General features: G+C 58.3%; 18 protein-coding genes and 2 long non-coding RNA genes across 65 annotated transcripts; 13 read left to right on the top strand and 7 right to left on the bottom strand.

Moving 5' to 3' along the window:
- The first annotated feature begins 2,887 nt into the window (after window positions 1–2,887).
- On the top strand, window positions 2,888–16,180 carry ZNF7 (zinc finger protein 7). Of its 9 annotated transcripts, none has more exons than XM_032316846.1 (5): window positions 2,888–3,098; window positions 4,172–4,216; window positions 4,612–4,738; window positions 8,357–8,473; window positions 11,763–16,180. In XM_032316846.1, exons 2-5 carry the CDS (start codon window positions 4,190–4,192, stop codon window positions 13,550–13,552), a joined length of 2,061 nt encoding a protein of 686 aa, XP_032172737.1. In that variant the 5' UTR covers window positions 2,888–3,098; window positions 4,172–4,189; the 3' UTR covers window positions 13,553–16,180. The 9 variants fall into 9 exon arrangements, with proteins under 9 accessions (XP_032172737.1, XP_032172735.1, XP_032172734.1 ...); XM_032316844.1 differs by having other exon boundaries at window positions 4,579–4,738; XM_032316847.1 differs by lacking the exon at window positions 2,888–3,098 and adding an exon at window positions 3,105–3,681.
- Window positions 16,181–20,980: 4,800 nt separating this feature from the next.
- COMMD5 (COMM domain containing 5) lies at window positions 20,981–21,902 on the bottom strand. Its single transcript, XM_032316536.1, has one exon. The coding sequence runs from the start codon at window positions 21,880–21,882 to the stop codon at window positions 21,208–21,210; it is 675 nt and encodes a 224-aa protein (XP_032172427.1). The 5' UTR covers window positions 21,883–21,902; the 3' UTR covers window positions 20,981–21,207.
- A 616-nt stretch (window positions 21,903–22,518) lies between these two features.
- Window positions 22,519–23,289, top strand: LOC116574996 (basic proline-rich protein-like). The gene has a single exon (XM_032316025.1). The coding sequence runs from the start codon at window positions 22,519–22,521 to the stop codon at window positions 23,287–23,289; it is 771 nt and encodes a 256-aa protein (XP_032171916.1).
- Window positions 23,290–78,963: 55,674 nt separating this feature from the next.
- ARHGAP39 (Rho GTPase activating protein 39) lies at window positions 78,964–146,458 on the top strand. Its single transcript, XM_032316576.1, is given in 14 exon segments — window positions 78,964–79,083; window positions 91,599–91,763; window positions 93,445–93,561; window positions 93,564–93,612; window positions 105,264–105,698; window positions 120,719–120,802; window positions 127,118–128,468; window positions 129,958–130,519; window positions 138,831–138,923; window positions 142,063–142,136; window positions 143,288–143,487; window positions 144,105–144,196; window positions 144,598–144,767; window positions 144,897–146,458. Coding segments are annotated over 13 exon segments (3,483 nt in total). The 5' UTR covers window positions 78,964–79,083; window positions 91,599–91,702; the 3' UTR covers window positions 145,092–146,458.
- LOC116575286 lies at window positions 133,587–136,157 on the bottom strand. Its single transcript, XR_004279679.1, has 3 exons — window positions 136,020–136,157; window positions 134,411–134,503; window positions 133,587–133,939 (listed from the first exon to the last, which is right to left on the bottom strand). It is a non-coding gene; the product is annotated as an uncharacterized LOC116575286 (long non-coding RNA).
- Window positions 146,459–146,821: 363 nt separating the features above from the next.
- C16H8orf82 (chromosome 16 C8orf82 homolog) lies at window positions 146,822–149,763 on the top strand. Its single transcript, XM_032316594.1, has 3 exons — window positions 146,822–147,298; window positions 147,875–147,923; window positions 148,194–149,763. The coding sequence occupies exons 1-3, from the start codon at window positions 147,137–147,139 to the stop codon at window positions 148,637–148,639; spliced, it is 657 nt and encodes a 218-aa protein (XP_032172485.1). The 5' UTR covers window positions 146,822–147,136; the 3' UTR covers window positions 148,640–149,763.
- LRRC24 (leucine rich repeat containing 24) lies at window positions 148,970–153,835 on the top strand. Of its 5 annotated transcripts, none has more exons than XM_032316578.1 (5): window positions 148,970–149,077; window positions 150,719–151,383; window positions 151,550–151,828; window positions 151,989–152,157; window positions 152,804–153,835. In XM_032316578.1, the coding sequence occupies exons 2-5, from the start codon at window positions 151,078–151,080 to the stop codon at window positions 153,730–153,732; spliced, it is 1,683 nt and encodes a 560-aa protein (XP_032172469.1). In that variant the 5' UTR covers window positions 148,970–149,077; window positions 150,719–151,077; the 3' UTR covers window positions 153,733–153,835. The 5 variants fall into 5 exon arrangements, with proteins under 5 accessions (XP_032172469.1, XP_032172472.1, XP_032172470.1 ...); XM_032316581.1 differs by having other exon boundaries at window positions 148,977–149,077; window positions 151,133–151,383; XM_032316579.1 differs by having other exon boundaries at window positions 149,003–149,077; window positions 150,759–151,383.
- Window positions 153,836–154,257: 422 nt separating this feature from the next.
- Window positions 154,258–158,212, bottom strand: LRRC14 (leucine rich repeat containing 14). 9 transcript variants are annotated; one of them, XM_032316587.1, is made up of 5 exons: window positions 158,168–158,195; window positions 157,738–157,767; window positions 156,167–156,520; window positions 155,382–155,966; window positions 154,258–155,289 (listed from the first exon to the last, which is right to left on the bottom strand). In XM_032316587.1, the coding sequence occupies exons 3-5, from the start codon at window positions 156,493–156,495 to the stop codon at window positions 154,722–154,724; spliced, it is 1,482 nt and encodes a 493-aa protein (XP_032172478.1). In that variant the 5' UTR covers window positions 156,496–156,520; window positions 157,738–157,767; window positions 158,168–158,195; the 3' UTR covers window positions 154,258–154,721. The 9 variants fall into 9 exon arrangements, with proteins under 9 accessions (XP_032172478.1, XP_032172476.1, XP_032172481.1 ...); XM_032316585.1 differs by lacking the exons at window positions 157,738–157,767; window positions 158,168–158,195 and adding exons at window positions 157,011–157,074; window positions 157,632–157,713; XM_032316590.1 differs by lacking the exons at window positions 157,738–157,767; window positions 158,168–158,195 and adding exons at window positions 157,011–157,074; window positions 157,632–157,648 and having other exon boundaries at window positions 155,382–155,983.
- Window positions 157,560–164,864, top strand: RECQL4 (RecQ like helicase 4). The gene is made up of 23 exons (XM_032316575.1): window positions 157,560–157,970; window positions 158,614–158,647; window positions 158,747–158,847; window positions 158,984–159,127; window positions 159,418–159,998; window positions 160,090–160,189; window positions 160,261–160,405; window positions 160,522–160,632; window positions 160,735–160,866; window positions 160,951–161,043; window positions 161,123–161,259; window positions 161,714–161,797; window positions 161,875–162,054; window positions 162,133–162,312; window positions 162,385–162,526; window positions 162,604–162,866; window positions 162,955–163,231; window positions 163,325–163,454; window positions 163,534–163,703; window positions 163,786–163,966; window positions 164,048–164,195; window positions 164,343–164,451; window positions 164,549–164,864. The coding sequence occupies exons 1-23, from the start codon at window positions 157,578–157,580 to the stop codon at window positions 164,671–164,673; spliced, it is 3,960 nt and encodes a 1,319-aa protein (XP_032172466.1). The 5' UTR covers window positions 157,560–157,577; the 3' UTR covers window positions 164,674–164,864.
- An 11-nt stretch (window positions 164,865–164,875) lies between these two features.
- On the bottom strand, window positions 164,876–167,070 carry MFSD3 (major facilitator superfamily domain containing 3). 3 transcript variants are annotated; one of them, XM_032316592.1, is made up of 5 exons: window positions 166,136–166,817; window positions 165,640–165,787; window positions 165,419–165,543; window positions 165,242–165,351; window positions 164,886–165,138 (listed from the first exon to the last, which is right to left on the bottom strand). In XM_032316592.1, exons 1-5 carry the CDS (start codon window positions 166,815–166,817, stop codon window positions 164,965–164,967), a joined length of 1,239 nt encoding a protein of 412 aa, XP_032172483.1. In that variant the 3' UTR covers window positions 164,886–164,964. The 3 variants fall into 3 exon arrangements, with proteins under 3 accessions (XP_032172482.1, XP_032172484.1, XP_032172483.1); XM_032316591.1 differs by having other exon boundaries at window positions 164,876–165,138; window positions 165,242–165,543; window positions 166,136–167,070; XM_032316593.1 differs by lacking the exon at window positions 165,419–165,543 and having other exon boundaries at window positions 164,876–165,138; window positions 166,136–167,070.
- Window positions 166,589–168,069, top strand: LOC116575287. Its single transcript, XR_004279680.1, has 2 exons — window positions 166,589–166,676; window positions 167,580–168,069. It is a non-coding gene; the product is annotated as an uncharacterized LOC116575287 (long non-coding RNA).
- A 631-nt stretch (window positions 168,070–168,700) lies between these two features.
- Window positions 168,701–173,427, bottom strand: GPT (glutamic--pyruvic transaminase). 2 transcript variants are annotated; one of them, XM_032316574.1, is made up of 12 exons: window positions 171,936–173,427; window positions 171,294–171,439; window positions 171,080–171,169; window positions 170,896–171,004; window positions 170,595–170,728; window positions 170,200–170,443; window positions 169,994–170,073; window positions 169,769–169,905; window positions 169,513–169,687; window positions 169,273–169,428; window positions 169,053–169,165; window positions 168,701–168,981 (listed from the first exon to the last, which is right to left on the bottom strand). In XM_032316574.1, exons 2-12 carry the CDS (start codon window positions 171,417–171,419, stop codon window positions 168,891–168,893), a joined length of 1,455 nt encoding a protein of 484 aa, XP_032172465.1. In that variant the 5' UTR covers window positions 171,420–171,439; window positions 171,936–173,427; the 3' UTR covers window positions 168,701–168,890. The 2 variants fall into 2 exon arrangements, with proteins under 2 accessions (XP_032172465.1, XP_032172463.1); XM_032316572.1 differs by lacking the exon at window positions 171,936–173,427 and having other exon boundaries at window positions 171,294–171,926.
- Window positions 173,428–173,528: 101 nt separating this feature from the next.
- On the bottom strand, window positions 173,529–208,693 carry PPP1R16A (protein phosphatase 1 regulatory subunit 16A). 3 transcript variants are annotated; one of them, XM_032316569.1, is made up of 11 exons: window positions 208,550–208,693; window positions 178,140–179,190; window positions 176,849–176,919; window positions 176,617–176,762; window positions 175,469–175,572; window positions 175,277–175,401; window positions 175,061–175,186; window positions 174,887–174,962; window positions 174,682–174,811; window positions 174,425–174,590; window positions 173,529–174,151 (listed from the first exon to the last, which is right to left on the bottom strand). In XM_032316569.1, exons 2-11 carry the CDS (start codon window positions 178,396–178,398, stop codon window positions 173,771–173,773), a joined length of 1,584 nt encoding a protein of 527 aa, XP_032172460.1. In that variant the 5' UTR covers window positions 178,399–179,190; window positions 208,550–208,693; the 3' UTR covers window positions 173,529–173,770. The 3 variants fall into 3 exon arrangements, with proteins under 3 accessions (XP_032172460.1, XP_032172462.1, XP_032172461.1); XM_032316571.1 differs by having other exon boundaries at window positions 173,529–174,148; window positions 208,550–208,692; XM_032316570.1 differs by lacking the exon at window positions 208,550–208,693 and adding an exon at window positions 197,887–197,906.
- Window positions 208,694–211,012: 2,319 nt separating this feature from the next.
- On the top strand, window positions 211,013–213,258 carry FOXH1 (forkhead box H1). The gene is made up of 3 exons (XM_032316610.1): window positions 211,013–211,391; window positions 211,739–211,843; window positions 211,932–213,258. The coding sequence occupies exons 1-3, from the start codon at window positions 211,095–211,097 to the stop codon at window positions 212,766–212,768; spliced, it is 1,239 nt and encodes a 412-aa protein (XP_032172501.1). The 5' UTR covers window positions 211,013–211,094; the 3' UTR covers window positions 212,769–213,258.
- Window positions 213,259–213,261: 3 nt separating this feature from the next.
- KIFC2 (kinesin family member C2) lies at window positions 213,262–220,442 on the bottom strand. 6 transcript variants are annotated; one of them, XM_032316603.1, is made up of 18 exons: window positions 219,956–220,442; window positions 219,635–219,716; window positions 219,294–219,454; window positions 219,038–219,176; window positions 218,755–218,879; window positions 218,610–218,675; window positions 218,397–218,543; window positions 217,944–218,021; window positions 217,715–217,829; window positions 217,529–217,638; window positions 217,021–217,129; window positions 216,775–216,932; window positions 214,951–215,055; window positions 214,749–214,870; window positions 214,534–214,657; window positions 214,275–214,450; window positions 213,924–214,180; window positions 213,262–213,812 (listed from the first exon to the last, which is right to left on the bottom strand). In XM_032316603.1, the coding sequence occupies exons 1-18, from the start codon at window positions 220,052–220,054 to the stop codon at window positions 213,505–213,507; spliced, it is 2,481 nt and encodes an 826-aa protein (XP_032172494.1). In that variant the 5' UTR covers window positions 220,055–220,442; the 3' UTR covers window positions 213,262–213,504. The 6 variants fall into 6 exon arrangements, with proteins under 6 accessions (XP_032172494.1, XP_032172497.1, XP_032172496.1 ...); XM_032316606.1 differs by having other exon boundaries at window positions 217,715–217,778; XM_032316605.1 differs by having other exon boundaries at window positions 218,397–218,525.
- Window positions 220,443–220,768: 326 nt separating this feature from the next.
- Window positions 220,769–222,575, top strand: LOC116575565 (cysteine and histidine-rich protein 1-like). Its single transcript, XM_032316951.1, has 3 exons — window positions 220,769–221,113; window positions 221,255–221,552; window positions 221,769–222,575. The coding sequence occupies exons 2-3, from the start codon at window positions 221,460–221,462 to the stop codon at window positions 222,252–222,254; spliced, it is 579 nt and encodes a 192-aa protein (XP_032172842.1). The 5' UTR covers window positions 220,769–221,113; window positions 221,255–221,459; the 3' UTR covers window positions 222,255–222,575.
- Window positions 222,576–223,423: 848 nt separating this feature from the next.
- On the top strand, window positions 223,424–237,942 carry LOC116575562 (cysteine and histidine-rich protein 1). Of its 7 annotated transcripts, none has more exons than XM_032316942.1 (4): window positions 223,424–223,513; window positions 232,267–232,505; window positions 233,216–233,427; window positions 233,725–234,647. In XM_032316942.1, exons 2-4 carry the CDS (start codon window positions 232,285–232,287, stop codon window positions 234,261–234,263), a joined length of 972 nt encoding a protein of 323 aa, XP_032172833.1. In that variant the 5' UTR covers window positions 223,424–223,513; window positions 232,267–232,284; the 3' UTR covers window positions 234,264–234,647. The 7 variants fall into 7 exon arrangements, with proteins under 7 accessions (XP_032172833.1, XP_032172830.1, XP_032172831.1 ...); XM_032316939.1 differs by lacking the exons at window positions 223,424–223,513; window positions 233,725–234,647 and adding exons at window positions 223,675–224,055; window positions 235,015–237,942; XM_032316940.1 differs by lacking the exon at window positions 223,424–223,513 and adding an exon at window positions 223,675–224,055 and having other exon boundaries at window positions 233,951–234,647.
- Window positions 237,943–239,367: 1,425 nt separating this feature from the next.
- TONSL (tonsoku like, DNA repair protein) lies at window positions 239,368–251,707 on the top strand. Of its 5 annotated transcripts, none has more exons than XM_032316936.1 (26): window positions 239,368–239,473; window positions 239,569–239,664; window positions 239,868–240,010; window positions 240,668–240,851; window positions 241,185–241,314; window positions 241,528–241,699; window positions 241,784–241,898; window positions 242,135–242,280; window positions 242,371–242,523; window positions 242,738–242,863; window positions 242,983–243,163; window positions 244,234–244,316; window positions 244,416–244,505; window positions 244,818–244,890; window positions 244,967–245,130; window positions 245,412–245,535; window positions 245,671–246,419; window positions 246,515–246,591; window positions 246,988–247,141; window positions 247,226–247,304; window positions 247,823–248,124; window positions 248,271–248,442; window positions 249,120–249,295; window positions 249,817–249,890; window positions 250,288–250,421; window positions 251,451–251,707. In XM_032316936.1, the coding sequence occupies exons 1-26, from the start codon at window positions 239,449–239,451 to the stop codon at window positions 251,642–251,644; spliced, it is 4,116 nt and encodes a 1,371-aa protein (XP_032172827.1). In that variant the 5' UTR covers window positions 239,368–239,448; the 3' UTR covers window positions 251,645–251,707. The 5 variants fall into 5 exon arrangements, with proteins under 5 accessions (XP_032172827.1, XP_032172826.1, XP_032172824.1 ...); XM_032316935.1 differs by having other exon boundaries at window positions 246,985–247,141; XM_032316933.1 differs by having other exon boundaries at window positions 245,397–245,535.
- A 255-nt stretch (window positions 251,708–251,962) lies between these two features.
- On the top strand, window positions 251,963–256,877 carry VPS28 (VPS28 subunit of ESCRT-I). 5 transcript variants are annotated; one of them, XM_032316946.1, is made up of 11 exons: window positions 251,970–252,066; window positions 252,786–252,949; window positions 253,980–254,046; window positions 254,653–254,681; window positions 254,795–254,832; window positions 255,062–255,151; window positions 255,505–255,610; window positions 255,710–255,811; window positions 256,257–256,310; window positions 256,406–256,497; window positions 256,642–256,877. In XM_032316946.1, the coding sequence occupies exons 3-11, from the start codon at window positions 254,010–254,012 to the stop codon at window positions 256,844–256,846; spliced, it is 753 nt and encodes a 250-aa protein (XP_032172837.1). In that variant the 5' UTR covers window positions 251,970–252,066; window positions 252,786–252,949; window positions 253,980–254,009; the 3' UTR covers window positions 256,847–256,877. The 5 variants fall into 5 exon arrangements, with proteins under 5 accessions (XP_032172838.1, XP_032172836.1, XP_032172841.1 ...); XM_032316947.1 differs by lacking the exon at window positions 252,786–252,949 and having other exon boundaries at window positions 251,963–252,066; window positions 256,412–256,497; XM_032316945.1 differs by lacking the exon at window positions 252,786–252,949 and having other exon boundaries at window positions 251,963–252,066.
- A 5,637-nt stretch (window positions 256,878–262,514) lies between these two features.
- Window positions 262,515–266,919, top strand: SLC39A4 (solute carrier family 39 member 4). 2 transcript variants are annotated; one of them, XM_032316868.1, is made up of 12 exons: window positions 262,515–262,776; window positions 263,255–263,521; window positions 264,094–264,154; window positions 264,271–264,428; window positions 264,519–264,690; window positions 265,052–265,224; window positions 265,415–265,549; window positions 265,631–265,753; window positions 265,949–266,003; window positions 266,163–266,315; window positions 266,419–266,606; window positions 266,699–266,919. In XM_032316868.1, the coding sequence occupies exons 1-12, from the start codon at window positions 262,585–262,587 to the stop codon at window positions 266,825–266,827; spliced, it is 1,806 nt and encodes a 601-aa protein (XP_032172759.1). In that variant the 5' UTR covers window positions 262,515–262,584; the 3' UTR covers window positions 266,828–266,919. The 2 variants fall into 2 exon arrangements, with proteins under 2 accessions (XP_032172759.1, XP_032172758.1); XM_032316867.1 differs by having other exon boundaries at window positions 263,959–264,154.
- The last annotated feature ends 273 nt before the right edge of the window (window positions 266,920–267,192 follow it).

Genomic DNA, 267,192 nt, shown 5'->3' with positions numbered 1-267,192 from the left:
CACTCTGTGGTCACATGAAAGAATCTTCCCGTCAGCCCCCTGGTTCACAAGCAACCATAACTGCTCAGTCTGTGTCAACCCAGAGCCACACCTAGGGGACGTGTCCTCCTGGCTGAGCCAGGCTCGCCCCCAGGACATCCCAGATATAGGGGAAGGGGACACTGCTAAGTGCAAGGGTTACTTTCGGCTGCAGAGGAGGCTGGCTCGTATCTCTGTGTGGGTTGTATGTCCAGTAAGACTTCAAGAGAAGGAGGGACAGCTACAGGGCAGGAGTCCCCACAGCCAGGGAAAGTGGGCAGCACATGACCGGAAGGGCCCAACTGAGTGAGGAGTATGGGAAAGGTTGCGTGGAGCCGAGGGCATCACTAAGGACTGGCTCCAGATGGTGTGAGGGGACGGTGAGGGGAGCAGAATGGGCACAGAGAGACCTGGCTCCCAGGAGTGGCCGTGCCAGGCAGAAGGGTTGCTGGAAGTGGGGTGTGTTTGCACAGGTGCTCAGTGGGTGGTGCCGATGGCCTGGAGGCCGGCTTTCAAGGAGGGGCCAGGCAGAGGCGCCAGGAGAAATGTGGAGTGTGGGTGATGTGGCAAGGCTGGAAGTCAATGTTCAGAGTCTCTCTCCGAGCAGAGAGCCTGATGCGGGGCTGGATCCCAGGACCCTGAGATCATGACCTGAGCTGAAGGCTTAACCCGCTGAGCCACCCAGGCACCTGTCTCCAATTTCCTTTTTTTTTTTTTTTTTTTTTTTACTGTGGTAAAATATGCATAACGTAATAATTGACCATCTTAACCATTCCTACATGCACAGTTTGGTGGCGTCAAGTCATTCATATTGTGCAGTCATCACGACCGTCCAACCTGGGAACTCTGTCCCCACTGAACAGTAACTCCCTGTCAACCCTTCTCCCAGATCCTGGCAACTACCATTCTACTTTCTGTCCCCGTAAGTTTGACTACTCCGGGGGCCTCATCCGAGAGACCTCAACAGTGTCTGTCCCTTTGTGACTGGCTTATTTCAGAGTTTAATGTCCTCCAGGTTCATCGATACTGCCGCACGTGACAGATTCCTTGTTAGACTGAGGGATCTCGTACGGCAGGAACGCATGGTGCCGACCCACTCACCATCGTGGACACTTGGGTTGCTCCCACCTTTCAGCTGTTACAAATAATACACTATGAACACGGGCATACAGACGGGTCTTCGAGATCCTGCTTCTGGTCCCGGTGTATATATGCCCAGTGGTGGAATTGCTGGGCCACAGAGTAGTTGTGTTTAATTTCTGCCGAACCTCCACACTGGTTTCCACACTGGCTGCACCAGCGGCACACTCACCAGCGGGGCAGGAGGGCTGCCTTTCTCCGCACCCTTGTCAATACTTGCTTCCTGTCGCTTTGACAGTAACCATCCTCATGGGTAGGAGGCCTGACTTTTTTTTGAACTTGCGGTGTTCAAATCGACACTAACTTTTCTTGGAAAAGAATCCAAAAGTATCAGTAACATCTGGTAAAGTGAATGCTGTGTATCTCTGAGTCCTACTTCAGCCATATTTTCCATATTTGAGGTCCATCCCAATTAAGCTTGAACTCCGGTGAAAGAAATCCATTTCCTTTCTCGAAATCCTGTTTTTCAACTTTCATGTTCCTTTAGGGAAAAGTAAGATTGCTGACTCAGAGTTTAGTCAGTTCTAAATTTTTTTTAAAGATTTTTATTCATTTATTTGACGGACAGAGATCCCAAGTAGGAGGGGGAGGGGGGCAGAGTCCCCGTTGAGCAGATGATGGGGGCTCCATCCCAGGACCCTATGACCATGACCTGAGCTGAAGGCTCAGTTTTTTAAACAAGTTTCTATTGAACATGGGATTCTAGTTGAGCACAGGAGAAAGAAATGGAAACATCACAGGCTCTGCCTTTGAGGGACTTGGGTCTGAGTAGGAGAAAAGGAGTCCGAGGCGAGCGGGAGGAGGTGGAGCCTCACTCAGGAGGTCCCGGTGCAGAGGGAGAGCCCAGGGGGCGCTGAGCACAGGCCCTGTCACCTCGAGGCCCTGCCACCCGCCTCTTCAGGCCCTCTTGGCACTGACTTCCAGCTCCTGACCTGCTCAGGCAGCATTTCCATGGTCAGGGGATCAGGAAAATTCTGCTTCTCTGCATGGCCCTTGGGTCTATTGGCTTCTCAGCAGCTTTCCAGCCCAGCAGGCCTAGATCCAAAGAGTCATTCCTCGACAAGGCAAACACCCGTCAGAGCTTTGACACAAGCCGACAGCACGCGCGAGAAAGGAGATGGTCTCTCCCGGGCACCCTGCAAGGCCCTTTTCCCCTAGGACCACGCCTCGGAGCTGGGAGGGGGAGCTGACTCCGCCCATCTCCTTCGCCGGGCGTGCGCCACACTTCACCGCGGCTGTCGGGGACCCCAGGTTTTGGGTCAGCGAGCAGTCGGTCCCTCCCTCCCCGGGAAAGTTCTGCGCATTCTCTGGCCCGTCCTTCCCGCCTCCGGGGCGCCTCCGCTCGGCTGTAGGTGCCCTGCGCGCCCCCCGCCCTGTCCCAACGGTGGCCTCCGCCTAGCCCAAGACCCCCACCCACCCAGAACACAGCGGCCGTGTCCACTCGGCTTCTCCGCCCTCCTCCCCCGCTGGCCGCTCCCCCGTGCCCTCTGCGCCCCGGGCCGGGGCGTCTCGGCTGCCCGGAACGTGCCCAGCGGGAGCTTCCGTAGAAAAGCCCGGGCACAGACGCGGTGCGGGGACCCGACGTAGGCGGGGCCCGGCCGGGGCGACCCCCAAGCTTTCCACCTGCTTCGCCCAGGTGGGTTCCGCCCTCTGCACCGCGGGTCCTTCACCTCCCGGCGCTGCGAGACCCTGGCCCTGCCGGTCTCTCCACGTTGGCCCCGCCCCTCCCTTGGCCCCGCCCACGGCCCGGTCCTTTCGCCGGCGCTCTGGCCCCGCCCCTTCCCTCGCACGCGGGCCGCGAGGCTGGGAACCACGGAGACGACCGAGCCTCCGCGCCGCCCAGAGAGGCCGGAAGTCTGCGAGACGGGGCGGAAGCGTGCGTCGAAGGCCCGTTTCCGGTTTTGTCGCGCGTTCGGAGCCTCGGGCGGTCCGCGGGGAGGGTGAGTGGGCGCGTCGGGCGCGGACTCGGGACCGGGCGGCTTACGCGCTCCTGGGCTCGGGCGGAGTGGCAGCTGGCCGACCCCCGCGTCCGGCCGCCTCCGGCACGGCGGGGGAGCGCGGGTGGCGCGAGCGGCTTGCGGACGCCGTGGGCGCCTGGCGCGGGGGGTGGTCGAGCTGCGGCCGCCGTGGCCCGCGGCGGCGGGAGGCCTGAGGCCGAGTCCTGCAGGCGCGGCCGCGTAGCGCGGGGCTGGCGGCGGGCTCCTCCCGCGGCCTTTCCCCCGGTCTCGGCCTGCCCCGCGCGGGGCCCCCTCCCGCGGAACCGCCGCCTCTCGGTCCTCTTTCCTCCCGGGGAAGACCCGACGCCAGCGGCGGCGGCCAGAGGGGCTGTCTGCGTCCCCGAGTTCTGGCTGCCGCTCGGCGTGCTGTGCTCCGGGGGCACCGGCGTCCCTGCGGCGCGAGGGGGTCCTGCTGCCCGGGTCCGCTTCCCGGGACCCGCAGCCGCGGCTGCCGCCCACGAGCCACTTTCTGAGCCAGAAGCTCCCCCAGGAAGCCGCTTCTCAGTGCGACCTGGGGGAGTAGCAGGTTCGTGCGGGCGGCGGGGTTCCGTCCCGCCCCGCTGCTTCCCGCGGTCCGCCGTTCCGGCCGCGCCACCGCCTCCCCGCCGCCGCCCGCGCCCCGCGCACCTCCCTCCCCGCGGACCGGTGCGTCAGCGTAAACCCGTTTCCCAGTTGAGAGGCTTCGGAGTTTCTCCCCGCCAGGCGCGGACTCGGAAGTTTCGCTCCTCAGACCGCTTCCCGAAGGCGGGTTCTCCTGCCCGGTGCACGGCGGCGACCCCTGCGGGCCTAGTCGGGACCTGGCGGAGGCCGCAGCCCCCCGCGCCGCCCGCCCTGTGTCTGGAGTGACTCTCGCACCTCACACGCGCGGGAAGAGGAAGGGGGCTTCGGGGCAGATGCTCACGAGCTGGGGCCGCTTGGGCTCCACCTTATGTCCCTGCTGAGGAGCACAGTACCCGTATTCAGGGGTTGGGGTCCGCCGGCACCCTGACCTCTGACCCTTTCCTCACTGCCAGCAGGTTCCTCGGCCTGGACGCATGGATGCCCACTCACCGAGCCTCATGGTAGGAGTCTGCCTGCCTCCGGGCCCTCCCTTGTCGTGTGAGGGCCCCTGCCTTTCCCGTGGGAACCGACCCTGCCCCTGGGCCTGGTCCTCGACCCTCAACTGGCCCCTCTGGCCCTTGCCAGGCTCAGGCATGTCCGCCCTCAAGGGAGTGAGCAGACCCCTGCCCAGACTGGGGCCTGCCAGAGGCCCTTACTGGGGGAGGTTTGTAGGTCACCAGGATCCGGCTGCCTCCTCCTCCTCCATACTGCCCCTCCCTCAGTTTTTAGAGCCAAAGGGGCCTGGTGACAGTGTCGTCTGGCCCTGTGGTGCATGTGCCTGAGACACACCATGAGGTGGAGCCAGAGTGGGGCTGGCACCCAGGGTTCCCTGGGGTGCTGCTGTATGTCTTTTCAGGAGGCTGTGACGTTCGGTGATGTGGCCGTACACTTCTCGAGGGAGGAGTGGCAGTGTCTGGACCCTGGCCAGAGGGCCCTCTACAAGGAGGTGATGCTGGAGAACCACAGCAGTGTGGCTGGACTAGGTGAGGCCCCTCCCCCACATCCCTGGTCAGCACCCATATAGCCAGGCTGAGGGGTAATGTGGGCGGTGGGTCTTTCTAGGTCAGGAGCTTACCCTGGGAGGTGTCACAGCGAGTTCTGTGCATTATAAATAACTTTTTCCATCCTGTTTGTTAACTTCGTGGGGTCAGATTTTAATGAAATTAAGTCCATTTGTTTTTGCCTTATGAGTTGTACCTTAAATTTTATTTAGAAGTTCTTTCCTACTCCAACGTCATAGAGGCAATCTGTATGTTCTCCTGTGGATTTTATAGTTTGTCTTTCTCATTTAGGTCTGGGGTCCACGTGTGTGTCTGGAGTTACGTACACTCCAACCTTTTCCATTGATTTGTAGAGAGCCCTGCTTGTCTCATGCGTGTGACACTGTTTCTGAGTTGCCCTTGTAGTGTGTCGTAATGCCTGGTGGGACAGCTTCCCCTTCTGTTCTTTTTAACACTTGACACCTATTCGTGGGTGGTGGGCTAGTTCTTTCATATAAACTTAGAGTAAGTTTGAGATTTTCAGTTCTTGGAACTGGCATTTTTGGAGGGGGGGGTGACTCACAAGAGAAGAGCTAACCTTTCTCATATTAAATATTCCCACCCAAGACCATGGAATGTGTCTCCATTTATCCCATTCACCTTTGTGCTTTGTTAGAGTTCTGGGATTTTCTCCAAAGTGGTCTAGTACCTACTCATGCTTTGTTTTTGGTGGTTTTGTCAGTGTATCTCTTCACGTTGCTCTCTCTACATATATTTTAAAGATTTTATTTATTTATTTGACAGAGGGAGATCACAAGTAGGCAGAGAAGCATGCAGAGAGAGAGGAGGAGGAGGCAGGCTCCCTGCTGAGCAGAGAGTCTGATGCGGGTCTCCGGGATCATGACCTGAGGCAAAGGTGGAGGCTTTAACCCACTGAGCCACCCAGGGGCCCCAATGTTGCTATGTTTTTAACTGTTATTGTTGCGATATGAAATGCTGTTGGTTTTGGAGGGTTGATCTTGTACTTGGCAACTTTGTTGAACTTGCTGCTAGTCTGGTGCTGGATTCTAGGAGGAGGACCCTGCCACTGGGAGGGTAATGTTTTCCCTCTTGGTCCCACAGGATCCCAGCTTTTAGCCGGGGCCAGAGCCCTAGTGCTGTAGACAGGACTGCTGTGGGCAGGCCTGTTGGTTCCTCATTTTAAAGGGAATACTTCTAGGGGCGCGTAGCTGGCTCACTTGGTGGAGTGAACTCTTGATCTCAGGGTTGTAAGTTTGAGCCCCACATTGGGTGTGGAGATCACTTTTAAAAATTTTAAGAAATAATAACAACAACAAAAAAAACCCTCTTCTTTCAAAAAAAAAAATAAGAACACATCTAATTAAAATCAGAAGAGGGTGCCTGGGTGGCTCAGTGGGTTAAGCCTGTCTTCAGCTCAGGTCATGATCTCAGGGTCCTGGGATCCAGCCCCGCATTGGGCTCTCTGCTCAGCAGGGAGCCTGCTTCCCCTCTCTCTCTGCCTGCCTCTCTGCCTACTGGTGACCCCTCTCTGTGTGTCAAATAAATAAATGAAATCTTTTAAAAAATAAAATACAAACAGAAGGAAGTAGCTGAGGAATTTTCTTTTCAATCATAAACAAGTACATTGGGCGGGGCGCCTGGCAGAGCCAGTCGGTGGTGGAGCATGCAACTCCCTGGTCTTGGGGTTGTGAGTTCAAGCCACATGTTGGGTGTAGAGATTACTAAAAAATAAAGCTTAAAAAAAAAAAAAGCAAGTACATTGAATTTCAAATTCTTTTTTGCATCAGTTGAGAATTTGTATATTCTTTTTAAGTTTATTAGTCTAGTAAATTATATTGACATTTTGTTTTATTTCTGGAATAAACCCTACTTAAATTATACTTTACATATAAACTTTGATATCATTTTGGACTCAGATAGTATTGTATTTCAGAATTTTCATCCGTGTTCATAGTTAATTGGACTTAATTTGTTTATTTGTGTGAATTGTTCTTGTGTATTTTTTGGCAGATGGCAGTTGGCATATCAGTTTCGTAAGACGAATGGGGTATCTTTTTAATTTCTGGAAGAATTTATGTATGTGGAATTGTGGTTGTTGGTGGAACTCTCATGTAAAACCCTCTGGGCCTTGGACCCTTGGGCCCTTGGGCAAGGACGGTTTTGTGCTAGTGTTTGTTTTCTTAGTGACTAAGAGTCTGTTAAGTTTATGAATTTTTTTTTGTGCTAATTTTCTCATTTATACGTCACATTACAAGTTGATGTGTTCGTTTGGATGTTGAATTGCTTCACCGTCTGTTTGCTCTTTATTTTTAGTCTCCATACGTGTGTAGTTATTTCCCTGGTGTATTTTTTTAACCGTGTTGACCTTGATTGGTTTTGCCATGAAACTGTCATTGTCGTCTTTCCAAAGAACCAGTCAGCGTCCGGTTTTGCTGATCTCCCTTTGCAGTGGGGGATGTGGGTGCCTTTGTTGTCTAATCATTGAATCCTGCCCCACGGATATTTTCTTCTTCCTTATAGGGGTTTGCTGTGTTGATTTGCCCCCAACTTCTTGAATTTGATATTCACCTCATTTGTGTTTTACCATTTTCATTTCTAGTAAATGTATTTAAAAATGAAAAAGTTTATGTGTAAGTACTACTTAAACTTCATTCCGCAAGTTTGATAGTAAATATAGCTGCCACGTCGTAATTTGTTACTCAGTTTTCAGGTAGCTAATGGTTTCGAGGTACCTGTGCCTACCTTCATATCCAGTTGCATTTTGGTTGGGGCACAGTGTGGTATTGTCCTTGAATGGGGCCGTGACCCCCTCCGTAGCTGAAGCACCCCAAGGGTGTTTCTCTGTGGACATCGCACGTGTACTTGGAGAGGACAGTGTTTCCCGCTGAGCATGGGGTCCCGTGTGCACATGAGGCCTTCACCCACGGGCTCCCTGCCTGCCCTCCCCCATCCCCACAGCCAGAAGGAAGCCCTGACCACAGGGTTTGCTCAGCCCTTGAATGGGCTGGGAGGACACCACAGCGCTGTCCCCCCAGTGTGGGGGCTGGTGGCCCTGGAAGGTGGCTGCCACTGCAGTCTGCTGAGGCCCCCGCGGATTGGCACGAGGACATGAGGCAGGGGCAGCCAGGTGAGGGTCAGACTTCAGCACCTTCTGAATTAAAATCTATTCCTCTGTTGGTTTTTTTTTTTTTTTTTTCTTGTTTCTTGGCCACTGGTACCCCCAGAATGTTTCAGCTCTGAACTGGGGGATAGTCCATCTCTGCTGAGGGAAGTGCCGGCAGTGTCTGACTGCTTTCTCCGTAGGCTAGAGCTGGCCTGCTCTTTGCAGACTCTCTGGTGTCAGATCCCCTGAGGATCCTGGCCCTGCTGTGGAAGGGGATGGGCTGAGAATCCAGGGGTCTCACTGTCAAACCTCAGGAGCTGGACCAATCTGGCCAGAGAGGGCCACTATGTTCACAGCCTCACCGTGATGCTCCCTTCGGAGGCTCTCCCTGTGCTGCAGTGGCCCCCTGCCTACTTACTCCTGGAAGCCAAGGGTGCTGGGCCCAGTGCTGTACCCTCAGCCATGTTGACACAGTCCCTTCTCTGCCATCCCCACAGCAGGATTCCTGGTCTTCAAGCCTGAGCTGATCTCCCGGCTGGAGCAGGGGCAGGAGCCATGGGTCCTTGACCTGAAGGGAGTCGAGGGGAGAGAGGGGGCAAGAACCTTCCTTACAGGTGAGGCTCAGGCTTAAGAAGCTTCTGGGGGCGGGTGAGGAGGTGTTCAGAGAACCCATGTCCAGCAAGGACTGAGAGGGATGGACCCCAGGGACTGGCCACACAGGCACGCTGGGCTGCATCTGAACACCATGGGCCCCAGGTGGGCCACTGACAGCATCACCCAGTCACGGAGTTGCACCGGGAGAGACTGAACTGCAGAAAGTCAGGGACGTGAAATTCTTGCGTGTTTCGGCAAATCTGTTTGTTGTTCAGTTTCTGATTTTACTAATGTTCTTATTAAGCAAAGGTATGGATCCATGGGAACCACCAAGCTTGATTCTTAGCAGCTGTTCAGGCGAATGTCAGTTCCCTCCCTCTCACCAACAGCTCCCTCCAGAACTACTTGGGGCCTCTCAGATCAGGCTTCAGGGCAGTGGCAGTGCCCTGGGGCTCCTGGAACAAAGCGCCACAGACTGAGGCCTGAAACCACAGAGATTTCATCGTCTCGCGGTTCTGGAAGCCAAAATCCAGGCATCAGCAGCTTCCTGTCCCCTGTGAAACCTAGAAGGGATGACCCTTCCTAGCTCCTCCAGCTTCTGGTGGCCCCAGGCTTTGTTCTTTGGCTTGTGTCCTTGTCACTCCAGGGTCTGCCTCCGTCGCCACCTGGCCTCCCCATGTCTTCTTGGAAGGTACCGTCGTACTGGGTTAGGCCTGTCCTTACTTCAGTGCGACCTCATCTTAACGAACACTGTCTCAACAGTCCTGTTTACAGATCCGGTTATATTCTGAGGTCCTGGCTTCGGGGGCAGGGGCACAGTCAGCGCATAACGGGCATCTGTCACCTCACAGTGTTGGCTCCCACTGGGCTTTGCTGAGGAGATGACGGTGCCCCCAGCCTTAGCTGGCCCTCCCTGGCAGACATGTTGCCAGTTCGGCTCGGGCACTGTGACGGCATGATCTTCACCACAGAAAGGAATCCTTGCTAACTGCCGTGTCCCACGGTCACTGCCACAGCGGAGCAGGGCCTGGCACCACGTGCTCTGGAAGCAGGTTGGCATCAGACTGTGCCAGCGAACGGTAGTGCGCTTCCGGCCTGGGAGGGCCTGCAGTTGTCCTTAGAGCAGCTTACCGAGTCTGTGTAAAGCATCGTCACACATCATTGTGTGGAAGGCGGCAGCGGTTGGGCAGCTGTGTTGGGAACCCTGATCCCAGCCCCCAGCACCCTTGGCTCTATATCGGAAGGCCCAGCTTTCCACTTGAGGCCCCTTTCCTCTCCTTCCTGGGAAGAGGGTAAAGCTGTAGGCTAGCCCAGTTAAAACCCAGCCACCATTCAATACCTCCGAGGTGGAGGGGAGATCTCAGAGGGGTACCATGGCAGAAAAGCTAGCTGGAGCTGGCAGAACCGGGGTAGTTCGGGGGTTTATGTGCAGCAAATGGTTTTTAATGGTGATGAGGCGGCTGCAAAGAAAACACCCCCCAGTGAGATAGAGACCTGCTCTTGGGCCTAAGAACACAGGGCAGGAGCGCGGCCTCGCCGATGGAAGCGTGTGGAACGCGCTGGACGATGTACGTGCCCAGAGGTGTTACTTGTGCCTGCCTCGTCCAGCAGACAACCAAGGGGTGGCCCAGAGCAGTAGCGGGATGCAGAGCTGCACACCTGTCCCCAGCCTGCAGGGACACACACACACCTGTTCTCTGAGGGAAAACCACTTCTGAAGAGAGGGAGCATATGCAAGGAAGCCCCTGAGGCTGGTGCTGGGGCGTGCTGTGTGGGGAGGCTTCACAGCCTCGGTTCTAGGGAACCAGATGGAGGCCGACAGCCATGAGCTCGGTGGTTTTGAGGCTGCTTAGCCACATGAGGTTATCCTTTTCCCTCTCGTGAGCAGGAGGTCCCAGTCCCCTGCCACTGTAGACCTCACCGTGTTCTTCCCTGGTGTCCGGAGAGGCCTCTGCTTTCCAGCAGGAGGCAGTGGAGAGCGGTACTTGTGTATCTGCTCATCTCCCAGTCAGGGAGGCCTGGGCAGAGGGTGGAATGGGCCAGCACCCCACAGCCAGTCCTGCCTTGTGGAAGGGTGTGTGGTTGTGCATCGAGGACCAGGCAGGGGATGCCCCGTTTCATAAGGACACAGACAGGTCAAAAGGGCAGTTGTTCGGGGAACAGACCTGGGTCCATTCCTGATGGTCTCATGAGCTGTATGACTGAGGAGCCCCAGAGTCCTTACCTGTGGGATGGTGATTCCACTGCTGACCTCACTGGATCGTCATGAAGACTCATCGAGGAACGGCGGAATTAAGTGTTCCTTAGCCACCGCAGATGCTCTGTGTGGGATGGCCTTTGGCTCACCTGGGCCCGCCCACGAACTGCGGATCCCTGGAGCAGGAGAGGATGCTTTAGGGACCACCAAGAGCCCTAGAACTAGGCCCTGGAGGATTTTGCTGTGGGGTAGTAAGGAGCTGCTTGTAACTGGTTGTCGCACTGGTTACGAAGTTGGTTGTGATGCGAGTTACGATCCTGGGCATGATCACGGACACCACGGAGGTGTCTGACATTGCCAAGGTACTCTCTAGGATTACAGAGTAGGAGATAGCCTGACACGTACTTGGAGGGTCCAAAAGGAAGGTGGACGGATGTTGGGAAGCCTTGTGGGGGGCAGGCCAGGGTAGCTTGAGCTTCCAGAACCCCAAGGGAACAAGAAAGCAGTAGGACCCCTGGGTGTGGCCTCCTGGAAGCCGAGGGCCACAAGCAGTGGTTGTGCACGGGCAGGGCTGCATCAGGGTGGCTTGGCAGCGGCTGGAGACAACAGAATTCAGGCCTGGGGTCCCACTCAGAGCCCCAGCCGGCCCCTCAGGCTCGCCCCTGCCATGCCCCTCAGCAGCCGCCCGGCCTTATTTTCCTCCAAGCTTGCCTGTCCCCCAGCTCAAAGTCTTCAAACCCTCTTGCCCTCCACCTCCTCTGGGTCCAGGAGCCTCTGGCCACACTTGCCAGGCTGTCGGGCTCACTGTGTCTGTATGGGTTTTTGCTCATCCCAGCTCCCCGCAGGATGGCCCTCTCCTCATACTCACACACAGGAGGGTACAGTTGAATGAATGCATGAAGCAAAAGTATTAATGAAACCAGATTTTGAAAACTGTCAAAGGCATGACTTCTGGTAGTGTTTGTCCGTGGGGGTGTGTCCTTGCTTGATGCAGCCCGACCTGGCAGGGGGTGCGGTTCCCAGGGATGGTGTGCCGCCCCTGTCCCCACCCCTGGTGTTTGTCCCGTCTGGAAGCACGGGGTGTAAGGGGCATTCTTTCCTGTCTCTTTCAGATTCTGCGGTTGGGATTGTGAGTGAGCAGGCCTGTGAGGACATGGATGTTCTAAAGTCAGAGCCCTGTGTGGCGACAGTCAGAAGCCCCTCACAGGGTTTTCCTCAGACTTACAGCTTGAGAGACCCCTGTGATTCTGAGGTCTGGTCGGGGACTAAGCCAGGCTCCCTCCAGAAAAAGTGCTTGAACTCAGGGACCGTGGCTACCAGGAAGACCTTCGCCAAGGAGGGTGCCCAGGGTTGTGGCGAGCTGGAGAGCAGTGGTGGCCTGGGTGGTCAGCCTGGCAGAAGTCCAGGAGGTGCTGCTGAGGGGACATCCCGAGGATGTGACACGTGTGGCACAGGTTTTAGATCAGACATTGTTCTGCATCAAGGAATGAATACACAGAAAAAACCTAGTAGATGTCCAGAGTGCAAAAAAAGTTTACCCGATTGTTTACAGGGGAGAAATGGAAGTAAGTGCCCCAGAGAGAAGCCCTACGAGTGTGCGGAGTGCGGGAAGGGCTTCAGGTTGTGCTCGCAGCTTAACCAGCACCAGAGAATCCACACTGGAGAAAAGCCATTCAAATGCGTCGAGTGTGGAAAAGCCTTTCGTCTGAGCTCAAAACTCATTCAGCATCAAAGGATTCATACCGGAGAGAAGCCCTACAGGTGTGAGGAGTGTGGGAAGGCCTTCGGTCAGAGCTCCAGCCTCATCCACCACCAGAGGGTGCACACCGGGGAGAGGCCTTATGGCTGTCGGGAGTGTGGGAAGGCCTTCAGCCAGCAGTCCCAGCTGGTCCGACACCAGAGGACCCACACTGGGGAGAGGCCCTACCAGTGCCAGGAGTGTGGGAAGGCCTTCAGCCAGAGCTCCACGCTGGCCCAGCACCAGCGGATGCACGCTGGGGACAGACCCCAACTTCCACGGAGCCCAGATGGTCCCAGCCTCATTGCGCATCAGAGAAGCCATCCTGCGGAGAAGCCGTTTAAGTGTGACGAGTGTGGGAAGGCCTTCAGGTGGGTGTCCCGCCTCAGTCAGCACCAGCTGACCCACACCGGAGAGAAACCTTACAAATGCAACAAGTGTGCAAAAGCCTTTGGTTGCAGCTCACGACTTATTCGCCACCAGAGAACTCACACTGGAGAAAAACCATTTAAGTGTGAGGAGTGTGGGAAAGGCTTTGTCCAGGGCTCACACCTAATTCAGCACCAGCGAATCCACACTGGAGAGAAGCCCTATGAGTGTAGTGACTGTGGAAAAGCCTTCAGCCAGAGCTCAAGCCTCATTTACCATCAGAGAATCCATAAGGGAGAGAAGCCCTACGAGTGCCTCGAATGTGGAAAAGCTTTCAGCATGAGCACACAGCTCACGATACATCAGAGGGTCCACACTGGGGAGAGACCCTACAAGTGTACCGAATGCGGGAAAGCCTTCAGTCAGAACTCCACCCTTTTCCAGCACCAGATCATCCACGCAGGGGTGAAGCCCTACGGGTGCAGCGAGTGTGGGAAGGCCTTCAGCCGGAGCTCCTATCTTATCGAGCACCAGAGGATCCACACGCGGGCCCAGTGGTATCATGAGTATGGGGGTACCTTGGACGCTTCCGCCCACGTGAGCCGCAGAAAAGTCAATACCGTAAAGAAGCTGCATAAGTGTAATGAATGTGAGAAAATATTCAGGTGGCGCTCACATCTCATCATACATCAGAGAATTCACACCGGAGAGAAACCTTACAAATGTAACGATTGTGGCAAAGCTTTTAATCGGAGCTCAAGGCTTACTCAGCATCAGAAAATTCACATGGGGTAGACCGCTTACCTTTATAAATGTGTGTAAGTGTGAATAAACCTACAGCCTTAACTTTACGTATTTTATATGGGATCATTTATACTAAGAATTTAGAATGTGGGGAGAGAGTCCAGATTCCTATAAAGTGGATGTTCCTTTGCTGGAATGTGTGACCTTAGCCCGCTCAGCAAAGCCTGTGTCCCTTGAGTCAGGGTGCACATGTGTAGGGTTTTGAGTTCACAGAGGGAAGACCCTTGGTCCTGTGGATGAGGAAGATCATGGGAAAAGGCCTGTGAGTGTTGCTGCACAGCTTAGAAGTTACCCAGTGTTTCCCCTGAGCACTGGCCCCTCAGACTGCCTTCAGCAATCAGGATGTGTTCGTTTGTGCTCATGGAAGCCCAGAGCGAGGGGGCCTAGAACTGCCTTCTCTTGCCTTCTTCACCTGTCTCCTTCCGAGTCAGCCCCACCAGAGCAAACCGGGGATATGCCAGAGGGCCCCGGGGACCCGGCTCTGCAGATAGGAGCTCGGATCAGCACGGGACTCCAGGAACCAAGCCCAGGTTGTGATTGTGGGACCTATTCTGTGACTCTGGGATGTCACAGTCCTTGAAATCCAGAGTCTCTCTGCTCGCCAGCATCATTACAGGCTGATCGGAAGAACTGAACTGTGAGAGCTCTCCCCCTGACCCAGCTCGGAGACCCCCGAGCCAGCGTCTCCAGCCAAACCCAGTGCAGACCTGGCCTCAGTAGGAAGAGCTCATAGGAGCCCTGCGGATGCCCTCCAGAGGCCAGGGTGTGACCCTTCCTGCTGCTTCCCAGACTTCCTCAGACTTGGTCCTGCCATACGAACTGCCAGAACTGGGAGGGTCTGCAGGCGGACAGTGGGCCTGTTACCTTTTCGCAGAGGCTGGTGGAGATGGAGACAGACCGCTCCCAGCAGCGTGAGACTGAGGACGGTATGGATCGTGGCCCTGCCCTAGGGCCCTGGAGTCACCAACTGTGACAGCATTTGAGGGGACCAAAGGTTTTACTCAGACTGGCTACTACCTGCTGCCACTCACGCGGGACCTGTCGGTCATTGGTGTCACTGCCAGTTACCACTTAGACAAAATGTGGGCCAAAGAGCGCTCCTCCCTGTCCCGGTGGAGAGGCCTGTGTCTCCCACATACAGTTTGGGATGGTCCATGTGGGTTTCTGTTCTAGCACACGGACCAGGATCTCAGCCCAGTCACCAGCCACCAGCTAACTGCTGGTTAGCCAAGCACAAAGTCCGGTGTGCCGTCCGGCTGCAGTACTAGTTCTTGGGGTGAAGATTGTGCCCCAGACTGTACCTGCACCTTCGGAGGTGTCCCCTCTCCAGGTGCCGGGGCACGATGAAACCGCTGTGCCCGTTTCGGTAGCTGTAACTGCCTCTGCAGCTGCTCCACCCAGAACTTGGGTCCAGAAAGGCCAGTGCGAGAGGACCAGGGACTGTGGGCCCCCGTGGCTTAGGAAGGCAGGTTGGCCACTGACTGTGCCGTCCCCGGACAGGAATCCTCTCTCGGCCACTTCCTGGGCAGTGATCGGACAGAGGGGTGAGAGGTTACATGAAGGCTTCCAAATTCCAACCTGGGCACGATGCTGTCTTCGACCAGCAGCTCCAGGCCAGCCAGAAAGGGCCAGAAGCTTCCATGTAAATCACCCAGGCCCCTGGATTTTCTTTTTGGATTGACCTGGTCCTAGATCAGGGCCTGGAACATGGAGGCTGTTAGACTGGGTCGCTCTCATTCCTCGGGAGCTCCACAGGCTGACCAAAATCTGGGCGAGTCGATTCCTGTAAGTGCACTCATCTGGGAAGATGAAATTTAAGAACCGCCCGTCACAGCCATGAGCAGTCTCTTCTGTGAGACTCTCTCGTCTCCTGCCGGCACAGCCCTCATTGTTAGGTGGGCACCGCCTGGTTCCAGCCCACGTGTGTGCAAATAAACACTTGAACACTTTGATGTACCTCACTTTACCTCTTTAAAGGCTTAAAAGCTAAGAAGGGTTTTTACATTTTTAAGTGGGGAAAAAAAGACTATTTTGTGACATTTCAAAGTTCTGTTGAAATGAGATTTCAGTGTGACCAAATAAAGTTTATTGGAACAGAGCTGGCCACTCTTGTGCGACGCGAGCAAAGTTCTCACTTGCTGGCCTTGACCCCTTGGGTAGGAGCTCCATGCCCTCCAGCCTTAGAGGAGTCCTTTTTTCTCTCAATTCTGAGTGTGATTTGTTCACTCAAATGTCCCAATACAACCGAGAATTCAGTAGAAATAACCCCGGAGGCTTAGACTCCAGTCCGGAGCCTCCATCGCAGAGGTCAGGGTGAGGAGCCCTTTCTTAGCCGCACCCAGGCCAACGAGAAGCGTGGCGCTGGCCTGCTCGGCAGCTCTGAACTCCGACTGTGTCTGCGCACGTCCCGCGCGCCGGCGGCTCTGCAGAGGGCAGGGAGGAGGGCCACCCTTCGGGAGTGCAAGCTTCGGGATCACGCGTCCTACTCTCAAGCTGTATCTCCCAGTTTGGGCTTCAGTGACTACGAGTATTTTTAAGACTATCCAGAACTCTGTTTCAGAGCAGGTGTTACCTTGGATTTCTCTGTTGGAGACAATAAACTCTAGTTTTGACCTGAAACTGCTTTTTACTCAGTTACCAGATTAAGCTTTGATGTAGGACATTGGATTGGAACCTCGGAGCTTCCTGGAAGCTTCACAAAGGGGTGGGGGCTGCAGAGCCCAGGTGAGTTCATGCAGTGTGGGGCTCGCACTCAGAGCCCAGGAAATGTTTGTCTACACATCCTGACCTCGAGCGTGGGGTTGCTCCCCAGGGCAGTATTCACTTGTTCAGCACTCGGGGAAGAGAGGAGGCCCGCTGGCATCAGCAATGTCCATGGAGGGGCACCTGGCGGGCTCCGGACAGTGGAGCACGTGACTTGATCTCGGGGTTGCTTGGAGCCCCACATTGAGTGTAGAGGTTTTTTTTTTAAGTTTCCACAGAGATCTGAAAAAGATCCAGAAAATGAAAAGGGTAATCTTGCAAATGTGAACATCCATTCTCTGTACAAGGCCTTGTGCGGGCTTGGGAACAAAGATGGACCTCGGTCAGTGGTAGGGTTGACCACTGATGACGGTGCACAGCTGCTCAGGGCACACAGGGTCCACACGCCCCAGCCTGGCAAGAGCTGGGCTGGGGCAAGCGGAGCAGAGCCACCACCCACCACCTAGTTTCTGTAGGCCCCGGAGGGGAGGATGGTCTTTAAATGGCTGCAAACAAGAGGATTCTGTGACTCGTGAAATTGAAGTTTCAACGCCAGTACAAAATTTTTATCGAACACGATTGTGCCCATTGATGTGTGTCATGTCTGCCTGCTTTCAAGCAAAAGTGGCCGAGCAGACGGAATCCTCGTGACCTGGGAAGCTGGCACAGTCGGTCCCCGCCATCTCCTCCCATGGCAGCTGGGGAGTGGAGGGCAGGGCTGCCCTGCACTGCTGGGGGAGGTACGGCGAGCTCACGGCCACCATGTCCAGGACAGGGCTCCGCCCCAACGCTCCTGATTGAAAGCGGCACATACCAAGCCTTCTGGTGGGGGCTGACAAGGGGGCAGAGCACTCAACCCCCCCTTCCATGTGTCTGGAACCCGGCGGGAGCAGAGGGCCGTCCCAGACCCTCCGGGGCCTGCGGAGTGGACCCACCCAACAGTGTGGAGACAGACTGCTGGCCACCCCAGCCAGGTGCACAGGGACAAGGGGGAGCAGGCCTCAGTGCCCTTTGGGCAGGGAAAGGGAGTGCTGACTCGGGGGCTTGTCCACTGGGCAACTCCTGGAACCCCCAGCCTCCATCAGCCTGTTTCGGTGTGCCTTCTCCCCGGAAGCGCTGCCGAGGGGCTTTAGGTGGGCTCCAAGTGAGAGCTCTGTACTCTGAGGGCCTCTCGGGAAGGGGCTGTGCGCGTTCTCCCCGATGCCAGCAACGGGGTGGCCTGGAAAGCGCCTCTCCTCTCTACTCATAATTTAAAACCACTGAGGCCCAGCTACGTGGCCCTTTGGTGGCAGCAGAGCTCGAGGCATCTTGAGCCTCGGGGCGTGTAAGCCTGCCTCAGACCCTAGGTCCCCACCCCTGCTTGCACCAGCCAGATTCCAGCCGCCCTGCACGGCAGAAGCCCTCAGTGGCTCTCAGCCCGAGCCGTGTGTCCACATGAGCCAGCCCCCCAGGTGAGGCTCACTGCCCCTCTAGCCGGCCGGCACGGTCACTGTCCCAGCCAGCAGTCAAAGCACAGGACGCTGCCAGCGGGAAGCCCCGTCCAAGTCGGGAGGGAAGGCTGACCACGCCAGCTCCCCCATCAGCTGCTGGACGCTGGACAGGCCTCTGACCTCTGCTCTGTCGCCTGTGCAGTTGGGAAACGTCCACCTACAGCGAGCGACCACAGGGGCAGTGCTTGGACTGGAGCTCAGTACCGTCCGTTCCGCCCGGAAACGCCGCGTGCTCGCAGCTGCCTCGCCAGGGACTGGCCTGTGGAGACACGTGTACAGACGGTGCACCTCGGGCAGCTTGACGATATCAAGAGCTTTAAAATGTTCACATTCTGTGTCCTCTGTTCCTACTTCTAAACAGTTTCAGTACGTGAAATGGTTTTACCACATCACTGTGATTTTAAGACTTTATTTGTTTATAACGAGAGAGAGATCACAAGCAGGCAGAGAGGCAGGCAGAGAGAGAGGAGGAAGCAGGCTCCCCGCTGAGCAGAGAGCCCGATGCGGGGCTTGATCCCAGGACCCTGGGATCATGACCTGAGCTGAAGGCAGAGGCTTAACCCACTGAGCCTCCCAGGCACCCCCGTGACTGTGATTTTTAACAGGGAAAAAAAAAACACAGAAAGCTGCTACGCTCCGTGTCCCTCCCTTACCTCCAAAATCTCAACGTCGAAACCCTGACGCCCAGTGTAACGTATGAGGAGCTGGGGCCTTGGGGAGGCAACTCGGCGTGGGTTCAGAGCCCTCAGAGAACTCCCGACCCCTGGAACCTTGTGCGGGGAGAGGCCTGCACCGGCCAGGCCAGCCTGGGGTGCTCGGTTTGCCGCGTCCGAGGCGACATCACGCGCCCGCCCAGGAGACGGCATGTTCCGCAGCCACGAGCCACAGCTGCCACACTCGGGACTTCAGTGACCAGAGCTACCACACGCAGATACAGCACCCATTGGTCTCCGTGGCTGTCTGTGGGCAAAAGGACTTTGAGATTCTTTAAGTTTGTTTTTACTTTTTTTTCCCAAATGTATCCTGAGGATGTACTCCCTGAACACATGTAATAGTCACGACAGACACACCTTGCACGGAAGGCCTCCATCACTGGGCAGGGGGGGACACGGTGCTCAGCATGTGCGAGGGCCAAGCGGCAGCTGGACAGCCCTGTCCACTCCCGGCCTCGGGGCAGCAGGGCCCCGCTGGCCGCTGATGCTGCAGGTGACAGTCCGCACCCCTCAGTGGAGCCTGGCCCAGGCCCCACCTGGGGGCTCTACCCGGGATCGGCCTCTGCAGCCCTACCCCTCCGTGGGCAGCACCACCCGCCATGTTCTCCAGGCCCACCCTGCCGTGACCTGCACTCGGAGGGAGAATTATTACCGGAGAGGCTGGGGGTGCCCTGCCCTGCCCTGCACAGGGCCGGCAGGGAGCTGGGCAGGGCTCGTGAGTTCTCAGGAAAGCTCCCGCACGCCGCTCAGGATGGTTTACCGGAGACTTGTGGGCAGGTGCCTGAGAGAGCGCCGACTGTGGAGGCGGGGGCACTGCCGGGGGAACACAGACCGAAGCACATGTCTGCGAAAATCAGGACCCCAAGTCCCCTGAGTGGGGGCCGGTTATGCTGGAAGCTACAGCGTTGGCCACGGGCCCTGAACGCTCCCACCCTGGAGGCCGCCAGCGGAGACCCGCTCCCTCCACGTGCGCGCTCACTGCCAAGGGCTCCGACCCAGCGGCAGGACGTGTTCGGAATGAGAGGAGAGCCCTCCTCTCCCACACGTGCTCATGGCCGGAGGAAAGGCCGTCTGCAGGCCGCTCACCGGGACCCGACTCTGCCGGGACTCTGACCTCACGCTTCCGGCCTCCAGAACTGTGAGGACCCAGAGTTCCACTGTTCAAGCCACTTACTCTAGGATGTCATGGCAGCCCGAGCTGCCTAAGACACCCACTCAGAAGGTCCCAGGAGTGGCCTCTGCGCCCCTTTCCCCAACTCCACCTCAACCCTGCAACAGTCTCTCCACCAGGCTCCCAGCCCGAGCCACTGTGCTCTGCTCTGCTCTCAACTCAGCATCCGGTGAGGCCCTTGCAGAGCAACAGTGATGTCACCCCCACTCCGCTCCAGTTGAGCCGAAGTCCTCAGAGAGGCCTTCGGGGCCTGCCCTCCCCACGCTCTGCTCACCCCCTCACCAGCCACAGCTGCCCAGGTCGTGCACTATGAGCTGCTCCCCCTGCCCAGAATCCCCCCTCCTCAGACCACTCTGCTCCCTTCAAATCTTTGCTCATAAACCATCTCCTCCCGGAGGCCTCACCCATGACCCAACTTAGGATGGCAGCCCAGCTCTTCTGGTCCTGGGTCCCTGCTCTATTTTTCTTTCTTTCTTTTTTAAAAAAGATTTTAGGGCATCTGGGAGGCTCAGTGGATCACGGCTCTGCCTTCAGTTCAGGTCATGATCTCAGGGTCCTGGAATCGAGCCCCACATCAGGCTCCCTGCTCGGTGGGGAGCCTGCTTCCCCCTCTCTGCCCACTTGTGATCTCTGTCAAATAAATAAATAAAATCTTTTTAAAAAATATTTCATTTACTTGAGAGAAAGGGAAACACAAGAGGTGGGTAGAGGCTCTGAGCAGGGAGCCAGACACAGGGCTCCATCCCAGGACCTGGGAATATGACCTAAGTCCAAGGCAGACCCTTAACTGACCAAGCCACCCAGGTGCCACTCCTTTCCCTTTGTAAGTATTTATTTATTTTGGGAGAGAAAGAGAGCATGAGTGGGAGAGAATCTCCAGTAGACTCCCTGCTGAGCAAGGAGTCTTGATCCCAGGACCCTGAGATCATGGCACGAGTGGAAATCAAGAGTCAGAGGCTTAATCGACCAAGCCACCCAGGGGCCACCCCCCGCTCTCTTTCCGCAGCACTGACCCTCCTCTGACAAGCTTTGCATCATTTTGTATTATGCATTTTGTAATGTCTCCCCCTCGCCAATACAATGTTAGCTCCATGAGGTCAAGGATGTGAGGCAGGAAAATGAAATGTCCACATTAGAACACAGGGTTGACAAAAGCAAATAAGCAGAGAGCTCAGACGTTACATGAGGCCAGGCCAAGTGACCACCGTGTCCACACAGAGGCCGTGGCCTGGACTCCCAAAGGCAAGCACACACGGCCACCCCGGAGCAGCAGGTGCCCTCACCCAGCAACAAGACCAACAGCTGGGGGAGGGGGCGGTGCCACCTGATGCCCACCCAGGAGGACACTAGTTATAATTGCTTTATTTCCAGGAAAAAAAAGGAAGATCCAGGATTCTCAACGGAACAGAAACTGACATGATAACGTTCAAACATCTCACTGAGGAACGGCTCCGGGAAGGGCAGGCTTTGTCTGGGGACACCCGTCAGAGCCGGCTCTCCCCAGTGACTGCAATGGGGTCGCAAGCTCGGTCAGGCCTGCAGTTTGAGCTCACACCTCTTCTCCAGGTCAGCCATCTCCTTGAGGACCAGCGCCACGCTGTACCGCAGCTCTTGGAACTTGGCCGTGGGGATCTCAAAGCGGTGTGCCGAGCCGTCTGAAAGCTTCAGCTGCATCAGGACACTCGGCTGTAGGGAACGTGCCAGGGCACTGGTGGAGATGGCCACATCCACCCTCCAGCACAAGCGGGAAACATGAGGCAGCCAGGCCCCCTGCTGCCTGGCCACAGAGTTGAGGAGAGGCCGTTGGCTCCCAAACACCACACTGGCCAAGTCTGTAACCAGGTCTTGGGGGATGCAGAGCTCCTGGAGCTGGTCCTGGAAAGCGTCGGGCTTCAGGCTGGCTGGGGGCAGCCGGATGGCCTGCTGGAGCAGAGTGTTTGTGCCGGCGAGGAGGACACCGAGCCGTTCTTCTGACAGGTCTGCACTAGCCTTGAGGCGCTGCACAGCCTCCCGGCAGTCCTCTCCCTGCAGACTGCTGACCACCAGCTTCAGCAACTTTCTGAATGTGCCCCTGTCCAGGTCTCCCAGGAGCCGGGGCATTGCGGCCACTTCTGGGGGGAGCTGGGCCCCCAGGAAACTCGCCCGGCCGCTGTGACTGTCGGCAGGGTAATGCAGGTATGGGGCTGCAGTCCCCACGGCAGACATGGCTGCTTCCTCCTCTTGATCAGGCCGCCCAGAGGAAAGGTCCCGGCTGCAACTGCCAGGGCGGGGGAGAAGAGAAGTCCCGTAACTCCCATGTGCTCTGGGCCAGAAAATGAGGGCTAACATGGCCTCTGCCTTCAAGGTGCTGACAGCATGAATCTCCTACAACACCCAATGTCATGGGAGCTGCTCTGAGAGCAGGTGGCACACGGGCCCCCTTTAATCCCAGGCAGAGAGGAGCCAGGAGCTGGCAGGGAAGGGAGACAGGGTGGGGAGGGAAAGAGAACCAGAAACCAGAAGAGGAGAAGTAAGTTCTCCAAATACCTAATGGAGAAAAGAGTGAAGAAGAAGAAAAGCCCAGGGAACCCAGGGATGTAGCAGCCACTGCTGCGGTCACCAACCGCACCAAGATCACTCCACTTGGAATCGTGACAATGGCTTTGCAGGAGCCAATAAGGAAACGGGGGCTCAAACCCAACCGCGCAAGGACCAGAACCCAGGCCTGTCTATGAGAAGCCCCGCGGACCGCACAGCGCAGGAGAAAGCAGACACAGGCGGGCAGCAGGAGGGCACGCGACAACAGAGGCCCCTGCGGTGCCTGGAGGGGAGGTCTGTGTCAGCACCGGAAAGGACAGTATCATGTCCTGGCGCGTGTCGGGTGACCGAGCCACGCACCCGCTTATACAGGAGAGGCGGGCTCGCCCGCTCCGAGCGCCGGACAGAGCTCGGCAGACACAGATCCTGTCCCCACGGCGCCCACCAGGCCCGGGGTGCTCACCATACAGCGAAGCGCGGGGGACCAGGGGCACAGGGAGACCTCGACTGGCTTCACCGCACCGCATCCTCCCGGGAAGGCCGGGGCCCCCTCGCCCTGCGTCAACGACCACGCAAGGCCCAAACTCGGGTTCTCCGCAGCTGCCCGGCCCCTACCAGGAACGGCCTTCCACTGCCCCGGCCGCCCCGCTGCTCAGGCCCTGCTCCCGGGAGGCTGCCCCGCGCGGACGCTCTCCTGGCCAGCGGCCAGAGCAAGGAGCTGACAGAGACCGGCCGGGCTGGAGCTGCGCCCCGTGGTGGCCGGAGGGACCCCGGCCACCTGCCGCACGGCCGCCCACCACCCGCGGACCGCGCCCCAGGCTGCCCCGGGTCGGCTTCCGAACTTCCCGGATAGAGCGGCCGAGGAGCCAAGGAGCGGTCTGCGGCCTCCGCCCCGAAAGAGCGACCCCAACCCCGCCCCCCAAAGCCCGAAACTCCCCCGCACCTGCCGAGCCCAGACTGCAGCGGAGCCGCCGAGCGAAGCCCACCGGCGCGGCCAGACCGGAACCCGGCCGGTTCCCGGAAGCTACCCCGAGTCACTTCCGGGCCGCTCTAGGACGCCGGGAGGACCGGGCCCTCTGTGATCCGGCCACGTGAGTCAGGCCCCCCGCGCCTGTTGTGAGGCGGTGGAGCAGCCGTGGTCGGCGGGGTCTTCAAGGGCCGCTCAGGGAGCGGCGGGCGCTGGGCTCCGCTGGTGTCCGGGGCGGGAGGTGGGGGCGGACCCGGGAGAGGAGGGCCAGCGCCCAGACCCCGGGGCCGGGCCGCCCGCACCCCGCCCGGCTGCGCACCTGCGGGCGCCTGAGCTCCCGGCGGCACATGCGGAGGCCGGGCCGTGCGGGCTCCGCGGTCGCGAGTCGGCGCGGGGACGGCGGACCCCCCTCGGCACGGGAGCACGCCGCGGGGAGCACGTGGCCGGCGGGCGCACGCGGGCCGGGGCCGCTGCCCAGCGTCGGAAGCGGTCGTGCGCGGAGACCCTGGTCCCAGCGGGACGGCCTCGGCGGTGGGGCCTTCGGGCGGGCGCTGGGCCGTGAGGCTGGGGCCCCGGCAGCGGGGTTCGCGCCTTCAGGAAGCGGACGGGGGACCGGGAGAAGCCGGCTGGCGACAGCCCGGGCCGGGGCTTCGGCCGAGCCGCCGAGCGGGCGCCGTCGGCTCGGGCTTCCCGTCTCCAGGACCCGGAGAAGAGTAAGGGATGGCGCGGGGGCGGCCGCAGGGGCCCTTCCAAGCCCTGGGCGGAAGCGGGGAGCAGAGGGTCTTGCGTCGCCTTAAGACGCTGCTCAGATCGACCCTCAAGTCAGCCCGCCGGTCCCGGTCCCGCGAAACGGGTTCCTCGGCGTGAAAGAGCCGGGAAGGGACCCTCGGTTGGGATGGCGCCACGAGGCCAGCAGGGGGCGCGCCGACCCTCTCGGAGTCCCGCCCGCCGGAAGTAGAGGCCTCTCCCTCTCCTCCCACGGCCCCCCGCAGCCCAGCCAATGAGAAGCCGCTATACTTCCAGCCCCCAGTTTGGTCCAATGGGTTCTCCGTTTACAACAGCGCCGCCTCGCTGGGCCCACCCGCCAGTCCGCGCTGCGCTCGACGACCCGAGCTGCCGCGCTCTGTGCTCGCGGGGAAAACGGGTTTTGCCGGAAAAATGAGGAGCGGCTGCTGGCGAGAGTGCGGGCCGGGTCACCGCGCGGCGGGCTCAGTGGTCCGCGGTCGGCTTCCCGGCTGCCGCGACCCCCGGGTCGGCGGTGCTGGCGGGTCCGCGGCCTGCGGCGGCCGGGCCGGAGCCGAGGCTTTCGTGCTGCGGAAAGTGCGCTTAGTCTCCGGCCGCGGCTGTCGCGGTCTCGTCGAGTCCCCGGGAAGGAGCTTTCGGAGTCCCGCGCCGGTGGGGGTCGGGACTTCCCGCTGAGCGGGTTCCCTTCCCCGACGGCGCGCGACAGCCTCGGGGTCTCTGCGGAGGCGTCACAGTCGTTCCCTGGTTTTACGGGGCGGGTGGGTCGGTGTCGCCGCCACAGCCACGCGCTGACGTGCGGCCGACACTGAAGCGGCGCCTGCGTCGGATGCGATTGGGGCGCGGACCGTCCCACCCCGTCCTCTGAGTCTGCGGGCGCGGGCGCGGCGGGTTTCGGTGGACGAGTCGGCGTCGGCGGCGCTGCTCCGCGAGGCTCTGCGTGATGCACCGTCCCGCGCTCCTGCCGCCCCGGCGACCGTAGTGCCTCCGTCGCTGCAGGTCCGGCCTCTGTAGACCCACAGGGAAGGGGGACGACAGGGAACTTGGCCTTCTGCGTCCGGTTCACCTCCGCTTCGGCGTTGTCGCAAACGGCGGATTTCCCGGTCTGAAGCTCCGCCCGCGCACGCGCAAGAACAGGTACGCGCGCCACGTGCGGCCTGTGCACGTAACGTGACGTGGACACGTAGGCTCCGCGCTCTTTGCCCGCCCACGCGCCACGTGCGGCCTGTGCACGTAACGTGACGTGGACACGTAGGCTCCGCGCTCTTTGCCCGCCCACGCGCCACGTGCGGCCTGTGCACGTAACGTGACGTGGACACGTAGGCTCCGCGCTCTTTGCCCGCTCACGCGCCACGTGCGGCCTGTGCACGTAACGTGACGTGGACACGTAGGCTCCGCGCTCTTTGCCCGCTTGGTTGGCGGTTTTCCTGTCTTGGCTCTTGCGGACGGCGCTGCGGTGCGCGCGGCGCTGCTGACAGTTCTTGGAGATCCTGTTTTCAGTTCTGTTGGGTGAATACCCTGGAGTGGGCCTGGGAGTCGGGGGTCCTCGTACTGTTGCTCCGTGTGGGTAGCGGTTGACCTTCGCAGCAGCAGCGCACAGGGATTCGTTTCTCCGCACCCTCGCCCACACTTGTTCGGGTTTTCTGGGTTTTTAGATCTTATTTGTTTGACAGAGACCACAAGCAGGCCGAGAGAGGGGAAGCCGGCTCCGCGTGGAGCAGAGAGCCCGGCGGGGCCGATCCCAGGACCCTGAGGCCATGACCTGAGCCGAAGGCAGAGGCTCAACCCGCGGAGCCCCCCAGGCGCCCCGTGCAGAAGCCTTTAGTTTGTGGTTCTCCCACGGGCTTTTTGCTTCTCTTGCTTACGCTTTTGGTGTCACATACAAAAACTCATCAATGTCAAGAAGCTTTACTCCTGTTTTCTTTTAGGAGTTTTACGGTTTTAGGGTGTATGTTTAAGTATTTACTCCATTTGAGTTGATTATTGCATATGGTGTAAGATAAGGGTCCAGTTTCATTCTTTGGCATGTGGACATCCAGTTTCCCGATGTGAAATAACAAGAAGCACATATATGTGTTTCTGCCCCTAGTTCGCACTAATATTTAGTCTTTGACTTCACTTCAGCACCAAGCTTCTAAATGCCTTGTAATTTCCAAAGTGATAGGAGTGTCTGAGTGATGGTGTCCAAAGTGATAGGCGTTTAAGGAGTGTCTTTTTCTAAAGATTTATTTATTTATTTATTTATTTATGAGAGAGCGAGAGAGAGCGAGCTTGCGTGCAAGTCAGGGGAGGTACAGAGGGAGAGAGTCCTCAAGCAGACTCCTTGCTGAGTGTGGAGCCCAGCCTGGGGCTCCATCTCATGACCCTGAGATCACGACCTGAGCCCAAAGCAAGAGCTGGACGTTCAACTAACTGGGCCACCAGGCACCGTGTGGAGTCTTTTATTCTAATGTGGTGACTCTCAGTGTGCTCTTGAGTGGTCTGAGTAGAAGCTTGGAATGCTCAGTCCTACTCCCTTGTCCTCCAGAGAGGGAAGAGGGAATGGGAAATAAGTGAACTATCGGTCGTGCCCATGTGATGAAGCCTCCATAAAAATCCCCAAAATGTGGGGTTCAGGAACTCCAGAGTTGGTGAACACTTGGAGATGCGCGGAGAGTCACACCTTCAAGGGCATAGAGGACCCCATCCTGTGCTTCCCATCCGTCTAGCTGTTCCCGATGAGACTCTTCTTAATAAACCGGTAACTTAGTAAGCCAAGTGTTCTCCTCAGCTCTGTCGGCCACTCTAGCAAATGGTCAAACCTGAGACGGTCATGGAGCCTTTGACTTAACAGCCAGTTACTCAGAAGCACAGGTGACAGCCTGATCTTGGCAGTTGGGCTCTTAAGTGGAACTGAGTCCTTCCCTTGGGGAGCTGCCTCGACTTCCCCAGTCTGCCCCCTGTGTTTACACGGGGCTGGCATGGCCATCATTACGCACACTGCAAGGCTGCCCTCCTTGCCCTTCTCCGACACACCGTCCTTATGTGACTTCCCAGTTACTGCCCCTGACTTAGGGCTTTCAGACTGAAGACAAAAGGGAATCAAGAATTTCATGAGTCAACATTTCATTAGCAACTTCCTGAACCCATGAGCTCTTCCTTTTTCCCCAAATAGGCAACAGTTACCTTGCTTGGCAACCGTGGTGGCCAAGAGAATGTTACTAACATACTTGCAATTACAGGGGCCTCATTAATTAAGGGCTCCGTGGTTGAGCTCTGAATCTTATTAACATGTTTGTGCTGAGGCCACACCTCCCAGGGCTGGTTCCCACCAGCTACCAAGCATGGCAGGGACACTAAGGCAGACCCATTTTTGGAATACACAGGATCCCAAGGTGGCAGACTTGGTCTCAGTACGTTTGCTTAGATGGCACAAGCCTGGGATGATTCCACCCAAAGTTCTCCTCTGTTTGGGTCAGACTTGAATTGTGGCCAGATAGTTCTCCCCATCTTCCCTGACTCCCTGCTTTCTCTTATGCCAGTTCTTTCCCTAATAAAACTTTTGCTTATATAATCCTGTCGTGGTATCTGCTTCTCGAAGTACCCAGACTAACAGAGATGACCCGTGCATGGGTGGTCGAGACCACATCTGGGGCCGTTTGCCCGCTGTCTGGTTGGTGAGGATGACGCTGTCCTGGTTAATAGGTGGCCTCTGGCACGAAATGGTGACTCCACTGCTAAGATATCACCTGACCCAGTGGGAGGAAATGCCACCAGAAGTGCAATGACACGGGCATTTGGAAAACATGGGGGAGAATGACAGAGTCCTGAGATTTTGGAACATGGCTGTGCCCTCTGCAGAAGAGAATTATTTGCCATTTGAGAAACAGGTCTTGGCATATTCCTGGACCCTGGTAGGGGAAAAAACGCTGATTATGGGAGATCAAGTGGCTATGTGTCCTTCTACTCCTCCCATTACAAGATGAGGTCTATATGGCCTGCAAAGGCATAGTTTAGGGAGGCCCAGCAGCGATCCATTATAAAGTGGAAATGGTACGTCCAGGATGATGCCCAAATATGGCCAGGGGACACAGGTAAGTTGAGTGAGCAGTTAGCCCAGCCTCCCATGTGCCTTACCCCCCCAACTCACAGCCATGACCATATGGGGGTTTCTGCATGACCATGACCAGCTAAAGGAGGAAGGAGGGCGCTGACTTGCTTTCTAAGTGGATCAGCTCAGTACCTGGGTACATATCAAAAACGGGCAGCAGCGGGATGCCTGGGTGGCTCAGTTGGTTGGACGACTGCCTTCAGCTCAGGTCAGGATCCTGGAGTCCTGGGATCGAGTCCCACCTCAGGCTCCCGGCTCCACGGGGAGTCTGCTTCTCCCTCCGACCTTCTTCTAGCTCTTGCTCTCTCTCACTGTCTCTCTCTCAAATAAATAAACAAAATCTTAAAAAAAAAAAAAAAAAAAAAAAGACGGGCAGCAGCAGCTGCATTATAGCCACACACAAGCGTGGCCTTGAAAGCCAAGGGAAGGGAAGATCCCTGAGGGCCGGAGCTGCCAGCCGGGCACCTGCTCATCCAGCCTGTGTTGAGACACAAGTGGCTTGTGCTGAGAATATACAGATTCCTGGGCAGTGCCAGGGTCTTGGCTGCCTGGTTGGGGCCCAGAAGTAAGAGGGAGCTTGGGAACAAAAAGGTCTGGAGTAGAGGACATGGGAGTGGGCATGGAATGTGCAGGTTTTTGTATTAGAGCTGAACCAGAAAGCATCCACCACAGAAGAGGCACCAAACAACCTAGATGTCAAAAGAACTTGGGACATAAGCCAGCCTTCATACTCAGCCACTTGGAGCCAACAAAGTGGGTTCCTGAAAGTGCCTGTGGTAACAGGAATGGCTCTCCACGGGCTGCAGCATGACCCTGCCCCTGGGACGGGGCCTGTCTAGCAGCTGACCCTTCTGACTGTCCAATGTGTGGGAACAAAGCTGACTACACCAGGAAGGCTGCTTCTACCCTGGAAAGGCCAGCAGTTTGTTCTCACAGAGATGGAGACCAGCTCTAGGCATGACTTCGCCTGACCTGCCCACCCTCAGCCAGTACACCTGGGGCTTGCAGACTGCTTCACCCACAGGCTTGGAATCTCACCTGGTGTGAGGTCCACATAGGGGGCCCACTTTACAGTGACAGAAGTGTGAGACCCAGGGGTTATGTCCTGTAGCATATTACTCAGAGGCAGCTGGCCTCACAGAATACTGGACTGGCCTTCTGAGAGGTCAGCTGAGGCACAAGATTGAAGAAAACACCATCCTTTGGGACACGTGCATTAAATCGTACTTTGTGCTTACAACATAAAGATCACATGGGTCTGGGGATCTAAGGGCTGAAGCAGTAGTGGACCTACTCACTATAATTCCCCACTATCCACTGGGGGTTTGTACTTCAGAGGCCCACGGTTCTGGACTTCGCAGAATTGGCTGTCCTGGTCTCCAAGAGGATGCAGCAAGGGTCCCAGGATCAATCTGCCAGGATTGATTGGCAGGAGTCACTGGATCATGACTCAGTCACCAGGAGGCTGGCCTACAGTTATATGAGGGAGGCAGGGAGGAGTGTGTCCAGACCCAGATTGTCTTGGCCTCTTCTGGTTCTCCCATGTGCCACAGTATCCGTAAACAAACACAATGGCAGTTCAGCTAAGGAGGGTACAAGTGTAGGGGGCTCAGACCCTTCTGAATGAAGGTTTGCATCACAACACAGGGGGAGACAAGACCTACCATGTTGAGAACGGAGGATGGGGGTACTTGACAGTGGATAATGGAGAGGAGAGTGAGAACTTTGCCTTGAGATCAGCTTCATTGCTGGGAGTCTGTTCATCCCACTGACCTCCTGAGTTTCATCTCAGGAAGAAAGACCACAGGAGAGCATGGGTAATTGAACTATAGTTACACTACAGAGCGCAAGGGGTGGGCTGTGGTGGTCATGAGAATGCACCTTACAGACCTCCCACTATAGGAGATGGAATTCAGGTCCTAGAACTCATTGCTTAGTTTGCCAAGTCAGTGCTAAGGCTAACCCTCCGCAGGCTACTCCCTGCCAACAGCTGAGTACAGCAGGAATAACAGGCACTGTCTGGGGGTGGCTGGGACTCCTTTGACAGCTGGCTTTAGTTCAAGGACTCCCTGAAAGCTTTGTTGACCCTTCCTTAGACTGCTTGGCAGTCTGGAATGCTTCCACCCAACCTTCTCTCTTCACTCTGGGTCAAATCTGCATTGTCCCGATTCCCTCAGTGTTTTCTCTTACACAGACATTTCTCCTAGGACTCTCCCTGCATGTTTATTCTCATCGTGGCATCTGCTTCCTGGAGCCCCTTGACTAACACAGAAATCTGTTTTCCTATCATCCTTTACCCCAACCACTTGGATGGAAGCCGTTTCATTCTTCTCAACTGACTTCCTCAGTTAGTGCCCTACATGCACCTGATGCTGACAGGACTCTTGACAACACTCAGGGCCCCTTTTCTCTTGGGCTTCCCTGGAATCCTAAGCCCACTTTTCCCTGGGCTAACATTTATCGTATTGCCTAGAGTGTCCTTCTGATGGCCTGCCAGTTACTTCTGTGGGGCATAGGGCTGCCACTTCCATCCTTCCTGGCTTGCTATTGGGAGCCGCCAGCCAGTGTTTGGATCCTATGTTAGAATGTTCACATTGTGGGGGGCCTGGGTGGCTCAGTTACTTAAGTGTCTGACTTTTGAGGTTGGCTCAGGCCCTGATCTCAGGGTCCTGGGATGAAGCCCGGCATCAGGCTCCTTGCTTAGTGCAGTCTGCTTGAGATTCTCTCTCCCTCCCCCTCTGCCCTTCCTGCTGTGCTCTCTCCCTCTCTTGCTCTCTCTCACTCACTCTAAAATAAATAAATAAAATTTTTAATAAAAATTTTAAAGAATGTTCATGTTGTATTAATTTCCATGTTATGTCTCCAGAGGGATGTTCCAGATCAGCTTAACTTAAATCTCCACTAATTATCAGTAAGATAAAGTTTATACAAACAGGTTTACATTACTATGAATGCTCTAAGTGTAAATACAAGCTTTTCCTGAGATCTTTCCAATACTCTGAGGATTTTGCAGCAAGACAAAGACTGATGTGGAATGACTGAGAGCTTCAACTGAAGTCTTATCTGCATTTCCAAAATTAATCCTAATCCCATAAGCATGCAATATCTGATGGTGACATTGGCTTGATTTCTCTCTAGTATGAATTTAACTGTAAGAAAACATGTGGTTACCTTGGGGCACCTTGACTCGGGTGGTGATTCTAGGTCCTGGGATGGAGCCCCACATCATGCTCCTTGCTCAACAGGGAGCCTGCTTCTCCACTGCCTGCCCCTCCTGCCCGGCTTGTGCATGCTGTCTGTCTTTTTCTCTCTATCATTCACTTTCTCTGTGTCAAATAAGTAAGCAAAATCTTTAAAAAGAAAAGAAAAGAAAAGAAAACCTGTGGCTCCCAACTATAGGCTTTCCCATGTCTGTTGTGTATATGCAGCTCCTTTCCAGAATAAATTTGACATTTAATAAAGTTTGAAAAGAGTGATATTCAGATGTAATACATCAACAGAGATTTTTCAATCAGGGTGGATTTTCTGATGTAGAGTAAGATATGAACTCTGGTTAAAGGTTTTCCACACTGTTTCTCCAGGATGAACCCTCTGATGGTGAGTAAGCAAAGAACTCTGACAGAAATGTTCTCTATATTCATTACATTTGCATATTTCTCTCTAGGGTGAACTCTCTGGTGTGGTGTAAGTTGGGAGCTCTGGCTGAAGGTTTCCCACACACCACCACACATAGGGTCTGCCCTGTCTTTGCTGCTGAATCTGCTATGAGCTTCGAATGAAGGCTTTCCCACACACACTGCATTTACTGGGCTTCTCTCCCGTGTTAAGTAACATGTTGAATAAGATGAGAGCCCCAACTAAAGGATTTCCAACATTCATTACTGTGTAGGGTTTCACTCCAGGGAGAAGTCTATAATGTAGAGCAAGACGTAAATTTAGAGTGAAGACTTCCCCACACATGAATAAGGAAGGCCTCTCTCCTGCATGAGTTCTCTGATGTCTACTAAGGAGCGGTCTCTGATTGAAAGCATTTCCATATTTATTGCATTCATGGAGTTTCTCTCCAGTATTAATTCTTTAATATAGAATAAGTCATTATTTCTGACCGAAGTCTTTTCCTCAGTTTGTTCTACAACCATTCTCCCGTGCTGAAAATGACCACAGGGTTTTCTACATTCTTCACCCTTAAATGGCTTCTTTCCAGTGTGAGTTCTCTGGTGTTAAGTTGTGAGTTAAGACTGACTGCTTTTCCATATTTATTACACCCCTAAATTTTCCCTTTGCTATGAATAAGTTGATTCATGATTAGTTGCATAAGCTATAAGCCATAAAGTCTTTCAAATATTTATTATATTTATATGGTTTTTCTCCAGTGTGAATTTTCTTTTTTTTTTTCTTTAGGTTTTTTTTTTTTTTTTTTGGTCCTCTAAGATTTAAAGTTTGACTAAAATCTTTCCCACAGGGGCACCTGCGTGGCTCAGTTGTTAAGCGTCTGCCTTCAGCTTAGATCATGATCTCAGGCTCCTGGGATTGAGCCCCAGATGAGCACCTCTGCTCAACAGGAAGCCTGCTTCTCCCTCTCCCACTCCCCCTGCTTGTATTCCCTCTCTCGCTGTGTTTCTCTCTGTCAAATGAGTAAATATCTTTCTAAAAAAATTTTTTCCCACATTCAGGGCACCTGTGGGACTTTTTTTCTAGTATGAATTTGCTCATGAATAATAAGATCTGAATTGTATTGAAGCTTTGGCCACACTCATCCCATCTATGGGCTTTGTCCTCTCTGGGATGTTTCTCACTGACGTTTTCTCCTAATTCATAAAATTCCTGGTCACATTGAGTGTTTCATCCTGTGATATGATCATTTCACTAAAGCTTTTATTCCAAGTTAGGGATTTACTCAAAGCAGCCCCTTTGGTATTTTTTTTAAAAAGATTTTATTTATTTATTTGACAGAGATCACAAGTAGGCAGAGAGGCAGGCAGAGAGAGAGAGAGAGAGAGAGGGAAGCAGGCTTCCTGCGGAGCAGAGAGCCCGATGCGGGGCTCGATCCCAGGACCCTGAGATCATGACCCGAGCCGAAGGCAGCAGCCCAAACCACTGAGCCACCCAGGCGCCCCCCCTTTGGTATTTTTTTGACAGTTGTCTGATACATCTTCATCTTCCCTAAGTCTTGGCAGGAAATCCAGAGGGAGTATTTCTAATACGCCATGGGTGGCTATGTATGAAATATTTACAAATAATTGTTCATTCTTGATCCCCATTACAGAATATGGAAGAAAGAAGAGGAACAAAGATGCAAACATGACCATCACTGTGCAGGCCCTGAGGAGTCATGTTTAGGCAGCTGCTGATTCCTCTCTCCAGAGCACATGCTGGTTGGAAGTGGTGGTGGTTAGATTTGCCGGTGATTTCTTGGATATGACAACAGAGGCCACAGGCAACAAATTGAAAAATAGACAAACTGGACTTCATGAAAAAAATTTTTTAAATTATGCGTCAAAAACATTATCAATAGTGGTGCTTGGCTGGCTCAGTCGGTAAAGCATGTGACTCTAGATCTCAAGATCGTGAGTTTAAGCCCCATGTTGGGTGTGGAGCATACTTAATTTTTTTTTTTAATTAAAACCACCACTATCAACAGAGTAAAAAGGCAACACAGAAAATGGGAAATATATTTGTAAATCATAGATCTGATAAGTGATTGATATCCAGATCATATGGTTAATTCCTAAAACTCAACAACCAGAAAACACATGACAACCTGAGTAAAATATGGGCAAAAGACTTGAATTACTACATTCCTACAAAGAAATTACTGCAAGCGTTTTACTACAAAGAAATTTACAAATGGTCAATAAGCACATGAAAAGATGAGCAACGTCACTAACCGCTAGGGGATTGCAAATCAAAACCAAACTGAGGGGGCGCCTGGGTGGCTCAGTGGTTTGGGCTGCTGCCTTCGGCTCGGGTCATGATCTCAGGGTCCTGGGATCGAGCCCCGCATTGGGCTCCCTGCTCCGCAGGAAGCCTGCTTCTCTCTCTCTCTCTCTCTCTCTCTCTCTCTCTCTCTGCCTGCCTCTCTGCCTACTTGTGATCTCTGTCTGTCAAATAAATAAATAAAATCTTTAAAAAAAAAAAAAAACCACACTGAGATACATGCCCACACCCATGAGGATGGCTATAGAATAAGGAGGGGAAGGAAGGAAAGAAGGAAAGACAAGAACAAATGTTGACAAGAATGTGAGGAATTGGAAAACTTGTGCACTGTTGGTACAAGTGTAAATGGGGCAATTATTCAAAAATTTTAAAAATTAAAAAAATTAAAAATGTGTTCCAGTAATTCTGAGACAGACCAGGGGCTGGACTTGGGTCCCCTCAACCCTGAGCACAAAATCCAGTGTCCCTTGGCTGCCTCCATAAGAAGAGAGGAGGGAAAAAAGCTGAAACTATGCCTCTTGAGTAGCAGACATGGCAGGAACGCAGAGGGAAGACACACACTGAAAGGAGGGTGCTTATTACAAAGACTAGCAAAGAACACTTTGTAGCTCAACCCTCACCTTTGCTAGTGCCTTAGATCTGCAGTTAAGTATATTACCTGTTTACCTTGGTAAATCCAAGGTAAATCCCCCCGAAGTGTTCACCATCATCTCTTGGTTGGTTGGAGTTTTTCTTATAGTCACTTACTTAGAAAGGCTGTTATGAGTTGTATGTCCCAAATTTGTGTTCATTCAGAATTGATTTTATGAAGCTGTCAGTTTTCAAAGGTAGAAGCTTAGATCACTGATTTAAGATATTTCTTCTTACAGGCATTTAAAGTTACACATTTTCTTTAAGCATAGCTTAGATACATCCAAAAGATTTTTAATATGTTGTATTTTCCTAATATTTATTTCAAAATATTATCTAATGTTTCTTGTGATTTCTGCTTTGACCTCCTGATTGTTTGGACACATATTTAATTTCCAAACTGCTAATGTTTTCCTAGTTATTATTGTTATTAATTTATAATTTCTTTTGTGGTCAGAAACATAATCTGTGTGGTTTCATTATTTTTACATGTATTTGCTCATTTTAGGACCCAAAATTTGGTCTATCCTGGTAAATGTACCATGTAAACTTTAAAAGAATGAGTATTCTGCTTTTATGAGGCTATGTAAACATCAATTAAGTGAAGGTGTTGATAGCATTGTTCATAGCTTCTATGTCCTAGCAAGATTTTGTCTAGTTTTTCTTTCATCTGAGAGAGAGATGTTGAAATACCCAAATATGGTTGTAAGATTATCTCTTTCTCCCCCTTTTTTTTCTCTTTGGCTAATATATTTTGAAACTCTGTTATTTGGCTCATTCACGTTAATGATTACCATTATCAAGTGTCCCTCTTTATCCTCTGATAATACACTTCGTTCTGAAATATATTCTATCTGATACTAACATAGCAACTCCAGCCTCCTTACACTTACTGTAATTTAACCTTGCTGTGTCTATAATTTAAGTGACTCTCTTGTAGACAGCATGCAGATGGGTCCTTTTAAAATTTTTTTTTTTTAGTCCATCTTGACAATCCTTGTCTTAATTGAGGTGCTTTGCCTATTAATGTTTAATGTAATTATTGATACATTCCATAAAGGTGTTTGTGAATAATATCTTATTTCTTATTTTACAAATATCTCTGTTTTGTGTTCCCCTGTGCCTCTTTCTTGCCTTTATTTGGGTTATTTGAATATTTTTAGAATTCCATTTTAATTTGTCTATTTGCTGTTTATCTTTTTCATTTTTATTTTTATTCTTTACGATTTTATTTCTTTTTTTTTTTTAAAGATTTTATTTATTTATTTATTTGACAGAGAGAAATCACAAGTAGATGGAGAGGCAGGCAGAGAGAGAGAGGGAAGCAGGCTCTCCGCTGAGCAGAGAGCCCGATGCGGGACTCGATCCCAGGACTCTGAGATCATGACCTGAGCCGAAGGCAGCGGCTTAACCCACTGAGCCACCCAGGCACCCACGATTTTATTTCTTATGAGATTTTATTTCTATGTGAGAGAGAGAGAGAGAGAATGCATGACATGGGGGAGGGTCAGAGGGAGAAGCAGACGCCCAACCAAGTGGGGCCCTGATGTGGGGCTTGATCCTGGGACTAGAGGATCATGACCGGAGCCAAAGACAGACATTTAACTGACTGAGCCACCCAGCTTTTTGCATTTTTTAAATAGTGATTTTTTCCCCTAGGGATTACAATTTACATACTTAAGTTTCACAGTCTACTAATGGTTCATCATGTACTATTTCATAAAATCCAGAAATCTTGCATCCCGTCCTTGTTATGGGTGTGCTATGAATTACATATATATACGTATTTAAACTCAACAAGAAAATGTTGTGCTTAGTTTAAAGTTATATCATTTACAAAAAATTAAAAGAAAAAGGTCCCCCAAAGCAGTTTTGTTCATTTACCCCAATATCTCCATGTCCAGTACTCTTCATTCCTCTCCGACAGTCTGAGTATCTCCTGGGTGTTATTTCCCTTCATTCAGAAGAACTTTCTTTGGCATTTCTTGTGGTGCACATTTGCTGCAACAGTTCTTTTTTATTTTTTATGCAAATACATTTATTTTTCGTTCATTCCTGGGTGATATTTTCTTTGGACATAGAAATCTGTATTTGCAGTGTTTATCATGCAGTTTTTCTTTTCTTTTCTTTTCTTTTCCTTCTTTCTTTCTTTCAGAGAGGGAGTGGGAGGGGCAGAGGGAGAAGGAGAGAATCCTAAGAAGGATCCACCCCCAGTACAGCGAGTCTGACATGGGGTCTTGATCCAACAACCCTGAGATCACGACCTGAGTGAAAACCTAGAGTCAGATGCTTAAGCAGCTGAGCCACCCAGGCATCCCGCATGCAGCGCTTTAAAGACGTTTCCCTCTCTCTTGGCCTCTGTGGTTTTCAATAAGGACTGTTATTAATTAAAACAGTGTTTCTGTGTATGTAATAAGTTATTCTCTTGCTTTCAAGATTTGCTCTTTAGGCTTGTTTTTCAATAGTTTGACGATGACACGCCTCAGTATGGGCCTTTGTGTTTATTTTGCTTGTTGTTGTTTAGCATCTGGATTCTGCAAATTTTTGTCTTTAATCAAATTCAGGAAATGTTGGACATGATTTCTTCTGAATTTCTTTATGTTCTGTACTCTTTTTTGTTTCCTTCTGGGATTCTAGCTATATAAATACATATTATTATATATCCAATTTCATTTAACAGGTACCCAAGGTTCTGTTTATTATTTTTTATTTTTATTTTTATATATTTTTAAGATTTATTTATTTATTTGACAGACGGAGATCACAAGTAGGCAGAGAGGCAAGCAGAGAGAGAGGAGGAAGCAGGCTCCCTGCTGAGCAGATAGCCCTATATGGGGCTGGATCCCAGGACCCTAAGATCATGACCTGAGCTGAAGGCAGAGGCTTTAACCCACTGAGCCACCCAGGCGCCCCTGTTTATCATTTTTTAAATCTTTTTTATTTAGGCACGTGAGTGGCTCAGTCGGCTAAGCATCTGCCTTCCAATCAGGTCATGATCCCAGGGTCCTGCCCACATCAGGCTCCCTGCTCAGTGGGGGGTCGGCTTCTCCCTCTCTGTCTGCTCCTCTCTGTCACCCCCATTCATGTTCTCTCTTGAAATAAATAAAATCTTAAAAAAATTTTTTTTATCTGTTTAAGAATCTTTATTGAGATAGTTTCTGTGAATCCAGATCCAAGTTCACTTAACTCTCTTTCGCCGTGTCTATTCACCTCTTAAGTTCATCAATTAATTTTTTAGTTTAGAAATTGTATTTTTGAGGGGCACCTGGGTGGCTCAGTGGGTTAAAGCCTCTGCCCTCGGCTCAGGTCATGATCCCAGGGTCCTGGGATGGAGCCCCACATCGGGCTCTCTGCTCAGTGGGGAGCCTGCTTCCTCCTCTCTCTCTGTCTGCCTCTCTGCCTACTCATGATCTCTGTCAAATAAATAAATAAAATCTTAAAAAAAAAAAGAAACTGTATTTTTGAGTTCTAAAATGTCCACTAAAATTGCTTATAATTCTCTGCTGAGAATTCCCAGTTCCTGCAGATTTTCATAATTTATTTTACTTCACTGAAGTTAATTACAATTGCTCTAAAACTCTTATCTATTAATTCCAACAGCTGGTTCATGTCAGGATCTAACTTGGTTGATTTTCTTTTCTCATGCAAATGTGTTGTATTTTCTTGGCTCTTCATGTGTCGGCTAATTTTGGAGATTATGGATTGTTATTTTTCTCTGATGAGCATTGATTTCTTTGTGTTAACAGTTAATTTTCATGGCTGAGCTTGAACTGAAAATTTTCTTATGCAGCATCTCTGGTATCTTCCTGTTTTTTGTTGTTAGCTGGGCTCTTTGAGTCTGTTTTCTGCATATGTGGTTCAAGGGTCAGTCAGAGATGTGGGTGTAGAGTTTGGGGTTACCCTTTCTGACACCTTCCCTTCCAGGAACTGTTCATTATCTTTTAGAGTTTGCAGTGCCTGACCTCTCACCTCTGGCTCCCCGGCCCGAAATACTGTGTGTTTTTCCACATATGCCCCTACTTCCACACAGTAAAATCGCACTCAGCTTTAGGCTCGAAGGTGTGGGAGTGGAACTTACCCTCTTTTCCCTATCGGCCTTCCTCTGAGTGTCTGCACTCCCCACCACTGCGTTTTAGCTTCTGTTCACTCCAGTACGTTCAGACGGCTGCTTTTGTTTTATGTTCAGGTTTTCTGAGGTGGGTGGAAGAGATTGTCCAGTAGCAGTTTTTTTTTTTTAGATTTTATTTCTTTATTTGACATAGAAAGAGAGAAAGTGAGAGAAGAAACACAAGCAGGGTGAGGAGCAGAGGGAGAAGCAGGTCACCCAGTGAGCCAGGAGCCAGACGTGGGGCTCCATCCCAGGACCCTGGGATCATGACCAGAGCCAAAGGCAGACACTTAACAACGGAGCCACCCAGGCGCCCCTGTCCAGTAGCATCTTTATCCATCATACTCAGAAGCAGAGACTGACTGTAGTCTTTATACTTGAAGGACAGGCTGTCTGCACTTAAAATCTCTGACTCACATTATCTTTCCTGAGTAACTTGCAGGTTTGGTCCCTTCAACTTCTGTCATCAAATATAGCTAACACTAACCTGTTCTCTTTCCCTTATAAATGAATTGACCAGTTCATCCAGATGTCCCCTAAAATTCTTTGTCTTGGAAGCCCAATAATTTCAGTAGGAAATGCCCCCGTGTTGGTCATTGTGGGTCAGTTTGTCCTGGTGTGTAGTTTGCCCTTTCATTACGCAGATTCACATATTTTACTTCAGATAAATATTCTTGAATTATAGATTTAATTATTATGAGTTTAATTGCTCATTCTGTTCCTTTCATCAAGTGTTCTTGGGAGACTCCAAATATGTAGATATTGGGTCCCCTTTGTCTTCTACATCTATCATTTGGTCTTTAATCCTTTAAAACTACTATCTCTGTTCTGGGTACCTGGGGGGGCGTCAGTGGGTTAAAGCCTCTGCCTTTGGCTCAGGTCATGATCTCAGGGTCCTGGGATCGAGCCCTGCATCAGGCTAACTGCTCAGCGGGGAGCCTGCTTCCTTCTCTCTCTGCCTACTTGTGATCTCTCTCTGTCAAATAAATAAATAAAATCTTTTTTAAAAATTGAAATTTCTGGGGGCGTCTGGGTGGCTCAGTGGGTTAAAGCCTCTGCCTTCAGCTTGGGTCATGATCCCAGGGTCCTGGGATCAAGCCCCGCATCGGGCTCTCTGCTCGGCAGGGAGCCTGCTTCCTCCTCTCTCTCTGCCTGCCTCTCTGCCTACTTGTGATCGGTCTGTCAAATAAATAAAATAAAATCTTAAAAAAAAATAAAGGCAACAGGCCACCTACAGAGCATGGTCCCTCGGGGATGAGAACTGTTGGGCAGTTTCTTCAAAGGGAGCAGCTGGCAATGGTGGGTACCCAGAGTTTTACCTTCTGCCCACACCACCAAACCTCTCTTAAAAGCAACCCAAAACAAAAACAAAAAAGCCTCTCATATCCATTACATCCTCAATGAATTATCTGACTGCAAAGGTATGAGTTCCAAGTAAATGCTGTCCTGGCATTCTCTACCTCTACAGAGCTCTCTCCAGTAGGAACTCTGAGATGTGTAACAAGCAACAGTGAAAGGCTTTCCCACCTTTGCTCTATTCCCAGGTGTGTCTTCTTCCTGTGTGAAGAATTTCCCTTTAGGAGAAATCGGGTAGTGCCTGAAGCTAGCTCACACTGTGAGTTCACATGTTTCCTCCATGGTATGAATGACGTGATAACTAGTAAGTACTGAGCACTGACTTCTCTCCGGAGTGTGTTCTGTGCTGGTGAATCAGGTGTAATCTCTGAACAAAGCCTCGCCTGCACATGGTACACATGTAAGGGTTCTCTTCGGTGTGTATTCTTTGACGACTGATCAGGTCTGATGTGTGACCCAAGCCCTTTACACCGATCACACTTACAGAGTTTTCCTTCAGAATGTATACTTTGATGGTGAATCACGGTGATGGTGGGCTGAAGCTTTTCCCACACTCCTTACATTCAAGAGTGTTCTCTCTTGTGTGAATTTACTGATGTGTAATGCTGTTTGCTCTCTGATTAAAGGCATTCCCATGTTCATTATATTTATAGGGTTTCTCTCCAGAAATAATGTGGTTTGAGTTCCCACCAAAGGCCTTGCCACATTTGGTACACTTATAGGGCTTTTTCCCGGTGTGAATTCTCTGATGTTTAACAAGCTTTGATGTCTCTCCAAAGCCCTTGTCACATTGATTACACACAGTTTCTTTCCGCTGTGAATTTTCTGATGTTGTATGAGGATTGAGTCTTGATTAATTTTTCCCCATACTCCATATGCCCTTGGGGTTCTTCCTTGTATGAGTTTTCTGATGCTGAGTAAGTTGTGAGTACTTGCTCACAGATTATGTCCACTGAGCCCTAAACCCCTGGGACCTGTTTGGTGTGCATTCTGCTTGAACCACATGGAGAGCATCTGCTCTCTACATGCCCCCCCCCCGCCTCGTTGATAATCTCTCTCTCCTGCTCTGTCCCTCTAAGGTGCACCAGGTTTGTGCCCAGGGACCTATTTTCCCCAAATTAGCTACATTCCTGGTATTTCTCTGGTCTATTACTTTTTGTTTGTTGTTTTGATTTTTTAAAAGATTTTATTTATTTGAGGCACACCTGAGTGGCTCAGTGGGTTAAAGCCTCTGCCTTCAGCTCAGGTCATGATCCCAGGGTCCTGGGTTCGAGCCCCGCATCAGGCTCTCTGCTCGGCGGGGAGCCTGCTTCCTCCTCTCTCTCTGCCTGCCTCTCTGCCTACTTGTGATCTCTGTCTGTCAAATAAATAAATAAAGGGGCAGAGGGAGAAGCAGACTCCCTGCTGAGCAGGGAGCCCAACGCAGGGCTCCATCCCAGGCCCCTGAGACCATGACCCCAGCCCAAGGCAGACGCTCAAGTGACTGAGCCACCCAGATGCCCCGGTCTATTCGTTTTGAGAGGGAAGCTGAACATTTTCCCAGAATCTCTCTTTTGGGAAAAAGAGCTTCCTCCTGGGCTCTACTGTGATTTTTTCCCTACAAGTGTTCTGCTGTTGTCTTAGCCCCCACAAGTTTGTTGAAATTCAAACACCTCTGGATTGACCATTAGGAAACTGTTGTGAGTTACTTTCTATAATTCTTCTTTAGAAGATTTCTCCTTTGGACTTGACTGTGCTTTGTCTTGACCCAAGAATCTCAAACAAAGAATGAAAAATTAAAGCTTCCTTGTGAAAGGAGAAAGAAAGTAGTTACTCTTATAATTAAGCTAAATGAAGTTTTCATGCAGCTTGTACATCAGCCGGATCAGAGTTTCATCCCTTCTGTTAAAGGCCGTATTCCATTTTACGTTGAATCGCAATTAGTTGTTTGTGTCCATCACTGTAGCTGGACCTGAGATTCTGACGGCAGGTGCTTTCCTTACTGGGTCTATGGCATCTCAGTGACACTGTGCAAAAGCAGGTGCTGATTCCAAAGAAGCACACAAACACGTTTCAACAGATGCTTGCTGAGTGCCTTCCGTGTGCCAGGCACTGCTCTGGTGCAGGGATTTGGTGATGAGGGAAGACCCAGCCCCCTGGAACCAACATTCTAATGAGGAGACGGACAATAAACGAATATGTGACCACAGATCAGGTAGGGGCAGAAAACTCCTTTGAGAACTGGAATGTTTTCCCAAGCCCAAACACAAATACCACAAAGACAAGGACTTGGCTTTGCTCGTTCTTAACCCCAGCCCCTAAAAGAATGCCTGTACATGGGCGGCACACGGAAAGCATTTGCTGCACGAGTGAGTGAAAGGACAGCAGGCATGTTCCAACTGTGACACAGCGCAGAGCTCCGTCTGTGCGGCTGACCCCTGGGCAACACCAGGGCTGGGCACCAGCTCCCAGGACGGTCAATCCACATATAACTTGTGACTCCCTAGAAACTGAACTACTAATGGCCTGCTGCTAACTGTAAGCCTTACCTAGAACACAAGCAATCAATTAACACATATTTTGTATGTCATACTATTAATTGCTGTATTCTTACAATAAAGTAAGCTAGAGAAAATAAATTATCATTAAGAAAATCATAAGGTATAGCTGTTGGGGCGACACCAGAATAAAAAGCTTTTACTCAGGGAAGGAAACCATCAGCAAAACAAAAAGCAACCTTCTGAACAGAAGATACTTGTAAATGTTATGTCTGGTAAGGGTTACTACCCAAAGTATATTTTTAAAACTTACATATTACAACATCGAAAACAAAACCCCAAAGTAATGCAATTAAAAATGGGCAGAGGACCTGAATAAACAATTTTCCAAAGAAGACATACAGATAACCAATCGACACATGAAAAGATGCTTAACATCACTAATCCTCAGGGGAATGCAAATCAAAATGACAATGAAATACCACTGTACACCTGTCAGAATGGCTAAAATTTAAAACACAAGAGAAAAACCACAATAAATAACAAATGTTGATGAGGATGTGGGGAAAAAAAAAAAAAGAAACCCTTGTGCACTGTTGGCAGGAATGCAAATTGGTGCTACCACTGTGGAAAATAGTATGGAAGTTCCTCAAAAAATTAGTGAAATTAATAATAGTGAATTTATCCATATGATCCAGTAGTGAAATTACTGGATGATATGGATCATATGGCAACCCAGGCTCCCCAACACTGTTAATTTTAAAAATAAAAAATTGGGGCGCCTGGGTGGCTCAGTGGGTTAAACCTCTGCCTTCAGCTCCGGTCATGATCTCAGGGTCCTGGGATCGAGCCCCTCATTGGGCTCTCTGCTCAGCGGGGAGCCTGCTTCCCCCTCTCTCTCTCTGCCTGCCTCTCTGCCTACTTGTGATCTCCTTCTGTCAAATAAATAAATAGAATCTTTTTTAAAAATAAATAAAAAGAAAAAATTATAAGGAAGGGAAAATAAATTTGTTGCTGTACTGTATTGATATTGTGTTTACATTTCCCAGTAACAAGATGAATCATCTGTCAGACCTACATTAATATTTCTTATACAATACACTGTAGATATTATATGTATTACTAATGCTAGACATCAAAAATGAAAAGATAATGTGAAAAAGAAATTCATATTTATTTATTTTTAAAAAATATTTTATTTGAGAGAGAGAGAGAGATCACAAGTAGGCAGAGAGTCAGGCAGAGAGAGGGGGAAGCAGGCTCCCTGCTGAGGAGAGACCCCCCCCCCATGTGGGGCTCGATCCCAGGACCCTGAGATCGTGACCTGAGCTGAAGACAGAGACTTAACCCACTGAGCCAGCCAGGCGACCCAGAAATTCATATTTATTTACAGGTTTAGCAATTTATGCACTGGTAGTGACAAAGCAGCAATGTGATGGCTTTACAGTAGCCTAGTGTAACTGATACCATTGCTTCACAGCAGCCTAGCCTATGCACCAATAAGGGGATTGTTGTAAAATTTGTATGGTATACAGTGTTAAAGTCATATTCATAATGTATAGTATTGGAAACTGTTAAAGAAAAAACCACTTACCTGTGATGATAGGCTGATATGCATTTTCTCCAATTAGGGGAGAGGAAGGGGTATACCATACAGTAATGTAATTCTTTGAAAGCAATGTTCTAAAACAGAAAACTGACACATTAATTTTATATTAAATATCACTCACTTTATGCCTCTGTAAGGATTGGCTGTCTGCTTCCATGCAAGTCTTGCCCACGATACTGTACCTGATGACTACCTAGTTAATCACAACGATGACACAAAATATCTCGTGCAGCTCCTACTGTACAGGTATTAGATTTTCACGGGAGGACACACGCACACTGGACAGGTTTGTTAACTGTACTGCAAGATGATTATTTCCTGTTCGTTCAGTGGAAGCAGGTTGTCCTAAAGTTCTTCATCTTGACTCCACATTGAGTGAGCTGACAAGGAGGGGCAGCAGAAGGCTTGGCATTCTGTCTCAGGGTGGAAGAGGCGGAGGACTTAGAAGGGGAGGGAGGGAGGCACACTCAGTGAGCCCCTCCAGAAACATCATACTTTGTCTGACTTTTTGGCTTTTTCTTCTCTTTAAAGTGTTTTGTATAAGTGTTAATCCCCTCTCCACTGTTTAATTTCATTGCCCATATCACAGAAGGGTCCATGTTGTAAAGGAAGTCAAAAGCGGTCTTGAATAGTCAGAACCATTCCACTAGATTTCCTAATGTCAGTCTGTTTTCTGCTCTGCTTCTGGGACATCTTCCTCCTTGTCGTCTGGCACTGGTTCAGAAGCACTCCTCTCCGTTATGTTGTCTTCTGTTAGTTCCTCTGGGATGGTGTCTATTATCTCTTGAATTTCTGCAAGACCCATGTCTTGAAGACTTTCACCCTCGCCTTTTTTCTATATCCACAGTCTCATGATTTGCTTGACTGGCTCTGTTGTAAATCCTGCGAAGTCATGCACAACATGTGGATAGTTTTCTTCAGAAAGAATTTATTGTTTGCGGCTCGATGGCTTTCACAGCCTTTTCTTTAACAATGATGACATCTTCAATGGTATAATCCTTCCAGGTTTTCACGCTGAGTTCATACTGGGATACTCTTCCATAGTGTTGACAGTCCTTTCCGTCGGGTACCATGTGTAATGAGCCTTAAAGGTCCTCAGGACCCCCTGATCTAGAGGCTGTGGTAGAGACACTGTATTTGATTCCTTCAGTGTTGAACTCATGGGGATCTGGGTGGCTGGGGCATGGTCCAATATGAAAAGAACTTTAAAAAGCAGTTGTTTGGGGCACCTGGGTGGCTCAGTTGGTTATACATATGACTTTAAGCTCAGCAATCGTCTTGATCTCAGGGTCTGAGTTCAGGCCCTACATCAGGCTCCACAGCCTATTCAACAACAACAACAACAACAACAAAACCAGTCGCTTACTGGCAAGGTATTTATTGATTTCACAGACAAAGCATTGGTGGAACCAATCCAGAAAATGGGTTCTCATCCAGGCCTTCTTATACAACAAAAAGACTGGTGGCTGGTGATTACCTTTTCCCCTCAAGGCTTCGGAGTTAGGGTTAGGAGTTAGTGGCTTTATAGATAAGGACAGACCTGATCATAGACCAGACTGCATTTGCACAAACCCAGAGAGTTAGCCTTTCCCTTCTTGCCTTAAATTCCAGTGCTTGCTTCTCTTTCTTGCCAATAAATGTTCTTTGTGGCATTTTTTCCCCAGGATAAGACACTTCCATCTACATGAAAACCCTGTTCAGGCAGATATCCTTTTCTCAATGATTTTTTTCAAAAAAGATTTTATTTATTTATTTGACAGAGACATATATAGAGAGAGCACAAGTAGGCAGAGAGGCAGGCAGAGGGAGAGGGAGAATCAGGCTCCCCACTGCACAGTGAGCCCAATGTGGGGCTTGATCCTAGGACCCTGGGAACCACAACCCGAGTTGAAGGCAGCCGCTCAAATGACTGAGCGCCCCAGGCACTCCCTCGATGATTTTCTTAATGGCATCTAAGAACTCATCTGCTGTTGCTTTGCAGAAGCTGCTTCTCCTGTTATCGTGACATTTTCTATGCCAAACCTCTTTCTAAAATTGTCAAACCATCCTTTGCTGGCATTAAATTCTCCAGCTTTAGATCCTTCAGCTTCCTGTTGCATTAAGTTGTCATAGTGTGACATGCCTTTTTCTCAAATCATATCAGAGTCTGTCTGTAGGTATGCCTTATAGCAATCTTGCACCCACATAAAGGCTGCATTTTCAATATGAGATTTTTAAAAAGGTATTTCACAAAAATCGTAAGACTTTCACTCCTTCTGGCCTAGTTGTGGTAACAGCTCCATGGATTTCCTTCTCTCTCTCTTTCTCTTTTTACATTAAGCTCTATGTCCAATGTGGGGCTTGAACACACAACCCTGAGATCAAGAGTCACATGCTGTAGTGACTGGACCAGACAGGTGCCCCCCTTTTCTCTTTTTAATGTGGTCCTTATGCTGGACTCATTTAGCTTGGAATGGTGGGCAATTGCCGCTGCAGACCTCAGTCTACAGCCCATACCAAGCAATTCAACTGCATCTTCTAACATCGTGATTTTTTTTTTCCTGCTTCTTGGGAGCACATTTGGCATCATTAGTGGCAGTTCATACAGGTCACATAGGTTACAGTGTTGCACTAAGTACAATGCAAAATTCATGAGAACCACGAGAGATCACTTCTATTGTGATACATAATTTACTGGAGAGATGGTGTGCTGATGTCGGATGATTAATGTCACAGGGTGTTTTCAGTGGGTTCCCAAAACACGAGCTCAGCACAATAGCACAGGAGGTGGCCCCTATTTATCAGAGAAGTACAGTGTATACTGGTAAAGAATAGAATCGAACCAAGTCAGTTTGAAGATCTAATTGGCTTTATTAGGTGATCCACGAAAGAAGCATGTAGCAAGGGGAATGGAGCTCCAAAGGGTTACGAAAGGGAAAGGTTTTTGAAAGCAGAACAGGGAAGTCATGAACAGGAAAAAAGCATTATTTTAGGTTAGGTCACCTTCATTTGGGGACAAAAAGTTCTTAGTATGTGGATTATCTCATCTTCCTTTTGGGGATGGAAAGACCCATGTGACAGATCTCCTTATTGGTGCTAAGCAGAAAATTTCTGACTAAGGCTGTATTTCTGGGGTAGGATGACAATGGTATTAGGTTAGGTATTAAGCCCCAGTTTGGGGACTGGACCTAAGGTGTCATTTTGAGCCTGTAGCTTTCTTTTTTTATCAGTACTGCAGTAAATCTTATGCAGTTATGATTTAATACTGCATATTTGGATTGCTTATATTTCTCCTGACAACGAATGGCACATGTATGGTCTGTGAGTATTTGTGTGCATAAGTTTTGACAAATTTTAACTTTTGGTAATAGATTTGTGTATATTTCATGGTAACAAATGATAAAATAGACAAGTACTTTTATATATTTTATACATTCCTGACATACCCAACATTTGAATTTTTTAAATACTTTTAGGCTACACAGTTTGTCTGCAAGTTTTTTCAAATTGTCACAAATCTCTGAAAAATTTTTTAATACACCTACTGAAAAAAAAAATTCACAGATTAGTCCCGCACAGTTCAAGCCCGTGTTGTTTAGGGGTCAAGTGTGAAACTGGATGGAGACTCCATGAAGGTGGCAATGGGCGGCCAGCAGAGGAGGCTCACCACCCTGGCCGCGGCTCAGAGAACCGACAGAGTGGTTGCACCTCGCTGGAGATGTTACTTCCTACCCTCTTTCCTCTACATGAGAGCTTTGCTCTCCTTGGCTCTGCGGACTTGCCTATAGTTTTGTCTGAGCTTGCTTATTCTGAATTGCAACTCTCTGCTTTTACTAAGTAAACCCATTTTTCCTGGCAAATAACTGGCAGTTTTAAAGTTAACACACTTGTTAATTATTTGTAATTTCTTAAGATAATGTAATTTCCATTTTGCCTTGATAATGACTTGCACTTCAATTGTTTCATCTGATGTTAAATTTCCATCTTGGTTTTATTTTGGATCATTTCTCCCTCTAACATATTTTTTGATACTTTTATCCTACCCATTATATAAATACTTTCCACCTAGGTTTGGCGGGAGGTGGGATGGAGAATGGACACACACTGGTAGGTCTACATCTTTTTCCAGGAAACCTTCCTTCATCCTGTCACTTCCTACCTTACCTTTACCTACAATGGTAAAGGGCAAAGAAGTATGGAGCAGGCTTTGGCCACCTCCTCAGAAGCCCTGATAATAGGTGTTTGCACATTTTTAGTATATGTGGATGTATGCTATCTGCTGTCCTTAGCCAAAATATTGACATCCTATTGTGTTACGTGCAGATGACACACATCCTCTGAGCCCCAAACTTGCACATCCCATCAGTAAAATCAGCTCAGACTCAGCATGTTGGATGATGCTGACAGGGCAACCAGAGGACAACAGGAACAAGTACACGGGAATCAGGAACCAGTGACCCAAACAGGGATGTGTTCCATGGAACTGGAGAATGAGAAGAGAAGGAAATAAAAGACACAGGCCAGCCTTTTGAGCAGCACAGTCACCAGGGAGTCTGAGGGGGATGCGGAGTCTTTTCTTTTTCTTTCTTTCTTTTCTTTTTTTTTTTTAGTAGTGAAAACTATCAGAGTGTATCTGTGCTCATGGAAATAATCACATAGAGAAAGACAAACAGATTAGGAGAGGAGATGGCAAAGCAGAGCCTTTGAGAATTCACGAGGGAATCGGTTCCAGTGCCCCAGGGGAGAGACTGCCTTATGTAGGAGCAGGGAAGTGACGGTCGCAGGTTACCAGGAGGGAACGTGAAGGGCAGACGGTGGACGTGGGTGGCCCTTCAGATGCGGTGATAAGAAGAGTGTTGGTCTCATCTGAGTGGCTCAAATAGAGAGCCCTGAGAAATTCTGGTGGTCACTCAGAGAGCGAGAGAAAAATCACAAGATCACAAGGGAGAGCGAAGCACTCATTTTAAGCTTCAGGTGAAGCCAGCCGTCTGCCCGTTTCCGCAGTGGTCATGATGGGGCATGGCTGGGTCAGCCGGGGTGGGTCTCCTCCGATGCCCCCTGCCGACAGGGTCTAGCACGAAGCGGCGTGACGGCTCATGCACGTGGGCGGGTGCGGGGCGCGAGGGCAGAACGAAGGGGGGGCAGGAGCGGTGAGCTCGAGCCGCTCGAGGAGCTCCGGCTGGGCGCAGCGGGGAGCTGCAGGGCAGGAGCTCGGCCGCGCGCTTCCGCGACGGCGCTTCCAGCCCTGGCGGTTTCGGGGAGGAGCGCGCGGGTGCGGCCACGCACTGGGCGCCGCGGTCTCCGCGTGCTGCCGGACGCTTCGGGCGGCGTAGCTTCCAAGCACAAGTCCGACGCGCCTTCTCGAGCCGGACGCGGGTCCGCGAGGACGAGCTGGCGGCGAGCGGAGGCCGCGCGGTCGCCGGGGGCTCGGGACGAAGCACGGGCCGTCCGACCGCTCAGCGAGCGGGCGACAGACTGCGCCAGCGGAGGACCCGTGCTCGCCGCGACTCCGAGTCCGCGGGGAGGGACGCCCGAGCCTCGCGGGGTCCGACGGTTTCGGGGCTTAGTTCCCCCCGGTCCGCACCGAGACGTCCGAGCGGCGGCCGCGCGGCCCGAGGGTTGAAGGAGACCCTGCCGGGCGGTCGGGCAGGAGGGCCCGGCCGGCTGCGGTCCGAGCGACGCGAGCGAGCGCGACCGCGTCCCGCGGGGAGTGGACGCCGGGCCGCGCCCGCCCCGCCGGCCCCGCCCCGCCGGCCCCGCCCCGCCGGCCCCGCCCTCGGGGCCCGCGGAGGTCGCGCGCTGGCCACGCCCGCCTGTGGGGCGGAGCCCCCAGGACCGCACTCCCGCCTCCCGGCAGGCCCCGCGCGCCCTCGGCCGGATTCCGGCTCCCGGCATGCCGCACGCCGGCGCACGCGCACGGGGTTCGTGGCGGCGCCCCCTGGCGGCGGGAGCGGGGAGGCGCGGGGGCGGGGCCGGAGGCGGGGGGTTGCGCTGGTGACGGGAGGACGCGCGGCTGCGGCGCACTGGCCCGGCGGCGGCGGCGGCGGCGGCGGCAGCGGCGGCGGCGCAGGACGCGGACCGAGCGGGCTGCGGCTGCGGCTGCGGCTGCGGCGACGGCGCTGACGGCGGCGGCGGCTGGAGAGCCGCGACAGCTCGGGCGCGGCGCCCGGGCCGACATGAGGGGCTGTGGCGGCGCGGCCCCCGAGCAGCCGGCCGGTGAGAGCGCGGGCGGTGGGCGGCGCGGGCCAGGAAGATGGCGGAGAGGCCGGCTCTGCGGCCCCCGCCCGGCCTCGAGGAGGTCCCGGGCCCCGCCGTGCGAAGATCCGGGCCCGCGGGGCGCGAGGGGGCGGGCGGGGCCGCCGCGGGGGCGGGGTGGGGAGGGCGCGTGGGTGTGCCGGGCGGGACTGGGCGGGGGCGCGGGGCGCGAGGGTCAAGGCCGCGCGGGGGCCCGAGGGTGGGCGTGAGGGCGAGTGTGCCCGGCCGCGGGGCGGGGGGCGTGAGCGGAGTGCCGGGGCCCGGGCGTGGGGCGTCGGCGCGCTTCGCGGGGCTCGGGCGGGGCGGGGTGCGGGGGCGCTTTGTCCGGGCGCGGGGAGCCGGGACGCGCGGCTCTGGGTGCGGGCCGTGGCCGCGGGGCCTCGCCGACCGGCCTCTGCGGCGCGGCGGGTCGGGGCGCTCCCGGGCGCAGCCCTCCGGGGCCTGGAAGTCCCTCTGTGGCTTCCCGGTGGCGGGAGTGGCGGGGGCGGAGGGGCCGCGCTCCGTGCCGCGGGCCGCGCGGGAGGCCGGCCGTGCCTCGTGGGGTCAGGACGTCTTTTATCTTCCCCGCGCGCCGCGCTGCGAGCCGCGGCAGCTGCGGGTGTGTTCCGTGCTGCTCCCTCCGGCAGCTGCTGTGGGCGCTGCGCAACCTTCAGCGAAAACGCGGCGCCCTCCCCCCGCCTCCGTTCGGTGTCGTAGGGTTTCGCCAAACCCCCGGTGACCTCTGCAGACACCGACAGTTGCAAGGCTTCGTGTGCCTGCGCCGGTGTAGACAATAGGAGATTTGTCTTTGAAGCCGGCGAGAGGAATTAAACCCTGTGGGTCCAGGGCGCCTCTGCAAACAGCAGGTGGTTCCCGGTCAGCGGCTCCGGTTTCACAATGAGCCAGGTGTGTTGCTGCCCGCTGGGGGAGGGCACGGAGATTCGATAGGGGGTGCGGCCGGGAAGCAGGAGGCTCGTTTCCTAAGCGTCCTGGGCGCAGACTTGATGACCCTCAAAGGCTTGCTCGATGAGTGAGCAGAGGTCAGCCGGCCTCTGGCTGCACTTTGTGTCTGGCCAAGGAGCTGGCGAGCAGAGCGCAGAAGCGGGCGGGTTCTGGAGCCAGACTGCCTGCCTTCGAGTCCTGCCTCCTGTGCTTGCGGCTTCGTGCTCTGTGCCTTTGGTCTCGGGTCGGTGAAACGGGGCCCCCGGCGTCCTGGCCTCCTGGGGGGTGGTCGTGAGGACTCAGCGAGCGAACACTCAAGCGGTTTGTGCCAGGTGCCATGTGAGTGTTGGGGACTGCCAGTGCTGGGAGCTGGTTTCCAGGGCCCCGCTGCTTGGCTGCTGGCTCTGCCCTTGTCTACTAGTGTCATCTAGATCTTGGCTTTCCATTAACTTGAAGTCTGGGACGATTTTCTTACCCGAGCAAGTTGGGAAAAGCTAAGTCTCTTACAAAGGTAAATGAGGAACAGATCTTACTGCTTAGATGCATTCTACATCTGATATTACGCATTTGTAATTTGTAGGTTGCTATATAAAATCTGTTTAGAAGAAGAAAGCTGCTAGCGAGGCACTCTAGATCCTGTAGGACTTGTCCTGGGGAGGGGGGCAGGTAGTGTTGTTGCAGACAGCGATGGGAGTTAGAGCAGGTCTTGGGTGATTCTCCGAATTAGACCACTGAAGCAATTGTTGTTATACTTGGCTTAACAGTGTTATCCTTGGAATAGGAAGGATAACTTATTAACAAACTCAGATGACAGTGAAGACATAAGCAACAGAGTGAGAACTTGGAATTACCTGTTCCAGAACAAAATAAGATCTAACTTGCTTCAGAGCAAAGCAGGAAGAATCTTCATTTCCCAAGGAGATGATTCTCTTTCTCAGATCTAGGGAGAGGGGCGCCCGGGTGGCTCAGATGGTGAAGCATCTGCCTTCAGCTCAGGTCATGATCCTGGAGTCCTGAGATCCAACCCTGCGTTGGGCTCCCTGCTCAGTGGGAGCCTGCTTCTCCCTCCCTGCTTGTGCTCTCTCCTGCTATCTAAGTCATTGTTTCTCTCTCAAATAAATAAATAAAATCTCTTTTAAAAAATCAGACCTAGGGAGAATATCTTAGACTTACCCTACATAACTACATCTCATCTCCTTTAAATCTGTGACACTAAGACTTGGGGAGGAATCCTTCCCCTTTAAAATAGAGTCTTTGGACATTTGTGGGGTTTAAGGTGAGAAGGTTTAATGTTCAGAACAGATGGTGATGAAACAGCTTTGTGAGCAAAATGTAAAATATCTAAGGATAGATTTAAAAATGTCCGTCCCGGCCTTTTCTGCTGCTTGCATGCTGGGGTGGACTGTTCCCCTCCAAGGAAAAAAAAGAGCCTGCTTCATGCCCTGTCTGGGTGGTCTCCCCCAGGACATTGTTGCCAGCCAGACTTCTCCCCTCAGCCTCGAACTTTGCAGCCAGCCTCTGGATGCAGAAGCCTTGTGGGCTTCTAGACCCTGCCTCTTATAGTTCTGACCTCAGCCCTTTGGTGCTTTGGGACCGCCATTGGGTTGTTGGCTGCCTGGAAGAGCTTGGTGTCCTGGGTTCTCCCCCAGCTGCAGGTCCTCGCAGTAGGTCCTACTCGTCCCTCTTGAGTAGTTCCCGAATTTCTCCTCCCTTACATTTATTGTCTGGGGCCTGTGCCGTTTCGCGTTATGGCTGTGCCTGCTCGGGGGCTCCCTCCTGTCTTCCACATAGCTGCTCAGGTGGGGTAGTGTGGAGCAGTGGTGCTCGCCCAGAGGTGACCGGTCTGGAGAAGTTTTTAGTTGTTCTGACTTGGGTGCTATTGGCACTGAATGTGTGGAGACTAGGGGTGCTGCTGGGCACCCCACTGTGGCGGGACGGTCCTGTAGCCAGGAGGCCAGGCTGAAGGGCCCAGAGTGTGTCCAGCTGGTTGCTCATGTGCCCTGCGGTCCTCCCTGGCCTCACATGCTCCTTGGACCGCTCTTTCCTGTGCGCCGACTCGCGCTCTGCTCTGCACTGACACCAGCCAGTGCTCCGGAGGCCGAGACCCGCTCCACGTCCCCCCTCCCCGCAAAACAAGCAAGGCTCGAGTGGCCCCTTCATCTCCTCGGACCCTCAATGGCGCTTGCCCCAGGAGGAGCCTGTCCTGACCCCTCCCTTCACGCAGCAACTTCTGTGCCTCCTCGTGTTCTGAGCCGTGCCTCTGGCCACTGGACACGTGAGAGCTGTCTCCCGTCTGCACTGGGAGGTCTTTGAAGGCAAAGGAGACCTTTGTGTCCTCAGTGTCTCTTTGCAACATTTTCTTAGGACGTTGACCTCAGTAGGAACGGTGGGTTTGGGTAGGTTTCACCCCAGTGGAGGGTTAGCACCGCAGCGGGAGCAGCTCCCTTCTTTCCTCCATTTGGGCTGCTTACAACTATCCGGGGCCTCTCGTCTCTTGCTTTCTTAAGTATAATTTTTTTTAAAAATTCTCATAGATTCTCTCTATTTTTGCTTCCTAAAAGGTTAAAAAATTTTCTTTTGGAATCCATAACATATTCACATTCACAGTTGGAAAATAGTGCACAGTGTAGCTTCTGTCCTGTTCTTACCCACAGGAGCCCGGTCCCCTGGAGGCAACTGCTGTATCTCCTTCTGGAGACATCAGTACTTACAAAAGCAAATTCTTCTCTTTCTGCCCTTTTCAAAAAGCTCCTGAACCTTGCCTTTTTTAACTAAATGTGTATGGAAGTCATCCCATATTGGTAAATTTCCCAGTTCACTCTTTTTCATGGCTGCATTTGTGTTTGGCGCTACGGAGGTGCTGTGACATGTCTAAGTCGCCCCGTGCTGCTGGATACCGTGTGTTGTGCAGTTTGTTTTGTACAGAGTTGGGTAATTTAAGAATATGCCTGTGGGGTCTGTCCCAGAAGTAGCACTTCTTCTGTTAATCACTAGTCGCTCCGTTAGGTCAGGTTTTCTCTTGCTTTTCCACGTCTTTAGCTCTGCACTTCCTTTGGTCATTTATTTCTCCCAACTACCTATATCTTGAATAATATGGTATGATCAGATTAAATGAGTTTCTCCACTGGAAATTGGCCCATTTTCGTGTATTCTCATGGGCAGGAGTGACTAGGAGGGCACCTTCACTCAAGCACCTGTGCACCGATGCTCAGAGCGGCCACTGTCCGTGGTAGCGGAAAATTGGAAATGACCCACATGTCCATCAGCACATGAATAGATAAGTGTGGTCTTTCCATGGCATGAAATATTATTTGGCACTAAAAAGGAGAGAAGTACTGATTTGTGCGACAGCAGGGATGGATCTTGAAACACTGCGGTCAGTGAAGGACGCCGGACACAGAAACCCACGGCCTGTGATTTCATTGGTGTGAAATGCGCGGAACAGGCACGTCCATGGGTCAAAAGTAGGTTAGTGGTTTCCAGATAAGAGATAAGGGGTTATTTGGGGGTAAGGAAAGTACCCTGTAGTTGCCCATGGAGAAGGCTGTGCGTGTCTGTGACTATGTTAGTATCAGTAGATCGTACAGTTTGAGTGGGTGAGTTGTATGGTATGTGATTGTGTCAGTAAAGCTGTTACACACAAGCGTGACTAGGTTTTCAGAGCATTCCAGGGTGGCGCCCGCAGGGAGTCTTGGTGTTGACCCAGTCCTGGGGTTGTGGGGGGAAGTCCAGTGGGCAGCACGGGGAGTGAGTAGTAAATCCATGTTGGGTTTCTGAGCTGCCTGGTGTAGCTGGTGCAGCCCTGGCTCAGCTGCGGGGTTGAGCTTTGACTCAATCCCTGGCCTGTGCACCTGATCACAGATAAATTGCTTAACAGCTAAGCCTGGGCTTTTGTGTGTGGATTAGATGATGTCTGTCCTGCCGCAGCTTGACTGAGTCCTGGAGGGTTCTGTAAATTACCAAGTGTTACACGTGCATAAGGTTTTTGTTTTTTTTAAAACAACTTTTTTTTTTTTTTTAAGATTTTATTTATTTGACAGAGCGAGATCACCAAGTAGGCAGACAGGCAGGCAGAGAGAGAGGAAGGGAAACAGGCTCCCGCCGAGTAGAGAGCCCGATGTGGGACTTGATCTGAGCCGAAGGCAGAGGCTTTAACCCACTGAGCCACCCAGGCACCCCCATAAGGTTTTTAAAAATTCGTTTTAAGGGGTACCTGGGTGGCTCAGTGGGTTAAAGCCTTTGCCTTCGGCTCAGGTCATGATCCCAGGGTCCTGAGATTGAGCCCCACATCAGGCTCTCTACTCGGCGGGAGCCTGCTTCCCCCCTCTCTCTCTGCCTGTCTTTCTGCCTACTTGTGAACTTTCTCTGTCAAATAAATAAATAAATAAATATTAAAAAATTTTTTTTCAGTTTAACACCAAGAGGCTGACGAGTCAGCAGAGCCCATTTTCTGTCCTCATGTACACGGGCTGAAGACAGGCCAGACCCCAAGTGTTCTGGCTGCGGTGTGAACCAGTCACCCCAGCTTGAAGCCCTCACTGGCAGCCAGGCCTGAAAGCCCTCATCTGACTTCTGGGGTTCCAGGTGATCTTCCTTCTTGACTGTGTGCCTTTGTCTATCTTGCTTTCTCTCTTGGTCTTTTTCCCCCCCACATTGACATAAAAGTTTTACAGTGTATTAAAAATTGGTCTAGTTTATTTTATTGTTGTTAATCTCTTACTATGCCTAATTTATGAAGTACACTTTATCATAGGTATGTTTGTATAGGAAAAAGCGTGATGTGTTATCTGGGGGTCTGGAGCAACTCTCTGTGGATAAGGGGGGCTGCCTATAATCCTGCGGTGGTAGAGTGAACACCACACATTACCCCAGGCCCTTTGCATGCACCCACACCTCCTGTCCCCACAGCAGTCCGCCGAGGCCCTCCTTGCCACCCCCGTTTTACACATGACAAAACTGGCTCTACCCCTTCAGTCAGCAGACTGGGCACGGGTATCTCTCTTGGTCTTTTCTTGGGGATTTGAGAGGCCGCAGTGTAGTTGGAACAGCTGGTGCTGCCTTCGTGGTTGAGCTTTGCAGTAATACTGTCCCGAAGATGCTGCTGGTGGTTTTCGATTATAGTCGCTTCAACCATTCCCCGGGATTGGTTTGGCGGCCAGCACTTCCTTCCTTGCACTTAGGGTTGTGACGAAGCATATACAATATAAATTTCCCCAATGTCCTGTTCTCATGTTCTGTGTGCATCAGATCATGTATGTCCCTAACGGAGTTGAAGCAGCTTCTGGACTCTGTTGATGTTCTGTTTAATTGTGGTGTTGGCTGCTGTATTGGTGTTCTCAATTCATCTTTGCTATTAGGATTCCAATTTGTTCCAGCTCTGAGAAACCCAAGAAGTAGCCTCTTTTCCTAAAAGCTGGAAGGGAGTGACACTGTGGCTTTCAGAGACCTTTATTCCCAGGGATTTTTGGAAATCACAGGTGGCTCTCTAGGAACAGTGTGGACCTTCCTGCCCGTGGCCGCTGGGGTCCAGGATGGCCATTGCTCACAGGCAGAGCCTTTCTCCGTTGGTTTGTCGAGACCTGACGTCTGGTTTGTGTCTCCCAGGCCCGCCCCCCTTTATCCTGCTCCTGGTCTCTCCTGTCACCTGCTGTGTGCCGGCCATGGGCGCCCCGCGCTGGATCCAGACCAGACTGCTGGTGGGGGACACACATGGGCGTGATACTCTTACGTGGTTTTGTGGGGCGAGTGTGGGGGCTTGGGGGGACCCCTGCAGTGGCTACTAGCCTAGCCTGGTGTGAACAGAGTTTAGGTAGGCTTTCTGGAAGAAAGGGTATCTCATCTAGAAAGGAGGGGAATCTGTGGCCAGGTGTTGAAGGGTGCTAACCAGGCACAGGAACGGTGACCCTCACGGGGAAGGGGCAGCTCGCGGCAGGAAACAGCAGGTTCCTGGAGAACTTCTGGCTGTGCTCTGTGGCTGGCGCCTTCAGTGAGACAGGGCTGGGCAGAGCAGCAGTTCAGCAAGCGGGGACGTGTCTGCAAAGCCGAGAGCTTGGAGTACCTCCCGAAGGGGTGCCCTCCTCATCTAGGGTCCTGCCTGCCACAGTCAGGAAGCAGGTAAGTCCGGCAAGGAGTTTCACAAGAGTCTTTTTAGTCTGGCTTTACCCATTTCTCCTTTCCAGAACACACCAGCACTTCCCATCTTTGAACCACCCTAACCAATTTTACGTGATAAAGTCATCTGTGGGAGTTGGACTGCGTGCCCGTTGGTGGCACTGCACAGCTGGCAGAGAAATGCCTTGGGGCAGGGGCTCTGTCCGTGCCCCTCTGAGCCAGGTGTGGTGGCCCTTACGGGGGACAAGATGTATGACATGGGCCCCATTTCATATTGACTATGAAGTCTCTAAAGAATGCCAACATTAAGGGACAAAGCAGGGGCACCTGGCTGGCTCTGTCGGTGGAGCGTGTGACTCTTGATAGCGGCATTGTGAGTTCAGGCCCCACACTGGATGTAGAGATTACTTAAAAATAGGATCTTAAAAAAACAAACTTTACAAACTGGACTCGGCATGCACTCAGCATATGGAGGACCCTGCTGGGTGTTTGGAGAAGCTCGGCGGCCCAGTGCCTCACCACACTCTCCACTTCTGAGTGTGAGACGGGCGGGTGGCGCCGTCTCGGGTGTGGAAGGAGGGAGCACTGCTGGCCGCGCTGTTGGAATCGGGCGCTGTTGGAATCGGGCGGCGTGCCCAGGCCTTGCCCTTCGTCCGTTCCGCTAGGGCTGGTAATGCAGGGGTGAGGCCCTGCCTCCTGCAGCTCAGAGCATCATTTGACAACTGTGGGGCAGCCCCTGAAAGATGGCGGGCGGCGTGCTGAGCGCGGACCTTGGGCAGCCTGTTCACACGGTGGGTCAGGGAGAGCACCTCCGGGTGAGAGTGAGTTGAGGCCACAGTGTGCATGGAGAGTGGGGACAGGGATCAGCTCCTGCGGCACCTGCGGGCAGCAGCGCCCATGGAGTGGGAGCTGGGAGTAGGGTAGGAGATGGGGCAAGGCAGGCGGCCAGCCGGGCCCCACCAACTACAGGAGATGTCACAAGACTGAGCTGAACAGCTCGTCTCTTTGAAGCATCACCCTGGCTGTCATACGGGGAGTGAATTGGGTGGGGACAGAAGTGCAGAAGCAGGTGTAGGTGAGTGAACAGGGGGTGGAGGCTGAGAGGTCAGCCCGGGGGTCTGGTTGATGGGCCTTGGCGGGTTAGATGTGGAGGCTCATGGGTAGTCCTGGGCGACTGGTCTCCGCGGAGGCTGCTTTGCTGCTGGGCAGCTGTTGTGGCACGTGCCGGAGGACCGCCTGCTTTGGGTTTGTGGTCGTCGTCGGTTACAGACATTGGCATTATTTCCACTTTTTGGCTTGTGGGGGTGATGCTGCTGTTTGTGCTTGTTTGTGAACATGTTTGTACGTCTTTGAGAACCAGTGTTTGGACATATGTTTTCATTTCTTTGGGGCGCTTACCTGGGGGTGAAATTGCTGCATCTTACTGTAGCTCCAGGGTTATTTTTGGAGGGACAGAGTGGATGCACTAGTGCACTAGATGCATATGCCTGCCACCAGCGCATAAAGGTTCCAGGTTTTCCATAGCCTCTCTCATACTTGTTATTGTGGGTCTTTTTTAAAATTTTAATTTTTATTTATTTGTTTGACACGGGGAGGGAAAGATAGCAAGTGTACAAGCAGGGGGAGTGGCAGGCAGAGGGAGAAGCAGGCTCCCCGCTGAGCAGGGAGCCCGATGCAGGACTTGATTCCAGGACCCTGGGATTGTGACCTGAGCTGAAACCATGCTAAACTGACTGAGCCACCCAGGTGCCCCTAATTTTTTTTTTTTTTTTTTTTTTGGAGAAAGCGTATGTGCCTGTGATTGGGGGAGGGCAGTGGGGAGGGGGAAAATGAGAGGAGAGACAATCTTAAGCAGACTCCACACTGCCCAGCACGGAGCCTGACACGGGGCTTGAGCTCACAACTTTGCCATCATGACCTGAGCAGAAATCGAGAGTAAGACCCTTAAGCACTTAATCGTCTGAGCCACCCAGCCACCCTTGTGTGTCTTTTTTTTTTTTTACTAGCTAACCAGTCGGTGTGAAGTAGTATCTCATTGTGGTTTTCGTTTCTATTTCGTTGATGGCTAATGATGTTGAGCATCTTTTCATGTGCTTGTCGGCAGTTTATATGTCAGCTTTGGGGAAAGGTCTATTCAGATCCTTTGCTCACACTTTAAAAAAGATTTTATTTATTTGAGAGAGAGTGCATAAGCATGCACACATGATGAGCAGGGAGGGGGGCAGAGGGCCAAGCAGACTCCCCACGGAGTGTGGAGTCTGCCAGCAGGCTCAGTCATAACCTCAGATCATAACCGGAGCCAAAGTGAGATGCTTAATCAATCAACTGAGCCATCCAAGCGCCCCCCACCTTGCTCACTTTTTAATTGGGTTATCTTTTTTTTTTAAGATTTTATTTATTTATTTGATAGACAAAGATCACAAGTAGGCAGAGAGGCAGGTGGGGTTGGGGGGGAAGCGGGCTCCATCCCAGGACCCTGAGATCATGACCTGAGCTGAAGGCAGAGGCTTAACCCACTGAGCCACCCAGGCGCCCTGCACTTCCTTTTCAAGATTTTTTTTTTTTCTTTTTTTTCAGTGCGCCTGGGTGGCTCAGTGGGTTAAGCCTTTGCCTTCAGCTCAGGTCATGGTCCCAGGGTGCTGGGATCGAGCCCCGCATCGGGCTCTCTGCTCAGCGGGGAGCCTGCTTCCTCCTCTCTCTCTGCCTGCCTCTCTGCCTACTTGTGATCTCTGTCTGTCAAATAAATAAATAAAATCTTTAGAAAAAGAAGAAGAAGAAGAAGAAGATTCCATGAACATGGGATATCTTACTCTTAGGTCTTTGATTTCTTTAACAATATTGTGTAGTTTTCAGTGTATAGGTCTTGCATTTCTTGTGGTAAATTTATTACTAAACACTTTATTCTTTTCAATGTTACTGTAAATGGAATTACCTTAATTGTATTTTCAGGTTTCTTGTTCTAATGAGTCTTTGAAAAAATTTTTTTCTCTATTTGAACAAATGTTCAAAACTGAAAAGGTATTGGGGTGCCTGGGTGGCTCAGAGGGTTAAGCCTCTGCCTTCGGCTTGGGTCATGATCTCGGGGTCCTGGGATTGAGTCCCGCATTGGGCTCTAGGCACAGTAGGGAGCCTGCTTCCCCCTTCTCTCTCTCCCTGACTCTCGGCCTACTTAAGATCTCTGTCGAATAAAGAAAAATCTTGAAACAAACGAGCAAACTGAAGAGGTGTTGAAGAGTACAGAGTGAAAAGTCCCTCCCACTCGCACCCCTCAGTGTCCGGGGTCCCTTCCTGAAGGCAGCTGCTGCCCTAGAGTCTTGGGCCTTCCAGCAGGGATGTTCAGTGCATGGATAAGTACATGCGTACACATACTGTCTCTTTCCCCACTGGACTGATAGTTCTGAATAAGCAATAAAAACTATATACTTAAAAAAATTTAGTGCATTTATTTTACAAAAGTCTTCCTGAAAATGGTGGTGAGTGAACAAATTCCATTCTCTAGTTTGTCAGTTTTCATGGGACTGAAAATTCACTAGCTTTTTCGAGTTCCAGAAGTAGGTTTTAAGAAAAAGTTTTTTTAAAAGGCTGCAACAGATTTCTCCTGATGTGCCGACCTGGCATCTTCGTCTTGCTCAGTGGTTTGAATGTTGCCCACCTAAAAAGCTGCTACTGACTGTAAAGTCCAGGAAAAATATATTTTAAACATATTTATTTATTATATATCTAGAGAGAGCTTGCACGCACACAGGAGGAGGGGCAGAAGGAGAGGGAGAGAAGCAGACTTGTTACTGAGTGGGGAGTCTGGGGACCCTGCTGCAAGCTGGATCCCAGCATGCTGAGATCATGACCTGAGCCGGAACCAAGAGTTGGATGCTCAACTGAGCAAGCCACCCAGGCGCCTCGGGAAAATGCTTATTTATTTATTTATTTATTAAACTTATTTAACAGACAGAGATCACAAGTAGGCAGAGAGGCAGGCAGAGAGAGAGGAGGAAGAAGGCTCCCCGCTGAGCAGAGAGCCCGATGTGGGACTCGATCCCAGGACCCTGAGATCACAACCTGAGCCGAAGGCAGAGGCTTACCCGCCGAGCCACCCAGGCGCCTCGGGAAAATAATTTTTTTTTTCTTTTTTTAAAGATTTTATTTATTTATTTGTCAGAGAGAGAGCGTGAGAGCGAGCACAGGCAGACAGAGTGGAAAGCAGAGTCAGAGGGAGAAACAGGCTCCCTGCGGGGCAAGGAGCCCGATGTGGGACTCGATCCCAGGACGCTGGGATCATGACCTGAGCCGAAGGCAGCTGCTTAACCAACTGAGCCACCCAGGCGTCCCGGAAAATAACTTTTTTAAGCTACATGTTACCTGTTATCACTTGTGATTTAATGCTTGTGTTCTGAATACTGTTCTGAACACATTCTGTGCTTCGTCTGATTTACGTGTCTGAGCCATCGGTGGTGAGTACCCTTGGTTCCAGTTAGCGGACAAGGAAACTGAGTCCAGCAGCTTACCTAGGGGGTAGGTGGAGCCGGCGTGCAAATCCAGGTATCTTGACTCCAGAGTTTTCCTTCTTAACTATAGAGGTATACTTCCATTCGTGTCATGTGGCTTCCCCGACCGCGGGTGTGAACACAGTCCTTACCGAACTCACTATGTGTGGGTGCTGTCGTAGGAGCTGGGCTCCGTGCTTGCCCTCACGGCCAGCAGTCACAAGCAGCACACATAACCAAGTGACTTCCGTCTCATGTCAGGAGCGTCAGTGCTGCAGAGACACTGGGGGGGTAGCCGAGGAGACTCGCAAGCTGGGGTGTGAGCCTCAGGAACGGGTCAGGTGGGCTCGTCTGCAGACGGCGAGAATCTGAGCAGAGTTGGGGCGGGTGACAGAGGTAAGTCACGTGTTGGGGAGGAATGCGAACCGTGGGAACCCTGTGTAAACCAGGCCAAGAGCCCAGCTGGTACAGAGGCCCGAGGGCGGCCGGGCCAGTGTGTGTGGAGAGAAGCAGAGGAGGCAAGCGAAGAGGGAGGAGCCCGCGGGGGCATCGGGAGCGGAGAAGCGGCGAGGCTCGCTGCCGCTGAGCACAGGCTGCTGGGGACCAGAGGAGGCCAGGAGACTGGTTCGGAGCGCCCAGCCGCAACAGGCCGGGCGTGAGACGGTGGCAGTGGTGGCAGTAGGACCTTCGAGTCTGGCGAGGTGTATGTGTACTCTAGAGATACGTTTTTATAAATAATCATTTTTGTCTTCTTTCCTGGGGTTCTGGACATGTTTTGAGGTTAGCCACTCAGGTTTCCTGGTGGAGTCACAGGGGCCAGCTCAGGAGTTGAATCTGGGCGTGTGACCTCAGAGGACAACACCCACGTGGAGAGGTAGTGCAGGCGCTGAGCTTGGGCTGCCCCGTGGCGGGGAGTGCGGGTGGGACCAGTGAGGGGAGGATATTGGGGAGGAGGAGGTGATCCAGGTGGATGCTGGGGAGGAGGGAGTGGTTTTCAGTACTCTGGGCTCAAGGCCAAGGTTCTTGGTGATTTGGAAGAGCAGATTCTGGGGTTTATATGTGGTGGGGAGCAAAAATGTGTGGAGTGTGCTTAACAGAAAAACTGGGCGGAGGAAATCGGAGTTGCTGAGCACAGACCTCTGTTGCAAGGGTTTTGCTGCAAAGGGGCAACAGAAGATTGTTTATTCACATGTTTTTTAAGATGCAAGAAATTAGAACCAGTCCCGTGCTGGCAGCGCTGACATCTTGGGGAGAAGGCTTAGAAGAGAGGCTGTTGCTGTGCACGTTGGTGGTGGTTGGCAAGAGGGCCGAGAGGTGTGGTCCAGGGTGGTCTGAGGCTTTCCTCAGGGGAGTAGGAAGCCTGCTCTTGCTGGGGGAGGCGGGGAGCTGCTGGAGGTTTGGGAGCGGGGGCGTGAGAGGGAGTCGGCCCAGCCACTCTCCCTCTTCTGGAGATCAGGGAGTGGGGCTCAAAGTTCTAGCCCGTTAATCACTTGATTGGTCATCCTGGCCACCAAGTCCCCTTGGGAGGGGCCCGGAAGTCGCCTTCAATAATAAGACCTGATTTCACCTTTGCTCTGAAGCAGCTTTTTAGGAACTGTGGATGAAGACCAAAAATGTATTCTTTTTTTTTTTTTTTTTTTTTAAAGATTATTTATTTATTTATTTGACAGAGAGAGATCACAAGTAGGCAGAGAGAGAGAGAGAGGAGGAAGCAGGCTCCCTGCTGAGCAGAGAGCCCGATGCGGGACTCGATCCCAGGACCCTGAGATCATGACCTGAGCCGAAGGCAGCGGCTTAACCCACTGAGCCACCCAGGCGCCCCCAAAAATGTATTCTTATAAATCATTGTGTCACATTTAATAGACACTTAGGAAAAGTCTTTTTGGCTACTACTGTGGGAAGATAGAGTGTGCATGTGTGTGTGCGTGTATGTGTCACCGTGCGTGAGTGAGAGTGCGCGTGTATGTGCGTGAAGGAGGCGCTGCTGGTGCAGGAGTGGGAGGGTGCCTGTGTTCGAACTGGGTGCATCTGGAGGTGCAGTTCTGGGGCTCCCGGACCCTGGCTGGACTGTGATGTCTGGAAGTGGGCCGGGGGGCTGGTGATCACCCCAGGGGACTCCTTGAGGCCTTTGTGAAGGACAGCAAAAATAAGAGTGGGGCCTGGCAAGTGGGAAGCATAATTGAGGAGCAGTTAGCAAAATGTTTTTATTGGAACAGAGTAGTGGGAAATGGTTCTAGACAGGCGCACTCTCCGGAACACAAGTCACTAGCCTCACATGGCTGTCGAGGGCTGAAGTGTGGCTTGTGGCGTGGAATGTTAAACGTTATTTAATCTTGATGAACTTAAATGTAGATAGCCGCAGTGGCCTGTAGCAACGGTCTTGTACAGCACAGGTCTGGAAGGTGTTAGTCTAAGGGGCAGCCCTTTATTTGGGGGATACCATGTGAGGTGATGTTGGCTGGCCTTGTGGGAGATTCTTGAGTGTGGCCAAGGGGGTGAGATGGATTGGGGGAGAGGAGGCCGAAAGCACGGAGAGTCTTCTGTTGTTTAACCCACGGCCAGCAAGAGGGAATTCAGTCCTGAGTGTGCGTTAGAGGCTGTGAAGTGCGGGAATACGGGACTGGTGTCTGCTGCTGAGACCCATGGGGGCAACCTGGTCTCAGGTCACGGGGAGGGGCCCAGGAGCGCCCCACACTCTTGAGCAGGGGCAGCGCAATGTGCTGCTGCCACAAACAGGATGGTTGTGTGGCGCACGTGTGTGCAGCGTTTGGGAAGGAGATCTGAGCAGGGGAGTTCTGTGAGGCGTACCGTCCGGGGCAGGGCCTCCTGGCCTTTGGGTGAGAAGTGGTCAGAGCAGAGGTTCTGCACTTAGCTCCGGAGAAGGCATAGTGGAAACAGTGGAAAAAGAACCAGGAGCTCAAAGGGTGCGGTGTAGAGGGAAAAGAACCTGGGGGGGCCCCCAGTTGGAAGGGCCGGGACATGTGGAGCCCTTGAGGCAGCCGGGGAAAGTGGTGCGGAAGCCGTGTGGCCCTGTGCTTGGCAAGCCTCCCAGTGCGGTTGGTGAGGTCCCCTATCAACATGGGGAGGTTGACGCCAGAGAATGAGCCAAGGCCAGAGTTCCAGAAGATTGTTTGGAATCAGACCCCATGAAAAGTCTAGAAAATGTCTTCATTTTAAACTCTTGAATTTTGAACTTAGTGTTTTCACACTTAGATGCTAGGGCCGGAGGTGATTGAAAAGGGAGCATTTGTTAGCCTGACTCATACGTTGTTGTGATTGGGTTTGACTCAGGGGAAATACAAAGTTGAACCATGGGAACCATGGGAAATTACCGTTTTTGTAAGGTTAGAAAATTGCTGGAAAATGGCAATTTTATATGATTTTTTCCATTGTATAAAGAAAACATTTTTCAGGGCGCCTGGATGGCTCAGTGAAGCCTCTGACTCTTGGTTTCTGTCAGGTCCCAACCTCAGGGTCGTGAGCTCGATCTCTGCATCAGGCTCTGCACTCAGTGCAGAGTCGGCTCGAGACCCTTCCCCCTCCTCTTACTCACTGACACCTTCTCTCTCTCTCAAATAAATAAATAAATCTTTAAAAAACCCCACATTCTTCAAAAGCACACCTCTGAAGCCCGTGTGGGGGTTACCTGGTTGGTTTTCTCCTGCCTTCACTGTGTTAATCCAGTTATGCACATTGTACTTTTAACTGTCTCGGTTGGCGTGCTGCTCGTTGTCTAGTAGCTGTAATTATTATACCCTACACTTTCGTCTCCTTTCTTTCCTTACACATTTATAAATGTGATCCTTGAACAACGCAGGTATGAACTGCACAGGTTCCACTTTGTGCAGGTTTTTAAAAAAATAAATACAGTGTGGTACTGCAAATGTGTTTTCTCTTACTTATGACTTTAGAAAATATTTTTATTTATTTGAGAGAGAGAAAAAGCGCACGCGTGCACCCAAGTGGAGGGGGAGGGGCAGAGAAAGACACAGAAGCAGATTCCCTGATGAGCAGAGAGCCCGACATGGGTCTCAGTCCCGGGACCCTGAGATCATGAGCTGAGTCGAAGGCAGATGCTTAACCTGCTGAGCCACCCAGGTGTCCCTTCCTTATGATTTTCTTAATACGGCTTTGCTTTAGCTTACTTTATTGTAAGAATATGGAATATAATACATATGCTCTACAAAATCTGTGTTAACTGTTAATGTTATTGGTGAGTCTTCTGGTTAACAGGGTTTAGTAGTAAGTTTTGAGAGTGTCAAAAGTTACATGCACATTTTCAAGTTGGGGCAGGTGGCACCCCTAACTCCCGCATTGTTCAAGGGTCAGTTTTAATTACTGTCCATCTTAGCTTCCCTGGAAAGCAGACTTTAGGATGGAGATTTGCAGAAAGTTTACCGGGGACTGATTTTGAGGTCAACACCTGTGGGAAGAGTGAGTTGCATGGGATCAGATAGATTGAACCTTCTAATCCATGAACCTAGTTCTCCATAAATCGAGAACCACTTAAGTTTCTTTCATCAGTACTTGATAGCAGTCAGTGCATATATTTTGCCAAATTTATCCCTAATATTAAATATTAAAACTTACCACTGATATTAAACATAATATATGATTTTTTTTATTATGTGCATTTTGTCTGTGACTAAAGGTAGTTTCATTTCTTCCTTTCCAATCTAGATACCTTTTCTTTCTTTCTCTTGCCTATTGCACTGCCTTGGACATCCAGTAAAATGTCCTAAGGAAGTCTGAGAGTGACTGTCCTGTTCTTGCTATTGATCAGAGGGAGAGGCATTCAGTAGTTTGTGTGTAGGTTTTGTATCAGTACCCTTTTTCAGGTTGAGGAGTTTTCTTCTGTTATTACTTTACTTTGAGATTTTATTAAAAATGAATGGTGGATTTTGTTAGATGCTCTTTTGGCCTCCACTGTAATGATCATGTATTTTTTCTTTTCTTGGTCTTTTTAAAAATATGGTTAATGATACTGATTAATTTTTGAATGTTATACCAACCTTGCAGTCCTGATATAAACCCTAGTAGGGGGTGATTTGATATCCTTTACACTTGGGTTCAGTTTGCTAAATTTTTTTTTTTTGTTTTAATTTAAGGATTTTTAAATCTGTGGTCACGAGGGCTGCTCAGTAGGAACCATACTCCACGTCCGTGGCACAGCACTCTCATGCTGAGCAGTGTTAGAATCTGCGTTTACTCACGCTACTTGGCTTTGTACAGTTACTGGCCGGTGAGACTTCGGCTGTGTCTCCAGAGTCCCGGGCTATACGGCAGCTGCCTGGGTGTCCCAGCTGGCGAGTGTGTGCCGTTGCTCAGGCACTCTGTCCTCTGGTTCACGTAAGTTCTCAGAGTCTTTGCAGTGTTACTCTTTCCCGCGTCCCTGGAAATTCCTACCCTGGCTGAGTTTAAAGTTGTGTCCAGGTTGCTGTTTTGTGAGGAACACCTCCCTCCAAGTTCACATACGTCACACACAGTTCCAGGCTAGTGGGTGGATGGCTGCAGGCTGCCGAGAGCCGACATCCTAGGTCCGGTGGGAACAGTGAGCAGGGGCTCTTGCACAGTGGCACTGGGGGAAGTGCCCCTGGGGGTCTGTAACAGTGCACATGAGGACAGGTGATCGTGTTTGGCACACTGCCACTGCCAGTCGTTAGCATGGTGACTATGAAATTTCACGTATGGATGGACTGCTTCCCTCCCCTACCCATGTGGATGCAGAATTTTCACATTTGAAGAAGGATCAGCACAAACGCGTCCAGACTGTGCTCTATCAAGAGGGAGACAGATTGAGCGTGCCACCCTGGCCCGGAGTGCTGGAGGCTCTGGGCACGCCTGGTCCTGGCGACGCGCGTCTGCTGCAGCCATGACTCAGAGGAAGCCAGGGCGTGTATTTCCAGGGAGGGCTCTTTGAAGATGTGACGCCATGCCCTGCTCATTGGACAGTGTTCTGGGAAGGAAGGACAACACGAGCAAAGGCCCCGAGGGCCACAGCGATGGGCAGTCGAGAGGAGCAGAACTGTTCCTGCAGTGCAGACATAGACACGGAGTCAGGGCGGCGGGGAGTGTGCCCACCAAGGAGGGTTTCCAGTCCAGATCTTTGACCTCAGGACTGGCCTTTACCTGGTCCCTGGCGCTGACGGGGTCCCACAGCTTCCAGGGCGGGTGCCCGCCACGAGCACTGCGTCTTGCTGGGTCCCTGACCTACACAGGTGTCTGCAGCGCGCGCGGACAGGCTGCAGCTGAGTAGAGGGTCCCTTCTCCCTGTCGCAGAGCTGGACCCGCTGGATGTTGCCTTCGCTTCCTCGTCGGTAAGTGGGGACGACAGCTGGTCCCTCGTGGAGGAGGCTTAGAGGACGTGCTGAGCGTGCAGCTGTGCGGTGGGGCTGCTGGCAGAGAGCTGCGCATGCAGGTGGCGCTCAGAGAAAAGCCCGATGCGAGGTCATAGATGGGGCCCGCCGGCCAGAGTCGACACCACCTCGGGGTGCTTGCAGAGAGAGGGGCGTCAGATGCCAGCAGGGAGTCCTGAAGTGTGTCGTAAAAGCGGGAAGGAAGCTGCCAAGAGCCAGTGATCGTCCCGTAATGCCTTTAACGGCCTCATCCGCGTATAATTTACGTACTACGGAATCCACCAGTTTTAAGGATGCAGCTCAGTGGTTTTAGTAAATGCAGACTTGTGCACAGCCAGTCTCAGAGCATCCGCAGGACCCAGACGATTGTGTGAGGCTTATTCCCGCCACGGCCAGGCAGCAACTTCCCTGCCTTCTGTCTCCGCAGTCGTGTTTGTTCTGGACGTTTGGTGTAAGTGCGGTCACACCACACGGCACTTTTTTGGTGAAGGGCTACGTGATTGCTCGAGCGTCTTGTTGTAATGATATCCACCTTGTGGTTGTCCGTCCTCAGCAGGGTGGACGACGGGGTTTTCCAGGCTTTGGCTCTGGGGTGTGGTGTCGCTGTGAGTGCTCAGTCTTCATGGGAACACCGTTTTCGTGGGTCTTGCCTACAGACCTGGGGGTGCAGTTGCTGGGTCATGTGGTGAATTTATGTTTTAACTTTTTTTTTTTTTTTTTAAAGATTTTATTTATTTATTTGACAGAGAGAGATCACAAGTAGATGGAGAGGCAGGTAGAGAGAGAGAGAGAGAGGGAAGCAGGCTCCCTGCTGAGCAGAGAGCCCGATGCGGGACTCGATCCCAGGACCCTGAGATCATGACCTGAGCCGAAGGCAGCGGCTTAACCCACTGAGCCACCCAGGCGCCCTATGTTTTAACTTTTTAAGAAACTGCCCAGTTGTTTTCCAAAGAGGCCGCATCATCATGCATGCCCCCCAGCTGTGAACGGGCGCCCCCACTTCTGCCCATCCCCCCACTCCTGCCATCGTCCACCTGCTTGGTGACGGACGTCCTGGGGGTATGAGCTGGCATCACCCTGTGGTTCTGGTCTGCATTTCCCTGATGACCAGTGATGATGAGCATCTTGATTTGCTTTCTGGCCATTCGTATGTCTTCTTTCAAGAAATGTCTATTCATACTCTTTGCTTGGTTTTTAATTGAGTTTTTCTCCTCCTCCTCCTCCTCCTCCTTCTTTTTCTTCTTCTTCTTCTTCTTGTGAGTGATAGTGAAGCCACGTTTATTGAGAGTACAAAGCTCCGGAAGAGGGAGGGGACCCAGGAGAGTTGCCCGGGCTGTCTTTCTTCTTGTTACTGAGTCTTCAGCACAGTGTGTACACAGATTATTCACCAGATATGTGATTTGCAGGTACTTTTGTTGTCCGTGGCTTGTCTTTTCACTGTCTTAACGATGTCAGTTGAAGCACAATTTTGAATTTTTTTTTAGGGAGAGAGCACGAACTGGGTGGGGAGGGGGAGAGAGGCAGAGGGAGAAGCAGACTCCACGCTGAGCAGCAGCCGGACACAGGGCTCCATCCCCCAAGATCATGCCCTGAGCCAAAGGCAGACGCCCAACCTACTGAGCCATCGGCATCCCCACAGTTTTGAATTTTGATGAAGTCCATTTTACCAGCTTTCTCTTCTGTCACGTGCGTGAAGCTTCACCTTGAAGAGGTCTTGGTCCTTCAGTGACATTAACGCCAGTCAGTACCTTGGAAGTTCTTGGGCCTGCAGAGTGGTGGCAGCACAGGTGAGGGTTTGGGATCGGGGAAGGTGAGGAAGTGGAGCCCATGGTCATGGCACATGTGGGGCCTGCATCAGCCAGAGCAAAGGGGCGGGTGTGCTCAGTCGCGGTTTTTAATACGGGGATATCTGAAGGGAAGGGGTAACGAAAGAGGGACAGCACATAAGAGGAATGACAACGGCAAAACTTCTCAAGGGGGAGGGATTGCTCCCTGGTTCTGTGCTGCTGTGACAAGTTACCGCAGCCCCGGCAGCCGGAGACAGCACTGAGTGCCATCGTAGGTCTGTCGCCGGGGCCCGAGAGAGTTCAGTCCCTGCGGGGCGGGTGCGTGGTGAACGTGCTGTCACCATGACTGACCATCATAAACGTTTGGTATCTCTGGGGTTCTGACTCACAGTTCCCCAAACCCTTGGGATCTCCGAAGCAGTAAGTAGTGGCAGCATCTTCGGTTGCATGTTTGGTGTTTGCGCGCAGTTCCTGAAATTGCCTCGGGGCTGTCAAGGTGAAGTGGGCCTCTGGCATTAAAGAGGGGACTTTTGGAAAGCCCCTCGCGATGGGGGCTGGTGGCCAGGGAACCAGTCATGGGATTAGAGGGTTGGAACTTCGGTTCCTAACCCCTGACCTCAGGGGAGGGGGGGCTGGAGATGGAGTCTAGTCACCGATGGCCAGTGATTTCATCAGTCATGCCTGCTAATGATGCCTCGTTAAAAACGCAGGACAGGCTTTGGAGAGCTTCTGAGTGCGTGAACCGGGATGCATCTGTGTGCCGGGAGGGTGGTGCACCCCAGACTCCACAGGGACAGAATCGCCTTCGTTTGGGACCTTGCCTGGTGTATCTCTCCATCTGGCTATTGATTCCTATCCTTTGTAGTAAGCTTGGTAATCTAGCGGGTAGACTGGCTCCTGCATTCTCTGGGCCCCTCTGGCACCAAACCCTCTAGGGTTAGCGGAACCTGAGGAGGGGGTCGTGGGGACCTCCGGCTTATATTCTAGCCCAGTTGGTCAGAAGACCCGGTGATAACCCAGACTTGCAGCTGGCGTCTGAAGTGGGGGCTGCCTCGTGGGACCAAATCTTTAACCTGTGGGATCTGATGCCCGTGGCTGGTTGATGGATCTGAATTGAGTCAGGTTTGTAGGGCACTGGTCTGCAGGAATTGGAGAGCTGCTTGGTGGTGTGGAAGTCATGCTGGAGAGGCCAAGGGCGTCGCACGGCTGCCGGTGTCACAGGGACACGTGGGGGAGCTGTGACCCTCCAGGTTGCAGACTGCAGCTGTGGCCGATGGCGTCCCCAGGCTTCTGGTCTCCTACCACAGCCATGTCCTGGGGACAGCCAGCCTCTGCCTCAGGGACGCTGTCCAGTCTCGTAGAGCCATCTTCTGTGTGTGGCAGGAGCTTGGGTTCCTGGGTTTGCTTCTTAAATAAACCCTCCCAACCTGCTTTTAGAGGAACAAAGGCTGTGTTTAAGGGGAAGGGGAGTGGTGGGGCGCTGGGCAGCAGCGAGTGAGGTCAGGGAATGTGCACATATGAGCATGGCTGGGGCGGAGGGACCCAGCAGGTACTGCTCACGCTGTGGCCTTTGTTCCTGCGAGGGCCAGGTGGGCACGGAGGCCGCACGGTGTTTTCTCCCAGAGGTGCCTTCCCTGTATTCCTGGGCGTCACCTCCAGTTTCTGCGGCCTGGAGGTCCTGTGGGCCAGGGCTCCACTTAGGGATCCCCATGCCACAGGCCGGCCCCAGGAACTGGAAGGGGTGTGGGCTTTCCACGTGCATCCCCGGGCCTTAGGAGCCTCTCACATACCACCTCCCAGATAATTTCTGTGAGAGTTGGTGCCCAGGGAGACCCCAAAGATAAATGACCCCCTACCAATGGTCTCTTGAGGTGCCCGTGCACACAGGGAACCAGTTTCTGAGCTAGAAGGGCATCTCCAAAATTGCATATTTATCTAACTTTTAATTTTTTAATTTTTAAAAAAGATATTTATTTATTTATTTGCTAGAGAGAGAGCAAGATCCACAAGCAGGGGGAGCAGCAGAGGGAGAGGCAGATTCCCCTCTGAGCTGGGAGCCTGAGGTGGGACTGAACCCCAGGACCCCAGGATCATGACCTGAGCAGAAGGCAGATGCCCAGCCGAGTCACTCAGACGCTCTAGCATTTAACTTTTAAAATTAAATATAGGAACATCTTATCTTCTTATCTTCACTCTGTTGCACTTTGCCGATACTATGTTTTTGTTTTTGTTTTTGTTTACATATTGAAAGTTTGTAGCAACCCTGCATCAGGCAAGTCTCTCTGTGTCATTTTTTTCTAACAGCATTTGCTCACTTCATGTCTGTGGGTCATATATTGATAATTCTTGCAATATTAGAAACTTTTCCATTATACTCACTACAGTGATCTGTGATCAGTGATGACAGCTCCTGAAAGTTCAGATAATAGCATTTTTTTTTAACAATAAAATATTTTTTAAAAGATTTTATTTATTTGACAGGGAAAGAGAGGGAGAGAGCACAAGCAGGGGGAGAAGCTGACATGGGGCTGGATCCCAGGACCCCGGGATCATGACTAGAGCCGAAGGCAGATGCTTTAAGGTATTTCTTATGTCAGGTTATGTACATCATTTCTACTGCATACTTAATAGATGACAGTACAGTGTAAAGATAACTTTATATGAACTGGGAAACAAACATATTCACTGGAGTAACTTTTGTGTGATACTTGCTTTGTTCTGGAGGTATGCCTCTTATGGTTTATTAGAAGAATTGTGTTTTGAATTTTTGTACTTAAGTGGGATGAGTACAAAGATTATGGAAGTTAGAAAAATACAGTTAATTGTGAATTTAATTTTTATAAGTAAGAAAAAATAGGGGTGCCTGGGGGGCTCAGTGAGTTAAGCATCTGCCTTCGGCTCAGGTCATGACCTCAGGGTCCTGGGATCGAGCCCCGGCATCGGGCTCTCTGCTCGGCGGGGAGCCTGCTTCCTCCTCTCTCTCTGCCTGCCTCTCTGCCTACTTGTGATCTCGATCTGTCAAATAAATGAATGAAGTCTTTAAAAAAAAAAAAAAAGAAAAGAAAAAATAGAATAATGCCCGTATAGACAGAGAATGAGATTGTCCCACCGTTTTATCCCACGCACTAAAGTCTGATGAGGTAAAACCACACTAAGGAGATACTAAAATCAAAAACAGTGAAATGAAAAGTTGGGCTAAGTTTTTAAGAGTATTTTTTTGGCGGGGGTGGGGAGCGGCGGGGTGGCACCTGGGAGGCTCAGTTAGTTGAGCTGCTGCCTGTGGCTCAGGTCATGATTCCGGGGTCCTGGGATGGAGCCGCGAGTCGGAAGCTTCTCCACCCTTTCCCGACTGCCCCCTGTAGTGCTCTCTTTCTCACGGTCTCTCTGTCTCTGTGTCAAATAGATAAAAGTCTTTTAAAACAACAACAAAAAAAACACTGTTCTGTCCTGCAATACTAACACACTTTTTGTTATTAGATCTGTATCGAAATGTTGCTTTGTAATTTTGCTGTGAAAACTGCCGTCTCTTTGATCAACTTCTGTATGACACTGAGCAGGGCCACAGGCAGAAAAAGAAAGCAAGGGCAGCTTGTTTGACCTTTTCTGAGTTTTACAAGTCCTTGGTGTCAGGGAGCCTCTAACAGGGCATGGATTTCTTGAATCTTCTTTTAGCAGGGATGGTTTTCAGTATTTTCACATAACACTTGGGATATATCCTACACAGAGCAAGTAGTCAGGTGTTTTTTCACTTAACACTGGTAACCTATCCTGAAAATCAGATATTACGCATGAAAACACTATTTTTCATCATATTCAATGGGAAAAAGTAATTCATTATGTCAGTCAACCAGTTTCCTAAAACATAATTAAAACTCTGGTTAAAACACCCTTATACAAGAAGCAGGCCATCTTGTGAGGTGGTGAAACTCGGGTCCCTGATCTCCAGATGACTGGGAGGCATGCCGTGTGGCTCCCACCCTCCCTGCGGTGACCCCGGGGGCCCCGTGTCAGCAGAGTCTACGCAGCACAATCCCAGTTGGCACTTGGCGTACTTTTTAGACATGCATGTGCAATTGAGACTTCTAGTTGGATTTGAAATGCATCTTTAAGTGTTTTCCTGCATGTTGTGTTGAGGAAAATGTTGATTGGGTTTTCTGACATAAGTACAAATTTACACCTGTAACCATGAACTGAACTACCTATCTTTTTTTTAAGATTTTATTTATTTATTTATTTGATAGAGATCACAACTAGGCAGAGGGGAAGCAGGCTCCCTGCTGAGCAGAGAGCCCAACTGGGGCTCGATCGCAGGACCCTGAGATCATGACCTGAGCCAAAGGCAGAGGCTTGACCCACTGAGCACGCCCCCCCTCCCGGCACCCGGGAAAGTGATTTTAGAAGAAGTGAGATGTGAACAGGGATGACCATGTGTCTAAATCGAAGCACCGCATGAAATGATGAGTCTTTGCGGGGTTCGGAAGCAGGGAGACTGAGCCACAGCAGCGTAGGCGGCAGGCCGAGGTTGGAAGTCTCCCAGAAAGCAGGACGTAGAGCTGGGGCATGGGAGAGAAGCATGTTTAAGGGCTGGGAGGCACAGCCCTGGGATGGAAGCCGTTTCAGAGGCAGGAGAGAGAGACTGTGCGTGACGGAAAGTTACCAGCAAAGTCAGAAGCAGACGCTGCAGAGCCACCACGTGCCCAATGCGGTGTGAAGTCAGACCCGTCAGCCTGAAACCCCCCAAGACCAAGGACAAACAGGAGACTCTGGACGCTCGGAAAGAGAAACAGGTCACTTTGCATATCAAGAATCAGGATTCGGACTTCTTAGAGAAGTCCGGGAAGCTCTGTTAACAATGATGACGGAAGGTTCTTCCAGTGAAGTGTTTTTTCAACCCATTGAAACCATCAGATACCTCAGAATTTGCCCCATCCTTCTTGACCGACACAAGGTGGTCCGTGGGGAAGGCTCAACCCCAGCAAGGCGCGTGGCAGCTTGGTCCTCTGATCGCAGGAGAGGGCGGTTTGGGGAGGGACAGCGGTGCAGAGGGCGGCCGGCGTGTGCACAGGATCGCCGGAGAGGCCTCAGGCGACCGGTCTGCTCCCACAGCCTCCTTCCGGCACCTTCTCTGGCGCTGCTGCCCACCTGGCCTTTGGGAGCCTCCACGTCCTCTGCATCGTGGGGGACGTGAGGTGCTCGCTGGAGGGAGCCGGGTGAGCCCAGGCTGCAGCTCCCCTTTGCTCGGTCTCCTGTTCCCGTCCTGATGTGTCCCTTGCCCCCAACCCCACCCCAACCGTGAGAACGGTTCACACCTGCCCAGGTGATCTGGCTGCAGGTTCGCCCTGTTTCCTTTGCGTTCCCCAGCCCTTTCCCATGTTACTGCTAATTCTCCACTAAAATCAGCTGGTATTTGAGCAGTCTGGGGTTGGTGTGATTGGGGTGAGGAGACAGAAGGAACTTGAGATTTTTGGTGAGCAGCCAGGTGCTATCGGAGGTGGGAGAGGGGAACCGAGGGTGCTGCTGTGGGTGCAGAATGAGAAGGGAACGGTGCGGACAGCACCCGTGTGCAGGGGATGAGAGTGGGTTTCTGGGAGAGGCTGGGGATACTTGGATCTCCCTAGAAGGACTGGCCAGCTTTTGAACAGAAGGTTGGAAAGCGTAGCTAAGAACAGCCTGTCCTCAGGGTTGCTGCTCCAGGAGAGGTGGGGCGGCCCTGGTCGAGTGTGGCTAGCCGCCCAGATGGAGCCTGGAGGTCTCTGTGGCTCTCGTCTGGCTCTTCATGTGCTCAGTGGCGCTCCCAGCAGCTCCACGGCTCGTCTTTGGGGGCGGTCCCCAGCTGTCATGTTGCTAGGTGTTGCGTCGGTCTCCCTGTGCACCTCCTGTTGGGCGCAGTGTCTTTCCACACGTCTGTTTCTCTCTGGCTTTTCCCTTTCTCTCTGCTTCTGTGTGGACCCAGTGGGTGGCCTTCCAGTGGACAGGGCTGTCTCTGCTGTATCCGTCCACCACTGAGCTAGCTGGTGGGGCCAGCCTCCCTTTCTGTATTTTCCAGCTCTCAGATTTGCCTTTGAGCCCTTCCTTTAGAGTCCATTACTTTGCTGAAATTCTAAATCTTGTCTTCTGTTTTCCTGAATCCATTAGTCACAGTTACCTTAAAGCCCAGGCCTGCCCTGTGAGTCCCAGAGTGTGGCCCAGACAGGCTCCCGGCAGGCCCCACGGCCACACCAGTGCTGAGTCCGCTGGCCCCCTTGAGCAGGAGCCCCCTCTTTTCCCCTGTGGTCTCCTAGGCTCTTGGCCACTTGGGTCCTGCCTGCACTGTAGCATTTCCTTGACTTTAAATAGACTTCTTTAAAAAAAATTGGGGGGTTGCCAAGGAGGCACACTTGGTTGGGCAGCGACTGTTGGTTTTGACTCAGGTCATGATCTTGGGGTTAGAAGATCGGATCCCTGCTCCGCAGAGAGTCTGCTTGGGATTTTCTCTCTCCCTCTCTCCACCCACCCTCCCCACATGTTGTCTCACAAATAAATAAATAGATCTTTGAAAAAAGTGTTTTTAAATTTGGTTTTCTAGTTGTTCTTGGCAAGGATTTTGGCCTCTGAATGCTCGCTCTTTGTTGGGTGGACGGAGACCGGCATCTTCAGCTCTGGACGCGGGTGACTGGACGCGGTGACCGGACGCGGGTGACCAGACGCGGGTGACCGGACGCGGGTGACTCACCTCATTTAAAACCCTCGTAATGTTGGGGCGCCTGGGTGGCTCAGTGGGTTAAGCCGCTGCCTTCAGCTCGGGTCATGGTCTCAGGGTCCTGGGATCGAGCCCCGCATCGGGCTCTCTGCTCAGCAGGGAGCCTGCTTCCTCCTCTCTCTCTGCCTGCCTCTCTGCCTACTTGTAATCTCTCTCTGTCAAATAAATAAATAAAATCTTTAAAAAAACAAAAAACAAAAAACAAAAAACCCTCGTAATGTTGGTTTGTTTGGTCTCTTCTAGAGTGTTGAGCAAGCTGTCTGATTCATTATTCTGACAAAAATTGAAGTCTCTCCTGTAAAAACGTTTCTAGTAGGTGCTGTAGGCCGGTCTTCTGTGTTGGAGCAGGGCATGGCTCCCTCTCCCAGGGCCCTGTCGTCCGGCACCACACTCGGCTCAGTCTGGCCCTTCTGCTTCCAGGAAGCCGCTTTCTCTTCTGTAACTCGGACGGAGCAGGAAGGAGCCTCTGATGGTCTCAGTTGGTGAAATGTTTCTCAAGTTGCTCTGCGGTTTTCTGGAACGTCCAGCGAGGAGCTGGAAGCGACTCCCTCCGAGGCAGCAGAAGCCCCACAGCCCCACTCAGGGCGGAGGGTGTGGCTCCCAGACCCCGCTGCACTTGTGGTCCTGTGCGGACCCCAGCGGAGTCGTGAGCAGTGGCAGCCAGCACCACACACAGCTGGACAGGGCTCAGGTCTCTTTTCTGGTTACATCCTTCTAGTGTTTTCTATCTTGCTTTCGGTTGGATCAATTACCGGTTTTCTCTGGTGTTTGATTAATGTTTTATTGTACACTCTGAATCCTGCGAATAAGGAAGTCTGTGGCCGCTCAGCACCTCTGGTCTGCTTTGGGGCCTGAGAATGACTCTGATTTGCCGAATCAGCTGTCATGGTTTGGACAGAAATGTCATTTTACCTCCTTGAAGAGCTTGTAGCCAGTGGTCAGTGTCTCCCAGGGTCTTCTGTCCCCGCCCTCCCCCCTTGGTCAGCAGTGGTCTTCAGCAGTCAGTGCTTGTGGAGTCAGCGTGGGAAGTCTGGCTGTTGTCGCTGTGTCTGAAAAGGATGTGATTTTACTCCTCTTTCTGAAATGTGATTTAGCTGACCCGAGAACTCGGTGCCGCTCATGGTTCTCTCAGTTTTAGGGAAACTTTCCCACCACAAGGATGCAGGCCCGCTGGGGCTGCTCGTGAAATGCCGTTTCACCGCCTGACTCTCCTCTTTGCTGGGCTCTGTCCCGCCGCGTGCGTTTGTCTGTTTGTGGGAATTGGCGAACGTGGCCTTCGGGACTGTCTGCTGGCCTTTCAGCCGTGGGGCTGGGGAGGTACTGAGGGAGGCTGTTCTAGAGCACAGACTCACAGGGCGTGAGAGGGTCCCCTATGCAAGCTGCTTGGTTCCAAGTGGCATCTGGGTGTCCTCGCCAGGGGGACAGGCCAGGTGGGTGGGGCAGGGCAACGTCCTGGCAGGTGGCTCCTGTCTTTGGCATTTTCTGTCTGGACGGGAACCAGTGAACGGAGAATGCTGTTTAGTGTCTCTGACACAAGGGTCCCACTGGTGGCTGTGGCTTTGGGGAGCCTCAGGACCCCCAGCACTGCCATGGCCTCTGCCCTCCTGCAGTCACCATCCCCTCCAAGACGTAGGCATGGAAGTCTTTCCTGTAGAGGTTGGGGGCAGGACGAGGTGCAGGGGTGCCTGAGGGAGGAAGGAGCAGTTTGCAGGTGGACCCGCCTTGCCCTGGGCCACACTCGCATGTGTGTGGGGCTGCTCTGTGGACGCCGTCAGAGGTGCCCGAGCTCGGAGCTTGGAGCATTGCTGGCATCAGGAGCAGATTGCTGCTTCCTGGGGCTCCTTCTCAGCCCCCAGCCAGAGCCAGCACAGAGCGTCTTCTGTTCCGGGGCTCATGTAGGAAGTTGGAATCGAGAACCTCGTCACCCACTCATGCCTGGAACTTTCCCCGCAGTATGGGGTGGAGAGGAGCGAGCAGCTGCCCTTGGGGGAGGGGATGGCTGGAGACCTATAGTGCGATTTGGGGCACCCCCACAACACGGTGTGCGGGTGCCAGCATTTCGTCCTGTTCTGGGTGTGCCCCCGCCCACCAGTCGTCTAGCGGCGCCAGCCCCCCCCCCCCCGCCCCCCGCCGCCCACGGCTCGAAGCATCTGCACGGGGCAGGCCTGGGCCAGCGGGTAACCCTGGGCCATCCTCCACTCATCTGTGGGGCGAGGACTGAGCAGGACCTGACTCCTGAGGCGGAGGGAAGGACAGTCACGCCCTCCGTGGTTAAGGCTCCACGGGGGGTGGACGTGCGTGCTGCTGCCCGGAACTCAGCCAAGGACACCTGTCGTCACCTCATGGTGAGTCTTCGCACATACATACTCACTGTCCGCACTGAGCTGGCACTCTTCCGCAGGCCGGGCAGTGAGGCGCTGATGAGGAGCAGGACCCAGTCCAGGCTGTGGGGCCAGCCCTGGCACCCTCAGTGAGCACCAGGCACCGTTTCTCTGCGTGGCGATCCTGTCACCCAGACTGCGGTCTGCCTGGCCTGGCTCCCGGGACCTGCTGAGCAGGGGGCCGCCGTCGGTCTGCACGAGCTGTGGGCTGCTGTGCGCTGAAGGCCTTGTTGAGAGGTGTGCCTGCTCTGACGTTCTCCAGGCCCTGGGCCTGCTGCAGGGGGCGGAGGGGGGCTGCGTCAGGACAGTGTGCGAGGAGCTCACAGGTAGGGCGAGGACAGCACTGAGCCCCAGCGCCAGAAGCCCCCTCCGTACTCCCGGAGAGAGTCCCAGAAGGCACATGAACACGTGGTGAAGTCAGCTGTCTTCTAAGGGGCCTGCAGAGTCCCCGAGCGGGGAAGAGAAGAGCAGGGCCGGCGGGCCTGGGCCCCGGCTGCCCCACAGTGCACGGGCCAGACTTCGCCCCAGGAAGCACCAGGGCCTGCAGCTGGCCGGTGTCAGGGCTTCCTGAGCAGTACTGCTGTGACCACTAGTGGAAACGAAAACACTGTGTTCTGTTGGAAACACTGTTTTAGAAATAAGTGCAGACGAGAAAACCATAAAACTAGAGAAATGGAACACACGAAAGCAGGTGGAGAAACAGCCTTCGTGAGAAGACATTCTCAGACTGCGCCACTCCGAGGTGAGGCCCCCTTGGGTCTGGGCCCCGGTGCGGTGGTGCCCACGCACCTGGAGGGCCAGGTGGCCGGCTGTCCTTCTGTATTTCTAGTCATCCTGCAGTGTTTTTAGGAGTTTATTTCCCTCGTGGCTCCTCCTGTTTTCTCGGGGTCTGGCTTGAGGCGAGCCTGGCCTCCCGAGGTCGGCCCTGCTGGCTGGTGTGCGTCACGTGGGCCCTGCTCAGCACGGAGCCCAGCATGGGGCCTGAACTCACGATCCGGAGATTGAGACCCAAGCCGAGGCCAAGAATCAGGTGAATACCCCAGTGAGCCACCCAGGCACCCCCTAGTTTAGGGTATTTTTTTAAAAATTAAGCTTTAAGTAAGAAGAAAAACATCTACTCCATCACCATCCTGTGCTGACCCCAGCTGCTGGTGGGGGTGGGGGGCGCTGAGGCCATTGGCTGGTGTCTCCCATCACCTGGTAGCTGGCGGGCACCCCCACCTGTGGGCTCAGGAAGGGTGACCAAAGGACCCAGAGCTGCTGCCCCATGTGTCACAAAGCCCCTTCCCAGCTGTACTCGTCCCTCTCAGAACCCGGTGGGGTCATCTGTGCTCGTGGAGGGCTTGGGAGCAAGTGGGAGCCGGGCATCGGGCAGTTCTGGTCATAGGCCGGCTTCTCAGCTCTGACCACGAGCACATGCATGTGTGATACAAATTTTATTCTCTCTCAACATCCTCTGGGGGCCTCAGTGCCATTTTGTCGGTGAGACAAGCCCAGGACAACAAGGACCGCAGGGTCTCCACACCCCAGCTCGGCTCTGTGTCCTGACTGCCAGTCGCGTGGCCTCCTGCGGCTCGGCAGCTGCCAAGTGCTGTCCCCCGGGTGGCCGCTCTCCAGGCCCTTAGACCAGCACCACCCTCAGGGACCCCCACTCTGTTGCAGCCAAGGGGCTCCAAACAAGTGTGCCTACTGGGGGGGGGGTGCGGTCTGACACCCTTTCCCAGAAGTTTGAAAAGCTGGTCCTGACTCACAAGTTGATGCCACGACTGGCAGGTCGGGTCATGGTCTCTTAGCTGTGACAGTGTGGCCCCTCCTTTGGAGGGGGTCGATGAGCCATGCGGGGGGCACAGACGGGAAATGCCAGCCTGTCCTGGTCACTGCGGGTGGAGAATGGGCCATTGTGCTTCCAGCTTAGAGCCAAGCTTCCAGAACATGAGACTGAGATGCACTCATTGTTGCAGCTTGGAAAACGTCTTCAAAACAGCATTGAGAATGGAACTTGGGCCTTTTGGAGACGATGGCTGACTAAAGACTTGTTTATTCTACTTCCCTCCCTGAAACTCCCTGAAATGAACAAAAAGAATGAAAAACAGAGAACCAGCTTTAATCTCCATTGAATTCAAGGGTTGGCCGTAGCCGGAGGAGGACATCGCCAGACGGGGAAGAGGAGTGAAAGCCCAAGCTCTGATCAGCTCGTCCTTCACTAAGAGGGCTTCAGAGACACTGAGGACAGCACTTTGGGCTGTGGGGGGACCCCACATTGGGGGCATCTAGTGAGGGAGGCAAGCTGGCACGGGCACAGGTGCCTGGCCACCATTTCCTACAAGATCCGGACTCTGCAGGAGTGAAGTGGGGAAGGAGAGGGCAATCGGCAGCTCACCAGGGGGCTGCTGACCCCTCGTGACTCCTCAGGTCTTGTCTCCCACCGACTGTGGGCCCAGGAGAGACCTCAGCTCCCCTGGGCCTTGGCTGCACACGGATGCCCAGCCCTGAAGGAGAGTGGGCGGGACTCCCTCGGGCTGAGGCCGCCCTGCTGCCGCTCAGAAGCCTTTGGGAGACTCTCTTGTTAGACCCCAGGGAAGAAGCTTGGGGGTGCTGCTGTGTGGTCCACAGAGCCAGCCTGCCTGAAAGGGTGGCCAGCCTGAGCACGGCACGGAGAGGAAGTGGCCCGAGGCCTTCTTGGGAGCCCTGCGTTTGTGGGGTCTCAGCCGTTTCTGTCCCTTGAAAACCAAAAATGTCCTAATACCAGAAACTCATCCAGGGCAGGGCTGGGGAAAAAGAAAAGTTGGTGATAGAGGATTCTGGAATGTTAACCCTGGCTGGAGGCTGTTCCTTTTCTTGTTTAAAAGATGAGCAGTCAGGCCCCTGGGCGGCTCAGTGGGTTAAGCCTCTGCCTTCGGCTCGGGTCATGATCTCAGCTCCTGGGATCGAGCCCCGCATCGGGCTCTCTGCTCAGAGGGGAGCCTGCTTCCCCCTCTCTCTGCCTGCCTCTCTGTCTGCTTGTCATCTCTATTTGTCAAATGAATAAATAAAAATCTTAAAAAAAAATGAGCAGTAACCCGGGAACAACGTGGGCCTTTATGTAGAGACTAAGGAAGGAGGAAAGAGCACACTGAGCGGCGGTGAAGGAAACAGACGTCGGGAGACGCTCGGACAATATTTTCTGTGTACTAAAAGACGGGGAATTTCAACTACATGAGCAAAGAGCTCAAAGGAAAGATGAGATAGCCGTGGGGGAAGCGGGCCAGCAGGGCTGAGAAAGGAAGTTGAAGACAGCCCATCACCAGCACGTGGGCCCCGTTAGCAACAACCGCAGATGGCGGCTTGGCTGCTGCTGAAAAAGACTTCGTCCTCCGGAGGACAGGCTGCTGGGAAAGAAGGAGCCGCATGGAGAGAACAAAACAGAAAGGGGGCCCAAGAGAAGGTGCCTGCACCAGAAGGCTGCGGGGAGGCTCCGTGTGGGTCATGATGGGTGTGCAGAGTCCCAAGCAGAGACGGCATCCAGGGCCTCCTGGCGGGGAGGAAGGCTGGCTTTGTACACGGAGAGGGCACGTCAGGTTTCTGGACAAAATGGATGTTGAGATGACCAGCAGCAGAAGAGGAACGGAGTCCGTTGTCCCGCCCGCCTCACCCGCTCTGCTCTGGAAGGCAGTGGAGTGAAGGCAGCAGGGTGCGGGTGAAGAAAGGCTCTCCAGGACTTGGTTCTGAGCCGGCATGGCTTCAGGATGGGTGCCCCACCTGGAGGAGGTGTCTGCCAGGTGTTCCGCTCAGCAGCTTTAGAAGGAAGGTCCTGTACCTGGAAGCAGAGTGTCTACCCAGACTGCTCTTCTGCTGGACATTTGTCCATTTTCCCCACGTGGTTATTTAGTCTTTTTTTTTTTTTTAAGATTTTATGTATTTATTTTGGCAGAGGGAGACACAGCAAGAGAGGGAACACAAGCAGGGGGAGTGGGAGGGGGAGAAGCAGGCTTCCCACTCAGCAAGGAGCCCGATGCGGGGCTCAATCCCAGGACCCCAGGATCATGACCCGAGCCAAAGGCAGATGCTTAACAACTGGGCGAGACCCAGGTGTCCCAATTTGATCATTTATTTATATCCATCTGGACTTGCAGATGTTTATTTTATCCTTCAGGTTATCACCCACGAGGATGCACCCCCCCCAACCCATGCTGCAGCTTTGGTCATTGGGAGCTCAGTCAGCCCTTTAACAGACCCTGTCACTGTGGGCTTTGTTTTCATTTTAGCTCTTTGTTACTTACTGCCTCAGTGGGATGCTGTAGACTCATCTTGTCTCCAAGGATTACTGGGTCCTTTTACTGGAGAATGCTGTTAGGGCCAAGAGCTGGGCACTGGGTATGATCCTTGCCACGGGCGGATGTTGTTTCTAGGTCCTCTCAGCTGACAGAGCCAGGAAATCTGTGTGTGCAAACACACAACACACCTCTCTCCAGGCATAGCCGTCTCTGTGTGACCCGTGTACCTGTTTGCACACACACACCTCTCTCCAGGCATAGCCGTCCGCGTGTGCACACTGACCTGTATGCACACACAGATCTCTCCTAGTGCCGCTATCTGTATGTGTTTTACACTGAACGAGAGTTCTGACTCTCGTCTCCCCTGATTCATCACCACAAGGGTCATCCCAGGCTCCTCTCCATGCTTTTGCTGAATTGTTCAGTTCCTGTATATACCTGTAGTGGTATCAGGATTGGAGACCCATACTCCTGGGAAGTGACTTTATGAACTAAAGATGGTGCCTGTATGCAGTTCCTTTTCCATGAACCTTATAACAAACTTATTCTTTAAAGTCAACCAGGGGCACCTGGGTGGCTCAGTCATTTGAGTGTCCTACTTGGTTTCAGCTCAGGTCTCAGGGTCCTGGAATCAAGGTCTAAGACAGGCTCTGCACTCAGTGGGGAGCTGCTTGAAGATTCTCTCTCTCTTCCCCTCCCCACATTTGTGTGTGTGTGCATTTACATACTTTCTCTCTGTAATCAAGAAGTCTTAAAACAACAGTTACTCAGGTCGCATCTTTCCCTCCGCCCGCTCCTTCGCAGTACAGCTGGGTTTTTTGTCCTATGCTGCGCTGCATCTTGAGAACCCTTGACCTCCTAAATTATTTTCTTTTAAACTTGCATACACTGGGGCTCCTGGGTGGCTCAGTTCGTTAAACGTCTGCCTTCAGGTCGGGTCACGATCCTGGGGTCCTGGGATTGAGCTCTGCATTGGGCTCCCTGCTAAGCAGGGAACCTGCTTCTCTCTCTCCCTCTGCCTGCCTCTCTGCTTACTTGTGCTCTCTCTCTTTATCTCTCTGTCAGATAAATAAATACAGTCTTTAAAAACAAATAAACAAACAGACTTGCACATGTTGAAGTTCACTCTTTTTGCAGTAAATTTCCATGGCTTTGACAAATGTATAGTGTCAGATAAGGCAGTATCATGCTGAATAGTTTCACCCCCCCCACCTCCAAGAAAACCCCTGTGGGCCCCCATTCAACTCCCCCCCCCCCCCGAATCACTGGTAGCCGCAGTCTTTGTACCATTAATATAGTTTTGTGTTTTCTGGATTTGGAATTTGGAATCCTACATTGCATAGTGTAGAACAAACATTTTTATTCCTTAGTTATATAGTATGCTAAGGTAAACTCCAAGTGATTAAAGAGTGTGTTTATTCAGTAAATGTTTGATTATTCTGTGTCAAGGATGCAGTGGTTAACAGAACACATATCTCTGCCCTCATGTTGCTTCTTCTCTCGTGAGAGAGGGAAAGTAAATATCACAGTTGTCATGCTTAATCTGTGTAATTATGCAATACCAAGCAAAAGTACTTGGGCATCCTCCTGTTCACAAGATGGAGTAACAGTAATATTTACCCCTCACCAGGAACTAAGAAAAAGGTGGACAATATTTATGAAACCCTGGTTTTCTAACTTTTGGGTATGAGGTGACAAAGTACAGTGATTCCTGTTAGGTGAGAGTCAAACGGGGTGAGTTGAATGATTTCCCAGCTCACTGCATGCAGGGAGTTTCCAGGTTGTGCTGCAGAGATGCAGTGTCTGGCAGAGCCTCTGAGTTTAAGAGATGGAGCTTAGAGTCTCAGGTGGCCATGGCAATGGCGTTTGCAGAAGAGAACAGCAGAAAAGAATGCCACAAACAGAGAACTCAGAGGCTTGTGGGACAGTGCCAGTAGTTTCCTACAGAGTGGCAGGGAGCACGTGGGTATGAGGAAGCTATCAAGAGACAAGAGAGAATCCCAGAGAAGGGTTGGAGGGATGGTGCTCAGAAGTCTTCATAATTCACAGGGCACGGGGTAGACTTCTCAGTGGAGAGTAATTAGCCATTGAATAAATACTGCTCTGGTGCTCATAACCAGTGTTAGAAGCAAGAACTGAAGGTTTACATGGTTCCCAAGTAACCATATCCCAAAACAGCTCCAGAATAGTTACAGGAATTCAGAAGTTATTATACTTATATTCCATGTGTTCAAGAAGCTAAAGGAAACACTAGACGTGTTGAGTAGGGACTTGGTAAAGATACTGAACTGCAAAAAGATCCAAATTAAACTTACGGAGTTGCGACTAAAAGGTCTGAGGATGTTGACACTGGGTGGCTCAGTCAGTTAAGTGTCTGCCTTCAGTGCATCATGATCCCAGGGTCCTGGGATGGGGTCCTGCATCAGGCTCCTTGCTCAGCAGGGAGCCTGCTTCTCCCTCTGCCTTGCTGCTCTCCTGCCTGTGTGCTTGCATTCTCTTCCCCGCACCAACACATAAATACAATCTTAAAAAAAGAAAAAAAAAAAAAAGAAACTGAAATATCTGAATGCAACTTGTGGGATGGTATTAACAGATTAGACACTGCAGAAGAAAAGCTTACTGAACTTGAAGACAAAGCAGTAAGACCTATCCAAACTAAAGGAGAGGAGATGTACTCTGAAATAAACAGAAGGGCAAGACTGAACTGTGGGACACCTGGCAGAAACTAAGATTTGTGTAAGTTTCCATTAGGAAGGGAAGGGTGCAGAAAAACTATCTGAATAAATAGTGCCTAAAATGCCTCCCAGTTTGGTGAAAACTATAAAGCCTAAATGATCGTAACAAACGCTAAACACGGGAAACACAAATACAACTACACAAAGTGCATCATAATCAAATTGCTCAAAGCCAGTGATGAAGAGAAAAGTCTTAAAAGCAGCTAGGAAACAAGACCTATTATATACAGAGGAGCAACGTTGCAAATAATGGCAGTCTCTCTTTGTTAAGTGTGGGTGAGGAGACTGGGAGCAGCCAGCCCAGAACCCTGTGCCAGTGAATACATTGTGAAATGAAGGCGAAATGAAGCTATTTCAGAGGTACAAAAGCTGAAAGAATTCATTACCAGCAGACCTTCACCACAGGCAGGGTTACAGTAACTGCAGTAAAGGCTTCAGACCACAGAAAAATGAAACCGTGTGGAAATCAAGATCTCCCCAAAAGAATGAAGACCCCTGGAAATGGCAGTCATGTGGCTAAATATAGATATGTATATACTGTCTTGTTACTTAAATCTCTTTAAAACATAAATAAATAAGAGCAATAAGAGTAGGGGTGCGGTTATAATCTATAGAGAGTGAGGTCTGTGGCAAGAATGGCAGGCGGTGCGGGACAGGAGAAACAGCAAACCCACGTCTGAAGTCGTGTGATTTCCCTTGAAGGTAGATTATGATAAATACAAACACTGTAGACCCAAAAGCATATACTAATATAGCAAAACAATAAATTACCTACAGCTGATAAATTAGCAGTCAAGATAAAATTGAATCACATGAAATACTTAATACAAAAGTAAGCAAAAAAGAGGGAAGGGGGAACAAGGAACAGATGAAACAAATTTTAAAAAGTAGCAGAATGGTAGATTCCAAGCCAGCCATGTCAATGATCACAGATCTAGATGGCGTAAGTACCCAGTGAAAGGTAGAAATTGGAGTGACTGGGAGGCTCAGTCAGTCTGGGTCTTGATTTCAGCTCAGTTAATGATCTCAGGGTCGTAGGATGGAGTGCTATGTTGGGATCTGCATTCAGCAGGGAGTCCGCTTGAAATTCTCTCCTCTGCTCCTCCCCACACTTGTGTGCGCACACATGCTCGCTCTCTCTCGAGTCAGTCTTTTATAAAAGGCAGGAATTAGTGGATGAGGGGTGCCTGGGTGGCTCAGTGGGTTAAGCCTCTGCCTTCAGCTCGGGTCATGATCTCGGGGTCCTGGGACGAGCCCCGCGTCAGGCTCTCTGCTCAGCGAGGAGCCTGCTTCCTCCTCTCTCTCTGCCTGCCTCTCTGCCTGCTTGTGATCTCTGTCAAGTAAATAAATAAAATACTTAAAAAAAAAAAGAAAGAAATTAGTGGATGAAAAAGCAGTACCCAAATACATGCTGGCTACAAGAAACCCACTTTAAATGTAAAGACACAAATAGGTTAAAAGTAAGAAGAAGGCATGAGAGGTACCATTCTAACACTAATGGGGAGAGAGGGGGAATTGCTGTAATAATATCAAATATACCGATTTCAGAGCAAAGAAAACTACCAGGTGAAGATACTTCATAATGATGAAGAGGTAATTTTGCCAAGAAGACAACATAGATTTTCCACACCTAATAGCGGAGCTACAAAACACATGCGACAGAACCTGATAGAACGGCAGAGAAATAGGCAAATTTGCAATTACAGTTGCTGCTTCTGGTGCCCTTTTCTTTGTAACTGGGAAACTAAGTAAACCGAAAATTAGTTCTGTCGCTGTCAGCCCCTGACCTGGTTGCTGTTCACAGAGCACTCGACCCAACGGTCTTTCCAGCGCCTTTGAAATGTTTACCAAGATGCATCGTTTGTCTGCATTGTAATTTTTTCAGACAAAAATGGAATTATGTTAGAAACCAATAAACATACTGGCAGAGTAAATCATATACTTCCTTGTAATCCACGAGGGAGAGGAGAAATGCACAGGGAAATTGGAAAGGTTTTGCATTGGGTGAAAAACAGTCAGAATCTGTGGGATGCTGGGGGAGCCGTGCTCTAAGGCGGGCTTCGCAGCACTAAATGCCTGACTTAGACTGAGGGTTTAAAAAAGTCCCAGGGGCGCCTGGGTGGCTCAGTGGGTTAAAACCTCTGCCTTCGGCTCAGGTCATGATCTCAGGGTCCTGGGATCGAGCCCCGCATCGGGCTCTCTGCTCAGTGGGGAGCCTGCTTCCTTCTCTCTCTCTGCCTACTGTGATCTCTGTCTGTCAAATAAATAAATAAAATCTTTAAAAAAAAAAAAAAGTCCCAAACACTCAACTTCTACCTTAAACCCCCCCCCCCAAAGAAGAACAAAATAAATCCAAAAGACTGCAAAGAAAGGAAATAATTCAGATCAAAGTGGAAACTAAAGCAGAAAAGACACAAAACTGATGTAGCCACACACTTTTTTTTTTTTTAACAAGGTCAATAAAATTGACAAACTTCTGGCCGGCCAGATCAGGCGGAAGAGTGAAACCGTAAATCACTGACATCAGGAACGGAAGAGCCGGCATCACTACGAGTCACACCGCCCCTAAGAGGGTACTGGGAGAACGACGCGCCCGCTCTGTGCCGGGGACCCTGCCGGCTGGAGTGGGACGGCCGGATGCCTCGCAAGGCAGAACCACTGCCGTTGACTCAGGAAGTTTAAGACCTGGTCCGCTCTGTCTTTACCAAGCACATCAGAATCGTGGTTAAAATCCTTCCCACAAAGGAAAGGACAAGTCCAGACGGCCCTGCAGTCATATTCTGCCAAACGTTTGCGGAACAGATGACAGCCGGTCCACACGAACCCCCAGAAAACTGAGGGGGTTCATTTTGTTCGGCTAGTATTATCCTGAGAGCGAAAGCAGGCAGAGGGGTACAGGAAGAAATTCATAAGGAAATGCAGACGAGCTGGAGTAATTAAAACAATTTCAGAAATGAAGAGCAAAGTTGGGCGGACGTCCTGGTGTCTGGGGCATGCGGAGCCTGAGACGCGGCATCTGTCCCAGATTGGAGGAGGCTTTCTGGAGGGGACGACACAGGGTGGATTCCGGAGCGACTAGAACCGGTCAGGTGCCTTGGAGGTTCTCTGTGCCGCCTGCTGTGCCTTCTGCTCTGGACCAGCCCTGAAGGGTAGGACAAGGAAAGAAAGGGTGACACAGGTGGAGATGGTTAGTTTGAGTTGCTTTCAGGTTATGGTATGTAATTTTTAGTTTTTCAGAATTTTATTAACACTGCTCAGTATTTTTCTTAAACATTGAAGCCATATGAGAAGGTCACTTGTTTTCACCCAGAGAGACAGGGACTTAGAAATACTTAAGTTTCTTTCTTTCTCTCTTTTTTTTTATTTTTATTTTTTTTAAAGATTTTATTTATTTGCCAGAGATAGAGAGAGAGAGTACACACAAGCAGGCAGAGAGGCAGGTAGAGGCAGCGAGAGAAGCAAGCTCCCTGCCGAGCAAGGAGCCCGATGCGGGACTCGATCCCAGGACCTTGGGATCATGACCTGAGCCAAAGGCAGTGGCTCAACCAACTGAGCCACCCAGGCGTCCCGCTCTCTCTCTTTTTTTGAAAATGGCATTCCCAGTATTTTTAAGTATTTAAATAAAAACTGTGTGGGTATTCAAGTGGCAGAAGGGAGGAGGCTGAGAGCTTCTCCCCCGGGTGGGTCATCTCCGGCTCATGAGCCGAGCGCGGTCAGGTTGACCTGGGGCGTCACGTTCTCTGGGCCTTGGAGAAAGTGTGCGACTGGTCTGTAATCTCCCCTCTCGGGCCCCTGGCCAGCTGCCCCACCTGGTGCTTTGAATCTGTTTTATTTCCCCTTGACTAGCATAGTGGGGATCTGTGGGTCAGCCTCTTCTGGGAGGGTCCTGTCCTGGTACCAGCTGGGGTGCAGACAGTGTCCCCAGCGTCTCTTCTGCTCCTGATTCCTGCGGGCTTTCTCCTGAAGTGATGCATGTGTACAGAAAAGTGTGAGCGGGGCGCCTGGGGGGCTCAGTCGTTGGGCGTCTGCCTTTGGCTCAGGTCATGATCTCAGGGTCCTGGGATCGAGTTCTGTGTGGGTCTCGTTTCTCAGCGGGGAGCCTGCTTCTCTCTCTCTCTCTGCCTGCGGCTCCCCCTGCTTGTGCGGTCTCTCTCTCTCTCTCTCTCTCTGACAAATAAATAAAATCTTAAAAAAAAAACAAAAAAAACCGTGAGAGCCTGGGCATGAAGCTCCTTAGCTTTCATGAACCAACACTGGCATGACGGCCCCAAGCGGGACCTCACGTGGCCATGCCCTCTGGGCCGCACCGTCGGTCCCCGGCCTGGAGCCTTCCCTGCCTGGCTGGGAACTTGACATGCATCTGATTGTGTTCGGCCTCAGACTGTCTTCTCCCGGCGAGAGACGCCTGCATGAGCTCGGAGAGTCCGTTCTGCCTTGATGAACACTGGGCAGTTTCCCGTGTGGGCTCTTGGGACCGGGGCTCAGGGATCGCTGTGTGCGGGTCTCTGCCAGCCTTTGCGGCGGGCAGGGGAAGCCCTCCGTGGGGGCCGGGGTATGTGCAGGTTTGGCCAGTAGTGCCCACTGTGGTCCTGAGTGGGTTAGCCCATCTCCCGAGGCCCGGATGAGTCTCCACACCCTTGCCAGCACGTGGTGGTTTTGCTTTCCCACTTTGGCCATTTTGGTTGGCGTAGTTAAAATACAGTTCGCCACGATGCTGTGAAGCGCAGACCAGTTTCCTGATGACTGTAGAGGTCGAGCTTGCTTCTGTGTGTTCTTAACCATATAGGGTCTGGGTTTTGTTCTAAAGTATGTGCTCACTTCTTTTCTCCATTTTTCTACTGGATTCTGCCTTTTTCTAGGAATGTCGTATGTGTCCTGGATTAGTCCTGTGTCCCCTTGGACGGATGGGATAAGTACACGCTCCTACAGACACTTCCCATTCCGGACTTGCCTTTTTACTCAGTGGTGTCTTGACAAACAGGGGCTCTTAATTTTACTGTGGTCCATTTATGAATTTTTCTTTGTGGTCAGTGGGTTTCTGATGTCTGATTAAGATACCAGAAGCTGCTGTAGGACTGCAGACATTTTCGTCTACATTTTTGCTGAGAGCCTAGTTGTTCCACTCTTCGGAAGCTTGTCTCGGCGTCCGTCTAGCGCAGACTTCTGTGGGCGAGCTGCGGCAGGGGTCGGGGCCGTTTGTTCCGTGCGTGCATCTTGTCAGCACAACACCGTGTCTGCGAAGTCCGCTCCTTGTCACAGGTCAGGGGAGCCTGCGCGGGGCTCGGCTGTCTGCAGACGTGTCTGCGTCCTGCCCCGCCGGGCAGCTGTGGCGTCCCCGCCCCCGTCAGAGCGGCGGACCCTGGCACAGGCGGCGGGCTGGCTGGTGAGGGACTCTCCGCGGGCCGGGCCGTGCCTCGTGGTCAGCGGTGCGCGGGGCTGCGCTAAGATGCTTCCGGAACGTCTGTGCTTAGAGATGTCTGCTCTCTCGCAGGGTGGTGCCTTCCTGACTGACGCTGGCGGGGAGCCCCGATGAGCCGCTGACTTCTGTCCACCTGGGTCGCCAGGAGAAGCCTGCGATGTCCCAGACAAGGGATTATGAATGTGAGAGCCATGACGCTGGAGCGCAGGAGCCCCGGGTTGCAGGGTCGAGCACGAGGTGAGGAGAGGCCGTCTGCGCGGGCCAAGTTGCAGGCTGGTGCCTGCCTTTCGGGGACGTGATGGTGGCCCGTTGACCAGCTGCGTGGTGGGGGTGTGTTGCTGTCCCACCTGCTCCCAGCGGGACCGGCAGCTCTCAGCCGTGCTCTGTGCTTGCTCCTGAATCGGACGTCCTCCCGTGGAAGCCCCGTCCCCAGGGGTGGCCCCTGCTTCTTGCCACAGACGCATCCCAGAGGGAAGGCCTTCTCGTGCGGGGCCTCAGATGCCCTGCGGGCCATGGCTCGACCCAAGTCCACGGGCCCACTCTAGGCATCAGTCCACGGCAAGGCCTGTTACCATAGTTCATCATTTTTATTTTTTCATATTTTTGCTTTATTTGGAAATACTTCCATATTTACAGAAAACTTGCAGGAGCAGAAACGCGGCACTGAACACTTGTGTTCCCTGGCCCTGATTCACCCTCGTGGCCTCTGTATACCTCCCCTCCCGTCACACACGGCCACGTCTCCAAGTCTCCCAGGGCTGGAGAGATACGGCTGTGAGTGAATCTGGTGGGGGGGCAGGGTTGCAGGTCTCCCGTGTCCTCTGCCTCACGGTCGCTCTTCAGCCGCTGGGTCCTCCTGCCCATGGCTGCACACACCACCCTGCGCAGCTCACTGCTCGTGCGCGCTCCTTTCCACAGCCGCCCTCTCTCTGCCTGTGCAACATTGACACTCAGTAGTGGCCCTTTTTTTAAAAAAATCGTTTGTTATTTTTCACAAAGATTTGATTTATGTGCCAGAGAGGGCGCACATGCACAGACAGGGAGAGCTGCAGAGGGAGACGCAGGCTCCCCGTGGAGCAGAGAGCCCGACGCGGGGTTCCATCCCCAGACCCTGGGATCGTGACCTGAACCGAAGGCAAACGCTCCACCGACTGAGCCCCCTAGACTCCCGATTAGTGGCCCTTTCTCAAACGGAGAGCTAGGTTGGATTGGACGATTTCTTAGCAGAATGTCGCACGGTGATGTCTCGCCCTTCTCAGAGTCTCCCTCTGCGGGCGCACGTCCACCTACCTGCTCCTCGCTGGCGTGGGTGTTCTGCTTCTTACGTGGTCTTTCCTGGGATGCGACTGACCTCCAGCTGCAGCCCCCCACACCTCCCAGCCAGTGCACGGCACCGTGAGAACAAGAGCCTCCTCCTCCTGCTCGTGCTTGGGTTGGTTCCTTCTCGCCGCAGATTTATACATTTCTTTCTGCTCTGCATGGTTTGTAGTCGGTTCCCGCACAGCGTCCTTCGGCGCCGGCGTTGTCCCCGATTGTGCCGCTGAGCCCCGCCCCCGCGTGCCCACGACTCTCGGGTGCCCCTTCCTTCGGGCTCCAGGCCCCTCCCCTCCCGCAGCCCACTCTGCTGCCCAGAGCTTCAGCGCGCTGACTCACATGCTCGTTCGGTAACGTGTCCGAAAATTGTCGGCGAGCTGCTTGCCCGTGTTGGCGGACCGTGGATGTGACGCTGAAGAGAAGGCGGGTCTCTTCGGACCTCGCCCCGCTGAGTGTGGTCTGCGCAGGCACAGGGGTACCGGGTCTCGTCCCGCTCTGGGCGTGGCTCCTTCTCCCCTCTGTTGGGTCACGCTGGTCACTGGAATACGGTAGGGTCACCGTTCCCTTCATTCTCCCTTTCCTTACTGACGTCATTTGTCTTCAGACAGGGAAGCCATTAACGTGCTTCCAGAAGACAGACCGCATCAGGTACATGCAGACCTCTGTGCCCCCGCACGCCCCGTGCAGGCGGTTTTCCGGGCCTCCCTCCTTGGGAGCGCGTGCACGGCCGTGTCGCCGGTGTTGCTGGAGGTTCGTCTTCAGGTGCATCCAGGTGAGGGGACACAGGGTCGTAGGTGTCGGCCAGCTGCCCACAGCCTCCCCTGGACGGCGTTCGGGGCGGCCCGGGTCTCAGTGCCGCTTGGGTTTATGTCTGATGCCAGGACTCGTGGGACAGCTCGTTTTCCCATTTCTCTGTGGCGCTTCTGTGGGGTTAGGGTTCAGATTTGTATGGGAAGGGTACGAGCCCCTTACGTGTAATTTATACTGCAAGTATAACGTTTTCACCGAATGTGCCCCGGAAGACAGCGTTTTACTTTATACTTTGTCAGTCTTGTCTTTTAGTGCACCTGGATTTTTAAGTCGCCACTGGAAAGTCTTCCCATCCGTTGTGGTTGTGGGGAGCGCTCGCACGGCTTAGCTCTTGTGCATAGAGGAGTGGCTCTCGTGGGTGACGTGGCTCTGATTTTCGCTCTCCAGATGCCACCGCGTCGTGCAGCACCTTCACCGTAGTCCGCAGCGTGTGTCGTGCGCCGCGCAAGTCGTGGGGCTGCTTCTGCCTTTCTGTTGACCCCGCTGACCTCTGCACACGTTCTTCATGGCCTGGCCTGGCCTCGGCCTGACGTAACTGAGGCTGTGTGGGCCTGTGGCGTCCTGGGCCGCTCTCCTCACAGCTGACTCCTTCGGCTCACGCGCCTCCTGGGGCACAGCCAGTACCTGGCAGGACACAGGGCAGCCAGCCCCGCCCCCCCAGCACCCGTGCCCCTGGGGCCCAGGTTGTCTTCCAACACACAGGGCTCTGGAGACCCGCTGCCGGCTCTGGCAGGGGGGATGCCAGGTCCTCTGCCCCAGCGCATGAGCCCGCTCCCCCAGAGTTTTCCTGCTGGCTGGTCAGCCACTTCAGCGCCTACCTGGCACCTGGGGAGAAGGGGGATCTGTGTGTTCTTGGCTCCTCACTTTCCTTCCTCTGGAATAGTCGCTCATCCTTGCTTTCCATGAATCATTTGTCTTTTTTTTTTTTTTTTTTAAAGATTGAATTTATTTATTTGAGAGAGAGAAAACACAAGCAGGGGGAGCAGCAGAGGCAGAGGGAGAGGCAGACTTACTGCTGAGCTGGGAGCCCGACGCGGGGCTCCATCCCAGGACCGCGGGATCATGACCCTGGCTGAAGACAGACGCTTCACCGACTGAGCCCCCCAGGCACCCCTGAATCATTTGTCTTAACCCTTCCGGTTTGTGGACTTGCGTTTGTATTCTGGGTAGCCGTTGTGTTCGGGTCACACACATAGAAGATTTTGTCTCAGTTTGTGCTCACGCTTTTTCATATTATTTGGTTGGTTTTGAGGAACAAACATTTTAAACTCCAACATAGTCTGTCTCACTGATTCGCTCTGTGCTTTTGTGTCTTCTCTGTCTGACTTGATACCCTTTCCTGAGTGAGGTCCTGAAGCTCCTCTAGATGTTTGAAGGTTTGAATTAGTGGGTCTCTAACTGCACAGCTCTCTGTGGAGACAGGTGGCCTGGGCTGTGACTGTGCCCCCTCCGTGCGTCTGCGTGCACAGTGAGCACAGTCGTGCGGTGGCTTCCAGGTGGCTTCCAGGCCTTTGCACACCCCTTCCCGCTCTCGTCCCACGCCTTGGCCCTTCCGTACGCACAGTGGTCAGTCTGCCCCTCCCCCGAGGAGATGTCGTGTTGGGCGCTGACTGGTAGTGTACCAAGACCACAGGCCCATCTGGCGGGTATCGCCGGCGGCACTGTGCGCAGCTCCTGGGGCGGCCCCTCGTTCCCCTGTGAAGATCGGGGGCTCTGCTGGCCGCGCTCCCAGGACCATGTTCTGCTGCTGTCTTGCTTCTGTCTCCTGTCCCCGTTTCCTCCTGCCCCTTCCCAAGGCGTTGATGCTCCCTGCCTCCTCGGTGCTGAGTGTGGTCCTGCCGGCGCGGGGAGGGGCGTCATGGTTGCATGTCCTCCGTCCCATCGCTTCTCTGCCCTTCGGGGTCTCATCATGCACCAAAGACTGGGCGGTGTTGGGCTCTGCTGGTGCTCTGGCGGAGGGCCCGGGGCTGCCACGGTCATGGCTGCCGAGCCCCCCGGGGTCGTGCACCCATCTCCACACGGCGTTGTGTCCACCCGGGGCCTTACCCTCGGGTGGCCGTCCCGGCATGAGAGGGCTGCTGGGGCTGCCGCTGGGCAGGCTCGGGATGCGCATGTGCGGGTGTCTGGCGCTCTGGGTCTCGACGAGGCAGGTTACCAGGACCAAGGCCTCGAGGGGTAGACCATGGGAGGAAGGGCAGCCCCTCCCCGTGCCCGTGGGACACAGGTGGCCGAGCAGACTCAGGCCAGGCCAGTCTGGAAGTCTGATGGAAACCGCAGGTGGGTCGCAGCGTGTGTGCCTGGGGCACTGCCGGCCGAGCACAGGGGCCGCGGGTTGCGGAGCCGGTGCTGTTGCGTCCGGTGTGCTCGCGCGGGCGTGAGGGTCGTGTCTCCCGAAGCAGAGGTGCTCGCCCGGCAGTGGCGGACGTGGCAGGGTGGGCGCTTGCTGCCTTCTCTGTCCCGCCGCTGCTCACGGCTCTGCCTGGGCCCCACGCCCGCGCCTCGTTCCCCGGGTGAGCGATGCCCGGGCCCCGGCCCCGGTCAGGAGTGGAGCCCCTGGGCGGGGAGAGTCGAGGAGCTTGTCCTTCAGGCAGGGCTTCCGGGCAGGGCTGGGCTCGGGAGCGGGAGAGGACGGGCGGGCACGGCAGGCTCGGCCACTCTTCTCTGGGAGGCTCCTGGCGCCCTCCAGCCTGCCCCGTGGTTGCGCTCTTCAGCCGCAGCCTGTGCTGCCGCGTTGGTCTTGCAGCGAGGGTGGGTTCTGTGCCTTCTGGGCTTTAGGACTCCGTGTCTTCATGGCCACACTGGCTGGCTGTGGGCAGCAGGAGAGTGACAAGACAGCAGCTGCACAAAAGGCTATTGTTCAGGGCATGCGGCCGGTCCGATGAGGGAGTGGGAGTTTGGGACAGAGTGCTCCCGTGGAGTCTGAGGACAGGTGAGGCCCCTGCGGCATAGCGCGGGGGCAGCATGGGTCCCTGAGGCGGACAGGTGTGCGTGGTGTGGGGACTGGTGCCAAGGAGGGCCTGGAGGGGGTCCCAGAGAGCCAGGCGTGCAAGGAGCCAGCGGGGATGACCCGGGGCTGAGCACTTGTGGGGTCTTGATACCCACTTGGGCTATGGCTGACTCACACTGGAGCCCAAGGTCATCCCTGCCTCTGTGCTTGTCCGGGTGGCACGCGCTCTGTCCTCGACTCCAGCCACCCTGCAGGAAGTCTCAGCCCCTCTACACCCCAGCCCCTGTCTCCCCTCTGCCTTCCCTGGGGAGCACCTCACTTTGCAGCCCGTATGCTGACCCGCTAGGCTCCCCAGAAGTGGCAACCCTTTTTCTAAATGAGATAAAATTCATATAAAATTTGCCCTTAAACAGTGGACAGTCAGTGTTTCACTATACTGACAAGGTTGTGCAACTCTCAGCTCTGTCTGCACCTGGGACATTGTCCCCCCGCATAAAGGGACCCCGTTTCATCAGCAGCTGCCGCCACCCCCTCCCCCAGCCTGGTGTCCACTCATCTACCATCGCTCTCTGGATTCTTCTTGTCCTGACTCGACATAAATGGAATCACGCGACAGGTGGTCTGTTACCATTGGCTTCTCCCCAGAAGGTTTGTGCGTGCCGGGGTGTGTTTCAGGCTCATTCCATCGCATACCTGTACCGCGCGTTGTATCTGTTCATGTCTCTGTGTGTCGTGACTCTTACTGCCGTGAACATTTGTGCACAGGTGTCTCTGTGGGTTTCTCTTGGGTCAGAGAAATGCTGGGAATTTCTGAAGAGCTGCCAGACCGTTCCCGAGAGCGGCTTCCCACCAGCAGAGTATGAAGGCTGCAGTCTGTCGCGTCCTCTCCAGTGCCTGCTGTAGTTTTACAAACTGTCGAAGCCGTCCTGGTCTGTGTGGAGTCTCATGCTTTGATTTGCATTTCCCTGTTGACGGATGAGGTTGAGCACCTTTGCATGCGCTTGTTGGCTCTTTGTTTATCTTCTTCCAAGAAATGCCCATTCAGATTCTTTGCCCATTTTTTTCTTTGGCTGTTTGTCTTGCAAGAGTTCTTTGTATGTTCTGGATACAAGTCCTTGATCAGAGCCGCAATCTGCGGTGCGTTCTCCCATTCTGTTGTTGTCTTTCCGCTTTCCTGATGGTACCGTTTGTAGCACAAAGTTTTTAGGGTTTTTTTTTAAGATTTTAGTTATTTATTTGAGAGACCACAGAGGCAGAGGGCAGGGGGAAGCAGACGTCCTGCTGCGCACCAATGCGGGGCTCGACTTCAGGGTTATGACCCAAGCTGAAGTCAGACGCTTAACCAACTGAACCACCCAGGAGCCACAAAAGTTTTTAATTTTGCTCAAGTCCAATTTAACCTGTTTTTCTTTCGGTGCTCGTTTTCAGTGTCAGGTGTAAGAATCCCGGGCCAGATCCAGGATCATGAAGACACACCCTCGTGTGTTCTTCTCAGTTTTATAGGGGCAGCTCTTACATTTAGGCCTTTGATCCATATTGAGTTCACTCTCGTAGGTGGTGTGAGGTAGGGGTCCAGCTCCCTTTCGCATGCGGACGTGCAGCTGCAAAGACTGCCCTTTCCCCAGTCAGTGGGTCTGGCGCCCTTGTTGTAAGAATCTGGAGGGCAGAGAATGTGCTCGGTCACTCTCGTGTCCACCTGGTAGAGTGCCTGGCATGTGTTTGACATTCATGAAGTTCTTCCAGAAAATACCTGAACACATTGTTGTCTGAGGTGACCCTGTGCAAGAACTGACGAAGGCAAGAAGGGTCCTTCTCTAGTCCGCACAAAGTTCCTGTCCCCAGCGTGCTCGGGGAGGGTCTGGGTGGGGGAGGGGACCCAGGCCCAGGCCAGCTCTGCTGTGTCTCCTACCTCCTCTGTGTGGGGACCCACGTGCTGTGTGCGTTCTCTGCCCCCGGTGCCCCGAGGGTCTTGGTTCAATGCTGTACCCCAAGGGTGACCAGAACATTCTTCTGAAAAACCAGAGATTCTACCCACGCACACATAGGAGTGCACCAGGAAGGGAACAGATGCTGTTCTCTGTTTAGAAAGAATGATCGCCGTTATATTCGCTTGAAAGTGCTTCTTTAGGGCTTAGAATGTTCAGCTCAGTGCTGTCTCAGCTTCTGTGCCAGAACAGCCCTTCTTTTGGGAGTGTCTGGACTTGGTTCTGGTCGAACCCAGTTCCGGGAGCCAGGATAGAGGGGCAGCAGAGCTGTGTGAGGAGGCGGGGTGCAGCCCCCCCCACCCCTGCTTAGGGCAGCTGCCTGTGGGGCAAGGCCATGTCTTGTTCATGCAGAGGGCGCTGGCGCTGAGCACTCGGCCGACCCTCTGTCCCCACCTCTAGCAGCATTTCGCCCACCTGGGGGCCTGTCCCCTGTCCCCTGTCCCCTGGGGGCCTGTCCCTCTCCCGGCTTCTCGGGCCCCACCTTCCATCTCTTCTTGCTGGGTGTCAGCCCCCCGGGAACACCCAGCCTGACCTTCCAGAAGTCTCCGTCCTTGTTTCCTGTAGATCAGGTTGAGTGCGATCACGCTAGCCCTGCCCAGAGCGGCCCTGCCCAGAGCCATTCTTGTGCCTTCTCTTGCACTCGAGCAGGACCCACAGCTCCTGCCCTGGCCTCCGGGCCTCTGCCTCCAGGCACCTTCTTGGGGGCCCCCCTGTCCTTCCCTTCTTTCTCTGCTTCAGGCAGAGAGCCCTTGGTCAGCCAGCCTGTCTTCGACACTTGCACAGGTCCCTTGCATGTTTTCATGTCCTGTGGCCCCTGTGCATCAGCGAGGACTGGGTGTCGTCTGCTGGCACCCCGGTGTTTGCCGGCTAGGAGAGAGGGGGTCCCCGTGGAAGGGGCTCTCTGGGTGGAGGTGCAGGGGGCTGGCTGGGCTGTGGGGAGAGTGGCCAGATCAGGAGGCTGAGAGCGGGAGCTGAGAGTTTGCTGGGAGCGTGTGCCAGTCCTGCGACGGCTCAAGCGGGCGAGAGTTTCACAGGTCTTGAACTGGCTCCATCCTCGGCGAGGGGAATGGCCAGCTGGCCGCCGGCCGGGTGATCCGGGTAGGTGAAGGCCGTGGGGGCAGAGGTAAGGGGCTCGGTGCTATGTCAGGACACACCCCACGGCAGGGAAGAGGGCCGCCCCGTGCATCTGCGTCTGGGTGGGGAGGCAGGGTTGGCTCCGCTCGGTGCTGTGACCGTGGGGAAGCAGAGTGCCCCGTGAGCAGGAAGGTGATGTGATGGTCGTGGAGGCTGGTCCTGGGGGGGGGGCAGTCCTGGAGATGAGGAGGGGACTCCTGACCTGCCTTCTGCAGGCGCTTGCCTTGCACCGTGACTTGTGGTCAGAAGCCGCATGTGACCTCAGGGGCCCCAGGGATGCCCACAGCTGGACAGCACCGCTGACGGGCCTGCTTCCTGGCCTCACCCTCTGCGACAGCCTCTGCTTCTCGGCCAGCCTTGCTCCCTCATGCCGTCTTGTCCCCAGGACCCCTGTTCTTCTTCCACGGGACCATGGCATGTGGCAGGTGGGGCTGCAGGCAGTCGCGGAGCCCCCATGGCCTCCCCCGAGAGCAGCCCGGTGTGACTGCGGCCCGGGAGAGGTGGGAAGGCTGCGGCGTGCAGAGGGAGTGGCTCGTCTGCGCACCATGTGCCGCTTCTCCCTGGGCCAGGTGCCCGTGGTGTCGTGGCTGGGGGCTGAGGCTCAGGCAGTGACAGCCCGAGAAGCAGAGGTTCCCTGAAGGGGTTTTGGGGTCCTGCAGGCCTGTGGAAGGGGCATCCGCCAGTCTCCCGCGGTGTGAAGCGATGGGAGCGTGGCAGGGGGAGTGGCTCGGGTGAGGGGCGAAGCGCGTGCGCAGGGAGGGTCTCGAGGGGGAGCCGCACCCGCAGTTCTCTGTGAGGCCGTGCACGGGCCGTCCGCGGAGAGGAGGCAGGAGGGCGAGGTGAGGCCTGGAAGCGCCGAGCGTTCTGCCGCGTCCCGTGCACAGTTTGGAGAGGGCCGGGGCGGACCCTGCCGAGCCTCTCTTCTCGCTACGGCGCCCGCCCTCCCTCTTGTTGGGTTTCTGCCACTAATGCTTAGCAGTCCTGTCGCAGGCACACAGAGGGGCCTCAGAAGAGTCGGACCCTGAGGATAAACACATAAGGAAACGAACAGGACATCAGGAGTGAGACCCAAGAAATGCCAACATTGGAATTATCCGTGTTTAAAGGTCTATGAGGCAGGGCACCTGGCTGGCTCCAGTGGTGGAGTGTGTGGCTTCTCATCTCGAGGTTGTGAGTTCGAGCCCTGCATAAAAACTAAAATAAAATCTTGGGGCGCCTGGGTGGCTCAGTCATTCAGCGTTTACCTTCAGCTCAGGTCATGATCCCGTGCAGGGATCGCGCCTTGAGTTGGGCTCCCTGCACAGCGGGAAGCCTGCTTCTCCCTCTGCCCTCTGCTGCTCCCCCTGCTTGTGTGCTCTATCTGTGTCTTTCTTTTTCCAATAAATAATTTTTTAAAAAATCTTAAAAACTATTATATAAAACAGACTGTGTTTCTACCTACCAGCACCGGTCAAAGAATCTATAAAGTCAACAATGCAAATATTGAACACCGCGAGGCACGCTGGGGTGAGGGACAGACGTGTTGCTGTGAACAGCTCGGGGGAGAGCAGGTTGGGGTCCTTTGGACAGTCAGGTGCCCTCCTGGGACCCAGCGTCCCGCCACTGCAGGCTTCTGCTCCTCTGCTCGTGGATCAGGGTGTGCACAGCGTGGTTGCGCAAGATGGTTCCAGATGGCAAAAACCTGTCAGCAGAATCGATCAGAGACGTGTGACCCAGGTGCCTGACTGGCTCTGTTGCTGGAGCATGAAACTCTTGATCTTGGGGTCATGAGTCTGAGCCCACTTGGGTGCAGAGGTTACACACATACACACGCACACAGACTAAGACAAACCAAAACAGAACACGGTGTCAGGGGTTTGCCTGGGCAGTGCTGGGGGCCAGCGGCTCGAGCGAGCAGACAGCAGCGGCGAGTGTCAGTAGCAAGTGAAAGAAACAAAACACACAAAAAGAATTAGTTTTATTGGGTAAATATATGATTAAAAAATAGACATACTTAAATGGATTTGTTTAGGTATCTTCCAAGACGGTAGAACTTTAACAACAAGGAAGCCGTTGCCTTCAAAGTGAGGACAGTGGTGTCTTCAGGGCGAGCAGAGGTGTGTACTGGGCATGTCTCCGATGCTGCCTTGTTTTATTTCTTGGTGAGTGTTGGCCACACCAGTGTTGGATCACAATTGCTCACATTAAACTGATTTCTAAGTTCTATACATTTCTCGGTATACGTTATAGTGCTTTTCTTTTTTTTTTTTTAGATTTTATTTATTTATTTGACAGAGGCACAGCGAGAGAGGGAACACACGCACGGGGGAGTGGGAGAGAGAGAAGCAGAGCCCAATCCCAGAACCCTGGGAATCATGACCTGAGCCGAAGTCAGAGGCTTAACCCACTGAGCCACCCAGGCGCCCCATGGTTTTGTCTTTTAAAAGCTTAAACATACCATTTACAACAGTGTGTGTGTGTGAAGCCTGGGAATAAGTCTGACAAAAGGTGTACACAGCCTTTAACGGAGACCTGGACGAGTGGGTGTGCCATGGTTTGGGTGGAACATGCGTGCGACCCTCCTGGGTAGACAGCAGAGCATGCAGGGAAGACTGAGGGCCGGGAGCAGCAAAGAAGCCCGTGAGGAGGAAGCCGAGTGGGACTCCGGAAAACGTGGGCTGTCCGCAGCTGTCCTGGGGAGGGCGACAGGGTGCCGGGCAGGTTCATACTGACCCACGCAGCTGGTGGCTCGCTCAGACCTGGGTCTGTCGTGGACGGAGAGGTGCCGTGTGCAGACCGTCGTGAGAGGCCCAGTGACCTGCGTGAGGAAAATGAAATTTCATACAGTCAGCGAAGGGCCAGATACAGAAACGACTTCAAGAGGAGGCAAAGCTATAAAGCTGTGAGAAGTCGATTTCAGAGAGGAGTTTTGACTTAGAAGTCGGGGAGAGTTTTTACACCGGGTACAAAGAGGAGAAATCAGGGAAGAAAAGCAAAGATGTAGGAGTTCAGCATTAAAATCTAGACTTTCCACCAAAAAAGCAGAAGGCACCGTGAGGTGAAAACACATTGTGAAACTTGGAAAACAGGGAAGGTGGGAAGGAGAAAAAGTATGGGTTTCCTGCTACCCGCACTGCGACTGGTCTGACGCGGGGAGCCCCGGGACCGGGTCCTGGCGAGGAGGCGCGGAGGAGGGGCAGGTCCTCAGTGGGAGAGGCCAGAGACGTTGCACGGGTGCCTGAAGCGGCTCCCCATGAGGCCCATCCTCACCATAGGGAGGGGGCCACGGCCGATGGTGGGGGTGCTGCCGTGGCCGCGGCCGCACACTCCTGCCAGGCTCGAGCACGGCGCCCTGAGCGGATCTCTGCCTGTGTCCTGTGGGCAGTAACACCATCGCTTTAACTGTTCTGTTCCCGTGACGCTGTTTCTGTTCTGGGCTGAGTGCTTCCCCCGTGCTGTGCGTGTTGACGGCGCGTAGAGGCAGGGCCTTTGGGGGGACGAGATGTTGAGGGTGGAATCCCGTGATGGGACTGGCACCCCAGGAGAGCACGCCGCCCCGTCTGCTGTCTGTGCGAGGGCGCAGGGACAAGCATTGTCTGCTGTCAGAACAGTTCTCACCAGAACCCGGCCAGCACCTTGAACTCCCACATCCGGCTTCCGGACTGCAAACAAGAAACGTCTGTTGTTTATAAACTGCCCAGTCTGCCGTGTTCTGTTAGAGCAGCCTTGATGGCCTAAGACTGTTACAAAACGAAAAGTTAAAACTTTGAAGGTGAAAGGGGGTAATCGGTAGTGTCCAGTGGCCCAGTTCCGTTGAGGACTAAGGAGTGCAGTTGTGGGGGCCCCCACTGGCCCCCTCAGAGAGGTGGGGGTGTGGCCTGTGGGCCAGGCAGGTGGGGAGGGCCGGGGTGAGGAAAGGGTCGCTCTGTGCCCGGTCCCGGTGGGGTATGGGACAGGACTCACCTCGCCGTCCGCTGGCTTCCTCCTAGCCCATGACCCCGACTCCCCCAGCCCCTCACTGCCTGGCACCCGCAGGACGGCTCTGCCAGCATCCAGACGGCTGCTGTTTATCCTCGGGTCAGACAGAACAGGCCACACTGTGGCCTTGCCACCTTCCCTGCCTGCTCCTGGCTCCTCTTGGCTTCCCAGGCGAGGTCCGGCTGGGAGAGATGTCTGCTGACTCCTCCCCACACTCTCTCTCACGCACCTGCTGCTCAAGAATATGCCTGCACCGCCTGGCCCTTCTCGGGGTCCGTGGGCCCCGCAGGCAGGTCCCGCACCTTGTCCTGCCGTGCTCCCTTCTCTCCCTGTGCCCTCGTCTCCTGCACTCTCCATGGCTCCACATGCCACCACTGTCCCTCACTGCCTGCCCACACAGGGGCACCCTGTCCCACAGACTGGGGGCACGTGGTGTCCATCCACCTGGCCTTGCTGTGCTGTGCCAGGTGCCCACGTCCAGGTGCTGGCTGAGACAGACCCAGGACTCACCCAGCCCTCCTCACCAGCTTCTGGAAGCATCTGTTGACCCCGAAGGAGGCCCCAGAGCCTCCGAGCTGCTCAGAGAGGCCAGCGCTGTGATGCTGACGGGCGTGCCCATCACGCGGTTCCCGAACAGTAGAAGGGCTGACAGACACAGAGCCCCCACACTGCACAGCTGTCTGCGGCATTTCAAGGGTTGTTATTATGCGGAAACTTGGGAGCAGAATAAAAATATGCTACGTGTCAGCCAGACACACCCTGATATCAGATATATTGACATTAAAAGTGGCTTGTTCTGAATAGCTGTAGTTTTCATTATGGAACGGTGGGGTGAGGTGCCTGAGTGATGTGGTTGGTTGGGCGCTGAGTCATGGTCTCAGGGTCATGAGATCCAGCCCTGCGTGGGGCTCTACGCTCCGTGGGGAACCTGCTTGGGATTCTCCCTCTGCCCTTCTTGTCCACTCAGGCTCTCTCTGTATCTCTCTCTAAAATAAATGAATAAAATCTTCAAAAGCAAACAAACAGTGTCCTTAAGGTGGGGGACGCTCTGGGAGCCCCAGGGAGAACATGGACCAGAGCACAAGTCACACCCCAGCCCGGCCGGGCTTCTCAGCTGGGCCCGGTGTAAAGACTGGGCGTCCATTCCTGCTGCAGTTGGACGGCCAGTGGTGGCCCGTGGTGGCCAGGCCAACTGAGAGCAGCCAGGGCCCCCTGCCGGACGCAGCCAAGCTGTGTGCAGTTTCCTCTGAGGACAGGGAGCTAGAGCCTTGGAGGCCAGCGGGGAGGTGCTTGGCCAAGTGTCCATGGCAAGCTCCCGGTCAATAACAAGCTTCTGGAGGGTCGGGGATGGGGCTTCAGTCTGGCTTGGTGCTCTGGTGTTAGGGACAGCAGATGGGGGACAGGGTCTACAAACACCGCCCTCCGCAAGGAGGGGGCCTGCACAGCGGCTGGGGCACGCGGGGCACAGCACGTGGCGGACAGGCCCGGTGCCCCGGGGTGGGCAGTGGGCTGGCGGTTGGAGGCAGCCCCCTTGTCCGGGCCCTGAGGCCGGCGCCCGAGCCTGCTGATGCTTCTCTTGCTCTTTCTCAGGCTGGAGTGGGTGGAGATCATCGAGCCGCGCACCCGTGAGCGCATGTACGCCAACCTGGTCACCGGCGAGTGCGTGTGGGACCCGCCGGCCGGCGTCCGCATCAAGCGCACCAGCGAGAACCAGTGGTGGGAGCTGTTTGACCCCAACACGTCCCGCTTCTACTACTACAATGCCAGCACCCAGCGCACCGTGTGGCACCGGCCGCAGGACTGCGACATCATCCCCCTCGCCAAGCTGCAGACCCTGAAGCAGAACACCGAGTCCCCCCGCGCCTCGGCGGAGAACAGCCCCGGGAGGGCCAGCAGCGTCAGCCGTGAGGGCAGCACCAGCTCGTCCCTGGAGCCTGAGCTGGACGCTGGCGAGAAGGCCCAGGAGCCTGTGGGGAGGGCCAGCCGGCAGGCCGCCTTCGGGGCTCTGAAAGAGGAGAGCGGCAGGTGAGGGGGCGGGCGGGCGGGGGCGGGGGGTTGCGGGGTTGCGGCGACCCTCGCGCCCGCAGTTGCCTGTGCTGGCTCCCACCCTTGCCCTCCAGACGCCCTCGCTGCCGTTTGGCAAGAGCGTGTGTTGGTGATAAGGGAGGCGGGAGCTGCCCCTGCTGGGCGGCCTCAGGGCTCTCCTCTCCCGGGCAGGGCTGTTGGGACGCACCTGGGGCGGGAGGTTTTCTGGCTTGTGACCATGAAATCATTTGGTTCTGTCCACTCTGGGGGCATGGATGTGGGGTTAGGGCCCACTGGACGCAGACCCCCGGAAGCACCGTGTACCCCAGTGCCCACACCTGGCTGGTTAGGCTCTGGGCCCAGCGCTCAGGGAGCCCAGTCCAGCAGGATCGGCTGGTCAGGAAGGTGCTAGGACAGTATGCCCTGGGGACAGGAGGTGACAAGAAGCCGGGGAGCATGGAGGGACACGAATAATTGGCCTCGGAGGCCAGGCAGGGTGGTCGGAGGCCAGGCAGGGTGGTAAGGATGGGGTGTGAGTGGAGATGCTGGATTTCACTCGGGGACAGTGGGAACCACAAAGTGATCTAACCGGGTTGATGCTGCAGGTCCCTTTCGCTCCTGTGAAGGGGCCGCCCAAGGGGCCCAGGATGGAAACGGGTGGTTGGCGCCATCGGTGGGAGCTGGACCCCGCTGTTCTGCGTGGAACAGTTGGATTGGATGGGCGTACTGGCAGGTTTGGGGTGCGGTGAGGGCTGGACAGCCGGCTGTGGCGCTCCTGAGTGGGATGAGGAAGGTGGGGCGCGTCCATGGGTCGGATCAGCGGGAACGCTGGCACTGGGGAGGCAGAAATCTTCTTTCCTCCTGGGATTCTTCTGGCTGGGTTTGGAATTAAAATGACATAAGTCAGATTAACAGGAGGAAGAAAACATAGAAGTCCAGTAATGAAATTGAGACCCCAGGAAATGGCCAACACAGGTAGTTTTTATATTTTTTAGACAAGGAGACAGTGAATTAGTGAGGAATGGTCAGGATAAAGAGAGCAGACCTTTGGGAGCTTTATTTAGGAGGAACTCTGCGCAGTCTGGACTGAGGTGATGTCCGCCTCGCTCCGTGAGGAAGCGCCTACCTCTGGTGAGAAGGGAGGCTTTTTTCTTTTTTAAAGGTTTTTATTTATTTATTTAACTGACAGAGACGGCAGGGGAGGGAGCACAAGCCCGGGCAGCCGCGGGGGGAGAAGCAGGCCCCCTGCTGAGCAGAGCCCGATGTGGGACTCGATCCCAGGACCCCGGGAGCATGGCCTGAGCCGAAGGCAGATGCTTGATGACGGAGGCCCCCAGGCGCCCAAGAAGTGTGTCTTTTTACACCCTCCAGGGAGGGTGTTCTCCACATGGAAGGGTTACTTCAGCTTTCGGGGGACAGAGCGGGGTCTGACCTTGCTTCCGTGCAAAATAATCCGTTTGCTGTGGTGACATATCTTGGGGCAGCCTGCCCTGGCCCCTACCTTGGACTGTTCCCAGAGGTCAGAAGCCAAAGAGGCGGTGGCTGGGTGGGCCTAAGGAGACGCTGCGGGGGTCGCCTCCAGAAAGTGGCACTTCCCCTGGTGAGGTTGAGGAGCTCCTGGGGTGAGCACCCAGGAGAAAGCAAATGGGTGTGGGCTCTGCCTCTGGTTCCCTGTGGGACCCCCGCTGTGCCCCCGCCCAGCCGCCCTCCCGCACTCCCGCTGTCGGTCAGCTTCCGCAGCCTCTGGGCTCACCACACAGAGTCTCCGTTTCATCGGGGTGTGAGGATTTTGAATTCCTTATCCTATTGGTTGCTGACTCATCTCTGTAATTAGGTGGAGAGATTGGGTTCTTTTTAGGGTTCTGTAGGCAGATGTGTCTGTCGCCCCCTCTCTCTGGCGGCCCTTCTCTGCTCTGTGCTGTGCTGTCCGGGGCGGGACTGTCCTCTTCCGGAGCCTCGCATGTTCTGTGGGGATGTGGGGTTACTGCATCAGCTCCGGGTCAGGATTTCCAGCACAAGTCCTGTTTGGATTTGGGTTAGAATCGTGCTGAGTTTATGGGTCAGCTCAGGGGAAATGGGCATCTCTGTTACGTTGTCTTTTCCCACGATAAGATGGCGTGCGTTAGCACTTCTCTCTGCAAAGGACTTGCGTCTATTTTTTTTTAAGATTTTATTTATTTATTTGACAGAGATCACAAGCAGGCAGAGAGGCAGGCGGGCGGGGGGCGGGGGAGGTAGGCTTCCGGCTGAGCAGAGAGCCCGATGCGGGGCTCGATCCCAGGACCCTGAGATCATGACCTGAGCCGAAGGCAGAGGCTTTAACCCACTGAGCCCCCCAGGCGCCCCTGTATCTACTTTATATCCCTTCCTAAAGTCCGGTCTTCTGATCTTTCCTGTAAACATGCAGGTCGACTCGTATGTTTCAGTCTTGTTTCTGCCGCATTTGCTGGGCTCCTGCGGTTCTAGCCCCAGTGCCTGGCCTTGCCCCAGGGCTGAGCCTGTGTGCCTGCTGTCTTGATGATGTGGTGACATTGTCGGGCACAGGAAGTACCCCCTTCTGTTGTCAGGCTTTTGTGAATGGATGTACTGTTTTATCAAGTATATTTGCTAAGTCTACTGATACTGGTGTTGGTTGGCCTGTGACCCCCCGAGATCGGCTGAAGTCCTAACCCCAGGAGCTCAGCATGGGAACTTACTTGGAAATAGGGCTCTTGCAGATGTGATGAGTGAGGTTACATCAGAGAGGGTGAGCCTTAACCAGGTAGGACGGATGTCCTCGTAAGAACAGAGACACAAGGAGAAGACCGGTGACAACGGAGGCAGAGACCGAGCGATGTGTCCACAAGCCCTGGGATGCCCAGGACTGCCGGCTCCACCAGCTGCTGGAGAAAGGCCTGGGACAGTTGTCCCCCAGAGCCTCCAGAAGGAGCCAGCCCCGCCCACAGCTGGAGCTTGGACTTGTGGCCTCTGGAGCAGGGACATTCCTGCAATTGGCATTCAGTTCTGTGTTCCTTGCATTCCTAAAACGCTTGTTCTGTGTACTTTTCAAAATAGAGATTGCTAACTTTCTTTTTAAGATTCTATTTGAGAGCGAGAGCGGGAGTGTGAGGGAGGGGCGAGGGAAGGGGGAGAGAGCAGGTGCACGCACACACATGGGCGAGGGGCAGGGGGAGAGCGAGAAGCAGGCTCCCCGCTGAGCAGGGGCCCCGTGTGAGACTCGACAGGACCTGTGATCATGACCTGAGCTGAAACCGAGAGTCTGACACCCAACTGACTGAGCCACCCAGGCACCCCCAATATTTTCTGGTTTTAATTATGGTTTCTTCTTTGACTGATTTGTAACTTACAAATGTCCTAATTTCTAAAACTATGGGTTATTTTTCATTCTTGTTCTTCATTGCCAACCTAATCTCATTTTGGTCAGAAAACATGGGGGGAGGGGCTTTTGTTAGTATTATTTTTGAGATTTGCTTTGTGGCTTAAATCCTGAATTTTGTAAATGGTTTTCTGAATATTTAAAAAATAATTTCTTACCCCTGTTTGTTAGGTCTAAGGTTCTCTGTGTGTTGGTAAGGTCAGATCTGTTGTTATCAGTCAAGTTTCTTACTGATTTTTTGTCTGCCTGGTGTGTCACTTCTCAAGAGGCTGAGTCTCCTGGGTTGCTAGGATTCATCTGTTTCTCCTTTTCATCTGTCCGGCACTTCTGCTTCTGTGCTGGAGCTGTGGGTTGGTCCTGCGTGAATTTGGGACTGTTAGGTTTTCCTTGGGAATTAACCGCTTTTGTCGTCAAGTAGTTGTCCTGTTTCCCCTCTCGTTGCCTTGAAGTCGGATTGATATCACGTAACACTGCTGCTTTGACCTCTGAACATGTCTCCCCAAACTACAGTCCTTTCCTTATACTTTGGGTGTGTTTCTTATAAATAATTGATAGCTGTTGGGTTTACTGGTGGCCAGTTCTGGACACCTGTCTCTGGGTTGGCAGGACACTTGCTGTTCTGTCTCCTTAGCTCACTGACCCAGCAAAGGGATTGGTTGATGGTCTCGGTGTCCTTTGAGGCACACAGTCTTCTCTGTGGCCCTCTCCCGCGGTTGTCCACAAGCTGCTCACACCCCGTGCACCTGGCGTGTGTCTTGCGGTCCACGTGTGCTCTCATCGTGTGTGGGTCCTCGGTTGGGGTGCTGCTCTTCCGACTCTGGGGTGGCCCTGCAGCTCCACCACCGGGGGTCTGGGTGAGGGTCCTGGGGTCTGTGCGGCTGCCACAGGATCCTAGCACCGGGCTTTATTGGAGGGGGGGTCTTGAGGGTCCTGGGGTCTGTGCGGCTGCCACAGGATCCCAGCACCGGGCTTTATGGGGGGGGGGGGGGTCTTGCCGGCCCACTTGTTTTCATTTCTTCTTTTCCTCTGAGGCTCATTCTCTGTTCCTGAGCGCGTTCACCATTTGTTGCTTACAGTTTGGTATCATTTTCCCACTGGAGTTGCTGGTTTACTTTCTGGGTAGTTGGCAGGAGTTCTTGTATGTTGCTAATATCAATTGCTCATTGATCCTCGTAGATGTTATGGGCGTCCTGTCCTCTGTCACCTGACTGCTTACTGGGTCCTTTGTCCTTGATTTTCATGCAGCCACGTTGATCAGTCTTTTGTCCTTGTGGTTTATGCTTTTAATATTTTAAATAAAAAGTTCTTCCTGGCCGACACCCGTTCCCTTGCATGTCCCGCCTTCACCTTACAGTTTTTTGTTTTGTTTTGTTTAAATATATTTATTTGACAGAGACAGACATCACAAGCAGGCAGAGGGAGGGGAGGAAGCAGGCTCCCCGCTGAGCAGAGAGTCCCATGCGGGACTCGATCCCAGGACCCTGAGACCATGACCCGAGCCGAAGGCAGAGGCTTAACCCGCTGAGCCCCCCAGGCGCCCCTACCTCACAGTTTTATTTTCACACTGAGGCCTGAATCTGTCTGGGGCTCCTTTCCTGGGGCACTAGGAAGGACTCGCTCTTCATCTTCTAAACTGGCCCCTCCGCGCTGGCCATGCTGGTGCCCGCGTGTCTGCTCGCAGCGGCCCGGCCCCGGAGCCCTGCCGTCTTCGGGGTCGCGGGCCGCCCTCCATCCGGGAGACGCTGCGGGAGGTCCAGGCGGCGTTCCCAGGGGACCCTGACTTGGGTTTTGGGGAGCGCCCACCCTGCCGGGCCGCTGGTGCCCTGTGAGTGCGGGTCGCTCCAGGCGTCTGCGGCCGTCAGTCCCCAGCCCTTGTGTTCCTTGTCGCCGAGCCAGCGCAAGTGGCCCGCAGCCGCCGGGTCCGACGTGGAGACGCGCCCCGCAGAGCAGGGACGCGCGGAAGTGCGGGGCGGGAGTGCGGGGCGGAAGTGCGGGGCGGGAGTGCGGGGCTGGAGTGCGGGGCGGGAGTGCGGAGCTGAAGTGCGGGGCGGAAGAGCGACGCTGCGTCGGCGTCCAGGGAGCGCAGACCGAGCCGGAGCCGCGTCTCCCCGCAGGACAGCAGCGCGCGGGGCTCCCCTCGGCCGCCGGGACCGGAGCGCGCGGAGTGCGCCCTTCGCGGTCACCGCGGACGAGCTCCGCCGCCGCCCTCGGCGCCTCCGGTCGCGGTTCCGCCTGCGGCCCGGCCTCCTTCCTCCGCTGGCGAGCAGCTCCGCGCGGGGCTCTCCGCGGCGCCGGGGCGAGGACGGGGACCCGGCCGGGGCTGAGACGCCGTCCGCGGCGGGAGGCTCGCGGCCCGGCCCCGGCGGCCCCCGCTGCGCGCCCGGCGCTCCTCGGGCGGCGCTCGTGGGGCTGGTCCGCGCGGCCGGCCGGGGGGCTTCCCGGGTCCGCGCGGCGCCGCTCGGCGAAGGGGCCCCTTTTCCTTCCGAAGACGGCGCTCTCGGCGGCTGTTAGGATTTTTGCTGCGGAACCTGCTCGGTCGGATGCAGACGCCCCGGGTTCTTGGGAGGTGGTGACGCGGCCTCGCTTCCTCCCGCCTTTCGACCTGGTTTTAGGCTTTGACTGTGACTTTCTTCCGGGCCGCGCCCTCCGGAGCCCCGCGGCCTCTCCTCTCCTCGCCGCCGGGGACTGCGGGTGCTCGCGGCCGTGGAGCGGCGGGTCCGGCGAGGCTGAGCCGGTCGCCAGGCCGCGTGTCCTGTGCTTCGCGTTCGGGGCCGCGCGGACCTCCTTTCGCGGCGCTTCACCCCGCGCTGTGTCGCGCTCCTCGGGGCGGGGGTCTGGCCCCCGCGTCGGGGCCGCGCCGGGTCCTCCTGGTGTGTGTGGGCCGCGCCCGGCGAAGCTCCTGAGACGCCGCGGTCGGTTCCGCGCGGCCGGACCCGGGGACGAGGCGTGAGGAGAAGGAGCGCGTGTCGCACGCTCGTGGGTCGTCGCCGTCTCCGGTTCCCGGTGCCCCTCGGGTCTGCGCGGTGTCGTGGGCCGGACGCCCCGGGCCCGAGCCCTCGCGGGACGACGCGGCCGTGCGCGTGTGGGGCAGCCCCGTCGCTCCTGCTCTCCGAGGAAGGACGTCTGCCCGCCGCGGGAAGCGCGTGTGTGCGGCGCCGCGGGCCCTGGCGGACGGGCGTCCCCGGGCTGCCGCCCTCCTGGGCCTCGACCGCGCTGCCCGGACGCCGGTTCTCCCCTCGCTGCGCCCGCGAGACCGTCCCCGGCGGCTGACTGTGCCTCGTCTCCCGCATATGGTCACCGTGTTCCTCCCTGGGGCTGTCGGGAGCTTCCGCAGCCCCGAGGCCGTAGGGTTGGGTTAGGGCTGCGGTTGGGGTCCGTCGAGGCCTTTCTCACTGTTAGGGTCCGTGATCAAAGGAACGAGACTGATACAAAGCGAAGGTCAAACAAAACTTTATTTCGCGCCAAGCATCAAGAATCAAACTGACCAGTCAGGGCTATCTCTTACGAAAAGGCGAGGACGATGATCCCGACAAGGTCACTCCCAAGAAGGCCGCTCCGGACGAGGCTGCTCTAGATGAGGCCGCTCCACGATCGGAGCCGCTCCCAAGAAGAGGCCACTCCCAAGATGAGGCCGCTGCTCCATGAGGTTGCTCCCCAGACAAGGCCGCTCCCAAGAAGATGCCATTCTGGACAAGACCGCTTCCCGGATGAGGCCGCTCCCGACGACGAAGAGGCAACGATGACAGCGACGATGACAAGGAGGACAACCCGGATGACACAGACTCTGCTCCCCACGATGCCACTCTGACAAGGTTGCCACCCAGAGGAAGCCACCGCTGCGGACAAGGCCGCTCGTGGCTCGGGGTGGCAAGGCATTTTGCGGCAAGTCTGCTGGCGGCTAGGGGCTGTTGGCATCTCTGGGCCACTGGCGTCTCGGGACCGCTGGCATCCAGGGGCTGCAGGCCTCAGGACCGCTGACCGCTGGGCCGCTGGACTGCTGGTGTCTCGGCACCACTGACGTCTAGGGGCTGCAGGCGTGGGGACCGCTGAGCACTGGACTGCTGGACCACTGGTATCCTGGGACCGCTGACGGCTGGGCCGCTGGACCACTGGAGTCTCAGGGCCTTAGGCGTCGAGGGACTGCTGACAGCTGGACCGCTGGTGTCTGGGCAGCTCGGGGCTGCTGGAAGCTGCACGAGGCTGAAGGCTGCAGGTGGCTCGGGGCCACCGGAGGCGGGGCCTCAGGCGGCTTGAAGCTGCAGGCCGTTGGAGGCTGCAGGCAGCGGCTTGGGACCGCCGGAGGCTGGAGGCTGCAGGCGGCGGCTCTCGGGGCCCCGGAGGCAGGACCGCCGGAGGTGAGACCGCTGGCGGCCGTTATAGCTCTTACAAGAGCTGTTATAGCTCCTCCACTCCGCCGACTCTTCGCTCCCGCGGACTCTTCTGCTCCCGTCGACTCTTGGGCTCCCGTCGCAGCTCTCCTCCTGCTTTGCTAGCCTCGCAGCAACCTTTATGCAGTTGGTTGAGTCCCACCCCTATACAGGTGGCCAATCGGATCTCAATCCACCCTAGTGGATATACACATGCTGCACCGATTGGACATCTCCACCTGGCCTGCCCCACCCCTACATCGGGGTCCACAAGCAAGTTCCTCTGGGAGGGGCAGGCCCTTACACTCACGGTCTCCGGTCCGTCCACTCGGGGCTGGTCGCGCCGAGCAGGCCGCGGCTCACGGAGGCGCTCGGATTCTCCTCCTTCCTTTCCCCGCGTCTCCGCGGACCCGGCGTGCTGCGCCCCCAAGCTTGCCCCGTCCCCCGAGGCTCCGGCTGCAGGCGCTTCCCGCGTCCATCGTCCCGGCTCAACGCGGTCAGTCTTTTTGCTTCGCTTCGGGGCGCACGCGTCCGGCCCTAGCAACGCGCTGCTCCCGGCAGCGCCTCCACCACCTGCCCGCTCTGGGCCGGCCTCCGGCGGGTCTTCTCTCCGCGCGCACCGCACTTTCCGCGGGGCCTGCGTCCTGGAAGGCCTCCCGCGGCCGCTCGGAGGCGGCGGCTCCTGCAGGAGTGGGTGGGCGCGGCCGCAGGAGGGAGGCCTGGCCGGGCCCGGGCACAGCAGGACGCCGGTGCGGCGGCTCGGGGTGGGGGTCGGGGGGTCCGAGGGAGCCGCCCCGACCCGGGACCGCGCGCCCATCTGCTGAGGCTGGTGACGCGACTCTGTGGCTTTGGTCTTTGGACGTTGTCCCCCTGGCCGCGCCAGCCGGTCCGGGAGCCGCGTTCGGAGGGCATCGACCGGTTCTCGCCGACTCTCCTCTGGGTAGTTGCCTCGTCGCGAGCCTTGACCCTGCAGATGAGGAACCGCCTCAGCTGAGGGGGAGCCCCTCGTGCGCCACAGGGTGGGTTTCCGAACAGGGTCCTTTCTCCTGCGCCGGCTCTTGCTTGAGGCCTGCGAGTCCCGCCAGACTGTACTGCGATCTTGGAGGTTGTGTCCGATGCAGATGCAGGAACGCCATCTCCTGCTCATCCTGACGTTTGGCAGCAGGGGACACGGGTGAGGGAGCCCGGCGCCACCTGGACTCAGACGCTGGTTGTCACCAAATGAGACTTTCGCGGTGTCAGTTTCACATAAAAGTGATGTTTGCCTTATAGTGTTAGCTTGAGTTTATTAAGAAACACAAAATCTGGGGCACCTGGGTGGCTCAGTGGGTTGAGCCTCTGCCTTCGGCTCAGGTCATGGTCTCAGGGTCCTGGGATCGAGCCGGGCATGGGGGGGGTCTCTGCTCACTGGGGAGCCTGCTCCCCCCCCCACGGCCCCCCCCCCACCCCGCCACCTCTCTGTCTGCCTCTCTGCCTACTTGGGATCTGTGTCTGTCAAATAAATAAATAAAATCTTAAAAAAAAAAAAAGAAAATCTGTCTCAGCACAGAGTTTGAGAAGAGTTTTGCTGTGGAGCCACCCCTGGTGGGCAGGTCAGGATGTTCGGCTTCTGCTTTTGGCAGAGTCCAGGAGAGCACATGAAGCTTGCAGTGGGCACCACTGTGCAGGCCCAGAGGGTCCCACAGAGCACCCCCACGGGACCGCACACCGAGCAGCCGTGGCCCCTCAGCTCCGTTCGCACAGGCTCTGTGAGCGCTGCGGGCGAGGCTTCCCGGCTGCACCACCAGCCTGGTCACCGCCTGCGGTGCGTCTTCAGGTCGGACGGAAGGAGGCATCTCCTCGGCTCCTGGGAGACTGTCTCAGCTGTGGTGGTTCCTCCATCACAGCCTTTGTTACGTTTCTTTAAGACTTACTTATTTGAGAGGCAGGAGCAGAAAGAGAGGGAGAGTCTTTCCCAGCATGGAGGCTGGTTCCTCCGTCGCTTCCCACTGCCCACCGACTCCTTTGTGAGGGCAGGGGAGTGTCGGTAGCGCCCAGACACCCACCAAGAGCCCAAGAAACCCTCGTGAGTCCCGGGTTCCTGCTGTAGCTGACTGTCCGCAGCTCTGGAAGCAGCTGTCCTTGCCGAAAGGCGGACAGTCTCCAGCAGGTTTCTGTTCTCTGCTGCAGTCAGCACTTCAGTTAACCGATCACTGGGGGCGCCTGGGCGGCTCAGTCCTTAAGCCTCTGCCTTCAGCTCAGGTCATGATCCCAGCATCCTGGGATCCAGTCCCACATCGGGCTCCCTGCTCAGTGAGGAGCCTGCTTCTCCCTCTCTCACAACCCCTGCTTGTGTTCCCATTCTCTCTGTCTCTGTCAAATAAATGAATAAAATCTTTAAAAATAATCATTTAACCAGTCACCAGTGAACAGTTTTTCTTGTTTAGCTAATGAATGAGCCACTTGGAAACTGACTTGTTATAGAGTCTTTCTCGTTTTTGAAGTAGTTCTGCTGTGATGAGATTTCCATTCCAGTGTCTGTTTAAACTTCCTGACTGTTGCCTGTGTTGGGGTGTTGTGAGCAGTTGGTCTGGCAGTGCCGACGGGGACAGGGAGGTAACAGGCAGGGCCAGCTTCTCTCACTGCGGTGGTGTGGGCGCGCACACGTAGTAAGCATTAACAAACAGGGCACCTGGGTGGCCCCCTCGGCTAAATGTGTGACTCGTGGTTTCAGCTCGGGCCATGACCTCAGTGGTAAGATCAAGCCCCCCATCGAGCTCTGCATTCAGTGCAGACACTGGTTATGACTCTGTCCCCCGGGGGCACCTGGGGGGGGGGTTCAGTTGAGCATCTGCCTTCAGCTCAGATCATGATCCCGAGGTCCTGGGGTCCAGCCCTGCATAGGGCTGGCTCCCTGCTCAGCGGAGGGTCCGCTTCTTCCTCTGCTTGTGCGCTGTCTCTCTCTCTGACAAATAAAAATCTTAAGAAAAGAAAGAAAGAAAGCAAAGACTCTCTTTTTCTGCCCCCTGCCTTTCAAATAAATAGATCTTAAAAAAACATAACAAAGGCTGTTCAAGATGGTGATGTGCGACACCCTCAACCCTGTGGGGTTACAGCTACGTCTCTGCCCTTTGCGCTCTGCTGAGCCCCGGCACCAAGCGCTCGGAGCCCCACTTTTGGCCTCTGGCGGGGTGACTTGACTCTGCTATTACTATGCAAAAGCAGCCACAGACAACACAGAAACCAGTGTTCCTGTAACCTGTTACTTATGGACACTGAAATTTAAATTAGCTCTTGTAATTTTCACATTTTGCTAGCAATTTTTTTTTTAGATATAAAAGCCATTCTTAGCCCACAAAACCGGCTGTACAAACTAGGCAGCAGATTGCTCTTGGCTCAGGGGCTGTAGTTTGGCAGGCTTTCCATGTGGCCCACCCAGAGGGCCCCGTGCGATCTGTCCCCAGCGCCCCTTTGTACCCTCACCCAGAGCTCACTGCACCTTAGCACCGAGGCCGCGTTTCTGTCCTGCGGGGTGCCAGGCTTATCCCTCTTGAGGTCCCTTTGCCTAGTTTCCTGTTTCCCTGTTCGCTGCCCAAATGCCCCCTCCGAGAGCTGCTCCCGGCCGCCCTCCTTGGGCTTGCTCCCTGTCTGACTCCTGCCGCTTCCTGAAACTCTGGGTCGTTCCCTGTGGGCCACGCACCAAGTGGGAGCTCTGGCGGCAGAAGTGTGTCTGCCTCACCTGCCTCGTCTCCCTGCCCCCAGCCCAGACCTAGCATGGAGTGGGTGCTTCCCTGGCTTAGCAGCAGTCTGGAGGAGAGGTGACAGCCCTAGACACTGGTGGCTGGAATTGGAAACAGAGAGGGAAGTGTCAGGGCCCAGGGGTCTGTGACAGCACAAAATTTAAAAGGAGTATCTCCAGGCGGCCAAGGTGGCAGTCTGATGGTGGAAAACCTGCTGGTTTTAGCTTTGAAGAATGAACCGTGTACCAGCCTGGCCTGGGCACATGTGACAAAGCCCCTGTGAGCACAGGGAACGGACGGGGTTGTCGCTGCATCTCTGGCCAACAGTCAGGTGCTCCTGGATCTGCAGGACCCCTGTCGGCTGCTGGCGGCCCACCAGGAGGAGGAGGGATGCACCAGCTGATGAAAGTGTACATGCAGGTGGCGTACAGCTGCGTTTGCGTGATACATTATTTTTCATGTTTCTAGCTGTTTGTTCTGTAGCATGATTATGTGTTACAAAAACACCAGCAGCCACTGTTAACATTAGCCATTCATTTATTCAGCTTTTAAAATAACTTTTGTATTAGCGAAGCAATGCACATTAGTTGTACTTTCTAGTACATATAGTTTGACAGAAGAAAGATTTTAAAACCCACTGAATGCTATCTCTCAGTTCTCTGGCATTTACCTTTGCAGTTCTGAAACTACTACAGCAGGGGTGCCTGGGTGGCTCAGTAGTTAAGCATCTGCCTTCAGCTCAGGTCCTGATCCCAGGGTTCTGGGGTCGAGCCTGGTATCAGACTCTTTGCTCAGGGGGAGCCTGCTTCTCCCTCTGCTTGCTCTGCCTGCTGCTCCCCCTGCTTGCACTCTCCCCCACCCAAATAAATAAAATCTTTTTTTTTTTTAAGATTTTATTTATTTATTTGACAGAGACCACAAGTAGGCAGAGAGGCAGGCAGAGAGAGAGGAGGAAGCAGGCTCCTCACTGAGCAGAGAGCCCGATGCGGGGCTCGATCCCAGGACCCTGAGACCAGGACCCGAGCCGAAGGCAGAGGCTTTAACCCACTGAGCCACCCAGGTGCCCCAATAAAATCTTTTAAAAAAAGAAAATTAAATACTATAACAGTATTTCCACAAACATTCTGTTTCTCAGTATGAACAATACTGAGAATACGAGCTCCCGTTGCTGGACACGTTTGTTTCTAGTGTACATGTGAAGTATCTAATGGTAAAAATTATCTCTCCCATTATAATTTCTGAACTTGTTCTGAGTTATTTTTACTTGTTTATTTTTGGGGGTTAACTTTCCAAACACTCTGAGTTCTAAAAACATTCCTTCCTATTGGAAATGTTATTAAAATTACATTAAGTGTATTAACCAATTTTAAAGTTATATCTTCATAATGACTGAGTTTTCCTGTGCAAGGAACCTTGTATGTATTCTGATTCCTCTGTGTACCTTAATAGAAAATTTATAGTTTTTTGTTTGCTTTTTAAGATTCTATTTGTTTATTTGACAGGTAGAGATCACAAGTAGGCAGAGAAGCAGGCAGAGAAGCAGGGGGAAGCAGGCTCCCTGCCAAGCAGAGAGCCCGATGTGGGACTCGATCCCAGGACCCTAAGATCATGACCTGAGCCGAAGACAGAGGCTCAACCCACTGAGCCACCCAGGGGCCCCAAAATTTATAGTTTTATTCATACTGATCTAATGTACTCCTTTTTATTTAGTTATTTTAAGATTTTTTTTTTTAAAGATTATTTATTTGTCAGAGAGAGCAGTAGGCAGAAAAGGCAGAGCTGGCAGAGGGAGAAGCAGGCTCCCTGCTGAGCAAGGAGCCCCAGGCAGGACTTGAACCTAGGATCCTAGGATCATGACCTGAGCCTAAGGCAGACACTTAACGACTGAGCCACCCAGGCGCCTCCAATGTACTCCTTTTTAACTTGGGCCTGGGATTTTGTGATTGCTATGATGAAGGTGCGCTCTGTTCCGGAAGTTTCTGCGAATACACAGAAGAGCTGTTGGTCTTCTCTATCACACAAGTGATAAATTACGAGTCTCCCTGACACCTTCAGTAGCTGCTCCATTGATTCCTTTACTTTCTCTAGGGTCACAACTAATGACAGTTTTGTCTCTTTCAAATATTTAAATCTCTTTCCTTTTTTGTCTTACTGCATTGACTAGCATTTCCAAAATTATGACATACTGGTGGTGAGAGTAGGTGTTCTCTCATTCTGACTTTATGCGTATGCTTTCAGTCTTTTACTACTAAAATTGTGAAGGCCTTGAATTTCATGTGGGTATTCTTGATCGCGTTAAGTAAATTTTCTTTTACTTCTGAATTACTGAGAGTTTTTGGTTTTTGTTTTTTTAAGATTTTATTTATTTATTTGACAGAGATCACAAGTCGGCAGAGAGGCAGGCAGAGAGAGAGGGGGGAGCAGGCTCCCTGCTGAGCAGAGAGCCTGATGCGGGGCTCGATCCCAGGACTCTGGGATCATGACCTGAGCCGAAGGCAGCGGCTTAACCCACTGAGCCACCCAGGCGCCCCGTTACTGAGTTTTTAAATCATAGACATTAATTTGATCACGTCTTTGAACATCTGCCAAGATAATCACCCACTAATATATTTCCCAGATAGTGAGGGCCTGTTATGCTCCACAACCCCACTTTTAAGAAGTTTATCATCCCTGTGAGAGTATTGTTTTTTTAAGACTTATTTATTTGAGAGAAAGAACAAGGGGACAGGCATAGGGAGAGGGAGAGCCTCAAGGAAACTCCCCCTTGAGTGTGGAGCCTGACGTGGGGCTCGATCCCAGGACCCTGAGATCATGACCTGAGCCGAAATCAAGAGCTGGATGTTCAACTGACTGAGCCACCCAGGCAAACCCCCTCCTATCCCCACTGTGAGAGTATTTCTAACACTGCTTCCTTCTCAGGTCATCTGATCAAAGTCATGGAGGGTTTTTTTGTTGTTGTTATTGTTTAAAGCTTTTATTTATTTGACAGAGAGAGACACAGCAAGAGAGGGAGCACAAGCAGAAGGAGTGGGAGAGGGAGAAGCAGGTTTCCCAGCGGGCAGGGAGCCCAACGCAGGGCTCGATCCCAGGACCCTGGGATCATGGCCTGAGCTGAAGGCAGATGCTTAATGACTGAGCCCCCCAACCACCCCTAAAGTCATGGTTCTTACTAATCCACCAGTATGGCCTTAGAGTAGAATCCCCAGTTCCAAGTCATGTGAGCTCCTAAAATTCAGGATGGGACAGTCAGTGTCTTTGCCTGTCCCCCAGCCTGTGGACAGGGCTGCAGTGGAGCTGTCCCTGCTGGAAGGCAGGTGGGTCTCCAGTCCATTTTGTCCAGGCCATGTGCAGTGAGGCAGGCTTAGGGCAGAGGAAGTAACCCTTTGACCTGATGAAGGGGATAGCTTTGTGGGCTGGACACTGGGGTATTTTCCTAAAAAACTAAAAGAATGACACTTACATACTTAAAAGTGAAAGTCTGGTTGTTTTGAATGTACCATGTTTTTTTAAGTTATTTCACTTATGCTCATGTCTTCATTTCATTTTCCTGTGTTCCAGCTCTTCCCCACCAGGAGTGTTCCTCGAGAAGGACTATGAGATTTACCGGGATTATAATGCGGACGGCCAGCTTCTTCACTACAGGTAGAACCCAGTGGCTCACACTTGGTCCTGTCTCCTGACCGGAGGGTGGTTTTCCTGGCAACTCGGGATGCTGGAGAAGAGTCTGGCTCTAGAGTCAGGAAGCATGTGAGGTCCCGTACTGGCCAGAGGGACATGAGGGGAGGCTATGGGGCTACCAGCACCTGGGCAGAGGCCTTTTGGAGTGGTCCCCAGGTTCACGTGGCAGCTCTCAGGACGGTGGAAGAAGCTTGTCACCACCCGTTTGGGGAGCCATGGAGCCATTGCCCCTAACAGGGCTGAGTCCCCGGGGGACCCCTCCGCACAAATTCTCCCCTCGAGCCCCAGGCCTGAGCAGAGCGCTTCCTGGGTGAAGTTGGGAAGGTTGGTGTTCATCATAAGGACGGAAGTGGACGTTGGTTTCTCTTGGTCCCAGCTTGGCCTTGCCGGGTTCCAGACACGACCCTCTGTCAGACTGGGGCCATCCTCAGCCAGCCCGTAGGTCCAGGCGGGGTGCTGTGCCTCCAGGTAGCCTAGGAGCCCTCAACACGGACCAGCAGGAGAGATACCAGGGTTGGACAGGGATCTGAAGACCTGAGAGGCCTTTGGGGTTCGTTCAGACAACTGAAACGTTGATCTTGGGAGAGCTGGCGGGTTTGTTGATGCGGAATGGGATCCGAGCCTACCTGGGTCCACAGGTATGGGCGCGTGCCGGTGGGTGGGTTTTGTAGCCCCTGTGCTTCCGTGTCCTCAGTAAAGCAGGGTGCAGAGGGGGCTGACTGGGTGGGCCCTCGGGGCGCCTGCTGCAGTGAAGGTAGGTCAGGGCAGGCCCTCAGACTTCCGGTTTCCTGTGGATTGCGCGGTGCTCTGGCGGGCTGCCTCTCAAGTCCCCCACACCCTTTAGGGAGCCCATGCCCACCTGGTCTTTGGTGGCTTCTTGGGGCCCCGGCTCTGCTGTCCTGGGGGCTCCTGAGCTGGATCTGAAAGCGGAGCGTTGCAGTTTTAGGAACAAAGGTACTTAAGCAGCCAGAGTAGGAAGAACGGAAGGTAGAGTCTGCTCGGACTAGGGACGAGACTCGCCCTCCCTCCCGCACTGTGAGCAGGTCTGCGAGGGGGACGGGGAGTGGCGGAGGCTTGTGCTGCCCGCCTAAGGCCATGTGCTGGTCAGCTCCCTGAGCAGGGCAAGGGCAGTGACCGGATGCCTGGCAGACAGCCCGTCCGCCCCAGGTGCAGGGGTGTGGCAGACCCGAAGCGCTGCGGGGCAGTCGGAGGCTGCACAGTTCAGGTGGTTTTCCAAACAGAACTTCAGGTACAGTTTCTTGTCCACATGAGCAAGGTTCCGTTGCAGGGGTCCGGCGTCCACATACACGGCCTCAGTTCCCCAGGCTGTGGTCGTGTGAGGTGCTCTCCGCTCTCCTTTTGAGAAGAGGCCGTGGAGAAGTAGTCTGAGCTGAATGGAGCCCTCCCCTGCTCCTGCCCTTCCCATGCCCTGCTGGGGTCTCTCCAGCATTTCCGGTGCGTGGACGTCTCATCCTTCTGTCGTGGTTTGAAAGAGTCCCTGAAAGCCAGACCAAGCAGTCATCTCGTTTTATGTAGAGACGCTGTGACTCTCTGCCTGGGCACTTCGACCTAGTAGAGTTGATGTGGGGTTAAGGCATGGGTGAGGGACAGGCTTCCTGGGTTTGGGGAACCATAAGGACACAGGTCTGAGGGCAGGCCAGGGAGGTCGGACTGGGTAGAAAGGGTGGCCATAGGCAGTTGGGCCATGTGGCCACCCACTGGTCAGAGGTGGAGGAACGCACCAGAGGCAGGCAGCAGGGCCTGGGAGCTGGATGTAGGGCTTCAAAGAGGGCTTCCAGAAGAAGAGCAGAGCCGTGGGGTCAGGTGGGAACACAGGGTATGGGGCTGTGGAAAGGCCTGGCCTGAGGACAAGAGCTGAAGCTGCCGGTGCGGTGGTAAGCCTGGCAGGGGTAAGCCCCTCTTGGCTGCTGGGCTCCTCCTCTCCGTGACCAAGGGCCATCTCTGGGCCCATTTTCCCAAGTGTGACTTGGAGTCCATGACCCAGAGGTTCCTGCATGGGCCTCAGGCCTGGCGTGGCTTCCGTAGGGTGCACACGCACGCTGCGGTGCTGGGAGCTCGGCCTCTCGCTCAGCCCAGGGGCGCGGTTTGCATGGTGGAGGCGAAGGCCATGGGTCTGCCTTCCCCCTGCCTCGGTCTCTCCCGTTTCTGCCCTGACTAGATGGAACTGTTCTTGGGTCCTGAAACAGGTGTGTCATCTGAGCCTCTCGTGTGCTCTGGACCCTGACACTTCCTTACCCTCCTCATCCTACGGCACCATTTTGATGGCCCGCCACTGACAGGCCACAGGGGCCTCCTCCGGCCGCGGCGCTCAGCACTGTTCAGCAGGCAGGGGTCATTCTCCACCTCACAGCCCCACAGGGCCCGGCACCAGGGCTGGGTCACTGTCTGCTGAGTGGTGGAAGAGAGGGCGGAAAGAATGCTTCATGCCGAGTGTCTCCTGTGTGTCAGCACTGAGCTAAGGACTTTATCGGATGCACATTCTGTGACTCGACCTTCCTGAGGATAAAGGAGGACACTGAGGCAGAGATGGCAAGTGATTTTCCCAAGCCCCACAGCCAGGGACTGGCAGGCTGGAGTCCAGTCCCAGATCTCTGGATCCCCAAGCCAGTCCTCAGGGTCTGCTGAGCCCTGACACATGAACCACCACCCTTCCCTCTGCCTCCAGCAGCAAGGAGCAGAGTCCCCAGGAATGGCAGCCTGACCCCGAGTCCTGCCACTCGGACTTTGCCTCAGGACAGTGAGACTGAGCTGCTGGGTATCTCTGTCCACTGGCACGGCTGGGTCCCGGCTGTGCGGGGCGGGCCAGGCACCTGGTGTGTTGGGGTGGGCTGCCTCGCAGCTGGCAAGGGCCTTCGTGCCCTCAGTCCACTCTCACGTCACTGGCCCGTGTTCTCCAAGGCCTCCCTCTCCCAGCCCCAGTCCCTGGAAGTCATGACCTTGTCCAGAAAGGTCCAGCAGTAGCGGACAGGGCCAGAGGTGGCAAACCATACAACTGGTTTCTTAAACACTTGGGATTTCCACTTTTGCAGTCACCACTGCATTGAGTTACCTGAGACCAGCCTGCACACAGAGAATAAAATAGACAAAATTGTCCTGAAGTCCTCAGAGATCTAATAAGGAGTGAAGACTTGAGGGCTGAGGAGAGGTCAGTGCTACTCAGCACACATACGATGCTGCCTGTCCCTCAGCACAGCTGAGAGGCTGAAAAGCCAAACTGGCCACTGGGTGGTTCCATTGGCTCCAACCATCAGAGCTCAGGGGCCACGGAAAGAGCCCTAGTTAACCTTCCGGGTTTCCACCCGGGCTCCAGAAAGGCTACACCCAGGAGCAGGACGAGCCATAAGTAGACCAGTCCTCAGACCCAACCCTGGTTTCCAGTCAGCTCAGTCCCACATGAGGTTCAGATTATCTGCCCTTTGCCCAGCTGCCTGTCAGAAGCAAAAATAAATCCAGAGCCTCAAGTGATCTCTACAGTTTTTCATCAGAATTTCAGTCTAAATTTATCTGTGTAGAAAATCCTAAAGAACTGATAAAAAACCAACAACAACCACCACCTAGAACTTAATAAGTGGTTAGAGCAAGTTTTCAGGATACAAGGTAAGTTTAAAAGGTCAGTTGCTTTCCTATATACTAGCAATGAACAAGTGGAATTTGAAGTTAATACCACTTACATTTGTACCCCCTAAAATGAAACCCATAGGTATAAATCTAACAAAATATGTACAGAATCATATGTACATATGAGGAGGGGAGTGCCTGGCTGGCTCAGTGGGTTAAAGCCTCTGCCTTCAGCTCAGGTCATGATCTCGGGGTCTTAGGATCGAGCCCCGCATCGGGCTCTCTGCTCAGCGGGGAGCCTGCTTCCTCGTCTCTCCGCCTGCCTCTCTGCCTGCTTGTGATCTCTCTTTGTCAAATAAATAAATAAAATCTTTAAAAAAAAAATAAAAGAATCTATATGAGGAAAACTGCAAAACTCTAAGGAAAGATAGCAAAGAACTGAATAAACGGAGAGGTATCCCGTTTTTGTGGACAGGAAGATTCAATGTTGTCAAAGTGTTGGTTCTTCCCAGCTTACGCCACGTAGACTCAGTGCCACCTCAGTCAAAATCGCAGCAAGTTATTCTGGGGACAGCAGCAAACTCAGTCTAAAATTTATATGGAGAGGCAGGAGATCCAGAATACCCAACACAGTATTCAAGGGGAACAAGGCTGGAGGATGAGTACTGCTCGATTTCATGGCTTACTGTGGGGCGCCCGGGGGCTCAGTCAATTAAGCAACAGCCTTTGGCTCAGGTCACGATCCTGGCGTCCTGAGATTGAATCCCACATCGGGCTTCCTGCTCAGAGGAGAGCCTACTTCTCCCTCTGCCCCTCGTCCTGCTGGTGCTCGCTCGCTCTCTGACAAATAAAATCTTAAAAAAAAAAAAGACTTACTACAAAGCTACCACAATGAAGACAATGTGGTGTTGGCAAAGAGTGGAGAAATCAAGTAGAGAGCTGGGGAGCAGATCCGGACAGTGTAGCCGCCGACTTTGACGGGGGCAGGGCAGTCAGTGGAGTAAGGGTAGTCTTGGGTGGTCTTCCCGGTGAACATGCTGGGTCGGCTGAGTGCGCGTAAAAAATGAGTGTAGACACAGATTTGACCCCCTTCACAAAAATTCGTTCAAAATGGATCACACACAAACTTACTCCTAGAAGATGACAAAGGAGAAAACCTAGGTGACCTCAGGTGTTGCAATGATTTTCAGATACAGCAGCAAAGGACCATCTGCGAGCAAAATAGCTGATCAGCTCAACTTCATGAAAATGAAAATCTCTGCTGTTGAAGACAGTAGCAGGAGAATGGGACGACAAGGCACAGCCTGGGACAGCGTTTACAAAGCTACCTGTGATAAAGGACTAGTCCCTAAAATACACAAAGAAGAGGAGACAAGCAGTACCGTTAAGAAGTGGGCCAGAGGGGCGCTTGGGGGGCTCCGTGGGTTAAAGCCTCTGCCTTCGGCTCAAGTCATGATCTCAGGGTCCTGGGATCGAGCCCCGCATCGGGCTCTCCGCTCAACGGGGAGTCTGCTTCCTCCTCTCTCTCTGCCTGCCTCTCTGCCTACTTGTGATCTCTGTCTGTCAAATAAATAAATAAAATCTTTAAAAAAAAAAAATAGCGGGTCGGAGAGCTCGCCGACCCGTCAGAGAAGAGCACAGACGGCGGATGACCAAATAAAAGATGCTCCACGTCACGTCATCGGGGAGATGCATCGAGGAAGCGAGATCCCACGACACACCTGCTGGGATGGCTAAAATCCAGAGCACCCACGACACCAGGTGCCGGCGAGGACGCGGGGCAGCGGGGACGGGCGCTCCCGGCCGGCGGGAGAGCAGAACGAGCCGCGCGGCTCATCGGCTGTTGCCCTGCACCACTCCGGCGGGGATGGCGGGAGCTGGGGAGACTGCACGGGAGCTGGGCTAGGGCTGCACGGGAAATCACTGTACTTTCCCCTCGATTTCGCTCTAAAAGCTGTTTTTCCATCTGTGCCCAGGGCAAAGGTTTGTGTGTATGTGTGAGGGCAGAGTCCTAGGAGGGGAGACTGCCTTTTTGGAACACACAGGAGCCTCTGGTTGAAAAACAGGACCTGAGATGCTGAGGGGTGAGAGGCAGCCCACCGCCTGGTAGGGGCACAGGCAGGTGTTGGACCGAGGAATGAGGCCTACAGAGAAATAAGCGTGTCAAAGCCAGGGTTAGGAAGGCCTCTGGGAGGGCCGCCCCTGGCTGCTATAGAATAGCTCTGTGCCTGGTGACAGGGTGTGACCAGAGCGTACCTCCACATGCGTGCACATGCAGAGATGCGTGTGCACACACCCTTGCAGGGACTGTCATGGTGGGCATCGGGGGTGGGGCTGTGTGAGGACAGGAGGGCCGCTACCCTAGGCTGCACTGCCCAGGGCTCAGGACCTGAGCAATGAAGGGTGGTCAGGCCACTTACAGGGGACCCCCCAGCAAATATCAGGCCCCTAAAGCCTACAGCCCCCATTTGGGAATTGAGGAGAACACTGAGAAATGACCAGGCCTCTTGGGCCCTGACCTGAGACGCATGTGACGCCCAGGCCAGTGGGTTCAGGCTGCTAGCTGAGCTGTACTTGCACCTCTCCCCAGCACGTAACCTGTGCCTGTGTCCCCGCCCGAGCCTCCCCCCGGTAACCTGTGCCTGTCCCCCACCCCCCAGAGCCTCCCCAGCTAACCTGTGCCTGTCTCCCTACCGCTAGGACCTCCTCACTTCGGTGGAATTCGGGTACCAAGGAGCGCATGCTCATCAAAGTTGCTGACCGGGAGCCCAGCTTCCTCTCCTCCCAGGGCAATGGCTATGCCCTAGACAGCCACGCCGGCAGCCGCTCCCGCAGACCCTCAGGTGGGCAACACTCGCCCAGCCTACAGACGTTCGCCCAGGACTCGGACGGCCCCGTCTTCTTTCCTGAACGGCGGCCTTCGCCCTTCCTGAAGAGGGCTGAGCTGGGGAGTTGCTCCCCGCTGCTGGCCCAGCCACGCAAGCCCACCAGTGACTCCCAGCCCTCCTCCCCACGCTACGCCTATGAGCCCCCGCTCTACGAGGAGCCCCCTGTGGAGTACCAGGCCCCCATCTACGATGAGCCCCCCATGGACGTCCAGTATGAGGCTGGCGGGGGCTACCAGGCCGCCTCACCGCAGCGGTCTCCAGGCCGCAAGCCAGCCCCCTTCCCCCAGGCTCCCAAGCAGGGCTCCTCGCCCTCCCAGCAGCTGGTGCTGACCAGGCAGAGGTGCCCAGACCGCTTCCTTAGCCTGGAGTACAGCCCCGCCGGCAAGGAGTACGTGCGGCAGCTGGTGTACGTGGAGCAGGCGGGCTCCAGCCCCAAGCTGCGTGCGGGCCCGAGGCACAAGTACATGCCCGGTCCCGGAGGAGGCTCGCTCCCCCTGCAGCCCAGCCCCTGCCTGCTGCGGGACCAGCGCCTGGGGGTCTCCTCCGGGGACTACAGCAGCATGGAGGGGCCTGAGCCGCGGCACACCCAGCCACCCATGCAGGTGCCCCAGGCCCAGGACGACACTATGTCCTGGTCCAGCCAGCAGGACACCATGTCCTCAACCAGCTACTCCCCGGGCACACGCAAGAGGAAGAGCAGGAACCCTTCTCTGTGCCGCGCCCCCAGCACCTCGGCCGCCGAAGGCACCGGGGACCGCGACCTCCTCGGGGAGCAGCCCCTGGCCGAGGAGCGGCCTTTGTGCGGGCCCAGCCTGGCCCCCGTGAAGCGGGCAGAGGGCAAGACGGGCGAGGCCGAGCCTTTCCTGGCGCAGGCGCGGCTGGCCTGGGAGGCGCAGCAGGCTCACTTCCACATGAAGCAGCGGGGCAGCTGGGACTCCCAGCAGGACGGCTCGGGCTATGAGAGCGATGGCGCTGTGCCCCTGCCCATGCCGGGGCCCGTGGTGCGTGCCTTCAGTGAGGACGAGGCGCTGGCCCAGCAGGATGGCAAGCACTGGCAGAGGGGCGCCTTGGAGAGGCTGGCTTTCCCCCAAATCCTGCTTGAGAAAAGCGTCTCCGTGCAGACCAACCTGGCCTCGCCAGAGCCCTACCTTCACCCCTCACAGGTAGGGGGGTGCTGCCAGGGTCCCTGGCCAGGGGGTGGGGGGGTGGGGGTAACCTGTGCAATGGTTCCAAGGCACGGTGTGGCACTTAGCTCCTCGGAAGGCCTGGCCAGTGGTGGCTGGTCACCTGGGGGGCAGAGGCCGTGCCCTGACCCCACCCAGGCCGTGGTGCAAGGAAACAGTGGGGCAGCCGCCCAGCCCCTGAGCCTCTGTTCTCCCCTGTGAGTGGACTGTCAGCGCAGGGGCAGTGCTGGAGGGTCAGTGCTGCTCTACTGCAGTGAGGAGGGAAGACCAGACGCTGGTCCTGGGGCCAGAACCTCATGCTGCAGCTGGAGCCAAAACCGAAACCTGGCCTGGCTTGTCCCCTCTGCTCAGTGCCAGGCACAGGCATCAGTCAGGCTCTGTGAACCCAGGCACTTCTGTCTAGCTCATGTGCTGGAGCTTGATGTCCCAGAACTTTGTCTGGGGAAGTGTCCTAGTTCTTCCCTCCTGACCCCTGACCTTTCACACCATTCTGCTGCATGAAGCCCTGAGGGTCTGCCCTGGCATCTGCCAAGAGCTGGCAGTGGCCAGACGGCCTCCTGGCGTCGGGCTCTGATCCCCACCAGGGAAGACCTACCTGAGGTCCCGGTGATCTTGGGAGGCCGGTGTCCCTGGGCAGGGCTGCCTTAGTGCCCCTCCAGGCTGGAGAGCTCAGAGCAGCGTTTCTGTCCAAGCCAAGAAAAGATGCCTAGTTACCCCAGTGATGTGTCGTATGGCTGTGCTGAGGCCATTAGGGAAGCAGGGAGGGGGCTTGGGAGAGACCTTTCCTTCTAGCCTTGTAGGAAGCAGCTGAGCCACCTTGCATGCTGGCCATGCCAGTGCCCAGCCCCACCCTGCCCACAGCCCCAGCTGGGGATCTTTGTTGGAGGGGTGAGGGTTAGGGGCAGGCGCGCAGCAGACCCGGTGAGACTCTGTGTTTCTCTGTGGAGCCGCGCTTCTTGGGTTCTTCGCGTCTGGCGGGGTTTCTCTCTCCATCTGTTCCTCAGCCTCAGAGCTCAGAGAACTAGCAGAAGCCAGACAAAGGAGCAAGGCTCGCAGGAGGCAGTGCCCTTCCACCATGCACGGGGTCCTGGCACCCTGCGTGGGGAGGGCAGCAGCCCCTGGCCTCTTAACCAGGGACTGGTCAGCCCAGGAAGCCGGTGAAGCGCGAGGGTGGTTTCTTCCCACCCCCAGACCTGCCCTGGACACCCTCCCCCACCCACCACAGCTGTCAGCCACAGGGACAGGGAGGGGCCTCCGTGACCCCTCTGGGTAAAGGGCGGAAGAAGGACCCGTGTGGGTTCCCTTCCCGGCTTGTGAGAGCATCTAGCATGTGTGTACGAGGTGGGTAGAACCGGAGGAGGCCCAGACCTCCTCCAGCAGCCTCCCGGCTGGCCGGGGAGACCAGACCTCTCTCCTGGCGGGGTCACGTGGAGCCCACGACCCCTCACGGCCCCTCTGTCCTTCCCAGTCGGAGGATCTCGGCTCCTGTGCCCAGTTTGAGAGTAGCCGGCAGGCCCGCAGCGTCATGCCCAGTGCCAGCTGTGTGTTCCCCCCCTTCACACTGCGCAAGCCGTCCTCAGAGACCGACATCGAGAACTGGGCCTCCAAGCACTTCAACACGCACACCCAGGGCCTCTTTCGGCGGAAGGTGTCCATCGCCAACATGCTGGCCTGGAGCAGTGAGTCCATCAAGAAGCCCATGATTGTGACCAGCGACCGCCACGTGAAGAAGGAGGCCTGTGAGATCTTTAAACTGATCCAGATGTACATGGGTGACCGGCGCGCCAAGGCCGACCCTCTGCACGTGGCCCTGGAGATAGCCACCAAGGGCTGGAGCGTGCAGGGCCTGCGGGACGAGCTATACATCCAGCTGTGCCGGCAGACCACGGAGAACTTCCGCCTCGAGAGCCTGGCCCGCGGCTGGGAGCTCATGGCTATCTGCTTGGCCTTCTTCCCACCCACACCCAAGTTCCACTCTTACCTGGAGGGCTACATCTACCGGCACATGGACCCCGTCAATGACACCAAAGGTAAGGCCCAGTGCGTGAGATTCCCTGCGCCCCGGGCTCCGCTGCCAGCTCCAGGAAGGGCTGTGGCGAGAGCATCCTGGTCTGTGCGGGCCACAGGTACGTGGCACGGCACCTCTAGGCAGACACACGGGTCCTCCAAGGGCCAGGCCCTAAGTTTCTGCAGGGACGTGGGGTCCTCGGGGAGCTCTTCCCTGCCACTGAGGCCCTGAGGAGGGCCACAGGCCATCCTGGGATAGGGTCCCCAGCCACAGGCCAACAGTTCAGAGAGGCAGGGGCCAGATGAGGACTGGCTTCCGTGTCTCAGCCAGCTGGCCCCCTCTCTGCTGATTCCTCCGCACCCGGTCCTCTGCCTGATGAGGGTCTTCGTGTAGTTGCTGTGTTTGGTTGCAGCTGTGCTGTGGTCTGGTGACATGGTCCCCCGGTCGGGCTCTGGCCATCTGCTGTTGGGGTCGGGGAGGAGACTGGGAGCCCGGAGCAGGGTTCCTGAGAGCAGGGAGGAGCCTGGGGGCCAGGCGGGCAGAGCCCAGCACCAGCTCTGGCTAGAGCAGTGGGCCATCAGGGCACCGCAAGCTGATCTGGCCCTGAGCCACCCCAAGAAGTCAGAGGTTGGCCCAGCATGGGTAGCCACCTGCCAGTAGCTGCCCGGGGCCAAGTATGGGGCCAGATTCTGCCAAGCGCTCCTGAAAGCCATGGTTAGGTTGGTCTGGTCCCACACTTGGCTGCTCCAGGGAGGACTCAGGGCCACGGCCCTGCTAACCAGACAGCGGCTGCACAGCTGATACCAGTCCTGTGCCACTAGAGAGAGCATGGGGACAGGGCCTTAGGCAACAGCTGCATCTGCAACAGGCTGTCTGCCACCCAGACAGCCACGGGTGTCCCCAAGGCACGGCCACGGAGCTAGTGTCCGGATGCACGCGCTCATGCACTTTCTGGGCTCCTCTAATGGGAATGACTGTCTACCTTGATCCAGCCAGGGCCTTGCCCCGGCTCAGGGCTGTTGGGCCCGCGTGGGTGCACAGAGTGATGGTTGCTGTGGGGGCCCAGGCAATGGTGGGTCCTCGGGAAGGTGGGTCAAGCACAGGCACCGGCCAGCCCATCAGCCAGTTGGCCACAGATCTTAGAAGCCAGGAGATTTTCACTGAGGCATGTGGTTTTGGGGGTTGGTTGGTTTTTAAGATTTATTTATTTTGAGAGAGGGAAAGTGCCCGGGTAGGGGAGAGGCAGAGGGCCAGAATCCTCCAGCGACTCCCCCTGTGCAGAGCCTGACGTGGGACTCGCTCTGACAACCCACGAGATCATGACCTGAGCCAAAACCAAGAGCTGGATGCTTGACCAGCTGAGCCACCCGGACGCCCTTAACTGAGGCGTGTGGTGTTTGGAGCAGGGTCACTGAGTACAGCCGGTGGGCGTCCCCAGGTAGTTTCTCCCGACATGCGGAATATGTAGCCCGATGGGCTGCCTGGGTCGGCCTCGTCTGCCTCAGTCTCTCAGGCCTTCCCAGGAGAGGGGGTGCCCCTGTTTGCTGCATGGTTCATGTCAGTCTTCTTCAGGGGCCTTAACGTGTGTGTCCACTGCTCAGCACATGGCCTTTGGGGCCCCAGGGAGCGCTTGTTCGGTAAAAAGGTGAGTGAAGAGCGAGCGGACAGAGGCCATTCCTGCCGGCCAGCGGGGGCTCCCCCAGGAGCGGCTGGAGCTCCAGGCCCCGTGCTGGGCCCGGCAGGATACTCCTCATGGCACAGAGGTTTGTGGGCCTTGGTCCTAGTGTCTGTACCACGGGGATGGGACTGGAGTATGTGAGGGAGTTGGTGGTCCTCCTGGACCTATGTGGCTTTGAGCCTTTGCCCCCCTGAGGGAGGTCCAGGTGGTCTCAGCACCCCACGTTCTCGGCCTGCAGAGGGAGAGTGGGTCTGTGGTCTCACCGACAGGAGCCTGCTTCTAGACTGTGGGATCGGATCTCACAGCCAGAAACCAGCCCCAGGACTGCCGCTGGGTAGGCCTGTGCTGTAGCTCCTGCTCGGTGCTGAGCCAGAGGGAGGCCTCGTGCTCACTCACACTGGCACGTCAGGAACAGGCACTCTGGCTGGCGGTCAGGAAGCCGCCTCCCGTTGGCCCACGAGGACGGAGCCTGTTCTTGGAGAAAGGAAAACCGCGGCCCATCTCAGGGTTACGGGCAAGGGCAGAACTAAGCCCACATCCCTAGTGGTGCTGCCCTTCTGGGCCTCAAAAATCTTTGATTTTTTTCTGCTGTCACACGTGTGATACCTACTGTGTGTGTGGTCACCATTGCAAGGGACCAAGGCACCAATGCAGTGATCCCCAGGTCCCATGTCTGTGGACCCCTGGCTCAGCCTTGCCTCATACGTGGCCACACCTTTGTGCCAGCAGCCAGCGGGGTCCTTTCCCAAATTGTGTCCTTAGGGCTTCCTTTGCAGGCTGTCAGCAGACATCGCAGACCGTGTGCCCCGCGCAGCAGCACTGTGGAGGGGCACAGACCCTAAGAAGGGTCCTTCGCCTCCATGTGTTCAGAGACTCGGGGTTTCCACAGAAAGGTATCAGATGGAACACATACATTTATTCGGACTCTACTCTGAAGTCCTGCTAAATGAACAGGGAGGAATTTTTTTTTTTTTAAGGAGAGAGGGAGAAACAGCAACAAGGGAACGTGCCGTGGTGCGGCCACTGTGGCAAACACTTTGGCAGCTCCTCACAAATGAAACACAGAATTACCGTAGAATCCATCAACTCCACTTCTGTGTATTTACCTAAAAGAATTGAAAGCAGAGACTTGAACAGACAGATATTTGTACACTCAGATTCACAACAGCTAAGGGGGGGACACGGCTCAAGTGTTCATCAGTAGATGAGCAGATAAACAGAAGGTGCTCCGTCCCTACAAGGCGGTGTTGTTCAACCTAAAAAATGCAGGGAATTCTAACGCATGTACAACATGCATGAAACTGGAGGACATTATGGTCAGTGAAATCAGCCAGTTCAGAAAAAGGTGCTGTTATGAGTCCACTCTTAAGAGGGCCTCGGATATCCTTGTTCATGGAAGCCGAAAGAATGGTGGGTACTTGCACTTGACCTGGTGAGAAGTTCTGGAGGTGGAGGGTGCTGCTAGTCACTCCACAGTGATTGCACTTAATGCCTTTGAACTCTACAAGGATAAATGGTTATAGTGGTAAATTTTATCTAGTGTTTATTTTACCACAATAAAAATAAGAACACCCACAAGGACAGAGAGAATGAGCACTGTGTTTTGGAAGCAGAAAAGTGCATGAACAAGTGGCAGGAGCTGGCCTGGCAAACCAAGAAAGACGGATCCCGAGCAGACACTGGCCAAGCAGCGGAAGCAGGTGGCTTCGTCGTGGGCGGCGCCCGCTTCCCCAGCAGCGCTTTGGGAAGTGCGTGATCTGGAAGCTGAAAACAGAAGGACTAGTGAGTCTTGCTTAAGAAACAAAGCAGCTACCATAGAGTAGGTAAAGGCGTAGATTCCGGACCCAGAGCATTTGGACTCAGATCCCAGCCACATTTTCAAGATAGGCAGTAAAACAAATCTCAGTAAATGCTAAAGAAGGTAAATCATAGAAAGTGTGTTTTCTAGTCCCAACAGAATTGAATTAATAATCAGTAACACTCGGGACGCCTGGGTGGCTCAGTTGGTTAAGCAGCTGCCTTCGGCTCAGGTCATGATCCCAGCGTCCTGGGATCGAGTCCCACATCGGGCTCCTTGCTCCGCAGGGAGCCTGCTTCTCCCTCTGACTCTGCCTTCCACTCTGTCTGCCTGTGCTCGCTCTCACTCGCTCTCTCTCTGACAAATAAATAAATAAAATCTTAAAAAAAAATAATAATAATCAGTAACACTAAGATACCTGGAAAATGCCCACATACCTGGACACTAAAGAGTGTATCCTGTAGAGCCGATGGGTCAAATAAAAACCTGTTGGCAAGGGGACCTGCAGGGAAGTTAGGAAGTATTTTGAACTGAAAGAAAATGAAAACAAAATGTATCAATTGTGGGATGCAGTCAGGGCAGTTCTTAGAGAGAGAGTCATAGTATCTTAATATCTATATCCATTTTTTTTTTAAGGTTTTATTTATTTGACAGACAGAGATCACAAGTAGGCAGAGAGGCAGGCAGAGACAGAGGAGGAAGCAGGCTCCCTGCCGAGCAGAGAGCCCGATGCGGGGCTCGATCTCAAGACCCCGGGATCATGACCTGAGCTGAAGGCAGAGGCTTAACCCACTGAGCCAGCCAGGCGCCCCTTAATATCTATATTCTAAAATAAGATCTCAAATCAGTGGCCTCAGTGTCTATTCTAAGAAACTCAAAAAATAATTTCTACTAAAACCAAGCAAAAGAAAGAAAATACTAAACATCAGAGTAAAAATCAGTGGAAGTGAAAACAGAAATACTGCAGAAAATCAATGAAACAAAAATTTAATTCTTTGAGAAGATTGATAAAATTGATAAATCTCGAGCCGGACTGATGAGGACAAACAGAGAACATAAATTGCCACTGTAAAGAACGAGAGGTGACGTCACGACAGACTCAGCATGGCAAAGGGTCATCAGATGAACAACCTGATGCCCGTAAGTAGAACAGTCGAGAGGAAAACAGATTCCTTGAAGGACACCTACTACCGGAGATGACCCAGTAAGAAACAGACAACCAAAAAAAGCGTATCATTATTAAGGGAATTGAATTGATACTTAAAACCTTCCCGCAAAGAAATGTAAAGGCCCATATGGCTTCACTGGTAAATTTTACTGGAAGTTCATTGTTCGGCCATTCTTCACAGACTCATTGAGAAAATTGAAGTGGAAGGAATATCTCCCCATTCATTCCATACCAAAATTATAAAAGGACATTACAAAAAAAGAAAAGTGCAGACAGTATCCCTTCTGAACGTAGAGCAGAATTTTTTTTTTAAAGATTTTTATTTATTTATTTATTTATTTGACAGAGATCACAAGTAGGCAGAGAGGCAGGCAGAGAGAGAGGGGGAAGCAGGCTCCCTGCAGAGCAAGGAGCCCAATGCGGGGCTCAATCCCAGGACCCTGGGATCATGACCTGAGCCGAAGGCAGAGGCTTTAACCCACTGAGCCACCCAGGCACCCTGAGAGAGCAGAAATTTTTAACAGTATTTTAGCAACTTGAGTCCAACAATATATTAAAAAGATAATGTATCTTGAATAAGTGAAGATTATCTGAAGAAGGAAAGGTTGGTTTAACATTAAAAAAATCAATCACTGTAATTTGCCACAGCAGCAGAGTCAAAGGGAAAGACCATGTGATCATTCCAGGAAGCCAAGAAAAAGCATTGGGCAAAAATCCAACATTTCTATGCCTGATAAAAATTCTGAACAAACTAGGAACAGAAGGGAACCTCTTCACCCTGACAAAAGGCAAATATTTTTTCTTAAAACCCTACAGTACCCAAAAGAACGGAAAGCGAGCCCTCCGACAGATACTTGCACAGCCCTGCCCAGTCGTACCTGAATAAGCGAAATGTGGTCTGTTCCTGCAGGGGGAGGTTTTGCAGCCATAAGAGGAGTAAAGTTCAGGGCGCCTGGGGGGGCTCAGTGGGTTAAGCTTCTGCCTTCGGCTCAGGTCATGATCTCAGGGTCCTGGGATCGAGCCCCGCATCGGGCTCTCTGCTCAGCGGGGAGCCTGCTTCCCCCTCTCTCTCTCTCTCTCTGTCAAATAAATAAATAAATAAAATCTTACAAAAAAAGAAAAAGAGGAGTAACGTTCTGATACATGTTATAACGTGGGAGAACACTGAAGTCACTCTAAGTGAAAGAAATCAGATACAAAAGGACAGACACTGTACACCTTACATGAAATATCTAAAATAAGGAAATTCATAGGACAGAAAGTAGATTAGAGGTTACCAGGAGCTGGAGGAGGGGGAATGAGTTTTGGTTTGTGGGGACAGGGTTTCCGTTTGTGGGGACGTACAAAATTTGGAAATTAATGTGGTGGAGGCTGCGTGATGTTGTGAATGTACTGGATGCCGCTGAGTTGTACGCTGAAAAATGGGTCAATGGCTACATCTTTATGTTTTTATTCTACCACAATGAAAACGAAGAGCACCTTTAGCCAACATCGTGCGTAATGGGGAAAGACGGAGTTCAAGAACAAGGCAAGGCCCTCCAGCCGCACCGCATCAACTCAGAGTCATGCTCAGGGCCAGCCAGGGCCGAGTCATGGAGGAGAAATAAAGGGCATCCAGACTGGAAAAGGAAGTGTGCGATTGTCTTTATTCACAGGCAACGCGGTCTTCTGTGAGATGCATAAAAATACCGTGTGAGCTGAGCAGATATGCAGGACGCAAGACCAATAAGGAAAAGCTCAGCGCGTTCCCATGTAATAGCAACACACAAATGGAACATTTTAAAATGCCGTCTGGGAGTGCCTACCTGGACAGAGGCACATGAGACTCTGGTATCGGGGTTGTGGGTTCGAGCCCCACGTTCAGTGTAAGATTACTTTGAAATAAAATCTTTAAAAAAATCCGAAGTAGCATTTAAAAATGTGACACTTAGAGATAAATCAGACAAAAGATGTCTAAGGCTTCTACACTAACAACTCCCAAACATTACTGAAAGGCAGGAAGGCCCAAGTTAATGGAGAGAAATACCACGTTCGTGAATCAGAAGACTCATTAGTGTTAACCTCTTACTTCCTTCCAAACTGATGTGTAGATGGAATGCTAACCAAAATCTTAAGTTTTTTTTAATTTAGAAATTAATAGGCGGATTCTAAAATCCATAGAAAATGCAGAGGATCTAGAATAGACAAAACACCGCTTGAACAGCAAGAGCGAAGTTGGCGGACTGACCCTACTCTACCTCAACTCCTGTCATAAAGCTGCAGTAGCAGGAGAACGAGTGTTGGCTGAAGGTAGACAGTAGCTCCATGGGACAGGACAGAGGCCAGAACGAGACCCAGACAAACACAGTGTGTTAGCTTTACACGGAGATGCAAAGGCACCTCCGTGAAGAAAGGACGGTGCCTTCCTCAAGTGCTGCTAGGACAGCTGACGTTCCAGATGCAAGAAAAGATGAGCTTCCCGCCATGCTTTGCGCAGTGTGTGCCCTGTATGTGTATACCCTGTATACGGTGCAAAACCTGTATAAAACTATATAAAACTTAGAATTATAAAACCAGAACAAAACAAAGTTTTTTCTTGAATTAGGCGAGGTTTCCGTGTGTGACAGTAACAGCACTGTCTACAAAGGAAAACATTGGTCAGTTGGACTTAAACAAATTAAACCTCCTGCTCGTCAAGAGACGCTGTAGAGAGAAGGAAGAGGCGTAGCCGTCTCAGACAAGCAGGAAGAGGAGGCCAGAGTGTCCCGTGGGGGCGCGTCAGAGTTGGGGGTGCTGGCGTGGGGCTGTCTGGGGGGCGCGTGTCCACGTAGGACACGGGCGCACCTGTCCCAGCTCTGCCAGCGCCCCAGCAACGGGGAACACACCTCACCCCAGGTCTTGATTCCTTTTCCATTCAAGGAACCAGGGCTCCTCGGAGGACAGCTGGGTGTAGGGCAGGGAGTGTCACAGGACACAGGAGCCTACTGATCGGGCTCCCGGTGGCCAAAACTGGAGGCATTGGTGCAAAAAACGAAGTTGTGTTGGGTCATAACCCACACTGTAAGGTGGTACACCCACAAGTCCGTGCGGATTAAGAGTAAACGATCGATAGGTGAGACCGCGGTTCCCGCGCAGAAGAGGAACAGCCGATTTCTCTAGACGGTCCAGTCAGAGTAGAGCGTAATGCCCAGCCTTCCAGAGAGCACAGGACGGACAGGGGACACAGGGCTGCCTGTCAGCGGTGCTGAGATTTTGTGCAGAGAGGGAGGTCGGCCCACGTGGGTCCGAGATGCCTGCTCTATCACCCAGCACCTCCTCCAGCACCGCTCAGGACCCAGCCTGCCCGCGGATCAGAAGCGGCTCCTCCCTCTTGCCCACCTCCCGTCCGAGGGGAGCCAGCTTTCTGGTCGGCAGTGCTCAGAAGGGCCCCAGGACTTCCCCAGCCCCGTGGTCCAGACCTGCCCCTGTGCACAGCCGCACGTCCGTAGGGGTACACACAGCACAGCACTCCTGGGCTGCGTCCTCCTCAGCGTGTTGGCCACGGCCCTGCTTCGCTTGGAGGAGCCCAGCAGGGGTGCGATACCTGCCCAGCCCACTGGGGCCGGCCCCCTGCAGGCCCAGGGGCCTCCTTGCCAGCCGAATCGGGACCGCGTGGGCGTGCACTCCTGGCGTTGCGTTCTGTGGTCCTCATGGCTCTGTTTGCTCCCCAGTGACGCGGCATATGAAAGCGCTCCTGGAAAGGAACCCTAAGAAGAAGTCCAAGTTGAGAAAGAAACCCAAGCCTTATGTTGAGGAACCGGATGGTAGGGCCTCTCCCCAGAGCCCCTGTGCGCTGTGTCTGCACAGCTCTGCTCTCCGGCCTCGGCCGCCTGGCCTCCTTTCTCTAACCGCTTCTGGGCTGGAAGGGGTGTTGGTGGGTGGCACTAACCATCAGGCTTGTGGGCTTCTGTGCCGGCCCGGTGCCCAGGTCACCGAAGGGGCTTCCATGGCAGGCCACACCTGCCCTGTGCCTCTTTTCTCTGTGGTGCTCAGGGCAGTCTCCAGCTTGCACCCTGGGCTCTCTCTGGGGAAGGGCGTGAGGACAAACTGGGCAAGGCCTGCTGGGAGCACCCCTAGCTGAGTGCGGGCGGAGGAAGTGCCCTCGGGCCTTCCTGCCCTGACCTCCAGCCCAGGTCGCCTTGGGCTGGGGCGCAGAGTCTGGCCTTGCTTCCTTGATGGGAGCCCCGGGATCTCCCAACTTCCCCCACCAGCCGCACCCTTCCCCTGGGCCCTAGCTCAAGACCCACACACCCCCAGAAAAGACCCACACCATCATCCCACCGCCGTCCAAGCTCCAGGGAAGCCCTGTTAACACAGGACTGTGCCCTGCCTGCTGCGGGAGCTGGTGATCTCACCGCTGCCATGTCCACTTCCCCTCCTGGCACTGGGGCTCTGAGACCAGCCCCAGTGCCACCACTGGCGCTTCCCCCAGCCTTGAACATGCCTCACTCTCCAAACGTGCCCTACTTCTCATCCTCTAATACCACTCTGCCTTGACACCCCTTTCTCCGGGGAAGCTGTCTGACTGCCCACTGCCCTCGGCAAGAGTGGGCAGCTGGGCTCCAGGATCCCCAGCTGCCCTCAGGCCACACCCATCTGGAACAGGAGTGAGAGAGGCTCTGAACTCCTGCTGGAGCCTGTCCAGGAGGTGGGTTGCAGCAAGGTGGTTGGTCTGGCCTGGGGACGAGCAGGACACTGTGGCCCTAGATAGTGCTGGGGAGTGAGGAGGGAGCTAGAAGCCCCAGGACCCACACCCCCCATACACACACCCCACCCCACCCCACCCCCCACCCCACCCCCCCCCCACCCCCCCCCCGTGTCCTGGACCCAGCCGTGTCCTGGAGCACCAGCAGGTTGTGGCCACACCCACCACCTTTTCAGGCTTAAAGCCAGGCAGGGCTCAGGGGCACTCAGGCCCCAGGCACAGTGGTACAGCTGCCTACTGACTCCCCACCTAGAAGACTGGGTATGGGTTTGCCCTGGACAGGTCAGTGGTCCTGACGTGGAGTGCCCCACACCATTGTGGGGGTGTCACTGGGCTGGCCTTAGGCATTGCACATCTTCCCAGGCCCTCAGCAGACATCCCGCAGTCAGGCCCAGGAAGCTACACCCGCAGCAGGACAGGGCACAGGGGAGCTCCTGGGCCTCTGGACACACGCAGACTCGGTCCTGGTCCGCCCACAGAAGCCAGTACTGGTACTGGGTCTGCTGAGCTGTGCGCCACCTCCAAGATCAGCCCTTCACAAGGGCATGTGGTTGGTGTCTTCCCTGTCCCCATCCTACAGGGGAGGAAGCTTAGGCCCCAGAAGGCTGCCTCGTGACCAGGTTCACCAGCCGAGAGGCAGCAGCCCCAGGATCTTCGGATCCCAGTCCGATGGGGGGTCAGGGCGGGTCTCACCCGCCCAAGGGACGGGTAGGCACAGCCCCAGGCTGCGGCCGACTCCTCGCGGCCAGCGGGCAGCCCACAGCCCCCTTTGCCTTCCAGGTCCCCGGGAGCCTGTCGAGGATGGCCGGGTCAGCCTGGGGCAAACTGGTCCCGGGGCCACGCCCTGCCCTGGCCCAGCAGAGGCTGCCGCTTGGACTCGCTGCCGGGGTCTGCGGCTCCTCCGGGACCTGAAGCAGCATCTCCAGGGAGAACGGGCAATGTCGGTTTTCACTCGGGTCACTGTAAAAAGAATCCCCTCGTCACATATATTATCACCACTGCTCTGTGATCATCCAAAATGAACAGACCGAGGGGCTGAGTCATGGTGTGTTGCTCCCACTGGGGTCTAAGCACCTCCACATGCTCAGCCATCCGCAAGAAGGTGCTTCCTTTGGAAGAAGACGGGGCGTTTTGATTTGGGACTTGAGTGCAGAGACCTGGCCTCCCTCTGGCTGGAGGCCCCGGGGCAGGTGGGCCCCGTGGGGGCAGAGCCCTCCGGCGAGGGGCCGGTTCTGAGCCTGGGGCACTCGTTCCAGCCTTTCTGTCTCTGGGGGGCTGTGGTGCCTTGGGCCGGACAGCTCCTCCGGCTCCGCCTGTGTGCACCCTTGGTCTCTGGGCTGCCTGTCCTTCCCGGCTCTCCCCTGCCTCGGCCAGGGACGATGCCACACACATTTTAGACCCCCCGTGTGGCAGCGGCTCCTCCGCTCCGTCTCCCCTCACCCCCCTTCGGCTTCTCCCTCCTCCCCTCATTTCTGTATCTGGAGAACCTCCCAGCCAAGGTCCCTGGGGTCCTTGCCCTCAGAATGCCACCCTGGCCATTCCCCCAAGACCACCAGCCGGAACTTGTGCCAGGACTGAGTTTTAGGAAAGCTCCCTCCCTTGAGAAAGGAGCCCAGTCCTCTCCCTGTCACCCTCAGCCCTTGGGCAGAACCCGAAGGTGTCTTCCTGTGCTGGGGGCCTCCCAGAGAGCCGTGGGCCAGTATGCGGCCACCGCCTCCCACACGCCGCCCGTCCCCTCGGCCTCCCTTTCCCCACCGCTGCCCAGGCCGCTCCCGGCTGGGAGGCCTGCGCCCCAGCACCAGGCCGAGGGCACTGGGCACCTCTACGCCTGTTGCCTGTGGAAATTCCTCCTCTTAGGGACTCCCCAGGGCTAGCCTGCCGGGGGAGCAGGGGTTTTGGAGGCCCCGGGGCCCATGGCCTGCCCTTCCTGGTGGTGGGCAGGGGAGTTCCTTCCTGAGCCTGGCTCCTTGAGGGGAGGGAGGTGCCCCTTGCCTGTCCATGGGGGTTCCTGCTCTGAAGGACTTAGCCCAGGAATGTGAGCACCCACTGTCCCCGGGCAAGTGACAGGCAGGAGTGGGCCAGGCCGGCCCAGGCCCTCAGGGCTCTTGCTGGAGCCGCCTGTCCTCACCTCTCCTGCCGCCGCTTCTCTAGGCCCCTGCGTCTCACACCCCAGCCAACCAGCACCCGTTCTCTTGCAGGGGTGGCGATAAGCACCTACGCCAAGTACTGTTACCACAAGCTGCAGAAGGCAGCCCTGACCGGGGCCAAGAAGGTACGCGCTTCCCCTACGATGGCCGGCGGGGCTGGGCGGGCCCAGCCGACACCTAGCTGGGTCTGAGGGAGACCTGACAGGCGGCCCTCACAGCGGGGGTGCCCTGCCCTCCTCGGGCCCAGCTGGCTGCGGAGGGGGAGCGGACGGCTCATGGTTCAGAGGGTGCTCCAGAGAGCCCACCGAGGCAGGCAGCCCGGGGCGGCTGGGGCTGCACCCCCGTTCAGGACCCAGTACAGACGAGGGGCGTGTGGCCACCCGAGGGAGGGTGACAGGCCTGCCACCGCCGGGCTGCTGCAGGAGGGGTGGCGGAGGGTCACAGCCCGTGAGTAGGCCAAGAGACGACTCTTGCCAGCGGGGACCCTCCCCCTGGCCGACGACCCCTGGGCTCAGGGATGGCCAAGCCTGGGGCTGCAGGGCAGCCTCCAAAGACCAGCATGGCCCCCTTCACTCACTCTGCCCCACCCTCCTGGCCATCACAGGGCTCCTCCCATGCTGGTAGCCAGGGTGGCCCGCATGGGCACGTGGTGCTCTGGGACACCCATTCTGCCCCTGGGCCTTCTCAGTGTCCGCCAGAGCTTGCTAGTCACAGCCCTCTCGCAGCCGCTCTGGAGAATAGGCCGGTCACACCAGACGGCTGGACCTTGTTCCCTGGTCTTAGGGTGTGTGGCTCTTGGCCATCTTCCCCTCTGTCCCCCCCACCCCGGCCACTTCGGCCCACCACCCATACCTAAGAAGCCCCTCCTTTCCCGGGACTTTCCCCCACTGTCCCAGAGCCTGGCTCCCTCTCCTCTTCTCCTTCCTAATGCACTAATCCTGTGCCTGGGAGCTGCATGTCCCCCACTCAGGCTTCTCCCCCGGAGGTCTCACATGGTCCAGATCAGCCAGCCTGGCCCCTCTGTGGCCCCAGGGACTTCTCCAGGAGTCGCTCTCACCTTCCTCCTGGGCGGCCAGTGGGGCCACCTGATGAGCTAGAACACTGTTGGTGGCTCAGCAGGGTGCCCCCCCCCAGTGATTTGGGGGCCAGGGGGTTGGGGGTGCCTCCAGCTCTGACTAGGCGCCTGGAGTTAGCAGGGGTGAGAGGGCAGGGATGGGGGTGCTGGAAGCAGGGCCGCAGGACCGCACCGGGACAGAGAACTGGGCTGTCTTTGCAGGGGCTGAAGAAGCCCAACGTGGAGGAAATCCGGCACGCCAAGAACGCTGTGTTCAGCCCGTCCATGTTTGGCAGCGGCCTGCAGGAGGTCATGAACATGCAGAAGGAGCGGTACCCGGAGCGGCAGCTGCCTTGGGTGCAGACACGTCTGTCTGAGGAGGTGCTGGCACTCAACGGCGACCAGACAGAAGGCATCTTCAGGTGCTCTGCATCCTGGGGCCTGGGGGTGGGGGCCGTGGGCGTCTCCACCATGTGTCTCTGGCAGGCACTGGGACCATTGAGCCAACTTCCATGCCCCAGCCCTGGGTTTGGGGGCCAGGGGACTCGTGCCTCTGCCTGGGAATAGCCGGAGAGAATCCCCACACAAGAGGCCCATCATGTGGACGGGGAGGGCCCATGATGGAGGCAACTCAGACTCATACTCCCCCAAATGGCAGTATGCCTGAACTTAGGAGGGTCGGTTGGGGACTGCGCCTCTGTAAAAATGGCCACCAGGGTCCCAGAGGGCACTTGCACATCAGCCATAGGCAGGGCCTGAGCCGTGAGCCTGGAAAGACACCCAGCAGCCAGGAGATGGTGCTCACCTGTGGGCAGGGTCGACAGTCCCTGCGGGTGGGGAGGAGCACAAGGCCTGCAACCTGCTGCGGGGACCCACCGACCCAGGCCCCAAGGGGAGAGCTGGGGAAGCTGAAGCCTGTGGGCTTGAGCCTTAGACAACCTGCTGATGAAGGCATCTGCCTGGGGGAGGCCAGCAGAGGGAAGAGGGACAGCCGTCAGGGTGCAGACAGTCCTCCCCAGTGAGACCCCCTGCTCCACAGAGTCCCTGGGGACATTGATGAGGTGAACGCTCTGAAGCTGCAAGTGGACCAGTGGAAGGTGCCCACCGGCCTGGAGGACCCCCACGTCCCTGGTGAGCCCCCATCCCCCGGGGAGCAGGAGCAGCCCGGTGCAGGCAGCTGGAGCACTTGGGCTCCCCCTCGTTCCCCCAGTGATGCCATGGTTCCTGGTCTGTTTCCAGCACAGACAACCCCTGCCCGTCCTACACTGTCCTTGGGGCCTTGCCTGCCACTCTCCCTTACTCCCTGCATCAGCCCCAGCCCCCGGGGTCCATCCAGGTCCTCAGGAGCACCAGCTCGCCAGGGTCTGGTGCTTCCAGTCTGGCCCGACACCACCACTGCTCGTGCCACACGCTGCCCCCGCCCTGTGTCGCCCTAACCCTCCGGCCACTCCCTGGCTCCCGAGCAGCCCAGGGGAGCCCCACCCAGCAGTCTGTGCTGAGCGCGCCCCCCTCCGCCGCCGCTGTGTCCGCAGCTTCGCTCCTGAAGCTGTGGTACCGGGAGCTGGAGGAGCCCCTGATCCCGCACGAGTTCTACGAGCAGTGCATCGCGCACTACGAGAACCCCGAGGCCGCCGTGGCCGTGGTGCACGCGCTGCCGCGCATCAACCGCCTGGTGCTGTGCTACCTCATCCGCTTCCTTCAGGTACACACACCCCGCGGCGCGCGCGCCCACCTGGGACACTCCCCCGGGGCGCGCACGGGCACGCGCACACCCCACCCGGGGCACGCCTCGCGCCGGGGCCCGACCCACCCTCCTGCCCCCTCCGCGCAGGTGTTCGTGCAGCCCGCCAACGTGGCCATCACCAAGATGGACGTCAGCAACCTGGCCATGGTGATGGCGCCCAACTGCCTGCGCTGCCGCTCGGACGACCCGCGCGTCATCTTCGAGAACACGCGCAAGGAGATGTCGTTCCTCCGCGTGCTCATCCAGCACCTGGACACCAGCTTCATGGAGGGCGTGCTATAGCGCGGGGGAGGGGCCCAAGGACCGAGGGTGGGGACAGAGCCGACGCTCGGGGGGCGCCCGGGCAGGGGAGCACGCGGGGAGGGGGGAGGGAACGCCCTAGGCGCGGAGGCAGCATGCCAGGCTCCGCCCATGCCCGCCCCAGCCCTGGAAAAACCCCCCCACCCTCTCCCCCCACCCCAGGCCCTGGGCCTGTGGACGCGGCCTGGCCAGAGGGCCCGTGGGAGGGGCGCCCCTCGGCCCCCTCCCGCCCCCGCCTAGTGGCCAGTTCCTTGGGCACCGCCCCGCCCACCGCCGGCCGGTCAGCCCCCAGAAAGTGCCTTCTGTTTCCTGGAGCCAAGCGACACTGCCCCTCCCGGCCGGCCTGAGAGCACACGCGCCCCTCCCCGCCCGCCCCCCTCTCTCCCGTGAGCTGCCTCGCAGGAGGCCGGGGCTCCTGCGCTAGGCCTGGCTGCCCGTCTGGCCTCTGCCCGGCACTTCCCCTCGGTCCCCTTCCTGGCCCGTAGCCTCCGACCCCACCCCCCACCCCGCACCCTGCACCCTGGCACCTGTGGCCTCCATCGTCGAGATTGCACAGGAATTGGGGGTCCCAGGGCACTGGACTGTCCACCAGAGCAGGGCCCTGCAGGCTCTCTCTGGGTGGGGAGGGGCCCCCAAACCAAAGTCCCCTGGGGTGGGGGGCAGGGTTGTTGGGCAGGCATTCTTGGGCAGGGTGGGGGAGGGGCAAGAGTATTTTTTCTTCGTGTAACTATAAATTCAGATTCTATCCAGCACACCAATCCGCCTGTGTATAAAGATATAGAGGAAAAGATAGAACTAAATTTGCTAATGACATAGTTTTAACCCAAATGCTATTTATCTCTGAGCCGTCCTAGCCTGTCCTCTGTGCAGAGCAAGTTGGTATCACTCCTTCATTTTCTTCGCCACTTTCTTGGCTTCGACCAAAAACCAAGCCCTGCCCCATCCCCTTCTGGGATCTGCAGTGGAACAGAGGGGAGGAGCCCCAAGCTGGGGAACCAGGGAGCCCCCAGGATTGCCCTTCCTCAAAGCCAGAGCTGGGGGTAGGAGGTACCTAGACTCTCAGTTTGTACATTTTCCATTTTGGAATTTTGAGTTCCAATTGTAAAACTTAATTTCTCCCCAGTTTATATATATATATATATATATATATTTTTTAGAGTTGAGTTTTTATTTATTATTAAAAACAAAAAAGCCCAGCCCTGCTGCTGCCCGGGTGTCCCCTGAGGTAGTGTCCTCAGTCGGGTGGTCTCCGGGCCTGGGGTGGACGGCCCTGCCACAGACTCTAGCTCTGACGCATGGACTCAAGAGGTGACGACACTTTGTGTGAATAAAATACATATGGACACTTGCGAGCCGTGGTCACTGCCTGTCGCCTCGTGCTCGTCCAGTCTCTGCAGGGGGCTGGGCTGGGGGCTGGGCAGCCCATTCCAGCAGCCAGTCTGTTGCTAGTATGGTCACCTACGTGGACAGGCCAGGGGAAGATGGGGGAACGGAGAGGGTGCGTAGGGGTGTGAGCCACGAGCAAGGCTGTTTCCTGGGAATGGGGGAGAGGGGCTGAGCCAGGGAGGAGGCACCAGCTGGGTGTCAGGTCCCCTGCGCCGTCTGCGGCCACCTGGGCTATGTGTCGGCCCTTAAGTCCCTGCCCGTTTGCGCGGAGAGTGGGCTGTGCCGCGTCCTGCCCCCAACCTGCCCTGGTTCCGGGCAGAGCGAACGCGCAGCCGCCGGCCAGCCGAGCTGGCCTTCCGAGGGCCACCTCGTCCCCGTGCCGGCTGCCGCCTCCAAGGGCGGAGGGACAGAGCCTGCGTTCCCGCCAGCGCCCCGCTGCCCGGCGGTCCCGTCCGGTGACGTTTGCGCGGCGGGACTGCAGAGCGGGCGCCCCCGCCGTGCGGGAGTCCGCCGCGCCCGGGGAAAGCGAGCCCCGCGCGGTCTCCGGAACCCGAAGTGTGAGGCCGCAGTCGCCGGGGGATGCGTGTTCTCGCAGCGCCAGCCCCGCGTGACCGGCCCGCCGCTTCCGGCGCGGGAGGAAGATGTGGCGGGCGTGCGGGGCGCTCCGGGGCGGCGCCCGGGCCTTGGCGCGCTTCCCGGGGACCCGGGCCTGCGGCGGAGGCGGGGACATCTCCTACACGCAGGGCCAGGCCCCGGAGCCCCGGACGCGAGAGTATTTTTATTACGTGGATCATCAGGGCCAGGTGGGCCTGGAGCCGGGCCTGCGGGGGCGCACCTGCCGGAGAGGGGGGGCCGGAGGGCGGGCCTGCGAGGGGCGGGGTCCCCGACGTTAGTAAACGGGCCTGCCCCGCCGGGTCGGCGAGCTGGGGATGGGGGCGCCCGGCCTCCGCCGCCGCCAGCCTGCCACGTGGAGCTGCAGCTGCGTTTCGCGCGCGCCGCACCCCCGGGTCCTGCCCCTCCGTCGGGTCCCCTGCCCCGGGGCCGCCCCGCCTGGCTTGCAAGCCCTGGCTGGGACATCCACGGTGTCGGGAGGAAGCAAGTCGGGGAGCCTCCGCGGAGGAGGTGGCACACCTGATTAGAAACTTGAGGAAGGGAGAGGCTCGGGCAAAGCACGGCCCGGCGTGCGGGGTAGACGCGGGGATGTTGGTGGGGGCCCCGGGTTTACTTTCCACTCGCCTCTCTGCACTCGGTGTGCAGACGAGCAAGGGAGGCGGACCGTAGCCCCGGCTCAGGCCTGCCCAAGGCCTCCCCGCCCGGGGGCGGCTCTGTCTGGCTCCCGGGGGGGACTCATGGGCCATGGCCTGCCCCTCTGTCCGCAGCTTTTCCTGGATGACTCCAAAATGAAGAACTTCATCACCTGCTTCAAAGGTACTGCTGCACCCTCTTCCCCACCTTCCGTGTCCCTTTGGCAAGGCCCTGGTGCGCTCTGCTCCCGGCCTCCCCACTGGCCCACTGGCCCGCCCGAAGCAGAGGGCTGGGCATCCCGCGCCCAAGAGCCCTGCTGTCTAGACCGAGGCCAAGGTGGCGTACCGACAACCGGTGCCAGCCGTTGGCGTTGCCCAGGGCGAGCCGCTGGCCTGGGGGAGCAGAGCCCCGCGTAGAGCGGCATGGTAAGCAGCCGTGCCCCTTCGCCTCCAGACCCACAGTTCCTGGTCACCTTCTTCTCCCGCCTGAGACCCAACCGCAGCGGTCGCTACGAGACGACCTTCCCCTTCCTCTCGCCCTGCGGCAGGGAGCGCAATTTCCTGCGCTGCGAGGACCGGCCCGTGGTCTTCACGCACCTGCTGGCCTCGGGCCCCGAGCCCCCGCGTCTCTCCTACTGCGGCGGCGGGGAGGCCCTGACCGTGCCCTTCGAGCCGGCGCGTCTGCTGCCCCTGGCCGCCAATGGGCGCCTCTACCACCCGGCGCCGGAGCGTGCGGGCGGCGTGGGCCTGGTGCGCTCAGCCCTGGCCTTCGAGCTTAGCGCCTGCTTCGAGTATCCGCCCGGCGCGTCCGCGCTGCCCTCACACGTGTGCTGGCAAGGCCGCCGCCTCGCCCTCACCATGGACCTGGCCCCGCTGCTGCTCGCCACCCCGCCGCCCTGAGCCGCCCGCCGGACCGCGGGCGGTCGCAGAAGCCCCTGGCCCCCGCCCCCTCCCGCGGCCCCGCCCCCCCTCGCGGGTCCCGGCCGCGCATCGCTGCGCACGCGCACCCGAAGAGCGCGCCGGCCGAATGCGCGTGCGCGGCAGAGGTGCACCGCGGCCCCGGTCCGCTCGGCGCTGTCCGAGGTGCTGCTGCGCCTTCCGGAGCCTCGACCGCGAGGAAGGGCGGGGTCGCGGGCCCGTCTGCTCCCTCCCCACACCTCGGGCCCGGGGCGTCCTTTCATTTGGTTTGGCCCTCGCTCGCGGGGGGAAGCCGGGCCGGAGGCGCGGGGTCTCCAGTGCGCGTGCGCGAGCGGCGCCCGCCCCCTCCCCCGCCCGGCGCTGCTCGGTGGGCCGGGGCGCCGCGGGCTCGGCGGGGGAGCCGCGCCGCGGGAGCGTCAGGTGAGGGGGCGCCCGACCCGAGGTCAGCGGGCTTGGGGGCGGGATCGGGGACCATCCCGGCTCTGTGCCCCGCGCGCACTCAGAAGGGGAGGAGACCTGGCGGGGACCGCGCCCTGCCCTGAACCGGCCCAGGACTGACCCACGCTGGAGGGGGTGCAGGTGACACCGTGGGGGAGTCGAGGCACGCGGCTCGCGCTTCGCGCTGGTCCCCAGGGGGTCGCAGGGATTCCTCGCCCCTCCAGTCCCCGCACGGACGGCGCCCTGGAGACGGTGACAGCCAACGCAGAATCCTGTGTGTGACGCCCCGCCCCCTGCCCAACAGGATTAGAGGGCTGTCCGCTGGGTGGAAGGATTTCTGGGCGGGCCTTCTCTGCCCTTCCCGCCTGGGCCCTCATCCCTGCTCACGCCGGCCCTTTTATTCCAGTCAGCGTCTAGGGGGTGTCCCTGTGAACCGCAGTGCCTTGGATCCTAAGGAGGAAGCCAAGAAGCTCCTCCACTTGAGAGGACTTGCGGGGGGAGGCTGGGTGCGCAAGTCTTGGCCAGCCAGCCCTTTGGCTTAGGGAAATGGCTCCCGGGAGCCCAAAGTATGCTTTCAGGTCCTTGGGGTTCACACACATCCCGAGACACCTGGGAACTGCCTCTGCCTGGGCCAAAGCTATATTCCATTAAAACTTTTGCTGTGCCTATCTCATTTCTAGTGACTTTAAATAATCATGTGTGTTACAATTTAGAGAAGATTTGGACAGACACCAAGGCCACTTGGTGCCTTTCCACATGACTCCCTCTTGCTAGCAGGGAGACCTGGTAAACAGGCAGGGGTTCCGAGTGGGATGCTGGAGAAAGGGCTGGAGGCTGGATGACAGAACCCCATCGGGGTTGCCATCCCTGGCCCAGACTAGCTGGCTTCTTAGCCCCAGTCCCCACCTTTAAAACTCAACTTCCTGTGCCCAGAACTGGACCCAGGCCTTCCCATCTTTGTAGGATCACAGGTGCACGAGCATAAAGCCCAACACACTATGTTCCTTCACAGTTCAGGAGGTCACTGCTCCCACAGCCCACTGGGGAAACTACCCTAGAAACCCAGCTGGTGGACCAAGGGCCCTCTTTGACGACCCAGCTGTTCCAGAGCCCAAACGCAGAAGCACCTTGCTGGAAGCCAGCAGGGAGAACATAGGCCATGGCTTCTAAACTGACTTTCCTATTGTGTGCCACATTCCCCCAATTCTCCAGCATGTTCCCTGAGAAATACCCCTAATTCTCTGCAAACTCTTCCACCACCATCACCCCCAGGAGGGCAGGGGCAGCTGTGCCTTCATTTTCCTACAGCTGGTGGCTTCCAGGATCAGTTCTGCCCATGTTACCCGTCAAGGTACGTCAGGTGCTCCCAGGGTCAGGTAACACAGCATGAGTTCCAAGGATAAAAGGACTAGACTTAATGGCTGGGTCAGGGTCAGGTGAAGACAAGGACACTGGCAGGGTGCGGCCTCGGGCCTTTTATGGGGCGCACTTGTTATGGACTCTGCTTTTGGAGGTGTCAGAGAGGAGTCCATGTGGACGAGGGGAAGGCGGCCTTCCCAGAGCCCATTCTTGCTCTTTTAGCCTGTGCTTGGGCAAGGGGCTTCACCACCTACATGTTCCCAGGCTCACACCTTGCACGGGCCTCTTGCAGCTTGGATTCCAGGAGTGGCCGGTTGCTAGAATGAAGAGGGAAGCCCGATCCGGACGTGCACACGCATGAGCAGGAAGCCCCTTACAGAGCCGGACGGAGATAGATGGGAAGACAAGGGAGTGAGGCAGGGTTGGATCTCCCCACATGGCCTGTGTAGTAAGACCAAGAACAGTGCAAATTCCACATCGAACCTGAAATTCCGCATTGAAGCCAGATCTTCATGACTGTTTTGTAAAGGAAAGAAGTCAACTTTTTTTTTTTTTTTTTAACCAATTGCTTGAACTGATTTATAACTTTTCAGAAACTACACACAGGGTGTGGGCCTCCATCCATGTCCTTCTCTGGCCCTCACGTGTTAGGGGCAGGCCTGCCGCCCTGTGTTTCAGGAGGCCCATCACATCCGGGGTGGACTATAAGGAAGCCCTTCAGGAGGCTGCAGCTTCGTGGCCCGCGGCCGGTCCCGCGGGAGATGGCCACGGGGGCGCCCATACTGCTGCTGCTATGGCTGCTGTGGTTCCCTGACCTCCCGCCCGGCGCTGCCGGCTGCCCGGCCGCCTGCCGCTGCTACAGCGCCACGGTGGAGTGCGGCGCCCTGCGGCTGCGCGTCGTCCCGCCCGGAATTCCACCCGGGACGCAGGTGGGCACCGCGCGGGGCCACTGGGCCGCGGGGCAGAGGTGCCCGCGACACGAAGGGAGGGTGTGTGAGCGTACCCGAGGGTACTGGAGCGCTCTAGGGAAGAGGGAGACCCCCTCCGCGGGGTCAAAACTCCTCCCTCCTCCCTCCCCCCTCCCTCCGCCCGCAGACGCTGTTCCTGCAGGACAACAGCATCGCGCGCCTGGAACCGGGCGTACTGGCACCTCTCGCAGCCCTGCGCCGACTCTACCTGCACAATAACAGCCTGCGCGCCCTGGAGCCCGGCGCCTTCCGCGCGCAGCCACGCCTGCTCGAGCTCGCGCTCACCGGCAACCGGCTGCGCGGCCTGCGCGTCGGCGCCTTCGCCGGCCTGGGCCAGCTGCGCGCGCTCTACCTGGCGGGCAACCAGCTGGTGCAGCTGCTGGATTTCACCTTCCTGCACCTCCCGGTGAGGGGGTTAGTGGGCAGGGGCAAGGGTCCTCCCATACCTTCACTGCGCTGTGCGGCCGCAGTAGTGAGAGGGGGAAAAGGCAACCCAGTCTAGCGTGCCCAGAAGGGAACCTGCCTCCCAGGGCCCCTTTCCCTGACGATCTGTGTCTCCTGTTCAGCGACTGCAGGAGCTGCACCTGCAGGAAAACAACATCGAGCTGCTGGAGGACCAGGCCCTGGCGGGGCTCTCCTCACTCGCACTGCTGGACCTCAGCAGGAATCAGCTGGGCACCATCAGCCGTGAGGCCCTACAGCCCCTGGCCAGCCTGCAAGTCCTTCGCCTCACAGGTACCTCCTGGGGGAAGGGGCCTCACGCGAAGGTTTTTTCCCGGTCACGGTGGCGGCGGGAGGAAACCAACCGGCCCAGGTGTGGAGCAGGCTTTGGCTTCGGTGGCTCTGAACTGCAGCCCATCCGGGAGCGCTCTGAAGGGCCACACCACAGCCTGCACCCGTGCAAGGCTGATGGGAACGCGGGTGCCGGAAGGGGCACAGCTCAGGGAACTTCCCTCCGGAAGACAAAGTAGAAGTCCCTGGAAGGAGCTGAGGGGCTCGCACGTGCACACTCGGGCTATCAGGGCAGGAACCGGAAGGACGAAAGTAGGGCTGCCCTTGCCAGACACAGTGCCTGAAACACGGCTGACAGGACCTGCGAGGTGTTAGTGCTGTGGGACGTCTATGTGGACACCACGGTTCCCCCAAAATGATGGGACTCGTTGCAAGGAGAGACTTCAGAAAAGTAGAGGCTTTCTTAGAGACGAGAGAACCGGAACCTGCATCACAGAACTGAGGAGGGGGGAGGGAAGAGCTTGCCCACAGGCCAAGGAGCTTGGGGTCAGAGAAAAGGGGGCAGGGGCCCCCTGCGGGAGGCGGGACCGGGGCTCCTGTCCTGGCCAGCCACCCCCGAGCTACCTGCCCACCGCTGCTCTGCCCACAGAGAACCCATGGCGCTGCGACTGCGCCCTGCACTGGCTGGGAGCCTGGATCAAGGAGGGGGGCCAGCGGCTGCTCAGCTCCAGGGACAAGAAGATCACGTGCGCGGAGCCCCCGCGCCTGGCCCTCCAGAGTCTCCTGGACATATCCGGCAGCAGCCTCATCTGCATCCCGCCCTCCGTGCACGTGGAGCCGCTGGAGGCGACGGCCAGCCTGGGGGAGGACCTGCGCGTGGCCTGCCAGGCTTCCGGCTACCCGCAGCCCCTGGTGACCTGGAGGAAGGTGGCCCAGCCCCGCGAAGGGCAGCCGCGGGCTCAGGTGCGGCCGGAAGGCGGGGCGCCGCGCGCAGGCGGGCCCGGCGCCCCCGACACGGGCAGCGGCATGCTCTTCCTCAGCAACATCACCCTGGCGCACGCCGGCAAGTACGAGTGCGAGGCCTCCAACGCCGGCGGCGCCGCCCGCGTGCCCTTCCGGCTGCTGGTCAACCTGTCGCAGCAGCAGCCGCGGCCGCGCGCGCCCCCGCCGCCCCCGCCCGCCGGCCCCGCCGGCCACGAGCCCCTGCAGGAGGCGGGCAGCATGGCCTTCCGCGCGCTGGGCCTGGCCACGCAGACGGCCGTCGCCGCGGCCATCGCGCTGCTGGCGCTCACGGCGCTGCTGCTGGCCGCCCTGATCTGCCGCCGGCGGCGCAAGCGGAAAAAGGCGCCGGGGCCGCCGGGCGAGGGCGCGCTGTTCGTCAACGACTACTCGGACGGGCCCTGCAGCTTCGCGCAGCTCGAGGAGCTCCGCGGCGAGCGAGGCCACGAGATGTTCGTCATCGACCGCTCCAAGCCGCTCTTCGCCGAGGGCCCGACGGAGGCGGCGGACGGCGCGGCCACCGGGCCGGGGCCGGGGCTGCCGCTGCAGCCGCCCGCCGCCTACGAGATTCACTGCTGAGCCGGGCCGAGGGGGCGGGCGCGAGCTGATGACGTGGCCCGCGCGGGTTGGCCGGCTCCCGGGCTCGCCGCGCGCAGGCGCAGTCAGTAAAGGCTGGAAGCTGCGCAGTGTGCGGCGCGCTGTGTATGGGGACGAGGCGTGGGGTGGGGGGATCCCCGGGGCGGGGCGGGGGCGCGGACACCTGCGACCCCAGCTCTGCCACACGGGAGGCCTAAGATGCGGACGGACGGCAGCCAGAGGGGGGTCCCCGCACCCCTACCGAGGCGCTCCAGAAAAGAGCCCTCCCAGAACCAACCTCCCCTCTAGCTCGGTGGGGTCCCCGCCCGACCGCCGCAGGACCTGGGGTCTCCCGGAGGTGGGGGGCCGACGGGCTGCGGAAAGGCCCGCGCCGGCTGGGAGCCGGCTGGGGTGCCCAGGGAAGGGGAGGCGCGGGCAGCGGACGGGAAGACAGCGGCCAGGTTGGGGATGACGCAGAGCCCGCAACAAGTCACTCTGACCAATCGGGACAGAAAAAAACACCACAAATTCGAGTTCCAAACACACTGCACGTTGTACCTTAACCACACCTTCTGGCTCCAAAGCCCTGCCAGGAGGTCTCCTGGGTGCCAGGGCAGGGAGACCCAGCGCTCCTTGAAGCAGGTCCGTGTTCCAGCTTCAGCCCCAGGGCAGTCCACCCTTGGGAAGGGCCTAGAGAGAACACTCTCTGAGAGGACCACAACACCAAGGGTAGCCAAGTGCACCCAAACCAAATCTGGCCGTGCAGACCTGGAATCCAGCCCCGAAGCCGACAGTCAGCCAGTCAGGGGCACGGGCCCAAGGCAAACCACAAGGTGCTGCCCAAAGCAAAAGAAGGCTCACAGTGCCCAGGAGCAAGGAAACCTGAGACCAGTGCCCTGTGTCAGGCCTCCAGCAGGGTGCCAGGGAAGGGTCTGTCTATCTAAGGCAAGGAGGGGTCTTCAGCAGCCCTGAACCCCAGCACGGCCTGGAGGTCATAGGCTGAAGTAGTCTGCTGCCAGGCGCCCATAAATGTCTGTGGTCCAAAGCACGTGCGCACGGCCTGAGGCTAGTAGCAGCTGGTGCAACTCAGCCTCGACACGAGCAAACTTCTCCTCGTTGATGGAAGCCTCCAGCAGAACAGAAGCCGGCGGTGGCCAGGGCAGGCCTTCGTAGCAGTCCACAGGGAAGGGGTGCACCACCGTGCGTAACTCAGCCTGTACCACTGAATCCCGGAGGAGCTCCTTGAGGCCCGCCATGGACAGAGGGTTGCCGTAGAGGCCGAGGTAGCGGAGGCTGGCGCAGCGCGTCAGCACAGGGAGCGTGGACAGCAGCTGCGTGTCCGCAAGCTGGCACTCGGTCAGCTCCAGGTGCAGCAGCGTGGCCGCGGCTGCCTGCAATAAGCCCTGGAAAGGCTCTAGTTGGCTGCCAGACAGGTCATTGCCGCTAAGGTCCAGCTTCTTGAGATGGACAGCATGTGGGCTCCGTGCCAGAAAGCGAAGATCCTCAGGTAGCAGAGCACAGAAGGCCAGCTCCAGGCTCTCCAGGGGGCTCTGCAGGGTGCTATGGGGGACACAGGAGGTCACCGACAGGCAGAACCAGGAGTAGGTCTCGGGGAGAGGAGGAAGGGTAGGGTGGTAGTGGGGCCTGCTCACCTGAGCAGCTGGTCCAGCCGTCCCGAGAGGAGAGAGGAGCCCATGCTGAGCTCCCGCAGACAAGTGAAGCGGCCCATCTGGGCCAGGAAGTAACGGAAGTTGTCCTCACCGTCCACAGAGGGCTGCCTGGAGTCCCCGTGCACATAGTGCAGCCGCAGGCTGGCCAGGTGCTGGAAGCGGGCCACATGGGGGATGATAACAGACAGGCCGCGGAGACCCAAGTTGTTAAAGCGCAGGTCCACACGGCGCAAGCAGCCCGCGTCCAGCAGCTGCAGCAAAGCCACAGTGTTGCGCATGGGCAGGTCCTCGGCCCGCAGGTCCCGGCAGCAGAGCCGCAGGGGACTGCCTACGCTGCTTCGGAGCGCCTCCCGCAGGAATGCATAGGAGGCCCTGTTCACCCGCAGGTCCACACGAACCTCCACAGGAAGGGGGGCCTGCCCAGGCTCCACAGTCCCGCCCTGCTGCTGCGCGATGCACGTGCGGGCCACCGCTGCTGTGCAATCCCACATGCTCATGGTACCAGGGTCCTGCTCCACACCGTCGTCCAGGAGGCCCGTCATGTCCAGCACCCGCAGGGCATGCTTCCTGGGAGCACGGGTAGGCTGAAGCAGGAGACAAGGGAGCAGAGCCCACACCCACTCCCAGCCGTCTTGGGACAGGAGCAATAGGACCGTTACTGCACTGAGCTCTTGCAGTAACCTGGAGCCTCACAGGGGACCTCTCTGCACCACCACCGCAACGCCGCCCCAGCCCAGGGCCTGAGGGCCCCTCAGGTGAGCTCATACCTGCAGAGAGGCTGTGTGCCAGCCTCCGTCTCTGGGGTGTGGAGCCGGGCCGTCAGCCCCAGGATCACAGCCTGCATGCTCTCTGTGCTGGGGCGTTCCTGCAGCAAGGCCCGGCTGCAGTGGGCACATTCCTGCAACAGCTGCTGGAAGCTGAGCAGCGGAAAGGGCCATGTGTGCACCAGCTCGCGAAGCACAACAGTCTTCTTGTCCATGAAGGCCACCTTGAACAGCAGGGGGAAGAGCTCTCGAGGCAGCAGGGGCAGGGCCTGGCAGGCAGCTGGCTGGCACTGGAGCACCTGCCGCGTGCTCAGGAACACAAGCGTGTGCATCGTGCTGGGCCAGGCAGGAAGCCACCTGCAGGGAAGGGCCCTTCAGCGGGGAGGACAGACCCCAGGCCACCACCCAGCCACGGCCTCCTCCGTCACTGGTATTGAGCAAGCCCAGCATGGCATTTGGCACAGCGCCAGCTCTCAGTGGAGGACCGTGGCACTGAGGAGCAAGTGCGAGGTGCCTAGCAATGGGCGAAGTAGAACCGGGAACAAGGCCCCCCCCCAGCTCCCTCCCTCTAGAAGCATGGGGACTCTACGGAAAGGCAGTCTCCACACCGTACAGAAACAGCACGGCATCAGCGAGGACCGGCTTGCCTCGGCGCGGTTTTCGGGGCTACTGCTCTGCACAACCTCCCTCCGCCCGACTTGTACTTGAGCCTCCCAAATCACAAAGCTGCTTATCAGAAACACTCGCTTCCTCAAAAGAAGAATAGAGCTCAGGCCCTTCCCCCACCACAGGAGCAGTGGAGGAGGCAGGACACTGCGAGGGGGCGGGAAGCCGCATCACAATTCACCTCCCCACTCTCCTCCAGCTCTGGCGGGTTGTCCTTGGACCAGAGCGAGAAACACTGATGCAGTCTAGTAAGCACCAGCAAAGGTAAAAAAAAAGGCTGGCACCCAGGGAACGTTGAGTCCAGACAGGCCTGACCCTCAGGTCCTAACTACTACCGTCCAGCAGTACCGCCCAGCTCGGAGACCCCACAGACCCACGGACAGCAAACCTCACTGTTAGGGCACCAAGGTCCTCACCACCTGTCAACATCGCCCTCCCCTCCGAGATCCACAGTGAGAGACCCAGTCTCAGACCCACGGGACTCAGTAGGCCCCAGACCAAGAGCTGCTCAGAGGGGTAGAGACAGCGTGGAATGCGCACCCAGGCTAACGAGAGGCACACAGGAGAGGCCTGGGGCTGCGGGGCACCTGGACCCCGGCTCTCCTCCTGACTTCGGCGGCAGCAACACTCAGCGGACTTACTGCGCGCCCAGCACCTCATCCTCAAAACCGCTGCCCGGTCCTACCGCTGGGAACAGATTAGAAAACTAAGCTCTACGCCTTGCCAGCCCAAGGTCACAGCCTGGGCGATGAGCCCGGGGCAGGGGGAGCAGTCTGGCTCCAGAGGCCCCGCGCTTCCCAACCTCAGGCACAACGCGAGTCCTCAGGGCACTGGTTCTGGAGGCGCCCGGAACGCCAACCCCCGGCCTTGCGCTGCCTGGAGACCAGCGTCGCGAGGACGACTCATACCTCGCGGTGACGGGACCGAGCGACCGGCACCTGCCACGAGAGGAAGCGAGAGCAGCCGGTGTGGTCACCGTGGGAGGAGCCCCCGTGCAGGGGCCGCCGCCCCCTGCCGCCCGGCCCGGCGTCCCGGCGTCTCCCCGAAGACGCCCCCGCCCGGGTCCTCCCGGCCTCGAGCCGCGGGAGACCCTCGAGGCGACGCCCTCCGCCTCCCCGACGCGATCTGCCTCTCGAAGCCGGTGCGTCGCCCCCCGGGGCCCGAGGTCGCTGTGCCCGACGCAGGGCTCCAGGTCCTTCCCCACTCCGCGGACGAACCGACCGGCTCCCGCCTCCCGGGCGGCGCCGCCCCAAGCTCCCGCGCCCGCTTCCTGCGGCCAGGCAGGGCCGGGGTGCGCACGCCGCCCCGCTCCCTCTCCGGCCGGCGCCCCGCGCTCACCGGCCCCACAGACGCTGCCGCTGCCGCCGCCGCCGCCGCCGCCGCCGCCGCTGCCACCGCCGCCGCCGCCACCCGCCCCGCCTCGCCGTCCGCGGCGCCCCGCCCAGCGCCTCCGCGCGCCGCGATGACGTAGCCGCCACCCATTGGCCGCCCCACCAGGGCCCCCCTGATTGGCTGTCCCGGCGGCGGCTGCCCGGCCGCCCCGCCTCCGACCCTACCGGGCGCCCCCATTGGCCGGCGGCCGGCGTCGCCCTCGAGGCGGGAGATTCGCGGGGCCCGGGGCCGCCGGGCCGGAGCCATGGAGCGGTTGCGGGACGTGCGGGAGCGGCTGCGGGACTGGGAGCGCGCGTTCCGGAGGCGGTGCGGGCGGCGGCCGGGCCAGGTGCGGGCTGCCCGGGGGCGGGGGGCGGAGGGTGCGGTCGCGGGCTGACGCGCTCCCCCCGCAGGAGGACGTGGAGGCGGCGCCGGAGGAGACCCGCGGTGAGCGCGCGGACAGCGCGGCGGGAGGGAGCGCGGCCGGGAGGGCGCGGCGGGGAGGGAGCCGGGCGGCCCCCGGTGACCCTTGACCGCACCCCCCAGCGCTCTACCGGGAGTACCGCGCCCTGAAGGGGGCCCTGGGCGGGGCCGGCGGCGTGGGACCTCGCAGCCCCGAGCAGTCGCTTCCCGCCGCGGCGCAGCAGGTACCCAGGGTCGGGCGCCTGTGGCAGAGCCGGGAGTCGCGACCAGGCCTCTGTGGGGGCGCAGAGCCCGGGGGAGGACGGGACCCGGGCAGGGGCGGGGCTCGGGGGGCGCGGACGCCCACCGTCTGTCCTGCAGGCGCCGGAGCCCAGCTGCTGGGGGCCGCACTTGAATCGCGCTGCGGCCCAGAGTCCACCCGCTCCTCTCCGCGGGGCAAGCGCTGCGGGGTCTGTGCCGGACTACGGGAAGAGGCTCAAGGCCAACCTGAAGGCCACTCTGCAGGTGAGGGTCACCGGCCCGGCAGCGCATCCCTCCTGGATGCGGAGCCGGTCTCCGCCCAGCCACAGGGTCCCCGCAGAACCTTTCTCCTCAACCCGTCCGAACGTGTGCAGCTCTACCCGCGGGGTCACACGTGCCCTTCCAGCCTTAACCAGGGTGGGACCCCTGCCTCAGGTCCGGCCTGGGGCTTCTCACCTCAACCGGTGCTTCAGGGTGGACATTCTGGCGGCTTTCAGAGTCTGAAGCCGCCCAGACACCTGATTCCCGCTTGCTGGTCTGTCCTTCCCTCTCAGGCTGGGCCAGCTCTGGGCCGCATACCCCGACTTCCACAAAGACCCTCGTCCAAGACGCCCTCCCCAGGGCCACCAGGCGCAGGGGCTGCCCCCGTCTCTCCAGAAGAAGTCAGTGAGGTCCCCCTCCAGCCTCGTGGGCCTTGGCTGAGGCCAGGCTGCCTCCAGCAGCTACAGGCATCCCTGAGCCTACGACTGTGCTCTCTAGACCCTGACTGGCTACAGCGGTGTCAAAACGGGGCCCCAGATTTCCTGGGGGCTTCCAAGGCCTGCCAGCCTAACCTGGGTGTAGAGGACTCACAACCTCTGGCTTCAGGTGTCCCGCATGACCTTGGTCCCGGCACTGGCCCTGAGACTCAAGCCCTACAGACAGCCAGAGTCCATGCAGAGAGCCCCCAACCTGGCAACAGTCAAGACAAGAAGTGGACATGGAATGGGGAACCAGAAGGGAGTCCTGCACAGGCCCAGCGGGACAGCAGTCACGCGGGACCTCTGCCTGAGGAAGCTGGGGCTCCAGAACACGCAGAAGCCTGCCCAGCAGAACCTGTGGGGGCACAGCCCCCCAGTGGCCCCACAGCCGCCAGGTACTGCAGCTTCAGCCTCCCAGTAGGGTCACCTTGAGACGAGCTACGGTGGGGCGGCTTTGGCCATCGCTTGTCTGTACCTGCTTTCTAGGCCAACTGTCCGGAGTGGAGGTAATTACGTGAGGCTCAACATGAAGCAGAAACGCTACGTGCGGGGCCCGGCGCTCCGCGGCAGGCTGCTCCGCAAGCAGGTGAGGAGCTGGCAGCCACTCCCTTCATCGGTACCGCCTTTTGCCATGTGACCGTTTTTTGTGGCCCCCAGATGTGGAAGCAGAAGTGGCAGAAGAAGGGGGAGTGTTTTGGAGGCGGTCAGCCCAGAGCCACAGTCAAGAATTCTTGCTTCCAGTGCGGACAGCTAGGCCACTGGTCATCCCAGTGCCCCCAGTCAAGTGAAACTTCTACTCTGGGTGAGGGGTTGCACTAGCGCTGTTTGGATGACAGTGGTACTCTTGGGGGGATGGGGGGCAGGGGAGCACACCTACCTCCAACAGAAGAAGCTAGCAGCTCCTTACACCTGACACAGAGCCTGCTCAGGGTCCCCAGGAGAGCCGTGAGAATGAAGACGACGTGCAGACCCGGCTCGCCGCAGACGAGGCGGTGCAGAGGACAGGCACTGCCGGCTGCCAGCAGCCCGGTGAATGAAGGAAGGGGGCGGGCTGGGGCCACTTGTGTTTTTTCCGGGGAGATTCTAGTCTAGCCTAGAGTTCCCACACCACCTTTTTGTGTCTCATCCTAGTGAGTGAGAAAGACCCGGAGCCTGCTGGGCCTGAGCTGTTGGTGACTGTGGAGCAGCCTGTGCCCTCGGCACCCTGCCGGCCCCGCCCAGTGCCACCACTCTACCCACCGGGGCCCTCAGGACAAGTGGCAGGTGAGCAGAAGCTGACCAGCCCAGAGCCTTTCCTGGGAGATGGGGACAACTTGGGGCCCTCCTGACCAACACCTGTGTCCACAGAGACACCGGCTGAGGTGTTCCAGGCCCTAGAGCAGCTGGGGCACCAAGCCTTCCGCCCTGGGCAGGAGCGTGTGATCATGCAGATCCTTTCTGGTGAGCTTGGCTCCTGCCGGGAGGGGCCAGGACGAAGGCCTGGCCACAGGGTGGCACTACTGACTGTTGGTCCTACCAGGCATGTCCACACTGCTGGTGTCGCCCACTGGCTCCGGCAAGTCCCTGTGCTATCAGCTTCCTGCACTGCTCTACGCCCGGCGAAGCCCCTGCCTCACGCTGGTCATCTCTCCCCTCCTGTCTCTCATGGATGACCAGGTGCTCTGGCAGGACCCTTGGGCCCCACACAGAAGGCAGGAACTGGGGCCCACAGGTCCTCTGGCTCCTTCGGGCTGCTGCTTGTCACCTAGTCAGGGCCGTAAGGAGCTCCGCTGTTCTCAGCCCGGCAGCTTGTCCACAGCCCCAGGTCTAGTGGTGGCCCGAGGGCGGCAGGGACCTGGCAGCCGGGCTGACCTGACTCGACCCTCCAGGAGCAGCAGCGCTGGGGAAGGTGGGCATCCCCATGGGGCCTGTCTGTTCCTGGTGCTTCTGAGCCAAGGTTCATGGGCAGCCCTGACCCTTAGTCCTGTAGGCCCCGCCATCTGGGCTTTCTCTCCCCAGAGAGCCCAAAGCAGAGATGGCGGCCGCCGTCAAGCTGAGCAGCTCGGAGAGCCCATTGGAGGGAGAACCAAGGAAGGGTGGCTTGTCACTGGTTGCTCTCCTGACCCTGCAGGTGTCTGGCCTGCCCCCGTGCCTGAAGGTGGCGTGTATCCATTCGGGCATGACGAGGAAGCAGCGTGAGTCTGCCCTGAAGAAGGTGAGGGGCCTCGCCTGGCAAGACGGGCCGGGGAGCAGCCCCGCCCTCCCCTGATGCTCCCGACCTTGCACTCTCAGGTCCAGGCGGCCCAGGTGCACGTGCTGATGCTGTCGCCCGAGGCGCTGGTGGGGGCTGGGCTGGGGCCCTCTGGCTGCCTCCCTCAGCTGCCTCCGGTCGCTTTTGCCTGTGTCGATGAGGCCCACTGCCTTTCCCAGTGGTCCCACAACTTCCGGCCCTGCTACCTGCGTGTCTGCAAGGTGAGCCTGAGTCGGGGTATGAGGGAGCAGGCCAGGGAGGATGGCTTGGGCACCCTTTCCGGCTCTGCTCCCACATAGGTGCTGCGGGAACACCTGGGTGTGCGCTGCTTCCTGGGTCTCACGGCCACGGCCACACGCAGCACCTCAAGAGATGTGGCCCAGCATCTAGGCGTGGCCGAGGAGCTTGTCCTCAGCGAGCCAGTCGCCGTCCCTGCCAACCTGTACCTCTCTGTGTCCATGGACAGGGACCCAGAGCAGGTAGGTGCACACACCTGGGCCCACCAGAGGCACGGCCTCTGACAGCCCCCACTGACCGCTGTCACCCACCAGGCTTTGGTGACATTGCTGCAGAGTGACCGCTTTCGTGCTCTGAGCTCCGTCATCGTCTACTGCAACAGACGTGAGGACACAGAGCGTGTCGCCGCACTGCTCCGCACCTGCCTGCGTGCGTCACGGGACCCAGGGCCCAGAGGTGAGGTCAGCAGGCTTGTGCCCCACAGACCTGCCCCAGAAACACAGTGCACCCAACCGTCTGTGTCTTCCCCGCAGGCCAGATCCCTGAGGCCATAGCCAAAGCCTACCACGCCGGCATGTGTCACCGGGAGCGGCGGCAGGTGCAGCAGGCCTTCATGGACGGCCGGCTGCGGGTGGTGGTGGCCACGGTGGCCTTCGGGATGGGGCTGGACCGGCCCGACGTGCGAGCTGTGCTGCACCTGGGGCTGCCCGCGAGCTTGGAGACCTACGTGCAGGCTGTGGGCCGGGCTGGGCGTGACGGCCAGCCGGCGCATTGCCATCTCTTCCTACAACCCCAGGTTCTTGCCTGCCCCGCTCGAGCCCCCCACCCGGTCTCCCCCACAGCCCCCCCCACCATGCCACACGGTCACAGCTTCCATGCCACAGGGCCAGGACCTGCAGGAGCTGCGGAGACACGTGTATGCCGACGCAGCTGACTTTCTCGCCGTGAAGAAACTGGTCCAGTGCGCGTTCCCCCCCTGCACCTGTGCCCAAGCCCAACGGCCTCCAGAGAAGGACGGAGCCGGGGGCCAGAAGACACCTGTGGCCGGGTCCCTGAGGGAGGCTGAGCGGCCCAACGGCCAGCATGCAGCCCGGTGCCCAGGCCACCAGCGGGCACTTCCGGTGCAGCCGCTGGTGCAGGCCCTGGACATGCCCGAGGAGGGTGAGGAACTGGGGACGGTGGGCACGTTCCCCATACACCTGCGTCCCCACGTGCCCATGTCCCTGAGCCCTGCTCTGCGTCCCCCACCCACAGCCATTGAGACCCTGCTGTGCTATCTGGAGCTACACCCACGACGCTGGCTGGAGCTGCTGGCACCCACCTACGCCCGGTGCCACCTGCGCTGTCCTGGGGGTGCCCCCCAGCTCCTGGCCCTGGCCCACAGGTGAACACACATCCTGGCCCAGGCTGGGGCTAAAGACATGGAGCCAGGATAGCTAATTACGTGTCTCGTCCTGGGACAGGTGTCCCCTCCTGGCTGTATGTTTGGCCCAGCAGCCGCCGGAGAGCACAGGTGGGGGAGGCTGTTCTGTAGAGTTTGACGTCGTGAAGCTGGCGGACTCGGCGGGCTGGAAGCTGGCGTCAGCACAGCGGGCTCTGCGTCAGCTGCGGTGGGAGCCCGAGCCCACGACAGGTGCGCCCTCCCCCCGCCCGGCCCACTCGGCCCCGGACCTGCTTGCCGCCAGCCTGCCCGCATGTGATGAGCTCTCTGGCAGGTGCACGTCGGGACACGGGAGTGCTGGTGGAGTTCCGCGAGCTCGCCTTCTGTCTGCGCAGTCCTGGAGACCTGACAGCCCCCGAGAGGGACCAGATCTGTGACTTCCTGTACGGCCACATACAAGCCCGAGAGCGGGAGGCCCTGGCCGGCCTGCGCCGCACCTTCCGGGCCTTTCACAGGTGCAGGAGGGGTGGATGGGCCCGGGGCCACCTCCACCCCGCCCCGCAGGGGGCAGCTCTGACAGATTCCTCTCGCCCCAGTGTGGCCTTCCCCAGCTGCGGGCCCTGCTTGGAGCAGCCCAGTGAAGAGCACAGCGCCAGGCTCAAGGCCCTGCTCAGCTGCTACTTCAAGGAAGAGAGTCCCGGGGACACGGAAGACGATCGGGACCCGGAGCCAGGACAGGCAGGGGTGAGAGCTCGCCCCTCCTGGCTGCAGTGAGCCCAGCCAGTGCACGCACACGCACACACACGCACACTCCGCCTCCTGGCCCGCAACATGGTGGGCTACGTGGAACCTGGCGCCGTGGAAGTGGCCTCACGTCCCCCCGCTTCACAGATCCAGGACTGGGAGGACCAGGTTCGACGGGACGTGCACCACCTTCTGTCCTTGTGGCCAGAGCAGCAGTTCTCAGGCAGGGCTGTGGCCCGCATCTTCCATGGCATCGGTGAGGGCCTGGGAGGCTGGTCTCTGATGGGGGTGGGGGTGGGGGTGGGGCCTGGCCCAGAGTCCTCAGGACGCTGCGCCCCGTTGTTCCCTGGCAGGAAGCCCCCGCTTCCCAGCGCAGGTGTATGGGCGGGACCGGCGCTTCTGGAGGAGACACCTGTGCCTGAGCTTCCCCGCCCTGATGCGCTTGGCCACAGAGGAGATCCTGCGCTGGAGCCACTGACCGCTGGGCTGTGGGCCGGCCCTGCTCCCCCACCTGTGGCCTGGCCACGGTGTGGAGGGGGTCAGGTGTGGCTGTGCATCAGGAGAAAGAGACCTTGGTGGCCATGACAATGACTACCCTGGGGAAAACCCACCATCAGAAGTGCAGGGGCAAGGAGGCCTCAAAATGCAGAATAAAAAATGCTCAAGTCACTCATAGTAGCTCTTTTCTGAGGACAGCCTTGCCCGTGTCACAGCCCAGCCAGCCAGGCCACGGGCACACCCAGCTTTATTAGGCCGGTGGGCACCCAGCTCAGGCCAGGCTGCCAGGGGCCAGGCTCAAGTACAGCACGGGCATGCCCGAGAGGGCCAGGAAGAAGGCAAAGCAGAGAAGCCGCCCCAGGCTGTCGGCCAGGGCTCCAGCCAGCGTGCCCAGGAACAGCTTCCCCAGCAGCTCCAGCGTGGCCAGGAGGCCGTAGTGTGTGGCCTGTGGGGACGAGGAGGAACCGGGCAGGAGGTCAGGTGAGGGGTCACTTGGATCACAGCCAGCCCTGTAGCCCCCCTGCACGTCCCTGCCGCAGCCCCCTCACCTGCAGGGCACGGGGCGCCCGCTGGCTGCACCGCATCATCAGGGTGAATGTGGTGGTTGTGACCAGGCCCCCGAGGAGGTGCTGTAGACACAGGCTCAGCAGGGCTGCCCCTGGGAGGGCCGAGGTCAGCGGAGCCCAGGACATGGGACCCTTCCCCTCCCGCAGCCAGCCCCTCACCTCTCAGGACGGTGCTGGGGCCCAACCTGACCCCTGAGGTGTCCAGGTGGAAGAGCAGGGTGGTCTGGCAGGCCAGACCCCCGAGACGGTACCGTAGCACTGACCTGAGCAGGGCCAGTGGTTGCCTGAGGTGGGGAGATGGGGTGGGGGTGGGGGGAGTCAGGGAGTGGGGCCCAGGTCGGGTGGGTGCAGGTGAGTGAGCCAGGCTGGGGAGGGCTCACCTGTGCCTGGCCAGCAAGGCCCCGCCCAGGGACGAGCCTACAATGGAGCAGACCACGGCGCCCACACCATTCCACAGCCCCAGCTCTGGCGTGGAGATGCCGTGGTCCAGCAGGAAGAGCGGAAACAAGCTGCTGGCACCCTGCTCACCTGTGGGGAGAATGTGAGCAGGGGCTCCCGCCTCCCTTCACCTTGGGGCCTTTAGAGGCACTCCCCTAGCCGGGCACTGCCTCCGCTCTGGGCCCCAGGTGCCTGGAGATAGCTGGGGCTGGGCATCAGGCAAGCTTAGGGGCAGCATAAGGCGGCGTCAGACCCCAGGTGTTGTGGCTGGAGCTCCCGGAAGCCGTGCAGCAAGAGCTGGGGAACCAGGCTGAACTCCAGCCTGCTATGCTAACGCCCCCGAAGGTGACCACCAAATGGATTCCAGGGCTCCTGGAGACCCGCCGGAGGTCCCCCAAGCTCCCACCCTGCTGCTGCCTGACTCACGGCCTCACTTACCCAGTTTGTAAGTGAGCACAAAGCCCGCCGTCCACAGAGTCCCGGGCATGGCCAGCAGGTCCTGCAGAAGGTGCAGGCTGCGGAGGGGTGGTTCCGACGGCCCAGACGCAGGCAGTTGTTGCAGGGCCGGCGCCGCCCAGACGAGGGCAGCAGCCAACCAATAGGTAGCGGCCAGGAGCAGGAAGAGCAGGGGCCAGGAGAGCGAGGGGACCAGGGCCAACAGGCCCCCTCCCGCCAGCACCGCCCCCAGCTTGTAAGAGACCACCTGCACTGTGTTACCGGGCCCCAGCTCCGCCGGCTCCAAGAGCTGGACGGCCAGCGTGTCCAGGGCCACATCCTGCACAGCCGCACCCAGGTTCAGCAACAGCAGCAGCCCCGCCACAGTGACCGGCAGCCCAGCCGGGCCGGCTTCCGCGGGTGGCAGGGCGGCCAGCAGCCCGCACACCAGGCCCAGAGCAGCCGTGCTGAGCACCAGCCAGGCCTTCAGGGAGCCCCGCGTGTCCACCAGGGGGGCCCACACGAGTTTAAACAGCCAGGGCAGGTACAGCACCTTGGCCAGTCCCACGCGCGTCAGGGAGAGGCCTCGCGCCCGCAGCAGCACGGGCAGCAGGCCAGACTGCAGCCCGTAGGGCAGGCCTTGCACCAGGTAGAGGCCGGCCAGCGGCAGCAGCTTCCGCCGCATGGCCAGGAGAGCGGGGCGCCCGGGGGCTACTGCTGGGGGGCGGGGGCCCGGCCCGCGATCGGGCGGGGACCGGGGCTGGGTTCAAGGCCGGACCAGAACCTGGCGCCGGGGCAGAGCGGTTCCGGAGGGGGGGTCTGGGCCGGTCAGGGGTCACACGACCGCATGGCTCGAGCGGGACCAGTCAGCTCACGCTGGGCAGGCGGGCGCCCGCGGGTCCGGAGGCGTGCGCACTACGCAGGCGCGCAACGCGCGGCCACTGAGCGCGCGAGCGGGCCAGAGCGCCGCCCGCCCTCGGGCGCCCCCAGTGGCCAACCTGGGTGCGGCCCGGGAGCCGCGGGCCCGGCGGCCACTCGCCTATCTGGTGTTGAGCCCGCGGCTCACCTTGGCCCCTCCCCCAAGGGTATGATGAGATCCGGCTCCCAGACCCCCTGGACCCACACCCTGAATTCCCACAAGCGCTTCCGTGATGTCTCACCTGCAGCCTGGGTGCTGCAGTGCCCACCGGGTCCTTCCAGCAGTGCCCAGGGAGGAGTCGGCCTCTTAATTAAGTGCCCATGACCCACTACTGCTTATGCCCGGGGCCACGAAAGGTCTCAGCCAGGGCGTTGCAGCCAGCTGCTGCCGGAGATGCCCTCCAGGGTCGGTACCCGGCGGGGAGAGGCCCACCCAGGCCCTGCCTCCCTGCTGCTGGCTTGGTGGAGGGGAGAGGTACGTCCCCGGAGCAGCCGAACACGGGGAGTCTCGCGTGGTCCCTCCTCACAGTGGCACCCACAGGACTCCCGAGGCCCAGAAGAGGAAGTGAGTACGGCCCGTGGTTAAGAACCACCTCCGGAGCGGACAGAGCTAGGGCCTTCGTTCTGTCTCCGAACCCTCAGCCCCCTGAAGCCGACCCAACCCCTAGAGGAACAGCTGGTGAAACCACCTGGAGTGGGTCTCCTGTCACTTCGACAAGCTTCCTCATCTGTAAAATGAGGACTAGCGTCCCTCCCCAAGATGGCGGCGACCCCCAACCGTGCCTGCCCTGCACACAGTGAGCTCCATCTCTGCTCCCGGGGCCGGGACGTAGGGCTGCACACCCACCCCCAGTCTGGGCCTCCCCGGGGTGCCTGTGCGTCAGCATTTTACAGCCCTTCCCCCAGCACCTGCCCTGGAGTGCTCCAGCGTGGGAGGGTCCCCTCGCTGCCTCCCAGCCCAAGGGCTGTGTTTGCACTAGGATGTCACATACTCCAAACCCAATACAAACAAAGCAAGACCTATGTGTTCGTTCTCCCCACCCCCCACCTTGGCTCCTCCAGCGCCCTGCCACCTGCTCGTTCAGGAGGGGAACCAAGCCTTCCTCTTTGAGTCCTCACCAGGACTCCGTTTCCTGCCGCTCACCCAGCCCCCCGGCTCCGTCTCACAGCGCAGTGTGCTCCCTGTGCTGCCGGCCGGGCGACAGGCGGGCGATGCAGGAAGGCACAGCAGGGCCCCTGGCTGCGTCTACCTTAGGCTACGTTTTCGGACGTGGTCACCCCTGGGACTCAGCTCCCGGGTCTCTCCGTCTGGCTTCGTGCCCGCCCTGTCGGACGTGGTCACCCCTGGGACTCAGCTCCCTGGTCTCTCCGGCCGGCTTCATGCCCGCCCTGGTGCCTTCCTCCACACCTTCACTCCTCCTCACTTTTATGTGAAGTTTGCCGTGTCTGCCTCAAGACCAGAGGCCACGAAGAGACCCAGCCCGTGAGGGGCACCACATCTGCAGTAAGGGACACTGCACCTCCCTCCTCTGGGAGCCCTCCTTGACCGTCCTCCTCAAGGCTGACAGATGTCCTGCCTGGGGCTAGGTCTCCAAGCCCCACGGATCCCCAGCTCAGGAAGTCAGCAGTGGACAGAGGCAGGGGCAGCTCTACGGGTGTGCACACAGCCGGCCTCCAGGTAGTCAGGCTGCTTCAGCTTTATTAAGGGTCTGCAGAAAGGCAGGGGCCCAGCCCCTCAGGTAGCGGGAGCAAGTCCAGAGGGCTCCAGAGACCCCCAGGGAGGACCTTGGCCATGGTGTCCAGGGCCGCGGCCCAGCCTGGGCCCAAACGGGGGCGGGGCTCAGGAGTATTCTCGGGTGAACTTGGCGTGGAACTGGCTCAGCTTCTCCAGCAAAGGCCGCAGCTTCTCCATGGGGGGCAGAATGGTCATCCTGAAAGGGCGAGAGGGGTAAGTGAAGGTGCTGGGGGCGACCGGGCTGAGCCATGCGGGGCTGGGCCTCACCGGAAGTGGTAGGTGCCTTCCCGCTGCCCGAAGCCACTCCCGGGCACCACGCAGATGCCGGTCTCCTCCAGAAGGCGCATGCAGAAGAACATGTCGGGAGCCAGGCCCAGCTCCTGGGGGCAGACGGACAGGGCGGGGCGCTCACACTCCGCGCTGGTTGGCGGCCCCACCTGCGCCCCCGCGCCCCCGCGCCCCAGGCCAGTCGCCAGTCGGGCCGCACCTGAGCGCGCTGCACGGCGCGCGGGGGCAGCTGCACGCGAGGGAAGGCGTACATGGCGCCCTGCACCGGGTTGCAGCGGATACCGGGGGCCTCGTTGAACACCTGCTCCGTGAGCTTCGCCTTCGCCGCCAGCTCGGCCAGCACCGCCTGCCTCTCCTGTGGCCGAGGAAGGTGAGCTGATCAGACCCCGCGGCGGCCGGCGTAGCGCCATCGCACCCCCTCCCCGCCCCTCCCGCTCACCGCCTGGAACTGCGCGAAGGAGGGGTCGGAGGGTGTGGGTGGGCTGACCACCGTGTGCAGCAGGGCCTGGCCCGGCACCGGCGGGCACAGCCGGACGCTCATCAGCTTCTGCATCTGCTGCTGCACCGCGGGGTCCATGTTCACCACCTCCACGTAGCCACCGCGGAACCCGCACCTGCAGCCCAGAGCGCAGGTGTCAGGGCAGGCTGGGCAGAGGACCCGAGCCAGGGTGCAGTCCTTGCGACCCCGCACGCACTCGCCCATGTAGCCCTTGGAGACCGAGTGGAAGGAGGCAAGCTCCTGCTGCGTCGCGTAGGGCGGCCCCATCTCCACGAGCACCTTCTTGAACGAGTGGAACCTCGAGCCCTCCGCATACACATTGTCCTGATACACCTGGACGGGCGGGCCAGCGTCACCGCAGGGGAGGGTGCTGTCACCCGGGCCCCGCGACCCCAAGCCCCAGGCGAGCCCCTGCCCACACCTCATCAGCCATCAGGAAGAGGCGCTCCTCAAAGGCAAAGCGAATCACGGCCTCGATGCACTCGCGGGCTTGTACCTGTCCTAGGGCGCGGGAGACGCACCACGTCCAGGGTCAGACTGGGGCTCTGCGCCCGCGGGGGGGGGGGGGGGGGCAGACTGACCCCATGGGGAGGGGGACGAGGGAGGGCTGGGGGTCGGGCAGCGCACCAGTGGGGTTGCCGGGGTTGATAATGCAGAGTGCGCGTGGGCAGCAGTGGCCACGCGCCTGGCACAGGGCGCGCCGCAGCTCGGCCACGTCGAGGGCCCAAGCGCGCTCCTCATCCAAGTAGTAGTCCACCTGCACAGCGTCGAGCTCGGCCAGCGCGGCCGAGTACAGCGGGTACTGCGGGATGGGGATGAGCACGCCTGTGCGGGTGGGGCCCTCCCCCGCCACCAGCAGCTTCAGCACCGTCTGTCGGCGGGATGGGGAAGCCAGGTTGATGGGGCCCAGGGGACGGCACCTGCTCCCCGCCCAGCCCGGGAGCACTGTGCCAAGAGGAGCAAGGTCCGCCCAAGCCGCAAGGAAAGAGCCACGGCGTCTTCCTGCCCTGGCCCTGGCCTACCACGATGGCGTCGCTGGCCCCGGTGGACAGGAAGATGTTGTTGGGGTCTGCGGGGATGCCTCCGTCGCGCCGCTCAATGTACCGGGCGGCGTCTTCCCGGATCAGCTGGATACCCGAGCTGACGCTGTAGGCCCCTGGGCCGGAGGGCAGGGCAGGACAGGGAGAGGAGGACCCGAGAGGCTCCTTAGCCGTCCTGCGGAGTATCTCCCAGCAGTTGGGTCCACCCCCCCACCCCGGGACGGCCTCCCACCAGCTCCCGCTCCTCCCTGGGGCTTTGCCCAGTTTGGGCACCGGCACTTACCCAGGCTGTGTCCCCCACATGCCTGCAAGATGCGCTCAGCCCTCCTCCTGGCGTCCTCAGGGAAGTCAGGGCTGTTCAGGAGATCGGGGTGCACACAGAGGGCCAGGACCTGGGAGCAGCAGACACTGAGCCCGAGCACGTGGGCGGGCTGGGGAGGGGCACCAGGGCAAACCCCGAGCCTCACCTGACGCAGGAAGGTGATGGGCTTCTGCCCCATGGCCTGCGCGTCCCCGATGTTGGCGCGGACGACCTCTGTGAAGGGCTTCTTTACCCCCTGGGAGTGAAAGGGCACAGGCGTGAGGACAGGACAGGTCCTCGTCCTGTGTGACTGTGGGAATGGGCCTGATGCAGCTGTCCAGGTGCAGCCTGGAGGGCAGTGGTGGGGCCCAGGGCCATACCTGGCGCAGTTCCTGCTCCAGCTCGAGGGCGCGCAGCACAATGGGCCCGCGCACCGCGTACTCCACCCTCCGAACACACGGGTTCATGGTGTCCAGCGTCAGCACCTTCTCCTTCAGCCCGTGCATTGCGACCCGGCTGTGGTCACCTGCCCTCAAGGCCATGACACTACTCAGACCAGGCAGGAAGATCAGGACACAGCAGGATTCGGGCAGGGAAAAGGGCGCTGGGTCCAGACTCGATGGGCCGGGGCTGGGAGGAGGGAGCCCGGGGAGAGCGGCTCAACGTGAAGGGCACGCTCTTCGCGGCGGCCTGCTGGCCCCACGGAAAGGGACAGAAAAGGCTGAAGAAGTCGGGGCCGCTGGGCCCCGCCCCACCCGTCTGGGCACAGTTCTGCCCCAGGGAGCCATAGGGAGTGCATGAGGAGGCAGGCGGGGCTTGGGGCGAGGCCCAGTGCCCGCCCAGTGTCCCCATGACAGGGGAGCAGGAGACCTACATGGGGGGTAGGGACAGACAGAAGGTTCAAGTAGCTCTGAGGGACTGGACCTGAGGGAGGGGAGGTGTGCTAAGTGCCCAGACGGGTTGGCAGAGCTGGGCAGAGCTAAACCCCCAGGGGAAATGGAGCTGGGACCCTGGAGATTTACCCCAGCAGGGCTCTGCCAAGTCCTAGCCCTCTCAGGCCCCCCATCTTTGCTTGGGCCAGCAGGCCTGTCTCCCAGGTAACTGAGTGGGGCCTCTATAGAATCCTGGTGTTCTTGGGGGAGGGGAGCGGAAGCTCCGATGTGGGCTTCCATCCGGCTGGCCCCTCCTGGGCTGGCAACCATGGCCCGCAGGCTCCACGAGCCCTGGGGTTGGACCTTGGTCCCAGCTCTGCAGCTGGAGGCGGCCCGGGTCTCTGGGTTGGGATGTTGGGCGACAGGGTGGGGCGACTCTGGGCCCGCGGACACTGGGCTCCTCTGGGCTGCGGTTGTGCCCTTTCACCATGCCCCAGCCCGGAGCTGCCCTTGGGGCCACACCACTGGCAGGGTGACCTAAGCTCCCCCTCCCTGTTGCTCCTGATTGGCAGAGATAGTGGGAAGCAAGCTGTGATAGGCCATCAGGGCCCCGCCTCCCCAGGCCCTGAAGGGCGTGGATAGGCCATGCCCAGGGGTGGCTACCCCAGCTGCCGCATCTGATTCGGAGCGGAAGGTCAAGGAGCCAGCCCTCTGAGAGAGGCCGTGGGCAGCTGGCCGGGCCTGACGCCAGCCTGGGCTCCTCTGCCCTTGCTGGCCAGCAAGGAAAGAGCAGGAGCCCCAGGCAGCCAGCCTCGGTCTCCCCTCACACCTTTCGGCTCTGGGCCATCTTTTGCCCCTACCCCTACCCCCTGGGCCCTCAGACCAGAGCACGTTAATAGGATCCCAGCCCCAGGCAGAGGCAGCCCCGGCCCAGCGCAGGCAGCTATTCGCAGGTGGACACTGGAAGCTGCGTTGCCCCCCACACCCAATTTAACCTGCAGCCTAGGCCCTGGCTCCCCAGCTCTGCTGAGGACACCCCTCCAAGCAGTGATGCTCCGAGAAGGATGGGCCCTGCACACATGCGGCTGACCCATCCCATGGGCGAGGAGAAGGTGACCCGGCACTGGCGGCCATGCAGGGCTGCCCACCACTGACACGCAAGCTAACAGCACCCTCGGCCCTCCCACCTGAGGCCCCTAAGGGGCCCCCGTCACTCTGACACATTGTGCCCAGCCAGCTCAGGATCTGGGCAGCCAACCTCTGGTCCCCTTTGCCAGCCCAGGCGGAGCCTGGCAGCCAGGCCCCAGGATCAGGGCTACGTGCCAGGAGCGGGGGGACTCCTCCCCCAGGGAGGTTTCTGACTCCAGCCTTCATTCGGATTCTCCCCTCTGTGGCTTGAGAGTCTTGTGGGAAGGCCCCTCCCCTTCCACGCCAGGCTCCCTGCTCCTCTGCCATGGATACCCCCAGGCCTGAGCCCCAAGGAATGTCCTTCCGCAGCCCCCGCTGCTCTCAGGAAAGGAAAGAGTTACAGAGGAGTCTCCAGGAGGCTGGGAAGGCAGGGAGGCAGGGCACAGGCCAGGCCAGGCTTCCCGCCCAGCGGCCGTGGGCCTCACTCCTACGCAGGGCCAGGCAGCCCCAAGCAAGCCCCTACAGGCCCCACACAGGGACCGGCACACCCAGCAGCAGCACCTCAGCTCCCCACCCTCAGGACAGCGGCCCCGCTGACACACATGACAAGGCAGGTGGCAGAACAGCCCTTTATCAAGAGGCACACGATGGAACTAGGTCTCTGCAGCCGGACGGCCCCCCAGGAGGGCTTCTGCCAGAGGCTCATCCCTGAGCGAGGATGCTGGCATCCCCGGCAGGGGAGCTGAGGGAGGTCCCCCGCCGGTTCTCTCCCAGCAGCAGCAGCAGCAGGGCGTACACCGGGGCCCCCAGAGCAGGGGCCCCGCGGCAGCCTCCGGGGCACTCCAGGAGCCAGCCCCTCACATGAGCAGGCAGCAGGGCCTCCTCTCCGCGGGGGCCTCCTCCGAGGGCGCGGTGAGCTTCAGCAGGGGTGGGTCTCCACCGGCCCCGGGTCTGTGTTCCGGCTGGGGGCTCGCAGCAGCGGTGGCCGGCAGGCTGGGCTCGGGCCCCTCGGGCCCCTCGGGCGGGGGACGCTGCAGCTTAGCGGCGGCTCGCTGGCGCTTCAGCTCTGCGAGCGTGTGCTGGGCCTTGACCCGGCCCGGGGCATCGGGGGCACAGCTATCCAGGGGGCTCAGCTGGTAGGAGACGCTCCGGTCCAGCCGCTTGGAATACAGGTGCCGCCCAGGAGTGCCTCCAACTCGGCCGTTGTGCGGCCTCACCGACTCAGGATCATCATCCTGCTGGGGGAGCGCGGGCCTCAGGGGCCGTCGGGAAGGCCTTCTCTGGCCTCCCTGGGCCTCAGGCTCCAGGTTGCATGGCCGCCCAGGACAGCAGCCACGCCCGTGCAGCACCGGCCCGCTGTGTGGGCACAGGGTCACTGGTCCCACCGACCCCCCGCGCGGGCGCAGTGGGACAAACGTGCAGCGACATCAGCTCACGTGCCTGCTCTGCACACGGAGGGGAGCGCCCGGGCCCGCAGCTACCGGGCTGCAGGCTGACGGTGTGGGGCTCACCTCACTAGGTCGGGAGCGCAGCTCCGCGTCCGTCCGGCCATCCTCATCCTCCTCAGGCGGCTCCGGACTGGTGGGCGGTGGCTGTTGCCACACGATGGCCTCCTGGGCATGCTCCCTGCGGTACAGGCTGGTCCGCTGGGTCAGGCTCACCCTCCTCACCACCTTCCTGGGGGCCGGCAAGGGCAGGATGGGGGGAGCTGCCAGCAGGGGGGCAAAGGCCGGGCGGGGGCAGGAGGGGCCCGGATCGGGGCGCTCACCCCCGGCTGCCGGCGCTGGAGGTGCGACGCCGCAGCAGAGAGTGCTGGCGGCCCTGGGCGCGCAGCAGTGCGTCCTGCTTGTGCTTCAGCTCCAGCAGCCTGGTCCGCACCGCCTCGTCCCCGCACACGTCTAGGAGAGGCGGGTGGAGGGTCACCAGGACCCTCCCACCCAGCCCCTACACTGGCAGAGGCGGCCCCGGCTTACCGAGGGGCGTCTCGTCCGTCAGAGACTTCCCATTCAGATCGGCCCCATGCGCCACCAGCAGCTCCACCAGGTGCACCTGAGGGCCGGCGAGCCGGGGCTGCTGAAGGGCCCCGAGCCAGGAGCCAGGACCCCATGCGCCCCCGCCACGGAGCCGGCCACGCCCGCCGCACTCACCTGGCCCCAGTAGGCTGCGGCATGCAGCGGCTCCCAGCCGTCCTGGTCCTTGGCGCTCAGACTGGCCCGGTGCTCCAGCAGCAGGACGGCTGCCTCGCCGAACCCGTTGGCGGCCGCGATGTGGAGCTACAGGCAAAGAGCTGGGCCCTGAGTCCCTGCCAAGCCCCTACGGTAGCTGCCGCCCGCCAGCCTCACCTCACGCGGCCGGGTCCTCACCAGCGTGGCCCCATGGTCCTGGGGGTCATCGATGTCGGCTCCCGCCTGCAGCAGGCAGCGGATGTCCTCCAGCATGCACAGCTCGGGCAGGGCCCGGGCCCCCTCGATGCTGTCCTGGGTGATGCCTGAAAGGAAGCGCGCTCAGGGCCGGCACTCTGGGCATCCTGGGGGGACAAGGGGGGTCACACTCACCACGGTTGGCCATGGCCGTCTCAAGGCAGTCCAGCGTCCGCTCGTCCTCACAGAGGTCATAAGGCATGTTCCCATCGGTGTTGACGGCCAGGAGGTCGGCACCCCTGTGGGAGGAATGGACAGAGGCTTTGGCCACAAAGCCCTTCCCCCATGGAGGCCTCTAGGCCACCCTCTGCAGAGGCCTTTAGCCTGTGGACTGTGCGGGTCAAAGACAGAGAAGGCCCTGGATCCGGCCCTCAAGCCAGGCGGGCCGTCTCCACCTGCCTCTGAGCACCAGGTTCCACACCCACGTGACCCTGTGAGCCCACACAGGGGGCCTACCAGCCAAAAGCGGGTGCCAGGCCTCTCGGAGCCTCAGGGAGCAAAAAGGAGAGGGAGGCGGAGAGCCTGGATGCCAGAGAGGGCCACAGGGAACAAGGCTCAAGCAGAGGCAAGGCCCGGGGGAGGACAGGGAGCTGAGGGAGCCCAGAACACAAAGGTGGTGCTCTCTGGGCGCAAGAGCCGTGAACACCCACCCACCGTCAGCACCCAGACTGCTCCAAGGAGAGCCTGAGCCCCTGACCACCCATTCTGCTGTAGCAGACAGAGTTGAGGGGCTGGGGCAGCGGGGGGTGCTCCCAGACCCTGGAAAGCCGACCACCCCTCCCGTCCCCCACAGCTCACGTGCAGAGAGGCCCAGCCCTGCCCCACCCTCCTTGTCAAAGGCCCCGTCTATGTCTAGGTGCCCCTCCGTCTTCGTCAGGGCTGCCCTCATCACTCGGTCCAGAAGGGCCTGTTTCTGTGCAGACCCCATCGAGACCAGAGCTAGAGGTCGAGGCCCACCCTCAAGAGTTCCCAAACTCCTACGGGGGCTTGGCAGGAGGGAGCCCCCAGGAGAACCACCACACCTTCCTGAGCACATGTTTGTTCCCCTGGGACCACAGCCTCCCCCCAGGCCCTGATCGCCAGGCCGGGGTGAAGGTGAAGTCAGCGCGGGCGAAGGGAGTGGAAACACAAGCCAAGGGCCAAGCACGCTTCCTGCCCAGGACACAGCTGGGCCGCATCTCAGGATGAACCAGCCTGTGTGAGGAAGGCCCTGCCTCTCCCGGCCCAAGCCCCGTCGCTCTCCCATACAGACGCCCTCCCCCGCAGTGGCGACTGGGGCCTACCGAGCGACGAGCAGCTCTACCAGTTGCAGGTGGCCGCAGGTGGCCGCGGCGTGCAGGGGAGTCCAGCTTTCGCTATCGCGGGCATTGACCTTGGCCCCCGCCTCCAGGAGCTGCTGCACCATCTCTCGGAAGTCATCAATGCAGCTCTACGAGCCACAAGGCCTGAGTGCCAGCGCCCAGGCCAGCGCCCCCTTCTCTCCCCGCTACGCCCCCCACCCCCCGCATGGCTGACCTGGTGCAGGGCCGTCAGGCCATCCTCATTGGCCAGATCAGGGCTGACCCCACTCTCAAGGAGCTGGCGGACTGTGAGAAGGGGGAGGGAGTGTGGTTAGGGCACAGCGCCATAGGCCACCACTGCTCTAGTCCCAGGGCAGGGTACCGGAGGACAGCAGTGCAGGGCCCAGAGGGGCCCCCGAGCCCAGCTGAGGGCTCAAGAGCCGGGGCACTGGGCCTGTCTGCCCCCAGAGTGCACAACCCCCGCCCCTGCCTGCAGCGCCAAGCAGGAGCCAGCCCTCCCGAAGACGGCTCCCTGCGCTCCGACCCTCAGGCTCCTGCATGTGGGCAGTGCCACGGGGCGCCGGTCCATCCCACTCTGGCTGGGGTTCTGGCTCCCTCCTCCAACAATACCCTCACTGGGGCCCCTGCTCCCCTGAGTTTCTCCCACTAGTTGAGTGCCCCAACCCTACACACGCCCCAGCCCTGAGCAGGCTCCCTGCCCAGCTGCAGCCCGCAGTGTGGGCCCGAGGCGTCCAGTGCCCTCCAGAGCAGAGCCAGCTCCTGTCCTCATGGTTCAGTGGGCCCAGGCTGTCGCCAAGGTCACCTCCTTAACGGCCTGGGCCCCTCAGACTGTGCTCCACAGGCACTAGGAGGACTCAGCCTCCTTCCCACAGTCCCTGGCCTGCACCACGCCCACCACGCCCTCCTGCACTTCCCCGGCCTCAAGGTGCCGCCCTCCCCTCCTTGCCCTCTGCACCCCAGCCTCTGCCCCCCGAGGAAGGCAGGAAGAACCCTCGAGCGCCTCTCTGGAGAACAGAGGGGCTGTGAGCACACAGGGCACAGGGAGGAATGAGGCGGCTGCTGAAAGCTCAGGCCCCTGGTCTAGCCGGGATGGTCCTGATGGCGAGGAAGAAGTCAAAGGCGGAGCCAGAGGCAGGTGCCAAAGGGGCTAGCCTGCGGGGGACCCCTGCCCCCTCGTTCTGACCTGCTGAGGTGAGCGCTACCGTCCTCCTAGACAGAGAAGGAGATGGAGGAACCAAGCAGGCGGTGGCCAGGACACTCCCGATCGTCACCCAGCACCCCGGCAAGAGGTGGCAAAGGCCATGGGCCACTCCCAGCTCCCCTGAGCGAAGCCCTGGGCTCTTGTCCGGGTGCCCCTGCCCAACCCCCGCAGCAGCACCCATGTGCGCAGCCCACCACGGGCCGGCCGCGGGGGGCCCGCCACAGGGGGCATGCAGATGAGGACGTTGGCCAGCCCCGGGGGCCTCCAAGGAGGGCACCGCGCCCTGGGGCTCGGCCACGCTCACCTTCCTCCAGGTCGTTGCGGGCAGCAGCCTCCAGAAGGGTGACGCTGGGAGGGAAGAGGACCCGCTTCTGCGGCCCGCCCCCAGCCGCCTCCGTCCGCGGCTGCTCCCGACGACTCTTCTTGCCCTGGGCCTCCTTCTCGGCCTGGGCCCACGCCTTCACCTGCTGGGCCCGGCGCTTCTGGGCGTGCTTCAGCCGCTCCTGCGCGTTCATCCTGCCCACCACGGGCATCTCTGCCAGCAGCTCCAGGTGCTCGGCCATGGCGGGGGCGACCTGCCAGGGGGGCAGCTCGGGGCACCAGATTGGGGAGCACCGGGGCCAGACTGGGCCTGAGGAGTGGGGCGGTGGGCCGGACCAGCACCCTTGGGGGCATCCCCTCCCTAAGGCTTGGCGGCGCCCTCTGCCCCTGGCAAGGCTGGGTCACAAGGCCCCACGCTGTGACCAGGCCCAGGTGGTCCTGAGGGACATGGACCCCAGGCAGAAAGGGCAGTGTGGGAGGTGCCCAAGGGTGACACCTTGGCTGCTCAGCGGGCACGGCCTCACCTCGCTTTTGGGGTCAGGGTGCACGGCCTGTGGGAAGCAGCCCAGGACCTGGGCAGCCTCAGTCCCGGGTCTGAAGCTAATTACCCAGATAACAGAGTTGCTGTGTCCTGCCACTTCGATGAGGGCCAAGGGAAGGCAGGACAACGGGCAGAGGCCCCGGGAGTGCTCCGGCGTTCGAGAAGCCCCCTCCCCTTCCGGGTCTCAGGATCCTGGGTGGGGCCTGGGGACAGCCATGGCCTGGCCTTCCCTCCGTGCTCCTATCTGTCTTCCAGGGTCAGGACATAAGGGCTAACAGGGAGCTGGGCCAGAGGGCCGGACCCACAGCCACAGAGAGGTCAGGGCAGGCTGTGCCCTCTGAGTCCTGCGGTCTTGGCCCCTAGCGCCCAGGAGTGAGTCTGTCAAAGCAGCGAGGGTACCAAAGGCCCGGCAGGCCTGGCGGCTGTGTCCCTCGGGGGCCTCCTTCCAAAGAGCAGTAGATCAGGCTGCAGGCTGCTGGCGGCCTCCACTCGCCTGGGGGGGAGGAACACGGAGCCCATCATGACCGCTGCAGGCAGCGCAGGCCAGCAGGTGAGAGGGCCAGCCCCACCCCCAACAGACTCCACCCCACACCCAGCGCGGCTGGACCAGAATCCTGGCGGGGGCACTTGCCACCTGACATCACCACCCCCGGGGCTCCCAGGCCACAGGCCTTCCCCATGAGGCTGCCTCTCCACAGCCCAGGTACTGGCCCCTGGGAGCTGTTTTCTGGAAGCTTCTCAAGGCCTCGGCTCCCTCCGCTTTGCTGACCTGTCTGCTCCCAGGGTGGACTGCACAAGGTCACCTTCTCCTTGCCCACCGCCCCCAACTGCCTGAGGGCTATAGAACCTCACACACCCTGCAGGACCCTGCCTCCCTCCTGACCACGCCCAGAGCCCTCCCCGCCACCCCCAGAGAGCAGGCAGCCCCCCACACACACGTGACCTTCACCTCTCTGGCCTTCCGGGAAGACGACCTGAACAGACCACCCCGAGAGACCATAAACAAGGAGTGAGGCACTCGGTCTCCAGCCCTGGCAAGGGGTGGGGACCCCAGGCCAAGCCTCCCCGAAAGTGGGCTCCCAGGGTCGTAGGGACCGGTTTCCCTTCTGGAAGCCGGGCGTCGGAACCAAAGCTGCCATCCGACCAGGTTAGCGCTGGCTGGATTTAAAAGATGTCACCCAGGGCGCCTGGGGGGCTCAGTGGGTTAAAGCCTCTGCCTTCGGCTCTGGTCATGATCCCAGGGTCCTGGGATCGAGCCCCACATAGGGCTCTCTGCTCAGCGGGGAGCCTACTTCCCCCTCTCTCTCTGCCTACTTGTGATCTCTCTCTCTCTGTCAAATAAATTAAAAATCTTTAAAAAAAAAAAAAAAAAGATGTCACCCACCCCACCGCTTTACAGGCTAACAGAGGGGCAGATGTGCACCCTCTGGAAAAGAACCAAGAAGGGCAAGCAGCTGTCTGAACTGATTCCGTGTCTTTGGGTTACTCATCTTGAAAACCATCCATGAAAATAATCCCAAAGCAGGAAGAAGGATCAGCCTCAGCATCCCCTCCCCCAGCCCAGCCACAATGGGAAGCGCCCTGGCCAGCCCACAGTGGACACTGTGGTCTCCTGGTTTGGGTGGTGACAGCTTACTCAGGCCCTCAGCCCCCGACTCTGGGGCCCCACCCTCCTGAAGCCCCGGGTCTACTCTGGGCCCCTTGAGCAGTGCTCCTTGCTGCAAGATGCCCCAGGGCAGTCTCCCTGTAACTCTGGGCAGGTCCTGGGGCTGCTGACTACCTTCTCTGAGCCCAAGGTGACCCTAAGGTGGCCCTGAGAGTGCCCGGGAAACACTGCAGTGGGTACCCGCCCCCCAGGATAGTCTCCATTGAAGGAGGGCCCCTCCAGGCTCAGCCCTACGCCTTCTGGGCCCCGGTCCTCTGGACCCTGCCTGACACCCCTCCCCAGGCCTCACTCGGTGGCCTTCTCCAGGAAGAGCCCACCAGAAGTGAAAGACCTGACCCTCAACAGAGTCACTAAGGCCCAGATGGCTCAGTGGCGTCTCCCAGAATGACCCGTGTGCCACACCCAGGCCGCAGGGGGAAGGGGGGCCTCTCCCACCTCACTCACAAGCCCTCCCAAGTCTCACTGGAATGTCAAACAGATGATCTGGGCAACTTTTTCCAGGTCTCAGCTCTGTGCCCAAGAAAGCTGCACAAGAGTACTGGAGCTCGAAGGGAGGCGCCTCCTGGAGGGACAGAGGCCGCCCTGGAGCCTCTCAGAGCCACACCCCTCGATCAACCCCAGAGACTGCGGAGAACGCTGCCAGGGCCCCTGGCTTCTGGGACGGGAGGCCCAGTCCCCAGACCCTACCAGGCAGGAAGCCATCCGGGCTGGGCCAAGGTCCCAGCCGCCCTGCGACACCCAGAGTCCGGGCCTCCCCGCAGGTCCCTGTCCTGACCCCCATTCGCTCCACAGGGAAACTGATGCCGCGCCTACATCCAAAGTCCCCTGCCAGCCACCCCAGAACTTGCCCCTGGTGCCAGCCGCAGCGTCTGTGTGAGGATTAGCAGGGTGTGACAGAGTGACGGGGACTGGAACTCAGAGCGGGGCTGGGGCGGGTAAGGGCGGCTTTCCTCACTCACGCCCTGCGGAGCGTGAGAGCGGGAAGACGTCGTGGACGGGGCTGGGGCCCTCGCACCGCGTCAGGCCCGAGCCGGTCACCCGCCTTCCCTCTGGTTGTGGGGTCTTCCCCCCTCGCAGATGTGAAGCTATGTGTGGCTTCTGGAGTAGATTCCTATAACTTGCAATCCAAAGAGCTGGTTTTATGTGCCGCGTTACCCCACTACGGCCCCTCTCCGGAGGAACAAGGGGCCGGCAGGACCCCCAGGGAACCCGGCGGGTAAGGTGGGCGTCCCAGACTCCGGTTTGCCTGTCAGAGCAGCCGAGGGCGGCGACGGCTCACAGGCAGCCCAGCCCCCACTCCAGGGCCGACCCCTGGCCCGTAGCCCATGTGCTCACTGGCCGCCACGGCAGACGGGCTCGCCTTGGAAGACTCCCATCCCCCAGGGTCCCTGAGGCCCACGGCACACGTCTCACGACAGCTTCCCGAGCAGGCGGAGCTGGGAGCTGGACACCAGACACAAGGGCACGCTCTGTCCCCGCCTGTCTGCCGCTAGACGACAAGCCTGTGGAGGGCACACTCCCTGTCCATCTCCTTAACCGCGTGCCGGCACCTTCAGGAGGAGCCGTCCGTCCGCATCTGCGAGGGGCTGGGGGACCGGGCCTGGCACAGCTCCAGGCCAAGGTGCCCCAGGGGCCGCACCACCCAGTCGGGGAAGGACCAGATGCTGTGCAGAGGCGGCCCACCCACCGCAGGGCTCAGGGTCGGGGCTGGGGGTGCCGAGGACGGGCCCCTGCCCCCGAGGAGAAGGAAGCAGGCACAAGTGCTGCGAGCCCACAGCCGGGCCTGGGGTGCTGCCACGGGCACCTCCCGACTGTGGCACTGATGCGGCACAGAGAGGCCGTCCCCGGGGCACGCGCACCGGCAGGCCCCCAGCGCTGCCATCGGGCCCTGCTGCTACCGCCTCCGTGACGGCCCCCCAGGTCTGTCCCAGGGCCCCCTGCGGTTAAGACCTGAGTGCTGAGGGAGCGGCTGTGCACAAACAGCTTGCGCGGGGGCACCCGGGAGGCTCAGGCGTCCCAGCGTCCGACTCTGATCTCCGCTGGGTCCGGTCTGGGGTCTCAGGGTCGTGGGCCGGAGCCAGGCTCGGCTCCGTGCTGAGTGGGCTCGGGGTTCTCCTTCGCCCGCTGCCCCTCCTCCCAGGCGCACACGTGCCCTGCTCTCTGATAAATCAATCTTTATTTTTTAAGAGATTTTATTTATTTATTTATTTTGAGAGAGAGAGAGAGAGAGAGAGAGCATGAGTGGGGGGAGGGGCAGAGGGATAAGCAGGCCCCCCGCTGAGCAGGGAGACCCCCGGCGTGGGTCTCCACCCTAGGACCCCGGGACCCTGACCTCGGCTGAAGATCTAACAAGTCAGGTCACGGTAGCTCTTCCCGATGTCGGCACTGAAGGGCGAAACAAATCAAAACAAAACCAGGAAAAAAAACGGCCAGTGGGGCGACACACGTGCAAGCAGCATGACAGAGCAGCGCTCAGGCCGGTCGCGGTGGGCCCGCGAGACAGCCCACGGGGCAAAGGTCCCACGGAAAATGCCCAGTTAGATATTTGAGTCCCGGACAACTGGCAGCAGGACACGAGTTGGACAGCACACGTGGCTGGACCAGAGAGCCAAGGGTCCCTGCCTCAAGGACACACCTGGGCATCCAGGGAAACAGAAAAGGCCTTGGACCAAATACAGCGTCAAGACACTGCCTCACGGGTGTGCCTCCCCGCGCACAGCTGACCCTTCCCGAAGATCGGAGGTCGAGCCCTCCTGTGTCCAGAAAAGAGGAGGAGGAGGCCCCCCCAGGGAGAAGCGGCTCCACCAGAACCCGGCCCAGAACCCGGCCCAGAACCCGGCCGAGCCGCGAGGGAAGGAAGAGAAGGCTTGACCAGAGGAACAGCGTCAAGGAGGGGCTTTGACCTGCTCTCAATCCCCCAATTCTGAAACCACCTCAGCCCCCTGGCCTGGAAGGGGGTCCCACCGGCCCTGTTCCTCACTGTGGCCTGCGGCCCCTTCCCCACTCCCCCCTCCAGGAGTCCCAGCCGACGTGAGCCATCCGCTGCGCCAACCGCCCACACCAGCCCTTGCTCTGGGCACCGCCCCGCCGCTGCGCCAGGTCGGAATTCCTGGTGGCCTCAACCTCTCGTGACGGCCCTTCAGCTCCTGCCCCTCAGTCCTGACCTCCTCCTCCTGCCAGCGACCTCGTCCTCTGCCCGCTGGGCCCCATCCCTGCCACCATCAGGAACTGTCTCCTCCACCCCCGCTCTGCCATTTCAACTCGACACCCCCTTCTCCTAGCCCCACCGCCTAGTGCCCAGCTCAGTCCTGCAGACGCTGACCGCCGAACCCCTCCTGCCCTCGCTTTCAGCTTCAAGCTGTGCTCTCTCCTCCTGCGCACACGCGGGAGCCCCCAGCGTGACTGCTCCAAGCGGAGCCACGGACGCAAGACCACGCGTCCAACAAGTGCGGGGCCCACTCTGTAGAGGCCGCTTTCAGGCAACCAACTTGAGCCATGGAAACTGGAGGCCGGAGAGTGCCCACAGTCACCCCCAGCCCCCCGGCTGAATACAAACAGGCCCGTCAGGTGACCCACCGCACAACAGCCATAAGCCCTAGCTGACCAATGGGCCCCTTACACCTGCACACAGGAACCCAAAACAGGAAATCTCCCACATTCCCACACCGCCTCGCCTTCCCCGCTAGCCGCAGCCCGCACCTCCCAGCGGCCAGTCTCTGCCTCCCTGCCCCGCACGCTGTCCTGCCTGCTGCCCCCTTGCAGCGTGTCCAGTAAACTCTCCTTTGTTCCGTCTCCACCTGACGGGGTCACCCCACAACGGCACTACTTCTTTGAGGGATCTTACAGCTTCTTTTGCCTCTTCTCCCTCGTTTTCAGGCTCAGCCGCTCCCACGCTTCAAGAGTAGACAGCAGCCCTCAGACAAGGGTATCCAAGGAAGCCTCTGGGTGCTTCCCCCCAGCGCAATGATCATCCCAACCTGATCGGAAACACAAGCACGCACGGTGCTGGAGGAGACAGAGACCCTCGCCGGCACTGCTTCTACTCGTGTTTGGGCTCAGGTTCTACCCAATTCAACGGGGCAAGAAAAAGAAGTAAGCAGGGTAAGGACCAGAAGAACACAAAAACACGATGTACAAATGACACTGTGTCTGACAAAAACCTGATGATCCCAGAGAAAAACTATTAGGGTTGATTAAAACAAAGCAATATTGGAAAATACAAGGTCAGTGTAAACAATACTGTCTCCACAAGCCCTGGCAACAACTAGACAACGAAAAATTACAACGCTGTTCGTGGTAACACAACAGTATCCCCAATCATTAACGTCCAAGAATGAGTCTCAAAAGAGGCACAAGACCTACACACAGAAAACCGCAACAGCTTCTCGGGGAGCATGAGGGAAGAACCGGCAAGTACCAGGGCGCACAGCGCTCGGGCTCGGAGCCTCCGAACCCCCGGGATGTCCTTCAGGCACGGTCCCTACCAAAACACCGCGGCTGTATTTGAAATTCACAAAACTCTTTCTCCATGTTACGTGAAACTCAAAAGGCCAAGAACCATCAAGACAATCCTTAAAAAGAACAAATTTTAAGTACTCACAGTATTCCATAACAGACCTCATATAAAGACTGGTAAGTAAGACTCTAAGGTATTGGCTTGGGGTAAACAGACCCATGGAACAGAGACAGCCCAGAAACAGACCCACGACGTGTAGACAACTTAAAACAGTGCAGAGTAGCAGAAAAAGAACCTTTCTGATCAATGGAGCTGGGCCAACCGGAGAGCCACATGGGAAAAAGCTCATCGAAACCACAACCCCAGGGGCACTGTGCTTCTCAGCGTTAAAGGTGAGGTCATACGCCTTCTCCAGGCCGGCCACCAACGGCACAGACCGTGGGGGACAAGCGGAGCTGCACCGCAGTTACAAACGTTCAGTCCACGGAAGACCCACGAAGAGGGTGAAAAGCCGAGCTACTGACCGGAGAGCATGTCTGCAAATCACACACCAAGGACTGCTCTCCCGCTCGCCTAAAGGACTCAAAATTCAGCAGTAAAAACCAAAACAAATAATGTAATTAGAAAATGGGCAAAAGGCGTGAAGAGACACCACACTGAAGAGGACACACAGATGGCCAAAAACGCCCACGGAAAGACCTGCGACAGCACGAGCCATGAGGACACCATGGCCTGAAGCCATATGAGGTGTCCCTGTGCACCTGCAGGACAGCGAGGCCCTCCCACACTGCAGGGCACATGACCCGGTGAGGTCACTCTGGAAAACAGACCAGCAGTTCCTTATAAACACTGCGCATGTGCGCCCCACGTGACCCAGCAGCTGCCCTCTCGGGCCTCTGCCCCACAGAAATAGACAAAAACCTGAACATGAACTTCACAGCGACCTTATTCTTAACAGGCTCAAACTGGAAATGTCCCAGGCCTTCAACCAGCAAACGGCTAACCAAACTCTGTCCCCCACCCCATGGAACTCTCCAGCGGCGAGCAGGGCCCGACTCAGGATGGCCCAGCCTAGTGGTTCTCAAGGGCACTGAGTTCCTCCCTAACAGCTGCACCCCGCATCCCTGATGTGATAAGATCTCTGGGTGTGCAGCGGGCAGAGGAAGATGGTGGCCATGGCTACTTAGGACAGCACAGGGTCCTGGTCATGGAGCTGTTCTGCACTTAGATGCTGGTGACCACACAAACCCATACAGTTAACACTGGACAGAAGTAAACACACACGTGCGTGCACAGAGATGCACATAACACCGGTAAAATCTGAAAAGGTCAGTGGAGTATGTGGATGTTGGTGTCCTAGATGCCCTAAGGGAACTGGGGATGTGGGCAGGGGTCCATCTCCCTGAACTACTTCTCTCAAATGTATGTAAACCTACCGGGATCTCAAAGTAAAAGCAGTGAGGAAGGAAGGCCTGGAGGAGGGAATGGTATTGGCGGTGTAACGCCAGCACTGCTGAAAGGCAAAAGGAACCCTTCCGCCAGACAGGGAAATGGGCCAAGCCCTTCCACCAGCACCTCACCTCCCCCACAGAGGATCCCCCCGGCCGTCAGCCAGTCCGCCCCCCTCCCCAGCCCCCAGAGCGGAGACCAACAGCACAGAAGGCACAGAGGAACAATGACTATCCTGGACCACCACGAGGGCGTTCCTAATATCCAGGTCCTCCGCTAGCCGTCCCGCTGCAGACACAGCCCCAGTGCTCCAGGGCCACGGCCAGACAGGACATTCCCAGGACAGTTGGCCACCTGGGCCCCAGGCCATGAGCTCAAGCACTGTACGGACATCTAGCTCCCTGAACCTTCAAGAAATGCACGCTCAAGGATTAAGGGCACAAACGGCTTCCCCAGCACCTGGCCTCGTGGGCAGGAGGGAGCCACCAGGATCACTCCAGCAGCAGAATGGGGGGTCGGCAGTCACATAGCCCTGGCTTGGCTCAGCGTCAGAACACACTTCGGAGACCAGCCCTGCGAGGCTGGAGAGATCACGGTCCTTGCTCGTGGCCCGGGAGGGCAGCCGCGTCTTCCGAGAGAAGCCACAGTCCCACTCTCCACGGCCGGCTAGACACGCTCCCTGTGCTTCTCGGCTCACGAGCCTCGCAAGGCCAATACAGGAATGGGCTTAATGGCCTCCTATCCCAAAAAGGTCATTTCTCCATGCCCTAATCTCTCAGAGTGGCATATGCCTGTCCCTCTGTCCTTCTGCCAGCCTCCCACCACCGGGTCTCAAGGACCCATTACAGGTGGCCCCTTGGTGGCCCTGACTTCCATCCTGCTGGCCCTACTGCCTGGGGCTCCTACGGTCCCTCTGACTCCCCTGGGTCTGGCCTCCACCTCCCAGCCGCCCACACTCCCGGGAGAACCCCCAAGAAATGAGCACCTGCTCTGGGAACACACTTGGAACTCAACTCCCTTCCCCATGGTTCCTTGACCTTGACACCGCAACTGTCACCGATGCAGACCTCAGCTCCAGAAGGCCTGCGTCTCTCACTCCCTCCTGCGCAGGGCCACCACTGCCAGCACTCAAGGGAAGGGCGGCTGGGGACTAACACACCTCTGAGGCACACCCAGGCCAAGGGAAGGGTCAGTGTAAAGGTCCAGAGGGAAGACACTGGGACAGTCTGGGAACTGGGAAGCAGGCAGCAGCAGCAAGGCCGGGCCCTGCTTCCCACTGGGTCTGCATCTTCCACCTGCTGTCCTGAGCCCAGCTGGGGCGCCAGCCTGTCCCCATACTGCAGCCCCAAGGCACTGAAAATGCACACGGGGTCCCAACAGGCATGGAAGGCCAGAGCTTCTCAGGCAGCCCACGGAGGTCCTGGGTCCAGGGTCTGCACAGGTTTCCCCCGAGCACTCAGTAGCCCCGTTCACTGCCTGCCCAGGGCACCGGCCCACCACTCTCCAGCCGGGCTGGACCTCCTGTCCGTCCCATGAGCCCTGCACCTAGGCCAGACAGGCTTCCCCTCATTTCCCCCAGCACGTCAGGTCCCCTTTGAAAACCCTTTGTACCGCGAAGCGTGCCACAAACACAGAAAGTGCATCAAACACGCGCCAACTGGACACGCAAGACCACGCGGGCACCGCCCTGCCAGGACAGCCGCAGGCGCCAGGGTCACCCCCTCCGCTGTCATCAGGTTTCCTACCTCCGCGCACACCTTCCCAACGCAGGAGCGCGGGCACCTCCGCTCCGAGTGCGTGGCCTTTTGCTAGGGAACGGTGCGCTCTGCAACTGTGGGGCCTCCAATCCTCTTCCTCCCTAGGACTCCCAAGTGCCTGGGCACCACGGCTGTAGAAGCCGCCTCTCCCCGCAGCTCTGCAGCGGTACGGTCCCTCCATGCCCGGGCCTCTTCTAGATTCCCCACTCTTCTGGGGCCTGCGGGCTGACCCCTGAGCCCGGAGAGGTCTGTGCTACCTGCCGGGGCCGTCAGCCGTCTCCTCTCCAGCTCCCCACACCCCCGCCAAGGACTAACTTGCCTGGCCTCGGCTTCCTCCCAGACCCTGGCAGAGAGCCTGTGTCCTTTCTCAGTGATCTCGGTGCCCCCCACCCCAGACTCCCCTTACCAAGAGCTGCAGAGCCAGACGAAATTGAAGTTATCCTGGTTTCTGTCCTACAAAATGGGATTTCACTGGGCCCAGGCGACAAGCCCGTGAGGGGACCTGTGAGTAAGGCCCCAGGGCCGGCATAGGCAGTAGCCACGCAGGGGCCACACGAGCCAGGGCCCGTGGTGAGCTCCAGCAGAAGTGCCTGCGAGGAGCCGGCACCTGGGAAGCCCCTCCCCAAACGCTGGAGGCCCCGCCATACTGGGAGGCTCCCCATTTCCCTTCCCTCCGCCACTCGGCTCCAAAATAAAGCTGATAAACTCGCAGCCAGGTGCCAGGGCCAGGAGGTCTGGCCGGAGGCGTCTCCGTTTGAAAAGAGGCTCAGCGGGCGCCCGGGGCTCCGGGCATGGTCCCAGGATCCTGGGATCGAGCCCCGCGTCAGGCTCTCTGCTCAGCGGGGAGCCTGCTTCCCCCTCTCTCTCTGCCTCTCTCTCTGCCGACTTGTGATCTCTGTCTGTCAAATAAATAAATAAATAAAATCTTGAAAGAAAGGAAGGAAGAAAAGAGAAGAGTCTCACTGAGTGAAAAGAAAACCCAGCCCCTGGCTAGGAGAGATTAAAGACAGACGGCTTCCCAAGACCCCTGGTGCCCCCCGCGGCCAGCACAGCCCCCAGTCCCTTGGGGGCCACAGTGTCCCATTTAGTCACTCCAGTGGGCCAGGACCCCATTGTGTAGATCTGGAAATTAAGGTCTGTCAGGTACAAGGTCAACACCACACAGCTGTAGCCCTGGGTCTTCTCTGACTCAGAACACGCACCCCAACAGCGAGCCTCGGGCACGGGACAGCAGTAGGGGAAGCTGGAGGGAGCGGTCCACAAGACCCATGGGCCACATAGCCTTAGAGCAAGAGATGTGTGGGTGCAGGTGAGCAACCAAAGCGAGACCCAGCCCCCAGAAGCCTAGTGGGAGAGCGAGAGGCCCACAGAGAGGAAGGGGGTTCTCAGTGACGACACCAGGTCCTGAAGCCGGAGGGAGACAGTGGGAGCCACGGGACAGAGGACAGCGAACGGGAGGTGTCCCAGAAATGGCGGAGGTCAGAAAACCTCAAGGACATGATAAAGGGGACTGGTAACTCCGAAGCCAACAGAATCCCCGTGGCCCTAAAGCCAGCCAAGAACACCATTCCTCTAGGGTGCAGGAGACGGGGGCCAGGACACAAGGTAAGAGAGCATCAGCGCAGCCCTCTGCTCAGCTGTGCGGACAGACAGACGCCATTTCCAACTTCCGCAACACAGGGTTAGGAACGATGGTACGGGGTAGAACACAGCCTCCGTCAGCCTGGCCGTGTGCGGTGATGGCGCGCGGGATAAACACCCCGCAACTTCAGGGAAGCGTCAGTGCGAAACTATAAAAACAAGTGACCAAGTTTCTGAGTGCGCACAAAGGGCCTGGAAACAGGGACTCTGGTATCTGTGCGCCAATGTTCATCATGATTCACAATAGCTAGAGGCAGGGACCAAATGTCCATCGGCCAATGGAAAGATAAACGAAACATGGTCTATCCATACATTGGAATATTCAGCCATAAAAAAGGAGTTAGTTGCAACGCATGCCACAAACGTATTGATAAAAGGACACACAGTATGTGATTCCACTTAGAGGAGGGACTGACAACAGTTAAATTCACAGATACAGACAGAATACAGGTTATCCAGGGCCGGGGCCTGGGGTGGGAATTGTTTAAGGGGGACAGAGCTGGGGCACCTGGGTGGCTCAGTCGGTTAAGCCTCTGCCTTCAGCTCAGGTCGTGATCTCTGGGTCCTGGGATAGAGCCCCACGTTGGGGCTCAGTGGGGAGCCTGTTTCTCCCTTTCCCTCTGCCCCTCTCCTCTCTCTCCTCCGTCTCTCTCTCTTAAAAATAAATATTTTATTTTTTAAAATGGCCTTTAAAAAAATATTTCCTTTTGTTGTGTGATTGCCAAGGCCAGGACTTCTTGTATGATGTTGAATAGCAGTGGTGATAGTGGACATCCCTGCCGTGTTCCTGACCTTAGCAGGAAAGCTCTCTGTTTTTCCCCACTGTAAATTCTATTCGCCATGGGATTTTCACAGATGGCTTTGATCATACTGAGGTATGTACCCTCTATGCCTATGCTGTGAAGTTTTGATCAAGAAAGGATGCTGTACTTTGTCAGATGCCTTTTCAGCATCTATTGAGAGGATCATATGGTTCTTGTCCTTTCTTTTATTAATGTGTTGTATCACACTGATGGACTTGAGGATGTCGAACCAAACTTGCAGCCCAGGAATAAATCCCACTTGGTCGTGGTGAATAATCCTTTTAATGTACTGTTGGATCCTACTGGCTAATATCTTGGTGAGAATTTTTGCATCTGTGTTCATCAGGGATATTGGTCTGTAATTCTCTTTTTTGATTGGGTCTTTGGTTTTAGGATCAAAGTAATGTTGACCTGATAAAATGAGTTTGGAAGTTTTCCTTCCATTTCTATTTTTTGGAACAGATTCAGGAGAATAGATATTAATTCTTCTTTAAATGTTTGGTGGAGGGGCGCCTGGGTGGCTCAGTTGGTTAAGCCTCTGCCTTCAGCTCAGGTCATAATTTCGGGGTCCTGGGATCGAGCCCCTCATCGGGATCTCTCCTCGGCAGGGAGCTTGCTTCCCCCTCTCTCTCTGCCTGCCTCTCTGCCTACTTGTGATCCCGCTCTCTCTTTGTCAAATAAATAATTTTTTAAAAAATATCTTAAATCTTTGGTGGAATTCCCCTGAGAAGCTGCCCCCTGACCCCGGGCTCTTGTTTGTTGGGAGATTTTTTTTTTTTGACAGACAGAGATCACAGAGGTTTTAACCACTGAGCCACCCAGGAGCCCTGCTGGGAGATTTTTTTTTTTTTTTTTAAGATTTTATTTATTCATTTGACAGAGAGAGAGATCACAAGTAGGCAAGGAGGTAGGCAGAGAGAGAAGAGGAAGCAGGCCCTCTGCGGAGCAGAGAGCCCGATGCAGGGCTCAATCCCAGGCCCCTGGGACCATGACCCGAGCCAAAGGCAGAGGCTTTAACCCACTGAGCCACCCAGGCACCCCTGTTGGGAGATTTTTGATGACTGCTTCAATCTCCTCGCTGGTTATGGGTCTGTTCAAGTTTTCTATTTCTTCCTGGTTCAGTTTTGGCACTTTTTTTTTTTTAAGATTTTATTTATTTATTTGACAGACAGAGATCACAAGTAGGCAGAGAGAGAAATCCTAAAGATCTGAGCAGAAATCAATGAAACAGAAACCAAAAGAACAAGTAGAACAAATCAATGAAACTAGGAGTGGTTCTTTGAAAGAATTAATAAGATTGATAACCCCCTGGCCAGACTTATCAAAAAGAAAAGAGAAAGGACCCAAATTAATAAAATCATGAATGAAAGAGAAACCTGCTGGGATCAGGCTTTATTTGCTGTTCTTTCTCCAACTCCTTTAGATGATAGGTTAGGTTGTGTATTTGGGAACTATCTTGTTTCTTGATAAAGACTTGTAGCGCTGCATACCTTCCTCTCAGGACCGCCACTGCTGCATTCCAAAGATTCTGAAAGGTTGTGTTTTCATTTTCATTTGTTTCCATGAATTTTTAAAATTCTTCTTTAATTTCCTGGTTGACCCATTCAGTCTTTAGTAGGATACTCTTCAGCCTCCATGTATTTGAGTTCCTTCCAACTTTCCTCTTGTGATTGAGTTCAAGTTTCAAAGCACTGTGGTCCACAAATATGCAGGGAATGATCCCAGTCTCTTGGTACCGGTTGAGACCTGATTTATGACCCAGGATGTGATCTATTCTGGAGAAGGTTCCATGTCCACTAGAGAAGAATGTGTATTCTAACTGGCAAAGAAGTCAAACTCTCACTCTTTGCAGGTGATATGATACTTTATATGGAAAACCCAAAAGACTCCATCCCAAAACTGCTTAAGGGAATTCATACAGGAATTCAGCCAAGTGGCAGGATATAAAAATCGATGCACAGAAATCAGTTGCATTTCTATACACCAACAACAAGACAGAAGAAAGAGTCGATTAAGGATTACATTAAGGAGTCAATCCCATTTACTACTGCACCCAAAACCATAAACTACCTAGGAATAAATGTAACCAAAGAGATAAAGAATCTGTGCTCACAAAACTGTAGAGTACTCACAGAAGAAACTAAGGAAAACACAAAGAAATGGGAAAACATTCCATTCTCATGGACTGGAAGAACAAGTATTGTAAAATCTCTATGCTCCCTAAAGCGATGTACACATTTAATGCAATTCCTATCAAAATACCATCAACTTTTTTCAAAGAAATGGAAAAAATAATCCTAAAATTTGTATGGAACCAGAAAAGACCCCGAAAAGCCAGAGGAATGTTGAGAAAGGAAACCAAAGCTGGTGGCATCACAATTCTGGACTTCAAGCTCTATTACAAAGCTGTAACCATCAAGACGGTATGGTACTGGCACAAAAACAGACACATGGATCAATGGAACAGAGTAGAGAGCCCAGAAACGGACCCTCAACTCAATGGTCAACTAATCTTTGACAAAGCAGGAAAGAACATTCAATGGAAGGAAGACAATCCCTTCAACAAATGGTCTCGGGAAAACTGGACGGCCACATGCAGAAGAATGAAACTGGACCATTTCCTTACACCACACACAAAAAAAGACTCAAAAATGGATGAAAAACCTAAGTGTGAAATAGGAATCCACCCAAATCCTTGAGGAGAACACAGGCAGCACCCTCTTCAACCTCAGTGGCAGCAACTTCTTCTAGAAACATCGCCAGAGGTAACGGAAGCAAGGGCAAAAATGAACAATTGGGACTTTCTCAAGATAAAAAGTTTTTGCACAGCAAAGGAAGCAGTCAACAAAACCAAAAGACAATCCACAGAATGTGAGAAGATATTTGCAAATGACATATCAGATAAAGGGCTAGTATTCAAAATCAATAAAGAACTTATCAGATTTTTTAAAAATTAAAAAAAAAGAACTTATCAGACTCAACACCCAAAGAACAAATAATCCAATCAAGAAATGGGCAGAAGACATGAACAGACATTTCTGCAAAGAAGACATCAAAATGGGGACGCCAGGGTGGCTCAGTCGGTTAAGCAGCTGCCTTTGGCTCAGGTCATGATCCCAGCGTCGTGGGATCGAGTCCCACATCGGGCTCCTTGCTCCGCAGGGAGCCTGCTTCTCCCTCTGACTCTGCCTTCCACTCTGTCTGCCTGTGCTCGCTCTCGCTCTCTCTCTGACAAATAAATAAATAAAATCTTAAAAAAAAAAAAAAAGAAGAAGACATCAAAATGGCCAACAGACACATGAGAAAGTGCTCCAATCACTCGGCATCCGGGAAATACAAATCCAAACCACAGTGAGATATCACCTCGCACCAGTCAGAATGGCTTAAATTAACAAGTCAGGAAACGACAGATGTTGGTGAGGATGCGCAGAAAGGGGAGCCTCCTACACTGTTGGTGGGAATGTGAGCTGGTGCAGCCCCTCTGGAAAACAATATGGAAGTTCCTCGAAAAGTTGAAAATAGAGCTACCTATGACCCAACAATTTCACTAGTGGGTATTTATCCCAAAGATACAAACATAGTGATCCGAAGGGGTACGTGCACCCGAATGTTTATAGAAGCAACGTCCACAATAGCAGAACTATGGAGAGAGCTCAGATGTCCATCAACAGATGAATGGATAAAGAAGATGTGGTATTCAAAGGGGCACCTGAGTGGCTCAGTGGGTTAAAGCCTCTGCCTTCGGCTCGGGTCATGATCTCAGGGTCCTGGGATTGAGCCCCACTTTGGGCTCTCTGCTCGGCAGGGAGTCTGCTTCCCCCCTACCTCTGCTTGCATCTCTGCCTACTTGTGAAGCCTGTCAAATAGATAAATAAAATCTTTAAACAACAACAACAAAAAGATGAGGTATACATATACAATGGAATATCACAGTCATAAAAAAACCCCTAAATCTTGCCATTTGCAATGACAGAGATGGAACTGAGGGCATTACGCTAAGCAAAATAAGTCAATCAGAGAGGGACAATTATCATTTGATCTCACTGATTTGAGGAATCTGAGAAACAAGACGGAGGATCACAGGGGAAACGGAACAAGACGAAAGCAGAGCGGGGACAAACCATAACAGACTCTTGGTCTCAGGAAACAAACAGGGCTGCTGGAGTGCAGGGGTGGGAGGGATGGGTGGCTGATGACGGACACTGGGGAGGGCATGTGCTACGGTGAGCGCTGCGAACTGTGTAGGACTGGTGAATCACAGACCCGTACCCCTGAAACAAATACTACATTATGTGTTAATCAATCAATCAATAAAACTAACATTGTCATAAATAAATAAATAATTTTTAAAAATTAAAAAATAAAGGGGACAGAGTTTCTATTTCAGGAGGTTGGAGGTTAGAAGGTTCTGGTAACAGATCCAGACGATGACTACACAAGCCAGAGGATGTACTCAGTGCCACTGAATCGTACCTTAAAATGGTTACAATAGCAGATCTTATGTCATGCACCTTTTATCACAATTACAAAAAAAAAGCGAAGGCGGGGTGATTAGAGGAAGGGGAGGTCAAGGCTGCCAGCGCCGGGGCCGCCTTTGCACGAGGCTGCAGGAGCAGGGACAGAGGTTCGCCCAGGCTTTGGGGAATTGCCAAAATGGCCTGTTTTCAATAACCATGTGGTCAGCTGTGAAGTTTGTATTTTCGCCCTAAGACTGTTCCAGGCTTCCTGTGGGACGCAGCAGGTAAGCAGCTCATACTTAACACCGGTAGTCGCAATTCCATCACCCGGAGTCACTGAGAACCAAGATTCCGGCGCGGGAGGAAGACACAAACACAAGAGCAAAGGCAGGAGGAAGAATAAAATCCCTGTAGTCTTAAATCGGCCCTAAACTGCCAACAGAGTCTTGTACTGCTACTCCATTTAAAACAAACTTCCTACTTCTGTCCATGGGAAAGACTCAGAAACAGTGAGCAGCCCAGCAGCAAGGGTGCTCCAAAAAACCATTTTCCTGGGATGCCTGGTGGCTCAGTTGGTTGGACGACTGCCTTCGGCTCAGGTCATGGTCCCGGAGTCCCGGGATCGAGTCCCGCATCGGGCTCCCAGCTCCACGGGGAGTCCGCTTCTGTCTCTGCCCTTCTCCTCACCCATGCGCTCTCTCCGTCTCTCTCTCAAATAAATAAATAAAATCTTAAAAAAAAAAAAAACCATTTTCCTTATAAACGTCTTTGTAGAAAAGGCTGATTCCAGGCCTGGGGTTGGAGATGTCTGAGCTCACCGCGCGGCATCTCGCCACAGCACAAGCAGGACGGGGCAGTCAGCCCGCGGGCCGCGTCCGACGCCCTCACCGCCGGACACAGGGCCACCTCGGGACGGAGGCGGTCCAAAGAGCAAGCGGGACGGACTGAAACCCATCAAACCCAGACGCTGGCATCCACACCGAAAACCAAACAGGCTCCTTGTCAGAGAACTCTGACGTTCTTCTGTTTTGTTTTCCCATCGCTGCCGGGGCGCTCCTCGGCCCCCCCAACTCGTCCACCCATCCTCCCCGCCAGCTCCTCCCCGGCCACCGTCTGTTTGCTCGCTTCTCCTGCACGAACCCTCCCAGAAATTTTTATCAGCCACAAAAAAGACACCTGGACACTGTGCCACACAGTGGAGGGACAGCACCTTATACTGAGCAGTGTCCGTAAACAATGAAACACTAGAGAGAATCCGATGGAGGCTGGCCGGGACACTGGTTCCCAGGAAATGCAGGAGACAGAGAGCCGAGAGCCGATCAAAGGGCACCAAAGAGGCACAATCAGAAGGATCTCGAGGTGGGAAACTATAAACAAGTGACAGAGTTTCTTCAACAAATAAACTGAGCATCCAGGGAAATTGATGGTCGGGGAACCTACATATTTCAAGAAGCTTTAGAACTGTGTGCAACATTGGCATCTTGTTTGGATCCAAATTCAAGCAAATCATAAAATGTGTAACAGTGACATTTATGAGACTGGAGATTTGTCTAGTTGTCTCCCTCTGTGTGTGCGCTCTCTCTAGCTCTCACCCCTTCTCAAATAAGTAAACACAATCTTTAAAAAAATAAAAAACAGGGGCACCTGGGTGGCTCAGTGGGTTAAGCCGCTGCGTTCGGCTCGGGTCATGATCTCAGGGTCCTGGGATCGAGCCCCACATCGGGCTCTCTGCTCAGCAGGGAGCCTGCTTCCTCCTCTCTCTCTGCCTGCCTCTCTGCCTACGTGTGATCTCTGTCAAATAAATAAATAAAATCTTAAAAAAAAACTAATAAAAAAGATTTTATTTATTTTTTAAAAGTTTTTATTATTCACCTGATGACAAGAGAGGGAAAACAAGCAGGGGGAGTGGGAGAGGGAGAAGCAGGCTCCCCACTGAGCAGGGAGCCTGATGCAGAGGTGGACCCCAGGACCCTGGGACCATGACCTGAGCCGAAGGCAGAGGCTACCCCACTGAGCCCCCCAGGCGCCCCAAGTCACTATATTTTGGAGTAAGGTGACACACAGCAATAGACAAGAGAACATGAAAATCAGTGAAGGAAACCTCATTCAGGCGGAGTCGGCGGCCAGCAGGAGGAGCTCTGCCCTCAAGCTCAGCCTGACCGGGACCTTCCAAGCGGCTACTGCTTTGGGGGCCACTTTCCTGCCCCTGCCCCCCCACCCCCACCGCAGGAGGAAGGCTTCCTGCTCCCCACAGCCTGGGAGCCAAGGAGGAGAAGCCACCACACTGCAGCCCTCTGCTTCCTCCTGGACTGGTCCCTGCCAGCAGCCCCCCAGCTCCCCCTGCCAGCTCCCCCTGCCACCGCGAAAAACTGCTCTCCCTTGCCCCGCAGGCAGGCGGCTTTGCTGGCTCCAGGTTGTGAGTCCCTGCTGTGCCCCAAAAATCCACCTCTGCTGCCAAGTAACCGGCAGTTTCATTTGCAAGGTTAGCATCACTTGGTGGTCAGAAGTGAGATCCAGAAGATCCCCAGCAGCCCCGAGGTGCCTGCACCCTCAGAGCCAACCGAGCTCACTGCTTTCTTACCCGCCCTGGAGTCAGAGACTAAGTTTTCTCCTAGATTTCAAGCTCTGCTCTCCATGCTCTGTGCAAGATCCGTCTGAAGGCCTTGTTTTTTTCTGGGAATGCCCATTTGGTCTTCAGTCCAACTCCTGCTTGGAATTCGACTGTTCCTATGGGGACCATGCTGGCCTTGGGACGGACTCCTCCTGGAGCCGGGCTGTTCCTGCTGAAACTGTGCCTCTGAGGAACTGACCTCTTGGCTCTACAGAATAGCCACTAAGAAACTGGATCCCAGAGATCAAAATGCTTTGGGGGTGTCCTTCCTACTGGGACTCTGGCCGCTTTACATTTTAGTAACTGTGGTCTCTCCCCATGCTCATTTGTAAGCAAAGGGAGGGCCTACCCGAAAGTAATCTAGAACACGAACGGCCGGGACCGGGCGAGAAGGGCGGGAAGGAGGAGGAAGAGAAGGAACCGGAAATGGACACGTGTCGTGAATGGTTTCTTGAGGCTTCTGAATGCCTTTAGGGTTCGAAGTATGTCTCCTTGGAAAAAAAACCAAACAAACTATTTCTGAATCAACTGAAGCGAACAACCAAGTGAAGGCATCCAACGGTTTCTGAGGCCTCTTTCCCCCTTTCCCATCCTCGTCCGCAGACGCGCAGCGACTACTTGTGCTCAGGCCCGACCTCCGGTGCGGTCTTCCTCCGTTCTCTCGGCCAGACTTCCTTTTCCTCTGAACCGCTCCCACCGGCTGCTCTCCTGAACCCACTAAAACCTGCCCCTTTACAGTGAAGTCTTCTGGGGCACCCGGGGGCTCAGGCAGTTAAGTGTCACTCTTGATTTTGGTTCAGGTGGTAATTTCAGGGTCAGGAGATGGAGAAAACCTGCTTAGGGTTCTCTCTCCCGCTACCCCTACTCCTCCCCACCCCAAAGTACATTCTATAAAAAATTAATAAATATATTGGGCGCCTGGGTGGCTCAGTGGGTTAAGCCTCTGCCTTCGGCTCAGGTCATGATCCCAGAGTCCTGGGATTGAGCCCCACATCAGGCTCTCTGCTCAGCAGGGAGCCTGCTTCCTCCTCTCTCTCTGCCTGCCTCGCTGCCTACTTGTGATCTCTGTCTGTCAAATAAATAAAATCTTTTAAAAAAAATTAATAAATATAAATAAAAATTTAAAGTTAAGGGGCGGGGCACCTGGGGGGCTCAGTGGGTTGAGCATCTGCCTTCGGCTCAGGTCATCATCTCAGGGTCCTGGGATCGAGCCCCACATCGGGCTCCCTGCTCGGTGGGGAGCCTGCTTCCTCCCTCTCTCTGCCTGCCTCTCTGCCTACTTGTGATCTCTGTCAAATAAATAAAATATTTTTTAAATAAATAAAAAATAAAGTTAAGGGGCACCTGGGGGGCTCAGTCGTTAAGCTCCTGCCTTCAGGGGCGCCTGAGGGGCTCAGTGGGTTAAAGCCTCTGCCCTTGGCTCAGGTCATGATCTCAGGGTCCTGGGATTGAGCCCCACATTGGGCTCTCTGTTCCATGGGGAGCCTGCTTCCCCCTCTCCCTCTGCCTGCCTGCTTGTGATCTCTCTCTCAGTCAAATGAATAAATTTTTTAAAAATCTTAAAAAAAAAAAAGCACCCTCCGGCTCCCCCTGCTTGTGTTCCCTCACTCACTGTCTCTCTGTCAAAGAAATAAATACAATCTTTTAAATAATAGAATTTAAAGTTAAGTCTTCTGGGGCGCCTGGCTGGCTCAGCCGGTAGAATACGAGACTCTTGATCTCAGGGCCTGGAAGTCGGAGCACCACATTGGGCAGAGAGATTAATTAATTAATTAAAATATAAATAAAGTTGGGGCACATGGGTGGCTCAGTGGGTTAAGCCTCTGCCTTCGGCTCAGGTCATGATCTCAGGGTCCTGGGATCGAGCCCCGAATGGGGCTCTCTGCTCCTGGGGGAGCCTGCCTCCTCCTCTCTCTGCCTGCCTCTCTGCCTACTTGTGATCTCTGTCTGCCAAATAAATAAATAAAATCTTTATAACAAATAACTAACTAAATAAACAAGGTTAAGTCTTCTGAGACTGTGGATAAACCCCCGGGGCGCCCGGGGGCTCAGGCCATTGAGTCTGTCCCTTCCACTCGGGTCCTGATCGGCTCCCTGCCCTGCAGAGTGTCTGCTTCTCCTTCTCCCTCAGCCCCTCCCCACCGCTCGTGCTCTCTCTGCCCCCGTTTCTCAAATAAATAAATAAAATCTTTATAAACAAACACATAAATAAGCCCCAAGTCTCTTATGTTCCCTAGACAAGGCAGAACAGAGCCACGGCTGGGATGTGCTCGATGCCCACAGCCCTCGTGCAGCCGCTGAGTTCAGCGCACTGACCCAAACTTCCTACCTGGTCTCTCGGACCTTTACCCACAGGGCCACACGGAACCTGTGAGAGCCAGGCGAAACACTGGGCGCAGCTAGCCAGACGGGAACACCCGCAAAGAATGTTACGGAAACAAAACACTAGCTTTGGCCAAGATACCAAAAGGCCGGCCAGGCATCACAGACCAGCGACAGGGGCTTCTCCAAGCGGCCGGATGGAACAAAATCCAGGCTTAGACACAGAAGCCCGATGGACCTGTTCATGATTACGATCCACTCCAAGCTGTCTTCAAAGAATATTCGGGCCTTCCTTTCGATGCTAGATCCACCCAGGGAGCAGTAACTCTGTTTACGAACAGGCCAAACCGGGTCCTTCTGCTTTAGTTAGAAGGACGCAGATGAAGCTACGTCCGCTCAGATTTCATCTGACAAGCCGTATCATTCACATGCTGGGTGAGCCAACATAAAAGATCAATAAAATTTTTTAAGAGTCTTAAAAATGTATTCATTTGAGAGCCAGAGTGAGTACAAGCAGGTGGATAGGCAGAGCAGAGGCCCCACGTGGGACTCGATCCCAGGACCCTGGCTCATAATCTGAGCCACCCAGGCGTTCCGAGCAATAATATTCCTAATTCTCAACTCCAGGACATGCAGGCCCCTATGCAAACCAAACCCCTCTGGTTTCTGCTGTTATTACAAAAGAGCCAGGGCGCCGGTGAAAGGACCGTGGCACACTGAAGCACTCCAGCCCGCCGCTCGAGTGTCCTGCGTCCCCGCGGTGAGACTCCGAGGAACTCGGCTCCAGCACCCTCCCTCATCAGCTCGGAGAAACCGCCGCCCCGCCCAGAAACACGTCTCTGTGTCCTCACTGACAGCAGAGCCACAGCCCGCGCTCAGCCCCGCTGCCGAAAAGCCACCCCAGACTGGCCGTCCTGCAAGAGCTCACGCGGCGGGGCCTCCGACAGGCCTCCCCAGCTGCGTGTGCCAGAGCCCCTTCCCTCGCCAGGCCCTTTGAGAGATGCGCACCCTTTTCTCCTCAGTTCCCCCGCCCCTATTCCTTATTGGACTGAGGGCTCAGAAAAGTATCATGCCAGAACTTCCTTCTCCTAAAGGGGGGAAATGATTCTAGGATTTGACAACAGTAATCAAAGTAGCCAACCAGGGGACCTAAGTGATCCTCTGCTATCTTTTGTATGTGCTGTCTCTGACTACAGCTACCACCCTTTTGGGGAAAATCCTACCACATTTTTTGGGGAAAATCCTCAAATGTTCTGGGCAGAACGCACAATGCACCTGCCATCAGGACTCAGAGCCTCAAAACGTCTCCCCGGACTAATCAATACCTAGAAAGAAGCTCTTAAGGCATCAAACCTGTAACACACCCCAAGGCTCAGGGCCTCACTACCCACGGCACCAGTCCCGAGGACGTCCTCATTTTACCCCTGAGAAAACCTAAGCAGCACAGGGTAGAAGTCTGTCCAGAACCCCCCAGCAGTAAGTGGCCCCAGCGCCTTCCTGTTCCTACCCCCAGCTGCTGACAGCCGTTCCCACGGAGAGCAGAGTTTCCTGGGACAGACCCCTGTGCCGGGCACCGGTCGTGTTCCAGTGCTCGGAACAGCCAGGATCGTTTTCTCTTCACTCGGGAAGAACATCAATCCACCTGCGTAGCAATGCCCCAGGGTCAGCAAGAGCCTTTACTTTTCACAAACCTTAAAAGCTAATTTGGATGACAGAGTTTTCCGCAAGGTCTACTTTATCATAATACGGAGAGGATTTGCTTCTCTGCTCCCCTTCATAGGAGAAAGCACCCACAGGTTAAAACTTTTGGCCTTGGAGAGCCATGAAGTCTCCCGAGGCATGCAGAAACAGCAGCAGGTGTTCAGACTCAGAGCCAATCCTGGGGCATCTGATCTTGAAACAAAGACTACGTTTGCATCCAGACGCAACCCCCCCACCCCCCAGCTTACTGCTGAGCTCACCTTCCCACTCACCCCGACCACGTGCAGAAAGCGACTGCGGCAACAGCCTTCCCGCTTCGGCAATGGTTCTGACGGCAAGGAGAGAACGGGGCTTCTGGCAGGGCTCGGGGCGGAGCACGTGACTCGTGATCTTGGAGTCAGAGCTTTGGGATCACTACACGTTGCGTGTAGTGATCACTTAAAAAACAAAAAAAAATTGGGGGGCACCTGGGTGGCTCAGTCGGTTAAGCAACTGTCTTCCACTTGGGTCATGATCCCAGGGTCTTGGGAATGAGCCCCACATCGGGCTCCCTGCTCAGCAGAGAGCCTGCTTCTCCCTCTCCCTCTGCCTGCTGTGCTCTCACCATCTCTCTCTGTCAAACAAATAAATAAAATCTTTAAAGTTTTTAATTTAATTTGAAAATCTTTAAAAAAAAATAACAAAGGGGTGCCTGGGTGGCTCAGTGGGTTAAAGCCTCTGCCTTCAGCTCAGGCCCTGATCCCAGGGTCCTGGGATCGAGCCCCGCATCGGGCTCTCTGCTCAGCGGGGAGTCTGCTTCTCCCTCTCTCTCTGCCTGCCTCTCTGCCTACTTGTGATCTCTGTCTGTCAAATAAATAAATAAAATCTTTTAAAAAAATAAAATTAAGTTAAAATTAAAAAAATAACAAAAGGATGAAAATGGTTAAGTATGGTGCTGGGCATGCTATGGCCAGCCCTTCAGCAGTCACCGAGCGGGCACTCTGACCTCTGGCTACTCCAGCACACAAGCTGCTCGGTGCCCTTGCTCTAACCTGCACCTCACTCAACGGTAAAACCGTAAACATTTACACCAATGGCTGGTATGCCTTCGTGGTATCCATGACTTTGGAATGTTACGGAAACAGAGAGCGTTTCTCACCTACAATGGGAATACAATTTACAATGGCTCCTATGTCTGAAATGCATTATTGCATGCTATACTTTTGTTGGCTGCTCTGGCTATTACTGTTTCCTGGGCATCCCAGCCTTGACTCCCTAGAGGCCAGAAGGAAACCAGCTCGCTGGTTTTCCGTCAAAAAATGCTGCTTTCAGGGCGCCTGGGTGGCTCAGCAGGTTAAAGCCTCTGCCTTCGGCTCAGGTCATGATCCCAGGGTCCTGGGATGGAGCCCCACATTGGGCTCTCTGCTCAGCGGGGAGCCTGCTTCCCCACGCTCCCCCCTCTCCCCTACCCCCCGACCGACTGCCTCTCTGCCTACTTGTGATCTGTCAAATAAATAAGTAAAATCTTTTAAATAAAAAAAAAAAAGGGGGGGGTTAGTTAGAAAAAAAAAAAAAAAGGCAGGCAGGCAGGCAGGCAAAGAGAATCATCTACTCACACCTGCACCAACCTGAATCCCTAAAACATCATGTCTGGTGAAAGAAGTCAGACACCAAGTGTTCATTCTGTAGGATTCCACTTATGTGAAATTCTAAGAAAGGTGAATCTACAGAAAAGCCGATCAGTAGTTGCCTGGGGCCCGGGGAGGGAGGACTGACCCCACAGGAGAACAGGGAGCTCCGGGAGGGGGTCTGACATCAGGTTACAGCGGTGTTTCCCGACGTCCGTACATCTTGGCTACGGGGTGTTTCCCGACGTCCGTCTACCGAAACCCACCACACACTTAAAACAGGTACACGGTGGGCGCCTGGGTGGCTCAGTGGGTTAAGCCGCTGCCTTCGGCTCAGGTCATGATCTCGGGGTCCTGGGATCGAGTCCCGCATCGGGCTCTCTGCTCAGCGGGGAGCCTGCTTCCCCCTCCCCTGCCTGCCTCTCTGCCTGCTTGTGATCTCTCTCTGTCAAATAAATAAATAAATCTTTAAAAAAAAAAAAAACAACAGGTACACGTCACTGTATGTAAATTACACTGCAATCAAGTTTGGTATTAAAAACAAGTACACGGTCCAGAAGTTTTATCCCGGCCTCTACAGCCTTCGTGGTCTGGCCCCTGCTCGCCTCGCCATCTCCCTGCACACTCAGCACCGGCCTGCCTCCTACTCCTACACCTCGGACATCTCCAGCTCCAGGTACCACAGAGGCCGGGAGCTGGGTCTGAACTGGCAAGAAGCTGACGACCGGTCAAGCCCCGACCTCTTTTCCGCAGTTTCCTTATCTGCGAGTGGAATGACAATGCTACTTTCTTTGTAAGTTTGTAATGAGGACTCAGTGAGCGGCCTTAACCGTGTTCTCGGCATCTAGCACAGGGACTGGCCACCACGGCCCGCCATCTGGTTTTGGATGACCCGTGAGCTAAGGATGGCTTGCACATTTTTTTTTTTTTTTTTAGATTTTATTTACTTACGCGATAGTGAGAGAGAGCGCGCGCACACGAGGGTAGAAGGAGAGCGGAGAGGCAGACTCCCTGATGCGGGGCTCGATCCCAGGACCCCGGGATCATAACCTGAGCCAAAGGCAAACACTTAACCAACTGAGCCACCCGGAGGCCCCACTACCCAGCTTTTCAGAGGAAAAAACACCCACCGACCCCTTGTCTGTCACATGTTTACTTGACGCGGTCATCTCCACCAGCACTCCCACTTTGCCCTAACTGTTCCTTGTGTCTGGAAAGTTCCTCCGCCAGATCTTAGCATACCTCACTCCTTCTGTGCAGCTCAGGTCACAATTTAAATACCGCCTCCTTAGAGGACTACTGTGATCACCTTGTCACTCTTCTATCTTTTCACCCTGTTCTAATTGTTTTTTTAAAGATTTTATTTATGTGTTTATTTGACAAAGAAAGCGAGCACATACACACGGGCGTACGTGCGCAGAGGCAGGTCGGGGGCGCAGAGGGAGAATCTCGAGCAGAACCCTGAGCAGGGAGGCCAACACCGAGCTCAGTCTCACCACGCTGAGATCACAACCAGGCAGGCTGCTCGGGGCACCTGGGTGGCTCAGTCGTTGGGCATCTATCTGCCTTTAGCTCGGGCCCTGGGTCCCGGGATCAAGTCCCACATCCGGCTCCCTGCTCAGCAAGGAGCTTGCTTCTCCCTCTCCCTCTGCCTGCTGCTCCCCCTACTTGCGCTCTCTGTCAAATGATAAAAACTTAAACTTAAAAAAAAAAAGTGTCACCTGCTTAACAGACTGAGCCAGCCAGCCTCCCCACCCCGTTCTAATCTTTGACAGGCCATTTACTGTGTCCTCTGCTGTGTCCTCAGAGCTGAGCCTAGTGCCTGACTTATAGGAAGTGCTCAATAACTGCGATCCCGGCACTGGGAGGCTGGTACGGACCTTGACTGTGACCGAGGGGCCTCCGAGCTTGTGGGTGAGCTGGTCTGAGGGAAAAGACCATCACTCAGCCCCGCCCGCAGGGATACCCGGCCTGCAAAAATGCAAGGTCCATCAGCAATGGCAAGGCTCTGCCCTGTGCCCGGTCGCACAGGGAGGGGCATTCAAACCTACTGGATGGCGGCAGGGCTCAGCAGAAAACTGACCCTCCATCTGAGGCCTGGAGACTCCCAAAGCGTCACATGCAACCACACCCTCCTCCCTTCCTTCTAAAATAGGAAAAGGGAGGGGCACCTGCGTGGCTCAGTCATTAGGCGTCTGCCTTTGGCTCAGCTCAGGTCCTGGGGTCCTGGGATGGAGCCCCACATCAGGCTCCCTGCTCAGCAGGAAGCCTGCTTCTCCGTCTCCCATTCCCCCTGCTTGTGTTCCCTCTCTGGCTCTCCGTGTCAAATAAATAGAATCTTAAAAAACAAACAAACAAACAGGAAAAGGTCCAGGCGGGGGTCGGGGGGGTGGGGGTGAAGCTTACAGGACATACCACACAAAGTCAACAAAACCACAACCGTCACATCACAGAACAGCCCAGGCTACAGGGAATCCCGGTGCGGCAAGACAGGGCTGAGCACAGAGCACTGGCCTCAGGCTGTGGGAGCCCCTCGGCAGGACAACTACCCCACCCTCCACCTCCACCCTGCGGACCAGCCCCCTTCTATCTGCCTGGGACCTTGAAGATACAGTCACTCCTCTGCTCAAGCCCACAACCTCCCTAATCTTTCTGGATCTCCACAGACTTCCCCACTCAAACCAACTCCAACCCCCACCTCCCCCACACACTCATCTCCTTCACACGGAAACTTCTTTGAAGACTTGTCTGCAGCCTCCATCCCCGTGGCCTCACCTGGTCCCAGGCACTCCTCTGCCGGTACCCATTGTTCAGTCTTTGGGTTTGTCATGGCTGCTAAGAAAGGACACGGCCCGGAATCCAACATCCACCAGCAGACCTTACCATAACTGCCCTCACAGGGCTCCTCGTGGTTGACCTCCTGCTCCTCCGTGGCACCCCCGCCCCCGCAGAGCTGAAGAGTCCCACATCTCTGTCCTCCCCACTGCGGGGCGGAGGCCACAGAACCTGGAAGGGTGGGGAAGGCCTGCTCTGTCCCTTCCACCACCTCATGGGTTCAGTACAGCGGCGGCAGGACACACGCACGGAAAAGTGTTCCGAGGCCGGGGCAGGGGGCAGAGGTTGGGGACTGGTCGGCAGAGGCCGCTGAGTGTTTTTCCAAGTCTGTGAGGAAGGGTTTCAAGAAGGAAAGTACAAGAATCCGAGCTGCATTTCAGATCAGTCACTCTGAGGCAAGCAGCGAAGACAGAGCCAAGACCGGTCAGGGGCAAGTGCTGCGATCCGGAGGGTCAGGAGGAGTCACGGAGGCAGGCTCTTTGGTGGAAGGGATGGACAGGAAGGGCCCGAATCAAAGACATTTAGGAAGAAGTCCTCAGAGAGCCTGGCGCGGGAGGGAAGAGCCTCCCAGGTGCCTTGATTTGGCGCCGCAGAGACCATGACAGAGGCACTGGCGTGGGATGTGTGGAGACTCACTCACGCAGGAGCCTGTGTCCGTTGAAGGTACTACGGCCACTTGGGGTGGCTCAGGGGGTTAAGCCTCTGCCTTCAGCTCAGGTCATGATCTCGGGGTCCTGGGATCGAGTCCCGCATCGGGCTCTCTGCTCAGCGGGGAGTCTGCTTCCTCCTCTCTCTCTGCCTGCCTCTCTGCCTACTTGTGATCTCTCTGCCAAATAAATAAGTAAAATCTTTCTTGGGGCGCCTGGGTGGCTCAGTGGATTAAGCCGCTGCCTTTGGCTCAGGTCATGATCTCAGGGTCCTGGGATCGAGCCCCGCATTGGGCTCTCTGCTCAGCGGGGAGCCTGCTTCCTCCTCTCTCTCTGCCTGCCTCTGCCTGCTTGTGATCTCTCTCTCTGCCAAATAAATAAATAAGTAAAATCTTTCTTTAAAACAGTGATTCAATTGTGACATTTCCTCATAAGAAGCCAACAACATTGACTGCTAACCTTGAGTGTCACCTGGTGACCAGGAAGAGTGGGGACAGATCAACTGCTGTCAGGGCCATCGAAGTCCACCCAGCCAAACACCTCACCATATTTGGTGTGCTGGGTCACCGGACGTTAGGAGGTTCGCCTCACCCTGAAGTACCAAAAGCACACACGGTGGACACAGGCTGTTGACAGAAACCAAAGACTCGGAAATCCCTAGAACACAGATCTCAGTGTTGAGTCCACAGAATCAGAAACCCTCTTCCCAGGTGCCTGCCAGCCCTTGGCTGCCAGGGGAGACCAAAGTCCAGGCACACCCCAGGCAGCTGAGAGATGAGGCCAGGACATACAGCAGAGCAGGGCTGGGGAGTGTGGGGGGGGGGGTTCAGCCAACTGGGAGGAAATGCAGCCCATGCATAGGGAGGGAAGGAGGGAAGGACCTTCTGGAGCTTCCTCACCCCAGCCTGGACAAGAGCTTGGGGAGCTGGGAACGGGGAAGACCACCATCACAATGAGGAGCCCAGTGCTAGCCTTTGTGCAGGCTCCTTCCAGCAGTCACTAGCCCCTTAGAGAACCTGGCCCCAGGGCCCCAAGTTGGGGCTCCCCTCACCGCCCCGGAAGTGCACTAGGCAGCACAGCCAGGAGCAGAGGCCTCTTCTGGGATTCAGGACAACCCCAGTCCCGTCCAGAGAGAACATGAGGGCTCCCTGCTGAGCCAAGACAGGGACTGAGAAGAGCAAAGTGGTGCCCTCACAGCCCGCTCCACTCCCAACTTCAAGATCCAGGAAGGAAGGCACGGCCAGAGCTCCGAGGAGGGACAGCCCTTCTCCGGCGTCCCTAAACCTGGAATGACTCCATACATGCCTCGGCTCTCTGCACCCATGGCGATTAATCCCCCGGCTGCCTCAGCCCTGCTGCAGGGCCTTGAAGGGCCCCAACCAGTCCTGGACACTCCCCCACAGGCCTGGAGCGCGGGGCCGGCCCTGGGGCGCGCTAGTGCTTCTCACCCTGACCCTGGTCTGCGAGGTGGCGCCCACGATCCCCACCGGAGGCCACCGGAACCCCGGAGAAGCTCCAGTTTCTGGTCTGGCCTCGCTCCAACGCCCTCACAAAGCCTGGGCACGTCCCTTCCCCGCCGGCCCGAACCCCCGGCCGCACGCCTCGCGCCGCCGACCCGACCAACGGGCCGCCAAAACGAAGACGGGTCGCACACAGATCGCGGCGAAAAGCCCTCCGGGCGGCCTGCCCCGCACAGGCTGCCAGCCGAGAAGCCGCTCCCGACCCGCGGCACCGGGCGCCCAGGTGGGGCCTGCAGGGACTCGCGCGCCGGCGCCCGCCTCCCCGAGGGCCGGCCGGCCAGGGCTCCCGAGGACGCCGCGCTCGGCCCTGCGCCCCCGCCGCCTCTCCCTCCCCGGCCGGCGTCCTCTCCCGCCGCGGGCCCCGGAAGTCCGCGCCTCACCTTCCGCCGCGTGCACCGCGCCGCAGCGCCGGGAACCCGCGCCGGTCCTCCGCTCCCGCGGCCCCGCGCTCCTCTGGGCGCCGCGGGGGCGGGCCCCGCGCCCGGCTCTCGCCATGGCAACGCTACACTTCCGGTCCGCGGGGCCCAGAGCCGGAAGCCGCGGCGCCCCATGGGAGCCCGGGGGCGGGACCCGATCCGCCAGGGGGCGGGCCCGATCCGCCAGGGGGCGGGCCCGATCCGCCAGGGGGCGGGCCCGATCCGCCAGGGGGCGGGGCCTGCCCCGAGAGGCGGGCTACCGGCGGTGCTGCGCTAGCCTCTCGGTGTCGGGGGCGTCCTCGGCGCGGATGGGTCGGGAGGTGCGAGCAGTCAGAGGGGCCCCCCTGGGGAGGGCTGCCGTCTGGGCTGGGCTTCTAAGGCATGGCCGGGGTCCACCCGACAAAGCAGAGTCCTCCCGGACGGAGGGAAAGGGGAAGGACCCGGTGCCCCGGGGACAGGGGAAGTAACGGAGGCGGTGGTTGAGGGGGCGGGGGAGAGCGGCCACTTAGGAGTAGCGGGGCTCGGGGAGCCCTGAACGTCAGGCCAAGCAAGGGAGGGCCCGTGGAGGGGACGTGATGCCTTAAGACTGAAGGGGAGGACCTCTCTGCTGGTGGAGCGGGGCTGGGAGCCCCTCCGTAGTGGCCGCGCGGTGAGACGCGAGCTCAGCGAGAGCTCCGCGGACGGAGCAAAGGGACACCGGGTCGGAGGAATCCCCAGGACGTCTGAGAGGAGTGTGAGAGTGAAGGGGGCGGTGGGGTGCGCCGCATTACATCGTCCACTTCGCCCCAGACTCCCCAGCGCGCCTTCCCTCACCACCGGCTGGCTGTGCGCTGCGGACTTCCAGCCACTTAAGAGTGTAATGTTGGGCGCCTGGTGGCTCAATGGGTTAAAGCCTCTGCCTTCCGCTCGGGTCATGATCCCAGGGTTCTGGGATCGAGTCCTGCACCGGACTCTCTGCTCAGCAGGGAGCCTGCTTCCTCCTCTCCCTCTGCCTGCCTCTCTGCCTACTTATGATCTTTGTCTGTCAAATAAATAAAAATCTTTAAAAAAAAAAAAGTGTAATGTTGTGGGGGGGGCACCCAAGAAAAGCTGAATTCTTGGAGTAGAGTGGTACAAAGTGCGTCCCTGGGCTCCTGTGGTTTCCCTTGGGACTGGGGACCATGACACCAGCACCAGCCACCACTGCTGGTGTCCTGGGCCCAGTACCCCCTTGGGCAAACTTGCTGGTGAAGGGCAGGGCTGGTCTTCCCGTCATGGTACAGACCATAGGCCTTAACTAACTCAAAATCCTTGATGGATCAGATGGCCAGAGAGAAGGGGAGGAGACAGAATCGGGTCTGGGAATCAAGAGAACCAGTAAGTCTCAGGGCACCTGACAGAGGCACTTTTCTGGGACCACACTTCTGGGACAGGTCCTGTTCCTGCTAAAACCCACAGAGGTTATAGGCAGGCCTGAGCAGAGGATGCTCACCCCTCAGGCCTCCCCAGTCTTGAGCCTCCACTCTCTTCCCTATGCCCCTCCTCCACTCAGGCCAACCCCCACCTGCCTGGGAAATGTCTTCTTCTACCTAGAGGAAGCCCCAGGGCCCTGTGGCTCCTTGGGAAGCCTTCCTGTGTACTCACACAACACACCTGTGCTCTCAGTCCTATCCAGGGAGAAGCCAGGTAGGTGGTCCTTTCATGCTCCCTGGACAGGAACTATGACCCATGAAGCTGTATCCTCAAGGCCTGGCCCCAAGAAGTGTCCAGTAAACCCCTCCAGCTAGGAGACCTCTTCCTCTTCCTACAAACACACACCCAAGAGCACTCCCCAAGTGCCCCAAAAGAATGAGGGACATCCTCCTGGATAACAACATTTAGAGCTCTGGGTCCAATGGACCAAAAGAGAGAAGGGAGGTAAGCCTGCCTCCAAAAAGTCCTCTGGGGCCAGGAAGAGCCAGTGAGGTACACGAGGAGTAAGGAGAGCTGGTCAGCTCCCGCTGTTAACAGGCACCAAGGAGGGGACAGAAGGGACCTCTTAGGCCTCGAGAATCCACTGGGGACCCGCAGCAGCCCCTGGGAAAATTACTTGAATTAAACGTGTCCCTATTTTGTTCCTGCGGTTTCCTCCAGGAGGCCCTCCGACGACCACCTAGGTCCCGGAAGCTGCTCAGCCTTGAACTCTGGGCAGGCCCCACCCATTCTTGGCAGGTCAACTGTGGGTAAATCAACCCCATCAGCTCTTAAATGGGCGCCTGAAGCCCAGCCCAGCCCAGACAGGATAAAGTAACCATAAGTCACAAGGCCCGTTCCAAAGGCTTTTCCTTCCAGCTTGTAGGGGGTGCTGGAGGCAGCCCAGGGGTGAGGAATGAGGCCTGGGTGGCCGCCCGCAGCCCCCACTGGAATCCTCCCTGCCCCTCCCTTCCAGATTAACTGAAACCTGCTAATTGTGGCAGCCCTTGCATGCTCCCCTCCCCCACCGCCTATTCCTCCCTCCCTCGGCCTCCCTGCCCCTCCCCCTTCCATCCGAATGATAAAGGGTCTGGCCCGCCAGGACCGCCGGCCTCAGGCCCCCAGCCTTTCCTCACCGCGCTGCCCCATTGCCTTGCCTCCACGGGGCCAGGCCCCTGCCCAGCTTGCGTGCCTCCCCTACATGGGGCCCTGCAGCAGCCCACGTCTGGGGCTTCCTGGGTCGGATTCGTCCTCCCAGCCCCCTAAGAGGAGGAAGAAGAGATACCTGCGGCATGACAAGCCACCCTACACCTACCTGGCCATGATTGCCTTGGTGATCCAGGCCGCACCCTCCCGCAGACTGAAGCTGGCCCAGGTGAGAGGGACCCCCATTTCCCCTCACACTAGGGAATCGGATCTTTCGACAGACCCGTCCCCCACCTACTCCGAGGCTCAGACTCCGGCTTCGCTCCCCTCCTGGCCCTGCCCAGCTGAGCTCAGTGCGGCCAGTTGAGGCCTGGGCACGGGGGAAAGAGCGGAGGTGCAGAGGCAGGACCCTTCCCTCGGGGCTTTTTTCCTTCCAGCGTAGACGTGTTCTGGGGGGTGGGGGCGGGCAAGTCCCCTAAGCCCGGCTGTGGGGGGAGGGGCGGTGTTGGCCCCCCGCCCACTGCGTCCGGGCGCACGGCGCACCGGGCCGACTGGCCGGTTGGTGGGTGGTTTCAGATCATCCGTCAGGTCCAGGCCGCCTTCCCCTTCTTCAAGGACGACTACGAGGGCTGGAAGGATTCCATCCGCCACAACCTCTCCTCCAACCGATGCTTCCGCAAGGTGGGGTAGGGCGAGGGTCGGAGCTGGGGCGGAAATCCTGTGTGTCTGGGGTCGGACGGCCGCACCCAAGCCTCCCCACCCCCTCCAGGTGCCTAAAGATCCCGCCAAGCCGCAGGCCAAGGGCAACTTCTGGGCAGTCGACGTGAGCCTCATACCGGCCGAAGCGCTGCGGCTGCAGAACACCGCCCTTTGCCGGCGCTGGCAGAGCAGGGGCACGCGGGGAGCCTTCGCCAAGGACCTGGGCCCCTACGTGTTGCACGGCTGGCCCTACCGGCCGCCCAGTCCCCAGCCGCCACCCAGTCCCCAGCCACCACCCAGTGAGGGCTTCAGCATAAAGTGTTTGCTAGGCGATCCCAGGGAGGGGGCACCACGAAGCAGCCCAGGTCCGGCAGGCTCTGAGCACAGTGGGGAGAAGGTGATGCCCACTCCACCCCTGCCCTCTGAGAGGCCTCTGTGGCCCCTCTGCCCCCCCGTTCCTGGGCCCAGGCGAGCAGATGCGGAGACTTCCCAGAGGGGAACCAGCAGGCCCTCGCCCCTCTCCCCTGAGCACAGAGCCTGGCCCCTCCACTTACTGCAGGGTTCTCCAGATCCTGGGGCGCTGTCCGGTGGGAGTCACAGGGCCTCACTTTGGGGGCAGCTGCCCACCTCTTACTTGCCCATCTACACTCCCAATGTGGTGATGCCCTTGGCTCCACTACCGCCGCCCACATCCTGTCCCCAGTGTCCACCTTCAACCAGCTCAGCCTATTGGGGGGTGGCCCCTGAAAGTCAGGGTCCCCCAGGGCTGCTCTGTGATCTAGATGCCCTCTTCCAGGGGGTACCACCCAACAAGAGCATCTATGATGTGTGGGTTAGCCACTCCCGGGCCCCAGGTGCCTCCACCCCAGGCTGGCTGCTCTCCTGGTACAGCCGGGGAGGCTCCTAGGGCAAGGGAGCTTTCCTCTCCCTGCCGCCCCTGGCTTGCTGGGGAACCAAGGCCAGGAGGTCCAAAAGGAGTTGGTGGCCACGGCAGCCTGAAGCATCAGGCACCAGCGGTACTGAGAATCCATGCTGTTTATTGGACTGCCCCCCAAAGGGCTGTGATCCAGCGGGCACCACCCTGGCTGGCCCTGATGGTCGTCACGCCTCCCTTACCCCCCGAAACAAGACTGGAAAGAGTGGGGGCTTTGCTTGCAGCAGCCCCTTCCTGATCCCACTTTCTCTGTCCGTCTGTCCTTCTTTCTACCCATCCATCACCGTGTGTCACTTCCCCTCCCTGGCTCCGGGCTGGGGGGAGGGAGGACCTAAGTCTCGGCTCTGGCCTCAAGTCCTGTCCTCCCTCCTCTGCCTGGGAAGGAGGTAGCAGCACCTTTTTTGGGAAAAGGAAATCAAAATCCTACTTGTTTTTGGTGGTGGCCGTGGGGAATGGAACAGTAAAGGAGTAGACAACATTTTAATGCCAAGTCTGATTTTTTGTGATGGGGTGGTGATTGGGCTAACCACTTGGCGGGGTCCACCTCCCGCGGGTCTGGCATCCCCCGCTGTGTGCCGCGATAACAGCAAATGGTGATAAGGAGGGAGCGGAGGGGCTGGGGGAGGGAGGGTCAGTTCTGTCGCTGCGCTAAGTCCTCCTCACTCCTGGGGCAAGGGAACCCACTTGAGGGGAGAGGGGGTCTCTGAGATCAAGGAGGTTGTGAGGGTGTAGGAGCTCTGTCGGCGGAGGCGCGAGTCCAGGCTAGGAGGACACGTTCTTTTGGGTCCCGAGAGCCGAGCCGGAGTCGCTCTCCGCGCCGGGACTCGGAGGGCTGCCGGGGGACGGCGTGGGCGTGCAGGGGGTCCCGGTGAGGGGCGTGTCGGTGCTGAGGGAGGAGGGCGTCCCGGAGCGCGGGGCCCTGCAGCGCCGGGCGGGCCCCAGCTCCACTCGGCCCACGCGCTCGGCGAACTTCAGCGAGCACACGGTCTCCCCCAGGTCCTCGGGCCGCGTGGAGATCTGCGGGGGAGCGGCGCTGGTGGGCGGGCCCCGAGCCGGCGGGGGGGGGGGGGGGGGGGGGAGGGGGGCTTGTGACCCGCCCGCCGCCCCGCCGCCGCCGCCGCCGCCCACCTGCAGCAGCAGCACCGCCGTGGCGCCGGGTCCCAGCGCCGGCTGCAGCAGGCGCGTGAGCTGCGAGTCGCGGAAGGGCACGTGTGGCCGGCGGGCCCGCAGCGCGGCCATCACGCCCCCCAGGGCCAGCAGCGAGCGATTGATGGTCTGGGCCTCCCGCAGACGCTGGGCGCCGTCTCGGTCTCCCCGCAACGGGCCGGCTGCCCCCGCCTTCCAGGCACGCTCGGATCCCGCCAGGTCCACCAGATGCAGGGTGCCTGCGGGGGCGAGCCAGCCCGACGTGGAGGGATCCCTGGTCTCGGGTGCTGTGAGCCCCCACGACCCGCGGGGCTCGGGTGCGCGCCTCGATACCTGCGGTGCCTGGCCCGCGCGGTGGGGACGCCGCGCGCAAGGTCAGTGTGACCAAGGCATGCGACCGAGAGCTGTGCCGGTTCTTGGAGGTGGCGGCGGTGGCCCGGTTGCTCCTCCCCAGGCTCAGCATCTGGAGGGCGGAGCGATAGGACCTGCCCGCTGCAGGGTCTGCGTCCCTAGGTGGGAGCACAGGCGGGGCCTCGGAGGGCTGCTGGGAGGTGGGAGGGGGCGGGGGTGCATTGCCACTGGGCAGCCTTACCTGGTGCAGCGTCTCCAGGTTGGGCACATCCCAGTAGGTGAGGCCAGCCACCTGAATGCCCCCCTGGCCTGCTGGGCCCTGCCTCACGGCCAGCCGCTCAGGAGGCCCTGGGGCTAGGAGATCCCTGATGAGAAAGGGAAGGGTTTGGTTTCTGAGGTTCCCACGGGAACTGAAGAGCACAAGGTGAGGAGAAGGCGCTGTAGCATGGCTCTGACCTGACGGCCTCATTGTAGATCTCCACCATGCTGAGAGTCACACGATGTTGCCCTCCCGTCCCCATCTCCTGGAACAGCGACTGCAGTGCCCTAGGAGCTATGCCAGGGTCCTCAGGTGGGCCCTGGGACAGGGTGGGGCACCCCATCAGTCTCCCAGCCCAGCCCCTGGCCCCAGGAGCCACCCAGGGTCTCCCCTTCCCACCTCCATACTGTAGGTCTTGCCTGTCCCCGTCTGACCGTAGGTGAAAATGCACACACTGTAGCCACGGAGGCAGGACAGCACAGCTGGTTCCAGCTCCCTGAAGACCTAGGGGTGGGAGGGGTGGGGGGGTCCTAAGCCCCAGGACCGGGACACAGAGCGAACAAAGCTTGATCCCCCCCCCCCCGGGGAGGATGGCTCTGGGGGCACGGTGGAAGGGTGGATCTCCCAAAAAATTAAGGAGGCTCCCTGGAGGAGGTGGCATTTGCAAGAATTTGCCAGCAAAGACGGGAAGGAACGCGACAGAGAAAAGGAGCAAGCCACGTGGAGCACTGGGATTCCGAGGGCCACTTGGGAGGCCCAGGGGAGCAGCAGCCAAGGGCCCAAATGCTGGGCTTGGCTGCCAGGTTCCAACTCCAGGTGTGCTGGGAAGCAGAGTGCATGACATCCTTCTGGGCTAAGGTTTTCACTCGCTGAGGCGATGAGTACAGGGCCACCTGTCGCAAGAGTTCAAGGGGAGCGTGCACCTGAGGACTGGAGCAGTACTCGGTGCATAACGGGTGAGCCCGAAAGGGCTCCCCAGCTGTGCGGGATGGTGGATGCCAAGCTCACTGGGACCCTGGCCTGCGAGGGTCCACGGAGAGGCTGCTGAAGAGCAGGTGGCACTGGGACCCGGCTCCTGTCGGCCTCCAGACCCAGCAGCAGCCTTTTGAGCAAAACATGGCCAGCTCTTGTGCCCAGAAGGTGGCTGATACCCGAGAAGCCTGCAAGTTCTACTCAAGTTCATGGCTGGCAAGGAGGGCAGAAACCAGAAAAGCCATGAGGTCACTAAGACTGTGACCAGAAGGAAGCGCTGCGGGTGACCGATAGGGGGACTCTGCCCTGGCATGGATAGCAAGCACAAGTGAGCGGGCTCAGTGAAATATGCCTTTGGCTTCTCTGTTCAGACACAGTGAATTGGAGGGCCCTGTGCAGAGGACTGCCCAGAAGACAGCAGACAGGGCCTGCACGGGGCTGAAGTTTGGGATGCAGGCTGAGATCAGGGGTGGCATGTGAGATAGAGAGGGTGAAAAACAGCTGTGGTGCTCCAGGAAGTGGGGGCGGGCGCCCTGGCCATCTGGCAGACCCTGTCCTCACACTGTGTCCCTGCGAGGCCAACACAGGTCTGCTTGCTCCCTCCCTTATGCGATCGCCTCTGGTTCCTGAACTCTGGAGAAGTTCCAATGGCAAATTCTATGTGGACAGTGGCAGGGAGCGTATGAAGCAAGGTGGTGAGCGGTGGGCAGGAAAGGGGAGGAGGGAAGGAAAACGCATCTACAGCGGGTCTGTAGCAGGCGACCAGAGAGCAGAGGCTGCCCCGCGCCGCCTGCTTCACCAAGGCCGGGAGAGTAGGCAGCTGGCAAGCCGGGATGGAGGAGGCTACAGCCCTGTCTCCATCACAGCAGCACCCGAGCCGCGCTCGGCAGCCAGCTCCCTGAGCAGTGGCCATCATCTCAGACAAGATCATTTTGCTTAGTTTCCTGGTTAAAAAAAAAAAAAAAAAAAAAAATGCTTTTTCAATTGTTAACCTTTCTGTTAAACCAGAAGGCTGTAGTGCCATTTCCACTGGCACTGCAGAGCTTGGTCAAATGATGCAAAGAGAAAATTCCAGAAGGAAAGGAGATGGCCAGCTAGGCTCTCAGTCCTGCCTCCCAGAACCTCCTGCTCCCTTCCCTTCAATGGCTGGAGTTCAGCCACTGGGAAGGCAAATGAAGGGGAACCCAGAGCCTCTTCTCACTCGGGGGCAGTAGGAGGGACGGGCAGCCCAGACGGAGGGCAGAGCATCACCTCCTCCTGGCTGGCCTCTGGAGAGAAGACCCAGTCCAGGCGGAAGCGACGCTGGCGCCCTCGATAGCAGGTGGTGACCGTGCCACTGGGGCCAGGCTCCGAGCTCACCAGGCTGGAGGGTGTCCCTGGCCTCAACCGACACAGCACACGGATATTTCCTGGGAGGGAGATCACATCAGTGGTCTGCCTCCCAGGCCCGAAAGCATGGGGAGACCCCCCTTCCTCCGCTGTCCAAGCCTGCCATACCCTTGAGCTCCAGCAGCCGCCCCGGGCATCCAGTCGGGGGCCCCCGCTGCTCCTCAGGGAGCTGAGTCCCACCCCTGCCAGCTGACAGTGCTCCCAGGGCCCAGGACACCTGGCGGAACAGGGATATGAGGAAGTGGGTGTAGTCGAGGAGCTGGGGGTGGGGGTGCTAAGAACATAACTTTCGGTGGCTCTGGGCCCCTACGGGCACCATTCTGTGGGCCCAGGATGGAGACCCAGGACCTGAGGACAACAAGGGAGAAAGACCCCTGTCTCCTATGGGGTTGGCAACCCTGCGAGGGATTCACTATCACCCCAGTTTGCACAGACAGAAATGAGATCACACCCAGGGTGTGTGAGATCACAAGCTGTTCTGATTCCAGCGCCTACCACCCCCCTTACAGAGGGCAGCCCCCTGAGGTGGGGAGAAAGAATAAGGGGTTCCCCATGGGCGAACAGTGACCAGGCTGCCCAGAGAGTGAGTTCCGGAGAGGGGGCAGATGGTCCTGACCTGACCCCGGGCTTCACTGAGCGAACACTGACAGCTCTGGGTAAATGTGCTGACCAGGCCTCGGAGGTCCCCACAGCCCTGGCGCAGGCTAGCCATCCGTGCCCGGAGTCCTGGCGGGGAGAGTTTGTTGTGAGGGAGAGCCCGCAAGCTCTGGCCTTCCCGTGAGCCCTTGGTCCCCGCCCTTACCTGCCAGCTGCCCGTGCATCTGCTGTAGCTCCCTTCGACAGTTCTGCTCTGTCTCCTGCTGGAGCTGCCGAAGGGCCCCCCGAAGGCCCTGCAGCTGCACCTCCTGCACCCCCAGCTGCCCCGCCCCACCCCACCCGTCACTGAGGAAACAGGGCACTTACCGGGCCTGCCTCAGACAACCCCCCTCCCAGCTGCCTCAGCCTTCCCGGCCCCTGGGCTCAGTGCCCACCTGGACTTGAAGAGCTTCTGTGGTGTCCTGGGCTTCCTGAAGCCGACCCTGGAGCTCCACCAACGCCTCTGCCTCCTCCTGCGTGTGTGTGTGGGGGGCAGGTGGGCGGGTCAGCCGTGAAGCCAGGAGCCAACCAAGGGGGGAGGGCATGCCAGCAGCCCCGGTTCAGGGACGGGGACGTCAAGTCGAGAACAGCAGACTGAACTGGTCACGAGTCCCCGTCTCCCGACTTTATACAGGTCCACGGGACAGGGCAGAGGTGTCCTCCCCCAGGCACTGGTCTCCTGGAGGGGACTACCTTGCGCAGACCGTCCCAAGGCCTGTCCACCCCCTGGGGCTCTGGCCCTGAGAGGGCAGAGAGGGTTCCAGCAGCATCAGGCCCTGGGCCATGTTGCAGGTAGCCAGGGGTTCAGGAGCCCCAGACTGCGGGAACGGTGTGGCTAAGGAGGATACCTGCGGGGCCCTGGTGGAGGCTGCGGGGCCCCAGTGCAGCAGGAGATCCCGCATGAGGCTCAGGCTCTGCTTCAGAGCCTCGTTCTCCAGGGTCAGATGCTGGACCCTTTTCTCTGAGTCTGTCGCCCCCTGGCGGAGAGAGAAACCCTGGAGACGCACCTGAGAGTCAGGGGTCTCTCTCCACCCCCTCCTGGAACCCCACCGACGCCTTACCACTCCCAGGCGCAGGCGGCCCAGCTCCTCCTCCTGCAGTTCCAGCTGCTGCTTCAGCTCTTCCAGCTGGGAAGGAGAGGAGGACACAGCGTGGAGCATCTCCTCCTCACCCCCTCCAGTCCCGGGGGCCTGCTGGACCCCTTACCTGCCCCAGGATGAGCTGCTCCAGCCGCTGCCACGCCCTCTGGTCCTCCTCCAGCTGGGGAGAGTTCTGCCCTTGGGCCTCATCCCTTGGTGAAAGGGAAGGGCTTTCTTCTCGAGATGGGGATCCTGGGGGGGCGGGCAGTTAAGACTGACGAGGTCTCTAACCTGGAGGAGGGGACGCCTCGGAACAGGTGGGCATGGGCCCCCCAACTGTGGGCCACTCCGTTTCTGTGGGCTTCACTCCCTCCACACGCACCCTCTACAACGCACTACGCCCGACGCACCCGCGGGAGTGGGGCACTGCTCCTCCAACGCCGGCTGAGTCCCCTGGGACAGGGCCTGCCTTCCCCTGGGGCTCCGAATCCATGCCAGGAGGGCCAAGAGCTGACCAGTCACCGTCAACAGTGGGGGGACATCGCTCGGCTGGAAAGGACATAAGAACCAGACCAAAGGAGACTGAGGTTGTGACACGCACGGGGAGACCAGAGGACTGTGCAGAGAGGAAGGGTCAGCGGGAGAAGGACCCTCAGCCCCGCTCACCTTGGTCAGGTCAGGAGGACTCCCGGAGCTCTCTTCCGCCCCCAGCTGGACGGAGAGGAACTCAGCAAGACGCACGAGAGCCTCTTCCAGGGAGACCTCCGTAGCGCGGCCTTCGGCTCCCTCTTCCCGCCCATCCTCAGATTCGGAGCACCCAGGGAGGCCTGGTAGCGGGACAGCGAGGCTCGCGGCTCACGGGTCGGAGGCCGGGCCACCGGGAAGCACCTGCTGGGCCCCCTTCCCCCGCCCCCGAGAGGTCGCGGGCAGCCCCTTCCTCTCTCGGGCGGCGGGTTCCCCTCCTGGCCCCGGGGACGCTGCGCTCTCGGCGCACCGACAGCACCTACCGACGAGGCCTGTCAGCTCGGTCCACAGCTCCGCCGTGGGCTGGTCGGGGCGGCGGCGACCCCCGCGCTTGCAACCCGCACTCTGGGGAGGGAGCAGCGGGACTTCTGAGCATCGAGTGCGCAGCTCGTGCGGCCCCCTCCCTCCGAGACCCGGGGCCGAGGGAGTCGAGGTCTCGGCTTCCAACACCACATCGGAGACGGGGTCCTCCGCACGGCCCCCCTCCCCCCGCGCCAGCACCCCGGGAACGTGCGCTGCGCGGGCCCGCCAAACCCGCTCCCGGGAAGGGGGGGCGCCGGCCGCGCCGCGCGCGCTCCGCTCACCTGGGCGGGGTCCTCGGGGTCACCGGCCGCCGCAGCCCCGCCATCCCTACGGAAGAGGCTGTAGAAGATGTAGATGAGCAGCGAGTAGAAGGCGTACATGGGCGCGCGGGGCGGCGGAGGGCCCCGCTTCGCGCCGCCCCGCGTCCCAGCGCCCAGACTCCGCGCCCGCGCGCTGCGAGACCCGTGCGCATGCTCGGGGCGGCCGCCCCCACGGCCCCGCTCCCGCGGGTGGAGGGCGCGTGCCCGAAGAAAGGGGGTGCCGGGACCGGAGCCCCCGGGGCCGCACCCCGACACCGGCCCCGCGCCTCCCCCCCGTCCTTTGCTGAGACCCCAGGCTGGGGGCACCCACGGTCTCCACACACCCCCTCCTCCGAATCTTTCCCAGCCTTCTGGGGGGACCCTATCGCCCTCGCCCGTTAGAGCCCACAGCCCGTGGGAGGCCAGGCTGTCAGCCCCACGTAACTCCCTCCCCTCCTAGACCCGCCCAGACCCGCCCAGACCCGCCCAGACCCCTCCTCCCCTCTCAGCCCTGTCCAGCCCCTCTGCCAAGCCACGCCCCTGGAACAGCCCCTTCCCTCCCAGCTCCGCCCAGAACCCGCCCTCCCCTCTCAGCCCCGCCTCCTGCAACCGCCCCCCCAGCTCCGCCCAGAACCCCCCTCCCAGACCTCCTCGCAGCACCGCCCACACGCCTCTCAGTCCCGCCCACATCCCCTAACAGCCCATCCTCTCCCCTCACAGCTCCGCCCACGACCCTCCCCTTTCATGGGGCCCTACCTTCACAGCCCCTCCCCTCACTACAGATCCCTCCAACCCATCAGCGTATTCTACCTCAGTCGCGGGACAGAGCTTCCTCCTCCTAGTCCCCTCTCCGCCCTCACAACCTCCTCCGGCTCGCCTAGAACTCCCGCTTCGCCCAGACCCCGCCCCCTGCCGCTCTAGCCTCCGCTCCTCTCGTTGGCTCGCACCCGGCCGACGCTGGGCTGGAGACCGGGCAGCAACCGGCGAGCCGGGGAGCGGAGGAGCCAGCGGGCGAGCGACTCGGGCCTACAGCTCGCCGCTGCGTCGGGGCCTCGCAGCTCCGCCGCCGCTGAGAGCCTGCGCCGTAGCTGCTTCCAAGCCGGGTTCCGAAGACGGCGCCTCCCCAAGCACAGGAACGAGGTCGAGTGGGCCTAGCGCGCGACTCTCCCCGAGGCCCGGCACCCCTACCTCGATTCCAGGGCCCCAAAACTCACGTCCACCCAGGTCAGGTTCGCTTTCTCCCTTCTTCTGCCGGCCTAACTAGCTGCTGCTTCCCCACAGTTGCGTCCAGGGGTCCCAGGGGTCCCAGGGGTCCGGAAAGTTTCGGATGAGCCTGAGCCTATCCCAACACTTAGAAATGGGGCTCTGGAACCTGGGAGTCCAGGAGAGTTGCCTTTAGGGCTCTGGTCGCCGGCTTCTGCGTTTTCTTCCTCTCCAAAGTTTTGGATCCCCTTCCTGTGTCACATTCACTACTACCCGAGGTGCCATGGCCCCCAGGCCTTGGAGTGAGTGGAGCACGACCCTGTCCCACCTGGCACTGGGAGTGGTGTCTCTCCATGCAGCTGTGAGCACCGCCCAGGTGAGTACACTGGGGTTGGGTAGGGGTGTGTCCCACTCCCAAACTGTAAGCACCTGCATCAGGTCCCGTTGCCCCGACCAGGGAGATGGTGGTGGGCGGCTGAGTCTGAAGGCCAGGGTTGCATGAGACCCCCAGACCTTTCCCTGCTTAAAGGAAAGCCCTGGCTTTTTTTTTTTTTTTTTTCCCCCACATCTCCTCCTATCCCTATACTGACAGGCAAGTCGAGGGGCCGCTGCTGGCTTCCTGCTCCAGGCGTTGGCCTCTGCCACCGTGCTGGCCCCGGGGCTGGGCACAGATGAAGACTGTCTTGCTGGAGCCTGGGTGGCCACTGTCATTGGCCTGCCCCTTCTGGCCTTTGATTTCCACTGGGTGAACGGGGATCGCTCCTCTGCCAACCTGCTTCTGGGAGGAGGGATGGTGCTGGCAGTGGCCGGTGACCACCTTGGTGCTGAGGGCCGCTCTGTGGCTGGTCAGGCAGTGGTGCTGGTGGTTGCAGTAACCATCCTCATTGTGGCCGTTTTCACAACCAACACTTATGGAATGTGGGGGGGCGCAATGTTGGGTGCTGCAGGCCTCCTGAGCCGGCTGGAGGAAGACAGACTGCTGCTGCTACCAAAAGAGGACGTCTGTCGATGGGCCCTGGCCGCAGGCAGTTGGGCCTACCACCGAGCCCTGCAGACACAGCGACTGCAGTGGGAGTGATGTTTGGGGATCAAAGTGGGGCTTCTGCCCTGGCTACACCTCCCCCTCCCACAGGGCTGCTCCTGTGGGTCTCTTCCCCTAGGATGGACTCTCTTGCCTCCCAAAGAGAGCTTGCTGCAGGGTTGGCTCGCACCCGGATGGATGCCTTCGTCAGGAGGCCCAGTCTGGGCACTGTCCCTCCTCTGGCTAAGTGTGGGCACTCGCCTAGACTGGAATGAAAGAGATGGGGCCCCAGGCACATGTTGGGACCTGATGCTGGGCAGGCCATGGTTTTGGATCCAGAGAGAGGCTTGGTCTCCAATAAACCTTAGGAATATGGAATCGGCCCATTCTTGAAAGGGATGGAGGGGGCCTCCAGTGAGCTTTCTAAAACTTCAGCGCAGCAGCTGGTTTCCTTGTGCAAAAAAATGGATATCCTGGAATTAGCCCTGGGCCTCACTCAGCCTGACCTAATGACACCCTTGTCAAGGACCGTTAGACTGAGAAGACCTAGTCCTGGGCCCCACGACCTGGTGAAGCTCTGAATATCCTTGCACAGCGTTGCAGGTAGCCCTCCGGGACAGTGACCTTCACCGGCTGCCGGTAGGGGTGGGAGAGGACAAGACTCTAGCTAGCTGTCCTCCGAGCTCACGTCCCCTCCCAGAGCTGATTCGACATGGGCCTATTTGCCCTCTGGCCTGTGCAAAGCACGTCCTGATTTCCCAAGACCCTCACTTTCCTTAGCGGACCCCTCTTCGGTTTCCAGCCCCGGGATTAGGCAGAAGGGTGGTTTAAATTCCAGGTCCGGAGCCCTTTCTCGGGGAGTACCCATGCTTGGGGGCGGTGGAAGGACACCTGGTCTCACACAAGAGGGACAGGAGTGGCCAGCAGGGGTTCTCTCCCCGGCGTCTCCAAAACCCGAGTGTGGGAGGACAAAGGCGCAAGTAAACCCCGACGTGCGGGTCCATCCGAGTGGCCCTCGGCTTGTGGGCCGCGCCCTAGACGGACCGGAAGCGGCGCGCACGCCCCCAGCCCCAGGATTTCCCCGCCCCCGGCGCGCGCCCCACCGCAGGTCTCCCTGACCCCGCCCCCTTCCTGCCCACTTTCTGCAGGGGCCGGCCCTCGGGCGTCCTTGCGCACCCATTGGGTCTGGCGGACGGGCCGTCTAGCCCTGGGTGGCGCTCCCATTGGCTCCATCGGTCACGTGACAGGGAGACCGAGGGGGCGGTGGCGGCGGCCGGGGAGCGCGCAGCGAAAACAAAGATGGCGGCCGCGCCGGGGTCGGTGGCCGCGGCGGCTTCGGGGCGACGCGCGGGCCGGGCCCACTGAGGCGGCGGCGCAGGGACCGGGGTTGCGGGGTCGCGGCGGCAGCGAGAGGGCGGCGGGAGCGCGCGGCGCCCCTAGCCTCCAGCCGCGGGTGCGCGCCGGCACCCGCCCGCCGGGCCGACCGGCCGCGATGTCCGGCGCGGAGGAGGCCGGCGGGGGCGGGCCGGCCGCGGGGCCCGCCGGCGCCGTGCCGGCTGGGGCCGGGGTCGGGGTCGGGGCCGGGCCTGGGGCGGCCGCGGGGCCGGCGGCAGCAGCCGCGCTGGGCGAGGCGGCGGGGCCCGGGCTCCCGGACGAGGCGGGCCTGGCCGGCGCCCGGCAGCTGCAGGAAGCGGCCGGCGACCCAGACGCGCCGCCCAAGAAGCGGCTGCGGGCGGCCGAGGCGGCCGAGGCGGCGGCGGCGGCGGCGGCGGCGGGCAGCGGGAAGCTGGAGGAGCGGCTCTACTCGGTGCTGTGCTGCACCGTCTGCCTGGACCTGCCCAAGGCCTCCGTGTACCAGGTAGGGCCGCCGGCCCGACCCCGACCCAGCCCGGCTCCAGCCCCGCCGCGGCCGCTCCCCCCTCCCGACCCCCACCCCCAGCCGCAGCCCGCGCACCGCGCGCCCTCGGAAGCCGGGTCTGAGCTCCGGGGCCCCAGCGGGCGCGACTCCTGGCGTCCGTTCGGAAGCTCTGCTCCTCGCAGGACTTGGTCTCCCAGTCGTAGTCCGGCCTCGCTCGTCCGGACGTCCCTTGTGTCTCGGTCCGAATCTCGTCTTGCCGCGTCCTTGTTTTCCAGCCTTCCCCGCTGCCCCCACGTCAGCAGCCCCCAGCGCGCCCTCCCAGGCTGACCCCCAAGAAAGCTGGCGACAGACGCCCACCCCCTCCCAGACCGCCCCCCCCTCCCGGGACTCAGGGCGACCCTGGGGTTCCCTCTTCACTCGAGACCTTCTCTGTTCTTGAGCAGCCACACCCCCGAAAGCCGTCTCCAGGCGTCTCGGGCGCACTTCTAGCTCGCGGCGGAAAGGACTCTCTTTTCCTCTGGTCTTGGAAGAACACCGAAGGGTCAGGATCGTCTCTGTCCCTCCTCTCTCCCTGTGTTTCCTTCCTGGTGTGGATGAGCCACCTGCAAAGCCCCTTCCCAGCCTGACCTCATGCTGTGCTTTCTAGCCTGCTGTGCCCCAAGGTGGACTCCCACCCCCTCCAGCCTGACCCACACCGGGTCGGGCTCCTCCGGCTACCAGCACTCCAGGGATTGTGTCCAGCCCCCTTTATCCACGTGACGATTCAGAATGGTGGCTGGACTCCGTCCTTAGCCAGCCACGGCCATCAGGGAGCGTCCTTGGCCCTGGTGGGTCTCACCCGTGCGTCACATAGCAGCAGGGGCCACACTTGGCTGGGTCAGTTTGCGCAGCCTCTTTGCTCCCCTGTGTGCACCTCAGCACCTCCTCCCCACCCTGACTTGGACACCCCTTCTTCCCAGAACCCCTTTGAGGAACGGAACAGGTTCTCTGTCACCTTGCTTTGCACTTAGGGGAGCTGGTCCTAGCTGATAGGGCCTTGTTTCCCTGCTGTTAAACTGGGGACCAGGGGTGAGAGGGCCTTTTTTTTTTTTTTTTTTTTTAATTTTTATTTGTTCATTTGACAGAGACACAGTGAGAAAAGGAACACAAGCAGGGGTAGTGGGTGAGGGAGAAGCAGGCTTCCTTCAGAGCAAGGAGCCCAATGTAGGGCTTGATTCTAGGACCCTGGGATCATGACCTGAGCCAAAGGCAGATGCTTAATCAGGGAGCCACCCAGGCGCCCAGAGAGGGCCATTTTTGTAGTAAGCAGCATGAGGCTAGTCTGGGTAGCCTCTGTATCTCCACGTCCTTTCCTGCTTTGGCAGGACATAGCTTAGGAGGACCCTGGTGTGCCCAGGTGACAGGAAAGAGAAGGCATTGGCAGGGAAAAGGGTTGAGTTCTTTGGGTGGAGGGTACTGGCTCTCAGCCTTTCCTGGCAAGAGGCCCTAGCTCAGGAATACCACAGGTCTTCTGATACAGTTGGGGAGTGCTTCCCATAGTCCTTCAGCCTTGGGGTACCCCATAGGGCTTGTGCCCTCTCCAGCCCCTTTCTCCCTTGCCTGTGATTTTTGGTCTCAAGTGGAAGAGTTCTTCCTTCCTTGGGTCTTAAATGAGAGCCCCCAAAAGCCAAGCCACTGATGGGTGCAGGGAGAGTCGCGGGGGAATTGGGGGGACTCCCATCCTGTGAGTGGGCTAGACCTGGTCCCGGCATGATGACATGATAATAGGCTGCCTAGTGTGGACTCTTGGTCCCCAGCCTATGAGCCTCGCTGGTTCAAACCGGCACACACAGAGCTGGGAGCAGAGCTTTGTCCTGGGCAAGCTGGAGGCAGGCAGCTAAGCAGCTGTGACGAGAGAGTGAAGGCGCTGAGACAGCCCTGACCTGTGGCCTTCCCCATGGCCTCGTGGGCTGTGCTGAGCAGCTTCCCTGGAAGCAGGGTGCTAAGCAAGAGGAATCCGTGACGCTAAGCTGTGTGCTGTGGTACGGGTCCCCCACCTCCACGTCCATTCTCCCCAAGTGACAGCCAGGTCTTGGTAGGGAGGTGTTTCCTCTCACCTCTGGAGGCCTGGAGAAAGCTCTAGAACATGTGAACAGTAACAGAGCCCTTGACTCTAGAAAGGCTGACTAGAGTCCTTCCACGGATCAGCACTTGCTTTGGGTGCTGGAAGCTGTGCCGTTGGGGGGTGGGGTGCTGACTTGGGTGCATAGCAGTGCCCATGAGGGGCCGGAGGAAGGAGGGAAGGGTTCTTGGTGGCTCCTGCTGCATACGACCCTGGATGAGGTCATTGAGGGTAGTGGCTGGGATGGGCCTGGAGACGCTGAGCCATTGCCTGGTCGCATCTGAGCTTGGTTTACTCCCAGGAGGGTTTGGTCATGAGTGTCCTGGGCCCTACACACACTGTTTTGAAACTGGCAGGCACACAGCTTTCTGTGTGTCTCTGGTTGGGGCCCACTACTGGCCATCACCTCTTGGCCTGGGCTCAGCCCCTCCATTTCTGAGGGCCTTCTTTGGTGAGCCGTGTTGACTGGCCATTTCTGGTAGGCTAGTGTCAGGCATGTGATGTGTTCTGTTCTCTGTTCCTACCAGCAACACTTCTTCTCCCACCGCCCCCTCCCGCCCTGGCCAGGACATGTGACTTGGGGGGCAGGCACCAGCCACACTGTGTGTCTGGGGATTGTCCTAGATGTGCCCAGCTCTGGGGTGAGGAGAATAGCCAGGGGCCATGCCGAGTCCCGGGCGCTGTGCCTGGCTGAATCTGGGGGGATAGCTCCATGGGCCTCTGGAGTGGGCTGAGTACACCGTAACTTGAGAGCTTGCCTTGTGGCCACCAGGGGAGCTGTGGTGGTGGCCAGAGCTCACCTGGAGCCGACTTGCCCACCTATTCCTGAGTCGGAGCCCTGGCCCCACGCAGCTGGCTCTCCCACACATGGAGCACGTCGAGCCGCATACCTGGGCTGGGGCTTGCTTTGGTGTAAGCGAGGCACTCATGCAGGTGGTTCTCACCATGGCCTACTTCAAGTTGGGTCAGGTTAGGGATGGAGTGGGTACAGCAGGTGCTGGCTTTGATGTTCTCTGTGCGGGTGTTGGGTGTGTCCTTGGTGACTGACCTAACAGGGTATGGGGCCACTTCCCAGAGTCCCAGGAAGCCACTGGGGCAGGTTCGCAGGTGGGGGCAGGAGGGCTGGAGTTGGAGCAGGGATACTGGTGCAGGGTGGGCAGCAGGACCCCTGCTATGGGGGCAGAACTGTGGCACCAGTGTGCCTGCCCCCCCCACCCCGGCGTGTGTATGAGTGCCCTTCTCTGGAGGAGACAGCCTTGGCAGTGCCTGGAGTCTTAGAACTACAGCCTGACCTCCTTCCCAGGCCTCCCCAGCGTTTCACATGGGGCCCCATCTGCTGTCCGGATGGTGCACCTGGTAGGACCATGCTGATGTCAACTGAGGCCCTGAGCTGTGGGCCAGAGTCTGGGTGGGGGGTGCCGCAGAGCTCCCCGATCTCTTACCGTGTTCTCAGCCAGAAGTTCCCTGTGACCCCCATCGGGGAAGGAGGAGTCGTAGTGGGGGCCCCGACTGGCTTTCTGCCCTGCCGGCAGCACGGCCCCTCCTCCCACGTGTGGCAGCTGTGCCCCTTCCGCCTGGGAGCTCCGTTCCCTCTCCAGTGTCTCTTCTAGGGCCCCACAGCGGCCATGGCCCTGTGCGGTGGCCACCCTCTCTTGCAACAGGGTGCTTGTCTTTACTTGATTGGGCGCTGGCCCGCTTCTGCCCTGTGGCAGGGCTGGGAGTACCTTGCCGTGCTTCTCACCCCGCGGGTCTCCTGTCTCCACCAGCGCTCGGCTCAGGCCCTGGCTCGAGGAAACTCGTTACTCGATTGGCAGTCACACTGGTAAAAGGCCTAGGAAGCAGGGTGGGCCCATCTTTGCCCAGGCCCCAGCCAGTGTGACCCTTGTCAGAGTGCTTGGCGCTGCAGGCTGTGTTCTGAGTGATGTTTAAGGAGCCCCTGTGAGGCCGCCCACCCGGCTGGCCTGGGATCCTCTTCCCAGCTCCCGGCTCCTGCGGCGAGGTAAGAGTAGAGCTGCGGACACGTACCCGCTTCGGTGTCCAAATCGAGAGGAGAAAGTTCCTGAACTCTGGCTCCACGAGCAGCTGTGTGTTTCTGAGGCGGCTGCTCGTCGTTTGAGTTGCCTTTCACCCTGGAGTGCCTGCCTTCTGAACCAGAGCCTGGCTGTGGGAAGGGCTGCTTTCTGCCCGAGTCCTAGCTCTTGAGGCATCAGAGGCTGTTGGTGCAGGACTTCAAACCCGAAACCTGCTGAGTGTTAGAGGCCTGGCTCTCCCCGGGACAGCTGAGTTCCTTGGACATTGTGAGGTCTCTTCTTAGGTCCCTTGAATACAGAGATTGACAAGGTGTGGGGCCAGACCTCGAGGATTTGGGATGCAGCCTTGACGAGCGCGGTGGGGGCCTCCAGCTGGGCTGAGCGGCAGCTCTGGGGTTAGTGCCCTTGGCCGTGCTTTGGAGGGTGTGCTGCGCACGTGGGTCTGGGGGCCGAGCCTCCCTAGAGCCCCAGCGCAAAACAGGGCTTAAAAGACCTCTTGACCAAGTCTCGGTTTCCAGGAGTTGAGGGGTATTTGCTAAGGCCCGTTACAGCCCAAGGCCTGGGGTTAGGGCCCGTCTTCATGCGTGTGGATGGTACCTTCAGTCCGCCTTAACTCGGGGGTTTTGGCCGGTGCACGGGAGCTGCCTGCGGCCAGGTGGGGGGAGGGGTTTCTGTCCTGGGAGGGACACGTGCCGGCTCCTGGGGTGTCTGCGGAGGGGCGTGGGGGGTACTGCTGTGGCTGGGGTGGGGTTGCTCTGCAGGTGGGGGCCTTGTGAGGGTCTGGGCAGGCTCTGCTGTGTGATGGCCACGGTGGGTGTTTATTCTGCTCCTGTCGCATGCTGGAGGCTGAGCCGTGCCGTCATACACGTCTCACCCCGGGTCTTCAGCACGTGATGCGCCCGTCCTGTCTTTGTCACTTTTTGTGCCTGAGGAAAGGGAGGCGCAGAGATGAAAGCGGCCAGCCCAGGGTCATGCCGCTGGTGACCTGTAGGCTAGAGTTTAAGCCAGCATCCGTCCTGGGAAGCCCTGTCATGTTCTGAGTTGGGGGGCCCCTCTGCCTGCCCCTCCCACTGGCAGGATCTTCTTGGCAGCCTGGGTGGGCGCTGCAGGGCTGCTTCTGGAGGTACCCAGGCTCTTGGGGGCTTGGCTCTAGCACATGGAGTGGGGCATTCTGGCCTGCCCTCACTGTTCATGAGAGGCTTGGTGTGTAGCTGGCATTGCGCAGCGTCCCTGGGGAGCTGGGTCCCAGCTGGGCAAGTTGGGGTAGGTGCAGTCCAACCCGGCCGCTGAGGAGGCTTAAGTCTGCCTTACCGGGTGCCCAGACCTGCCTATGGAGTTGGAGTCTTGCTCAGAAGGGCAGGGAAGACCTGGAGAGCGGGCAGGGTTCTGGAGCTGGTGATGCACCCTGTGTGGACAGACCTCCTGGGCCCAGACCAGCACCTCGTTTGGACCCAAGAACATCGCAGATAATGGCCGTATGTGGACATCAGCTGTCCCTTGGCTGTGCCAGCAGCACTCTGCAGCTTCCTGCTGGCTCACTGTTCTCCAGCTCCTAACTGAGGTCGTGGGGCCTAAGGGGCAGTGACCCCACCTCTCCCCAGAGAAGGGCAGGGCCTGGTGCTGCTTCTCTGTGGTGTCTATCACCTAAGCCTGTGTTGCATTTAACACAGGAGGAAGGGGGTGGGAGCTAGCCTGAAAGCCTGGGCGCTCCTGTGGCCCACGGGCTCTAGAAGAGACCAGCTGGAGGGGTGTGCAGGTCAGCCCCCGGCCCAGAGCAGCGGACTCTCGGGGCAGCGCTGGGAGGTTCGCAGCATATGCTCGGCAGCATGGGTGTTCCTCAGGAGGCCCTTGGACGGCGTCCCGGCCTCTCACCTTCACCCCACACCCTGGCCGGGCCACCCGGACGCAGGCGAGAAGCCAGCGGGCTTCTGTTGCTCTGCTCAGGCGAGTGGTGGCTGCAGAGCGGGCCCTGCCCACGTAGCCTACCCCTAGAAGGCGCTGGAGCTAGAGCCTCAGCCCCTCAGGCCCTGGAAGTGAAGGGTCTTATTGTCCAGTCAGGCTTCCTCACCGGAGGCCCCCGGTGGTGGGTGTGTCCTCACTTCCACGGCCGGCGGGGGCTGAAGTCCCTCCTCCCAGGAAGACGCACTTAGAGGACACAGATGCCGTCCCCTATGCCTCGGCGGGCGGCAGCAGTCTTCTCTCGGGGACTGTGGTCTAGCGAAGCCAGGCCTGTGCTGGGCTTGGCCCTGGGCGGGGGCCGTGACCAAGCCCGGGCCTCCCGCCCCTCCCGCCAGGTGGAAGGGTCCGTGGTGCCTGTGCCTGTGTGCCCTGCCCTTCACTCACGCTGCCTGTCTGGCTTCTCCATCGGCCCCTGGGGGTGGACAGGAGATGGTGCTTTCCCAGCCTGCTGCCCCTGTGAGCAGGCCTCAGCCCGTCCTAGCTGCTCCTGGGATTCCCCACTCCCCGCCAGCCCTCGTGTCCAGAGCTGGCATTGGCCCACCCCTGCCAGGCCCCTTCCTCCAACCTGAGCCCAGCTAGCTCCCCTTCCTCATGATACACATTTTAATTCTTGGCCTGACTTAGAAGTGGAGATTTTTAGTACAGATAACCTGTGGTGTTTGTGTGGCCATGGGTTTTGTGAGTGAGGCCTTTGTCAGACCCAGCCCCCCACCCGCACTGGTCCTCAGCGCGCAAGTCCCATCACTCACTAGCCCCAGGCCTGGCACACAGGTGCCCAGAACTCCCTCGGCCTCCCACAGCTCCTTGGCTCAGGGTACGCAGAGCCCTGAGACCATGGGATGGCGGCCGGTGTTGACTGAGGGTCCCGTGTGTGTGGGTGTGGCTAGGCAGCTCCCCGAGAAGCGTCCGGGACTTCAAGGGAAGCTTGCACCTGGTGGCTTTCCGGAGGTTTCCCGCAGCTGATGAGCCCAGGCCATCTGCCCGCTCACCCTCAGCTGGCTGTGGGAGAGTCTCCCAGGTGGACATCCAGCTAACCCTCAGCAGAACCCTGCCTCCCCCCGACCCCCAGCATTCTCTGACCTCTGCCCCTGCAGGTTTTTACCAGCCAGGGCCAGGCCCGGGGAGCTGTGTCTGCCCTGAGCGGACGCTCAGCTCAAGTCTTTGCTCTTGTATCTCTTGGTTTCTCTGTGGGTCTCTGCTACCCCTGGAGGGCCAGGCCCACAGCCTGTGTATTTCTCTGAAAGGCACCAAATGGGCACTTAGGACGTATGTGTGGAACCAGAGACCCAAGACCAGAGTTGAGCCTCGGCCCGCTGTCGGCATGTGCAAGGACTCCCGGGAGGGGGCGGGGTGCTCCGGGCAGTGTCTGGGCCTCAGGTCTGCAGGTTCCCAGAGGAAGGGGGTTTGCCGCCTACGGAGCCAGGTGGGCAGTCTGTCTTGCCCGTGACCCCAGTTCTTTCCTCTAGGCAAGCACTGTGCCCACACACCCTTGTTCCAGGCCAGCTAGGCCTCTCTACCTGCCACAGCTCTGTGCCGCTAGCTTGTAGGAGGGTCCCTGCAGGACGCCAGCCTCGCTGCTTGGGTGGCAGCTGCCTTCTTGCCTGTGCTGGCCAAGGAGGGCTAGAGTGGAAGGGCCAGGCCAGGGGTCTGTCTGAGCCAGGTCCCCAGCCCCCAGCACAGGGGAGCATTGTCTGCCGCTACTTGATAGCTGCTGGCTATGTGCCACTGCCAGGCTTGGACAAGAGTCTGTGTTCCCGTAGGTGTCCTGAAATCAGGGCCTCCAGGGCACCCCTGAGACCATCCCGGGCCCCTGGGTCGGGAAAAGGCTCCAAGCCCCAGTGTGGCCCAGCCCGTCCCCACTAGTGGGTCTACCTCAGTGGGGCTCAGTAACCTCTGCAAGCCCCCAAGGGCCACTTTTGTGTCACCTGCCTCTCCATAGGAGCCCTACTGGCCGTGTGTTGGCCGTGTTCCAGGGAGAGGGCCCGTCCCTCCAGAGCAGTGGCCCTGGCTGCCTCTCCGCACCTGCAGGCCCTTCTGCAGCGGGAGCCCACGGGGCGGGCTGGTGCGTGCGTGTGCACGTCCTGCAGGTCTGTGAGCTCATCTCCCTTTCCTTCTTCGCAGTGTACTAACGGTCACTTGATGTGCGCTGGCTGTTTTATCCACCTACTAGCAGATGCCCGGCTGAAGGAGGAGCAGGCCACGTGCCCTAACTGTCGTTGTGAGATCAGTAAGAGCCTTTGCTGCCGCAACCTGGCCGTGGAGAAGGCCGTGAGCGAGCTGCCCTCCGAGTGTGGCTTCTGCCTGCGCCAGTTTCCCCGCTCCCTCCTGGAGAGGCACCAGAAAGAGGAGTGCCAGGACAGGTGACCTGCGGGGCCGGCCTGGCCGCTGGAGGCTTCCCCGCATGCCGGGGGCTTGGGGCGGGGCTGGAGGCCAGCCTGCTGCAGGCGTGGCCCCAGAGTGCGGGATCTTCTGGTCGGTCTTTGTTGCCCTGGCCCTGGGTTCTGCACACATTAGCCCAGGGACAGCCTTGCCGGAATGGGCCGGGCTGAAGCCACTCAGGACCTGAGCCCTGGCGGGGAACAGGAGTGGGCCCCACTCTGGACCCACTGGCTGTTTGGACATGCCCCTGGCTCTCCAGGGTTCCCTGGCTGCATGGGGGCCTCTTAGGAGAGGGCCCAGGAGAGCACGGCCAGCTCTGGGAGCTCAGCACAAAGCTGCACAGGCGCCCGACCCAGTCCTTGCCGGCCAGCCCTGCTGTCCACCGGTGCTCAGGCCCGTGAGCCTCACGTGAGGCAGAGCTGCATTGGGTCCGAGACCATGGTCAGTGGCCACCGTTGCCCAGCAAAGGATGTAGGTGGCACGTGGATTCACAGCTCTCCTGTGCTCCTTCTCCCTCAGTCTCTCACATGCACGCGGACTCCTTCCTGGGGGCTGGCACACGGTGAATATGTCCTTCAAGGGATCGTTTGTAGGAGTAGGGCTGGACAGGGGCCCAACTTTGGAGGACCGCTGGGCAGAGCCATCTCCCGCGGGGCGCAGCCCATGACCACGGTGCTCGCCTCCTCCCCAGGGTGACCCAGTGCAAATACAAGCGCATCGGCTGCCCGTGGCACGGTCCCTTCCATGAGCTGACGGTGCATGAGGCTGCCTGTGCCCACCCCACCAAGACGGGCAACGAGCTGATGGAGATCCTCGACGAGATGGACCAGAGCCACCGCAAGGAGATGCAGCTGTACAACAGCATCTTCAGCCTGCTCAGCTTTGAGAAGATCGGTTACACAGGTGAGGCGCCCCGCCGCCCACTGCATGCCGCACGGGGGGTAGGGGGGTGTGCGGCGGTCGGGACCTGAGGGAGCAGTGGGCTCTGAGCAGCAGGCACAGGCCGTGCTGGGTGGCCAGGCTCTGGACAAGCTCTCAGTGAATGGGAAGACACCTTGGGGGAGAAGACGTGCCAGAGGCCAAGCACGGGAGGGGCCGGGGCAACACCCCGGGGGCACCTGCATGGCTCTCAGAGGCCCTCTCACCTGTCCTCCCCTCCCTGGCCCCACCACCCTAACACGGTGGCGTCCTACTGCGCAGGGCTGCACAGCCCTTGGGACGGTCAGTGTCTGAGCAGAAGGTGGGTGTATCTTGGAGGGCCCGGCAGCCAGGGGCCTGCCCTGTGGAGCCAAAGGCGAGAAGAGCACTCAGCACATCCGGTCCTGCAGGCAGATACTGCCGTGGCCGCGGGGCTCCTGAGGCCATCAAGAAGATGCCCAGGGGCAGGGCTCCTGCGTGAGCTGAGGGTGCTCCGCTCAAAATGCAGAGTTGGGAGTGGACGCCCAGGGACGGGCAGGCTGGACCGCGCTCAGGCCCGCTGGATCTCACGGGCTCTCCTGGCCACGGCCACTGCTTTTGGACATGCTGGGGAGCGGGAACCAGGCCAGGGCCTGGTCCAGACACAAGAACAGCAAGAAGCACCTGCTGACACAGGGGCCGCTGAGGGAGACTGCGGCCCTCTACTGCTCAGCCCACAGCAGGCAGCCGGCTCAGCATCAAGGGCAGCCACAGGCAACCGGTCACGCCATGCCATCCTGCCTGGACTAGGCCTGGCTAGGTGCGGGCCTGCACAGGCCTGAGAGGCGAAGGGCCCGGCAGCCTCAGCACCAGAAGGTCATGGCCCATGGTTAGTTGCAGCCTCAGCTGCCCTGCTGGGCGCCATGGCGCAAACAGTCCAGGCCAGGCCTTGCCGGTCTGGGCGGGCCGAGGCATCAGGACGGTGGCGGTGGCCGGGCAGGGACCCCCGTGCACACAGGAAGGACTGGCCGCCTCCGTGGAGGGACTCGCGGGCCACGGGCCCCGGGCTGTGCTGAGAGAACTGTGTGACAGCACAGGCGCCCAGCACCGGGCCACACGCCGGCGCTCTGCCTTGCGCCCCATACAGGCTCTCGGGCCGCGTGCCCGCCCGCCGGCTTTTCTGGCAGCTCTGTATCCGAACCAATAAAGTGCACTTGTTCTCAGAACGCATCCTGTCTGTGTGTCTGCTTACCCACGCCCCCGGGTGGGCCTCCCTCTGCCTGGGCTGGGCCCTGGGGGAGGCAGAGCGGGAGGCCAGCAAGGGTCGGGCCGCTCACTTCTTTCAGCGCCCGGACTCCCTGCAGCTAATGCGTGTCACTTCTGTTTGTAGTTGTTTCCCCCAAGCTTGTGTGCGCCTCCGTTTGCCATAATTGCGTTTGATTTGCCTTGTGACAAGCAGAGCACGCTCTGTCCTGCGGGTAAGTTGCCTTCCTCCCCGGCTGAGCCTCTGTCCTCGCTCGGCCTCTGGAAGGCGCCGCCCCCGGCCCCGCCTGCACTGACTGCCGGCTCTTCCCGGCCTGTCTGTCTCCACAGAGGTCCAGTTCCGGCCGTACCGCACGGATGACTTCATCACGCGTCTGTACTACGAGACGCCGAGGTTCACGGTGCTGAACCAGACGTGGGTCCTGAAGGCGCGTGTGAACGACTCGGAGCGGAACCCCAACCTGTCGTGCAAGCGCACGCTGTCCTTCCAGCTCCTCCTCAAGAGCAAGGTCACGGCGCCCCTGGAGTGCTCCTTCCTGCTGCTCAAGGGCCCATACGATGACGTGAAGATCAGCCCCGTCATCTACCACTTCGTCTTCACCAACGAGAGCAACGAGACGGACTACGTGCCGCTGCCCATCGTCGACTCCGTGGAGTGCAACAAGCTGCTGGCCGCCAAGAACATCAACCTGCGGCTCTTCCTGTTCCAGATCCAGAAGTAGGTGGCTCCGCCCGGCTGCCCGCGCCTGCCCACAGTGGCTTCGCCGTGCCCGCTGACCGCTTCAGCGGAGGAGGAGGAGGAGCCAACGCGAACACTGGGAAAGTCTGCATGCGTGCGCGAAGGTGTGAGTGCGCGCGCCTCGCCCTCTGCCCTGCCTCCCCTGTCCCGAGCACCGGAGGCCGGGCTACCTGCGGAGGAGACGGTGGTTCACGGACACGATGGGGCTAAGCCCAGCGGCCACGCCCTGGCCCCCAGCGGCACAGTGAGGCGTACTGTCCGCGCTGGGCCGGGCTCAGGGAGCACGCTGACTTCAGACGGCATATTTGATTGCAATTAAAAAGGCACCCTTGTTTCCTACTTTCTGTTTTGTTTGAGGGAAAGGCGTAGCTGCGACTGGACACTGGGGGAGCTTTGGTTGGGCCTGGGCCAGGGCCAGAGGTCCTTGTGCCTTCGCCCCCGTGCACACCCCCAACGGAGACTTGGAGGCATTGCTCCCTCCCCCACAGGCCTGCACAGGGGAGCAGCCTGAGCTGGCGCCTTGCAGCGGCCCCAGTGCACGCCCCCCCCCCCCCCAACCAGCTGCTCCAGAGAGGCAGGACTGGGCCCCCTGGGCTCAGCAGATGCTTCAGAATCCAGGGTGAAGCTCTGTCTCTTCCCAGGAAAACGATTGAAGTCTTCACAGGCTCTTCTGTAAGTTATGAAATTTAGCAAGAGAGAATCTATTTTCTGTATTCAGCCTTGAGGGCATAGCACCCCAGCCTGAGGGAAGCTGTGGGGGTTGCTGGTGATAAGCCAGCCTGGCTGGGTGAAGGTTTGAGTGGGCCGGCCATCCACAGCCTGCTGTCAGGGACTGGCTGCCTGCCTTGTGTTCTGGGGGCCCCTGTGGAGGTCAGTCCTTGGGCAGCACGCTTTCTCACTGGAGGGGGCTCTTCACGGCCGCCACTCTGCTGCTCCCATGGCCCGGGCCTGGGGCGAGCAGGCCTCAGTGTGTGGGCCTCACACCGGGGCAAGGAGCCCTGACTGGAGGACCCTGAGACCCTCAGAGCTGCTAGAAAGGGGAAGTTTGGCCCCCCTCCTTTGCTTGGGAGACACGGCTCTTCTGCGATAGGTTTCTGTTGCTTCAATACCAAAGAACCGTTTCCTTTGCCCCTGGCCTGGCCTGCCCCGCCCCGTGCTTCAGTCCTCCCCCCCCACCTCCCCACCTCCCCATTTCCCGGGCCGAGTCGGCTCAGCATGCAGGGGAGCCCAGGCAGCAGGAGTGCAGAGCCGCAGGCCTGCATGGCTCTTCCGTCCCTCCCCCTCCCAGCTCTGAAGCTGAGAAACGGAGGCAGGGAATCCTGGGGTATTGACAGCTTCATCCCAGTGCCTAGCCCAGGCAGCCCTCTGAGCCAGTTCTTCCCCCGGGGCAGCTGGCCTAGTTATACTGAGAAGACTGCTTAGCCTCCCGTTTCCAGCCTAGGGCACGGGGCTCACAAGGGAACCCCTCCTGCAAGGCCATCTGTGCCTGGCTGCTGAGGGCACCCAGAGGTGCTATGCTTGCTTTCCTACCCTCCACAAAGAAAGATGCCTCCCCAGCCCCCAGCACATCCTTGGGGGCACCCCCTGGCATGAGTCCCACTGCCCTTGGGGGCTGCCCCCTACCTGGCAGGCATGGTGGAGGACGTTCCGAGTGCTGTGTGCCAGGTCTCGTGTGTAGAGGAGATGGTGCTGTGTCATCGCATCTCAGCCTCTCTCAGGGGTGGACACCATCTCTAGAGCTTCTGGATTTCAGGGTGACCATGTTGTTGAGGAGCCAGGACAGGCCAGGCTTGCCTGTCTGGGTGCATGCACGAGAGATCGGAGCCCGCAGAGGGGTGGTGCCCAAAGGCTCTCCCAAGTGGGGCAGGGTTGGGGGCAGCAGATCTCTATGCAGGTCAGGTACGTGGCTGGGCCTCCTCAGCCCTGTTTCTGCATCCCCAGGTCTAGCAGCCCTTTGGGATGGGGGTGGCCGGTGCACTGGGATCTGCACACCAGGGGCTTCTGGGTGCTGCGGGCGCATAGCCCACTATTTCCGGCAGCCCAAGGGCGTGCGGGGGACAGAGTGGCACCCACACAAGGTTCTCCTTGTAGGAGTATGTGTCTGGGGGTGCCCGGGAGGAGTGGTAATACATCCCAGCAACTGTCCCCAGCACGGCCCCCACCCGGTGACGGTCAGCTCAGCAGCTGAGGCTGTCAGCTGCTGGAGACAGACACCCCGGGTGATTGTGGTGCATCTCAGCCACTCCTGGGAGCTGGCACCATAAACCTCCCTGTGGCATCTCACTGGTGGGGTTGATTTACATGTTGTTAGAAAGGAGAAAACACTGGCGGTCTTTCTCCAGGACCCCTTGCCATCTTGGTGTCCTGACCTAGAGAGAGGGGGAGGAACTGTGGCAGATGTGGGGGAGTCCCGGGGGCCCCTCCAGTCCTTGCCATCACCCCTCCCCTCTGGGCACTACATCGCTCGGCTCACCCAAGTGAGACATTTACAAAGATAATAAAAGTAATTTTTTAAAGAGTAAAGTGAGAGAGATGTTTTTATCACTGTGGGAAATGACTTACATGTCACTATTGTGGTCTGTGTTCTCTTTGGATATTTTCTGTATGTAACTATGGTTTCAAAAAAATTCCAAACCACGTTTTGTCTGTGTTTCCTTAAATGAGAAGCCGGCCTCATGGGCTCTGCCAGCAGCCTGGACAAGAGTCAGAAGCTGCTACCACCAAACCCCCCTCTCCCCCCACAGCCCTTGCTCAGTTGTGCCCGGTATACGCAGATCAGTGGGCGGAGAGAAGCAGGGTCCTCTCTGGCTGTCTTGTGAATGCTGAATGCTCCCAGCAGCCCTGGGGAGACTCCCTCTGCCCTTGGCCTGTGGAGCTGAGCCCACCCCCGCCCCGGCTCCACCTTGCCCCTGGCTGTGCTCCTCACACTCCCCCAGCCAGCCCTCCAAGCGGCTCTCTTGGTTTCAGGGCCTTCCTGTTCAGCTCCCCACCCCCAGACCAAACTAGGGACCCAAGAGCGCTTTACCCTTCCAAGAGAAGAGGGTTACCTGGGTCCCACTTCCCATCTCTTAAACGGCCTCGGGCTTGGCCTTGCTCGCATCCCTGAAGCCTGGCCGCTGGCCCTGGGCATTCTTCCCCGGACCCAGAGGCCCATCTACGCTCCCCATCATTCCCTCCACTACATGTCTTAAGGTCCAGTCACGGCCTGCGGGGGCCTACCCTGTTGGGTCTGTTTCGATTTCCACAGAAATTAATGCATCCACCATCCAACCTTTCTGGCCCTCCTCTGGGGCCTTTGGACAGCGGCCTCGGTACCCCGCGCCCAGGGCCGGACCTGCCGTGGAGTGGCAGGTGTCTGGCTCTCCAAGCGGGAGACAGGACGTGCGTTCAGAGATCGCGGCCCGGGTGCACCGCGCCCACAAGGGGCCAGTGCGTGTGCATCGAGGAGGAAGCACTCGGCGCTGTTCATTTTGGAAAACACGTCCACGCCCCTTTCCCCGGCCAAGCCCTGGGGGTTTGTGTCCGCGACCGGGACGCCCCTGTGGCTGCCTTCGCGGCCGTTCCGCAGGCTCCGTGAAAGGGGCGGGCTGGACTCCGCGCATCTCTCCAGTCCTCGGGGGTCCCGGGCCCTAAACCCCTCCACCTCCTCCTGCGGGAAGGCGGCGCGTCCCGCAGGTAAGGTCGCAGGTGTGGGCGGGGCTAGCGCGCGCGGGAGAGGTTAGCGGCAGCCCGCGGGCACTAGCCAGGAGACCCCACCCCAAGGGCGGCTGCGGGGCCGCGGGGGAGCGTGGGGTGGGGCGCAGCTCCCACGCGGCCCTGGGGGGCTGGCGAGGTGCGGATCCTCCCGCCGCTCTCTCAGCGCCCTTCCCATCAGGACGCCACCCGGACCACAGCTCCCAGGATGCTTCGGGCGGCAGGACTACATTTCCCGGGAGGCTCCGCGCCGGCGGGGGCGGGGGCGGGGCCTGGGGCGGGGCCGCGGCCCAGCGCGGGAAGTCCGGAGCCCCGCGCGCGGCTGCCGGAGCATGAGCGTGGAGCGCGAGCTTCGCCGTGAGTGTCCCGGGCCGGGCGCGGGGCGGGGAGCGGGTCGGGCCCGCCCGAGCGGAGGAGCCCAGCCTCCCGGCTCCGTCTCCCCCTCTCTGCAGAGCTGAGCAAGGCCAAGGCCAAGGCCCAGAGGAACGGGCAGCTGCGGGACGAGGCCGCCCTCTGCCACCAGCTGGGGGAGCTCCTGGCCAGCCATGGTGCGCGCCCCGCGGCCGCCCCGGGCCGCAATCCGGGCCCGGGACCGCTGGGGCGGGGGGGGGGGGGGGGACCGGGACCGGCGGCGGGGACGGGGGCCGGGAACCTTGCGGAGCGGACAGCCCGGGGCCAGCCACAGCCTCGCCCGCGCGGCCCCTGGCTGACTGCCCGGCGGGGGCTGAAGCCTGCCGTGCCTCCCGCCCAGGACGCTACGCAGAGGCCCTGCGAGAGCACCAGCATGAGCTCCAGCTCCTGGAGAGCGTCGACGACCCGCTGGGCTGCGCCGTGGCCCACCGCAAGATCGGGGAGCGACTGGCCGAGCTGGAGGATTACTCAGCCGCCCTGAAGGTGGGCAGGGGCAGGGCAGGGGCAGGGCAGGGGCAGGGCAGGGCCCAGGGCCCACCCCCACCCCCAGCCCCCTTGCAACCACGTCCAGCCCTCCAGAGTCCCCACTTCCTGCCGGTCCCTTTCTGAGAATAGAAGCACAAGTCTTCAGCGTCTGACCTCTGGCTGGAGGAGGACACGCATGGACACGGCCTGTTCTTCGGACAGCCCTGCGCCAATCGCTTCTCGGCCTTTTGTCTAAGATCAAGTGCGGACAGCCCTGCGCCAGGGGGCTGTAGGCTGGTCCTGGGGCAGGCACATCATAGCCTGTCCTAGGAGCCTGCTCCCCGCAACCATTCTCGAACGTAACACTTCAGCTGTTACTGTCCACAAAGGGCCTGCTCTGGTCCTGGGAGTGCGGCTGCAGCGCCTAGCTGACTCCCACTCATGTCTTCCTCACGACGACACTGGCTGGGCAGAGTGTGGCTTCACCGTCCCCACAGGCAGCCCTTGGCATAGAAGAGATGGGACATGTGGAGCCCGGCTTTGGCCTGCTCTGTGGGGACTTGGGGGAGTAGAGGACTCTCCTGGGCAAAGGTAGAGACCTCCTGGGTTTGGCGTACATAGGAGATTTGCCTGAGGTGGGGGTTGGCTCACAACAGCCATTCCTTTGCGCCGTAGCACCAGCATCGCCATTTGGAGCTGGCCCGTTCTCTGTCCAATCACACTGAGGTGCAGAGGGCCTGGGCCACCATTGGCCGCACCTACCTGGACATCTATGACCATTGCCAGTCACAGGATACCTTGCTGCAGGCACAGACTGCCTTTGAGAAGAGCTTGGCTATTGTGGACGAGAAGCTGCAGGGTGAGTGGTCCTGGAGACCCAGCTCCCCCCGCCTCTGACTCCAGAGCTACTGGGGGGCCCCACAGCCTCCCTGTACGGCAGGTTCTGCCAGTCTGGGCCCTCCGTTTGCCAGGCTGAGATCTGTCTGTGAAGCTTCCCGGGAGGAGACACATGGCCCATGCTCCTCACAGCCTCCGGTCTAGGCACTCTCTGCTCTGTCCTGTGCCCCGTCTGTGGCAGGACCCCTGGCCCCCCACACTGGGAGACCGGTGGGGGAGAGGCTGCACAGCCCCAGAGCTGGTACCCCATGTGGGCGTGAGCCCCTGAATGTGCAAATGAGGGGGCACCTTCCAGGGACGTTGGCCAAGCGAGAACTGAGTGAAATGAGGACCCGACTCTACCTGAACTTGGGGCTCACGTTCGACAGCCTGCAGCAGGCGGCCCCCTGCGACGACTACTTCCGGAAGAGCATCTTCCTCGCCGAGTAAGTCCCCGTGCCCAGCGGAAGGAGCCTTGTGAGAGGGCATCCCTCCACCCCCGTGCTGTCTCCCGTGAGCAGAGGAGCCCCTTGCATGCCTAGAGCACGGCGGCGCGTGCTGGGGAAGGAGCAGGCTTGGCTTGGCGTCCGCACCCTGGCACCGTCTGGTGCCCTCTGCGCCATCCCTGCGGCGCTCTGAGCACCGGTCTCCACCCGCAGGCAGAACCACCTCCTTGAGGACCTGTTCCGCGCCCGCTACAACCTGGGTGCCGTCCACTGGCGCCGAGGGCAGCACTCCCAAGCCATGCGCTGCCTGGAGGGGGCCCGAGAGTGTGCCCGCGTCCTGCGGAGGGAACGGATGGAGAGCGAGTGCTGTGTGCTCCTCTCACAGGTGCCCTCCCGGCCCTGGGCTTAGCCTGCGGAGGACCTCGGGCTCTGGGGAGTCTGCAAGCCTCACCTTTTTTCGCCTTCCCAGATCCTCCAAGACCTGGGGGATTTTTTGGCTGCCAAGAGAGCCCTGAAGAAAGCCTACAGGCTGGGCTTCCAGACGCCTTTGCAGAAGGCAGCAGTTTGCCGGACCCTCAAATACGGTGAGCCCGGGGACCTGAAGTCCCCCAGAAGGGGTGGGGAGCTGGCAGCACCATTGTGCAGGCTTTCCCTGCCCCCCCCGACCCCATGGGCTGCGTTCTCTTGCCACCCCCGGTTACTGAGGGGAGAGCGGGGCCACGGAGAGGGTGGATGGCCCCCCGACGGGCACACAGCTGACAAGGGGCAGTCCGGGCAGAGGCGCACTGTGCCTCCCATCATGTGGAGCTCTTGCCTGCAGTGCTGGCCGTGGTGCGGCTGCAGCAGCGGCTGCGGGAGGCCGAGGGCAGCGACCCCCAGGGCGCCATGGGCATCTGTGAGCAGCTGGGGGACCTGTTCTCCAAGGCGGGTGACTTCCCCAAGGCGGCTGAGGCCTACCAGAAGCAGGTGTGCCTCCCCTGCCGAGGCGGGAGGAGGGGGTGGTGACGGCCCAGGCTGGCACGATCCAGGCAGGCCTCGCTGTTGCTGTCTCTGTAGCTGCGCCTCGCAGAGCTGCTGGGCCGGCCAGGGCCCGAGCTGGCCGTCATCCACGTGTCCCTGGCCACCACCTTGGGAGACATGAAGGACCACCACCGGGCCGTGTCCCACTACGAGCAGGAGCTGAGACTGCGCGGTGGGGACGCTCTGGAGGTGAGCGGTGATGGCACCCGGCCCAGGCTGCAGGGGGCTCCGAGTCGGCCCCCACAGCTCTGCCTTAGCACGGCCACCCTCGAGTGCTGGGCAGGACAAGCATTCTCTTTCCGGAGCTGTTCCGTGTGTGCCGCGGTGGGGAGCTGGAGCGCCGGCCGGGCTTCAGCAGGGTGGGCGGCGGCCGCCAAGTTCATCCGTCCTCCTCCTGCTCCAGGAGGCCCAGACCTGGTTAAACATCGCGCTGTCCCGGGAGGAGGCCGGAGACGCCTACGAGCAGCTGGCCCCATGCTTCCAGAAGGCTCTCAGCTGCGCCCAGCAGGCCCAGCGGCCCCAGCTCCAGGTACGAAGCGACGACCTCCAAGCACGGTGTCCCCACAGCCCTTGCTCTGCACCCCCGTTCCCCTGCTGCGGGGGTCTGGTGGCTCTGTGGCCCTGAGCCTGGTGTCCCCTGCCCTTCAGAGGCAGATCTTACAGCACCTCCATGCCGTGCAGCTGAGGCTGCGGCCCCAGGAGGCCCCGGCCACCGCGGCCAGCCTGCAGGAGCTGAGCGCGCCCAGAGAGCAGGAGGAGGACGACGAGGAGGAGGAAGAGGAGGACGAGGCCACTCCCGAGCTCAGTGACGTGGAGCTCTCAGAGAGCGGTGAGGCCCGGGGCAGCCGAGCCAGCCACCCGGGCCCCTCCTCCCTGATGCCCTCCGGGCTGGGCCCTAGGCTGGGGCCCTTGTGGGGGCTGCTCCCCCACTGGGGACAGGAGGGTTCAGCCCCGCGCGGCAGGGGTGTTCAGCGCCTGTAGACGGAAGACAGCTGTGTGCAGGGAGGCTGGAGTGGCTCCTGGAGGAGCAGGTGACGGGAAGGCTAGTGGGCGTCTGCGAGTGAGGGACATGCAGGGTCAGACCTGGAGAAATGGCACCACGAGAGGCGGGCACAGGGCAGGCAAGACGGGGCTGGAGACAACACATGGGCTGCCGTGCCCAGGCTGGCATGGGCTGCCCCGTGGAAAGTGACTTTGAGGGGTGGCCTTGAGCGGGCTGGGGCTGGAAGCCCAGGTGGTGGGTGCAGGCAGGCCCCTGGCTTCTGGCTGAGAGGCGGGGCTGGAGACCTGTCCCTCAGGCCAGGAGGAGTCATTTCAGTTTTGAACCTGAGTGGCTTCCAGAACCTCTCAGCGAGAAGCCAAGGGTGGTGGGAAGGCTGTGCCGTGCTTTAGAAGCGGGTTAGGCTGGGTGTCCCTGCCGTGCAGTTGTGGGGAGCCACAGGAGGCAGAGGACCAAAGCAGGAACTTCAAGTGACACCACTCAGGAATGCATGAAGAAGAAGGTTCTTACAAGGACCAGAGGCACAGGAGTGGGGTCAGGCGGTGTGAGCTGGAGGCAGGTACCGGGGGGAAGGCTGGGTATGGACAGGCGGAAGGCCCTTGGGCTCATGCGACACGCTGTTCCTAACGTGAGCCTGACTTCAGCTGACAAAGCTGCTTCCCAGGACGAGGACAGGCATGTGGGCTGGGACGATCCAGAGCAGGGTCTGAGCGCGGGGTGAGAGGTCAGGACGTGGTGGACAGGAGCACCCCTGTGGGCAGGAGGGCGGTGGGTGGGCACAGCCACAGGCAGGGCTGGCAGTGGGGTGGCTGTGGGCACCGGACCTCCATCCTCCAGGCCTGGAAGGGCAGAGGGCTCTGGGGCTTGGCTTACCTGGAGTGGTCTCGGCTCTGTTCCAGAGGGGGATGCCGAGAGCGGGTCCCCGCGGCTGGAGGAGGATGAGGAGTTGCAGGGCTGTTTGGGCCCGCCGAGGGTGAACAAGGTGAGGACGGTGTGGGGGCGGTGTGTGGTCCCCCATGCTTGCCAGGGCCTCCTGGTCCCCTCACACCTCTGCTCCTTGTCCTGGCACGGCGGGCCGCAGTGGAACCGGCGCAATGACGTTGGGGAGACTCTGCTGCACCGCGCTTGCATCGAGGGCCGTCTGGGTCGTGTCCAGGACCTCGTAAGACAGGTGGGCCTGCCGTCTCATTCGAGGTCCCCTGTGGGCCATAGCGGGGACTTTGCCCTAGGGTATATAGTCTCCCCTCCCTGCAAAGGGGGTGGCATAGGGCAGGGGGGCTGGAGGGAGCGCCAGCCCTGCACAAGCCCCTACAGAGGCCTCCCTGAGATGCTGTGTCTTATATGCAGACAAGCTCTCTCTGCTGGGATCTGGGCCAGGGCTGGCGTGGGGCCCGTTCTGGGCTCTGAGACCCAGACCCAGGCCTGGCCCTCCTGGAGCCTCAGGGCCCTACGGCCAGGCTGGACTTCTCATCCTCGTTCACAGGGCCACCCTCTGAACCCTCGGGACTACTGTGGCTGGACACCCCTGCACGAGGCCTGCAACTATGGGCATGTGGGTGAGTACGGGGCCAGGACGTCCTAGGGAGGGGGCCGACCAGGGCTGGGAGCCAGCTCGTGTCCCCTGGCCCACAGACATCGTGCGCTTCCTGCTGGATCACGGGGCTCGGGTTGATGACCCGGGCGGCCCGGGCTGTGAGGGCATCACTCCCCTTCATGACGCCCTCCACTGCGGTCACTTTGAGGTGGCCCAACTCCTCATCGAACGGGGAGCGTCTGTCACGCTCCGAACCGCAAAGGTGAGCGGAGGGGAGCGCAGGCCGGGCGGGCTCAGGCTGCGGGGGGCTGTGGTCCGGGCGGGCTCAGGCTGCGGGGGGCTGTGGTCCGGGCGGGCTCAGGCTGCGGGGGGCTGTGTTCCGGGCGGGCTCAGGCTACGGGGGGCTGTGGTCCGGGCAGGCTCAGGCTGTAGTGGGGGGTCTGTGGTCTGAGCGGGCTCAGGCTGCAGGAGGCTGTGGTCCAGGCGGGCTCAGGCCCGCGGGGCGTTGCCCCTGCTGACCCCACTCAGCTGGCGGCCATGCAGGGGCACAGCCCACGGGAGACGCTGCAGCAGTGGGTGAAGCTGTACGGCAAGGATCTGGACAGCGAGACCCGAGCGAAGGCCGCCGCCATGGAGCGGCTGCTCCGAGTGGCCTCCTCAGGCCAAGGCAAGTAGAGGCCTCTTGTGCCCCTGGGGACACCCATCCCCGGCCTGTGAGTCCCCTAGCCCCTGCTTCTCAGACATTCCAGCCTGGGTGGCCGGGATTGGGCGCGGCATCATGCTACGTTCTGTCTCTCCGCAGCTCCCCCCAGTTCTGCGGCCCCCCACACCTCTCCTCGGAACCATCTGTTCGACCCTGAGCTCTCTCCTCCCTCGAGCCCCGGCCTGGGACCCTCAGAGCCCTCTCAGGCCCATGCCAGGGTTTCCCCAGGGCACACAGTTCCAGCTGTGGCCAGGCCTCGGAGGAGCAGGCCCAAGCTGGCCAGCAGCAGCAGCTCGGAGGGCGAGGACTCCCCGGGCCCCTGCCAGCCCCTCCACAAGAGGCCCCGACATCGTGTGCCCGTACAGCAGGCCAAAGCTGGGGTGCCTGGCTACCCCGGCGGCAGCGAGGCAGTGGCAGCAAGTGCTGCCCGGGCAGCCATCCGAGGTGTGGCTGGTGCCCAGATCTGCCGCCCTGGGCCCAGCCTACTGCGGGGCCCAGGGGAGCCCACCATGCCCCGGGCGGCGCTCATCCCGGAGGAGGAGTGTCTGGCCAGGGACTGGCTGGAGGACGACTCCCCGTTGACCCGCAGCCGCCAGGATGGCTCTCGGCCCCACCCCCAGGGCAGTGGGAACAGCCCCAGTCCCCGTGGCTCGGGCTCAGGCCGCAGTAAGAGCCCTGACGGGCTCCGGGCCCGGGCCAGGCAGAGCCGGCTGCCCCGTCTCAGGAGCTGGAACGCACCAGGCGGGGCAGGGGGAGACGGCAGCCCAGCGGCAGAGCCTCCACAGAGCCCTGACCTCTCCAGGACCTCAGGGCCCAGTGGGGACAGCCCAGCGACAGGCCAGCCCCCGGTGGGTGCACACCTCAGGCGGAAGTGTGGGTGGTGAGGGTGGGTGACTGTCTTCTGACTCAGCTTGTTGCCGCCCCCCATGTCCCCACCCACCAGGGTCCATCTCTGCCCCCTCCCATCCGCGTGCGAGTGCGCGTGCAGGACAGCCTGTTCCTCATCCCCGTCCCGCATGGGTGAGCAGCACCTGCCCTCCAAGTCCCTGTTCCCCTTGTGGCCCTGGGAGAAGCCTTGTGTTTGCATATCGGATGGCGCGGGTAGCGAGGGCCCTCTCAGACGGTGTGTCACCGCTGCTGTGGCTGGGGAGAGGTGGCAGACCAGGGCCAGGGGGACTTGCATATGCATAGGCCGGGCCCTGGAGGGGTTGGCTCAAGCCCTGTGGCCCCTAGGGAAAGCGTGGAAGAGCTGGAAGTGTGTCAGGCTGCTGGGGGCGCGGGCACGTCCGAGCAGGGCCAGGAGGGCGGACACTGATGAAGGAACCACAGACCCAGAGCGGGGACAGCAGGACTGTGGGGGCCTTCTTCAGTGTGCCCAGTGTCCCAGCCAGCTCTCCTTTCCCTCCGTGCCAGCAGTGGGGAGACCCACTCTGTGGCCTGGCTAACCGAGCAGGCTGCCCAGCGCTACTGCCAGGCCTGTGGGCTGCTGCCAAGGCTCGTCTTGCGAAAGGAGGGAGCCTTGTTGGCCCCGCAGGACCCCATACCTGATGTGCTGCAGAGCAACGAGGAGGTGAGCAGTCGGGGCCTGGGCCCCACGCGGAGCGGGCCCCAGCCCCGGGGGCCCCTCTGGCTGCTTACTGCTAGTGCTCTGCAGGTGTTGGCGGAAGTCACTTCGTGGGACCTCCCCCCACTGACTGATCGCTACCGCAGGGCTTGCCGGAGCCTGGAACAAGGTAAGGGCCCAAGAGAGCTCGAGGTGGCCTGGGCGGATAGGCACATCCCTGCGCCCCTCTCAGGTCTGGGGCCTACCATCCAGAGCCCCAGATGGCTAGCCAGCGAGGCATACTCCCTCCTCCTCTACCCAGTGCCCACACTGTGGGTGGCAGGTGGAGAAAGGTTGGTCCTGCCGGTGGTGCGCGGTGTGGAGTCAGCAGAGCCGCCGGAGGCTAGGCCTAGGGCAGCTTTCCAAGGAAGCCTGGCTTGGGCACTGTGAGATGTGGGGTGCCTGGCAGAGGTTAGGGCCCTGCCCAGGAGGACGTGAGAATGCAGAGAGGGGTGGGGTCAGTGGCACCCACCGGCATTGGGTCTCCTGCAATGCTGGGTCTCCAGGCATGTGGGAGTGGCCTCTGTGGTCCCTTTGGTGGGTGTCCCAAGGCTCACAAGTTGGAGGGATGTTTGATGGGGTCCCCAGGACTCCCAGGGCAGAGCCGCAGATTCTGGCGCTGGTGATACCCTCTCCCTCCCCGCCCAGAGGAGCACCCACAGGTGCTGCAGGCCATGGACCGTCAGGGCTCCGGCCCCTCGTTCAGCGTGGGCTCCCTGGCCCTGCGTCAGACCCAGCTCACCCCGCTACTGCGGGCCCTCAAGCTTCACGCGGCGCTCCGGGAGCTGCACCTGGCAGGGAACCGGCTGGGGGACGGATGTGCCGCCGAGCTGCTGGCTGCCCTGGGCACCATGCCCAGCCTGATGCTCCTGGATCTGTCCTCCAATCACCTGGGATCCGAAGGCCTGCGCCAGCTCGCGGCAGGCCTCCAGGGGCAGACTACCTTGCAGGTAGAGGCGTGGGGAGCAGCGGGTTGGTACTAGGGCTGGCGTCTGGCCTATCATCGGGTGGAAAGGTGCACTGGGGAGAGAGCTGCTGGCCTGTTCGGGGACGCCAAGGAGACCAGATCCTCCAGAGGGGCCTGTGTCTTCCACAGAACTTGCAGGAGCTGGACTTAAGCATGAACCCCCTTGGGGACGGCTGTGGCTGGGCCCTGGCATCCATCCTGCAGGGCTGCCCCTCACTCAGTACCTTGCATCTCCAGGCCTGTGGCTTCGGCCCCAGCTTCTTCCTGAGCCACCAGGCAGCCCTAGGTAGTGCCTTCCAAGGTAAGCTGACAGGCACGTCCACGTCCCAGGGTTCCGGTTGTCATCAGAAGGGCACGTCCAGGGGCACAGAGGGCCTTGAGCCAGAGGGTCTGTTGTCTAAGAGCACATCGCTGGATGTGCTGGGCCTGCCTGGGCTCGGGCATTCCCCTAGGACATGCCGTGGGCCACCGTCATAGTCCTGGTGTTCTCGCCAACCCTGAGTGTTCTTGTAGACACACTGAGGCTGCAGAGAACCCCAGTCCCAGTACAGAGAAACTGGGAACTGGTAGTCCTCTAGGGGCCTTTCTGCAGAGGTGGTGGGCCAGGAGGTAGGGCTCAGGGCTCAGAGATATGAGCACAACAGCAGAGGAGACGTGGGGTTGGGCAGCAGATGGCGTTCCCAGCCCCCACCCGATGGTGCACAGACCTCCAGGCCCAGGGCCTGTCTTGGGTTGCCCGAATTGTCTCAGGTATGGGGAGGCAGGTGGCCCAGGGATGTCGGGGAGAAGATGGACTGAGGAGTGGCCCCGTCTCTCCTTGCCTGGGACACCCTGGACAGAAGTTCCTCCAGTTCCGCTCGCACCGAAATCTCAGGGATGATAGTTTCATCTGGCGGTCGTGAGGGCGTGGGGCCTGGGACTGCAGCTGAGCTGGGGTGGCCGTCGTGTGTGGCTGACAGGTTCTGGTCCCCTGTGCAGATGCCAAGCACCTGAAGACACTGTCTCTGTCCTACAACATGCTGGGTCCCGACGCCCTGGCCCACGCCCTGCAGAACCTGCCTGCCCATACCCTCCAGCGCCTGGAGCTGAGCTCTGTGGCAGCCGGCAAGAGTGACTCGGGCCTCGTGGAGCCGGTGGTCAGATACCTGGCCAAGGTATGTCTGGTTGAGGGGGTTTGCTGAAGCAGACAGCCCTGGGCCATCCAGCCTGCGGTCCCACAGCAGATACCAGGCAGGGGTGGGAGTGGTCTGGGAAGGGAGTGGTGCCTTCAGAAGGAAAAGCTGTGGGAGAACCTTTCTGGAGAGCTAGCTGCCTGCCTCAGGCTCTGAATTCCTGGCCAGCGAGGGTGCCCGGGACCCAGGGCAGACTCCTTGCCCCAGACAGGTCCCAACGTCTTGCCAGGCCTCCCAGGGCTCTCTCCCCTGGCTCCTCCCTGTGGGTCTGGTGCCCGTGATTTTCACGGGCAAGTGTGGCTTACCCCTGGAAGGGGAGGTGTGTCCTTGTGATCTGCAAATCAGAGGGCCCCCTCTGATGCACGGGCAGTCAGGCAGACTTTGCCCCCTTGTTCCCAAGGATGAAGGAAGCTATCTGACCTGCATGTGGGGCCTCTACTGGGAAACAGGGAGGGCAGGCGCCCCACTCAGCCCAGCCCCCTTCGGGCCTCTGCTCTGTCTAGGAAGGCTGCACTCTAGCTCACCTGAGCCTGTCTGCAAACCATCTGGGCAACAAGGCAGTGAGAGACCTGAGCAGGTAATAGGGTCTGATCTCAAGCCCAAACCCGGGGGGAGCTGGGTCGGGCAAGGAAAGGGCACCAGCTCTCCCCCAAGTGTGTCCCAGGACCCAGCTCCTTCCCGCTTCAGCCCTGCCGCCTGTTCTCACCACACCCCTGAGGCTTCGGAGAGCCTTCCCATCACCCTTTGTGCAGCAACCCATGCAGGGGCAACTCCTGACCCTCCGGCTTCAAATGGCTCTTGGACTGCTGGGCCCTCGAGCCAGACAGGCATTCCCAGGCCTGGGCCGTGGCATTGTGCAGCTAGCGTGGGGGAAGTACTTGCGCCTGTGGGGCCTGGCCTGTGGCTTCCTGGGCTGCGATTGGTCTGGGGCAGCTTTCTCCGGCGCTGGGGGACCCTCCCTCCCGCCACTGCAGGTGCCTTCCATGTTGCCCCTCACTTGTGTCACTGGACCTGTCTGCCAACCCGGACGTCAGCTGTGTGGGTCTGGAGGAGCTCCTGTCTGCACTCCAGATGCGGCCCCAAGGCCTCAGCTTCCTTGGCCTGTCAGGTGAGCTTGGGAACCTACCTAAGGTCCAGGTGCCTCCTCTAAATGGGCTGTCATTGCCACCAGCCAGATGGCAAGAGGGGGGCTAGGTCCCCTGAGATTGACACATTGGGGGACAGTGACCCATGTGACTCAGAGGGGGTGTGAGCCCAGCTCCTAAAACAGTGGGGCAGGAGGAACATGGGATCTCTGGTTTTAACCCGCTCAGCCTGACCCTCCGAGACCATGGTGGCTGGAGGGCTGGACCCCTTCCAAGAGGATTTCCTAACTACCTTGGCAAGAGGAAGGAGCTCTAGGTCAGGATGGCAAAACCTTGCCACCAAGGGACCTTCCCACTTCCTGCCAGGGGCTGCTGGGACCCTGACTTTCCCAGCCTGTAGTGTGTTAGCTTGTTCTCATTCTGGCCACTCCCAGGCATAGTGCCCTACCGAGCTGGCTTGAAGATGATGCCAGGAGATGCTTGTTTGGTGAACGGCCCTCCTGGTAGCCCGCACATCCAGCTAGGGCCTGGGGCTGGAGAGTCCAGGCTTTGCCCTCCAGGAGGACAGGGACCGGGAGTGGGCATCCACACAGGGAACCCCTGGCTTCTTCCTGCTCCTCACCCCCCACTGCACACCAGCATCTGGACCCATCCTCTCCCCTAGCTCCCTAGGGTCCTGAGCCCACTGGGCACTCTGGGCTCCCTGGAGCTCAGAGCTTGACAGCTCAGTGGCCTCTGGAGACCCATAGGCACCGCTGCTGTGCCCATTTATGGACGGACATCCAGGCATCGTCCTAGAAAGTGGCATGCACGTGACTGCCTGTGTGTTTGAGCCAGGGACCGTCCTGCGCGACAAGGGCCCACGAACCCCTTCCTAGAGTGTTTCTGGGCCTCGCCTGGGCTTCTGCCCACGCCCTGTGCTGTGGCCCTCCTGGCCTCAGAGGAAGTGCGTTTCTTCCGGGGGGCCGCCCGGGTACAGAGAAGAGAAGACAGGCGCGGGAGTCGCAGAGGCTTCCAGCTCCCTGAGCCCCGCTCCCGCCTCCCCTCTGCAGGCTGTGCTGTCCAGGGCCCCCTGCGCCTGGGCCTCTGGCGCGAGATCACCGCACGGGTGCAGGAGCTGGAGCTGTGCAGCCGCCGCCTCTCCCCCGACGACCGGGCCGCCCTGCGCCAGCTGCTGCCCGGCCGGCCGGGCCCCGGCGCGTGCACACTGGACCGAGGGTCCAAGCTCTTCTTCAGGCGCCTGTGACCCCAGGGGCGCTGCCCGGCCCCCTCCCCCCAACGCCTCAAATAAACGGACGCTGCTGCTGCCCCTGTTGCTGCCTGAAAGACGGGTGGGGGGCGGAAGGCGGGGTTCGTTTTGCGGCAGGGACGGGAAGGCAGCTCCGGGCACTCGGAGGCCGCGGGGGCACGAAGCCCGCCTTCCCCTGCCCGAGCCTCTCCCCGCGGGGGGCGGGGCCCAGCCGGTGGGGACGCGCATGCGCGCTCGTCGGGCGCTCGTCGATTGGGGGAGGCGCGCTGAGACGCAGACCTTGGGGTCGAGCGCAGATTGCCGGGGCTGGGTGGGGGAGGCGGGCCGTGCGTGCGCAGGCGCAGTCGTACAAGGGAGCGCCGAGCGGTCGATCCGGGGCGCTCCGCGGCGCCGTGTCCCGACCGGCCGAGTCGGCGCAGGTACCGGGCTGGTGGGGGGCGTGGGGCGGGGAAAGGGCCGCGGGCGCCGTCACGCCGCGGAGGGCCCGTCCGCAGCCCTCCGGGGGGACTCCCGCGTCCCGCTCCCGAGCCAGGCCGGGCGCTCGGGGCGCCTCCTTGCTCGCGCGGACCCGGGAGCTGCCAGGCGGTGGATCGCGACCAGGCGTGGGCATCGTGGGGACACTCGCTTCTCGGGCCCGCGGGCCGCACGGTTTCCGCGCCCGAGTGGACTGCGCCGTGGAAGTGCGGGCGCTCGCTGCGCCCCCGCTCTTGGGGCCCGGTCCTCCCGAGTTCCCGGGACGACGGCTGGACAGCCTCCCGCCGCCGCCCGGGGGCTGTTGTCCCTCATCCGCGTTCCCAGACGACACCCTCCCTCGCACGCGCGCTCCTTGGCCGCCCCGCCCCGCCTCCGTTCCCGGCCACCGCGGGGCGCCAGCCGCGCCGCTCGCCCTCTCGGTTCCCTGTTGGTCGCCCCGCGTGGGACCCGCCCAGCCCCAGGGTCCCGGGTCAGCCCGGCTGGCCTGGGCCTCTCCGACTTCGGCTGCCTGCACACACCCACCCCGGCGGGCGCTTTGCTGCGGCCGCTTCCTCTTCCCGCGTCTCCAGCTCCCTAGGACTGGGCAGTAGGCGCACCCTGTGGTGGTCGGGCCAGGCACAGGGGTATCGCTCTTGATTCCTTTTTAACTAACGTCCCCTTTCAGATACTTCAGTGGGCCTGGTGGGTTCGTGTCCAGCGCGTGTCAAACTGGCTCCAGCCCCTGCATCAGCTTCCTGAGGGGGCAGGACCCTCCCAGGGGCCTCCTGCCTTCTCTTTCTCGGCCCACTGCGTGGCTGGGAGCCTCGAGAGCTTGACTTCAGCCCCTCGGTAGCTTCTGCCCTGTTGGTGTGAACCTCACACACGCTCCCTTGACCTGTGGGGCTGTGCGCTCTCATGCCGTCTCTCCGTCTTCCCCACGGGTCTGCTCCTCTGTTTCTCTGTAAAGGCCTCGAGTTACGAGTTACGTGTGCTGTTCTCTCTGCCCAAGGGCTCCTCCCCAGGTCTTCTGGTAGCTGCCACCTTCTCATCTTTCTCCTGGCTCCCAGTAGCCGTCAGGGAGCCCTGACCCCTTGCCGCCACTGCCCTGCTGTCCTGAGATGCACTTTTGCGCCCACTTTGTCCTGACAGTCTCAGGCAGAGCCCGTGTTCCCACCACCGTGGGTAGTGCTCTGTGTGTTCATCACTATGACGTAGGCCAGCCAGGTCTGAGGGCCCAAAGGGGTCCTGCAGGACCCGCCAAAAGGGTCCTTGCCTTCACACAGGACGCAGAACCAGACGTGAGCCAGGAGGAAGTGAGAGCAGTTTACTGAGTGTGTGAGTGAGAGGCTGTATGGAGCCTCTGGGAAACTCAGAAAGGAGAGAAGAGTGAGTCTCTCTGCTTGGGGTCGGAGGTTTTTACTGCGGACTGGGGTCTGGTGTATATATCCTCTCAGGTATCCAGGAACTGCCCAGAACAAAGGTAAGTGTCCAGGTGTTCTCCATAAATCAATTAGTCCCTGGACCAGGGGGTCTTGGCGTCACAGCGTCTAGAGTCTGTGGATGGAACAGGCACAGGACAGCCTCACCCAGTCACTTCTTGGAAGTTATCTACTATGCTGGGAGACCACAAAGAAATCATTAACTCCTTGACCTTGACCAGTGAGGACGGATGTTATTTGCACTGTAAGGCCTGTGCAAAGGGGGGTGCAGAGCCTAGCAAGGGAAGACCGAGAAAAAGAGCAAAAAAGCAGTTCTTCATGGGACTGTCAGTTTCCTGTGGCCCGTGTTTCTCGTCCGACTGCCGTGGGCTGGGAGAGTCTTCGTGAGGTCTAGGAGTGTTCGAGGTCACCTTCAAGTTGGCGCTGGCTGTACTCCTTAGGTCTTTGCTGTCGCCACCGGAGCCTGCAGGATGTTTCACGGGATCCCAGCCACTCCGGGCATCGGAGGTGAGTGGGGCCCGGGGTGAGCCCAGGGACCCAAAGGGCCAAGCTTTCACCCCTGCTGCAGAGGCCAGGGGTGGTAGGGAGGTCTGTACGTGGCTCCCCCGTGCAGCCTCAGTGGGCGGCTGGGCTCTGGTGCCGTTCATTCCCAGGGGTGCCAGAGGAGCCCTCCAGGCGAGGCCAGCTGGGACCAGAGATAATGACTTCACTGCACGAGGAACCTGGGGTGGGGGTGGGGGGCATCCTGGAGTCAAGCCAGGGGAAAGGTCACAAAGCATGTGACAGATGTCATATGTGTCCTTTCACTATACCATAAGCAAGGTGTGGTCGCTTCGCTTCAGCGGGAGGTAGCTGAGGAGCAGTGGGGGGTGGGGGTGGGCAGGCCTGACGTGTGGCCTCCTGACCTCAGTGGATCGTCTTCTGCCGGAGCTCCCTGCCCACAGATGGGGCGTGCGGAAATTAGAGTCCCACCCTCGGTTCTCTCTGGGCTCCTCGGGACCTTTCATGGAGTGAGCCCTTGTGTGGGCCGCTGGAATGGGGTCGGGGCCAGGGCCAGTGGACAAGCCCCCTGGCATCGTCGTGGCGGTCAGCCTACTCTCTGCTCTGTTGCAGCGCCTGGAAACAAGCCGGAGCTCTACGAGGTGAGCGGCGGGCGCCCGCCCGGCCAGCACCGGCCAAGAGCAGACCCTGTGTGAGCCCCACCAAGACCCTGCGGCCACGCGGTCCTGCTGACACTGCCTCCTCTCACCGACAGGAAGTGAAGCTGTACAAGAATGCCCGGGAGCGGGAGAAGTGAGTCCATCCCCCACCACATGCACGCTGTGCCCCCGCCCCCCACCACACGCACGTCGTGTCCCGTAGCCTCCAAACCATCCCCGCACTGAGGTCAGGAGGACATGGGGTCAGGCTGCAGAAAGTCCCCAAGGAGCCTCTGCCAGGTGTGCCCAAGTACAGCCTCACCCTGGCAACGGCGGGCGCCAGGGGCTTTGCAGCCATGGCCTGATGGACACGCTGCCCTCAGGTACGACAACATGGCCGAGCTGTTTGCCGTAGTGAAGACGGTGCAGGCCCTGGAGAAGGCCTACATCAAGGACTGCGTCACCCCCAACGAGTGAGCCTCTGTCCTTGCGCTGGTCCTGAGCACCGGTCATGGGAGGCGTGTTCTGCCCGGGGCCCGGGTGCTCAGCGGGAAGCAAGAACAGGGCACTGAGGCCGGGGCTGGGGGTTCAAGCGGTTTCACTCCAGTATGGGGGCCGTGCGGGGGCCGCCCCGTCCTTTCTGCTTCCTCCTCTCCAGCGCTCTTGTCTAGGTCCCTAGGGAAGCTGCAGCCTTCGGTGGCCCGTCTCTGCTCTGCCACTCAGCCCTCCGGGAGAGCTGTCCTGTGTCTGGATGGGCCGAGGGTGAGCAGGGCTGCTGGGCTGGGCCGGCCTGGTGCTGAGGGCAGCAGCCTGGCCCTCTCCCTAGATACACCGCCGCGTGTTCCCGGCTCTTGGTCCAGTACAAAGCCGCCTTCCGGCAGGTTCAGGGCGCAGAAATCAGCTCCATTGATGAATTCTGCCGCAAGTTCCGTGTGAGTGAGCAGGTCGAGGGAGCAGGGGGTCGGGAGAGGAGCTGTTGGGAGGGCACCGGGCCTGGGAGCCCCAGTGCCCACGGCAGCTCTGCCCCTCAGCTGGACTGCCCGCTCGCCATGGAGAGGATCCGGGAGGACCGGCCCATTACCATTAAGGACGACAAGGGCAACTTGAACCGCTGCATCGCTGACGTGGTCTCGGTGCGGCCTTGGCGCCTGCGGGGGCTGGGGTGGTCAGGAGGGCCCCTGCCGCCCACTGCGGCCACATGTGGCCACGGAAGCCCAGGGCTCCTAGAGCTGCACAGCGCTCACACCCATCGGGCAGGGCTCTCCACAGCTCAGAACAAAAGGGGTGGGAGGTCTTCCTCCCTGGACGCACCCGGGGTCAGCCCAGCCGGGGCTCCCATGCACCCACCGCCCTGGGGGGCACAGCCAAAGCGGGGCCACGGACAGCAGCAGGTGGGCCAGGTGGCACGTGGAGGACCTCACAGGCTGTGGGAACGGGTGCAGCAGGGACCCAAGTAACCAGAGTGTTGAGGAGGGAGCCAGGGAGTTCTCGAGGCCCGAGAGGGGCTGGGTAGGGGCTAGCGTGGGCCTGCAGATGGCCCCACCTCGGCCCCAGGCTCACGCCCGCACTCGCCCCCAGCTCTTCATCACGGTGATGGACAAGCTGCGCCTGGAGATCCGTGCCATGGACGAGGTGGGGCCCCCGGCGGGGACTGGGGGACAAAGGGGCGGCGTGGCGGTGGGGAGGGGAGGGCTCCCGGTGCAGGAAGCCCGCCGTCCCGTCCACAGATCCAGCCTGACCTGCGGGAGCTGATGGAGACCATGCATCGCATGAGCCACCTGCCCCCGGACTTCGAGGGCCGCCAGACTGTGAGCCAGTGGTGAGGAGCCCTGCCCTGACCCCTGTTCTCTGTCCTCTGTCGGGGACCGTGAAGGCCCTCCCCTGCATGCCCTCAGCGCTGTGCTCCCCCAGGCTGCAGACCCTGAGCGGCATGTCGGCCTCCGACGAGCTGGACGATTCCCAGGTGCGCCAGATGCTCTTCGACCTGGAGTCGGCCTACAACGCCTTCAACCGCTTCCTGCACGCCTGAGCCGCCCGGCCCGGGGTCCCCGGGAGGGCTCTGCAGCGCGCCGCGTACCTGTCCCCCAGATAGTCCTGTGTCCTGCCACCCAGAGTGGCTCCATCTGGGTGCCCGTCCCTGGTGTCTCAACCCACCTTCCCCACAATAAAGACCCTTTCTGACCGCCCTGCTCTCGTGAACTGCTCTCCCCCGACTGGGTCTGCGTGGGTCTGCGCAGCCTGCCTGTGCTCCCTCTGGGCCGCGGGGTGGCATCCTGTCTCATTGGAGCACGTAGGCCCTGAACACACAGCCCATTCGTCAGGGCAGGTTCTGAGCCCCAGGTTAGGGCCTGCAGCCTCCCCAGTGGGCACTCGGCGAACGGGAGAGAGGCGAGACTTCACCTGGGCCATGTACAGCTTGACTGACCACACGGGAAGCTGCCCGCCACCTCTGCATCCCCCTCTTCATCTGAGAGCTCTGGGCATTTGGGGGCCCAGCGGGCTGTAGACGGAGGCTGCTGTGCTGCCCCTCCTCACTCTCCTCACCCTGGGAGACGCCACAGGCCAGCGCAGGGCTATGTCCTCCTACTGGTTCACCAGGGCCCCAGTAGGTAACAGATGGGGGAGGCAGTTTGTCCTGCCCCAAAGAGGGTGTCCTCCATCAGGAGCAAGGCTGGGGTGGTGGGTACCCCAGGACCCTTTCGACCTATCTTGCCCGGGCCGGGGGGAGCTGCAGTCTGCCGGTGAGGACGTGGGCGTTCAAAGGCCGGAGCTGGTTCACTACTCAGGTTTGTCATAGCAGCTCTGCGGGCCGCCCTTACCTGCAGCGCCACGTCAGCCTACATCCCCACGGATGGGCAGCCACAGACCACAAAGCCATGTCAGCCCACGTCCCCATGGACGGGCAGCCACAGACCACAAGACCAAGGCTCCAGACCTTGGCATGGGCTAAGGGACCTGCCAGAGCTCATAGTTTTCCTTTTCCTAGTCGTGTTTCTGGGTGTCTGTGGCATTGAAATCAGGCGTAGAGGGGCACCTGGGGTGGCTCAGTGGGTTAAGGCTCTGCCTTCAGCTCAGGTCATGATCTCAGAGTCCTGGGATCGAGCCTCACATCAGGCTCTCTACTCAGCAGGGAGCCTGCTTCCCTTCCTCTGGGGTGACCTCTCTACCTACTTGTGATCTCTGTCAAATAAATACGATACAATCTTTAAAAAACAAATCAGGCATGGAGTGTTTCAGATGGAGTTGAGGTGTGGGTGGAGGTTGCTGTTACACATGGGACAGTCAGGACAGCAGAGCAGGCAGGGAGAGTGGGGCGGCCAGGGGAGGCCTTAGGATTGTACCTGGAGCCCCGGGCACCAGCAGGGTGCTCCCAGCAGTGGCGTGCACATTCCTTGGGTCTTACCAGGCAAAGACGGTAGAGAGGCGACTGGTGGGGGTTGAGGGCAGGATCAACAGCCGGCAAAGAGGGGCCCTGGGGTTGTGGGTGCGGACTTGGCCGTGTGTTGCACACATGGGGTTGCCACGGGCTGGACGCACGGGGCAGCGACTAACCTGGCCCAGCACCGAACAGCCGGCTGGAGGGGGTCTTGGCGACACGCGGACACCTGCGGGAACAGGCTTTCGTGAGAGGGCAGCCGGCGAGGTTTGCAGAGGCCGACTCAGACTTGGGCCAGCTGGTCAGGGGGGCTTGTCAAGCGGGTGGCTGGATATCAGAAGTGGGAGTTCCGGAGTGAAGACAAAGGCTTGGCATCTCCAGGGCAGAAAGCCAGGAATTCCATCCAAGAGGCCCGAGGACCAGCACTGTCGCGCTCGCAGGTTGGGCAGAGACCGGCAGAGGAGCCCAAGAAAGGGTGTCTGCGGCCCGGGAAGCCCAGAGAGGCCAGAGGCAGTGAGGAGCCAGTGGGTCCTGGGCCGGGAGGAGAAGCTCCACCGGACTCTGGCCCGCGTAGCTTCGGGGAACTTTGGGGACCGTGACAAGACTGGGGGCCAGGAGCAAGGGTTTAGGGGAGCCTGGCAGAGACCACCAGACCTAGAAACCGCAGTTCCCACTGTCAGTTGCGGCTGAAGGGGCAGGGAGGGTTGTTTTGCTCTATTTTTTTTTCCCCGAAGATTTTATTTGCCAGAAAGAGACACAGCAAGAGAGGAAGCACAAGCAGGGGGAGCAGGCAAGGAGAAGCAGGCTTCCCGCCGGGGCTCGATCCCAGCACCCCGAGACCATGAGCTGAGCTGAAGGCAGAGGCTTAACCCACTGAGCCACCCAGGCGCCCCATTTTTTAAAAATTGTAATAATATGTAACATAAAATTTGCCATTTTAGTATATGTGCTGCCGAAGCGAGCACAAATTTGTCATTTTAAATACCTTTTTTGAGGATTTTATTTTTATTTTTTAGATTTTATTTATTTATTTATTTATTTGACAGACAGAGATCACTAGTAGGCAGAGGCAAGCAGAGAGAGAGGAGGAAGCAGGCTCATGACCTGAGCTGAAGGAAGAGGCTTTAACCCACTGAGCCACCCAGGCGCCCCGAAGATTTTATTTTTAAGGCGTCTCTACACCCAACGTAGAGCTTGAACTCAAACCCCTGAGACCCAGGCTCCTCCGCTGGAGCCTGCCAGGGGCCCAACGGCGTGAACCGCTGTAGAGCTCGGCGGCACGCAGTACAGTCCACTGCCACGTGTCCCGTCTTCCCCAAGCCCAGAGCTCTCTCCACTTCCCGGACGGAAAGTCTGTCTCCAGAAAACAAACAGTAGCTCCCCATCCCCCGGCCCCCAGCCCCTCGCAGCCCCCCGTCCCTCTTCCAGGCCCTCGGGCTCCAGCTCCTCACACAAACGGGTCACACAGGCTTGTCTTTCTGTGGTTGGTGTATTTCTCACTGTTGTGTACGTGTCACAATTTCCTCCCCCCTCCCCCGCCGTTTTTCTTAAGTGCCCAACGTGGAGCTTGAATTCATGACCCTGAGATGAAGAGTGACAGGCTCTGTCAGCCGGCCACCCAGAGACGCCCTTCCTTTTGAAGGCTGAATGACAGCCCGCTTGCGAGCACAGGCCACATTTGTGCCCATCGTCCTTTGGCGGGCACCCCAGGTTGCTGTTGCTGGGGTTGTGAACACTGTGAATGAGGGTGTGTTTGGAGAGCGGTGGCCGCCGTGTGCTTGCTAGATGATGGGACCCTGCGGGGACCGAGCGGGGACCGTGCAGGGGCGGGGCAGCACAGGCAGCTGTCCGAGGTGTAGGGGGCTGGGGGACGTGCTCTCTGGCTGCTCTGGGCCGGGCAGGAAGCCATCCGCTGGGAGAGGTGGGGACACGACGCTGTAAGTGTCCCTCGGAACAGCACACGGCTTCAACTGTAACTTGAACTGACGAGGAGTCGTACTGGTCGCGCAGCCGAAACGTGACCTGGAGAAGAACCTGTACCCGCCGCAGGAGGGGCTGGGGCGTCCTGGAAGCCCAGCGGCTGGGAACGCCGCCCACTTCCCTTTTTCATTGTCTTCCCTGCCTCCAAGAATGCCTCTGTTCCAGGAGTCCCTTTAAGTTAAGTGTGTTGGTGCGACTACAGGTCGTCCGCTGGACAGGACGCCCCCCCCGCCCCCCCACGGCCCCCCACGGCCCCCCCTCACCTCTAAGACCGCGACCAACAGGACTCACGCTCCTTCCTGCTTACTGCCAACCCTCAGCTGCCGTCATCACCTTCGTTTCTTCTCCTTTGTTGCTGTTCTGTATCTAACAAATACGGGACTGAGGAGCTGTCCCTGGCCACCGTCTTCCCCGTGTCCTCGCCGGCTCCCGGGCCACAGTCCGGCTGTCGCCCCCTGCTCCCCTTCTCCGACAGCTGACTTCTTTGTGGGTCATTCTTCTCCCACACGTCAGGAAAGCCGCACAAAGCAAAGGAACGTGGTCCAGCACCAACGTTACTGAGCTCAGAGGGGCTGCGAGGGACAAGCCACATGCCTGCCCCTCAAGGGCTCCCCAGTTCGGCCACTCGGCCCTGGGACCCAGGAGGGCCGGTCTGCACAGCTGGTCTGCGCTCTTCGCCCAGAGCTCAGAGGCTGGTCAGTGGATGGCCTGAGGCAGCAGCCAGGTGCCAAACTCCTGCTTCACTGTTCCAGGGACCCCAGAGCAGTGGGGTAGGAAAGAGGCCACTCTGGGCCCCTGGTCCTTAGAACTGTGCCCGAATCGGCTTGTTGACCCAGAGCTCCAAGAGCCCTGTACGCCCCTGCAAGATGTTCCTGTCCCCTTCTCTGGCCCAGCTCCCTCTCCGGACCCAGAGACAGCAGGCTGCTGTGTGGTCCCGCTGCGGCGCCTTCAAGCACGTGTGTGGGTGGGGTGACCTCAGGCCCAAGACACTGCGCTCAGCGTGATGCCCTGCCCTGGGCACCACAGGACTCAGGGGACAGAGTCCTCAGGTCTAGGCTCCCAGAAGCCCGGCAGCTCCCAGCCACACCTCACAGGGCTCAGGGTCAGTGGTCGGCTGCACCAGGTGGGGAAGGGGACCCATGGGCTCCAGGAGGGGCCGGCCCCTCCCCCAGCATTGCCAACCAGGCAGAGATAAGTCAATGGGTTCAAAGACCAGGGAGGGAGCCAAAAGGGAGGGGCAGGTGTAGAATAGGGAGTCACAGCCCTCCCGCCAGCTCCTGGGCCTAAAGCCTGGGCTCCCGCCCACCCAGCCCAAGACACCCTTGCCCGGTGGCAGCGAGCAGAAGGCCCAGGTTCCCCGTTTGGGCTGCAGGGCTTTGGCCATCTCCTCGGGAAATTTCCCCTGGAGGGTTTGGGAAGGGGAGCGTGGCTCAGCCAGCACCTTTTTGGTTCCAGTTCCTTCAGAATCCAACCCCCAACAGGGACACCCCAGCCCAGGCCTGGGAGGAGAGAGCCCCACCTCCCCACCCCCAGCTGGGGCCTCAAAGGCTAGGGGTGGGGGCCGAGCCAAGGAAGCCAAGCAGGGAAGTCGCTGGCAGGGGAGTGGGGCAGAGCTGAGTTCAGGGTCTGTGAGGCAGAAGGCTGGGGATGGGGCCCTGTGGGGCTGGGGGGCAGCCTGCACCTCTGCTCCAGGCCCCCCTTGCTGGCAGCAGCCGCAGGAGAGAGGGTCGCCTGTTGCAGGCCATGGCACGGCCGGAGTCGAGGATCCAACCAGGCCCTGACTTGTGTCTCCTTCGAAGTCCGGACACCTTGACAAGCTTAAGGACGGGAAAAGTTGAGTAATACTGAGAAAGGGTCTGTGCTAGGTGTCGCGCGCGCCTACGTGACTTCCCGCACGCTCTCCTACAGTAAGGAACAATGCGGCCAGGGTCATGAGTTCTTAGTGGTCCTTGTTGTTCTGTACCTCCCAGGACGACTCCCTGGTTGATTGTCTTGCTAATGGCTTTAGCCGAGACTACCTGGCATCACGAGGTTTGTTTGTAGTTAAAAACTTGTTATAGAAACTTGTGGTCATCTGACTAGGGACTGATGTATTGCTCCTACTGTGGTCTGCCATATAAATGCTTGTAAGACGTGGAATAAATTCGGCCCTGTCGGACACCCCCTTCGGTGTCCCCCTTGCCCCCACCTCTGTTTAACTTTTTTTCATCATCCTCTTCGCCCCCACGGTTACCCTGGTCGATTCGTCGCGCTGGCCACGACCGTCGCCTCTGCCCCTTTGCTCCCAGGAGCCGCAGCCCAGCGAGCAGGTGCCAAGGCTGCCCCAGGGAGACCCATCCTCGCCCCCCACAAGCAGCGCCTCTGACCTCCAACAGACGGCCACGGTGGGAAGGACCCACTGCTGGAATGGTTAACCCGCACCACCTCAGGCAGCCAATCACAGAGCCCGGCAGCAAATACCGGGGAGAGGTCCCGTGGGTGCGGGCGGGTCCGAGCCCAGCCCCAGTCCGGCCCAGAGCTCGGAGCGCGTCGTCGGCGGGGGGTCTCAGCATGCCGGGCCTGGTCTGGCTCCAGCTGGGGCTGCTGCTTGGCTCAATGCTGGGCACCGGGACAGGCGCTCAGCCTCCCCGCCTGCTGCCCTTGCTGTCCTCCGGCAGGGGTGCTCTGGGCCGGGCCGCGCTGGGCAGCCTGTTAAATACACTAGCGGACCGTGTGCACTGCGCCGAAGGGCCGTGTGGAAAGGTAACTGCCCCACCCGACGGGTTCCCAGCCCGGCCCTCTCCACCCCAGGGCTGGAAGCAAAGGGCCCTGGGCAAACTCCAGGAGGCGGGTCGAGGGGAGGCTGGGTGGCCAAGCTCCCAGGCCCTGCCTGCCGGCCAGAGCCCACCTTCGTCTGCTCTGGGTTCAGACAGACCCTCCTGCGGTTGGGGGCTGTGCTACGCACAGACAGCTCCAGGCTCTAGGACAGCCTCCCCCGTCACCCCCAGGCCATCAGATTGGCCGCGGTTCCAGGAAGAAGCCACCCGGGGATAGAGGGGCCACTGCCCAAGGCCTCTGTGTGCACCCATGGCCTCCCGTGATCGAGGGGATGGCGGTGGGAGCATGAGAAGGAGCCATGAGGCCGGGGAGGGTGAGACGGGGGGTGGGTGAGACTGGTGTGCATGGACCCCACACGGAAGTGGGCAGCCTCCTGAGCACAGACACCCCTGTGTGCCCCCAGTGCCTGTCTGTGGATGCTGCCCTGGCCCTGGGCAGTCCCAAGAAGCCCGTCCTAGAGCACAGACACATTGCCCGCTTCAGTGCTGCTGCTGCCCTCTACCTCAGTGACCCCAAGGGCACGTGTACAGATGTGCAGGCTGGCCACTGGGCAACTCGTGCTGACCATCTCCTGGCCCTTTTGGAGGGCCCCAAGGCCCTCACCCCAGGCCTGAGCAGGCTGCTGCAGAAGATTCAGGCCCAGGCTGCTGGCTGGCCCGCTGCAGAGAAGGTGAGGGCCCAGGCAGGCCGGCCAGGAGTGGGCGAGAAGGTTCTAAAGGGATCGGCAGGGAAGGAGTCCACTTAGGGGGCTGGGCCGGGCTGCAGTGGGCAGGACATCCCTTAAAGCTTCTCAGGGTACCTGGGGGAGTCTAGGGAGGGGCTTGGGCAGCTGGGTTAGGCTGAGGGATCACACGTGGACGTCCACCATCAGTCAGGGCAGAAACCTGGAGAGCCCCAGGGGGTGGCCTCATCAGACAGGGGCCACAGGGAGGGGTCGGGCCCAGTGCAGGCCCTAAAGCAGGTGGGAGTTGGTGGTGGTGTTCTGAGAAGGCCGGTCTGGGTCCATGTTGGGGCAGATCTTGGGGTCAGTGATACTGGGGACATGAAGAGCTGGAGGCCAGGAAAGCCACAGTGCAGGGGAGGGCTGAGCCCCGGCTCCTCCCCCAGGCCTGCGTGGACCTGCCTCAGTTGCTGGAGGAGGCAGAAGGGGCAGGGGCTCCCAGCAGCCCTAGCCTGGTGCTGGCCGCCGTAGTGGACCATGTCAGCAGCGGGTCCTGTCTCCGCGCCCTGCCGACGCCCCAGTACTTTGTAGACTTTGTGTTCCGGCAGCACAGCGGCGACACTCCCAACATCACACTGGCGGGTGAGGCCTCAGCTGGGCCCGAGAGTGGGCAGTGCCCCGAGTCCCCAGCCGCCATGTCCCTGGGGAGGGCAGGCCTGGAGCCCATACAGACGTTGTGATTCTGTCCTCCCGGCCAGAGCTGGAGGCCTTGATGGAGCGCCTGGGGGTAGGCAGAGTGACTGAGACACCTGACGACCACAGTGACCATGACCATGACCATTTGAGAAATGGGGCCAACCACCAGGGCCCTGTGCCCCTTGCCACCCTGAACAGCAGCTCCAGCCTGTGGGACACAGTGAGCAGCCCCTGCACCATAGTCCTGGGGAGAGATGGGGTCCCCCGGGATCTGCTCAGGCCCCTGATCCCCTGTGCTGCCACCCCCCAGGTGTGCCTGAGTGCTGAGGAAGTCATGTCTGTGTACGGGCTGTCTGACCAGGCTGGTGTGACCCCAGAGTCCTGGGCCCAGCTGAGCCCTGCCCTGCTCCAGCAGCAACTGAGTGGGGCCTGCAGCCCACAGCCCGGGGCCCCCCCTCAGGACGAGCTCAGCCAGGCGGAGAGTGAGTGCCTGTCTCCCCAGCAGTGCCTGCCTGGCTGTGTCCATGGGTGTTGGGGGTGCAGAGGGTGACCTCACAGGGAGGAGAGTGGCCACTGGGCCAGGGCAGGGGTGGGGAAAGCTTGACTAGGGCTGGCAAGGGGAAGTGGCCTAGGAGTAGGGGGGTCGCAGGGAAATGTGGGGGAGCCCAGGTGGGAAGGGAAAGAGGCTGTGAGGGTCAGTGTAAGCCGAGGTCGGGCCCGATCCTGGCCCCCTGCCTCCCTGGTGAGCTTCTGCTCACTCCTGGACCCCACCTGGACCCCCTCCCCTGGGAAGTAGGGGTGGGGGGCTCCCAGCCCAGCTCACGACCTCGGCTTCCTCCCCAGGGTATCTGTACGGCTCCCTGGCCACGCTGCTCGTCTGCCTCTGTGCGGCTTCTGGCCTCCTGCTTCTGAGCTGCTCCAGCCACCGCACAGCCTCGAACTACGTCATCCAGACCTTCCTGAGCATGGCCGTGGGCGCGCTCACGGGGGACGCCATCCTGCACCTGACACCCAAAGTCAGCCTCCGCCTTCGACTCCCTCCCCGGCCAGGAATTCCCCTGCCCAGTCCTCCCCAGCCGGCCAGTCCTCCCGGAGGCCTCCCTGCCCCCTAACCTCTCTCTTCCTGAACTCCGGCAGGGGGGTGGTGGTGGTGAAAGGGCTCTGGGGAGGCCTTAACGCACCCTTCTGAGCTCCCTTCTCCCCCAGGTGCTGGGGCTGCACACCCACCATGGAGAGGGCCCTGGCCAGACCACCTGGCGCCTTATGGCCATGCTGGGTGGCCTCTACACCTTCTTCCTGTTTGAGAACCTCTTTAATCTCTTGCTGCCCCTGGACCCAGAGGTCAGGTGGGAGCTGGATGTGGGTGAGTGGATGGGACCCAGGCATGGAGGCCTGACAGGCCCTGAGCCACTGTTCCCACAGGGCTCAAAGGATGGGGCCGACAGTCACAGCCATGGTGGCCACAGCCACGTAGTGTCCCTGCAGCTGACACCCAGGGAGCCCCGGCCCTCAAGGCAGCCTGAGGAAGGCTCGCGCACCGACCTGGTGAGATGGCCCTTCCTCCAGCGACCCCACACCACATCCCACAATGACGCCAAGGACCCCTTCCTGCCCCCACCCCGCTCCCACCCCAGGGCTTTTGTCCCCGGCCTCGGATGCTAGTCACGGGACCCCGCTCCTCCTCGCCCTCCTCACCTGCCCGCCCAGGGGCTCATCCACATGGACCCCCCACCCCCACAGGTGGCCGAGGGGAGTCCGGAGCTGCTGAGCTCGGAGCCCTGGAGCCTGAGCCGAGGTGAGCCCAGGGAAGCCCCAGAGGGATGAGGGGCCACGGATTGGGTGCGGAGCGCTAACGCGGGCCAGGAGCTGGGGGCCGGAGGCCGGGGCCCGGGGGGCCGGGGGCGCCGGGGTCGGGGGCCGGGCCGGCGCCGACCCTCGCCCACCGCGCCCTCAGAGCTGAGGCTGCTGCCCTACGTGATCACGCTGGGCGACGCCCTGCACAACTTCGCCGACGGGCTGGCCATGGGCGCCGCCTTCGCGTCCTCCTGGAAGACCGGGCTGGCCACCTCGCTGGCCGTGTTCTGCCACGAGCTGCCGCACGAGCTGGGTGAGCTGCGCGCGCCGACCCCGCGGGGGGCTGCCGCGCCGGGGGCGGGGCCTGCGCGGCGGTGGGCGGGGCGCCCGGCCTGACCCCGCCCCACCCGCCGCAGGGGATTTCGCGGCCCTGCTGCACGCGGGGCTGTCGGTGCGCCAGGCGTTGCTGCTGAACTTGGCCTCCGCGCTGACGGCCTTCGCCGGCCTCTACGTGGCGCTCGCTGTCGACGTCGGCGAGGACAGCGAGATCTGGATCCTGGCGGTGGCCACCGGCCTCTTCCTCTACGTGGCGCTCTGTGACATGGTCAGGGCGGAGGGCGGGAGTCGGCTGCCCTGGGGGTGAGCTGAGCAGGGTCTGGGAGCGGAGGACTGACCCAGTGCCTGCCTCTTCCTCAGCTCCCGGCCATGCTGCACGTGCGGGACCAGCGGCCCTGGCTCCTCTTCCTGCTGCACAACATGGGCCTGCTGGGCGGCTGGACCGTCCTGCTGCTGCTGTCGCTGTATGAGGACAACATCACCCTCTGATGGCCTTCCCATCCCCTCGCCCTACTCTCGGGCCCTGGCTGCTCACTGCCGGCCCACAGCTCTCTGGGCCCCTTGCACCTGCCGGCCAGTGTGGAGCCTGCGGTGGGGTACCCAGAGAGACCCGGGCTTTTGGAGTCTCCCTCCCACTGGCCCTAGTATCCTTCAATAAAGACGTTCTTGTCCTTGGAGCCCAGCTGCACTCTCCTTGCTGTTAGGGAAGTGTCTCCCCCCCAAGAAGGGCAGAGAGATGGGGCAGTACCTCTCTCCCGCCCTGGAGCTCTGATGAGTAGCCAGGAGAACTGGGTTAGGGACCCTCCAGGCGGCTAGCCGCGGTCCCTCTGTAAGGTGGAATCCCTGCGTGGGGA

Source organism: Mustela erminea, chromosome 16 (assembly GCF_009829155.1).
Source record: "Mustela erminea isolate mMusErm1 chromosome 16, mMusErm1.Pri, whole genome shotgun sequence".
In the NCBI taxonomy this organism is placed as follows: domain Eukaryota; kingdom Metazoa; phylum Chordata; class Mammalia; order Carnivora; family Mustelidae; genus Mustela; species Mustela erminea.
Note: the sequence above shows the minus strand (reverse complement) of the source record. Positions and strands in the feature narration are given on the sequence as shown.

Coding starts and splice junctions, on each gene's coding strand:
- ZNF7 (XM_032316840.1), top strand. CDS start 4,528: ATGTGCCTGAGACACACCATGAGGTGGAGCCAGAGTGGGGCTGGCACC. Junction 4,739..8,356: donor CAGCAGTGTGGCTGGACTAG/GTGAGGCCCCTC, acceptor CCATCCCCACAG/CAGGATTCCTGGTCTTCAAG. Junction 8,474..11,762: donor GGCAAGAACCTTCCTTACAG/GTGAGGCTCAGG, acceptor TGTCTCTTTCAG/ATTCTGCGGTTGGGATTGTG.
- COMMD5 (XM_032316536.1), bottom strand. CDS start 21,882: ATGTCTGCCGTGGGGACTGCAGCCCCATACCTGCATTACCCTGCCGAC.
- LOC116574996 (XM_032316025.1), top strand. CDS start 22,519: ATGTCCTGGCGCGTGTCGGGTGACCGAGCCACGCACCCGCTTATACAG.
- C16H8orf82 (XM_032316594.1), top strand. CDS start 147,137: ATGTGGCGGGCGTGCGGGGCGCTCCGGGGCGGCGCCCGGGCCTTGGCG. Junction 147,299..147,874: donor ACGTGGATCATCAGGGCCAG/GTGGGCCTGGAG, acceptor CTCTGTCCGCAG/CTTTTCCTGGATGACTCCAA. Junction 147,924..148,193: donor CTTCATCACCTGCTTCAAAG/GTACTGCTGCAC, acceptor CTTCGCCTCCAG/ACCCACAGTTCCTGGTCACC.
- LRRC24 (XM_032316578.1), top strand. CDS start 151,078: ATGTCCTTCTCTGGCCCTCACGTGTTAGGGGCAGGCCTGCCGCCCTGT. Junction 151,829..151,988: donor TCACCTTCCTGCACCTCCCG/GTGAGGGGGTTA, acceptor TCTCCTGTTCAG/CGACTGCAGGAGCTGCACCT. Junction 152,158..152,803: donor GCAAGTCCTTCGCCTCACAG/GTACCTCCTGGG, acceptor CTCTGCCCACAG/AGAACCCATGGCGCTGCGAC.
- LRRC14 (XM_032316582.1), bottom strand. CDS start 156,613: ATGCTGGGCTTGCTCAATACCAGTGACGGAGGAGGCCGTGGCTGGGTG. Junction 155,984..156,166: donor GGCACACAGCCTCTCTGCAG/GTATGAGCTCAC, acceptor CTCCTGCTTCAG/CCTACCCGTGCTCCCAGGAA. Junction 155,290..155,381: donor CGGCTGGACCAGCTGCTCAG/GTGAGCAGGCCC, acceptor TGTCCCCCATAG/CACCCTGCAGAGCCCCCTGG.
- RECQL4 (XM_032316575.1), top strand. CDS start 157,578: ATGAGCCCGGGGCAGGGGGAGCAGTCTGGCTCCAGAGGCCCCGCGCTT. Junction 160,633..160,734: donor TGCCGGCTGCCAGCAGCCCG/GTGAATGAAGGA, acceptor GTCTCATCCTAG/TGAGTGAGAAAGACCCGGAG. Junction 163,232..163,324: donor CCTGGACATGCCCGAGGAGG/GTGAGGAACTGG, acceptor CCCCACCCACAG/CCATTGAGACCCTGCTGTGC.
- MFSD3 (XM_032316591.1), bottom strand. CDS start 166,817: ATGCGGCGGAAGCTGCTGCCGCTGGCCGGCCTCTACCTGGTGCAAGGC. Junction 165,788..166,135: donor TGTGCTCACTTACAAACTGG/GTAAGTGAGGCC, acceptor TTCTCCCCACAG/GTGAGCAGGGTGCCAGCAGC. Junction 165,139..165,241: donor GGGCGCCCCGTGCCCTGCAG/GTGAGGGGGCTG, acceptor TCGTCCCCACAG/GCCACACACTACGGCCTCCT.
- GPT (XM_032316572.1), bottom strand. CDS start 171,455: ATGGCCTTGAGGGCAGGTGACCACAGCCGGGTCGCAATGCACGGGCTG. Junction 171,170..171,293: donor TGGAGCAGGAACTGCGCCAG/GTATGGCCCTGG, acceptor TTTCACTCCCAG/GGGGTAAAGAAGCCCTTCAC. Junction 170,444..170,594: donor GGGCCAGCGACGCCATCGTG/GTAGGCCAGGGC, acceptor TCCCGCCGACAG/ACGGTGCTGAAGCTGCTGGT.
- PPP1R16A (XM_032316569.1), bottom strand. CDS start 178,398: ATGGCCGAGCACCTGGAGCTGCTGGCAGAGATGCCCGTGGTGGGCAGG. Junction 176,920..178,139: donor CCGCAACGACCTGGAGGAAG/GTGAGCGTGGCC, acceptor CCCTTCTCACAG/TCCGCCAGCTCCTTGAGAGT. Junction 175,573..176,616: donor GTAGAGCTGCTCGTCGCTCG/GTAGGCCCCAGT, acceptor TTCCTCCCACAG/GGGTGCCGACCTCCTGGCCG.
- FOXH1 (XM_032316610.1), top strand. CDS start 211,095: ATGATAAAGGGTCTGGCCCGCCAGGACCGCCGGCCTCAGGCCCCCAGC. Junction 211,392..211,738: donor GCAGACTGAAGCTGGCCCAG/GTGAGAGGGACC, acceptor GGGTGGTTTCAG/ATCATCCGTCAGGTCCAGGC. Junction 211,844..211,931: donor CCAACCGATGCTTCCGCAAG/GTGGGGTAGGGC, acceptor CACCCCCTCCAG/GTGCCTAAAGATCCCGCCAA.
- KIFC2 (XM_032316603.1), bottom strand. CDS start 220,054: ATGTACGCCTTCTACTCGCTGCTCATCTACATCTTCTACAGCCTCTTC. Junction 218,676..218,754: donor AGCAGCTCATCCTGGGGCAG/GTAAGGGGTCCA, acceptor TCTCCTTCCCAG/CTGGAAGAGCTGAAGCAGCA. Junction 214,451..214,533: donor ACCTGGAGACGCTGCACCAG/GTAAGGCTGCCC, acceptor GCTCCCACCTAG/GGACGCAGACCCTGCAGCGG.
- LOC116575565 (XM_032316951.1), top strand. CDS start 221,460: ATGGCCCCCAGGCCTTGGAGTGAGTGGAGCACGACCCTGTCCCACCTG. Junction 221,553..221,768: donor CAGCTGTGAGCACCGCCCAG/GTGAGTACACTG, acceptor CTATACTGACAG/GCAAGTCGAGGGGCCGCTGC.
- LOC116575562 (XM_032316938.1), top strand. CDS start 223,690: ATGTCCGGCGCGGAGGAGGCCGGCGGGGGCGGGCCGGCCGCGGGGCCC. Junction 232,506..233,215: donor AAAGAGGAGTGCCAGGACAG/GTGACCTGCGGG, acceptor CCTCCTCCCCAG/GGTGACCCAGTGCAAATACA. Junction 233,428..233,724: donor TGAGAAGATCGGTTACACAG/GTGAGGCGCCCC, acceptor CCTACTGCGCAG/GGCTGCACAGCCCTTGGGAC.
- TONSL (XM_032316932.1), top strand. CDS start 239,449: ATGAGCGTGGAGCGCGAGCTTCGCC. Junction 244,891..244,966: donor CTGCAACTATGGGCATGTGG/GTGAGTACGGGG, acceptor CCTGGCCCACAG/ACATCGTGCGCTTCCTGCTG. Junction 245,536..245,670: donor AGTGGCCTCCTCAGGCCAAG/GCAAGTAGAGGC, acceptor GTCTCTCCGCAG/CTCCCCCCAGTTCTGCGGCC.
- VPS28 (XM_032316945.1), top strand. CDS start 254,010: ATGTTTCACGGGATCCCAGCCACTCCGGGCATCGGAG. Junction 254,833..255,061: donor AATGCCCGGGAGCGGGAGAA/GTGAGTCCATCC, acceptor CGCTGCCCTCAG/GTACGACAACATGGCCGAGC. Junction 255,812..256,256: donor GCATCGCTGACGTGGTCTCG/GTGCGGCCTTGG, acceptor ACTCGCCCCCAG/CTCTTCATCACGGTGATGGA.
- SLC39A4 (XM_032316867.1), top strand. CDS start 262,585: ATGCCGGGCCTGGTCTGGCTCCAGCTGGGGCTGCTGCTTGGCTCAATG. Junction 264,691..265,051: donor CGAGCTCAGCCAGGCGGAGA/GTGAGTGCCTGT, acceptor CTTCCTCCCCAG/GGTATCTGTACGGCTCCCTG. Junction 266,316..266,418: donor CGAGCTGCCGCACGAGCTGG/GTGAGCTGCGCG, acceptor CACCCGCCGCAG/GGGATTTCGCGGCCCTGCTG.